Here is a 276031-nt window from a genome sequence, read left to right as displayed (position 1 = left end):
ACAGTTAGTACACTAACTGGCCCAGATGCACGCGGGAGAGAGACAAGGAATTCTGACATCGGCTGAACCACAGATGACAAATACTGTGATCCCACTTATGCAAGGGACCTAGAGTGGCCAAATTCACGGACAGGAAGTAGATGGTGGTCCCCAGGAGTTGGGGAAGGAGGAGGGGACACGGTGTCAGTGTTTGAGGGATACAGATTGAGTTTGGGAAGAAGAAAATCCTGGAGATAGATAATGGTGATGGCTGCCGAACAATGTGGAGGTGGTTACTGCCACCAAATCACACCTGAAACGTGGCCACAATGATGCTTTTGTTATGCAGGTTAGCTCAGTTTTTAAAATAAAAGTAAATGGAAGAGCATCTGAGTTGACACTCACACCATGGACGTTCTTCCAAAGAATAAGCAGGTCTCCCAGGCAGAGGACATAGTGCGGGGCCAGCCTGGGAGGAGGAACCCCTGGGAACTCCCAGGAAGGGGTGGGGCTGAAGCCTGAGAAGTCAGCAGTGACCCTATCCCTGGGACCTCCTGAGACCAAGCCTCCTCACCCACAATACAGAGATGACACCATTCAACTGACAGACAGGGTGCTCACATCAGCTCACCAGATGACAGTTCTTCAAAATGTGAAAAAAAAAAAAAAAAATCTATCCAGAGTCTTGGCTTCTCAAAGGAACAGATATTGGTGGCAGGTTTGCATTTGGGGGCCATAACACTTCCCAGAAACTACAGCAGCCTCAGCTCCACCCAGCCCTCCAAAACCAAAGAAAACTGCACCCCAAAGCCCCCCTGCCAGCCCAACAGAGAAAACTTGGCCACTGGGTCCGGGACAGAGCAGTGTTCCTGAGAAGCCACCAGAGGGCACACCGCACTTATAAACCCAGTGTCTCCAGCTCTAGACAAAGGGAGGGCAGAGAGGGAGGGCAACCATCCTGGGGCACCCTCCTTGGCCAGGGGCTCCAAGGCCATGATGAAAGTTTCCCCTGGGTGGCGGACACCCTGAGACACGGATTCATAGCCACGGAGATGTCCTATTTGGAAGGGGCTTAGAACTGGGGACTTTTACCCACTTGAATCAAAGTGTGGAATATGATATGTCAAGAAATTTGTAATGTTTTGAACAACCCACAATAAAAAATTAAAAATAAAAAAATTAAAAATTAAAAAAAAAAAAAGAACTGGGGACTTTTAGAGGCAAGGCCCTAAAAGTAGCAGGTACCTGCTCAAGTCACACAGAAGGTAAGAGCAAAGCAGGACTGGAACTGTGGGGGCACACATGTCCCCAGCACATTCAGGCCTGCTCCTCCTCTCCAGGCCCTAGAGAGCTCAGCCCAGGTGGACAAGGGGTCTCCACATCCCTCCTCCCATGATGTTGAGTCACAGAGAAACGGGCCACAGCAAAACAGAGAGGCAGAGGGTGTCTGCAACCCCCCTGGGCAAGGAGCCCCTCTGCTGCTCCAGAAGGCATGTTTAGGGACAGGAACTGACTGGCCAGGGGGTCCAGGCCACTGCGGTCATGGCTCAAAGCCCAGCATGGAGCCACTGATGGGGGACTGCGGCCAGGAGGGCGCTGGGGTCAGACCATCATGGGCCTGGGAGGGCAAACTCATGAGTCCCTGGGGCCTTTCTGGAGCAGCTGTGACCTGGGGAGGGGAGTCAGGGAGCGGCCCCCTCGCTAGCACAGAGGCCACCTGCCTCTTCAGATCACTGTGGGGAACCACACACACCACACACCACACACCACACACACAACACACACACACAAACACACAACACACACCACAACACACAGCACACACAACACACCACACAAAATATACCACACACACACCACACACAACACAGCACACACAACACAGCACACACAACACACCACATCACCACAACACACAGCACACACACCCACACAACACAACACACACAACACACCCACAACACACAAAATACACCACACACAACACCACACCACACAGCAAACACAACACACACCACACAACACACAAAATACACCACACACACACACACCACACCACACACACAACACAACACACACAACACACTACACAAAATATACCACACACACACAACACACACAACACACACCACACAACACACACAACACACATACCACACCACACACAACACACTACACAAAATATACCGCACACACAACACACAACACCACACAACGCACTACACACACCATACAACACACCACACACAACACAACACACAACCAACACACACACAACACACCACAGCACACCACAGCCAAAAAACACCACACACCACATCACAGCACACACACACAACACACACAACCACACCACACCACACATACCACACCACACCACATCACACACACCACATATATACACACCACACCACACACATCACATACACAAAACACACACCACACCACACACATCAAACAAAACATAACACACACATACAACACACCACATACACATCACACAAGCCACAAACTACACACACCATGCGCACACACACACCACCCCCACACATACATACCACACATCACATACAGGCACCACACATACACCACACACACCATGGAGCAGCAGTCTCGCAGAGGGCCACACCCTGTAGGAATCTACCCCCAAGAAAGGACCTGAGCAGTGATGGCCCTGGGAGCACTCTGGTGTGTAGACCCATGTGATCCTCAGAACCCGCCCCCCACCAGGCACGGAGCACAGTTGGCTCCTCCTCTGAGTCGGGGGACATGCCGCATCCCACGTTCTGGGCGATTTGTGCACCCTGACTGGGTACTTTTCTTGGCCACTCTCCAGGCAGGTAGGTTTCACAGATGGGAAATGAGGCCAGAGAGCACCCTGCCCCTGCCCCAGCTCTCCTAGCTTCCAGTCCCTGTCCAGGGAGGTCAGAGGCACGTAACAGAAGTCCCTCCACAAGCTGGGCCCGAGCACAGCCTCTCACTGGAGGGGGCCACTGAACAAGTACAGGCAGAGGGACCTCATGGAGAGACCGCCACAGCCAGGAAGGGACAGGACCACCAGCCAACACCTCTCCCAGCCCCACCCTTCCCTCTGGAGGCTGCAGGGCTGCCTCTCCACCAAGGGCAGCCAGGGTTCTGGCCAGGACCTTGGTGGACCTGGGAAAGGCTTCACCCCAGACAAGATGACGAAGCCTCCAAGGACACCCTGACCGGGGAGGCACATGAGAGAGCTAGGGGCACAGCGGGGACTCTGCAACTATGAGGACAAAACCCACCAGTTGGACACATCAGAGTGGCGAGATTCATTCCCCAACCAGCGGGGACAGCTCCCCAGCCCAGATTTCTCCTTAGGCAAGAGTGATGAGCCCCTAGATTTCTCAACCATGTTAACCAGTTTTCCTGCTGGTAGCCACCTACCTAGTATGCGGCCCCACCTGATGCAGAGTGGCACAGAGTCGAGGGCAGGACCGTGGCCTTAACATCTTGGCCTGCAGGTGCCAAGTGGCCACTCCACCTTGGGCAGGGGCACGTTTCATGGTCCAGTCGCCTCCATGTCCTCCTCTGTGAAGCAGGCACCAGTGCCCACCGGGCAGGGCAGCTGGGAGGGGGAGGAAGAGACACTGGGTGCCCTCTGCCCAGGGCCAGCTGTCTTGGGGGCAGGAGGAGAGGGTGTGAGAACAACAGCGAGGCCCCGCCTTGGCGCCTTCCTCCTGGGGCGGTCTGGCTTGATGAGGAAACCCAAGAGCAGCCGCTGCGGGGCCTGAGCTCCTGGGCCCCAGACTCTGCCTCCCTTTAATCAAGTGGCCTCCAACACCTGGTCACCCAGCAGTGCTGCCTCCATCCCTGCTGGAGGCGTGGCCGGGGACAGCACACCCTCCAACCCTCCAAGTCCCCCAGGCTGGCGTCCCACTCTTAGGGACTCACCCCTCTGGATCTGAGGATGCCTCGGAACATGCTCCCCCAGCTGTGGCCAGGAGGGGAGAGGAGTGCGCCCTCGAGGACGCGACATGCCCCCACACTGCCACACAGCAGCGCTTGCTGGTCTAGCAGCCCAGAGGAAAGGGGCCTGCCCAGGGACTGGAGCCCAGGCCTCGTCCCCTGCCAGGGCCTTCTACAAATGCGGCGCTTAGAAGACCCCAGCAAGCCTGACCCCAGGAGCTTGGGAAGAGGGCTCTGGAGGGGACAAGCCCCAGCCTCACCCCTTACACCTGAGCTCAGGACAGTCAGTCACCCCTGCTGTGAAATGGAGATAGGGCCATCTCCCCACTTGGTGTCACTGTGAGAATGAGCCAGGTCACTGAGGAAGGGGCTTGGCGAGCTGCAACAAGCACACAGTGAGTGGGCACTATCATGACTGTCCCTGGCAGGGGCAGGAAGGGGGCGAGGGTGACTCACAGGGAGCTGAGCCAGGGGATGGAGGAAGAAGGCACTTTCCAAAGGTCACATGACAAAATGACACAGGTCTGCAGAGCCCAAGGCTCTGTACTCTTTGGCCCTATGATGGTCCCACAGCCCCTGAGGAGAAAATCCCAGCTGGTCACTTCCTGGCCCCTCAACAGGCCCTTGTCTGGTGGGTGTCAAAGGGCACTTCTGGCCCCACTAGCGCCTGATCAGGCTGCAGTGGGGACCCAACAAAGGGCTTCACATGACCAGTATGTGCCACTGTCCTGTTTCTACCACCACCAGGGTGGGCGAGGGGCCCACACAGCCTGGCTGACATCAGAGGCAGCAGGAACAGAGGCCATGACCCTCTGAGACCAGAGGGGCCTAGATAAGGGATAGCAGGAAGGGACATAGCAGGGGTACTCAGATCAAAGGCTCCCAAGGCCCCCTTTTAGGAACCAGAGAGCAGTTTTTAAAATAAGTCTCTCAAAGTCCTCTAGCAGCTTCCAGCCTGCCCCAGATCACGAAGCCCCCTAGTGGCCACCCCCTCACCTCTGCCCTTCTTCTAGAACTTTCCTCCAAGATGCACGTCCACTCTTTTACACAAGCTTTGCTCTAGAGATGCTCCCTGACCCCTGACCCTGGCCACCCTCCAGTCCTCCCTCCCTCTCCCCTGGAGCCTCTCCAACTGGCTTCCATCCTTGCTACTCCTGTCAAGGTCACCCAAGGCCTGCCTGCGCTGAGTCCACAGCCAAGTCCCTGTCCTTGGTTCAGGTGGTTATCAACAGCAGGTGACACAGGCGGGGAAGGGGGCCAGCATCTGTCTCTCTCCTCTTGACAGAGATGTCTCCTGAGAGGGCGTCTCTCTCCTCTCTCCTCTGTTTAGGCCAGTGAAGGGCCTACACAGCAGCACAGCCACCTCTCTTGTCCTCTGCTTTCACCAGAGACCTCCTCCTCTGACCCTCACCCTCACTCCAGCCACTCAGGTCTCCGTGCTATTTCTCAAACATTCCAGAACATTCTAAGCCAGTTCCCACCTCGGGGCCTTTGCATTTGCTGTCCGCTTGCCTGGACCCCCATCCTCTCAGAGCTGTGTGGCTCACTCCCTCACCTCCTTTGGATCTTCACTAAAATGTCACTGTATCAGAAAGCCTCCCAGGCCACCCACAAAAAAGAAAAAGAGCCCCTGCCAACAGTCCCCACCTCCTCCCTCGCTCAATTTTCTCCACAACATTTATCACCATCTGACGTCCCTCTCTGGGCTGCCTCCCCACAGAAGGCTCCAAGAGCACAGGGGCCTCTCCTGCCCGGCTCAGAGCCGGGACCTAGCCTAGCACACGCACCGAGCAGGAGCTCCACGAGCTGCCACGCAGTGGCTGGCGGAGCTGGGCCGCCCCTCCCCAGGGGTGGTGGGAAGAGGCCCTCCAGCCAGAGGGGGCAGCCAAGTGTGGTGGAGACGGTGGGGTGCAGAGGGAGGGCCGGAGTTTAGGACTGGCGCTCTGGGCCGGGGGCAGGTGAAGGGCACTGGTGCAGTCATTCATTCAACTTGCCTGAGCCCTGTGAGAAGCCTGGCCCTCTACCCATCTAAAGGTTGGGACTCAGAAACTCACAGTGGGGAATGTAACCGTGGTGCACTTTATGCTCTGAATATAGCCCTGGCTTCTCTGACAAAATAAATAAATAAAAATGATTCTTTAAAAAAGGTACAGAACTTGGGCTGGGATTGTGGCTCAGCAGTAGAGCACTCGCCTCGCATATGTGAGACCCTGGGTTTGATCTTCAGCACCACAGAAAAAAACAAACAAAATAAAGATATTGTGCCCATGTATAACTAAAATATATATATATGTTTTAAAAAAAAAGTACAGAACTTAATTCTGAAGGTACTTGGTAGCCTCTGAGTGACACAGCAGGGGCAGTATATCTCATTACTGGTCACAGAAAACCCCAATATGCTGGTCATCCCCTGCCACCCAAGGATCTGCTCGGCCACTGCCTTCACTCCAGGGCGGTCCTCGGAAGTCTAAGGAGAGCTAGATGTCCCTAGCAAGGCTGCAGTGACTGAGTCTCCACAGGGGCTAGCTGCCTGCGACCCTCCCATATGCAAGTCTCACAGCCAAGGTAGGGGATATAAACCTCCCAAGATGGAAGAGCCTGAGAAAATCCAATCTTTTCATATTCAGATGGGCAACTGAGGTCCATCAAAGAAAAAAGACTAGCCACTAAGGGGCTTTGGGTCTGTGGGGCAGACTGCAGTGCAAAACATCACACTATATGGCACTCACTACTCTTGTATTTACAACTGACAGGCACCCAATTCAGACTGACTTAGAAAAAAGGAGGAGGGATTTAGCTCACATAACCAGGATGTTCAAGAGTGAACCTCAGGTACAGCTGGATCCAGGCTTCAAACAATGGCTGGCTCAACCTGGAACATTGAGCCAGAGATCTGCTTGGCCAGAGATCTGCAGAAGTCTCAAAGGCCAACACTAGGTTTCATATGCCTACCCTCAGAGTGGCAATGAGTAGAGCAATGTTATCCCCACATGTCCTTCTAGGACTGAGAAAGGGGTAAATGTAGCCCCAATGGAGTGCTGATCCAAGAAAAGGGGATCAACAGATGCCCACCACACTCAGGAACTTGGTGACAAAACCCAGACCAGAACCTGGTCACTTGACTCCAAGTCCAGCACCCAACCCACTTCGACAAACTGTTCCAGGAGGAGCAACTAAACTTCCCCAGGGAGGACAGATTGGGCCGGGGTGGGGGGTGGGAGCTGGAGGCAGAGGAGCAGTCAGGAGGTCATCTAGGCAGGAGGTAATGAGCCCCTTGACAGAAGCTGATCAATCTCCAGGCTCCCTAACTCACTTTCCCACTTCAGCATTTTGCTGAGGGAAACATCTGTCACTTCTCTGAGATGAATAACACACCAACACCATTATTAATGTATTTTTAAGTGGTGTTTAGAATCCACTTCATTTTAAATAAAAGGACATAGATCTTTCCTGACTTGTTTAGCCCCCAGAGGCCTGGCACAACATAGCTGCTGCCTAAACAGTGTGACATCTGGGCATTTTCCCCAGCATGTCGCTGAGAGCGAGTTCACAGTAGCCTAATAAATGGCAGGCGACGGCGGCCCTGAGTGGGGAGGGCGGGTGACGCGAACCCTTTCATCCAGCGCTGGTGGAAGCATCAGGGCCATTTCTCTGGACAATCATTAAGCGAGATGCATTTATTGCCTAAAGAGATCTATATCCCTTAGCCCACTCACCCCACCTCTGAGAAGACCTCTTGAAGTATAAACAGAGATGGGAAAAAAAGGTTCGAGTGCCAGAGATGTTCACCATGGCATTGTTTATAACAGAAACTGGAAGGCACCTAAATATCCAGCCAGAAGACAGGCGGCCCACCTGGGGGGATGCTCTGCATCTGGTCAAACACAGAGCCCCACAGGTCACTGTCTCCAGGTCACCTGATGGGGGGTGGGGAGCAGAAACTTAAGGAGGCTCAGCTCAAAAGAAAGACCACTTTAAACAGCTGAGGAGTGTCCCAGATTCAACAGCAAGAAGCACGGAGCTTGGCGAGGCCGGGGCAGAAGATACCTCCCTGCGCCCCACCAACCTCTGGCCCGGCTCCTCCCTGACAGTTTCCTCTGCTCTCACCAACTCATCCAGCTCAGGCTCCCAGTGGCTTGATTCAACCCTCTCCTCCTGCTGAAAGAAAACGAGAGAGCGAGGGAGCGCGGAAAGAAGAGAGAAAGGAAAAAAAGAGAAATCCTAGAAGGGACGATTTAACTGGCTCAGCTCTGGTCAGGTGTCTCTGCTGGTCCAATCAGCTGCGCTGGGTAGGCAGGAATACCCAGTGTGCACTCCGCTACCCAGAGTGCACCCGGCTACCCAGCGTGCACTGGGCTTCCGGTTTGGTGGTGTCCGATGAATTTTGGCGGGAGGACGCGTTTCCTGCCTTCAATCTTAGCGCATGCTCCTGGAGTGCAAGTTGCCTGCGGCTACCGAATGGCTGACCCAAGCGCTTGGTGCCCCTTTCAAATGGCACTTCTGCACCCCCCTCCCCCCCCCCCCCCCCGCGGTTCAGAGGATGAAGAATTGAGAAGCATCTGGGGAGGGGGGCTGCGATCACAGCCCTGCACGTGGCACCAGGCAGGATGTCACCCAGGGCTGGCGGTCACAGCCTCCCAGGAGCGGAGGAGGCCGTGGGCAGGAGGTCTCGCCGTGAGGTGCTCGTGACAGAACAGGTGACAGCCCCAGTGGAGGCCAGGTGCCTTTCATAACCAGCCTCAAGAAGGGGTCCCATCTATGCTGCTTTTTGTTTTTTGGTGGTGGTGGTGGTGGTGGTGGTGTTTTTGGGGGACGGGGTGGTTTTGTTTTTTGTGGTAGCTGGGGAGAGCTCTCCAACTGAGATCTATTCCCAGTCCTTTTTATTTATAATCTTGCTGAGTTCCCCAGGCTGGCCTTGAACCTGCAGTCCTCCTGCCTCAGCCTCCCAAATTATTGGGATTGTGGGCCTGCTTCACTGTGCCTGGCAGTTCTTCCCTGTTTTACTGATCAAACAAACCAACCCTGGTTACAATATAGGAGGAAGACCCCAGGGTGTAATACCAGACAGAAGGCTCATCGGGATCGGCATGGGAGGCCAGATTGCACACGTGGGAAGCACGCATTCTATAAAAATGGTTTCCAAAGTGTATTGCTATACATATTTTTTAGTAAAAGAATCAAGTGGGGGTAAACATGGTCTGAAAGAAATCCTCCTCTGATGAATTTATACTAGGCAACCAAGGACCTGACTGACAGCCAGATTCAGACTTGTGTAGTTTGTGGGGTGGAGCCATATTCAACACCCAAGTGTCCAGCTGTGATCACTAGTCACAAAATAGTGGTGGGGAACTCAGCGAGATTATAAATAAAAATAAAAAGGACTGGGAATGGATCTCAGCTGGAGAGCTCTCCCCAACTACCATAAAAAACAAAACCACCCCATCCCCTCAAAACCACCACCACCACCACACACACACAAACAAAAGCAGCATAGATGGGACCCCTTCTTAAGGCTAGTTATGAAAGGCACCTGGCCTCCACCAGGGGCTGTCACCTGTTCTGTCATGAGCACCTCATGGCGAGGAACCTTGCTACAGCTGGGTTTTACCTTTTACAGATAGGTAAGAGGTGTCTGGCAATCTAGTGGCAGGCACCTAATGGAACCCAGAAAGGACTGTCAAAGACAGAGCCAAGAAGAAACTCCTCAAAGGGAAAGCTCTCAACCAGGCAAGGTGGCGCATGCCTGTAATCCTAGCTACTCCGGCGGCTGAGGCAGGAGGATCTCAAGTTCAAAGTCAGCTTCAGCAACTTAGCAAGGTCCTGAGCAACTTAGGAAGATCCTGTCTCAAAATAAAAAGGACTGGGAATGTGGCTCAGAGGTTGAGCGCTTCTGATTTCAATCTCTGGTACCAACAGAGAGAGAGAAAGCTCAAGAGTGGTGACCAGTGAGACTCAGCTGCAGGGCCCCAGGTGGAGGGGCATCCTGGCTCTGGATACCTGCTTCCTAGACAGGCTTCGGCCCAGGTGCCTCAGCAGCAGCAATCACCTGGAAGTAGAATGGAGTATGAGCAGCACTGTCTGACAAGGAGGGCCAAGCAGCCCTGCTGGGGGCCAGCACCCTGGAGAAACATCCTTCCCCTCAACTGCCAGCAAATGATGAGCTCCTGCAGAGTGCTGAGAACTCAGGGCCAGAGGAGGCAGGCCCAGCTGGGTCTGAGGGAGGAGCCAAGGCAGCAGAGGCCATGGGTGCTTGAAGGCAGCCTGCTGCAGCTCATGAGGACGGAGGGCTCACCCCACATGCCCAAGAGAGACCAGGAACTCACCCAGTACCTGGAGTTCCTGCAGGGCAAGGTGGAGGTGGAGCCAGTACAGAAGATAGCTGGTAATGAGACTTCCATCATCTGAGGGTCCTCAGAATCACACACGCCAAATAGCGCTGGGAGGAGCCTCATCAGAAATCTAGTCAAACCGCACATGGCAACCACCCCAGCCATGCTGAGCTCCCTGCTCTTCAAGGAAATGCATCCCATAATTAGACAGCACTGATGCATAGGAAGTTCTTTCTGAAATGTGGGCACCTGAGTGGCCCTTGTTCTGCCCTCTGGTACCTCCTGGTCATTGTTCACATCAGCTCTTCCTGACACACCTCAGGCCACCAGAAATCATGTGCTCTTCCAACCTGCAGCATGTCCCTGCCGAGTACCACCACACACCGTGGTACTGGGTATGAATGGGCAAAATCAAAAAGTAACCCTATCAAGTTTGGTGAGGACACAAAGCAACAAGAACTCTCAAACTTGGGTCATAAAATGGTCCAGTCACCTTGGAAAACAGTCTGTGCACCCTAGTCCTTCCACTGCGGGGCTGTACCCAAGAGAAATGAAAACGTACATCCATGCAAAGGCACACACACATGAATGTTCCTAAAAGCTTTATTTATAGCAGACAAAACCTGAAAACAACCCAGTGTCCTTCCACAAGCAGATGGGAAAAGAAATCTGGCAGATCCATAGTTAGAAAACTACTCAGCGACAGAAAGAAATGCAACAGGAGAGAGAAATCTCCAAACAGAGGACGCGGAATGAAGGAAGCTAGGACACAAGTCTGCACGCTGTATGATTTCATTTATTTAAACACAGGGGGAAAAGATCTATAATGACAGAAAACAGACCAGTGTTTGCCTGGGAACAAGAGTGGAAGGAGAGATGAGTTGCTAAGGCCAGTGAGAGGACTCCTGAAGTGACGGAGATGCTGGGCACGCTGACGGGTGCGCGCGCTGGGGTGTGCGTCACGTCAAACTCACAGGGGTGTTCACTTAAATACGTACAATGTACTTTAAGTTGTAACCTAGAAACTCTAACATGCAATCCCTTAATTGAATGATGTGACAAACTGTGGCCAAGCTAAAGGCCTCCTGGGACTGCTTTGATGAGCCAGTTGTAATCAGCCCATGGAGGGGCCTGACTGGGGCTAACTGAGCACCATCTTCACAGCAGGCTTGACCTTGTTCATTTATGACTCTGGAAACTTTCTTCCAGTCCTCCCCAGAGATCATTCAGCAAGTCAATGGCAGCACCAGGATTTAAGCCCAGGTGTCCCCACCCACAGGCCAGTTCCCCTTCCCCACAGCGTGAGAAGAAATAGAAACCAGTGCTGCGGAGTGCTTCGTGGTTCTCCAAGCGGCTTGACATCTGTAATCTCATTTCCTGGATTAATCCCATTTAACACAGTCGAGTGTGTAATGGAGAAGATGGTGCCGAGAACACACAGCTTGTTTATTTATGGCAGGCACCTATTCTGATGGCCCTGGGCCCAGGCCAGGCCGATTGTTAAATACTCTGACTACCCCTCCTGGGTTGAGCACTCTGGAGTCAAACAGATCTGGGCTGGAATCCAGGCACCACCACTTACTAGGGGAAGACCTTGAGCAAACCATTTAAGCCCTCTGTGCCTCAGTTTTCTCCTCTGCAAAGTGGGGATAACAGCAGTAATCTCCTTAGTGCAGTGGGAAAGAGTAAAGGGGATCACGGCTTCCAGCACATAGAGAGCCCCAGAGTCTGACAGCTGTCATTAGTACCATCATTACTATCAACTCTCACCATACTGGCTTTCAAAGTCCTGTTATTGGCCTCATCTCACACAAAGAAACTGAGGCTCAGAGGGCCAAAATGACTTGCCTGAGATCACACAGTTAATAGGTGGCAGCACCAGGATTTGACCCCAAGTCCCCTGTATGGCTGCATACCGCAGGCTTGCTCTGTGCTACCACACTGCCTCCTGCTTGGGCCACCGTGACAGGCACAAGAGGGCTCTGAGACAGGAGGACCTGGCCAAAGTCCCCTCCAAGTCTACCCTGTTACAGTAAGAGCTGGACCTCTCCTCTCTAGCCCCTGGCTCTGCCACTTTGAAAGCCAGGTTATCACAGCTGGCATTCAAAACCACAGTGGGATCAGTGTGTGACCAGGACAGGTCCCCACTAGTTGGGAGCCCCCACAGTGAGCCATAGCCAAGGGGGTTGGACAGGATGACCTGCAAATGCCCGCCCGTCTCAGGCCATCTCAGTTTCCATGGTGCTGGGAATGCCTGGGCTGCAGGTGACATCCACCTCCAGGTGGGGTGGAATCTCTGAAGGGGCAGAGGGGTGTTCCAAGGAAAGCCCACAGGGGTGAGGTCCCAGCCCAGCAAGAGGTCACTACAGGCACAGACAGCCAGCCTGGGGAGGAGACAGCAGATCTGCATTCAAATCCTGCCCTGCTACTCAGTAACTCAGTGAGCCTGAGCATCTCACTGGCCGTCTCTGAGCCGTAGTCTCTTTATCTACAAAAGGAGGCCAATCACACCACCTGCATAAGGTTGGGTGGCACTTAAATAGAGTAATTTCTCTGAAGCACCTGTAATAAGTCGTGGCTATTTTAATGACTATTCCCTGTCTTCCCCGGCAGAAATGGCATTCATACAGCTTCATCAAGAGTCTTAATCTCCAGATTCCAGAAATGTCCACCTGGAAGTTCTTCCAAATATCAGACCACAATCCTTTCTGCTCTTGTTGCTGCTTGAATTTATAGACACTGTATACCTGGCACAGTATCAAGGTCAAAACTCAAGGAGAGCTCCAATCCTGATACTGTAACAGACGCTGGGATAGTGATCTTATTGAGGGATATCAGCTGGGAGGGGGCAGAAGGGAGCCCCTGCCTGATGATGTCACTAGTTATATACTTATATAAAACGCCATCAAGTTGCACATCTTAGGATGGGTGCACCTCAATTTTTGAAACTCTGGAGTTTCACCAAATGTCCGGGCACACGCTCAGATACACGTGTGAACACCTATGCACACAGTCTCCAGCAGCAGCTGGGCAGACCACAGTACCCACAGCAGGGCCCTGCAGTGGACCACGAAGCCCTCCAAGAAGACACACGTGACACCTTCCCAGGCTGACCCGGATGCTGGGGCGCACTCACCCTCACTGAGCAGAGCCTTTGCCCACTGAGCAGGGGCACACATGCTCCTGCGGGCATGGCGCGGGGCTCCTGCAGGAGGTGCTAAGGAACATGGAGGACGGAGTGCGGCTCTGCTGAGGGGGATCCAGCCGTCTGGACATCCCGGGGGAGGGGCCTTGGTGCTGCTCCAGCAGATTTCCGTCAGACCTGCAGGTCCCCACAGCCTGTGGCACCAGGGGACCTGTGGCCTACCCTCCTTCCAGGCCTATGCGGTGTCAGGTCAACCATGGGGTCACCTGTGAACACACACGTCCCCAGGAGGCCAGGTGGGGAGTCCTGGTGGGCAGGGGACTGTCATTGTGGCAGGACAGCCATTTGTTAGCTGTGTGACCCTGGACAAGTTGCTTAACCTCTCTGGTCTCGGTCCACATATCAAGTGGAGGTGATACTACCTACTAGGAGCCCTAGGAGAGGAGGCGGGAGGGGTTCCGTGGCTGCACACGTGGCCCTGGGCAGAGTGAGTACTCAAGTGCGTGAGTCGTTTTCACCAAGGACCCAAGGACAGGAAGGCGTCTACAGATACTGGGTATCCCACGGACTGCACAAGTGACGGCCCGCAAGCCCAACTGCAGCCCACAGATGGGCTTTGGCCCACACAGTGTCCTTCTTTCTTTCCTTCTTTTTTATTGTTGCCAACATTTAAAAATCAGATTTCACATACAAAATCCAAATTTTATGCTGCTCTTGAAAAGTTCAAAGATTTGGCAATCCTGGGCCTGGGTTCCCGCCTCGCAACTGCCGGTCAGAGCCGAGTGGCCGCTGCCCAGCTCCTCCCAGCCCCTCCCTGCTCCACTGCCCCCTCCTCCTGCACATCCTGGAGCACTGGAGCCACCTGTGCCTTCGTGATGCGCACAGAGAAACAGGGCCCTAGAGGAGGCAGGGACCCCTTCCGGAGATTGTGGCAGGCTCAGGGCAGAGCTGAAACTAAGACTCAGGTCATTGGATTCCCAGGTCTTACTGTGCAGTGGGGAGATGCCAAGGAAAGAAGTGGGTACTTCCCATAAAACTTCATGCCTCTGTAGCCCTTGCTAGAGGACAAGGTCATTACTGGGCACAGGTCTTCTCTGAACCTCAGCATCTTCATCTATAAAAAGGAATGATAGTTCCTCCCTCCTCTGCCAGGTGAGGATAAAATGAGTTAAAATAACAGGGACCCTGGAATATCACCTGGCACACAATAATTTCTTAGTAACACCAGCTGTCACTCTGGTCAGTACCTCCCAGCATACCCAATGTGTCTCATAATCTCATTGTCTCCTCAAAAACCAGCTGTGATGTCACTCTACTTAACCCCAGATGACAGATGGGCACACTGAGACCCAGAGATAAGGAGTGAGACTCAGAGCCAATGGGTGACGGAGCCAGGACTTGGGATTCCAACCCAAGTTCATGCCAGGGTTGTCTGACTCCGAAATACCATGCTGCAGATGCTTTGGCACTGTCCACACAAAATCCCTGAGGGCCCACCATGTGCTGGGCACTGCAGCAGACACCAGAGAAATGGCACACACGAGACAGTGTCCCCAGCCTGAAGGAGCTCACAGCCTGAGGGACGGGTGGCACATGGACAAGCCGCTCCAGCGCTGGCAGTGGCCTGGGATGGAAGGGAAACCTAGGGGGAGTTAGGAAGGGCTGGGGGGCACAGTGGGCGGAAGTTTGCCTCGGGAGGTGACATTAAACAGGAACCTGAGGACTGAAGAAGGACCAGCCACGCGATAACGTAGCAGAGAGTTCAAAGCAGAAGAGTCTTTGCTAAGGCTGGGGGGGGGGGGGGGGGAACGAACGCACTGTGCTCAGGCACGGAGGAGGAGGCTGGTGGAGAAGGAGGAGCTGGACATGGAGTGGTCGGCCAGAGAGACAGGCGGGATGGTCACCGAGCCGCAGGGCACCAGTTTAAAAAGAATCAAAGCCTCCCCTCTTCATCCAGGGCCATGGCCTGCGGGCATGGTGGGCAATGCACCAGCAATACCTCCTGCACCCTCCCCAGGCACCTGTGAGCTACAGATTGTCCCTATTTGTCAGGTGAGGACACTGAGGCTCAGAGAGAGGCGGAGACTTGCCTGAGGATCCCCACTAGCAGAGACAGGTGCAGGCCCCGAGTCTCATCTGAACCCTAAAGCAGGAGGAGCCAGCCCCCCCCACCACAGACCCAACCGCAGCCACACTGGCCTTGGTGTGATCAGAACAAGGACCAGAGTCTCCTCTCCAAGGCCCATAGGCCTCATCCGAGACACCGAGGCTCTCGCAGCCCCCCTCCGTGGTCAACCCAGACTTGGACATGCACAGCACAGAGATCCTCGCCCATGTCTGTGCCGGGGCACAAGCGCTCACACGCAGCCCAGCCAGCAAGGCGGTCTGGGGAGAGCCCAGGAGGAAACACTGCTCTCCAGGGTGAAGGGCTTCCAGGCGCGGGGTAGCCGCGGTCTTCCAGGCTCCCCACATCACTGAGGGGAGCAGCCCGCCACCAGGCTGGGGGCTTGGGCAGCAACCTCCACTCACATGCCCGGTCCTCCCCCTTCTGCTCTCCTGTGCAGCCTGCCGCAGGCTCCATCCCTGTCCTCTATCCTGGCAGGAATCTTCCTGCTTTCAAGTCCCCTCACCCCACACCACCTGATGCTGGACAGTGGGCAAGTCCATGGTGGCAGTTTCCTGGGGACTTGGGGGGAGGGAAACTGGTTTTAAGAAAGATCAGAGCATTAGTGGGGTGATGTCACCAGCCCTGGGCACCTGATGATGGACGCCGACATCACCCTTCAAGACACACACACACACACACACACACACACACAGCATGCACTCATATGCGCGCGCGCACACACACACACACATCTTGAGCTCCTGTTTCATGGCTATCAGGTTGCAGCGCCGCTGCTCCAAGACAAAACAGGAAATCCCACAACAGAGCCAGCCAGATGGGGCGAGGGCCGAGAATCTGAAACCCCCTCTGCTCTCTGCACCACCCCCCCTCTCCCCGCCTCCTACCAGCTGGAGCGGCGGGACCCTCCCTGGGGAGGAGCCACCCCAGGCACCGACAGGGCCCAGCCCTGGATTCATGGCCCCGAATTTCTGCTTCCAGCAACCCCCTCCCCACACACGGCCTCATATCTCCATGGGTAAGTGGGCGTTTTGTATTCTGGGGGTCCTCCCAGTTTAGAGAGCACCTTTTATGGACATGTGGTTCCCAAAGATCCAGTGCTGGGTGCAGTCCTCAGGAAGGCCAGCAGGGGGCGCGCTCGCCTCGTGGCGCGAGGTCCGCTTCCAGAAAACCCGGAGCGGGGTTTAGGGTGCAGCAAACGCTAAATCCGCTTCAGCCCCTTCCCTTCTAGGTAGAGCTCCGCACGGTGCCGAGGCCAGCCCTCTATGCCTTTGCACATGCAGTGTATCCACCGGCTTGAAGACCGCGAGAGGCGGCTCACTTCTGGGGAAGCCTCCTCTGCCCTGCCCTGAGCAGCCAACCCTCCCAAGGGACTTTATCTGGACCCACAGTGCCCTTTTGTTGCAGGTCTGGTCCCATACAGGGACCGACATATCGGTGGATGGATGGATGGATGAAAGAAAGCCAGCCCAAGATCCCATGATGATGATGATGATGATGATGATGATGATGATGATGGATGCAAAAATTAACCCCAGGAGGAAAATCCTTTTAAAAGAAATAAAACCCTCATCAAAGGCTAAGAGCTGGCCTCATGATCTGACTTGATCCTTAGCAACTCCTTTGGACATCATCTAGAGGGAAACTGACTGACAGAGGGCAAGGAAATGGCCTGAGGTCACAGCAAATACGTAGCAGAAGCAGGACTCTAGCTGTGGGCTTCACTCTTCATTCTGCTGTTAACCAGGTCTCAACTCCGGGACCACAGGCTCCTGGCCCCCGGCAGAGCCCTCTGGGCAAAGCAAATGCAGACAGGTCCCGTGAGACTGGCTGCCTGGTCCTTGGGTTTCACTAATTCTATCCTAACTCTAGCCTATTCTGACACTCTTGGTTACAGCTAATATTTACAAAGTGCTCACCGCATACTTCTAGGATGTGATGCTTGACAAACCTGATAGGAAACCTATTCTCCCTGCCTCACAGATGAGGACAGTAAGGCTCCCAGAGGTCAACCATGGCCACAGCGACACGGGATGTGTCGGCAGGATGTGTGGGCAGGATTCAAACCCAGGACTGTTTCTGAAGGCCAACCTCTTAACCGTACCTGTGTCCCCTTCTCCATCCGCTGCTCCAAAGGTTCTCTCCCGGCCAATCCTCAGCTGGTCTCATCCTGAAAATGTGACCACCATGACCTTGTGCAGGTCCCCTGACACAAAGTGAAGGCCACACCGCAAATCTAGAGGAGCATCTTTGGTGATTCAAAGGAACGCTCTCCAGAAGCACAGGGATCCCCAGACCTCTGTCCTAACCTGGGCAATTCCTGCCTCTGCCCCAGCTCTCTCTGGGTTGGGGGAGTCCAACGATGGTCTCAGTTTCCTCTTCCAGGAAAAAAAAAATGAGATAATAGAGTCTGAGGGCTGCTGAGGGGACTCCTGGCACAGGCGGGGCTCAGGCTATGCCAGTTCCCGTCTCTTCAACCTGATCTGGAGATCTTGCTGCGGGAGGCCTCCCATCCCCCACCCACTCATTGATTCACTCAGCAAACCTCTGGGCACAGCTGGTCTGTGCTAGGTCTGAGCTTGGGAGGAGAAGGCAGCAGAGAGGGCTGGTGGCAGCGTGCTTCTGCAGAGACTGGCTGGGCCACCGAAATGCCATATGACCTTGGGCAAGTCACTGCGCCTCTCTGCACATCTATTTGTTATTTTAAAACGGGATCCATGTGGCTCCTGCCTCCAGGTTGTTGGGAGAACCAAAGTCCCAGCCCAGCACCCAGCACATAGCAAGAGCCCAGTGGTGGAGGCTATTTGAATATTATTAGTTTTCAAAGTCTGGTGGAGAGAGAGGACAAGGCAAGTCATTGTCATACCGTAGGATCCGTGCTGATACCAGGCAGAACAAACCCAGGCCCAGGCTGGGCCCAGGCAGCAGCAGCCAGGGAGGATGCTCAGAGGAACTGCCATTTGAAGGCTCGGAGGAGTCCACCATGAGAACGAGAGGTAAAGGTCACTTTGGTAGAGGGGACAGCAGGTACAAGAGCTCTGAGGCTCACAGGGGCACAAGGAGATGTCACTGGGGTGTCAGGAAAAGCTTAGGGACACAGAGCTGGGAAGGTGGGTGACAGGTAATGGTGAGCTGCTTGTTGGTCTGTTGGGGACTGGAGCCCTCTCCTGGGCAGCAGCGAGCCGGAGAGAAAGACCCAACTGGCCTTTGAGAAGATGGCACAGGGAAGGGTCTAGAAAGAAGGCGCAGGTGGCAGGATGGAGGGCAGAGACTGAAGAGGCTACACACACGTGACACTCCAGGGAGGAGGGGCGGGGAGAGATGGCGGTAGAAGGCTGGACCCAGACTGAGGCCCCCACATCCCTGCCAGGAAGGAGGGGCTGAGGCCGGGCAGGGGTGGGCGTGACCATGACCTCAACCAGTTGTGACCAGAGCTGGAGCCGTGGGTGGGGCGGGGGCTGCCCACACACTGAGTCACTCGGGTTATTGGATTTCTGAGAAATTGCTCCCCTCCCCCTCCCCCCTCCTGCTGGCCGCCACGGCTACTCCATTAAAGCTGCGGCGTCAGTCAGCCTGGGAGCAAGTGCCCAGGTACTGAGCAGGAATCCACCTGGCAGAGTGGACTGACAGATGACCCCGGGACTTCTCAGAGTCAGCGCTGCAGGGCTGGTGCTCAGGGCTGACCACTCAGGGAGGCCAGGTTAGGGATTCAGATGCTGGAGGTGGCCAGCCTGCTTCTGATCCCAGCTCCTGCTGCGAGGGCTGTGTGATCTGGAGCCACCTACTTAGCCTCTCTGTGTCTCACATAGGAATCTAACACCTGTTGAGGGTTGTTTGGAAGATTATTAAATAAGGCCTGTCCAGCACCAGGCGTGTGCCAGGCTCTCAGTGAGAGCTGGGCGTGGAGCTGCCTCGGGCCCCAGCCCTAACCAGCCCTCAGCCCTCAAGGCTCCCAAGATCGAGTCACACCTCTTGCGTGGCATCAAGACGCCATGGCCTGTGGCCCTCTCCAGCCTCCGCTCCTCCTGTGAGGTTTCACCCTCCACACCTTCACCCCCACGGTCCCTCGCCAGGAGAGCCTGCAGCCACGCCCTTTGTCCCTCTGATAAACTTCTGTACATTAGGCCTCAGCTGAGACAACCCGCCCTCTGGCCTGGAACGCCCTTGCTGACCCCTCCGTCCTCACTGGCTCCCTCCTGCCTCCTCCCCCTTAGAGCATGCGCTACCATTTGCCACTTCTGGTTTCCGTGTTTTGCTTCCTAACAAGACTGAGGACCTCCTGAGGGTGGGGATTATGTCAAATTCCAGATCCCAACATGTCTGTAGGTGACTAGAGAAGCTTGGAAGCATGTGCAGGCCCCAGTGTACGCCACCATTTAGTGAGCACCTACTATGGCACGGGCTCCATGCCAGGTGCTCTGCACAAGGCACCACGTTCCATCCTCACAGCCACCAAAGGAAGCAAGGAGCACTAAGTGCTCACCTTGAGGACAGGGAAATCCAAGCTCAAAGATGAGTAGCAGTCCAAGGCCACTCAGGCCAAAGGCAGAGGTGACCACTGAGGTCTGACCTGCTGTCCCAGGCTCACAGCCAATGCCCTGCGCTGCCACACTCCCAGAGGGAGCGTCAGACTCTCCTCCGCCTCCCGAAGCCCTGCGCAGCCTGCAGCTGACAAAGCTCATGGGCACAGGTCCTCTCCTCTGCTGGGGGAAGCCAGCAGACCCTGGGAGACTTCACTTCCAGCTGAACTCAGGCAGGTTATGAACAAACCCCTAAGGCCCAGGCACCATCATGGGAAGGGACAGGACGGCCCAGGCCATTGTGTCCCGCACTGTTGTGAGGCTGCATACAGCAGGTGGCTCCTATGGGAGCTGTTTAGATGGACACCCCTCCCCGTTCTACAGACGGGACACTGAGGCTCCCAAAGCAGGAATGACCTGCCCGATGCCACACACACAGCGACAGAGCAGGCTTTCAACCAGGCCTGGAACCTTCCCCGGATCCTTCCCAAACTAGTTCTAGAGAGTCAGTCAGGTAACAATAGCCAACACTTATAGAGCACTTACTGTGTGCCTGTCTCAGGCCCTTTACAGGAACCAAGTTAATCAGCAACAACCCTAATGTGGGTGCCATGATCCCAGTTCAGGGGGAAACTGAGGCACGGGGAACTTAAGCACCCTCTCCAGAGTCCAGGCTGACTCCAGACCCAGTGCCTTGGTGACAGGTGGGAGTGAAGTGGGGTTATGGCCAGTCAAGGAGCCAGCAGCGCCAGGAGGAAGGGGCAGAGCCCGGGAATCGGAGCCTGGGGGTAGATCCGGGCCACCGAACGCGCCGCCCTTCCCCCACCCTGCTCCCGCCGCTGGGCGCTGAGCAGGTCCCCGGGGTCCCCAGGGAGCGCCAGGGAAGTCGCGCATTTCCTAATCGCCTTGGCCGGGGTCCCGAAGCGCCGCCTGCGCCCTGCTGGCTCCAGGGCTGGGGTCTTTCCCGGCCCTTCCGTCTTGTCTTCTCCCCGCTCCAAGGTCCCCTCCCGAGGGACGCGTCTTCAGTTCTTCCTCGGGTCGCAGAGCTCCGCCAGCCGGGCTCCACGCCAGGCCCTGCCCGCCCGAGGCGCAACCCCGAGGCTGCTGGAGAGCGACGAGGACCACGTGCCGCTCAGTAATGAGATTAATGAAAATAACGGCGCGCAGTTGTGCCGAGGTCCCTGTCACCGCGGAGAAAGCGCTCCACACGGTAACTCCACGGTCCTCCCCGCGACCCGAGGAAGCGGCTGTTCGCTCCATTGCACAGGAGAGGAGACTGAGGCCCAAGGTCACGCACCATTCAATGGCGCGTGCCCGGGCGGGGGACACTTCCAGAGCCTTCCACGGTGAGGGAGAGCAACGGCCCTTTGTGGCTCACCCACTTCCTTTTAAACCTCGCCAACGGCGGTATCAAAGCAAGATCAATCCGATTGTGGCCTGTTGGATCTTGGAGACAGATGCAACCGGGAGACTGCAGCCATCTCCGGGATGTAACCGGGAGACGAGGAGCTGGGCTTTGAATCTGGAGCTGGGATTGTTAGCAAAGCCCCCTGTCCTAGCCTCCACACTCATGTCTCCCTGGGCTGGAAGTCAGCAGAGGCCACAGGAACACAAGGAGGTAACAGAGAGCCCCAGGCTCCCCTTATCCTCAGGCAATGGATGCAGAACACAGTTGGTCATATTTAAACGGGGTCTTATAGGATGAGTAGGAGTTTTCAGAGGGGACAGGAGAGAGGTAATAGCATGTGCAAAGGTCAGAAACCCTAAGAACAAGTCCTCAATTGCTGGGTGACTTTTGCTAAGTCTGTCTACCTCTCTGGACTTCAGTTTCTTTGTACCTCAATTTCTGCAAAATGGGAATAATATCCCTGAGTTTGTCAGGATTGAGCAAGATCATGGAAGTCAACTGTCACTGGTGGAAGGATTGAGGAGAGTTGGAGCGCAAACCCCCTGTGGGACAAGAGAAGCCCTAGGCTGCTGGGGGCTCATTAGCTCCCCATAGAAAGAAGAAAAATGATGCTGCTGTGTTATCAATGAGAAAACTAAGGCGTTGTGGCCCAGTGAGGTTAAGGAACTTGCCCAAGACCACACAGCAGTAACGGGAAGAGTCAGGAGTTGAGCCAAGGTCTTAACTCTTTCGCTGTATCCCCAGGAATGACCGCCCCAGGGTGGACGGCTGGATGGGCCCATCAGAATTCACCCTTTTCTCTCCGTTGCACGCTGAAGCGGCTTTCCGTTTTGCAATCGTACCCCCAACATTGAACTGAACATTTTTGTGCACAAACCTTTTCCATCATTGTATGTTATTTTCCTGGGTCAGATCCTCAAGGAAGATCACTGGTTCCAGAGGTAAGAACACATTTATGGCTTTTGACAAATATTCTCAGGTGTTTCCAAGAAGGTTACCAATTTGCAGTTCCACCTGCAACATCTAAGAAACGTTTTCACTGGTTTTCACCTTTTTATTTTTTCAATCTCCAAAATGTCCAAGATGAAAAATGCATCCCATAGTTGTGTTGGCATGTTTTTATTATTATTGCCAATGAAATTGAGTGTTTTTAAAGACTGGAAACCTAGCGGGGTCTGCATCAGAAGTCACAGGGTTCAGATGAGAGCCCGGCACAGACAGAAGCACCCAGAAGAGAGAACATTCATTTCTGTAGAATGGTCCCAAGGCCAGGAGGATAGTTGGGGGCTTGGCGAGCTCGGGGACAAAGCTTTGCACTTGCTCTTTGCTCTTTCTAGAACATTCTCTGCTGGCTCCCCACAAGCCCTTCGTTATCCTTCTTTAGCTCTCAGTTCAAGCATCAGCTTCTCAGAGAGGCCCTCCCTGACCCTCCCCATCCTCAGGTGCCACCTCCCCGTCTCCTCTGGTCCTCTCGTCAGGTGCTTGGCATCCCTGAAGTCCTCATCCGAGTCCATTTCTGGGCCTTTCTGCCTCTGCCTCGAGAATGTGAGCCCCATGAGAGCAGAGGTCTGGCTTCCTGCTCTAATGTATTTGCAGTGCTGAGAACCAGGCTTTTGATGAATTAATTGCTTCCATTTGTGGGTCATCTGGCCACCCTGCAGTGCCAGCCCTGTCTGCCCAGAGGCAGGACTGGCCCCTTTGCTTGCATCCCCCACATCTGCCTCCAATTTGCTCACCCAAGGCGGTTCGTGTAAGTAGCTGACTTCCATGACATTTAGGGCGACAAAAGGCCTTTGTCACCCTGTTCTGCTCCTCCCCGCCTCAGGACTCTGCTTCTTCAGGGCCTGGGCTCCCCTTCTTTAGGGCTGTGGGTCTGAATTCCATTTCTTTCACTTTGCCCTCGCAGTCTCGCTCCTCTCTGAAGGGCCTCTGGAGATCCACCACCATTCCTGTTTCACGAAGGACCCCCCCATTCCAGGCCCCCTGTGGAGCAGCAGCTCAGGAAAAGTGGCAGGGGCTTTGGAACGCCCTTTGTCCTCTGCACAGTGAAGGAAATGGCCAAGAATTTGATCTCTACATGACATGAATTACATGCCCCGCTTAGAAGAGGAGCAGGAAGTGGAACTGTTTGGGGTTTTGGTAACTTTTCCCTCTATTTGCAAACCACTGCCCACCACGCGGTACCGGTTCTCCTTTTACGCATCCAGTGAACCCCACAGGTGCAGAGGAGCCATCGCTCTGGCTCCAAATGGTAGGTGCCATCTTCCTCCTTGCCAGTTCCCCCATGGTCAAGGCCACCATGGACGCTTCCCTGCCAACTCCACAGAGAGCATCAGCCAGCATGTCCCTGGCTGACCAAGAGCTGGGATGACAGCCTCAAGGCCCCAGGGAGAGCGGTTCTGTTGGGTTCAAGTGAGTTCCGTGTTTTCAGGGAGAAATGGCTGTTACCTTTAAGATGGGGTTAACTTGAATGAGCGGCTACAACTGCAAGACGAACCCAAGAAGTGACTCGGAGCTAATGAGTATTGATGACGGAGAGGAAGCGGGTTAATTGAGTGAGTTGGTAAGTTGGTTGCCAAGGCAACATCTCACTTGGAATAAAACCTTCACCACAGTGAGCACACACTGCATCTGCATGGGGACCAGGGGTATGGCCCCATGGTTCCAGTATGAGAACCAAGAATGTGCAACATCAAAGCAATGGAAGGTTCTAGAAAGGGGAGTTAAAGTTCTCCCTGGCTTTCTACCAGGAAGCCCTCGTGCATGAGCCTGAGGTCAGTGCCTCTGCCTCGTTGGATGCACTGTACACCTGATGCGGAATGATCCTGGGGCTCCTCTCCATGGCCCATGGGCAGGTCATCAACTTTCCACTGGCCAGAAGTAGGGGAAGTGAGAGAAATTACCACTTTCCCGAGCTTGAACAGAAACCCCAAGGTTGGTTTGCACAGCCGTTAATGACGGCTGACCTTAAGAGAAGGGTGACCGTCTCTGCCTTGGGTTTATATGTCTTTACTTCTGTTCTCTATTGGATTAAATACTGAAAATGGACGACTGGGGAAATGAAAGCAAAACTGTCACCCGCCCTGGCAAATACTCAGCTCCCTGAGGACTCTACTTTTTGGCTTATTTTTAAATCCTCACTCCCCACCCTTCGTTCTGATGCCCTCCATCATTTTTATGACATTATATCGTTAGGGTTTGGATGTGAGGTGTCCCCCGAAAGCTCACATGTGAGACAATGCGAGAGGGTTCAGAGGAAACTGATGGAGTCATGAGCCTTAACCCAATCAGAGAAGTAATCACCTGATGGGATCAATTGAGGGGTAATTGGAGGCAGGTGGGGTGTGGCAGGAGGAAGTGGTTCACCAGGGACATGGCTGCGGGGTATATATTTGCATCTCTGCTTCCTGATCACATGTGAGCTGCTTCCCTCGGCCACACTCTTCCTCCCCTATGTCCTGCCAAGCCCCGAGTCCCGAGCAATGGAGCCGGCTATCTATGGGTGAAGACCTCTGAAATCGTGAGCCTTCCAATCAACTTTTCCTCCTCTACAATGGTGCTGGTAGAGTCTTTGCATCACAGCGGCCAAAAAGCTGACTAAAACAACATCCATGAAATCTATCATTTCTCGAAGGTGTTGAAATAATAGCATGTGCATTTTTTCCAGAAAAATCAAAGGGCCCAAGTCTCCTGTTCTAGTTCCCACCAGCAGGCGGCCTTCCTGGGATACTCGTTAGTGTTCACCTGGTTGCCACAAATAGAACCCCGGAGTGCATATCTTCGAAGATATCAGACCTCTTATTTGCCACCACCAAGGAAGCAAGACTGTCACAAAGCTTGTTAAAATGCAAGAGATTGTTTCTCTCACTGGGTGACATCTGGCGGTAGCCTCTATGGAAAAGTTAACAACAACAACCAAAGTTGGGATATATCTGTGTGGATTGAGGTGGATGAGGTGTGACTTAATGCTGACCATCAGAATCATGCCGAGTGATCACATATTGGACATATTGGACTGTGAACAGCTGTCTCCATTTCCTCTGAGGACAGAGAAGACAGGAGGGCGACCCACAGCAGCTTTGTGTAGAGGCAACAGTTCCGTGACCTTTGTTTTTATTGTTGCATACATAATAAAGTTATCACCTTGATGATAAAAATTCCAGATATTTCCCTACACTTGCATACACTTTCTACCAGAATTGAGATATCTTACCTTCTTGAAACTTGTTCATTTAGTTGCATAACTTGACACAAATAGCCAACACCCAGAAACTAACTCCCTTCTACAACATCATCTCAAAGGCTACTTCAAAATCCATGCTACGAGGCTAAAAAGATATAATTTGGTGGTACAGTGCTTGCCTAGCATGCATGAGACCCTGGATTTCAGCCCAGCACCTCAAAACAAAATTTTAAAAAATACATTCTATGAATGGATCATGTTTTATTTATTTATGACTCATTTTTTGTACATTTGAGGTATGGACTTTTTTTTGGTTTGGGGGTGTGCTTTTTTTTTTTTTTTTTTTTGCTATTATAAACCAAGCTCCAAAAAACATCCTTGCAATTAAGTCATTGACACATCCATGATTATTTCTTTTGAATAAATTCTGAGAAGTGAAATGTCTAGGTAAATTTGTATGCAAATTGTGCAGCTTCTCAGATATTTTCAAATTGCAGAAAGTTTTTAAAATTCAATTTACATCTATAAACCATTCCTATTTCTTTTTAAAAAGGTAAATTATTTAAGTTTACACAGAGAAAAAATCAGAAAGGCACAGAAGTTAAAGCATGAGAGTCAAATCCCTCCCAGTCCACCACCCAGATACAATCTCTCTGCTCCCCATCTCGCCGATCCCTCTCCCCCTCCCCTCTCCTTCTCTTTCTCCCTCTCTGTCCCTGGCAAAACTGAGGGGCTTTGCAGCCTGGGGGTACCGCTGAGCCTTCCCACCAGGGCAGAGCGTGGCACCTAGAAGCTCGCGGCCCTCTCTTATCCTCACGCTGTTCCAGGCGAGACCTTAGGGAGCAGCTGGCTGTTCCTTGTCCAAGGCCCACAGCTCATAAGTGTCACCATGTCCAGGACTTTCCAGACTCTGAGCAGTCCTAGCCACTTTCTGAGACCAGACATGCGCCCTCTGACCCGCACACACGCACACGCCTCCCCGAGTGGCCGCAAGGTCAGCAGCTAAACCCAAACCAGCACTTGGCCTGGCCTGGGCTGTCTCCAGGAAGCCTCCTTCCTGTCCTCAGTCCCCGTCCTGGCGGAGCTCCAGCCTCTGACCCTCAGGTTCTAATGGCCAAACTCCTGCTGTAACCCCAACTGCAAGGTTGAGCCCCTGACTCAGGGCACCTCCTGGACCCAACGCACCGCGGGACCCACCGTCTGCTCTCTGGAGCCCAATGCATGCTGGTAAAGTCGGCTGTCCAGTGTGTCCTCCCGCCCCTCCCGCCCCTCCCGCCCCTCCTCCCTGCCTTCTTCTCCTCTCCTCCATCCTGTCCACACTCCCTCCTGTGATCTCAAGCCCATGGCTTTGATTGCCACATCTACACTCCCAGCTCCCAATGCTGAACCTGCGCCCTGACCTCTTCCCCAACCCCAGCCCTGCCTCCCGCTGGCATCTCACCCAGCCATCTGCAGAATCGGCTGCCCGGCACCCAGCCCAGCACCACCCTGCTCTTCCCCACCTCAGAACACAAGGTCATCTCGCCCCAGTGGCCAGGGCGGAACAGGAGTGACCTGTTCTTCTGTCGGGCCTGCGTGCTGTCCATCAGCGAGTCCTGCCTATTCTCTACCCACGCTGCTTCCAGCTCAGTGGCTCCCACGCCCTCCCGCCAGGACCATAAGCATCTCCAACCCGGGCCGCTTCGAGGAGCCCTGGCCTCCTGTCCTGCCCCTCTCCTGTGCGTCCTCCACATGGCAGCCAGAGGGAGCTGCGTCCAGCAGAAATCAGGCCAGCACCCTCTCCTGCTCAGAAACTTCAGGGGTCCCACTGCCCCTGGGATAAACCTGGCCAGGGGCTGGACCTAGAGACCTAGAGGACCCGCCTGCCTCCCCAGCTCACCCCAGGCCTCTCCCCTCACTCACCATCCCACACGCCTCTGTCCCTGCGAGCCCTGAGGACACACCAAACCCCACCTGGCTCAAGCCCTGCACCTCTGCTGCATCTGCGCCTGGGTCTCTTCCCTCACATGGCTGGCTCTCAGATCTCATTCTTACTTACTCAGAGATATTGTTATTGTCCCTAGCCATTCATCTTCTTTAAGAATCCCCAGCCCCACTCCCTGGTCAATAACAAATGGCTGTATATTTCAAAATTACTAGAAGAGCTGGGAGGGGTGGCGCACACCTGTAATTCCAGCATCTCAGGAGGCCAAGGCAGGAGGATTACCAGTTGGAGGCCAGCACTTATTGAGCCCTGTCTCAAAACAAAAACAAAAAGGGCTGGGAGATGCAGCTCTATGGTAGAGCATCCCTGAGTTCAATTCCTAGAGAAAAGATAAAAAAGGAATTTCTAGAAGGTAGGATGTGAATGTTTCACCCCCCCACGCCCGCACACACACACACACACACAAAAAAAAACATGATACATATTTGAAGCGATCTGTATGCTAATTACCCTTATCCCTTATCCTTTCTCAATGTGCACACGTATCAAACACCACAATGTACCCCACACACTTGTACAATTATGATGTCAGTTAAAGACAGCCCATCGTCCTCTAACCCAACACACTGCTCGTAACAACTTGTATTATTTTAATTTCTCTTTTCCCCCATCTCCAGGTGCTCCATAAGGGCAGAAACCAGGTCATGGTGCAGTTTGTGCTCAATAAAAATTAACTGACCCCAAAATGAAGCGGTAAAGAGCAGCACTTTGATGTCACACAAACCTGCATTCTCCAGCTCAGCCAGTGGTGGCTTTGTGACCCTGGGCATGGCCCTCCACCCTCTTCATTTCAGTGTCTTCAATAATTAATTGGGATAAGAACTCTGCCTCACGTGGTCACTGTAAAGAGAAGATGTGGTGACATGTGTGCGGCTCTTGGCACAATAAAGGCGCTAGGAGTAAATAAATAAATAAATGCTCAATAAATGGAGATGTTATTCAAGACACGTTCAGAGGATCAGCAGCCCTAGTAAAGGACACCCACTGCTCAGGAAGAGGGTGGCATCAAATGAGACAGAGCGGGCTGCAGGCTAGCCCTCTGGCCCCCCAGCACACCAGGCCTCTGGAGCACACAGATGGGGAGGTAAACAGAACAGAACTCGGAAAAATGGACCCGGACACAAGGACAGAACCAGCAGGACATAGGAGTAGCCACATAAAGACTTCCCCCCCTAGTTGCCAAAATCTAAGAGAATTGGGGGCTCCGTGTCCTGGGTTTGATGAGGAATCCTGGGCCCACACAAGGGACCCCGCCTACTGGATTAGCACCCTGCCACCTCGGGGATTCCCCTGCCCCTGACAAGGTGGAGGGCTGGGGATGCCAGCCACTGAGTGACCACCCAGGCACCTGGCAGGATGCTGAGGCCAGGGACGCACAGCCTCAGCAGGTGGGCCGGGGTCCAGGCCTATCCTGGAAAAGGCCGGCTGTGGTTTCCATGGAGCCCGTCACCATGGAAACCAAACCTCAGCGGCAGGACTCCGGCAGAGCCAGGAAGACAAGCTCCTTTCTTGTCCATGTCCCAGGAGCCTACAGGAGGGGGACGTGGGGACAATCAAGCTTTCTGAACCAGGCGGGGTGGGGGCGGGGAGAAGTGGAGGTCGTCTTCCTGCTCAATGGGCCGGCCATAAACCACCAGGACGTGGCAGCCTATTTCACGCCTCTGTGCCTTCGCTCAGCTGTCCCCTTGCCTGGAATGCCCTCCCCGCCCCCTGGAGCACTCCCAACCGTCATCCAGGCCTGGCTCTTTACCTCCTGACCCTTCCCGGCAAAATCAGCCCTTCCCCCGCTGTGGCCACCCAAGTCTGTCCCCTCTCACACTCCCAGAGTGTCGGGTTCATCCCCAGCTTGGGGAGGGTGGTGGCACTAAGCTCTGGAGCAGAGACACCTGAGTTCTAGTCCCAGCTCTGCCAGGCACCTGTGGGGTGACTCAAGCAAGCCACTCATCCTCTGCTTCCTCACGGGCCGTTTTTCAGCTGTGTGATCTCGGGCCAGTTTCCAGACCTCTCTGACCCTCCGCCCCTTCATCTGCAAAATGAGGTGAGGGCTGCGAGTGTCTGGGCGCAGTCAGCTGTAATCAGAGAAGGTTCTCATGGGCGAGGCGCTGCCTCCTGGTGCCCCCACCCCGCTGGCTTTCCCAGGCTCACCCCTGCCCCAGCCCCGCACTGAGCCCTCGGTTTGGCCAGCCCCACCCTGGCGCACTCTTCGGAGCAGGGCCTGTGACAGGCGCGGAGGACTCCCAGCCCAGAGCCCTGATGGCACACAGCATGGCCCGACACCCGTCAGAAAGCAAGCATCGAGCAGGAGAACGGATCCCTGGAGCTTTGGCTGCGTGTGCGCCTGCACACAGGCTCCTGACAGCAGACACACGAATGCCCACATTCTCACGAATGCTCTCACACACTTCATCCACAAACCTGACGGAGGAAAGCACGAGGACATCCCCGGTCACGGCGGTCAGTGTCTCAGGGACTAACCCCTGGACGCCATCTCATCCCAGATTGCTCCCTCTGGAGCCCAACCCCCAGGCCAGCTCCTCTTCATGGAACAGGGTGGAAGTGACCTTCTTAGTCTCATTAGCCTATGACTCGACTGTAGGAAAGGGAAAGGCCAAGCCACCATCCAGACAACTGGTCTACCTGCACACAGGTCTCTGCCTTTAGAAGCACCTAGATACCTGGGGTCATACCTGCCCCTGCCAACAGTGCTGCCGTCCCATCTGACAGCCGCCTGCCTTTGCATTGCCCGGCCTGGCTTGGCCCTTGGATGCCAGCCCCTCTGCTCCACCCTGGGCATCAGAGTGTACAAGGTCAGGCCACATGCCTTCCTCTTGTCTCCCTCCAGAGCCATCCTGAGAAGCAGGAAGGGAGGTGGTCACTTTCTCCAAGCCACAAAGTGGAGAAACATCGGCTTATGTTTACAGAGCCCTTACTCTATGCCAATCACTGTGCTAAGCACCTCACCTGTATCATCTCCCTTGATGTGCACAGTGACTCTGTTGGGGAAGGATCTCATCACCTTACTTTATGTATGGGGAGTCTGGGGTTCAGAAGCTAAGAGATTTTAAATTCAGGCAGCTGGGTGTGGAGCCCAAACTCCCGAGGACTCACCATGTGTATATACTCAGCCACACTGAGTTGGAATGTGAGGGGACTCAAAAGGTGACTCCCAAGATCCCCTACTGGGTTCAGAGGCAACTGTGAGATGCATGTAGGTGACAGATGGCAAGCAGAAGGCCACCTTCATTCAAAGGTATTCCCTGAGCACATACTATATGCCAAGTCCTATGCTCAGCACTGGGGACACTGCAGTGAAAACAGTGACCAAAAGGTTTGGTGGCCTGGAGTGATCATTCTAGTGTATATGGGGGGACATAATAAATAAGACAGATAAGTGATATAGTCGGGTGTTAGTAGGAAGTGCTCAGGAGAACACCAAAGCAGGGAAGGGGATACCAAGTGTGGAGGAGTGCCTTTTTTTTTTAACTTTGAGACAGGGTCTAAGTTGCTTGAACGTGTGATCCTCCTGCTCATCCTCCTGAGTCACTGGGATTAAGGAGTGTGCCACTGTGCCCAGCTGCCATTGTGATTTGAAGAAACCGAGAGGATGATACCTGAATCAAGACCTGAGAAATTTGCAAACTCTGGCTGATGCCCAGGGGAGGTGGGAAGCCAGGGAAGTGGCATTAGGAAGCTGCCTGGAGGAGACCCCTGAGCCCCATGGGCCTGCAAGTACCCCTCCCTTGAGCTCACTCATCCTCCCGTCTCCAGCAACACCAGGCCCCACACACCTTCCCACAGAGCCCGCCCACGAAGACTACCTGCAATCCCAGAGCCAACCAGAATGTGACCCTCTGCAGGCAGATGGGGCTAGCAACAGAGACTGTCCAGAGGGAGCTGGGCGGAGCATGCTCAGCCCTTCCCCAAGCCAGCCCATCAGCTCCCTGGACAGGAAAAGAGAGGGCAGAGAGAGACAGGGAGGGACTGGCTGGCACGTGCCCCCTGCATCCCTCCTCTCTGTTTAGCAAGTTTGGTTATTAAAAGCAGGGAAATGAGTCTGGTGCAAGCATCTGATGGGAGTCTGTCTGTCTGTCTCAGGCTGCCCATGTGCAGCCTTCAATTTTTTTTAAATTTTATTTATTTATTTATAGTACTGGGAGTTGAATTCAGCATGCTTTCCCATTGGACCACATATCAACCCTTTTATTTTTTATTATTATTTTTTTAATTTTGTAGCCATCTCACCAAGTTGCTGAAGCTGACCTCAAACTTGTAATCCTCCTGCCTCAGCCTCCCAAATTATTGAGATTACAGGTGTTTGCCACTCTGCCTGGCCCTTATTTCTTCACCGTGTCAGCACGGTCACCAACTCCCTCAATAGACACATTAACCCCCCCCCCCCCCGTGTGTGTAGAGCAGTGCTTTCTGTGACATGCTTCTGTCTGGAACAGGTAGAAGTAGAGGCCTCAGTGATGGAGCTGGACTGAAGCCAGGTCTGTCTCCCTCCAGAGCCAGTGGCTATCCCGTGTCCCCTCACTGGTAACCAGAGGCCGTGAGCAACTCAACTGAGCCTGAAGCACCGTCTGTACTTGGAAGTTGGCAGGGGAAACTCACAACAGGGAAGTTCAGTATTACAAGTAATGAGGCCCATACACCTCACCACAATGAAAAAGAAACAAGACAATAATCACGAATAGGAAATGGACCGCAGTACCCTAGGCCCAACGTCGTCAGTAATCGGGTGTGATCTGTCATGATGGTGGCTCACCTTGGGGGTGCTGACTGCATGCCAGGCACTGAGCCAGGTGCCGCCCATCTGGGGACTGACTTGCAGGACCGAGACGCCTGGCCTCCCATTCTGACCTTGGAACCTGCAACTCTGATATTTCTAGGGATATTTTGAGGACCCGTGGTCTGGAAGAGCTTCCCCTTCCCCAGCCTTTTCTATTCCTCACAATATCTGGATGGAGGAACAAGGGGCCCCAAGGAGAAGGCGAGACCCGCAGTTCCTCTGCTGCAGGAGCTGGGCTCAGGCCTGAGACCAACAAAACTGTCCTTGCTTGGCCAAAGCTCAGAGCGGCCCAGACCTGGGTAACTAGCCAGGAGGCCCTGGGCAGGTCACACGCGTTCCTGGAGCCTCCAGCTCCTCGCCTGGCGAATGAGTGAAGGGCTTGGTCTCAGGTTGCTCTGTGGTCGGAACACAAAGATATAAAGCAGCGGGTGTCATGAAGGGCAAGGGTATTAGTGGACAAGAACTGGTCCCCGTTGCTGTCAGAGACCAGGCCTAACAGCATGCAGTTGACAGAAGTGACCCTACAAAAATTTTTATTGCACTTTTCAGCCTTTCCAGGGCTTGCTGAAACACAGAGCGTGTGACCCCACCGGCTAGAGTTGGTGGCCCTGCAGCAGCTCAGGGGTGGGGCCTGAGAATTTGCACTCCAACAAGTTCCCAGGTGATGCCAGGTTGCTGCTCTTGGGCCCAGACTTTGAGGACACTGTCCTGGATCAACAGCTCTCATCCTTGGTTGCACATGGACCTGGGAGGTTCTGAAGCTTCAGAGATTCTGACGTCATTGCTTGAGGGTCCAGCTCAGGCACTGGGGGTTTGAACATCTCCCTGGGTGCCCTCACATGAAAACAAAACTGAGAACCACGGCCCTAGGCAGAGGAAGGAGAGCTGAACAGGCACTGAATGAGACTACCTGTGACACCTGCCACCGGCCCAACCTCTTGGTGCAGGCAGTCAGCTCCTGGGAAGGAGTCCAGAAAGCTCCATCATCACTAATAAAAGCCAAGACTTCCGGGCACTTACGCTGTCTTAAATACTTTACATCTAATAATTCATTAAACCCTCATTCCCCCCCGGAGGTGAGTGGTGGGAGTATTTGCAATTTACACGGAATCTAAATGATACACAGAAGTCTGGTCGCTGGTGGGGACTCACACAGCCAGAGTGATTCGAAAACAGGCTGCCCACCTTGGGGTCCTTGCTCTCGCCCACAGTGCTAAGCAGTATGTATTGGTGATTATTTCTTATAAAATAAAGATGTTTTAAGGGGTGAGTGTCTCATTTTCTCAGGAGCACTGGGCCAAATATCATAGGATGTTTTCTTATAAATATTCAATTTACCTTTTTTTTTTTCCTTGGAAGCCCTGGTGCTTGAACTCAGGACCTCACACGTGTTCAGCAAGTGCTCTACCACGGAGCTGCACCCCTAGCCGTTTTTATTTTATTTAGAGATACAGTCTCGCTAAGTTGCCCAGGCTGGCCTTGAACTTGAGATCCTCCAGAGTAGCTGGGACTGCAGGTGTGCACCACCACCCCTGGCTCGATTTACGTTTTCCAAAGCCCACTTGCAGAGCTGATCTTATATAATGGCCCTGATGGCAAGATTTCTGACCACCCTTCCCCCAACCCACGGTCCAGTCAAATAATCTACTTTGCAATTCAATTCAATTAAGCCAACATGACCAAGTACAGACTTTGTGCCAGTCGCCAAGCTACAGACTGAGGACACAGAGATGCTGAGACCCCGAGACCACAGAGGAAGTGACCTGCCCAAGGGCAAATTAAAGGCAGGGCCAGCCGGGCTCATCTACTGTTCTTGTCTTTGAGGGCCTGACAGGTGGGCGGGAGAGGAAGGTGGTGGCCAGGAACTGCGATCCTGGTGGTCTCTCCTTTGGAAACTCATAGGCCAGGGACCCGCCTGGGTTCTGATGGCTCGTGGAGAAGACTGAGTTGGGGGCTAGCAGGAACCAGGCGAGGGGAGCAAATGTCTAGGCTTGGGGCAAGAAGCAGGTCCTGGTCACCCACCTGCCAGGCTCAGGAGTTACCTGGGCACCTCGCTGGCCGCTGCCCTCACAGCGAGACTGAGCCAGCGGGGACCACGATGTCTTCCTGTCTGCCATCTCTTGAGCCCACCCACTTCCCCGATCCCTCCACCACGATACAGAGGCTGGCCTCCCCATTCCACGCCCAATCTATCACCCCTCCCTTCAACAAATGCCTGGGCCTGGCACTGTGCCACATGCTGGGGTGCAGGATTGATTGAGACAGATGGGGTGACTGCTTGAAGCCCACACTGTACAGTGCCTTTTCCCTGCTCCCAGGGGCTCTTGGGACCAAGCACAAACTCCCGGTCCAGGTATTTACATTCCAGAGTCCCCAGCCCCCACTGACTCTTCCAGAATGGTCTCCTGTCATTCTGTCCCATCCCAGCCAATCCAAATAAAGCAAATAGTCATTCTCCCAAACAACCCAGCTCTTACCACCTCTTACCACTCAACTTTCCTGCCTCAGCACAGCACACACCTGGCTCTCTGCAGAATCCCACCAACACCTGAGATTGCTATGTCTGCTTTCCAGACCAGGCTGTGGCTCCTGCAGCTCAGGGTACTGAGCTGCCAAGAACAGACTCTAGCATTGAGAAGCACCAATGTGTTTCAATGATGGATGAACCACCAATGTGTTCATGGAAAGGTAGAGCAAAATTCCAACTACCTTCTTCATTCACTCCTTCCAGTGCCTATACCCTTGTAGTTTTCTGGAAGTTCCTCCAGTTGTCTAACCTCCCCTACTGTAATTGCTGAATTACTTTCCCTTGATTATGCAACAGAACAACAAGAACAAGTGCCTTGTGAGTTGGACCAGGACTCAGCCCAGGCCTCAGGGAAGTACCCAGACCTGAGCCTGTGCTCCAGGGCTTTCCAACACACTCAGAAAGAAAGTGCCCCTGAGATTGACCAGGCCAGCCTTGCGGTTTGAGGCAAGTGAGTCACTTCTGGCTGCAAGTCAAGGAAGGAGCTCTCACTGCGCCCTTGTTTGGAGAAGACAGAGAAGTGCACTCAGAGACAGGGAAAATTGGGAGTCACCGAGACTTTAAGAGAGACAGGGAGATGGAGAGAGGGACCGAGATGACCGGAGACAGGCATGGCCCGCAGAAAGAGGAGACTGGACAGACGCACCCAGACCCAGAGCCCAGAGGGAGCAAGCCCGGGAGCGGAGGACACCACGTGCGAGCCCGCGACTAGAGCCTCCCAGCGCCCTCCGCACGCTCCACCCTCCCAGCGTGGCTCCGCCCCCGCCTAGATGGGGACATGGGCAAAAAAAAAAAAAAAAAAAGGAGCCTATGAGCTGCCAGGTCAGGGCATTACCTCACCAGAATCGGCTGCCATTGGTTGGCCCAGTCGCCGGAGAGCTGTTGCTATGACAGCCCAGGCTGGCGTTGCAGAGAGGTGCCGAGGGAGGCACTGCAAGAGACTCGGATCCCCACCTCTTTGGAGCCTAGGGCAGAGTGTGGGGATCCCCATGCAGACTCGGGAACCCCTACTCAGGCCCCCAGGGAAAGTCGAGCTCCTGCAGCCTCAAAGGGACCGCAACTCCTCCACTGGTGCCCATCAGCCCCTACCACAACCTGGCCGCCGTCCACCCCGCCAAGCCCACCCCGCCCCCCAGCGCCCCCTGCCCAGTCACTGCACCCCCGTCCGCGCATCCCGCAGACAGCAAGGAGCACCAACCACCGTTCAATCGCCAGGCTCGGCTCTGCAGCTGCAGATGCGAACACCCTCCGCCCCTGCCCTCCTCCAGGCTGAGCAAGCCACGTACCGCAGAAAATGGCAAAGCAGTGTGTTAAGGACTGAAAAAGAGCAGGCACAGGGATGTGGGCACCCAGGAGAGAGGGGTGCACGCACCCTGCTGGTGAGCAGGGGTGGGAAGGGACTCTAGGTAGAGGGATCGGCCTGAGCGAAGAGCGCAGGCAAGAGAAAGCCAGGAGCAGGGGCGGCGGCGGGAGGGGGCGGGAGGGGTGTCGGCAGGAAAGTAAATGTTGGGGTGATTTTGAAGTAAAGCTGAAAAATAAGAAGGAATAAGATCCCAAAGGGTTTGAAAGTGATGCCAAGGAATCTTGGACCGTACCCAGGACGACTGGAGGGACGTAGGGGGAGGTACGTTTGCATTTGAGGAGGATCTTCAGTCGGGCTGCGGTGTGAGCATGCGCAGGAGTGGGGCTAAGAGAGCAGTTACCGCAGCAAGTGGTGACCGAAGGGCCAGGGGGCTAAGACTCATAGCTAGAGGGGAGACGGGGAGAACCAAACTCAGGAGGAAGTGTGAGCCCCATCAGCCACAGGTCAGGTGACCGAAACGATGTCACCCTACCTGGCAACCGGAAAGGGTCATCTCTTCCCTTCCATCAATATCCATGTCCTCGTGTGCGTCTCGTGTATGTAATGTTTGTTTTGAGATACACACACACACACAGATTCATCTTTACTCTCAGTACTGAGTAGAGAACTTCATCCCAAACACCATTCCACAACCTTAAGCTGACATGAGCTTCCATGAGCCCCTGTGCCAGGACCTGCCCCTTGCCCCAGCGTCCACCCCCACCCCGCAGCAAATCACAGTCCTGTCATAACCCCCATCTATGATCTGGACTGGTGCCTCCCATCCCCTGGTCTCTCCCTCTTCTCCCCGCCCCCGACCCCCAGCAGGTAGGAAAATTCGTTTGTCCATTGGCCCAGAATTCTGAAGACTGGCAGGTCTTTTTCACTTAACAGGGTCAGTGTGGTACCATCCCAGGGTTGTTACACTGCCTGGTGCATAGGGACCCTCCAGTGAGTCAGCTTTAGGGACCAACTGATTCTTGCTGGGCATTAAAGGAGGTAGAGAGCCCTGGCTAGGACTTCAACATGGCACAGCCCTGCAGTGGGACATGGGACATCTGCTGAGCTCATCACCAAGCGGCATTTTGACTTCTTATTCATCACACATACTCACTGTATGCTCTCTTGGGTAAAAACACGAGATGAACCACAACGGTAGACAAGGACCCTGGGTTTTTGTACAATGCCACCCTAATACCATCAAAATCTCACCTGCATCCTTGATATGATGGATACAGATACCCTTTCCCAAGGAACAAAGGTGAGGCAGGCTAGCAGCTTTGTAGAGGTTGAGAGAATCAATCCACATCTTACAATCAATCACCGTCAAGAGAATTGACCCAGATCTTTGGGACAACAGAGCAGGCAGTGCCCTTAGAATCCTCTTATTCAACCTTGGGTTTCACAGATGAGGAACTTGAGGGCCAGAGAAGGGAAGTGACTGCCCAGAGTTGGACACTTGAGTTGACAAGCAGGGGTCCGGAGGGTCAAGAAACTTCAGGTCTGGAGGTGTCTGCGCCCTTGGATCCAGATGAATTCTGGAATACTCTTCACTTCTGGCCTCGACAACAGGAGGAAGCTCAGGTGGGTTGGGGGATGGGAAGGCAGGAGGCGGGGCCTGGTTGCTGTGGAATCTGATCTGAAAGCCAACCGTGAGCAGGCTTTGAGCTCCCATGGCCAGAGGGTAGAGGCCCAGGACTGTCCAGTTACATTTACACAGGCACTTTGGTGGCACTGTGGTGAGGTTCCAGGTACCGCAGGCCAAGAGAGCTACTGCAAGGCATGGGAGGCTCAGAGTGGGGGCAGGGGAGGTGTCTCCCTGTTGCTGTCAATCCCAGAAAGGCTCAGGGGGTCTGAAGGTGGCAGCTGGGAACACCCACAAACAGCATCTGTGAAGAACACACTAGAGATTCCAAGCTGTGCAGAACGAAGGCTCCCCGGCCTCTTCATGGACAGGGGGAGCCAGGGCAGAAGTCCCGTGAGGTTCGCAGTCATGGCCACTTAGAGGCCTCTCTTACTGGGCCAAACACCCATGCCCCGTCCCTGTCCTTCTATATTCCTAAAATCAACAAGGCTAGAATTTTAGAATCACTCTCTGTTTGAGGCACCTAGAGTGGTTTTGGTTTTCCTGACGGGATAACTCCGGAGGACACCCGTCAAGGATTTCCTATGTGCCAGAATGATTTTTCTCCTTCTTCTTCTTCAGTACTGAAAATGGAACCCAGGGCCTCCTGCATGCCAGGCAAGTGCTCTACCACTGAACTACACCCTCAGCCCTAGAGGCCAGACAGTCTAAGAACTAAGAATATGAGACTGAACAGTAGTGGAGTCGTGGATGGTTCTGGAAGTCAGTGCCAGAAAGCCATATACAAGAAGGAATTTGGGTTTCAGCCTGACTTCTGTGATAACAGCATCTTGCCCGGTGTGGTGGTGCATGCCTATAATCCCAGCGGCTCAGGAGGCTGAGGCAGGAGGATCTCAAGTTCAAAGTGGCCTCAGTAACTTAGTGAGCTTAGCACGATGCTGTCTCTAAATTTTAAAGAAAGGGCTGGGGATGTGGCTCAGTGGTTAAGTTCCAAAAATAAAGCCATTCTTACCCCGGGGAAGGGAAAGGATGTGGCTTGTTTTGCAGGGTGGAAGGTGGAGTGAGGAGCGAATCAGAGGGCTCTTTGATGACTTCGGGATAGAGATGACTGAGGCTGAAACTGGCTGGGAGAGGTTTACTGTTTTAATACTGGGTTCTCATGAGGGCAGGCCAGAATGCAATGAGTCACCGCTAGATTCAAAGCAAAACTTTAGAGCTGGGGTTGTGGCTCAGCGGTAGAGCACTCACCAAGCACATGCAAGGCCCCGGGTTCACTCCTCAGCACCACATAAAAATAAATAAAATAAAGGTATTGTGTCCAACTACAACTAAAAAATAAATATTAAAAAAAGGCAGAACTTTATTGTTTGCCACTTTGAATTGGAGAAGGCTGCCGTGCACCCAGGGAAAGGGCAGCAGCGAGCTGGGACAGAGGAGGTGGCTTATGTGTGTCAAGCAGGGTGGGTTACAGGATTGGGAATTGGGAATGATTCCATAGGCCCAGGAAAGGGCCCCTGGGAGGTGGGCACTTTATGACCCAGGGGGGTCGGAGTCTGGTGGTTGGGGTGTGGGCTGAGCCAAGTGCTCACAGAGGGGAATTGAGAGTCTTTCAGGAGGATCTCAAAACTGGGCCCAGGCAGCACTTGACAAGAGTGTATTCCAGGAGGGCAGCAGGAGGGCAGGGCCGTGGCTGGGCTGTGTTAGAGATGAGCTGATGGAGCTTATCGGTGGTGCCCTGCCCGCAGGATGTAAGAGAAAGAGAGCTACTGTGAGCGACTATGACTTCAGACACAAGGCTTGGTTTTTCCCATTACCAGAGAAAACAAATAGAGATGCTTGGTGAAAGACTAAAAAAAAAATTTTATTTATTTATTTATTTATTTGATACTGGGGATTGAACCCAGGGACACTTTACTACGGAGCCACATCCCCAGCACTTTTTTTTTTTTTTTTTTTGGAGTCAGGGTGTTGCTAAGTTGCCTAGGGCCTCACCAAGTTGCTGAGGCTTTAAACTTGCAATCCTCCTGCCTCAGCCTCCTGAGTTGCTGGGATTACAGGTGTGCCCCATCGTATCAGGCTTAAAATCTTTGAAGAAATGAAGGGCTAAGGAGACCGTAAGAAATAGCGAGGGAAAGTTGGAAGGAAAATATACAAACCAAGGGAGGAAAGGGATCCCGGAAGCCATTTTTGCCCTGAGGACACTGGTGCCGAAGGATAAAGAGCAGAAACAAACAGTTTCAAAAGTAACACCACCAATGCTACAGTTGCCACAAAGAAGAGGAGTTGAGCTGGAGGTGAGGCTTCCTGGCAGAACACCTGCCCAGCATGAGCAAGGCCTGGCTCAGTCCCCAGCATCCAAGGAAGGGAGAAGAACATGGAGAACACCCTTATGCCAATCAGGCTGAAATTTTAGATGAAATGGGGAAATTCCTAGAAAAATACAGCTTGTCAACACAGACTTGAGGGGAGGGCAGGGATGTTACAACCACTTTGGAAAAGAGTTTAGCTTTTTCTAGGAAAGGTGAAAACATTCCATGACCAGTAATTATAATCCTGGGCATAAACCTCAAACGAATCCATGCATATGTGTCATGAAAATGTATAAGAATATTTTTAGAGTACAGAAACACTGTTAATAATAGCTGAAAATGGAACAACCTAAATATTCACCAAGAGTAGACTGTGCACAATAGCTGCAAGAGACAATTTTGAATGTTTTACCACAAAGAAACAGTACACGTTGGAGGTGATGGATAGGCTAATTACCCTGAATTGACCATTACACGGTATACATGTATCAAAACTTCACCCTGAATCCCATAAGTCTGTACAATAATAATGAGTCAATTTAAAAAAGAAGAATTCCTATAATCATAGTGACTTGGGAGGTTGAGGCAGGAGGATCACAAGTTCAAGTCCAGCCTCAGCATTTAGCAAGGCACTAAGAAACTTGGAAAGACTGTCTCAAAATAAAAAAATAGAAAGGGCTGGGGTTGTGGCTCCATGGTAAAGCAGCCCTGGGCTCAATCCCCAGTACTACAAAAAGAAAAGGGCTGAAGATATGGGTCAGTGGTTAGAGGGCTTGCCCGGCTTGCGTAAGACCTACATTCAATCTTTGATACAAGAATAGAATGTGGCATAGACATTACAGTGGAATAATATGCAACAATGAAAACACACAAGCTACAATTATAACAGGGCGAGTATTACAAACATAATATTGAAAGGAAGACATAACATAAAAAGATGATAAAAAAATGAATCCATAATATTGATACTTTTGTATAAGTTGTATTTACAGTTGTAGTAAGAGATTTTATCATCATTGCCTCATTTTTATGTGTTTGGGATTGCTTTTTATGATGTTTACAATAAAACTAAGCAACTAATTTTATGTCTGATTAGATTTGCAAAAGTTGCTTAAGTACTTAGAAATAATTTCGTTTATCATATTCAAAAGTCTCCCTTGTCAGGTGTTTGAAGTGTTCGAATTGGATAAATTAAATTTGCAATTGTAGTTTGAGATATGTAACGGAATTTGCTTAATGAAATGTTTAAATGGTGTTAAAAAGTTTATGGGAATTTCATCTGTCAAATTTATGACATAATTGAATATGAATCAATGAAGAAGTAAAAGTGATCTTGCTTTTTCTACAAAAATTACTAAGTTCATAAATAAAATATCAAGATCCATAAGTTGAGAGTAAAAGCAGAACCAAGAGAGCTAGGATGCGCGATCTATAACTTTAAGAAATTAAGTATTGATTGAAATGTAAGTAATTGTATTTATCTTTACTAGCTGAACCCTTGCATCTGAATGGCTTAGCCAAAAAAAGAAAAGAAAAGAAAAAAGTTGCCCAAAGCAAACTAAAACAAATAAAAGATGTTCCGTAATTAATAGACACATGTTCCCAGGCCAGGGACCAGGAGGGACGGTGGACATGCTCTCCAGGTGCATTTTGGCTGTTCTCCCAAAGGAATCAGACTTTTTCTTGATTATTTTTCATACGCTTTTTCCTTGCCTCTGCAGACACCTGGGGACACTCCCAGCCCAGTCCAGTCCAGTCCAGTTCAGATGACCCTGGGCATCTCTCACCGGTTGATCTATGTGGCTATTTGCACAGTACGGTTCACCGGGGTACAGAAGGGATAAAGGATATGGAAAGTAGACCCCAGGACACTGCCCCATCTATAGCTGTTTCCCCACCCGTTTTGTCCGTGGTAAATTGGAGCTTTTACTATTTACTATTTAAGGTCCCGGGCCTCAGCCAGAGGGAAGGCAGGGAGGGATAACGGGATAAAAGAACTGAAAAGAACTCACACCCAGGGCTGGGATTGTGGCTCAGCGGTAGAGCGCTCGCCTAGCAAGGTAGGTGGGGACCGTGTTCAATCCTCAGCACCAGCACCACATAAAAAATAAAGGCATTGTGTTGTGTCCATCTACACCTAAAAAATAAAAAAAAAGAACTCACACCCATGGGCACTTAACTCCCTACTCTAAGGGATCCGCTGATCCCAACGCAGTGCACCCTAGGAACTTTCCCACCCACCCTTCTGTCCCACCCTGGTGGATCAGCTGACCCTAGGAACTACCTTTCTGCCCCACCCTAAATGAGGCCTATAAAACTAAGACCCCGGTCTTGGCCCGGTTCAGTTCTTCTGCCCAGAAGATGAGCCTCCCGGGTGTTTGAGTCCCCTGCTGACTAAAGAAGAGCTTGCTGACCCCAGGTCGGCTGGAACCGCCCCCCCCCCCAAGCTCCTTTGTAAGCTCCTTTGGGGGAAACTTCCTTGGGTCCTGTCCTGTGATACACCCACACTGCAAACCTGCCCCTGGGCTGTTCGTTCAGGTGGTTCAAACACAACCAGCAGTTACAAATCAGTTCTATTCATCTCTAATTAGAATGCTCTACTTTAGGCAGAAATCCTTTGAAGTTATCACATGGGCGGTTCAACGTTTTTAAGCAACTTAAGGTTTCATGGGTAGAGTTTCATGGGATAGAGTTCGGATGGGCTGGGAAGCACAGGTCTCCCCCAGCTTCCCCCAGCGCATCTTTAGGGAAAGAAATGTCCCTTCTGGGCACAGGGCCCTTCTCAGAGTGAAGGAATCCTGCCCTTCTCTTTCTCACCGTCACACTTTAACCAGAGTTTTCTGCAGCGCTCGACTGCTGAGCCACAACCCAGCCCCTGCACTGTATTTTAAATATCTTTACAACTAGAGTTTAGGTCCAGGAATCTGAATATGGGAGGAAAATGACTCAACAAGTGCTGGCTGTGACCGTGAAAGGTTGGAACCCGGGCATCCGTTTTGGTTGACTTATGGGATGACACTAGTGAGACCTGCCATCCTCCTGGGAACCGCAGCAGGGGAGAGTGGGGTTTGCGGGGTGGACGGAGGTGCTGAGAGCCCCGGTGCCGACACGCTGGTCTCCGATGGAGATGCCAGTCTCTGCTCCCGACAGGTGGCCTCCATCTTGAAAATGCTCCTGGCCTCTCTTTGGAAAAGTCCAAGACTGTGACTCAGGGTGGGGGGGAATCGGTGTCTGTCCCCACAAAGCTCCCAGTTCCAGCTCTGGAAAACTCTGCTCCTGGGTCTGGGAAAACCAGGCACGGCTCTGGAAACAGCCAGAAAACCCCTCCCCAGGAGATCGGAAAACCCACTGCCCTCCGTGCCCCTGACTCTGGAGGCCTCGTCCTGGCAAATGTTGAAGGACGGGCTCCGGCTCTGGGTGGCAGGGGTCTGCCCACCGGTGGCGCTTGCTCACTCCCACGGTGTGCACACTGATGGGTGGTGGCCGGTTTCCAGGTACCTGCGAGGACCCGCCAGGCTGGCTCCAGGACGGTGGAGTGCTCTGAGCCCTGGCTCTGGAGGCCTCTGAGGTCTTGGGTCTGCAGGACTCCAGGGCCCTGATGTCCACGACTCTAAGCCGCGCACACTGCTAGCCCCTTGTCACTTGACTTCTGGCATCCCTCCCCGAACCAGCAACTTCAACTCAATGACTCAGGGACAGGAAAGGCAAGAATGTTCGGGAAAAAAAACAAAAACATAGAACACACCATCTGAGCAAAGTGGCAGTCCCACCTGGGCTGACTCAGAAGGCACCTGGGTGTGCACAGGACGCCCCATCCCGCTCTGAGCAACACCCACGTGAGCTCCCTGAGGTGCGGCCCGTCATTCAGAGAGGCCTGTCCCTGCCCCGCCCGGAAACCCTTCCCCCTCCTCACCAGGAGGCCACCGTCCTCCCCACGGGGTCGGGCTGGGCTCTGAGGAAGCCCGAGGAGGCTCCTCTCCTACCTCTGAAAGCGTTCGCTCTCTGACTTTGAGGGCCCTTTCTGACAAATGTTGGAAAAAGCACTTTGTAAAACTAAAAGGCTGCGCCTGGCAGGCCGCAGCTGCTGGGGACGTGTGCAGAATGAAGGAGTGGCCCTGGGGGGGCTCCCAAACGCAGGCCCAGCACGAGCCCCGGATATCCTTCTTACTGTGACTAAATAAAGCAGTGGTGGGGGATGATGGGAAATTCCATATTTCTCCCTAATGAGGTCTCTTCTCTTCTGAGTTCTCACCAGACGGGGAGCGAAGGGCCTGGCTCTCGGTGGGCATCAATGAACGTTTGATAAATGGGCGGACACGTGGATAAATGAGGGACCCACAGGTGGATGAGGCTCTGTGTGGACGGGAGGGAATGCAGGGCTGGATGGAGCAGCGGACGCCCCTGCCTGCCCAACAGGCGCTTCCCTCCGAACCCCAGTTTCATTATATCCCTAGCAGCACAGGAGGGGACTGGGACCCTCCTCAGCCAGCACATCCTGTGTCCGTGTGGGCCAGCACGGTGATACCTTCCCTTGCTGGAGAGTTGTCCAGGAATGGCCGTGGGATTCAATGGTGGCCCAGGGGACATGAGGGGAAGGTTCTGAGGACCCTCCAGGAACACCTTCCTCATTAGAAGAACATAAACAGGGCACATTCTCTCTTCTGGCCTTGGACACTGGGGCGTGAGGATGACGTGCACAGACACTGCAGCCATCTTGCAACTATGAGGAAATAAGATAGAGGACAAAACCTGATGTCCCAGGTACCATTCAGCAAACACACACACACGTACACACACGCACACACATGCACACACACGCACACGCACATGCACACATGCACATGCACACACACATGCCTACACACAGAGAGAAAGAAGATGAGTCCTTAGAACTTGTCATTGAACCACTGAATTAGCCAGTGTGTGCAGGTTGATATATAGACAGATGGATGGATGGGTGGACGGACGAATCAGTAGGTGGATGAAAATATTTTCACAGGAATGAGGCTAGAAAGGGGGATGGGTAGACACGTGTAAGGACAGTATTTGCCTTCCGTCACCTGGCTGCAAGGGCGTGTGCCCACCTTATCATTTGGGGCAAGGTCTCCCCTGCCAGAGAGATGTTTGGAGGGTGGGGAAGCCCAGCGGAGGCAGCTGCACAGGAGACTCGCACGGTCCTGAGCCCAGACCCTGGACCTGCCCCTATGGACTATTTGTCCCCGGGCAGCCTGCTGTCCACCTGAGCAATGACAGCCTCTTCATCTGTGGGCGGGGACCACAGTGCCACCTTACAGGCTGCTATAAGGATGCGAGGAGATGACCCAGGAAAGTACTCGGTGCCGTGTGCCACCCCTGGTGAGTCCACAGTGACCGCTGAGACCTCCAGAGCTCTCTCAGCCAGCTCGGCCAGCGCTGGGCATGCCTGGGATGTGCCAGCCCGAGGAGGCAGAGGTGCCCCGGCCAGAGCAGCTGGGCCCCACGCACACCTCCTGCTCTGAAAAGCGGTCTCAAGCCTGGCTGGACGGCCACAGGGGCTACAGAAGGACCCGAGGACAACTGCTTCCTCCCTTCTCACACCTCAGGGCGGCTGGGCCAGCAGCCGGGCCTCAGGAGCCTGCAGGTTCAGAGCGGACAGAGCCCCAGCCAGCCAGGGCCGCCACCTCACGTCCAGCAGCTGAGCGCCTCCTGCTGGGGATCCAGCCCTCGAATCCAACTCCACCTTCTCCTGGGCCCCTGCTTTGCGTCCGCCTTTGCTTTTCATTTTCACTCTCTGCACCCTGGTGGTCTGTCCTTTCCCCACTCTGACCCGTGGCCCCCGCTGGGCCAAGCCTTCCCTCACCCCTGGCCCCGGGGACAGGCTATTCCCCTGGTTCTCCTGTCCCTCCCGGCCCCTTTGAGTCTCCCTCAATTATCAAGGACTCAGGAAAACCTTCCGGGTTCCCACCTGGGTCAGAGCCCGCACAGGACCCGGAAGTTCCACAGGCACCACACACCCAGGTCACGCTCTCCAGATCCGCCTCCCGGGGACAGGGCCATCCGCGAAATTAGAGCTGGCGCCGCTCAGACCTCGGCGTCTCGGCGTGGAAAAGTGCCTGAGGATAATCAGCTCTTTCTGGCCTTCGCTGACGGTTCCTGGGGCCTGTCCCAGTGTCCTCCCAGTACGGTGCCTGTCCGTGGTGGCCACGATGCCCTCAGCTCATCCTGGTCCTGCAGACCGTCCTCTTCCCTGTCTGAAGCGCTCCGTGAGTCGGGTTGATTCCTGGGCCTGAGAACGTTGGCTTGTCCTTGGGCACTGCTGGCCCCTTCACCTCCGCCGCCTTCTCTCTTGTTCATGGATCCAACAAACATTTATGGGGAAGCTGCTGGAGGTTTTGCCCCAGGAGCTGCGGAGACCAACCTGAGTCCAGAGCACCTGGGCCTTTCCAAGAGTCACAGTCCAGGCGGAGATGGACGCTCAGCCTCCAGGACGACAAGACGCACCCAAGGTGGCATAGAGTGGGGGGTGGGGGGGCCACTGACCCACCCCAGGGCCCTAGGAAGGCTTCCTGGGGGAGGTGGCTCCTGGCCAAGCCCTGCCTGGAGGACTCCTGCAGGGGATCCCACAGCACAGGCCCAAAGGCCCCACAGAGTTGAGCATAGAGTAGGGGTGTCCTGGGTCCCCACTGCCTGTCCCTTCCCTGTGAGATGAGCCCTTTCCATAGGAGAAGCTGGACCCCAGGAGGGGGACCTGCAAGCCCCCTGCAGAGCAGAAGCCAGCGGCGTCCTGTCACCCGCCAGGCCTGGAGGCCCCTGGACGCCCGCACAGATCGGCCTCCTGCCTGCGGGGCTGGGGGCCAGTCAGAGCCTGGAGCCCTCCCAGCTCCCGCGGCTCTGCTGAGACACTCCATAATCAGCTTCACTCTGGGTTTGATAAATACAGGTGATTGCGGGACGATGGCTCTTCTCCCACAGCATCTTAATTGGAGCGAGATGCCTGGCTCTTCTCCTGCCCGACTGTGCCAGGTGCGTTTGGCGCTTGTCATCTGGGCCTCCTTACGCACTGTAGCAAGAGTGATGGCTCCAAAGTCACTGCCATGACATGCCTGGAAGCCAGCACGCAGTTCCACACGGCCCCTCACCAATCACTATAGATGCCACCTGTCACAGGCTGGGAGGGCCCCCAAGTAGATCATGGCCTTCTAACCACCATTATCAATCACCTAGTCACGGCGCTCCCCCCGAGGCCCTGTGCAAGTGAAAAGCACAAGACTTTTGGAAACTCGGGATCCAGATTCAAATCCTAGCTCCCTTACCAACATGCTTTGTGACCTGGGAAAAATTGCTTACCCTCTCTGAATCTCAGTTGCCCAAACAGGGATAATTACCCTTGAAATAAGATATGAAATAAGAAAACGCTAATGTCAGTACTTCCTAAAGGGTGGGGCGGCCATCGCTGGGTGCTGCCCACCCCCCCCAGCCGGCCTCCAGGCACGAAATTGGCAAAGCGAGGCTCCTCTTCCCGCTTCTCTCGGCTCTGGCCGCAGCCCACGCTGGCTCCGCTGGTGGAAGAACTGGCCCCACAGACCTGGGCCTGAGCAGGCCTCCACTGCTGTGGCCCCCATTCCTTGTCCCTGGTCACGAAGTCTCTCTGCGGGTCTCTTGGCTTGGTGACAGCCTGGAATTCCGGAGCTCCCCTGCACCTGGGGGGCGGTCAGCAGTGCCAGGTCAACCCTTCCTCCTCCCATGTCGCCCCCAGCCCCCGCATCCCACCTCCTTCCTCACATCCCGTAAGTGGCAAGGTGGCCCTTCCGAAGGCCTCAGCCCCGCCAGGCTGAGTCTCAGGAGGGTGGGCCTCTCCTCCCGCACGTCCTCCCGGTGCCTCCTCCCAGAGCCCGGCTTCCCTCCTGGGCTGGGGACCCTCCCTGGCTACCGCCTCTTGTCTGGTGGCCATGTCCCCCTGTCACCCTTCATCCTCTCCACGCCCCTCTGTGATCTCAGAGTCCCCAGCCTGGGCTCTTGATATGCAAAGAGGACTGTGGGGACTTAGAAAGCCTCCCCGCCCCTCCCCACAAAGCCCGCTTTCAAGGCCACTATCCACCTGCAGACGCAGGGCCCTGTTCACCCTCCCCCGTCCTCCTGCTCCCCGTCCTATTCCTCTGTGAGACCTGGACGCCTCTGGCTGAAAAGGAAGAGCCACATGAAAGCAGACCAAAACCCAGCCACGGCAAACAGCATCCCGTGGCGCCAGCCTGCCCGGGGAGCAGAGCAGAGAGCCTGGGAGATGATGGCACCGCCCTCTTCCCGCGCCCACCTCGGAGGCCCAGAGAGGGCAAAGACTAGCTTCGGGCCACACAGCCAGGCTGAGCAGACACCGGAGGCCACGCTCCCCGGTGCTCATGGACGCTCTTCCCAGATGCACCTGCGGGAGCCTTTCACCTCCGAGCACCCAGCTCTGAGCACTGCAGACCCTCTGGGGAGCAGGGTCCTGCCTGCCCTGCTCATTCACACCTCCCATCACGGAGCCAGGGTCCAGAGCAGAGTGGCCGGCACCCTCCTCCCGTGCCCTCTGTTCCCAAGTGGTTGCCCTTAGGTTCCCGCAAAGTCCTCTATCGGGGGCTCCAGAGCGCCCCCTGCCTGCGCCTGCACTCCCGGCTGCTCGCTGCCTGAGCCGGATTCCTCCCTCCAGGCCCCTCCTCTGTCCTCTGCCAAGCCAAGCCCTGTCCCTCTGTGCCTCACTTTCCTCTCTTTAAAACGTAACAGTTGGACGAGGTGGTGGCTTGCAGAAAAGCACAGCTGGAGAGAGAGTCCTCCCCGCCCCCCATCTGCAGATCTTAAACATATATTTATCTCCTCTAAAGCGACGCTCCCGCAGGTCCCCCGAAGCATGGCTGCAGCACAGAATTTGAAGATCGCTGACTGAACCGGGTATGTCCTCAGGGTCCTTGCAACACCATCTGATTAGAACTTAAGACCCGGAGAGGCTAGACACAAAAAAGTGTCTAGAGATGCAAGTAACAAATTAAAAAGGAGGGAAATGAGCCAGGGCTTCTTATCAAGGATTCCTTGCTCTCATCTAACAAGAAGTCCGAAGAAGGCAGACGGAGGCAGGAAGAGGCACGCCCCACGCCACCAGCTCCTTCCCCCTCTCCCCCGCCATCCTCCACATGTGGCTTCATCCTCAAATTCACAGCCTCAGGATCACAGAGTAGCCGCTCCTGCTCCAGCAGTTTGTCTGTGTTCTGGGCAAGAAGAAGGGGACCAGCAAAAAGTTATGAGCCCACCCGTATCAGACTCCCTGTAAAGACCTCCGGGAAGCACAACCCAGCGGATCTGTTTATGCTTCATGGGTGGACTGTGACCCGGCACCCCGCTGCACAGGATGAGTGGGAAACATAGCTGTTTTTTAAATATGGCACTTTGCCACTATCAAGCAAGCCCAGTTCTCCAAGCGCAGATGTGGAGGAGACTGGTAAACAACCAACTGCGTCAGCCAGGTCATGTGGTTTGGGGCATGTCCTCCCCCTCTCTGGGTCTCAATGACCCCATTTCAAAAAGGGAAGGATGGGATCAGAAGCCCTGGGACTTTATCCAGCTCTGATCCCTGGGGCACCTCCTGACTTGGCCACCAGCTGTGTGACCCAGGCAGGGTATGTGACAGCCTTGCCTCAGTCTCCCCATCTGTAAAACAGGGCTACCCATAGAGCCTGCCTCACCAGGTTTTGAGGATCACTGCTGTGTGCGAGGTGCTCAGAGAGACTAACAGAAGGTCAGAGAGCAACAGCCCTCAGTCATGTTGCTGCTCGGCTAAGTAGGCAAGTCCCCAGTCCTGAGTTCCACTTCGGCCTACCCCTGGGTGCTGTGTGACCCGAGGCAGGTGCCTTCCCCTCTCTGGGCCTCAGCAACCTGTTCTGTACCATAAGGCGACTGGCATTGTCTTGGGCCCAGTGGATCCAAGTGGCTTTCGGAAGCTGAACTGGGCTGTTGACAGTGAATTCCTTCCTGGGCTGGGAGGGGCCCGGGAGAGGAGGGGTCAGCTGCTTTTCTGCAGCCAGGGCAGTGACCTGGGCAGCACGGACTTCCTGTTTCTCAGAGGGAATCCAGGGTCACTGGGTGGCCCTCCCCCTCCCTGCCACTCCCTCTTCCATGGTGGAAATGGTCGCAGGTCGCCGGTCGCTGGGGCAACCTTCCCAGTGTCACCTCCCTGGGCGGCCCTGTGTGGGTGAGAGAAGGACCAGAACAATTGTCCTTTGTTCCCATTCGGCTGCTCCCAGATGCTTGCCTCGTCCCCCGGCTCAGCGCTGGGTCTCACGTCCATTTTCCAGATGAGGAACCTGTGTCCAGGAGAGGAAGTCACCTGCCCAGGTGTGGAGGCCGGTGAGAGGTGAGGCTGGATCTTCTGGAAACACGGGCCAGCCTCCTGCAGTCCCCAGGCACCAGAGACGCTCCTCCAGGGCCTCAAGACACAGAAAGAACCGGAGCTGGACCTGGCTGGGGCCTCCTCCACTCTGTCCTCCTTTAACATGCTTGAGACCAGCCAGACCCACGCTGCAGAGCCTGGGCACAACACCCACAAGACCGAGTGGCTGGACCCCAGGGCCACGGGCTGGGAGCAGGGCTGGGGAGCAAGGCGGGCTCGGGTTCCAGTGCTGCTTTGGGTAGGAGCCTGCTGTGTGCCTTGGGCTGGAGGCTTAACCTCTCTGAGCTTGTTTGGAGACTGGATTAGTTTCCCAGGGCTGCCATGTGCAAGTGACTGCAAACTTTGTGACTTAAAACAACAGAGGTGAATTCTCTCTCAGTTCTGGGGGTCGAGAGCCTGGAATGAAGGTTTCGACAGGGTTGGCTCCTTCCCCGGGGACTCTGAGAGGAATAGGGTCCCTGCCTCTCTCTGACTCTCTCTTGGTCAGGACTTGACCGTATCTTCGGGGGGACGCAGTCCGTCCACACCAGGGGTGGCGAGGTCCCCCAGGCTTCGGGATGGGGTGCTGCTGGTGACGTCAGTAACTCACATGAAGTCATTCTTGTAGAAAATCTGCAAACACAGAGACTGCTGCTCCCTGTTGTCCCCACGGAGCAAACAGCGCTGTCGTGAGCAGCCGCCCAGGGCCCATCTCCCGGGGTCTGGAACCTTCCCACAGGCCCTTCAGGCCCCCGAAGGCTGTGCAGACAAGAGACGCCAACGTGACTGCCCTCAGCCGCTGCCGCCCATCCCAGAGGTTCAGGGAGGTTGATTAACTTGCCTGAGGCCACCAGCTTGAAGGAAGTGGCACCAGACCTCAGTGGCCTCCTGCGCCAGCCTGCCCGTCTCTGGCCGCCTGCTGTGACACTTCCCAAGTGGCTTCCAGGGGAAGCTGCCTCTGCCAGGCCTCGTCCCTGTTCCTCTGCCTGCTGAGCCTGCTGGGTCCTGGCTGCACCTGTTGCCCCAGGGACGGGTCCTGAGGGTCCTGGTTGCACCTGTCACCTGGGGCCCGGCCCAGCTGGATCTCCAGGGAGGGGCTGCAGACGAGGTGCAGGTGACTGGAGCAGAGGACAGTCTGGGTGGAGAAAGGGCACCAGAGAAAGTGGCATCTGGAAGGAGTGACACACAGAGCCATTGAGGGTGGCACTGGGCAAAGAATGGTGGGGACAAGGTGGGAGGTCGGGTGGAGGGCTGGTTGCAGGCAGCCTTGGAAGCCAAATTAAGATGTCTGGACGGGACCCGCGGGTGACGGGACACCTGGGGAAGGGCAAAGCAGGGCTGGCCAGGGCCACAGAGCACCTGCTCAGCGGCGCTGTGAGTGGAGCGTCCAGAAGGAGAGCTGCCCGTGCCGGGGGCAGGGGGAACTGCAGCCAGCGGGTCTGGGTGGGGTCCCCTCACTCCTGCCGAGACCCCCGCCTGCTGCCTCGGCACTAGGACCATTCCCAGCTGGGGTGGCACGTCTGCCCTCCTTGGTTAGAAGGACACAGAGGAGTCCTGAGAGCAGAGCCCTGTCCCCTCCCCTGCCCTGAGCCATCCGTCTCCAGAGGACAGTCACAGTAACAAGCAAAATGATGCTTTGCAGAAACGACAACGACCCAGTCGATTTGGGGCCTTGGGTTGGATCAGTGTGTCCACACGGAGGCCGAGAGCCGCCCGGCTGCACCCGGGAGTCGCAGCCCACTGGGAGGCTGAGGCAGGAGGATCCCTGGAGCCAGGAGTTCAAGGCCAGCCTGGGGAACAGAGCAAGACAGACAGACAGACAGGAAGAGAGGGAGGGGGCTGGAGGGAGGGGAAAGGGAACTGAGGTCAGGAGAAGAGCCAAGCCCTCACCTGCTCAGGGGACACGCCCAGGTCGAGGAGGGTCCTGCGTCCCCAGGAGGGGCCAGAGAGGGCTAGCGCTGAGCAAGATCAGCCGCCACTCTAAGGGCTGAGCTCCCTGAGGCCAGGCTGCCCCAGGGCAGGTCCCCAACCCTAGCACCTGCCACCACAAAAGTCTCTGCCCCCCGACTTAGACACATGGTCCTCAAGTGGAGGGTCCCCAAATGACAGGGTTTATATTTGTTTCTGAGTAGAGGCTCAGAGTCCAGACCCAGGCCAGGGAGGAAAGGAAAAGGAAACTGTCTCAGGCACTAGTTTTGTGGCTTCATGCCTGAAACCCCGGCATCACACCCGTCCTCCAGATGAGGATGAAGACGCAGGATAAAGAGTGGACGTGTGCGCAGACCCCGGCCCCCAGGCCCCGAGCTCAGACTCCTCAGCTCAAGGCGAGGAAACGGCCGAACACCGGGACCCGCTGGGGCTTGAGACGTGGACAGTCCCTGGGTTCAAATGCTACCTCTGCCACTTGGTTGCCCTGTGACCTTGAACCAATCGCCCCTCTGGAGCCTCAGTTTCCATGTCTGTAAAATGGACTAACAGCAGCTGCCCCGTTCACTCATGTCTGTCCCGACCACAGCGATGGAGACCCTGAGGCTGGGCACCTGAGCGGGCACCACCTCCAGTGTGGCTGGACTTGTGTCACTTGCCCAGAGCAGACCTGACTGGCACGGTCCCTGTCTGCATTCTCTCTCTCCCCTCTGCCCTTGCCCCCTCCCCATCTCCCCTCCCACTTCTCCCCTCACTCACCCCCACGCCCCCTCCTTCCGATCCTCATCCCTGCTCTGAGAACCTCCCCAGAAGTAGCTTCCTGGGCTCTAGGGACAGCTATCACAAGGGACGTCCTGGGACAGGCAACTCTGGAGGCAGAGGGACGAAGGGGCAGGGGCTGTGGGCAGCCAGGGTGGGCGAGGGCCCGAGCTCCCTGCGCTCACAGCAACCTGAGCACCCCCCCATCTCCCGGCCAACAGTGCCCACCCCTCAGCCCGTCCTGCAGGTGCAGACCTGCCCCGTCCCTCCCTCCGGGAACCCGTGGCTCTCTGCGCCCTGGAGATAATAGCCTTTGGCCTGGCTATTAGCTAGGATAGAGGTTTAGCTTCTAAGGCGACACCCAGAATAGCTGTGGCTTACACAAGACGCCAGTTTATTTGTGCCCCACATAATAGCGCCCCATGAACCCCCAGGACTGGCCCTCGGGGGAGGTGCCCCAGGTCCCTTCTGCCTTCTTGTCATGCACGGACTGCTCTGTGGGGCTGGAAGCTCCCTGAGGTCGGGGACAGGTCCATCTCTCTCATCATGTGTCCTTGGAACCTGGTGGTGCTGGACACTATGGATGAGTGGGAAACCCACATCCCGAGCGTGGCCAGAGGCTTGACACCATGGAGTCCCCGCCGTGGAGGAGGGAGAAGTGCCTTCCTCCTGGGGCTGCCGCAGGGACTGAGGGGCCGTGGAGCATCAGGGCTCGGTCCTGGGTGAACGTTCCCAGGAACACGTGGGTAGGAAGGGGCGCAGGCCCTGGCGTCACCGAGACCCTGCTGGGCCTCAGTGTTCTCGTCTGTGAAGTGGAGCTGCCAATACCTGGGCCAGGGATTCAGAGTCAACAGTCCCCACAGCCTTGGCCTGGCGCCTAGCACCAGGACCCTTCCCAAGACGGAGCAGGAGGGGCGAGGCTGGTGCCCGTCTGGCCTGTGAGCCTGTGTGCTGGCTGGCGAAGGAGGGGCGGCCACTGGTGGCTGATCTCGTTAGTGGTAATCGTCACCCTGACGCTCGTTAATATAATGGGGCTGCGCTCCCTCCCGGGCCTGGCTCCAGGCAGCAGCAGCGGCGGGGGCTCTGCAAACGCTCACCACACCCCCCCCTCCCTGGGGAGGCCGCCAGGAGCCTCAGCTATTCCAGGCACACCGCTCGACTCTGGGCCACGGGCTCTGCCTTGAATAGGCACCACTGCATACACTCCCGCACGCGCTCACGGACTCACCCCCGTGCAGCCAGCAGGCTGTGCCCCAACCACTGAGAACATGTGCTCGCAGAGAGGAGCCCTCGGTCCAGCCACCATCTGGACGTGCCACCTGCCGAGCACTCGGTGCCCAGCTTGGGTTAACCCCAGCAGCCCAAGTGGTTCTTCCTGTCATGTCCACTCTGCAGCAGAGGAGACCAAGGCGCAGGATCACCTGCCCGTGGAGCAGCCACCTGGGGTTTGAACACGGGAAGCCTCCGCTCAGCTTTAGCCCGACTCTTTCCTCCTGGTGAGTCCCCATCCTCGTTCTCCCCATTGCACCAATGAGGAAATGCGCTCAGAGAGGTGATGTCACTGACCCGGGATCGCACAGCCAGGACTGCCTGACCTTGCCCTGTCCCTGCAGGGGTGGACGCAGGGAGGAGAACTGTGCTCCTCTTTTAAAGACGGAAAAACTGAGGCCCAGAGAGATTCAGCAACTTGCCCATGGGCCCACAGGGATGGATGGAGAAAGACAGGGCCGGCCCCAGCCTCTCACTCTCACCACCAACCATGAGCCTTGGCCTGAGGGAGTCCGCAGCAGAAGGGTCAGCCCACCTGGGTCCCCTCCAGACACGGGGCAAGTCAATCATCCCTCTGGGCTGTGTCCTTAGAGTGGAGGCTGTGGCTGATGCTCCAGGGCCACCCCATCCTCCCCACAGGGTCCATCCCACCCTGGCCACAGCCTTAGGAGGGGAATGGTAAGTGACTTGGGAGGCTGTCACCCCACAGGAGGCTGTGATTCCCACAGGTCTGCTATCAAAGACCCCATGATTTTGAGAAGGTCCTTGGGGGCTGGGAGGTGCCCTCAGCCCACAGGTCACAGGGCTAAAAGACCCACTGGGCTGATGACCCACAGAGCCCCGAGGGCAAGAGGCCGCTGGCCAGCCCTCAGCCAGCCTCAAGGCCACGGCTGTCCATCCCCAACCCCCGCCCTTGGCCAGGACATCGGACAGCCGAGGTGGAACCACCTGTCTCGGTGACATGGCCTGAGTCCAAGGCCATCGAGGACAGGAGGCAGCCACCAGAGCACCTGGAGGGGGACTCCGCAGACAAAGCGCCCCGAGGAGCCGCCTCCACTGCCCTGGCCAGGCCCCACACACAATGGAAGGACCTTTTGAGGCCACATCCAGGCCACCCCCCAGCTCAGCCAGAGACACCCAGAAATGCCGCTGAGTTTGGTCCCAGACCAGCAGTCACCCCTGCCCAGAAGGGCCACAGGAAGGAGGTGAAGGGGGGAGAGGAGGCGGGAGTCCCTTCACTCTCCTTAGCGGCTGGCCATGGACCTGTCCACCTGTGCCTACGCCCTGCCCCCTGCTGGCCAGTCCCCTCTCCCTTGAGTAGGGCCAGCTCAAGCCCCGCCTTCTCCATCAAGGCTGCTCGGTTCCCACCCTCCCTGACGTCTCTGTCTCCCAGGTCCTGCTGTGCAGCCTTGGTGACAGGGAAGAGCTCCAGCGTCTCCTTTCCTCTCCAGTCTGTCCCCCGGGGCCGAGAGTGAGCTTTCTGGAACACAGATGTGGTCTGTCACTCCTCCTGCAGCTGCAATCTCTCAAGCAGAGCATTCGACTGCTCCTGACTCTGGACCCTTCCTTCTGTCCGGCTTCGTCTCCAGCCTCAAATCCGCAACCCGAGGCCTGGCCAGGTGAGGCAGGATCCACCTTCCGGAAGACCCCGGGCCTGGTCAGCCCTGAGGCTGGCACAGCTGCGACCCCACCAGACCCTAGGACAGAGCTGAGGGCCCCTCTACACACGCACGTGCGCGCACACACACACACAGGGCTAAAAGACCCACTGGGCAGTGGAAGTTGCCACCAGGGAGCCACGGGCTGCAGCTCTCCAGTGTGTGTTGGTACCACGGACAGCGCCCGGGCGGGCCCTGGGGGCTACTAAAAGCCACCTGTGTGCGCGTCCTGGGACACGTTCGTGATCTCACACAACAGGCTTCGCTGAGCACCAGCTGCATGCCCACCCCTGCTGGGCATCGTGGGAAGCCCCAAAGGGAAAGGCCTGGTCACCGCTGCTCCCAAGCCCTGGGGTCTGCGTGGGGAACTGACTGCCGTGTCACCAACCCTTCACCTACCTCCCACAGACTGCCACAGCCACTTCTACAAGCCACATCTGACCGTGGCACTTGGCAGACACACACACACACACACAGGCACATGGGCGCACACACGCCCCGACTCCGTCCCTCTCCAGCGCCCAGCTGCTTTCCACACCTTCGCCTCCCCATCCAGGAGCTTCGCCCGCGCCTCCCCATGGAGAACCCCCACGCGGCCTTCAGAACCCCGTCAGGAGCCCCCCTTCCAGGAGGTCCCCGCCCTGTCCTCCCGGAGGCTCTGTCCCTGCCCATTTCCCTTGGCCTTGTCACATCCTGAAGTCCCACACACCCCATGCCAACCCAAAGTCAGCCGAATGTGCAACAGGAGCAGGTGACACAGGGGCTGTGTCCCCATGGTAGGTGATCAACCACTGCCCCAGTGACCCTTGCCTTCGACGGCTTCGGACTCATTCAGAAGCCTACAGTGGTGTCAAAGCTGTGCTTATGTCACCTTCGCCCTGGAAGCCCATCTGTCCGTCATATCTTTGAGAACGGAGATGGCACGGGCCGTGTGCCCAGAATTGTCAGGATGTGGTTAAGGGCAGCACAACCTCCGGAAGGTCAGGGTCAGTGACGGAGGGAGCTGCACCCTTGACTCCACGTCCATCCATCCGCTGCGAGTTCCCTGAGGGCCTGGGCTGTGTGCGCCTTGTGCATGGCGCACAGTAGGCCTCTGTCACCATGGTGACCGACAGACCCGATGAAGCCTCTAGGCTCGCAGCGCAGGGCCGAGGTTCAATCCTGTTCTGCCGTGTGCGGCTGGGTGACTCAGACACGTTCTGGAAACTTCATCTCAGTTTCCTTGACTGTTAAATGGGCTCGTCAATCACGTCTACCTCGTGCCACATCTGGAAAGAGCGCCACAGGGAAAGGAGCAGGCGCGGGCCCGGGCAACAGTGAAGGCCCCATCAAAGCTCATGCAGTTTCCATGACCGCTGGGCTGAACTGTGAGGGTCACAACAGGAATTCAGAGGACGGAGAGAGCGTCCAGAGGGCCCTTCCCGGGGCTGGGAGAATCCAAGAGGGTGTCCGCTGAGCACTTCCTGTGTGCGGTGCACTGCCCTGACGGAACCTCCAGCCGCTCTATAGGACGGGGACCGCGGCCATCTCATCATGGTCCCAGGGGAGACAGGCACAGAGGCCAGAGAATGTGCCAGAGCGTTTGCTGGTAAGTGAATGGACCTGGAGACCGCCAAGCCCCGCGAGGACACCAGTCCCCCCGATCAAGGCCGAATGCCCTCTCTGATGTGTAGACCTGACCCACGGTGAGGGGTGGGGAGGAGAGTGGAAGTTGGCTGATTAGACAAAGGGGAATGAAGGGGAGGGAGGGGGCGGGAGGGAAAGACAGTGGGATGAATCGGACTGGACTGTCCATGTTCTCTCTGACCACACGACCAGGTAGCTCCGCATCATGTGCGACCCCAAGAATGGGAGGTCACCTATCCTCCACGTGTGTGCAACCTGTCAAGGCGCGTCCTGCCGTCACGTCTAACTAAGAAGAGAAACATGTAAAAATAAAAATAAGCTTAAAAAAAAGAACTTGCCAGAGATCGCTCAGCTGGAAGTAGAAAAGGGGGCAGATTGGCCCCCACATCCTGCTCCTCACTCCTCTCGGCGCAGCTGACCTCGAGAAGGCCCGAGGCTGAGCCAGACCTTGGAGGACAAGCCACAGACAGAGGTGCCTGGGGAGGAAGCAGGGCCACAGACTGCCCCTCACTCCCTCCCCAACAGCCGGCCCAGGGCCTCTCCACCCCCGCCCCTCAGACACCACCTGTCCTCACGCACCGGCCAGCCTCCATCGGACCCTCGCTTCCCCCAATTCTCCTCTTCCCCATGCCAGAGACCGTCCTGGGCAACAGCTGGCTTGGCTTGGGAGTGACCAGAGAGGGTGGTGCTGGAGCAGGGTTTTGAAGGGCCCATAGGAGTTCACCAGGAGGAGAGAGCGTGGGAGTCAAGGGTGACCATACAGTTGTCACCTACACTCTCAGCATTCTGGGAATCTCTGTGCCTCCGTTTCCTCATCTGTAGCATGGGATTAAGGAGTACCTACTAGTCTCTCAGGGTTTTTGTTGTTGTTTGTTTGTTTTTTGTTTGGTACTAGAGATTGAACCAAAGATGCTTAACCACTGAGCCACCTCTCCAGCCCTTTTTTATATTTTGAGACAAGGTCTCGCTGAGTTGCTTAGGGCCTCACTAAGTTGCTGAGGCTGGCTCTGAACCTGCGATCCTCCTGCCTCCACCTCCCGAGCCCCACCTCCCCTCCAGGCGTGCACCACAGCACGGGGCTTCTCCAGTTTTTGTAAGGACTAAACAAGCAGCTGCGGTCACCTGACCCAGTGTTCCTGCAGAGCTTGCCCCGCGCCAGCCACTGCTCTAAGCGCCTCACACCTATTAAAAGTGGTCACACCCGCTCGGCACAGGCTGCATGCAATACACCTGGCTTTGCCACTGTGAAACCCTCACTGTCACGGCTGCACACCTGCTCTGAGTCCGTCACAGTGCAGACACATCACTCTGCCCACCCTGTGGGTCCCTATCCTCACAGATCTCTGCAGTGACCATCACGATGACCATTTTACAGAAGAGAAAGCCACAGCTCAAGGGGCTTCCCCAAGAGGACCCAGGAAGACCTGGCTGCACCAGTGGGGACCCAGGTCCAGCCATGCCCTTCTTGCCATGGCCAGTGACAATCAAATCAGTGTTTCCAGCAAGACACGATAGAGCTCTGGACCTGCCGGAGCCTTGACGACGTGGCAGCAGAGGGGTGAGTGAATCCAGTGTCCTTCGAAGTTGGAGGCATCGTGGCCAACCACCCCTCCCACCCAGGACGGATGTGAACAGGAAGCAAGGTCCAGGGTTCCCGCAAGGCGCTTCACCACAGGACACATGTGCACTTCCGAAAGGCCACCTCGTGAGTGTCCCTGGAGGAGGGAACAGCTGGGGTCATAGCAGCGTCATGTGGGCGATTTCATCAGAGCCGATCCTGAGAGTCAGCTTTCCTAGGAGGGGAGGGAACAGGGCCCAGGAAGGTGCTGACCACGTGGAAGTGGATGACGTGAAGCAGGAACTCGGGGTAGGGCTGGGGGTAGGCAGAGGGACAGGGGGCCTGGGCTTGGGGCTGTAAGGCTCAGCTCTGCATTTCCTGGAGGGGCAGCCTCAGGGGCTCCCCATGGCCCCCAGAGTCAATTTATGAGAATTTAAAATATGAACTCCAAGTAGTGAAGCCAGGCACGGTGGCACACGCCTGTCATCCCAGCGACTCGGGAGGCGGAGGCAGGAGGATCGTGAGTTCAAAGCCAGCCTCAGCCAAAGCGAGGTGCTAAGCAGCTCAGGGAGACCCTGTCTCTAAATAAAACCCAAAACAGGGCTGGGGATGTGGCTCAGGGGTCCAGTGCTCCTGAGTTTAATCCCCAGTACAAAAAAAAAAAATCCGCATCATATTTGCATATTGATTGGTTAACACATCTTATAATCTTACTCATCACTCCTGTGGCCAGGCACAATGGCGCACGGCTATGATCCCTGCCACTTGGGAGGCTTGGGCAGGGAGATCCTAAGTTTGAGGCCAGCCTGGGCAACTGAGTGAGATCCCATCTCAAAAGAAAATGTCTGTTTTGTGACTAGAGATTGAACTCGGGGGTCCTGAACCACGAGCTAGATTCCCAGCACATTTTCATTTTGACACAGGGTCTTGCTAAGTTGCCGAGGGTCTTTGCTGTCCTCAAATTTGCGATTCTCCTGCTTGAGCCTCCCAAGTCAATGGGATTACAGGCCTGCACTACCGCTCCCAGCAAGAAAATGTTCTCTCTCTCTCTCTCTCTCCCCCTCCCTCCCCCCTCCCCATCTTCCTTCTTCCTTATAATTTACTTAATGAAGAAACTTCTCCTTCCTCCCCCTCCATTTTGTTGGGTCATTTGTCTGATAGAGCATCTCATGGTGTAGATTTTGTGGATAAGGTCAACATTTCCACCTGTGAAATGGGGGTGATCCTTCTCCCCAACATTAAGTGAGGTAATGATGTGAATGAGGACAGACAATCAAAGGCACCCCACAAGTGTCATGTGTTAATATGTGTCTGAGTCTTCAGTAATGTTCTCTGGCTTCTGTTGTTCTGATGCTCTAACTGGGGTTCAGAGATGCTTAGTAACCTGCCCACACTCACACAGCTGGCTAATGGGAGAGAGAGGAGACAGGGCAAAGGCCCAAGAGGGGCTCCTACTGCATCCTCTAAGAGCGTTAGGGTCTGTGTGAGTCTCGGTTCCTCCGTCTGCAGATGCAGGCCAGGAGGCCCAAGCTGCCTGGGGCCCTAGTGAGCTCCTGTGAGGAGACGTACCAGGGCCTGGCCTGGCATCTCGTCCCATCCTGCGGCAGGCCCAGCGTCCCTCCCCCCCACACACACTGGGGACGAGGCTCGGCTCTGGCATGCTCAGTCTGAATCCTCCGCGGCCCCCGGCCCACCCCCAGGCCGGCAGTGACAGGGTGGGCGGCCCCCGAAGCTGAGCACACTCTGTTCCCAGGGTAGCCTGGGCTGGCAGCTGTGACCTCTTGGGCTGCCAGAGACAAGCGGCTATTCTCCTTCCTCCCACTCCATTTTGTTGTGTATCCTGTGGGCCACGGGGCCAGAGGGAAGTGCCGCACCTCCCAGCAGCGCCCGCCCCTCCGGCCAGCCCAAACGCAGCCTCCTGCCTCCATCCAGCCTCTAGAAGCCCAAGCCTCCGGTGCAGTTCACGCCAGGGGGACGGTAGCGGTACGATTTCTGCCCAGGTTCTGGGTCATCTGTTCATTCCACAGGCTGCATGCTGGGCCTGGAGAATAATGACAATGACAGCCACGAGGACAATGATCATGGCCTGGATGAGCAGCCACCGGCACTTGGCTTTGGATCAGAGAGGTTGAAGGACGAGGCAGAGCACACCCAGCTGCAAGCGGGATCCCAGACCACACCTTCTGCCCCTCCATGCTGAGACCAGGGCCAGCGCACAGCCCTGGATGGGGACCCCCAGGGGGAGATAAGCATCACCTTCCAGAAACTTCCTGGGTGAACAGCCACGTGTGCTTGGCTTTGAATGTTGACAAACCAGCCTCTCCCATCACAGCAGGCTTCCGACTGCAGCCCTGCCCTGGGTCAGACCCTCCCGGTGACAGGCCTGGCTCCTTTGCCCCATCTACAGCTCTGGAGGTTAAGGCTCCAGGTGACAAACTGTCTGAGCCCAACAGCAAGGCCCGGGGCCCCAGGTCTCTGCCCCTGAGCTGCCAAGCAATGAGGAGGTGTTCCTGGGGGGTTGGGGGGGCAGCCGGGGAAGGACCCGTCCACCCCAAGGCTAGTGCTGCTTTTCCTGGCCACCTGTCCTCTCCCAGTTCCAAGCACAGGCCAGGTACAGAGGGGACACTCAAGAGCTGGGACGGGGAGGAGGGAGAAGCAGATGGAGCCCGTCCACGGGTTGCAGGCTCCAGCCCACCCTAAGGGTCAGAAATCTCTGCGGAGCGTGGGGCGGTTTCCTCAGAGGAGGAAGGTAACACCATGACTCCCATGCCCAAGCGTCCCTTGGCGGGGACAGAAGAGCCCCCATGTGCACCAGAGAAGCGTGAGCCGTGGCGAGGGAGGGGGACAGGGTGCCAGCTGAAAGGGGGAGGACTTCAAAACAAGTGGAGCCAGCACAGCCTGCAGGACGCTCCGAGCTCCTGGCATCAGGAGCTGCGCGACATGGGGACAGGGGTGCCCCTGCGGCTCCAGGGGCCTTTCTACACCAGGGCGGGTGGGGCCAGCCCGGAGACCCCGGCTCTGCACCCTGGGAGCCCCCAAGTCAGTGCATGGTCCGGGCCAGGAGCCTCCATCTCCATCTGAGCAAGGCGACCGTGCGTCATCTAAGGTCCTGAGCACCCTCACCCGATCCCCACCGCGCCCCACTGCAGGGGTCTTATCCCATCTCACAGGTCAGGACACTGAGGCTCAGAGAGGCCAAGCCGCAGCCTGGAGCCACAGCAGGACACACCCCGGGTGGGGGCGGGTGCAGAGGAGCCGTCACACCCCAGCCACCCACTCGTGCGCTTCCCAGGGCTTTAGCGCCCCCCACGGGTGGTTCCCGGGGCCCCCCTGTGGCCTGAAACCAAGCTCTTCCCCTGGGCTGACCACAGGCCCTGCCACCCCAGCTGCCCCTCCAACCGCAGCCAGCCCTGGCCTCCCCACACCGCCTCCGCGGTCTCCCGAGGCTCTCCACCCCGGGCGGCTTTACCATAATGGTCCCCACAGGGGCTGTGGGTCGGCCCTGCTCCGCTCTCCATTCCCCTTAAAGGGGAAGGTGGCCGAGGCCCCGCCACCTCCAGATTCAATTCACCTCACTCTGGCCACAGGACATCGTTTCAGCTTAATTTTATTTCCTCTTATAAATGGGCACAGCACGGGAAATGTTAAAAAATAAACCAAGAAAAATCAAACGAGAAAACAAAAACAAACCAGTTCCTTCCCAAGGCTGGACAGGCGAGCGCCCGCCGCGGGCAGTGCCTCGGTCTCCTCGTCCACGGTCTTTCTTCTGATTCTCCTTATCGAAAGTTTTGGCCATGACTCAGGACGGGTAGGGTTAATCACAGGTTACGGGGGAGGGAAAGGGCAGGGAAGGCCTGGGGAGGGAAGGACAGTCCCCCGCCCACCGCAGGCCGGGATCCGGGAGGGCTCTGTACAGGAGAAAGGGCTCACCAGAGGGGAGGGGACACTGTCTTCAGGTGGCTCTCTGGAGCCACACTGCCTACGAAAAATATTTACATGCATTGCCACGCTGGGCCCAGGTGCCCAGAGGTGCCAGGTGGGCACCCGGGAGATGCTGGGACCATCAGCCCAGAGTGGTGATTCCCAGAGCCCCGTCTCAGCGTCTCTGAAATCTGTACAGTTTGGGGGCTTCTATTTACAGGCAGGAGTCCCGGGGAGCAAGTCCAGGGTTGTGTAGTCAAAAGAGCCAGGAGAGCCACGGAGGCCACTCCTGCCCTGGAGGACAAGTTGGGTCCACTCCCTGGGGCCCAGGGCTCCAGCCTGGAGGCCTGATGGACAGGCTTTGCCAAGCCCAGGGGGTCTGGCCAAGCACCCAAGGCCCTTGCCACAGGGCTGCCCTGCCCTGGTGTCTCCAGCAATCTAGGACCCCTGGACAGACACAGCCTGGACTCTTGAAGTCACAGCAGAGGGGGGCCCACCCCCCATTCTCTGGCCGGCCCCAGCCTGCTTCACAAGAGCTCATGACCACACAAGCTCCCTCTCATTTGGAATGTGCTGTGCTTCCGGGAAATGCCAGATACCCTCCCAGGAGCACTGGGGTTCTGTGGACCCACTTGGCAGGCCCCACGTGTACCGCACCATACCTGGGCCGGGCCAGGACCCTGTGCCCACATTGCACTGAGAGCTCCAGCTCTGCCTGGCACCGAGTCCTCCTGGAGCTGCCCGCTCCCGCCCTCCTCTCAAGTGCTGAGGACACAGAGAACAGGGGCCAGGACATGAGGCCCAGCCCGCCGCCCTGAGCCAGCCCTCAGGAAGGGCTGGCAGGGCCGCCCCACCAGGGCGCCAGCCTGATGCAGAAGCTGTGGCCACTGCTGAGTCTCCACTCAGTGCCAGCGTCCCCTGGGCTGCCCAGGCCCTGTCTCCTCACACTCAGTCTTCAGTCTCAGCCCACCCAGGCCTCTCCCCAGAACTGCTGTCCCCAAGACAGCAGCCCACCAGGGAGCAGGTGGAACGAGGCTGGGACTCATGGTCCTCTTTGCCCCTGCGCCCTGCCCTGCCCTTCAGGACAACAAGGCTTGCCAGGCCTCGTGGGCCAGGATTCCTTCCCCACCTGTCCCTTCCTCAAAGTCTGGGCACTGTCTAGGCTGCCTTTGGGTCTACAAGATGGAGCTCAGCCTGAAAGCAGGACCCTGGGAAAGACAGGCTGCAGTGGCCCCTGGGACCCTCACCCTCACTGCCTCAGGCATGCCTGCCCTCACCCTGCGAAAGTCTGCTGCCAGGGAGTCTTGAAAAGGGAACAGAAATAAAACTGAGGTGGGTGTCTGACTTGAGTCTGGGTTGTGGGCGAGGGGTGGGGGTGGGAGCACCAGCCAATTACAACTCACACCACATCCCTGGGCTCCCAGAGCCCCCGCCAGGCGCTCCCTCCCCAAAGACTGGTGACCGTACACTTCAAACTCCTATCAAAGGGCCCATCTTTCAAGGGTAACCAAAAAGGTGGCTTGGGACCTGTGACGGCACCACCACCCCAGTCACCTGCTCTACTCCCCCAAATCTCTGCCCTCGGAGTCGGGGGCACCTGCCTGGGCTGCTTCCGGCTGTAGCCACAACTAGTAGGACTCCAAGCAGGTCCCCAGGGAGGGCCCTGGGTGGGTGGGTGAGGTTGGCCTGGTAGGTCAAGGGCAGAGGAAGCAGAGGGCCTGGGCGGAGGGCCCACCCTCACAGGCACTTTGGAGACTTGTGTCCTGGGAGGCAGAGTTGCCCCCTAGCTCAGAGCAAGTAAAGGATTTGGGGAGAGCAGAAGCCATGCCACATGTCCCCTCCCCACCCAGGACTTTCCAGGACCCAAGAACCCTCCACGGTCTGGGGCCAAACTCCAGGAACCAAGCCCTTCTTTCTTCAGCCTTGGAGAAGCCCCAGAGCTCCGGGTGGTAGGGGCTGGCCCCAGCCGCCCTTTTGGGTTGGAGGTGGAGGGGTGGGGGGTGAGGCCAGGCCCGGCTCATGTACAAAGCCCTGGGAGGGCTTTTTCCAGTGCCCCCCACCACTGAATCCAGGAAAGACCAATGCCCTGATCCCTCCAGCATGAGCACAGGGATGTGGGTGAGGCTGTGTCCATGTGGGACTGGGTCTGGCACAGGGCGGGACGGAGGTGACGTGGCTGGTGCAGTGCCAAGGGGTGAGACTGAGTGTGACGGGGCGAGGCGGGGACCCAATATGGGCTGATTGTTCCAGCTTGACTCCACCTTCCCCAGTGCGCCCAGAAGCTGGAGACGACATGTGTGGTGTCAGGGTTTGTGTGGGGGAGGCATAAAAGAGAGAGGAGGCCACATGTCACCGCTCGGGTGATCAGGACTAGCCACTCGCCTTACGGTAGTGTCGGGGGGTGTTTCAGCAATGGGTGAAGATAAACATCTTTGGAAGAATGTCTGTTTTTGCAACATGTCTTGATTGGTGGGGGGGTCAGGACCGTATATGACCTTGTCATTGCGTGCTTTTGTTTCATGAGTGGCCACATGACAATGTGTGGAAGAGTGTGGGCAACGATGTCTGTGGTGTTCCCCCAGGAGCGGCGTGCAGCAGCGTCCCCTCGCTAGTGGCTGCTCTCGTGCTCTCTGGAAGCTGTTTTCTCGGGGGAGACACAGAAAGAGGTGAAGCCTTGGGCACAGGGGAGCTGGGCAGGGGGAGGGGAGAGTGGTCCCACAACCCCAGAGAGGTGAGGACAAAACAGGCTGGTGACAAAGGGCATCCTCTCACCCAGGCAGAGAGAGGCCCTGGGACAGGAGCAAGAGGTTGCTGTGTCTAGATTATTTCAAGGGCGGAGTCTGCCACATGTTGGTCCTGAAAGCCAGCCTGGAGTGCCTCTCTGCCCACAAAAGGAGACCTCAGCCAGCCCTGCAGGGCCAGGTGCCCATCTCAAGCCCCACCTCTTCTCCTTATTCCACCAGCCAATCAGGAGCTTCCTTCCTCCTGTCCATCTGACATAAGGTCCTGAAGCCTCAGGCTGGTGGGGGGGGGAGACAAGAGATGAGCTCGTAAGGGCACAGTCTGGGGCAGACAGCAACCACCCCTGCTCCTCAGGGATGATCTGTGTGAGGCTGGCAACCTGGGCGGGCCTCAAGAAGGAGGGCAAAGGAGAACTGGGGCCAGGCTCCCTGCTGGGCCCAGTTCCAGGCCTGGTCTGGTGGGGCTGGCCGGGGACTGGGTGGAGGGGTGGTGTCGAGGCAGCAAGGAGGCACTGAGGCTCCGCTAGGCATAGAATTCCTCCTGCTTGTCAGGCTTCTGGTAGGTGACGCTCGCCTGCTTGGGCTCCTCCAGCGTGTAGCTGCCTTCGTCCTTCTTCTTCATGCGGTAGATGAGCAGCGTGACCAAGAAGGCAGCGAAGAGGGCACCCACGACCCCACCCACAATCACGGCTGTGGAAGAAGAGGGCAAAGTCGAGGCTCAGAGGCAGCAGGTGAGGTAGAGGGCCCCAAGCAGGGGACGGGGGGCGGGGGGGCTGGGAGTCCTGAATCTGCTCTCAGAGTCGGAGTGAAGTTGGAGTCGGTCCCAGCGTCGGTCCCAGCGTGGCTCCCCTGTCACCCGTTCCATCTGACTCTCTGATCCTTTCCTCCAGCCCTCTGGGGGAGGACCAGGTGCCACCCATCCAAAGATGCTCCAGGACTTTCAAGCTCCAGGGAAGAAAAAACTCAAGTGCCAACTAAACTATGGCCCTTCCCCGTCACAGCACTGACCTAACACCCCACGGCCCAGGCTCCAGAGGAGGAGAGGGAGGCCTGGGGGCCACACCAGTGGGAGCCAGGATCTGGGTCACTAGTCTAGGACTCTGCAGCAGATGTGGCCAGCACAGGAGTGGGGGAAGGACAAGGTGGGACAGGGATTGGTGCTCAGGAAGTGAGGGCCCACAGGGCTGACCAGTGTGACCTGGGAAAGTGGGGTTCAAAGTCAGAGTCCAAAGAGGGGTCACAGGGTGGTGAGGAAGGTGCTGGAAGTGGAATAAAGCCAGGGTCAGACTCTGGGAAGGAGGAAGGTTGGGGAGAAGTCGGGGCAGGCCCTGGGGTGGAGTCCCAGCCCTCACTTCCTAGCGGCTCCTAGGAAACCAAGCCCTGGCGTCCCCTCTTGGCTCCCAGAGGCACACTGAGGCCATTCAGCTGCCCCCACCCCACCCTGGGCAGAGCCGGGCCTCACCTACGAGCACCTCCTTCCGCTCCAGGATGCTCTTCTGTGGCAGCTGAGCAGCAGAACTGCCCGAGTCGATGGCATTGTCCAGGAGGCCAGGGCCTGGGCGGGCACCCTTGGGCAGTGTCCCTGGTGGCGGTGATGGCTTGGCCGCCGCCCCTCCCACAGCCACCACCTCATTGGCTGTGTCTGGCTGTGTGGTCTCTTCTTCCGGCAGCTCAAAGTCCCCGCTGGGGCCACCGCTCACTGGCACCTCTGGCTCATCCCGGATTGTAGTCAGGAAGGATTCTGGAGTTGGGGTCTGCAGAGAGGGTGGCATGAGCCCAGGAGCCACAGAAGGCCACCACTCCACTGCCCCAGTGGGCCAAGCCAAAGTATTCACTATGCTTAGTATGCAAAGCCTCGTCCTCATGAAAGAAGGATTATTACCACCAATTTATAGTGCAGGAGACATGCTCAGAGAAGTTAAGTAACTTGCTCAAGAACACACAGCTGATAAGTCGTAGGAGCAGAACTAAAATCTAGATCTATCCAGCCCCTAAGTCTGTGTTTCTAATCACTCTACAATGCTGCCTCTATTCTCGGTCTGGCCACATCCTGTCCCTATCCTGTCTCCATCACTTCCCCTCCAGCAGCTTTGGTAACAATCCTTGGGGGATTCCTGTTGAGAAGCTGCGTGGGGACTGCCAGTGCAGGCGTATGAACTGGGCCTGGGGCAGGGTCAGTGCATTAGTCTGGTGGCCAGTCCAGAGCACAACATGCAGCATGTGATGCCCCTGGGGGACTGGTGTCCAGGGATCCAGCCCAGTGACTACAATCCTGATGGTCCCTCCACGTGGAGCAAGACCAGAGCCACGAGCCATGAGACCAGAGTGGGGGGGTGTGGAGCCCTCAGGGCGGGGCTGTGGCTGCAGGGCTGGTGGGCGAGGGCGGGCCCAGGGTCTGCAGGGAGAGGCCATGCGCAGAGCAACGCCTGCTGCGGCCTGGGCTCTGCCCTGCGTGGCCCCCCTTCCCGCCCGGCTGCCCCAGCTGCTTGGAGGAGCCAAGAGAGAAGCCCGTGTCCTGATGGGGCTGAGGACTGAGCAACTGCCCTGACTTAAGGCCTGTCTACGAGGCCAGCTGCACAGGGCTCTGTGCCTCTCCAGTGCCGCCGCATGCCCCTTGCCTGGGGCACCCACCATGGACCAGACCACAGCTCCCCGTTCCTGGCTACCTGTCCATCCCACATCCTTCTCCCTCCAGCCCTGACCCCCTTCCTAACACCCCAGACGCATGCCCATACAGGGCCTGGCCTGGACACTGCCTGGCCTCAGGAGCCCACTCCCTGCAGGCTAAATCCTGCCTTGGAAAGCAGCTTCGCCTTCCTGAGCATCGGGGGACCCCAGTGCCCCCCGGGCTGGGCCGAGGCTGCAGGAGGCGACATGAGACCCCGAGGCCCCTCCACAGGAAGCCCGTGTTCTGCTGCTCCTGCGGGCCTAAGCCCCCTCAGGCCAACCACAGCCATGACACGATGCCATCCAGAGACGTGGCAAGAGCTGAGCATCGACGGCTCCCCCTCGCCAGACGATGTTAACGCTCCAGCTCCGTCAGGAAGTTCAACCTCACAGCACTAAGAGATCTTCTGGTTTTGTTTTTTTTTTTTTTTCCTTTTCACAAATAAGCAAATAGACAGGATCAGTGACCAGCCTGAGGTCTCACCCTAAAAAGCTGCAGCAGAGGATTCAAAGCCAGGCTGCCGGGCTCCTGAGTCGCCGCTCTCAACCAGGACACCAGGCCCAGCCCCCCTCACCCACACACCCATGCCCAGTCCCTCCCCCGGGGAGTCCTGTCCCAGCATCAGGGCCCAACCCCCACCCCGGCTTCCTGTCCCTCTCTAGGCCATCGAGCTCCACCTCCGTCCCATCCTGTCCCTTGTGCCCAGCCTTGATCCTCTGGCCCTGTTGTACCGCCAGGCACCCTAGAACCTCCTGGCCCTGACCCTGCCCAGCCCCATCATGCCCTGTCCTCTCCCAGGCCCTCACCTGAGCCAACTCTGTGGGTCCAGGTGCAGTGGTCCCCAGGGGCAGGGTGCTCCTCTCAGTGACGTCAGGCTCCTGGGTGGTAGCCGGCCTCGGAAGGGCTCCTGGCCGGGAGGTAGCTACGGTGACCAGCCTGGGTGTCGGGGCCTCGGTGTCTAAGTCGGCCACCGTGGTCGGGGGGGAGGGTGCTGCTGGAGAGGTGGCCTGGGCTGTGGCGGCTGTGGTCAGTGGGAGAGGAGGAAGCCTCCGGATGCCGGTGGTCCTCACAAGAGCAGTGGTGGCCGTGGCTGGGGATGCTGCAGGGATGCTGGGGGCCGCGGTGGCCTCAGTGGCAGGCACCGTGGCCACCGTGGGGGCCCCTGTGGTGGCAGCAGCCGTGGTTGCCGTGGTGGTGGAGATGGTGGTAGCTCTCTGGCTGGGCTCCTCTGGGGCCTCTGTCACCACTGGAGGGCTGGTGACAGGCTCTGGGGTGGGGCTCTCGGAGGGGAGCTCTTCAAACGGGGTGCCCACTGGCTGGACATCCGTGGTGGGCAGCACAGCGGGCGTGGTGGACACAGCCAGGGCCACGTCGGGGCTGAACCGCATGGCCGTCTCAAGGCCCGACTCCTGCTCGAAGTCTGAGGGGGAGGGAGAGGGAGAGAGCTAGGGAGCTGGGCCACTGTGCGGGGCCGAGGACCCAGGTCAGCCACGCCACCAGGACGGGAACTCCCAACCCCCGCTTTGCCCGATTTCCCCAGGAAAACTTGAGGAAAAGGTGAAGGCCGGCCTGGCCACTGGTGGCTGAGCCTGCCCAAGTTCTCTCCGCCTGGCCGGAACTTTCCTACTGTCCAGCCTACCCGGCCCCGGGCTTCATCAGGTTGAGGCCGGGCAGGGGCAGGGGAGACCCTACTGGCTGCAAATCTCCCTGAGGACTCAAGAGAGAAGAGGCGTCTGGGAAAAGCTATACTCCAGGGCACACGCCCAGCCTAAGCTCACCAGCGGGCACCTCAGGGGGCCCCAGGGGGCCCAGGCACGGGGTGAAGGAGGCCTCCTGTAGGAGTCTGTCTGCACCACGGGGCTGAACCAGGGTGGATAAGTGAAGGAACCTGAAGGAAGTGAGGCGAAGGAGCAAGCGGGGTGGGGAGCGGGAAGAGCAGGACCACAGGGGGCTCCCAGGGGGGCGGACGCAGCAGGCAGAGAAGGCAGGAGCCAGGGAGAGCCCTGAATGGGCTGAGCCACCAGGCAAGGGGCTGGGTTTGGTTTGAGGTTAACATGGAAGAGTCTTAAAGGAATGGCTCCAGGGAGCCCAGAGGCCCGGCCGTGGCAGCCAGTCCACAGCACGGACCTCATCCCGTCTCATCCACACCGCGTCCCTCTCTGGCTGATCCCAGCCCCCTCTTCAGGTCATTTCCAGAGCTCCTCCTCTGCCAGACCCGCCTCCTGGAGCCGGGGGAAGACGGTGTATTTCTTGCCATTTACAGGTGACCCTAGGGACGCCCCAGGAGGCGCTGAGTGAGGGCGTGCGGCTGGCTGATCAGGGGTGACTGGGAAGGACCTGCCCAATCTCACAGCTCGCCTGCCCGAGGGCAGGGCCTGCAACCCACTGTCCGACCAGCCCTTCTTCACCTGCCCCAGCCCGACCCTTGGACACAGCTGTTTGGATCCAAGAGGACCATGTGGCCCAGTGTGGGCCGATCAAACCATCCACACGGAGGACGTGCCAGGGCCACTGAGGAGGGGCTGAATCCCTTCAAGTGGTTGAACAGGGTCATGAACAGGGTCACTGAGGAGTGCTTCCTGACATGGGCTGGAGGGCAGGGTCTGCAGGGCTGTACAGAGACCCCAGCAGCACATGCAGAGGCCCCTGAGACCAGGGAGGGCCGGGGCCGGGCGCCCTCTGGGGAGGATCCTCTGTCCTTCTCCTTCGGGTCCACCAGACAGCCCCGCATGACCTCCACACGACAGGAGGACCCACTGAGCAGGCTCCTGGGGATGGGACAGGCAGGGATTCAGGGGAGGTACTTACAGCCTGAGCCTGACCCTGAGTAGAGGTCGTCCAGTTCATCGTCTGGGAAGGAGTCATCGTCCCCAGAACCCTCCAGGTCCACGGGCCTCTCAAAGTTCTCGTTGCGCCAGCGCTGAGCCTGGAGGACGGAGACAAGCACTGGTCAGCACCCAAGGCCAGCAGCCTGGACACACCCAGAGGGACCACGGGCATTGTGGAGAGCTGAGGGACATCCCCTGGGCAACAGAGAGCTGAGGCCTACTGATGACCACTTCCCAATTGCTCAGGGGCTGGGCATAGCCCCATCTCCTGCCTGATGGCCACCAACAGGGACCCCTGGCTGCTCTCTTCCCCCTGAATGGAACCCCCGAATGTCAGAACTGGGTTTAGAGCCGGCAGTGCTGGATCTCAGTCCTGGCTCCATCATCTACGAAGTGTGGGACCTTGGGCAAGTTCTCTAACTCCTTGTGCCTCAGTTTACCCACTTGTAAAAGACACAAAGAGCACCACCTCACCCAGCTGAGGGCACACTGCGCTGGGGTCAAGCAGCACCACATGCACCAAGCCGGGCTTGGCAGAGGCCCAGCTGGCCCCTGGGCAGCAGCAGAAGCCCCTCACAGATGCCGGCCAGAAAAGGCCCCAGGTACAAAGGGCATCAGCCTAAGACACAGGTGGGGACTGAGGGCTAGCTGCCCCAGGCCACCGAGAGCAGGGAATGAGATCTAGAGATCCATCTTCTGCTTGGGACGCTAAGTGGCATCTCTAATTCCCAAAGGCAGGGTAAAGAGCATCATCAGAGACATGGGTGTCAGGGTGTTGGGGAGCGATGGCCTTGATGGGGAGGAGGCAGGGAGAGGGGGGACCAGCTCCAGCCCTGGCCCTGAGTCTTCCAAAGACAGAAAGTTAGCTCCCTGCCCTGACCCACCGCCTGCGGTCTCGGGGCCCACCTCTGGGGCTCAGGCGGTGGGAGGGGCTTCTCCGAGGGTCCAGCACCTGGGGCCTGACTCCTCCGAGATCATCTCTTCCCCAGCCCCTGTGGCCCTGGGCTTGGAGCCAGGGCCTCAAAGGCAGCGAGCAGACCCTCAAAGATGGGCGGGCAGGGGGTGCTCTGGCTCGGAGGCCCTGCCCCAGCCCTGGGAGCTTTCACAAGAGACTGCGATGAACTCCTGGTGCCCGGACATGAAGGGCACAGCATGTGAGTCTTCTGCACTTCAGATCAAGAGAGAGAGAGGCCTGTCCACAGAGGAACAGAAGAAGCAAAGCTCCAAGGTGGGCAGCGCAGCTGGTGCCCGGGAGCCCTCAGTCTCACCAGCGTCCCCCCCTGCTCCTGGACCAGGCCAGGTCTGCCTCCTTCGCTGCTGCTGTTCCCTCCCCTCACGACACTCTGCCTTCCACCCCCTTGTCCTCCGACGGGGGCTTTCTTTTTTCTTTTTTTTTGCAGTACTGAGGATTGAACCCAGGGATGCTCTGAGCCATACCCATATTTTGAGGCAGGGTCTTGCTAAGTTCCTGAAGATCTTGATAAATGGTTGAGGCTGGCCTTGAACTTGCCATCCTGCCTCAGCCTCCCAAGCCACTTCGATCATAGGCACGCACCACCATCCCCGGCTCCCAGGTGGCCCTGAGGAGCCCTCCTACTTGAGCTTCCAGAGCATCCTGGGCTCCCGGTTCACAGCTCAGATCCACCGTGAGCTGTGTTTGCCTGGGGCGTCTCAGGGGCTGTGCTAACCTTGGTGAAGACAGCGGTGCTGTCTGCTTTGGCAAGCGGCCTGGCCTGAGAAGGTTTCAGGACACATTTGTTAAGGATGGAATTGGAGTTAGAAGAGGTGACGGGTTCACTGGGCAGGGGAAGGGCAGGTTGGGCCGGGCTGGAGCTGAGGCTGGCAAGACAGTGGGTGCCCAGCCTCCAAGGTCTCCAGTGCCTGAAGGGCAACTTTCTCTTAGAAATTAGTGGTTTTTTCATCCCGATGGCACATCACAATATGGTGCAGGCTGAACCCAGGGCCGCTGGCTCTCAGGCAGGGCCTGTGCATCTGCAATGTTTGGCTGGCAGTGGGAGCCACGGAAGGTGTGTGGGCAGGAGGGGGCCGGGCCTGGCACCACACAGCCCTGCCGCGCACGCGGAGCCCCGGGGAGGCTCTCCATCCTGGCTTCCCACCCCTGACTCACCACCTGCACCAAGGCCCCACCGAGCCCAGCCAGGCAGGGAGCCAGGAGATGCCCCTCACCACGCACACCCCAGACACATCTCGAGGTAATGAATTAATCAGTATTTACTTTCTACCAGTGAGTCATGGAGTGGGACAATTAGTGTAATTGCTCCCATGACTAATTGCTGGTCTTCTCCCTTTGTAGAGATTCCAGGAGCCCAGAGCAGCCAGCTCCCACTTCTGCCCAGAGGAACAAATCCCCAGACCCAGGCTGACGAGCCAGCAGGCCCCCACCTCCAGCTCCACACGCCGGAGTCCTGTGGAGGCTGCTCCTGTCCCTGCAGTTCAGCCTGAAGTCACATGCAGAACGGGGAATGAGCAGGGACAGGACTCAGGGTCCTGTTCCCGGACAGGGCAGTCCCCACTGTCTGTCCATCCTTCCAGGCAGGCCAGGGAGTGACCGGGAGGCCCTGGGCTGGAGGAGGAATCCTAAGACGGGAGTAAAGGGGGGAGCCCAGACAGGGAGTCCCCGAGATTCCTCAGTGACCAGTGCCACACACCAGGTCTCCAGAAACCTGCAGGACAAAGACACCCCCCAGACACCTTCCAGAGCCACACAGACCCTGGAAATGACACACCAGAGCCACAGGGAGACGGCCTGACACAGCCTGACACACACTCACCTAAAGGCAGCCACAGAAACTCACCTTTGGGTGCACACGGGCTCGGGCACAGGGAGATGGGGCAGGGCGGGGGTGCCACGCAGTTCTGAGGCTCAGACAAGCCTCGAGCCTCCTGCGATTCCATCGCCTCCACTCAGGTAGCTCTCACCTAGATACTATTCATCCCTCGCTCAGTAGCCCTCGACATGACAACTGTTACCATGACGACCATCTCCTCCACGCTAAGGACCCGGAGCTCCTGCTCCCCACAGAGACGGGGGAGAGCACAGGAACAGAGGACGGCGGGGAGGGGGAGGGGCGGCAGGGACAGAAAGGCAGAGGACAGAGGGGGGCAGGAGCAGAGAAAGGGACAGAGGGCAGGCTAGGGCGAGAGGGAGAGAGGCGCGAGTGGAGGGGACGGAGAGAATTCTCTCACATCTTAATTTAGCCTCACACTGATCAGAGGGACTGGGAAGGGGCGACCTGGTGACTTTCCAAACCGCAGGCAAGAGAGCAGTTCTCCCCGAATACCAAACAGCCCAGCCCCCGGGCTGGGGAAGTGGCCAGCACCACTCACCCTGGGGTGGGGGGCGGGGGGTTTGGACTTAATGCCAGGTCACCTGGGACCTAGGGGGCGGGGCCTCACAGGAACCCAAGGGCAGCTGCCTCCTGTTCCAGGGGGTGGGGGACAGAGAGGAGGGGGCAGGGAACAGCCAGGGAAATCCTTAGAAGTCAACGTGCCTGTGGAGAAGGGTGACAAACAGCCCTTGACCCCTAAATGACCTCTGCATTTGCATAATTTCATGCATAATGAGCATAATTACCCATGCCATTCCCTTAAAGAAGAACCGAATCCAAATGTTCCAGGACCCCCAGGGACTCTCCCTGCCTCCCCAGGTAAACTCACCCTGCTGTGCCCGACAGGAGGCGCCCACACCCCCACACCCCTCCACACACACCCACACCCCCCCCACACAGCAGCGGGTAGACGAGGGGCCCCACATCCTCATGCCCACACCATAAGCCGCACGCACCCGCACCAATCGAGAGCACCACTGCCACCCACCTGTGCACCCCTAGGCCTGTGGGTGACCCAGCCCCACCCTGCAGGTGCCTGTCCGTCTCCCACAGCCCTGGCTGCACCCGCACACCTAGGGCTCTCACAGATGCACCCTGTCCTTGCACACCCACAAGGCCCCCCCTCAGCCTCAGCAAGGACTCGTGACCCCACACCCACTCCCAGGGCCCACGCTGACCCACCCCAGGCGCATGTGTGCCCCTGACCACACACCGCCCCCCGACTTGGACCAAACCCTACAACTCAAACATAAGCTCCTCTCCCCCCACACCCACCACAGGCACACCCCGCGCCCAGGGAAGCCCCACTTCCTCCTCCCGCCACCGCCAACCAACCCGAGGGAGCGAGCGGGACAGTCGGCGGAAGCTCCTCTGTGCAGCTGCTGGGGTCTGAGCAAGGGCCAGGGAGCCGAGGCCCCGGGCCCAGGAGACCCCTGCCCACCACAGCTAAGGGCGCCCAGCCCAGCGCACTGCTGGACTCGGGTGCCAACTAGGACGTAAGCACAGGTCCTGGTCTCTGGCACCCAGACCCACTGCTGGTCAGCCACGTCCCCCACAGCCATGCCAGCAGCCACCTGCGTCCCACCACCCGCTGCCCACAGGCGCCTAAGTGTCTCCAAAGGGGCACTTGCCCAGGGAAGCCCACGGCTCCCGTGCCCCAGGGCCTCCCCCACCCTGTGCCCGGCCTGCACCTGGCACACTCTCCTGGGCGCACACAGGCGCACACTCCCCGCAGCAGCCCAGACGTGGCGTCCTTCCTGAGACTGACACCCCCACGTGTCTCCTCAAGCCTCAGGCAGCACCCACCTAGAACCACCCCACAGCTCGCCCAGAGGCCCTCGGGCTCCCCTCCCGGAAGGGACCAGGCCCAGCAGTGACCAGCAGAGCCCCTGTCCACACCCACTGCCCCCAGACCTGTCCACAGAGATTCAGAGCAGCTGGGGAGGCCGGCTGGGTCCCCAGGGCCCAGCAAGGAGGTGTCCTCTCCCAGGACCACCCACCAGGGCCGGCTGGGGGCCCTGGCCAGCACCCCGCTTCCTGGCACTCACGGCCCTCCGTCCCCAGGCCCCCCCAGCCGGCTCCAGATGCCTGGGGTCCCTGAGGCCCGACAGCCTCGAGCCTTCCGGGGACAGCAGCCGGAGCAGAGTGCAGCACGGCCTCCCGGCTTGGCCGGCAGGGGCTGTCAGGGCCGCCCAATCCCTGGCACCTCGTGCTGCCGCCTGTGAAATGGGGTGATAAGGAGGCGGCGGCTCACGGAGAGGCCGAGAGGACTGCAGGAGGTCACTCAGGAGGCTGGGGCTCGCCCGCCCGCAGGACCCTGCCCTCCAGCCCTCCAGCCCAGCAGGCCAAGGAGCAGTAGGAAAGGCCGAGGGGAATCCAGGAGGAGGCAGCTGGGCCGTCAGGTGTCGGAATCTCCACTACCATCTCTGCAGACTCGGCCTCCAGAAGCCTCAGCTTCCCCAGACAGAAACAGATGCAGATGAGATTCTTCAGGCCCAGAGAGGTTGAGTGGCATTGCCAAGGCCACACAGAGGGGAGAGTGCGGAGAGAAAAAGAGAGAGGCTGAACGAGGGGGGAGAGAGGGTGCGTTATAGAAAGAGACACACAAATTAGGTCAGCTTGCAGGGGGCCCGGAGCCCAGCACCCCTGTGCCACGCTAATCATGCCGCAAAAGCTAAGAACAAAATCAAGTGTGATTAGTTCTGCCCGAGCTGCCTTCCCCTAATGAGCCAGACGTGGCCTCCCCTCTCCTGATGACCAGAGGCGACGTGCGCGAGCAAGGGCTGGCAGGTCAGCTTTAGGTTCAGGCAGCCCTGGGTCCAAGTTCAGCTCTGCTTTCTTGCTGGGTGATCTGAGGCAAGTTGCTTAACCTCTCTGAGCTTTTGTTTGGCTAAACAGGGACAATAATCATTTGCATCTCGTAGAACTGTTTGTGAGAATCAAGTGAGATACTGTACCAAAAGCACACACTGCCTAGTACACACTTGGTGCTCGGTAACATTTGGCTGGTAATCCATGGCACATTGTCCCCCGGTTGGATGGCATCTTAAGGCTGAAGTAGGCCTGAGAGGTGGCTGAGTCAACTCCCTCCCCCAGCAGACTGAGGGGGAGAGCCGGGAAAGCTGCCCCACTCCAGCCCGGGCCAGGGGCGAGTGGCAGGCACTCAGCCTGCCAAGCAGCTCTCAGAGAGGCAAAGAGGCTCCCCCAGGGACACACAGAGCGACGGCCAGCTCCCGGGAGCAGGGCCCCTGCACCCCTGCAGGCGCCGTCCCCAGAAGGCCCTCGGTCCTGTGAGAACTCAGTGCCCCTCACGCTCACCAGCTCCACCCCGGAGACTCGGAGCGCCACCACAGGAATGTGGGCCGGGGCCAGGCTCTGGGCAGCAGGACAGCCAAAGGGGCCACACAATGGGCAGCCTGGACCTGGACAGGACGCCTCGGCCCCCACCCCCGGCCGTCCACAGCTGCCCTGGCCGGGAGCCCGCACCCCCACATGCGCTCGCGGCTGGGATGTGGGCACCGAGACTGCACCTGCTGGGGAGGGCACAGCGGGGTGCAGAGGGCCCTGCTGAGTCCCCACAGCTCCTTCATCCTCCGGGGCAGGGGACACCTCTGGGTCCATCACTTCTGGGCACAGGAAACTGGCAGGGCCTTCCCTGCCCCTGACAGGCCCACCCCTGCCCAGATCACCCTCCCCAGCACCCACCCTGCAGGCCCACTGCCCCTGCATGGCCACCACCCGGCCTGTCCACACCTGCCCTGGACCCAGCAGGAGGCAGACATCTCTGGCTCAGCCTCCTGAGGCACAGACAGTGCCAAATGAGAAAAGCCAAGCCTGGTCATCTAAGTAAGGGCCTCTCTGGATTCTGATGCTCTGGGCTCGCTAGAATTCAGGCCCCGGGCCACAGAGGTCCAAGGCAAGGTTATTTCTCAAACAGTAAAAGTGGTAACAACCTACATATCCAACAATGGGGGACTAGTTAAGTAAGCCAGGCACAACCTCAACATGGAATAGTATACAGCCATCAATAGTTTGTGTTTTCACAAATCCACACTAATTAGGTCACTGGAAGGCCTGAATGCACCACAGACGCCTGTTTGTTCTTTTTCCCCAAAGACTATTTAAGTTTGTGGCTTTGGAAAGGCGCAGGCTGGCTCTCAGGAGTGCTGTGGCACAGGCTGCTGGCAGATCCCCCGACTGTCTTTCTCCCGGTGGCCCTGCTGCTCAGCTAAATCCCTCGGCCTGCTCTTCCCGTAGAGCAGAGGTGAAGCGCCCACCTGGCCCACCTGAGAGCTAGAGCACCCCTGGAGGAGGCCGGCCGCCGGCACACCCGGCCGCTCAGTGAGCGCTGGCTGTTAATACTGTCGTCATCATTAAGATTAAAAAGTAGGTCACAGAACCCAGGTGGAGCTGACCCTGCTGTGACGAACTCCCCACCAGAGCCATCCCTAAAAGAAGAGTGACAGGAAGGGCCCGCGGCTCTTGCTGGCTGAGGCTGGGGCCACGGGCGCCTTTCATCTGTTCTCAGGACCTTTCTGTAGGTTCCAGGCACTGTCGATCCTGGAGGTGGCCCTCCCTGGGCACATTCTCTGCTCTGACCACCCTCGGCCCCTCCCTCCGCGGAAACCCCACCAGGTAGCTCCAGAGGAGACCGAGAGGGACGCGGGCGGCAGAGGACACGCAGCCCGAGGGCAGGCAGCCGGCTTGGCAGGACGGGGCTCCCTCCGACGCCCACCCCCCCCCCCCGCCTTCTCCCAGCAGCCCAGTGCAGGGTGCCGCTGTCCTCCTGCCCCGGCCTCCTGTGCCTGGATGGAGGATGGCGGCCAGCCCCGGGAATGCCACGCCCCTCTCCACCTCCCCCCGACCCCCACCCCCGGGAGCTCCCCTGCCACTGTCCCATCAATCCTGGCACCTGCCCTCTCTCCTCACCCTCTGGGCCACCCGGACACACTGCTCCTTCACCCTGTCCCCAAGCTGGTGCCTGTGAGCAGGACCACCCACGGAGGTCCCTCCCAGCCCCTGCCACCCACAGCCCCTCAGCTCCCAGCTGCCACCTCCCGTCCTCCTCCCCTGTGAAGCCATTTGTGGGATCAGGGCTGCCCCCCCACCCTTTCCCATCAGCACCGACACAACCAGTTAATCAGCACAGCCAGTGTTTATTGGGCGCCTACTGTATGCCGAGAACTCTCCTAGGCTCTCTGGGCCCCACACCTGTGGGACAGGCCGATGTGCTCAGTCAGCTGACCCAGCCTCCTGGGGGGGGGCCACCTGGGGTCACACACAGCAGCCACTGTCCCAGCCCAAACACGGACTCTGTAGCTCCACCAGGTTGTCACCAAGGGATGGGGCTGCTGGCCACATTCATCACCCCCTGAGCCCCTAGATCACACTGAGCCCACTCAGCTTCCCTGGAAGCCAATGCTGCTGGCCCCATTACGACGAGGAAATGGAGGCTGTGAGCCTCCACCAGGGGCACAGAGGATCTGAACCGCAGCCAAACTGTGACCAAGGAGCTCCCGAAGCCCAAAGAACGCATGAGGGGGTGAGTCCCAGCTCCTGATGTGACTGCCCACGGGCATTTCCTGGAGGGTGCCTGGGTCATCAGAGGGGCACTCGCCATGGACCAGGCTCTTTATATGCACACCGTCTCATTTTCCTTCACAAACGCCTTCCTGGTGGGGGACGACTGTCTGAATGTCTCAGATGGTTAAAGCAAAGTCCAGAGAGATAAAGCAACTGACCTGAAGTTGCAGAGCGATGGGGCCAGGATTTCAATCTGGGATGAGCTGACCCCAAGGGCCATGCTCTCTGTACTGCACAGCGTGCCCACCTCCAGCCCCCAGTGGCCCCTCCCTCCCACCAGAAAGCTCCCGGAGAGCAGGGCGATTGGCAGAGACCACCCACCCATGCACCCAGTGCCCTGCACAGGAACAGACAAAGTGGACATCTAGAAGTGGAGGACAAGGCCACCTGTGAGACAGGTGGCCCAGTTCAGGTGAGCAGCCCCAGCCACTGCCCTGTGACTCACTGCAGGTGCCTTGGGCACGGGGTCTCCAGGCTGCACAACCAACTTGCCAACAGAAGGGGCAGGGGCCACCACCCAAGGCCCAGGGGCCCGCAGGCCCAGCCCTCAGGAGCCTGCGGACGTCCAGGGCGGCTTCCCCCTTCCACAGGGGGCTGATTCCTCCCCCCACCCGCCTCCGTTTGCCCTCCCACAAAACGGGGGTTATGGTGCCTGGCACTGAAGGTGTCAGCTGCGATAGGCAGTCAGGTGCTGGACATGCCAGTGCCCTACTCCAAGCTCACCTTCCTGGCCACCAGACACCCCGCGACAGTCAACACCAGGTCAGCTGCCGGGGAAGCCTGTGTTTATTTGTCTCCTGGTTTATAACGGCCACCACCAGCTCCTGTGAGGTCACCTCTCTGTACCCAGGACCCAGGATATTCCTGAAGCACAGTTGGTCTCCCTGACTTTTTTTTTTTTGCTCAGTGAATGCGGCGGACGAGGTCACCCGCAGACCCACATGGCCTGCCTCCTGCCCCGGCCACCCTGCGAGCCCTTCTCTGAGCCTTGGTCTTCCAGTGCAGAAACTAGGGGGTCAGACAAGGGTGGTCTCTGATCCCCCAAATCCAGCCAGGGGGACTCTAGGTGGGCCAGGAGGGGGGAGTGGAACTGAGACTGACTCTAGTATATCGTGTCATAAAACGCCTCTGTGAATTACGTAAAAAAACATGCAGATCCGAGGACTGGGGGGGGGGGCTGCCAACTCTGGCCCCCTTCAGCCATCCTGGGCTGCGAGGGGAGCAATGCGGCCAACACCTGCGAAGGGCCAGCCTCACACTGTCCCTCGTCCGTCCTCCCAGAGAGGGTGAGATGGCCTCCGTGCTCCACAGACTCAGGCCAGGGACCTGCTGGAGCTCAGTGAACCTGGACGGAGACCAGGATGGCACCAGGAAGTGGGCACAAGGCAGGAGGGGAGGGGCTGGGACAGTGGACAGGGACCCCAGTGCCACCTGTGGTCGCCATACCCCCAGGACAGGCCTAAGGGCCAAAGGGTCATCGTCAGACCTCAAGGACCACCTGAAACCAGGTGAGGGACTCCAGGGACCTTACCAACCTGGGGACCTGCTGAGCTGACCCTGGCCTCCTCTGAGAAATGGCCCAGACCCTGCTGGAGCCGGCCAGAGGCAGGCCCGACCCCCTGGCTGTCCTGGAAGCCTCTGGGCACAAGCCAAGAGAACACCCTGAGGACACACACCAGACACACACATGACCAAGGTGTCCCGCCCGTGCGTGGGTGTGTCTGGGTCCGACTGGCTGACCCCCCCTCCTGTGTGCAGTTATTTATAACCTGGTGAACTCACCAGTGGAGTCCTCCGCCCCCCCCCGCCCAGAGCTGTCCCGCAGGCTTCTGGGCTGTTCGGCTTCAAGGCACAGAGCAGGCCAGACTGACAGGGTGAGTTCAGAGGCCTCGGTGTCACCACCACCATCACCCAATGGAAAGCCAGGCACGCAGGAAGGAGCCAGACCAGGGAGGGGCTGGCAGAGCCCCTGAGGCCTGCCCAGGGCCACTTGCAGCCCAAGAGGAGGGTCTGACTGGGCCATGGGTGGGCTCAGGAAGGGAGGGCACAGACTGGTGGCCCAGCCTTCACCGCCTCTCCTAAGTCCTGGGAGGCAGGTGAGCCTCAAAATGAGCGGGGACACTAAAGCTAGACTACTTGGGTCCAAATCCCAGAGCTGGCCTTCAGCAGCCATGAGCTCTGGGCAAGGAGGTCTACCTCGGGGTCTCCGTTTCTTTACCTGCTAAGTGAGCATAACAGCGCTGACCTCAAAGGCTAGGAGGGCTAAGTGAGGTGCTACGGACAAGGCCCTACTTGGCTGGTGACCACAGGCAAGCTGCCCGGCCTGCGCTCAGTGCCGCGGTGCATACACAGGACCCTGGAGGACAGAGCTCCAGTTGTCACACAGCAGGTGGTCGGCACGCTCTCCTTCCTCCTGGGGGCGGGGCGGGGCTCCTGCCAGCGCAGCTTCGCCCCTTGACAATCTTTTCCGCCTGTTGCTGAGCACCTCCTATGCGCCAGGCCCGACGGGGTGCCGCATCGAGGCTGTTCTCCCAAGGACTCCTCGAGGGAGAGAGGCCCTTCCCAGTGTTGCAGTGAGCAATCCGCCTGGTTGAAAGTCAAGGTCCCATAAATACCCACGGAGGAGCGGGTCCAAGGATGAGTGCGATCCAAACTCCAGATACCACCGAGCTGGCGGGGCTCTGGAGAAACCACAACCCTCGCTCCCACCGGTGGGAACGCGAAGTGGGACAGCCGCGTTACAGAACGGGCTGGCGCTCCTTCAAAACGTTCAACAGAGAGTTCCCATATGACTCAGAAATCCTACTCCTATGGTATACACTCCAGGGAAATGGAAACACATGTCCACGTTCCAAAAAGAAAAAAAAAAAAAGCGACATTATCCACAATAGCCACAAAGTCTAAAGTAACCGAACGCCTATCCACTGACGAATGGATGAATCAAACACAGTACGTCCCCGCAGTGGGTATCGGTCAGCAAAACAGTGACATTAATAATAATGAAGTGCGGATCCGAGCTGGGTTTGAGTCAACCTGGAAAGCACTCTGCTAAGGGAGAGAATTCAGTCACAAAAGGCCACATGTTGTATGGTGCTACTCAGGTGAAATTTCCAGGATAGGCTGATCACAGAGACAGAGGGGGATGAGTGACTCTCTGGGACACTTAAGGAACAGGAGGCCACTGCTATGGACACAGGTTTCCTTACAGGGTGATAAGAACATCCTGAAGTCAGGGATGGCTGCACGACTCTGTCAACACACTAAAAAGCTTTCAATCACAGCACCACAGCCTCCAGCCGCGGGGAATAAATCCCAAACCCCCGTGGATGTGGAAGCATCAGATAGAGGCACCCTGCACACCCTCCGCGTTCTTCCTGGGGTCCTGCTGTGCTGCCATGTGGTACCAGAGTTCCTCTGTCCCTCCGTGTTAATGCCCGTGCCTCCTCTGTGTCACTACTCCTGCACTTTGGAGCCACTATTCAGTACGACAAGGGTCACCTGAACACAAACGCTGGGCTACCAAAAGCAGTCAACGCTACCCAACGACGGGGCAGGCAGTGGAGGCAGCCGGGTCGGTCCCACCCCAGGAGGACAGAACAGGACGGCTCGAGGTTTGCTCACACTACGCAGAACGGTGAGCCTTTATTTAAAATTCATGAATTGTTTATTTCTGGGATTTCCCCTTGACTCTTTGAAACCGCAATTGACTGTAACGACAACTAGGGGAAGTGAAAGCGTGGCCAGGGGACCACCGTCCACACATTACGGCACGTGAGTCGAACCCCAGTTAAGCTGTGGTTTAAAAAGGAAGACATGTGAGACTGGGGCTCAGAGAGAGGGAGAAACTTGCCCAGGGTCACACAGCAGAGCCTGGACTCAGATGCAGATCGTGCAGAGAAGCCCAGCGTTCCTCATCCGGATGACACCCTTGACCTGTCCTTGTTCTCTACTGGAGTATCCCCAGACCAAGTCCTAGGAGAAGGCTCCATGACACCCACATTTGGACGAGCAAATGCCACTCCATGGCTCGCAGGTGGGAGAGGCCCAGGTCAGCGATGGTCTCCTTCGAGCTTTTTAAAGGCCATGTTGTCAGGGGTGGCCGCTGGGAGAGGACAGGCTTGGCCCAGAGTTTTGAGAGGGACTTAGAGGAGGGAGGCCAGTCCAGACGCTGGCTGGCCGTCGCCTCCACCCCAGACCTCAGGTCCCTGGCTGCGCCCTCGATGGTCTGGGATGCCCGTGGCCGGCCCGGCCGCCCTCAGCAGCACGTGAGGATGCGACCCTAACAAGAGAGCGGTGAAGCTGAACCCAAGTTCCTCTGCCCTGTCCCTGGCTGTCTGGGGTAGCCCCAAGGACAGTCTCCTGCCATGGCTCCAGCCCCCCCCTTGGCTCCCGGGCACCACCTCCACCCAGCCAGCTGGCAGCCGCCAAGCCCCGGGGCTGGTTTCCGCTCTCTCTTCTCTGCACGAAGGCGTCTGTCCTGAGGCTGGGGCTGGGCTGGGGCGGCCAGGCCTGGGTCTGGCAGGTGTCTGAGGCGCTCCCCCCCACCCCCCGCCGTTCCTGTGGGCTGGACTCAGGTAGAAAGCCTGAAGCCCCTGGGTCCTCGGGTCCAGCCCCCCGCCACAGGGATCCCCTCTCTCCCTGGCCCTGTCTCATCTTCTCATGTCTCACTGTTCCGATGGGGGAGGCCACCGCACTGAACCTCACAGGTGCAGGGTAGAGGCCTCGAAGGATCCGGGAGACGGGAGGCCAACAACTCCACAGGACCCCCTGCCCCTCCGTCCCAGGGATGGGGTGGAGGAGACCAGACAGAACCCCGGCGCCCCTCCTGCCCTCCCCTGATGCCTCCTGAGGCCCAGAGCTCCCCCCTGAGGTGTCCTACGGCTCCTCCTCAGCCCACAGCACAAGCCAACCCCTGAGCTGAGTCACACGCCCACCAGGGCTTCGGAGACCCTGAGTGTCCTGGCCCTCACCAGTCCCACAGTCCGGGGACAAGGCCATGGGAAAGCCCTCCCAGGTCCTCCCCCCGCGAGGCCAGAAGACCCGGCTCCTGCGCCTGACCCTCTATAACACCAACTTGACCCCCTTCCCGACAGAGAGCTGCCCCAGGACAAGGTCAACCAGAGGCCCAGCTGCCCCCGCAGGCCCAGGCCCCCAGGAGATGAATGAATGAGTCCCAAAGGGTCTCAGGGAGCCAGAGCCTTGTAGAAGACAAAACTCATGAGAGAAGGACCCCAGCTAGAAAAGACGGGCCAAAAGTTGGACATCAGCCAGGGGGGTTGCTGGGACAGTGCTTCTCCAAGTTCCAGGACAAGAACAGGACGAGTGACTTCCACCTCTTGGGCCACAGAGGCCTCTCATGACCTCTGCCGGCTCCTTAGCCACGGAACCCTGAGTCCCTGCCATTCCCTACAGCACAATGGGAAATGGCCCGTTTACAGAGGACAACGCAGGCTCAGAGGACAGGTACAGTTACCTGCCCAAGGCCACCCAGCAGGCAAGCGGCCTTCCCTCAGACACATGTCCCTCCCAACGTGGGAAGGAGGGGACGCAGCTCGCACAGCCTGGTGCAGCCCACAGTGCCCTGGGTGTGGGATGTGCCCTGCCCCAGCATCCAAGGGACAGTGGCCTCGGAGCCCCTCCCACCAGGAGCATCCTCACCACGCCTCATAACCTCGGGTGTTTGCCAACAGCACGGCCATCGGCAGCCCTGGTCCCCACCTAGAAGATGTCAGCTACACCCCCAGGATGGGTCAGCCAGCTCATGCATTTCAAGGGTCCCAGGAGCTGACCCCTTCAGTGCTCAGCTCAGGCCTCACCTCCCCACAGAAGTGTCCCCATTCCAGCCTTGTCCCTGGTGAACACCTCTCTGCTCAGGGACCTGAATCTCCCACTTCATCAGGAATGTTCCAGCAAGAAACAGGCCTCCCTGAGATCAGAGTACCCTGGAGGCCCCCTGCTGAGAATTCGACTGGGTCCTCATGGGTGGGCAGTCAAGGGAAGGGACCTGGCCTCTCCCACCCCAGCTGTCCCTGTCCCCAGGGACACACAGCACTGCCCTCTCTCCTCCTCTCTCCTGGCACATCTGCACCCAGGGTTTAGTAAATTACTTGTAACTGGATCTTTACAGGAACCCAAGGCTGAGTTTGGGGAATTGGGGGAAAGGAGTATCCCTGGAGGTTAGGCAGGAGACAAAGCTCTGAGCCCCTGTCCCCACCCCCGCCTTGCCTTAATCACCTAAGGAGGCCAGATGACCAGCTGCCCCTCTGGCCTGGGCTCTGCCCCTCTGGCCTGGGATTAAGAACTGGGATTAAGGATGAGCACTTCCAATAGCTCAGAGCCCTAGCAACGTGTGTGCTTGCACGCTCACGCACGACGCGTGTAAGCACATTCAGGGCTTCCTGTCTTGATGCACCATGTGCGTCTGCCTGGGGTGGTCCAGGGTGGGCGGGCACAGCTGTGTGGGTCTGGCCTGCTCGTGCGGCACACGGGGCTGCGTCTCTGCAGTGGTCCCTGAGCACCTGCAGGAGTGTTTGTCCCTGTCCGTGTGTCTGTGCCTGCACACATTTCCAAGGACATCTGACTCTCTCAAGGCAGGAGGGGTGTCTCCCAGCTTCCTCTGCCACCCTCCCAGGAGCCACAACCATCTGCAGTCACAGAGTTGGGGTGAGCCCTTCATGGGAAGCAGGAGGACAGCAGTCAGGGGGGCCACAGACACGAGGACCCCCACCCATCGGCACAGACCCAGCAACACATCTGCATGCACAAAGCAGCCCCTGGCCCACACCTAAGTCCTGACCACCACCACCATGGGAAAGGACCACTCCGCTGCGGCCACAGCCTCACGGGCCGCCCTGGGCCAGGTCTGCACCTGAGATGGCCCCCACAAGCCTCCCCGCTCCCACCTCATAGAAGAACAGGATCAGGCCCAGCCAGGCTCAGCTCCCAGAGCACAAGCAGGGGACGCAGGGGCTGCTCTGTCCTGATGCTGTGAGCTCAGTTACCTGCCTCAGGGTGAGGCCAGGGACTGACTCTTGGGGCTTTTTGTCCTCAAAACTCCAGAGGAAGGGCGTTGGGAGTTCTGGGCCAGAAGGGTGAGAAGTAGGGAAGGGTCCTCCCAGCCTGGCCCCAGCTACCCACTGGGCCCCTTAGACCCCTGCACCCAGGACAATCCTCAGTCCAGGGGGCCCCCCCTGAGTCACAGCCGGAGAGAGAGAGGCTCTAACCAGCCAGGGAAGGAGGGGCGGAGAGGCCTACGGGAATCAGAGCAGGAGGAGGAGGAGGAGGAGGAGGAGGAGGGGGAGGGCGAGAGCAGGAGGAGCTGCAGGAAAGACAGAGGAGGGAAGAGGTGGGCAGGAGGCAGGAGGCAGGAGGCAGGAGGGAGAGCTGCGCCCAAGCCCCCGGCAAGCCCAGAGCACCCCCCCTCCTGGGAGGTGGAAGTCCAGAAGGTCATCCACACCCTTGGCCCCTCAGCCTCAGCTGTGTCCCCTCAGGCCACACTCCACTTCCCTCCCCTCCCAGGCTTAGGGATCACATGGGCAGGGGGTTGGGGAGAAGGGACAAGGTGTGACAATAGGGAGAACTAGAAATAAAACAGATTGAGGATGTGTGAATGCAAAGAAAAGAAACACTGTAGCCATGTCAGGATTGGGGAATGAAACAGAGGGCTGCTGGGAGGGGAGGGGGATGATGTAATGGGGAGCAGGCAGCAACAGTGTATCCAAGGGAGGGCTCCAGAGAGGTAACAGTGCAGCCCTGCGGGAGCCCGGAACCAGGAACAGAGCTGGGGCGGGGCCAAGAATCCTCACCTGTGGAAGAGGAGCAGCGCTTGGGAACTAGAAGAGGGACGTAGGACAGAAGGAGGGGCCCCCAGGGCTCGGGAGCTGGGAAGAGAGGGCGTGTGTACTGGGCGCTGGAGGAAAAACAAGAGTTCACCGGAGAAAAGAGTCCACAGGGTAGACACGCGGGGTGCTTGGTGCAACGTGGGTGAACAGGGCAAAGGGAAGAGGCTGGAGAAGTGCACTGAAGGGAGGTGACTTAGCACAGAGCACTGGGCATGCGTGCAGCTGGGTGGTCAAGGAAGGCTTCCTGGAAGAGGGGGTGGACATGGGTCTGCATTCTGGGCAGAACAGAGATAGGTAAAAAGAAGAAGCATGGTACAGGGGACGGAGCCCTACTCAGCACTCAGGATGCAGTCCTTAGTCCTAGCTCCGTCACCAATCTGCTGTGTTGCCTTGGGCAACAAGTACCTCCCTGTACCTCTCAAGTACCTCTCTGAGCTTCAACTTCTCCAAGTGTAAAATAGGAGGCTGAACAACAGGATCTCAGAAGACATTCACTATGCCCCCGCTGCAGTTCCACTTTAGGACAATGAACTTGGACAAAAGCATTTCCAGGCTTCCTTCCTAAAATCATTTCTGGTCCTCTGGTCTTTCCTCAGCCTGGGTTAGCCTCAGCCCATGCCCAACACAGACAGAAAATATGACAGAGAACTGACCCACACGGACGTGAAGAGCCTCTGGTCTTTGGGTAATCCCCTGCCCCCAGCAGCCACACAAATCCTGGGACCTAGCAAGGCCTGCTTGGCCTTCAACTCCTCCTCTCTGGGCCCCATGCTCTATGGTTTGTGGAACATGAGGCAGCTGGGGCAGTGCTCATGCGTGAAACAGGACTCACAGGACTCGGGGGCCAAACTACTAGGGTTCAAATTCCAACTCTGCCACTTACTAGCTCTGTGACCTTGGACAAGTTACTTCACCTCTCTGTGTCTCAATCTCCTCTTCTGTAAAATCAAGATATTGCTCGCATCTCCCTCATAAGGCCACTGTGAGAATGAGGTGAGTTTTTATACATGAGCCATTTGGCAAAGTAACTCGACCCCTGGATAGACCAACACCCTGCCTGCCAGAGATGCGTTGGTTTGGACTCGGAGCCCAGCTTCTGAGCACTGGGGCCAGGTTGAGGACCTGTGGGGATCCAGCGTTCAGCCACAGAACAGCCTGGGGCACAGGCCAGGTCCCCAGGGAGGGAGTGCCCTGTGAGTGTCTGTTAGATGCATGGAGCAGTCCCTCCCCACACGTGGCTCCCCCCTCCGCCTGGAGATCACCGCTTTCAACCACAGTTACGTCCCGGATGTCCGCGTCTGTGCACACCCAGTGCCTCTGCCTAATGACAGACAACCGTCCTTGAAGACCCGATCCACGGACGCCTGGGCCATGGAGCTTCTCAATCCATGGAGTCACCGAGTCAGAGCCAGGCCCTCACACCCCATCCCCTCCCCCACCTAAGTGGGAGCTTCCTGAGGCCAGGAGCCAGGCGGAGCCTCCAAGCACTGAGCACTTAGCACTGGCCAGAACAGAGGGGGCATCCGGTCACCAGCAGGGTGGGGACAAGGACCCAGGTACTGAACTCTGACCCCCAGGAAACCAGACTCAAGGCCCAGGCCCCTGGTGGCCCGGGTTTGATGGATCAGGCCCCCCAGGGTTAGGGAGAGAGTCCCCCCTCCCCCACCTGTGGCCCCAGAGGAACCCAGGCAGGCCACGTGAAGAGGGTGGCCTCCCTCTCCCAGCCCTGCAGGCCTGCACTTCCTCCTGGTCACTCTCTGTCAGGCCCCATCCTGTCTGGCCCCGGGTCTTTCTGATAGTCCCTCCCCTGGGAAGACTGGAGGGGCCCCTGGGCCACTCCATCAATCTCCCCATTTCACAGATGGGAAGTGGAGACCCAGAGAGGGAAACAGCTGTCTGCTACCCTGACCAGTTAGGGGGACCCCCACTGACACGATGATGGTGAGGAAAGCGCCATCATGAAAATGAAGGTGGCCACCGGCAGCAGCTTCCTCCCAACTAGCTTCCGGCTAGTCCACCAGCTCCCCTCCCCAGCGCTGCCCGGCCACAGCCTGACAGTCAGGAACCAGCGCCCCGTTGGACACAAGGGGAGACAGAAGCTGGTCAAGAGCCGGCCACCCGGTCCTGCACACCCTGCGAGCACCGGGGTCCCACTAACTGCCCCACCTCTCAGGCCTCGAGGTCCCCATCAGTAAAATGGGGTCCCCACCTGCCCCGCAGGAGTGTGGTGAGGAGCATGCTGAGCACTGCAGGTACGTACGGGGAGCACGGTCTGTCTGTGGGGCCAGGACATCACGGCCACCACCATCACACGTGTTTGTCTCCCTGACCCTGCAGCACCTGGAGGGCAGCACCCAAGCAGGACTCAACGTGGACACCCCAGGCCCAGCAGCAGCCCGGCCCCGGGTTGGGACATGGAGAGAACAGAAGAGACCCACAGAGGCACCCACACCCCGAGGCCCCGGGGAAGGCCGCTGCGACAGGTCCCCAGGTCTCCTGAGAGCACAAGTGCCAAGAGCCCTGTCCCCAGCTCCCCAAGAGCAATGCCTACTCGGTCCCCACACGCCTCCCAGCATCTGCCCCCAAGCCAGGGGGGAGGACAGGTCTAATGAGCCCCCGCAGCCCCGGTGCCGGCGACTGAACTGGCAATCAGTGTGCGCTCAGTGTGCGCCAATGACGTTCCGTCCCGTGGCGGGTTAGAGATGGCTCTCCTTAGAGACTGGGCTGTGGGCGGGTGGGGCTGGAGGATCGGGGTCTGCCTGGTGGTGTGGGGGTGCGGGGAGCTCTGGGGAGCCTGGAAGAGTCCCACCAGCAGCCCTGAAGCTCACAGACATCCCAGAATCAGATGCAGGGCCTCGTCAGTACCGTCCCCTGTCCTGTCCCACCCCAGAAAGCCCTGGCCCTAACCTACGTAGGACACGAAATCTGCCACCAGGGGGGCACAGCTCCAGAGCAGGGGACGGGCACCCAGCACCAGGCCCCGTCGCTCTGGCTGTGTGAGTCCTCTCTGTGAGGGGTGCCACCAACCTGTGAGGGCAGCAGGAGACTCTGAGACCTCCTGGACCTTGGGTAAGGCCCAGGCCATCCCCTGAGGGACGGCAGGCTGTGCAGGGGGCCATCACGTATCAGGCCGGGGCCTGGGGAATAAGCGGAGCACGGCCAAGATGCCCCCTGGCTGGAGAGCAAGTGGGAAGGCCCAGCGCCTCCGTGTCCTGGAGGCCCAGGACTGAAGGGCCCAAGGTCCACTCCTGAGAACCAAATTCTCCAGAGACTCAGCACCAGAAGGCGCTGGAAAGTGCTTCCTCCCATCTGCCCTGAATCCTGCCAGCTCCAGTTGAGAGTCTTGGTCCGAGATCTCCCTTCCAGGGTGGTCCCCAGCCCAGGGTTCTGCTTTAAAGATCCCCCACGATCGTTCAAACTTGGTCCCCACACTCTCCAAGGGGACCTGTCTCCAAGCTCCTGTCCCTGGAGAACAAGTCCTCAGTAAGACCAAGAGAGGGGCAGGAGAAACGCAAACCCACGCAGGTGAGTGAAGGAAAGCAGCATGAAAACCACCCGCACTTACTTTTGTGTATTACTTCACATTATTAATTCCCAAACAACCACAACTCTCCATGTTAAAGAAAAGACTGAAGCTCAGAGGGGTTAAGTGGACTTGCCAAGGTCACACAGCAAGAAGCTGAAAGAACCAGGAATTCTACCCTGGACTAATTGCGTCCAGAGCCCCTGCTCCTCCTACTTCAAGTTGAACCCTTAGGCTTGGTGGCCCCCAAACAGACATAGCACCAAGGCCTGAGAGGAGCTGAGGGGTGGGCACAGGCAAGCCTCAGGCAGGTGGACAACAGGGCGGTTGAACCCACTCCATCTCGTGTAAAAGGCCAGCACAGGCGTCCCTGCCCGGGGCCCCCCACAGCCAGGTAGGAAAGGAGCCAGATCATTCACTGCACCCCCTCCCACTGCCGGCCCTCAGCCATGGCCGCTCAGACTCCCCTGTAATCACCACTTCCTGTTTGGCGCTAAGACTGGGCCTGGTCAGTGGGGGAGGGGAGCGGCCACCCCTCTAACCAGGGTCTGCTCAGGAGGGCCGGGCGGAAGTGAAGTCTCCCGGCCTCCTGGAGTCCCGGGAGGCTGGGAGTCAGGGCAACTGGGGACAGGGCGGTGGGGAGGGGTTTCCCAGCGTGTGGTGGAATGTTCCAGGGGACAGAGGTCCGAAGGGGCCAGCGAGACAAGCCAGGTGGTCCAGGACCAGCCCAGCCCTGCTCCCGCTAGCACAGTGTTGGGAGGGATGGCAGGAGTCAGGGGCTGGGCCGTGGGCAGCTCCCAGCTCTGGCCACTCTGCCCCCGGAGACACAAAATCACAGGCTCCAAGAAGCTGGCTGGAGCCCAGAGCCACAGTCCCTCTGTCCTGGCCAGACACGGCTGGCCCCGCCTGGGTGCTCAGACCGCAGGCCTGCCCCAGGCAGCCCCCTGGCGCCTTCCAACCCATGGACACACGCCCTGGACGCAGCAGGACTGTCAGCCGCACTCTTCCCCCACCCCACCCACACTGAGACGGAGTCTCAATCCAGGCTCCTTCTTTCCTTCATTCACCCGTTAATTCCCTTGCGCATTCATGTACCCTCTTGAACCATTCGGTCATGGGCCAAGCTGGTGCCGTGGACCACACCTGCAATACAGCAACTGGGGAGGCTGAGGCAGGAGGATCCCAAGTTCAAGGCCAGCCTCGGCAACTTGGGAGTAAAGACTAATAATAAAAAGGGCTGGGGATGTGGCCCCGTGGTAGTGTCCCTGGGCTCAATCCCCAGTACAATAAATAAATTGATTGATTAATTCTGGGCCAGCCACTCAGTGGCCCCTGGGAGGTCAGTGAGAGGGTACCCCAGGAAGCTCGTGGTCTGTCAGGAAAGCACCGTGACACACTCTTGTCTGCAGGAGACCCTGCCAAGCCACTGCCCTCTGAGTCTCACTCACTGTGAGGCTGGAGAGCGAGGGCAGAGGGCCAGCACTCAGAGGCAGGGACACAACTCTCAAGGTCTGGTCACCACATGGGGGGCAGGCAGCACACATCCAGGGCGGTGGTGGGTGTTCAGAGCCCTCTCATCCTGAGGCTCCACACACTGCCCCTCTTGGCTGTGCCTGACCACTCGGCCCGGCACGAGCCCCTCACCGCACACAGTCGTATGACTTCCCTCACCCATCCCGAGGGCTCTCAGAGGGGCCACTTTGACAGATGGCAGACCCCTATGAGGAGGAAGCGCCCGGGGCCAGGCCTGGGGCGGGAAGCTTGCCCTTCACACTCCTATTCTCCCACTTCGCAGAAGTGGAAGACACTGAGAAGTTAAGTAACTTTCACAAGGTCACACAGCCACAAACCTTCCCCCATTCACAACTCAAGACGGCACCACAGACTTCCAAAGCGGCGGGCGGGAGAACTGGGTCAGAAGGGACATGGCACGCACCTGTTAGGAACAGGTACTTGGTGAACAGTGACAGATACAGTCAGGGTCCAGCCCCTCCCACCCCAGGGGCTGGGGGTAGGGAGGCCCCAGAGAGGTGAAGCAAAATGCCCAAATGGCATGGCAAGAGGGCACGGGATTAGGACAGCAGGCCACACCTAGGAGCCTGCCAGGCCCTGGCCCAATACAGCTGTGCTGCTTTGTGGCTGTGTGACTCTGAGTGAATCCCTTCACTTCTCTGGGCCCCATTTCCTCACCTGTAAAACAGAGGTTCTGATAACTCCGACTCAGAAGATGCTCAAAAGGACTAACTAGCCAAAACAGGCGTGGTGCCCACTCGGTGGGCCAGGTGCCCGGGTGGCCAGCTGCTGTTTCTCTTGTCAAGCCTCAGGTGAGGCCCTGCCTCGGCGGGCCCTCGGCACACAGGCTTGCAGGGCAGAGATGCTGTGGCCTCCCGCGGCCAGCGGGCTCCAGCCTTCAGAATGTCACTGACGCCCCTTGAATGTGCCCCGTCCCGCCTTTCCCCCAAGAGGCAGACGCCCTCCCATTCCATCGCTGCCCCAGCTTCTTCCAGAGCCCAAGCCCAGAGCCGCCCCACGGGCACCACTGGGGGCAGCCCAGGGACCCAGGCCCCAGGCCATGAGTGGGGGAGCCATTGCGGCTCTCCTGGACGGCAGGGCCCCCACCACCCCCAAGGCAGGGGCCAGAGGAGACCCTCCAATCAGCTAGAGGCCAACTCTCCCCAGAGGGCAGAGCTCCAGGTTCAGAGCCGTCACCCCTCGCCCACGACGGTCCTGGGAGTCAGTATCTGTCCCCAAATGATAAGAAAATGGAGAGTCAGGGAAGGGGACCGCTTGCTCCGTGGCACGTGACAACCACTTTTAGAGAGAGTTCCAAAGTCACCTCCTCCAGAAAACCCTCCTGGCTCTCGAGGCTCCCGAGAGGCACCACACTCGGTCTCCTCAACAGGCTCCTTTTCTCATCGCAGCCTCCCTGAGGCTGACACCTCCTGTCCCCACTCCCCAAGTCACACAGCTGGTGTCCACCCCCCCGAGCCCTGCTGCCTGGGGAGTCAGGCTGCAGGTCCCTTCACTGTCCCTGGGCTCATCCCCCAACATCTGGGAGGGAAGGATGTCCCCCCAGGACCTGGCCTGGAACAGCTCAGAGCCCCCAACCTTCACCCTTTATAGTAAGGACAATCTGGCCCCAGCCTCCTGAGGCTCACAACCACAGCAGCATGGAGCAGCGGCCGGGGGGGCCACCAAGGCTTCCAAGCGCAGGAGTGGGTGGGAGCAGGGACCCTACCCTGACGAGTGGGTCACACAGTCACCCACCTTCCCCTCCCCACCCCTGCCACCACCCAACCACAGAATGACAACTCTATAAAGAGCATGGAACCTGAGCCAGGCATGGGGCAGGAAGATTGCTCTTCACACTCCTATTCTCCCACTTTGCAGAAGTGGAATGCGAGGCACTGAGAAGTTAAGTAACTTTCACAAAGTCACACAGCCACAAATCACTGAGCTCCCATCCCTGAGAGCATTCAAAAGCCTAAGTGACACCTGGGATCCCTTCCAGGCCTGGACCTTTAGAAGACCATGTTCTTAAAGCTGCATTTCCAAGATCCCCACTCTCCAAGCCATGGCAGGGAGTGACTGGGTGGAGCAGCAGAGGTGGCTCTGGAAGGAGATGTTCCTCAGAAGGTCACCTGGCAGTCCAGGAGTGAGGACTCCCCAAGGGGAGATCACCCCCTCATACACACAGGTAGACCCAGGGGTCACCCTTTCCTCCCCTGCTTGACCCAGCTGCTGCCCACCCGCTGATGTCCTGAGAAGACCCCACCCCAAGGCCACACCTAGAGCCACCTGACTGGGGCTCTTCTGGTCTAACAGCCTCGCCTGATACAGGCATCACCCTCTTCTGAGGGGTGGCATCCCTGCCCACCAGGCGCCACCCACTGACCCTTTGCTTCCCAGGCCAGATGAGGCACAAGAAGGGTGACAGCCTTTTTCAACAGCCAGACCCCTGGGGAGATGCAAGGCCCGGAGTGACACCATGTTCCCCTCCCACCTCTGCTGCACCCCTGCTCTGCCCGATGCCAAGCCAAGCATGGAGCCTGAGACCAGAGCCTGGGGGTGGGCAGAGGGCTGCTCGATCTGCCACCCAGCATGGGCTCAGAGCCAGCACAGCCCTACCTCAGGGGCACCCTGCCTTGTCAAGGTCCTACTATGCACCAGATCCTGAACCGCTCTCATTTAATTCCTCTCTCCACCCCACAAGGTGCCAAGCATGAGCCTCCTTTCATGGCTGAGGAGCAGGTGCCAGCCAGGGAGCGACTTGCCCAGCCCCGCGTCCCACCAGGCCTCCTGTCTCCAGAACTTTGTCCTGTGCTCCTCCTGGGTCTGTGCACCTGCCAGCTATTCTCACCCCTGAGGAGGGTGTCTTCAACCCCATTTCACAGAGAGGAAGCCCAAGGCTGACCAGGGGGATAACCTGCCCAAGATCACCCCGTGAACAGGTGGTAGTATTGGGATTTTGACCCTGAACAGTGATTCCCAAATTTTTAAGGATCTAGAAATGCAGCTGAGAAAGTGTCCCCAGTGGCTAGGACAGACCAGGTGGCTATCCATCCTAGGGACCTCTTCCCCTCAGCCCCCAGGGGAACTGGAGATGAGGCAGGAGGCCAGTCGCCTCATGGGGAAGGCTGGGGAAGGCTAATGAAGAACCAATCCTGAAGCCCCTGCAGGGACCCGCTCTAGACAGACTGCCAGCTGGGGCTGGAAGAGGAGGGCGGCTCCAGGCCAGGCAGCCTGTGGGACGGACCCCTCCTTCTTAGCCCAGGGGATGGGGCCAGGGCATCACTGTTCCCAGAACTGCTCAAGAGGTGGGACCTACTGATCTCCAATTCACTGTACCCCACCCTGGATCTGGGCAAGTGCCACAGAAGAACTCACTTGGGACCTGGGTCCCTCAAAGGGGAGACGTGGCTCTTCTTCCAACCCCTTCCTCCTGCTTCCTGATGGAGCTGGGACCAAGTTCAACCCCCAGCTGCTGCAGTCACTCCAAGGGACATTCAGGGGTCACCTCCCACACATCTCTACCTGCACACATGCCTCCCTCAAGGGTCCTTGCTCATGCTGAGGTCACCCATGCACTCACGCACACACACTCTGATGGGCCAAGCACACGCCCACCAGAGGTCTCTCCACACTGGACCCCTGTGATCCTGCGGGCACACATGGCCCGGGTCCTAGTGGCCCAGCCGGTTACAGTGCACAATGGGTCACCCTCACTCAACCACCCACAGGGGGCATGGTGGCATCGGCACAGAGAGTGGGCACATCCTTCCCAGGGCACACCCCACAGGTCCCAGGGCTCCTCACTGGGGTGGCCACGCTGCACACACACTGGGTCACCTTCACCAAGTCACCCTCCCCCCGCCCCCTCGGGAGTCCCCACTGCCCTACTGGTGGCTGGGGGGAGGCGACCTGAGAGAGACCCAACGCACACCCTCCCCCAGCAGAGGAATCCGCCCGGCTCCCAAAAGTGGCCGCGGTCTGGGCACACCCACGAGGCAAGCGCCGCGCTCACTCTGGCCCCAAGACACACCCAGCCCCGGGACCCCCGCCGGCCACCAGGCCCTCGCGGTGCCCCTCGGGCCGCGGCGGGGGACCCCGCTCCGCCCGCGGGAGGCGGTCCACCCGGCTGCCCGGGTGGCGGGGACCTGTGGGGACCTGCTGCGACCCGCGCTCCCGCCGGGGCCTCCCTCGGGGGAGGGGTCCTCCGGGAAGGGGACGAAGCCCCGAGCGGCGGCGGTGGCTCCCGGGCGGTGGGGGAGGGGCTGCGGGCTGCGGCCCGGCCGGGGGTCCCGGCGGGTCGCGGGGGGGGGGGGGTCCCCGCGGGGCGGGCGCGTCACTCACCCCCGCGGCGCGCCCGGCCAGCAGCAGCAGCAGCAGCGGCGGCAGGAGCAGCCCGCGGGCCCCGGGCGCGGCCGCGGCCCCGTTCCCGGCTGCGGCCCCGCGGGCGGCCCCGGCGCGGTGCGGCGGCCCCGGCTTCATGGCGGCGGCGCCTTTGTTCCGGCGCTGGCGGCGGCGGCGCGGCTCGTCGGGCTCCGGCTCGGGGCCGGCTCCGGCTCCGCTCCGGCTCCGCCTCGCTCGCGGCTCCGCGCCCACAGCGGCCGCGCCCGCAGGAAGCGTGCGCCGCCGCCGCCACCGGGCCGCCCCCAGCGCGGCGGGCGGGGCGGGCTGTGCGCGGGTGCGCGCGGGGGTGCGCGCGAGTGCGCGGGAGTGCGCGGGGGAGCGCGCGGGGGTGCGCGGGGGTGCGCGCCGAGCTGCGACCCCCGCCCGCCCCGCCCGGCGCGGCAGGCTCGGGCCCGGGGCTGCAGGACCCAGTTCCGCTCCGCGCGTCCTCCGCCCGCGGCCGGGAGGGCTGAACCCGAGGACCCCGCGGGCCATGCCGTTCCTTCTAGGGTCCGAGGTGTGTGTCCCCACCCAGCAGCCTCCTGTGGGCTCCATTCATTCCAGGACTCCCATCTTCACCCCACGCCCCAGCCAGCCTAGGAAGGGGCCGGAGATCACCCAAGACCCCGACCTTCGTGTCCTCAGAATGCGGACTGGCTGTTGCCCTCAGACTAGGCCTGACCCTCTCTGGGCCTCAATTCCACCCAGCGAGACCACCATGGAATGGGGGTGTGGAGTGTTGACTTGGGCCCTGTCACTAGGGTTGGAGAGGAGATGGTGGGCAGCCCCATAGTAGCTCGGCTTCCCCAGGTGAGACTCGGATTCCTCCCAGTAGAATGGAGACCTCTCCTTCCAGGCACAGTGGGAGTACAGAGCACCTCTGGGTGACGCGAGCCTTGGCGGCCTTGTTGTATTTGGGGTGGTTTCTCCTTTGCTTCCGTCTCCATCTGATGTCCCACATTCTCCCTATTTGTTTGAGTCCCGCTGCAGTCAGTCACTGCTGACCCCCACACCAGCCTGGCCTGGCATGCAGTGGGTGCTCAATACAAATTCACAGAATCACGGGATGTGGTGGCACAGGCCTGTCTTCACATGGACTTGGGAGGCTGAGACAGAGGGATAGTAAATTTGAGGTCAGCTTCAGCAACTTGGTGAGGACCTGGGCAACTTAGCAAGGCTCTGTCTTAAAATAAAAAATAAAAATGGGCTGGGAATGTGGCTCAGTGGTTAGGCACCCTGGATTCAATCCCCGGCACAGAGAAACAACCCACCAACCTGCAGAATCAATGAGTACGGTTCTCATTCACCTGTTTTGGGGAGAGAGGGGGAGGGTTAAACACTTATTAATCCCTGAGCACATGTCCTTGACCAAGCACTTTCCTTGGATTATCTTGTCAACATCTCAGGAGCTCCATGAGGTCGGAACTGTTGATAGCTCCACTTCTTTGGTGAGGAAACTGAGGTTGTTTGCTGATGACGGCGAATTCACTTTTGCTCTCAGTTGCTCTCTGGCGCCTGGGTCCCTGCACCCCCAGTTCAGGGCTGCTGTCAGCCCAGGGGTGTGGGTGGAGCTCGGAGGCAGAGTACTTGCCTAGTATGCTCCGGCCCTGAGTTCTATTTTACCCAGCAGCAATGAAAACACACACACACACACACACACACACGCACACACACGCACACACACACACACACACGCACACACACGCACACACCTCAAAACTGGAGCCATTTGCCTGAGGAAAGAATAGTGGAGCAGACAGGAGTAACCATGGCCTCTGGGTGTCAGGGCCAGCAGCCTCTTGGGAGGTAGTCAAGAAAACAAAGGTCAGCTCAACCTAAGGTAGAGATGTGTTAAAAGGGGTCCCTGAGAGGAGGGGGAGTAAGTGGGTCCCTAAAGGGTGTGTGAGCCCAGGCTAGCTGTCCTTAGGCAGACATCCTGCAGAGAGAGAGGGAGAGTGTTCAACTTTGTGATTCAAAAATCCCTAGGACACCAGGCATGGTGGCTGACATCCCAGCCACTCAGGAGGCTGAGGCAGGAAGATCACAAGTTCAAGGACAACCTCAGCATCTTCATGAGGCCCTATCTCAAAATAAGGGTTGAAAGGACTGGGGGATCTGGCTCAGTGGTAAAGCACCCCTGGGGCTCAATCACCAGCACCCCCACACCTCCAAAAATATTCCTAAGAATTCTGAGATCCCAACCTCTGGAATCCCATTCCCAAATCTTTTGGAATTGAGCCATCTCCTTGGGGAGCTGGGTGGGGAAAGGCTGGGGGCCGTGCAGATGGGGAGTTGGTCTTGTGGAATGGCACAGCCTGGAGCTGGAGAGGTCTGGCTCTGGGTGGGTCAGTACCTGGGTTCCAATCCCAGCTCTGCTGTTACTTTGGATATGTTTTCTGGACTACCTCCAAGGGGCTGGGGAGGCTGAGGCAGGAGGATCCTGAGTTCAAAGCCAGCCTCAGCAACGGCGAGGCCCTAAGCAACTCAGTGAGACCCTGTCTCTAAATGTACTACAAAATAGGGCTGGGGATGTGGCTCAGGGGTCAAGTACCCCTGAGTTTAATCCCTGGTACCAAAAATAAAATAAAGGAAGGGACCCGGATGTGGACATAAAATTCCCTTCCAGAGAGGCTGAGAAGACCAGCGGGAAGACTGGCTCTGAGGGACCGAGAGGTCCAGAGTGGGGGTTAGGAGGAGCCAGATGCCAGCACGGGAGGACTTCTGAACACAGATGCCAGTGGCTATTGTGACAGGGGGCGAGTACTCTGTTTTGGGAGGTGAGCAAGACGCAGGGGGCCCTGCGGTCGCCATGTAGAAACTAGGCAGGGAGCAGGACCCTCCAGCTTCTGGAAACAGCAGCCTCTTCCCCACGCCTGGAGAAGTGGGGAGGGGTGTGTGTGGAGAATCTTTGGCCAGGCCGGGAGCGCCACCTGCTGCTCCTCAAAGACCCTGGTCGCAGCCAGAACAGAGGTCGGGACCTCGGGGACCAAGCTCCCCATGCCAGGGCTCCGGGACTCCTGGAGCTCGCAGATGCACACATCCAACTCCCTCAAGCACGGCACCTCCACACAGTCACCCTCCCCTGCAATGGGCCATGTCCCAGCTCCATCCACAGTGCCACTACACCCCGCAGGCATGTGATGCTGTCCTCTCCCGGCACAAACTCTCACAGCCCACCTGGCCCCTCAGAGTCACATCATTTCCTCTGGGAAAGCTTCCCAATGACCTTGGGGTGAGCAGCGCTGGTCCCGCTCTGCCCAATAGCCTGATCACACCCGTCCTGCATCCAGACCCTGTTCCCAGTTTCTACTGTCTGTCTTGGCTGGAACTGAGGGCATCCCCAACAGACAAGAGCTCAAGTACAGCTACTGCTTTAGGACGTGCACACGACATCATCCCCACCTTCCAGATGAGAAAACAGGGCACAGGGAAGTGGGGGACAAGCCCAAGACCCCATAACTGGCAAGTGAGGCCAAGATCTTGACCCAGACTGTTAGCAATGACACAATGACACTGGCAATGACAGGTCTAGAGGCTGGGAAGTGTCTGCTGATGACTTAGTCACTGAGGAGCCACACACCAACCTGGGGACACAGATGAAGCCCAGCACCCCAAACCCCTGCCCATGTCCCAAGCAGCTGTCCCACTCCCACCTGGCCTCACCCGGGGACCTTCCCCTACCCTCCTGGTTCTAACAAGGCAACCAAGGGTCTGCCCAGGCTCGGCACACGGTGGGTGCTCACAGCCCCCAGAAGGCTGGCTAACCAGACAGTACAGTAATAACTAGAGCGCCCCTTGCCAGGAGAGCAAGTTCCCGTTACTCTTCTCACTGTCCTTCCAGGGTTGCTGCCACAAGGACCAAATGAGCTGACTCTTCTGAGACAGCCTGGCGTCCAGGAAGCACTGTATAAGTTTTTGCTCTTTACTTTGTCCCCTTTTAACAGTCAGGGAATCTAGGGCTCAGAGAAGTTAAGTAACTTGCCTCAGGTCACACAGCCTAAAAGTGGATGAGCCAAGATTTGAAGAAGGCAGTGTGATGACAGAGCCTTAGCTTTTGGCACTGTGCCTTGCTATCCTCATGGCCTCAGGAGGATTTAATGAGCTGGGCTTTCCAAACACAAGTGCCCTCCCGGCTCAAGACCACCACAGGGCCTGGAACACAACTCCCTGTCCCCCTCCCCCACCTCGAGTCCACCCCCTCCCCACTACAACTTCCTGATTTGCCCTGGAGTCAGGAAGGAGGCCAAAGCACAGCCTGGCTTCTGGGAAAAGCCCAAAGGGTCAATGACCCCCAAAACTCAGAAACTAAAACAACGTTCCCGCAGGAAAGCTTCTGATGGGGAAGAACCGAGTCCTCTCTGGAAGGCTTGGGGAGCTCAGAGGCCTTTTGCTGTAGAAGTCCAGTGTGGTCGGTAGGGTTAGGAGGATCCACAGGCCAGGCAAGAGGTGGGGAGTGTTGGTCCCCACCCTTGGGGACCACCCAAGGGACCTGGCCGTGAGGTCCCACGGGGCCACGCCCCAACCTTGGCTCTGGGCAGGCTGGGCGAGCTGTCGGAGGCCCCTGTGGCTGGTGGCACCCCAGCGCAGCCAGGCCTGGGACCAGGATTTGCACGTGGGTGTCTCCTAGGCCTGTTACCTGGGAATTGACCCTCAGGACAGCGGGGTGGAGGGGAGGGAGCAAGTTGGATTCTTACCTGAGGGACAAGGCTGGGCTGGCCTTGCAGGAGGGGCCAGTGGAGCTGCAGAGACCCCCGCAGGCAGCCCCCGTGTGGGGCAGGTCTGGCCAGGCCTGGAGCAGGAGTTCTGCGTGAGGGCAGAGCAGGGCTCGGGGACCTCGGGGACCTCAGTGGGGTGGGGCCTGGCTCCTGGAACCTGAGCACACAGGCTGGGAGGGGACCACAGGTGGGAAACCGGGAACAGCCTGGGAGGGAGGAGCAGATGAGGAGACCAAGCCGCAGCCGCTCATTCAGCCACTTCGCCTCTGAGCAGAAGCGGAGGAGTCCAGGGGGCCTGGAGGGAGGCCCACCATGTGGGGAGTCCAAGAGGGTCATGTGTGAGTGACTGTGGTAGTGTTCTGGGGCTGCATTCACCACCCCCTGGGGTGGACAGAGCTGTCCCCTGCCACCCCTATCATCTGCCCATTTCACAAGTTAGGAGAGTGAGGCCGGAGGAGGGGGGAGGGTCTGGCCCCAGGTCAGAGCCTGTGGCGGAGCTGGGAGCCCATCCCTGCCCCCTGTCCTCTAGGCCCTCTGCCCACTCCCAGGAGGAGCACCTGCACCAAGACCCCGGCCACTCTCAGGTCAGGTTCAGGGCCAGGCCAGGCTGGGCGGGGCTTGGGTCTCCTGTCCCCTGGCAGGGGAAGAGCACAGGAGGGGGCGGGCGAGGCGGCCTCCACCCGAAGCAGCTCCACGAACGCTCCCCCACCTTCCTGGGAATAAACTGCACATTTAGAGTCATTTTCCTGGAAGAAGAAAAATAAACTTCCTAAAAATATGTGTTCCTTCTCACCTCCTCTCGGGCGGGAGCAGCCCAGCTGCAGAGCCGGGGAGGGGCAGGAGAGCCTGCCCAGCCCCCGCGGCAGGTCACTCTCAGCACTGTCCTCCGGGAGGCCCCCCGCCTTGTTGCTTTTCTGATACTGGGGATTGAACCCAGTGGCATTTTACCACTGAGCTGTAGCCCCAGTCCTTTTGATTTTTTTTATGATTTTGAGACACAACCTCACCGAGTTGCTGAGACTGGCCTCCAACTTGGTGTCCTCCTGCCTCAACCTCCCAAGTAGCTGGGATTCCAGGAGAGGGCCCTGGCCGTCCTGGAGATGACACACGGTGGGGTTAGGGTCTGCTGGTTTGTTTTTAGCATTCTGGGAGAGCAGCACTGCAGCTAGCTTGGAGCAGTGGGTGAGCTGTGGGTGGGCACAGGCCTGGCACTGAGGGAGCTCCCATGCAGGCAGGGGGGCGGGGCGAGAAACACATAGGTGACTGCAATCCAGTGGGATGTCCCTGCTCTGTCCCTTGTCCTGGTCATGTGCATCTGGTAGGCACTTTCCCTGCCTGGATGCGGGGGAGCGGGGTGGGGGAGCCTGGCGTCCCATTCTAGCTCTTGACCAGTGTCTCCCCAAAATGCAGGCGAGGATCACTAACAGCTCAGGACTTAGCTCTAAGTCACTCTTTGCATGAAACCGGGAGACAGGAGACAGAAGCTGTGGCACCTCTGGGGGGCTGAGCTTCCCTGGGATTTGCTGGTGAAGCTTTGTCCAAAGACCTGTGTCCCCAGGGGCTCTGAGGAGCCTGGGGGTCTCCAGGAATCCAGGCCAGCATTGGCGTCCAGGTAGGCAGGCCTCCTCTCCGCTGGAGGGCAGGTGTGGGCTGCAGGCTGTTCTGGGCGCAGCCATGCTCCTGCTGTTGAGTTCTCTCCTGGGGAACAAGTTAACCCAGACCCAGGGTTTAGACAGCCATAGACTAACGCGGGTCGGGAAGCTGGGTGCACCCCAGGTGGTGGCGGTGATCTGGGAAGTGTCTCCTGAGACAGCAGCGAGGGCTTAATCCTGACCAGCAGGACCCATCAGGGCTGCGTGAATGTCCCCCGAGGAAGCAGAGGTTATAAGGTCTTGGGGGACCTAGCCTCAGATGTCACACTCTGCCCCTTCGCAAGGTCCTGCTGTTTCGGTGGTGACACCCAGTCCTGTGGGCAGCGACTTCACAAAGGTGAGAATACCAGGAAGCTTCTTGGGTGACTGACTTCGGCCTTGGAGACTGCACTAGGTATTGCATCTACCTTCTGGTGTCCCAGTTTGAAGGATAAATTTGTCACCCTAGTGAAAATTCAAAGAGCCCCAACAGAGAAAAATCAGAGACAATGATAATAATAACTGCTACCCCCGGCCGTGCGCCTAGCCCTGTGCCAGGGGCCTCCAGTTTACCTTGTAAAGCAGAACTGTTGTTACCCCATTTTACAGATAAGGAAAGAGGAATAAGAAGTCAGGTGACTTACAAAGGTCACACAGGGCCAGCTGGAGATAAAATTTGAAGCCATCAGACTTGAGAAGACTTGGAGGTGTTGGTGGTTTGTGAGTTTTACAAGCCAGTGATGTGGCCGCAGGAGACCTCAGGACCTTGGGCTGCTCTCCCCAGCCCCGCCCATCAACCCCATACCAGCCCTGGGAGAGAGGTAGTCTTGGGCTAAATTAATACCCCTGGTGGCTGCTGGGGAAACTGAGGCCCAGAGAATTCAGAGATGTGCCAGGAGTCACCCAGCAAATCAAAGGCAAAGCTTGGGCCTCTGCCACGTCAGTCACACCTTCCCATTCCCAGCCAGAGGGCTCAGCCCTCTGGGGCAGGAAGGGATGAAGGAGGGGAAAGGCAGATGCCAGAACTCTGGTGACCTCTTCTCCCTGGCGAGATTCCTGACAATGCCTCTGAGCCATCCCAGCCCTGACCCTCGAGCCCAAGGCGTCCTTCATGCTTGCTCTGGGCGGTAGCCCCCTCGTGTGGCTGCATCTGGTAAGTACAGAAAATCTCAGGTTCTCTCCCCCTGGGGGGTGCCTCACCACCCAAGAGAAGGCAGCCACTGTGGCGGCTGGCAGGAGGTTGCCAACAGACATCCATCAACAGAGTCCTGGACTGGGCGTCAGGAGACCACAGGTGAAACCCTCTCCTTGCCACTGACTCACATGGAGCTTGAGTCTCAAGTCCTCACCTGTACAAAGGGCTGAAAGGTCAACTCCGTCTACTCCCCAAGGCTTTCTCAAGGACCAAAGACACCACAATAGTGAAGGTGCTCAGGGTCAAGGACTGTGACCACACAACCGAGGGAAGAATGGCCACTGGAAGGACTCTGAAAGAGACACAGGGACGCAGGTGGTGGCAGTCCCAGACATGGCCTCCTTGGGGCAGACTCCGGGAAGCTCAGGCTGCAGCGACAGGGGCTCTACCCTGGCGAGCGGAGGGGAAACCACAGGCCCGCAGCTGTCTGAGCCCAGGACTTGCTGGAGAAGTCAAAACGTCGTCTCCCATCCATGCCTCTGAACTGGGGGTAATAACCACATTCTCTGCAGGATTGCTGCAAGAACAGTCAGGAGAACACGTGGAAACCCCCCTGGGCACTCAGCAGCTAGTTCCCAATAAATAAATATGGTCTTTCCATAATGACCAAAACCTGTGCACAACCATTGGGCGAGTGAGGTTAGACAGAAAAACGGAGGCACCCATTTCCTACTGAAGTCTGTCTCCCTGGCTTGCAGCTGCTTGTTGAAATTCTAACAAAATGGGTCTGGGTAGCAGATAACATTTATTATTCCAATGTGTTGGGCACTGTTAGAAGTGACCTAATTTAATGCTCACAACCAGCCCTGCACGTAAGTACTACTATTCTCCCACCTTCCAGAGAAACTGGGTCTCAGGCACAGCCAGGGGAAAAGGGCAGTTGGGACCAAACTTCAAATTTAATCCTGGCACTGAAGCTTCCCCAGGCCTCAAAAGGAGGTGGCAGTGAGAACACTTCAACTCTAGATCCCTGCTTGCTACCACTAAAAACAAAACGTTTCACTAAAAGCTGAAAGACCCAAACCAAATCAAAACCTGCTGCAGAACATGCATCAGCAGACGGGGGGAGGGGAGCAGACACCGCGCCAGCGCCTAGGCCACGCCTGTGATGTCAGGTGCTAATGGGTCATTAGTATGAGGACTTGTTTCACCAAAGCTCTGAGGTTTAGCCTGTCTTTTGAGACTCTTGCTTTCCAAAGGTCACAGATAGCAGGCAAATGAACCCATCTGTGGCATGCATGCTATCTGCAGGCCATGAAGGCCCACAGTGGGATGACTTTGGGACCAACCCAGCCACAGGTGCCAAAGCAGGATCAGGTCCTACACAGGAACCCTGCAATGGCCCCAGCTGCCTCCCTGCCACCACCTTTTATCCCTGGATCCCCTGGACCACTTAAGTTCCCTTGACAACAGCCACTCCCTGCAAAGGCCCCACCAAGCTGGTATGACCTCGCAGCTGGCCTTCCTAGCTGAGTCCATCCAAATCTCCAATGCAGACCAAAGCTGTCTCTGGAGCAAGGGTGGGCTCCCTGGGCATGATTGACAGACAGCTTGGTGAGCCTCCTACACTACCAGCAGGAGGAAATTCCTAGGCTGAGGGTAAGAGGAAGAGGCTGGGATGCCAGGTCAGCCTCAGCAGCCCCTACCAACGAGTGGCACAGGGAGCAGAGTCCCAGGCAGATGGCCCATTGGTACTACTAAACCCCAGGGCTCACAAATACCAGAGGCCAGAGAGGAAGAGTGAAGAAAGAAAGAACATCTGGAAAGAATGGATCAGACCACAGGGCACAGATTTTTAAGAGGACAGACTTGGGCCCAAGAAGCAAATGTTATAAGTTACCAAGAGGAGGAAATTGGGCTTCTATGTAGATGATCTTGATTGTGGAAGCGATGGGCAGATTAAACGCAAACAACTTTGAATCAAATTGGGCTCAAGGGCCATCAGCTTGACACTCAGGCCCTACTCCAATTTTCCCCCACAAATAAGCAGAAAGGAGGAAAAGGCTGTCCTGGGGCATTCTATGGGGGTGGTTCAGGCAGGCAGGGAGGGGGTTAAAATTAAGCACAAACCCAGATTCCAAAGTTCTGTATTTTTCAAAATAAAGATCACACATTGTTTAGAGACAATCTACACAAGAGTTACAAAAAATAGTTGCCCAGGCATAAGCATACACAGGTTTGTTAATTATACACATATGGTTACAAGTGTGCTTGCAAAAAAGTTCATTGGAAATATACACAAGGCTCTGGAAATGTACACCGTGTAGTGTTACAATTCTATATTCAAACAAGGAAAATTGACAGTATGTTACATTCACTTACAAGTAGACAAAATGCAAAATACAGTTCATCTTCTGTACAAAAAGGAAGGGTAATTCACACTTTACAAGGTGAAGGGGCTGAGTGTGGGGAAAGCTGGGACAGGGCTGAACTTCTGCACGTCCTTTTGACTTTCACAAAGTAAGCAAAACATTACTTTTTAGGGTAAAAAAAAAATACTAGTGTGAACTGAATCATTTTGAATAACATTTAGAAAGGATCTCGCTACTGTCTGACTAGCTGACAAATAAAACCAAGCTATTTTTTTTCTTTTTAAACATTAACTAGGCTGCATAAAGAACATTTATTCCTTCAAAAGAAAAAAAATTTACTTCTGGTTGAAATTACAATTTACAATATACAACACTATATGCTACGACCATAAAAGGTGAGAATATACACTGAATGCACAGGGCTGGCTAATTCTCTTTTCTTACCAAAAAACGTGTTTATGTTGATTCAAACTTCTCCACATTTACATTACAGGTATACAAATGTACAATTGTACAATCAAAAGTATGTTCGACTACTAGGGTACATTATAGATACAGATTAGACATCAAAACAAGAAAATACTACAAATTTGTATATATGCAAAGTCTACACCAAGTATACACTATATATTTATAGAAGCAAGACCAAAAGCAGAGTTGGATTTTTTTTCTCATGCTAAATAATCAGATTTTGCCTTTCAATGTTAACAGAAAAAAATCCAGTAGGCAGTAAACAGTCGCCCCGCCGGCCGAAGGCCGCTCTGGTGTTCACACCTCCTCCCTGCAGCTCAGACTACACCTTCTTCTCAGCAAAAGTCTCCAAAAAAGAGCAATTTTTAGAAGTCTCATAAACTTAATGTCAAAAACTGAGCTTCAGCAACTCTGAAAGATTTGTTCATTTTATATATATATACATATGTATATGTATATTTTTATAAACAGTGTTAAATGCCAGTTTGGGTTCATTTAACTAAAATTCAAACTTCCCAGGTTTTTTTTTGTTTTGTTTTGTTTTTATTTTTTACTAAAATGAGGAGGTGGGGAAGAGCTATTTGCAAAACTTGCCAGCGAGGCAAATGAGTTAAAAACCTTTTTTTTTCTTTTTTTTTTGAACTTTTTTTTGTTAAACCAACCACCCTGAAAGTTTCCACACGTGAAATATAGATACAACATTGAACAAAATATGTGGCCTCCCATGTACATTGGTTACTTATGTACAAGTATCCTATACACCAGTAAAACAGCAGGGCAATTAGTCAATTAAAAAAAATAATTAGTACATGTTATGTGTAATAAAATTAAATTTACAAAGGCTTTTCCACTTGTGGATTTGATTCCTTTTTGGAGGAGGGAGCAATCCCAGAGCAACCGATTGCCTATTTCAGATTCCACACTAGGACATTTCTGGTTGCTGGTTGGATCTGCCAGGGGGCCAGTGAGGTCAGCGGGAATGGGGAGAGGGGTGCACTGCTCAGATGATACCATTAGGGGGGCCACAGATGGGCCCCAAGTCCACACCATTCTTCATATAGTATTTCTCCAGCTTGGCCAGGATGTGCTTGCCATAGGTGTACTTGCGAAGAGTTGCAATATGGGGCCGGATCTGGGGAGGAAGGACAGCATGTGTTATAATAGGCAGGCCTGAGAAGAGACTGGCTGGCTCCAGAGAGCTCCCATCCATCACCACAGTCCGCACACATGTGCATTTCTGACAGCAACACCCACTGGCCCAGCCAAATCCCCTGAGATCTTGAGAGTAACCCATCCAACCAGTAGGGCACTGGTACAAGGTAGGAGTGCTAGGGAAGTTGGCAGCCATGGGCCACTCAGCACTTCCCCACAAACACACAGGTAAGACCCCTTGGCCCCAGGCTCAGCACCCAGGTCACTTGAACAGTGGGGGTTTTCAGATGTGGGCACCATTAATCCTGAACTCACCACATGACCGTGTCTCTCTAAGATCACAGGAAGTTAATACTGATAAAAATTTAAATGGTAAAGATTATAAGCGAGGATGGCTACCCCATTTTAGTGGTGGGTAGAAAAAAATGGAAGGTACAGGGTGCATCCATGTGTTGGATGGATCAACATCAAGATCAAATGACTGGGGGGCTGGGGATGTGGCTCAAGTGGTAGCGCGCTCGCCTGGCATGCGTGCGGCCCGGGTTCGATCCTCAGCACCACATACAAACAAAGATGTTGTGTCCGCCGAAAAACTAAAAAATAAATATTAAAATTCTCTCTCTCTCTTAAAAAAAAAAAAAAGAAAAAGAAAAAGAAAAAAAAAAGATCAAATGACTGGCACAGGTATTTGAGCCCAAACTGCCAGGATCCCCCCAAAAGTCCATTTGTTCCCCATTGTGCTCTCCCAGCACCCTGAGGCACTGGGCTCACCCTCGCCCTCTATGACCCAGGTGCCTGTTCAACTCAGAAGCTTTCTCCTGCTCTTTTCCCTGAGCTCATCCAGCTCCCCAAGTCCTGAGCATCTCTGATAAGCAGAGGGCTACTTCTCCATTAGGGGGGCCACAGATGGGCCCCGTTATTCTACACACTTCAGCAGTGTTCACTACCCTTTGCTCAACCCTCAATCTTTCCACACAAACATAAAGAACCATGGTTTATCAACCCATTTCCGTATCCAAACTCGCCCTAATGTACATAAACACAGGCCCAAAGTGCCAGAGATGATGGGTGTTTTAGAATGAGAGCTCTGAGGGTGATGACCCGGCCTGTTCATTTGTGTTCTCAAATGAACCAAGGGTCAAGTAGATCTAGAAACCACCGATGAAACTCACATAGGACCCCTGACACAGATCACATAGTTCACTCCCACCTAAGTGCTAGGTGGAAAGCAACTGGTTCCAACCGTGAGGTATGTGGAAGCAAAAACATGCCTACCTCCCTAAACTTGTCTTAAAAAACAATGCAAGGGCTGGGGTTCAGTGGTAGACCATTTGGCTAGCATGAATGAGGCAGTGGGTCTGATCCTCAGCACCACATAAAAATAAAGGTGTTGTGTCCATATTTACAGGGAGGGGGAGATGAGGAGGAAGAGGAGGGAGAGGAGGAAGAGAAAAGGCAGAAGAATGGAATAATGCTACATTTTGTCACTAGAACTTAAGGTTGAGGATCCCATGATTAGGGTAGCTCTACTCCTGAAAACTAGGTGAGATTCAACTCATTTACCTTTATGCCTGGCTGGTGAGTCATGTCTCTTATTAAAAATCTTTAACTCTGCCTTCCAGTAAATAACAACAAGAAGGCACATACATGTGTGCAATCCTGAAGTGCACCGGTCTCTTATTTGGCTTAATAAGAGGTCAAAGATAACCAACCCACTCTCCTCCCAGTGTTCCCCTTTGCTGACAGGGCACCACCTAGTGATAAAAGAGGGAAAGAAGACCCAAGGACCTTCCTTCCTTGACTCCCCCAACCAATCATCTGCAAGACCCTGCTGATTCCAACTCCCCAATTCCGTCTGCTTCTCTTCCATCCCAAAATTGTCACCAGTTACTGGCTTAACTATTTTAACAATCTCCTGTCTAATCTTACCACTCCTCCAAGTTACAGCGCCTGCTCAGCAGCCAGGACACTTATCTGAAACGTACACACATTGCTATCACCACAGTCCTGCTGGACTTTCTAGAATTCTTAAAGTACAGTCATCTCTCTTGCCCCAAGACTTTACCCACCATGTTCCCTTTTCCTGGAAAGGTTTTTCAAATGTTACACATATAGGAGGCCTTGTCTGTACCCATAAATTACAAGAGGCATACTGACATATTTTTATATGCTCCACCCACAATCCTTATTTCCCTGACACTACAACACTAATCTGCACATAATTTGGTGTAGCCATACAATGCTTGTGCAGAGGATGGCCTGCCATAGAGCACACACTTAGTATTTGCTAGAGGAATGAATGGATGGGCTTAAAATCCTTGACATTTCCAACACTCCTATGCCTCCACACATCTCTCTGTGAAACTCGCCTGTCTGAAGAACCCTGGACGCCCCCAGACTTCAACTGTCATTGCCAGCACCAGTGCGGTGGGTGGGTTTGCACAGGAGGTGGAGGGTGTCTGTCTGGCTCAGAACTGAGTCCGTAACAAAGATTCTCATTACCGAACTCTGTTCTCAGTGAGGGCAAGTGGGTCATCATTGCCAGACAGCAGCAACCCCTGCATTGAGAAGGGCTAAGGGTTCAGATCAGAGCACCCTGAGGCTCTGGGCACTGCTTGGCACAAACACAGTTGAGCATGCCCTTCCTGCCAGTGGGCTCAGTTTGCCTCCTGGGCGCTGTGATCTGGGTGGTGCTGGGTGGATCTGCTCTATTCCTGAAGCTGTGGACCTCCTCTTCAGGGGACTTCTCTGTTGGTTCCCCACTTTTCAAAGTTTTGTCTCCACTCCCCTAACTCCTCTCAGTCTTGTCTTCCAGCCTTCCCTGGGGGACACAGTGAAGGGAGAAGGGACCCTCTCACACGTGTTCCTCTGCTTTCCATTGCTCTTCCCCACCAGACCCCACAGCCTGAGGGCAGAGAGGTCTTAGCTGTCTCTGAGCCACCCAGATCAATGTGCCAGGCGTGCAGTGTACTGGGCAGGCAGCTGTTCAGTGAGTGCTGGTGGAATGGGTGAACGGGGAGGGAGGAGACCAGAAAATAAGGCAGGCAGGTTGACTTGTCTAAATTAATAATAAACTGATCTCTTAGGGGTTATGAAGAAAAATATCTCATTAAAAAAAATGAGCTTATGGGGCTGGGATTGAGGCTCAGCGGTAGAGCGCTTGCCTAGCATGTGCAAGGCCCTAGGTTCGGATCCTCAGCACCACATAAAAATAAAATAAAGATTAAAAAAAAGGGGGAGGGGGAGCAATGTACTCCTGTAATCACAGAAACTCAGGAGGCTGAGGCAAAAGGATTGCAAGTTTGAGGCCAGCCTGGGCAGTTCAGCAAGACCCTGTCTCAAAACTAAAACACAAAAAGGGCAGGGATGTAGCTTGGTGGTAGAGAGCCCCGGGCATCAGCCCATAGTACCAGGGGCAGATTGATAGAGACAAAAAAGAAATGCAGCACAGGGCACCATCTAGTGGCAGACTCCCCAGGAACACACAAATGTCTTGCACACTTTCTCTCTTGAGTTTCTGGCCAGCCTACCTTATGCATGACAATCTTCCGCTGGCCCGGCTCCGCCACATCAATCATTTTCTGGACCACATAGTTGGCATACTGGTCCTTCATCATGGTATATAAGGCACTGTGGGGACCATCGTTCATGGTGCAGACCTCATCGATGAGCACAGCACGCTCTGTACGTGAGGCGTGGGTGACGCACTTCTCCACAACATTGCTGTAATGAGACGAATCCATTGTCAGCTGTCAGAAGAGGATCCCCTCTTAGGTTGTGCTTCTAGCCTCTCCCCTCCCTCAGGATTAGCAGCAAGAGAGATCTCGCATTCGTGGAGAATTAATGTATCCACTGTCTGGCTCTGTAAGAGTCTATGTCTGCCACCTGATGTGTCCAACAGTGAATCATGTCTGAGACTAGGTCTTTCAGGGGTGGGGACCTAAACTTCCATGAGGTGAGGGTAACAAGCCTGGATGAATAAAAAAACAAGTTTATGGGACTGGTTTTGTTAACATCCCAATTGGCTGATTATTATTTCAACATTTATCAATATCACTTGATGTCTATCATCTGCTATTGGCACAGAGCATGATACTTGGCAGAAACTGTAGTCTTGCTGAAGGAACCCACAAGGCAGGGCCATGGCTCTTTTGGTCAACTACCACATGCTGTCTCTCAAGACCCAAAGTTTGTCAATACATCTAAACATTTCACAAATATGTCATATTGAGAAAGGAAAGGAGGGGTGCAGTTCTATTAGCAGTATTCCCGTAACCCACAGGGCTACAGATGCTGACTGAATTACATGCTGCCGCACTGATGGCCGTTTACCATCCCACAGTGACTGTGCACTGCGGCTTGGTGCTGTGACGACACCGTGCAGTGTCATGAGCAATGTCCATGCCGTGTGCTTGCACTGCTGGAGTCGAACCCAATGCCTGGCAGGGAGAATTGGAGGTTTATGTGTGCACATGGTGGTGGTGGTGGGATGCGCTGAAGGCTTCACAAAGTGTTCACAAAGCAGGAAAGAGCTGCTCTAGGTCACAAAACCCTCAAGCAGAAACCAGCATAAAGCTAGTATTCTGTGAGATGGCCACTTCACTGTAGGTTGGAAATTGCCAATGACTCACAGGTGGCTACTTTCTAGGGCAGCCTAACTAACAGGTGAGGTCTCACTGAATCTCTCTGCCTTATGTACCAGAGCACACACACTTAGGTGCTGCATTTCTTTTCTCTAGTTTCCACGCTGCAATGTTGTAAGATTTGACAAATTAAAAGGGAACATTAATAAACATCAAGGTTTTTGTATGAGTCCTATTACCTGCCTTGCAATTCACCCTAAAAAAAGGAAAACAAAATATTCTAAAAATAGAAAGAACTATGTTATGTGGGAAACAGGAAATACAGAATCAACTCAGAAGACTGACCACAAGGAAGAGCCATCAATTTTTCTCCAATCTCTGCTACTTACAAGTTAACAAAAACACCTTTGCCAACCTGGGAAAAACAATCTCACTGCATTCTTAAGCCCGCACACTTTGAAGCTGGAGAAGAGATTCTGAGAACACTAAGGCCTGCGCAGACATGGCCAACTGCCTCTCAGCCAGAAAGAAGCCTGCCTCACGAACATTTCACAATTCCAAAACATTAAGTTACTAAAATGCCCAGTGAAGTAAAGTGTAATACTTTAGAAACACAGTCCCCAGATTTCACTGTGGCTAGTTTCTCGGGGAGTTATATAAGGGACCTCTTATGGTCCATGCTTTGTAGAACTATTTGAGTTTTTAACCTGTATATACAAATAAATAAATAAATAAACATCAACAAGGAGAGAATGACCACTTATTCTTTATCTTAGCTGAAATACTACTTAACCCTCTCTTCTAGAAAACAAGCTTTATAACTGAAAGCACATACCTTGCAAATTTGTGCTGACTCAACACAAGTACATTGCCTCGAATTTCTGCTACAATTTTGCTTTTATCCTCAGGACGACCATGTTCTAATACATGCTGGATTACATAATTTCCATACTGATCCTATTTGAGAAGCAACAATAGAAAGAAAATTTAAGTTAAAAACCAGTTCTGTGGGTTCCCTAATTTCTTGGGATTGAATAAGGGGTGCTATACCACTGAGCCACATCCCCAGCCGTTTTAAATATTTTATTTAGAGACTTGTTATTGTGAGGCTGGCTTTGAACTCATGATCCTTCTGCCTCAGCCTCCGAGCAGCTGGGATTACAGGCATGAGCCACCACTCCGGGCAGGTTCCCTAAGTCTTTAGCACCTATCTTTCTTGTAGCGCCAGGAAGGCTCTAATGAACATAAGAATTTTTTAAATGGACAGGTAATTTTTCCCTGTCATTACAAAATAGGAACACATTATTAGACAATGGAATATTTCTCTCCACATGTTTATGCCCAGAAAGCTCTGGTTAGGTTCTTCATAAATTACTAGATATAGAAAAGTAGGCCTATATCATTTTAGAAGAGGAAGGGAGGGAGTAAAGAGTCATTATTCTTAAACAGAAATGTACAAATTCCTTTACTTTCTAGGCTGGAGGAAAAACTGGAAAGATTCATGTCCAACAAAATAGGCAGGTCTAATTACTTAATAACTGGAAGAAGCAGAAATAGAAAGTAGAAAGCCAAAAAAGAAGAAATCACCTAATCCACTTAGTTCATTGGATAATAATGAGATTGAGACTCTGAGGGATTAAATAGTCTGTCTGAGATAAACAGTCCACCCTAGCTCTCAAAGCTATACCTTCTAGCTATAGGCTTGGCCAGTGCTCATTGCCCAGGTTCAAGACACTAACCACGCTGCTATGAAAACATGCCCAAAAGATTCAAAGAGCATGAATTAAAATACATTAAGCCGGGCACAGTGGCGCACACCCTGAAATCCCAATGGCTATAGAGGCCGAAGGAGAAGGATCACAAGTTCAAAGGCAACCTTAGCAATTTAGCAAGGCCTGACTCAAAATAAAATATAAAGAAAGCTGGGGATGTGACTCAGTGGCTAAGCACCCTGGGTTCAATCACCAGTCCAAAAACAAAAGGACACATCAACCTTTTCTGGAACAGATACTTATGCTAACAACACACACAAGAATGGGGCCTACAGAAGCCCACCAGCGCTTGCTCATTTTATCTACTGGCAACTCCAGTACCTGTACAAGTTGCTCTGTGTGCTGGTGAAGTTCCTCTAGGATAGGGAGGGTCTGGTCAGGGAGACAATGCTCCAGGATTCTCTGAATCACTCGGCAGCCATAAGGGTGCGTGGACAAAGCAAACACCTAGATAAAAAGATACAAAGAAGAAATTCAAAATGGTGCTTGTCACTTTCAATGCTTCAGTAACATTTATATCATTGATATTTAGATTTAACTAAATGGCCTTTAAATTCTCTCTACAAATATAACATTAGCAGCATGTGTCTGTTATATGTAAATAAACCCATTTTTTAATTATTTTATGATTTCATATATATGCATATTCAGAGCTGAAAAGAACTTTTCCAAGGAACCTGGAAGGAACACAGAATTAGTTATCAACAACCAATCCAAAAGACAGGATTAAAAACAGAAAAAGGAAGGCTGAGGGCTGCAGCTCAATGAGAGAATAATTGTCTAGTGTGCGCACAGTACTGGGTTCAATTCACAGCATCACCAAAATAATAATAATAATAATAATAATAATTATTATTATTATTATTATTATTATTATTAAAAGAAAGGAAGAAAAAGGAAAGGGGGGAACCAACCAACCACCCCCCCAAAAAAAAAAAAAAAAACAGAAAAAGGGGTAGGATCCAGTCCTGAATGCTTTCACATAAACACACCAACTACATACAATCATCTGAGTTTAACTGGTGTGTTTTGCTGGGTTTGAAGAATTAGGAAAGCACAGGTGCTATAGATCCAGAACACCCAATCTTGTTTTGTTTTTGGTAGTGCCGTGGATTGAACCCAGGGCCTTGTGCCTGTTAGGCAAGCACTCTACCAACTGAGCTATATCCCCAGGCCTCCTAGAACACCCAATCTTGATTCGCCCCTTCTTAGCTAAATGACATGCAGCCCACATCAGTAATCAGGAAGAATAATGAGAGTAGTAAAAGCAGTAACAACTATCGCTTACTGAATACTTACTTACAAAGAGTCAGTTGCTGCACTAAATACTTTATGTATATTATATATGCAGCTTTATTATGCTAACAACTATTACTTAAACAATATACTGTTTAGTTCTGCTTGAGATTCGTTTTTGTTGTTTTGGTTTGGGGTTTTTGGCACTTGAGATTGAATCCAGGGGTATTTTACCACTGAGCTACATTATTTTTAAAAATTATTTTAATTTCGAGAGGTCTTGCTAAGTAGCTGAGGCTGACCTTGAACTTGGCATCCTCAAGCTTCACCCTCCTGAGCTGCTGGGATTAGACAGGTGTACCACTGTACCTGAATTGAGTTCATCTTTCTAAAATGCCACATACTTATAGTCTGGATCAACATTTCAAAATAATGTTTCCAATATTCACTTCCAAGACTGGATATTTCTGCAGTGTATTTTGTGTAGGTGACTATGAGATTTTAAAGTCAAAATGCCTAGCTTATAGACATCTGCATTGTTTAGCCTTTTCCTACTAGGGGAATACTACTGTTTTAAAAAGGTAGTGGGGGAATACCATGTACAGAGAGGAACCTAGGCCAAGAGTACCAGATTATAAGAAATACAAACGTTAGAATTTGAATACTATATTGTGTCCTAAAATGGTGCAAATATAAATTTTTACCAGAACTATGTTGGACCCCACATTCCTACCAGCACAAAGGAAATGACAGGTGGGAAAAATCATTTAGGTATTTTCCTCATTACTGATGGAATTGACCACTACTTTTCTTTTTCCGTGTTTTGTTTTGTTTGGTACCAAGGATTGAACTCAGGGGCATTCAACCACTGAGCCACTTATGTATACTGGCAATTTGTGTTTCTTATGTGAAATATGTTCAGGGACCAATTTTTCGTTACGCTGTATTATTTTCTAGTTACCAATTCTTTGACAGATTGTTATCCTGAAAACATCCTCTTCCTGAGCTGGGATGCTGCTTAATGGTAGAGTGCTTGCCTGGCATGGGCCAGGCCTTCCCTGAGTTCCCCTGAGGAGGGAAACAAAAAGGAAAAAGACTCTCACTTGGTAGCTTAATTCCTTTACATTTTATTCTGTAGTTTGATAAATATAATACCTTAATTTTAAAGTTAAAAAAATCTACACCCCTCTTTTTTCATTAACTTAATAACTCCCAATAACCCCCTGGGTACTGTTTGCAGACTCACTAACCAACCATGGCAGTTCTCGACAGAACTCAACTCATACTTCAATACAGGCTGAACAGTACACCTCATAATCTATACCTAGATTACCACTGGTTATGATAATCAACTTGGTTTTTCCTGTTTTACCCCCTTTCTTAAAGAGACATTTTGAGGGGTGTGTGAAATGTTCTTTTTCTCCCTGTCTCTTTAAGAAAGGGGTAAAACAAGAAAAACCAAGTTGATTATCATAAAATGAGACCTTTTAAATTATCCTTTTCCACCAAATTAGAAAAATGTGAGGAAGTTTTTTGTTTGTTTTGTTGGTAAAAGAAATTAACAATGACAGCCAATTCAGAGAAAAACCAAGAATTTAACATTGCTTACAAGTAATGCCAAGAACAGACTTCTGACATACAGGTAAAAAGGAAAAATTAGAAATTATCTCTGGTTATGTGGCCAGTTCAAACCAATATGAACTGCATTCCATCCCCTCCAAAAAATCTAGGCAAGTAACAGTTATTTTTCAATTAAAGATATGTTCATGGGCTGGGGACATAGCTCAGTTGGTAGAGTACTTGGCTTGTATGCACAAGGCCCTGGGTTCAATCCCCAGCACACACACAAAAAAAGACATTCATATTGGGCCTGCAAGATTACTTCTGCTAATGACCTACATTTTTAAAAACTGATGAATTTGTTTAAATATCAGAATAATACTTAACAATGTGGGGAAATTCTTCAAACATGAGATTTCATCTTAGCTCCTTCAGCAATGTTTCATTCCAAGGTGAGCAGATATCTACATTAATGATGGAGAGATGGCCCATGACAGTTATTGGAAGGGACCTGGTACCTGACCCGCACTGCACAGCACTGCTTTTCCTGCAGGCTAAGACACACATAGCAAGCTGAGAACATGCCTCAAATCATACCTTGTTCTTTGATGACAATGGAGACACCCATTAATTTATTTCCCTTATTTCTTTCCTAAGTCACTTACCTGCCCCTTAAACGCGTCGATAATAAACTGCAAAGACTGGGGCTGCACACATTCAATGCATTTCTGGACCACGTGATTGCCATTCTGGTCTTTTACACATTTCAGGACGTGGCCATCCAGTTCCCGAACCATCTCGTTCTATTGAAGACAATGGAAGAAAGCACCACCAGAATCACAGCAAGCAAAAACCCAGATGTCCACACTCTTCTTACCAACACCCAAGCACTAAACAGACTCTTAAGACAATGAAGGTGGAACAACTCAACTCTGACAATGTGACAATGTGGCAACAAATGAGGACTCAAGTTCTTCCATGTGTTCACATATTTACCATGCAGTAAAATTCACTACAGCAGTAACCAGTACCACAAAAGGACTTTAACTTAGAAAACCCCTCTTGAAGCTTTAAAAAATGTAGATATCTTCAAATAGAAAGGACTCTATATGAAGTACACTGCATTACTGAATTTCAAACATAATTTATCTACCATAAAATAAAATTTGTTATAGCAGTAACCAGTACCTGGAAAGATCTCAAACTCATTTTTTTTTCCTGACAATCCTAAGTGGTATATTAGTAATAATGACGGTCATTAATCTACAGTTGCCCCTTGGTTAGACAGGCATACTTCTAAGTACTTAACATGCTGCACTAAGTCCAAACAACCCAATGCAATGGGCACTGTGATAGACGAGGAAAAGAAACCATAGACAAAAGACTTGAACAAAATGCAGAACTAAATGGCCAAGATTTAAACTTAGCTCCATTGTGTGTTGGCAAACCAACTATCAATGATATATATCCTGCACAGCTCTTCCACCCATCTAAAGCTATAGACAGAGACAGCAGGATGGTGCACACCTGTAGCCCCAGCCTCTTGGAGGCTGAGGCAAGAAGACTGCTTGAGCCCAGAGGTTCAAGGCCAGCTGGGCAACACAATGAAACCTTCCAATGAGAAATAAGAATGGAAAAGGGTGCGGGGCGGGGGTGGGAAGGAGGAGATATCCTATAAATAGAAAGCAACAGAATCAGAATTTTAGTCTAGACTGTGACTCCAGCATCCAAGATCTATCCATCAGGGCACAGTAACTGTGAAGAGAGCAGGAATGGTAAATTAATGAAGAGTACCCGAATTCAGAAAGTATACACAAAAGCCAGACACTGAGGGTGTATTTGTATTTGTGTGGTGTTGGATGAAGGCTGATAAAAGTGCGGGGGTGACTGGATGGGGTAGGTGTGAGATTGATCGAGACTGACTGATTCTGAGGCCTTCCCAGAAACTTACTGCCTCTGGTCTCAGGAATGGAGGTCAGATGTGTGCACACAGCTGTGCCCTGGACCTGCTGCCTCATTTCATCACTACCTCCAATCTCTGTAACAATTAGCTCTTCTGTGCTGACGCTATTTCTATTAGAAGACTACAGCCACTTTAAAATAGTGCTGTTTTGCAATGTCTTCAATTCTTGAAATGTGAAGTATGTCAAAGCTACTAAGATATAACCTAATTAAAGACCTTTAAGACTACAATGGTAGAGTACAAAGGAAAGAAAGTTTACCAATCAAACGCCACAAGGAGAGTAAATTAGCCAAATGCCAGAATGATGATTATTATAGGAATGATAAATAATGCTTAGGTAAAGGAAAGTTATAAACAAAGGGAAAGGGAAATGGCTCCCGTCAGTATTTATTTGTTACAAGAGGTAAAAATTCAGTTGGCAGTTAATTTCACCTAAAATAATCGACTTGCATCCAGAAATCAGTACATTTTCCACAGCACGCATATGTCAGACTCAGGAAAAGGTACCACAAACAAACACAACCAGAAAGAAATATAAGATAAAGACCACTTCCATAATACAACCATCCAATTAAAAAAGAGAAAAAAAGGTAAAATCTGAAAATGTGGAGATAAAAATCAACAATTTGCCACATTCGTGGTAAAACTTAAACAGGAGAAATGAATAATAAAGAGTCATGCTTTTGCGTTCTTTCAGCAAGTAAGCACTATGATCAAGAAAGAAGAAACCTCATATTTAAATAAACAAGAAAATTAAAGAGGATCCAACTACCTATGAAAATTCTGGGAAAACTAAAATTGACCTATACATAAGAAAACTAAAAATAGCCTCACATCTGTTTATAATTACTTATCAACAGCACTCTATCAATAATGCATCTCTACTGCTGAGCACTGACTGAATGTGCTCGAATTTTGCTGCACATTTCCAACACTCCTGTGCCTCCACACATCTCTCTGTGAAACTCTCCTGTCTGAAGGACCCTGGACGCCCCCAGACTTCAACTGTCATTGCCAGCACCAGTGCAGTGGTGTGGCGTGTGGTGGCCTCGCATGGTGTGGTGTGGTGTGGTTTGGGTGGGTTTGCACAGGAGGTGGAGGGTGTCTGTCTGGCTCAGAATTGAGTCCGTAACAAAAATTCTCATTACCGAACTCTGTTCTCAGTGAGGGCAAGTGGGTCATCATTGCCAGACAGCAGCAACCCCTGCATTGAGAAGGGCTAAGGGTTCAGATCAGAGCACCCTGAGGCTCTGGGCACTGCTTGGCACAAACACAGTTGAGCATGCCCTTCCTGCCCGCGGGCTCAGTTTGCCTCCTGGGCGCTGTGATCTGGGTGGTGCTGGGTGGATCTGCTCTGACTATTCCTGAAGCTGTGGACCTCCTCTTCAGGGGACTTCTCTGTTGGTTCCCCACTTTTCAAAGTTTCGTCTCCACTCCCCTAACTCCTCTCAGTCTTGTCTTCCAGCCTTCCCTGGGGGACACAGTGAAGGGAGAAGGGACCCTCTCACACGTGTTCCTCTGCTTTCCATTGCTCTTCCCCACCAGACCCCACAGCCTGAGGGCAGAGAGGTCTTAGCTGTCTCTGAGCCACCCAGATCAATGTGCCAGGTGTGCAGTGTACTGGGCAGGCAGCTGTTCAGTGAGTGCTGGTGGAATGGGTGAACAGGGAGGAGGGAGAAGAGGAAGGGGTAGGTGAATTGGGTTAAAGTTTGGTCTGCCAGAATGCTCAGTTTATTTTAAGAAAATGAAAACTTACTATTATTTTACCTGCTTCAATTATTATCAAACAAAAACCCAACTGTAAAATTGTATCTACTAAAGGCTAAGTTCTGATCAGAGAAAAGTGTTGGGAATTACTGATTTTTACAAGAAGACACTTGATCCACTATAAATTTCAAAAGGAATTTGCACAATTCATGCTTGCCATGCACTGAAAGGCAGCCATAAGCACTGAAGTAACTAAAGACTGATGTTTTCATAGGGTTCACTGAACATACCACAGAGAAACATCAAACACCAAGAGAAAAGTTAAAGGGGAAACTTACAATTACCTGCTGGTCTGAGGGAATAAATTCAAGAGCTTTCTGGATAACTCGGCAGCCGTACATCTGTAGCGCTAACGACAAGACGTGGCCCCGAATCCGTTCTGCCAAAGCCAGCTTCTGTTCATGGCTGCCAAACTAGACATAATATGTGGGTGAACACCATTACTTAGGTAGAAGAGAAGTAGAGAAAGCAAAGCACTCATTATTTTGTATCAACCACTGACATGATCTCTTTTCACCCTGTTATGTATAATTAACTGAACCTTTTATTTAAAATAAGAGCCTTTATTTCTTTTTTTTTTTAAAGAGAGAGATGGGGAGAGAGAGAGATGGGGGGAGAGAGGGAGAGAGGGAGAGAGGGGGAGAGAGGGGGAGGGAGAGAGAGAGAGAGAGAGAGAGAGAGAATTTTTTAATATTTATTTTTTAGTTTTCGGCGGACACAACATTTTTGTTTGTATGTGGTGCTGAGGATCGAACCTGGGCCGCACGCGTGCCAGGCGAGCACGCTACTGCTTGAGCCACATCCCCAGCCCCGCCTTTATTTCTTAAAGCCTGTAATTCTCAGTCTCTGATCATACGAACCTTTTTTAAAAATATTTTTTTAGTTGTTGATGACCTTTATTTTATTTATTTATATGTGGTGCTAAGAATTGAACCCAGTGCCTCACACATGCCAGGCAAGTACACTTGCCCCAGCCCCAGGAACCCTTCTTAATGCTGGGAGGTGGGGGGGCGGGGGGAGACCTCAAATATCTAATAGTGGTTTCTGCTAAGTAAACATTTAACTCCTTGGGCTACCATTAATTTATTAATACTATTAAATTAATCTGTACTCCACTAATTACCAGAACACATACATTTATTCTCAAATGAATAACGTGTGGGAGACACTGTTTTGTAGGGCTTTAGACAATGTCTGGGAAAAATGCAAGGACTTCTTGCAGTGACTCCACAGGACTCTGAGGCCAGGAATCTGAGGCCCACTGATTGAAAAGTTTCTTCATCTAAGTGAAGTGCCAAAGCACACACACACACAGTTTAGAATTATTGTCTTTCCAAGAACTGATACTATTTACAGGAGACAACAGACTTAGGAGGGGAGAAGATAGGCCAATCAAGAAGCAAGGCTAGAGTTAGGTTCATGGCTCAGTGGTAGAGTACTTGCCTAGCACGTGCGAGGCACTGGGTTTGGTTCTCAGCACCGCATATAAATAAGCGAATAAAATAAAGGTCCACAAAAAAACTAATAAAAATATTTTTTTAAAAAAAGAAGCAATGCTATATGATCCTAAAATGGTACTAAGAAGGATTTCCTGCCCTTAGCTTTTTAATCTCTACTTGAATAGCATTAGCATCAGACAAGAGAAGAATTTACGAATTATCATAAACCCTCCTTTTCTGTACAAATATACTAAGCTCCAGCTTGTCCTAAACCATAGGCCTACTCTCCACTCTATGGTCTGCTGTCCCAAGCTGCACCAGCCACCAGAGCTACAGTTCTCTGTGACAAAATGGTAGTACAGAGACATTCTAAAATCAGAAATACAGTGGTTACATTTAGACTGGTTTCTTAGTTCACAGCTGGAGCATTTAGTCTAGAATATAAGTCCATGTGAGAAAAATGAGGAAAAAAAATAAAACCTGTGAGTTCGCCATTTTTTAGTCCTCAAACAAATGAAATAAAATAAAATATAGGACAAATCTGTTTGGTGGCAAGTTTTATTCAGTACCAACCCCACCAGATTCTCCATTTTGCCATTTTGACTTCAAGTTGATGGCAACTGTCAAGCAACAAATCGCTGCCTCCTTGAAATTTTTAATTTACTAGAGGAATCACACATTAATCCTTTCCAAAGACAATGATACAAAAGTACACATTATTCAAATTGCAAAGTAAAATAAGAAGTCAAGGCCAAAGGATCTCCCAGAAAGCAATTAGCAATCATCATGACCTGGCCTATGGTGGAAAAAAACTGAAAATGGTATTCAAAGACAATTCTCTCTAGGAATCTTTTGAAAAATTTTTCCCATTTTTCACAGTGCCTTAATTTGTGATCCTGCTAAAATACCTTACAAATACCGTCCTAAAGAAACATGTTTGGTGAAACCATTTTGACAATCAGAAATAATGTGCTAGGTCCTAAATGAGAACAATTGTCAAACTACACTGCCAGAATACACTGGCATCATCTGCTTGGGTATTTAAACCATACAAAATAAAGTGTTGCTAACAAATTGGAAAAATACTGAAAGAGAACTTCAAAAAGACCACACACACTTCATTTTAAGACCGGAATAGAACTGCTATTCTTGAAAATGCCAATGAAAATCAAAATACTCTAGATATTATATAAAGTCAAAGAACAGAAAGAACAAAGACTCACTTCAAAGAACTTCTGAATGACATAATTTCCAAACACATCCACCATTAGTTGGTAAGCAGCCTGGAGGATTTCATTGAAGACAAGCTGGCGCTCAGCTGCTGTGGCACGCTCTAGTTTCAGCTGAATGAATCTGAAGTCAAAGTAAAAGGGGCAAACACAGCATGTTAAGAAGACTTGGAAATTAACAAGTATATGACACTTTAAATATCAGTACTGGGATATGCATTTGCATCTGCACACAAGAAATTGAACACTGTTTAAATGCATCTCTTGAAGGAAAAATTTCTGAAAGGGGGAATTATCTCTTAGCTGAAATTTTAAAAGTATATTTAAAATTTTAGTATATTTTATTACAGAAGGGTGTGTATACAAAACTGTGAACTGGATTTTGCCTTTAGAAATAAGTCTTACTTCAATGACTTCCAATCTTATGGTCCTTACTATATTCTTTGGCCCATATCTGTAAGAAGTAGCATTTATTATCTTCTGAAGTAATAGCCATTCAGTTTGCCTTGTTTGATTCAGGTGACTATATCAGGAAAAGCATGGTATTTCTTAATCTGGCCTATAGAATGCAAATATAAAGTTGGGTGTATGGGCACATGCCTTAATCCCAAAGACTTGGGAGGCTGAGGCAGAAGGATCACAGGTTTAAGGCCGGCCTCAGGAAATTAGCAAGACCATGTCTCAAAATAGAGAATTAAAAAAATGGGCTGGGATGTGGCTCAGTGGCTAAGCACCCTTGTGTTCAATCCCCAGTTTAAAAAACATTATCATAATCCAAATATAAGAAATCCTTGCACAACAGTAAGTCAGCAAAACTTGGAAGAGGAGGGAGGTTATTAAAAGCTTTTTCACTGAACACCAACATAGAGAAAGAAAGAAGCAGAAACAGAGAAATGGGAAAGAAGGATAGGGATGTCGCCTAGTCTCTAGGACCATATTCCCCTTCTGCAAAGTCCTGGAACAGCCCAACAGGAAGGGTTAAGCCAAGCCAAATCTAAATCTAGTTTCTATGCTGGCTTGTTCTCTCACCTCCACAGCTGGTAGACTTGTCTTACTCTGAAGCACCCAAGATCCAAAATTAGGTTTAAATGATGTCTTTTTGAGAGCAAAAGATTCTTTGTAATGCTTCAAGTAGCAAAAGTGTGTGCGCGTATTTGTATAGTGCCTCTATTTCTTAAACTACAAAATTTTTGGAGATTCTCCTAAACTAGAAACACAAACTACCACTCTGTCAGACAGGCAGAAGGAAGGGTTCCTTGAAGCATGTGATCCAGACAACTAAAGGCTCTTTCCAAATATTTGTTTCTCTGGCAACCCTCATAATCCACATCCCTCTGAAGTGAACGGAGTACCAGGAGGCACACTAGCTATTTACTTTGTTTGACTAATACTATGGCTATTTGTTTTCATACATGCCTACCTGAGGTATGGAATCTCAGGCATTAAGGTTTCAATTACTTCCAGCGCCAAAGCCAACTCCTCACCTGGACCCATGCTGGTCTTGGGAAAATTCCATTATATGTCCAGCAATCTCCCGAAGTTGCAAATTAGGGTACCGGTTATTTCGAAAATCTTCCAAAAGTCTGCTCCTGCCAGAGGGCATGACATCAGACATTCCGTATCGTAAACGAGAGGAAGAAAAAAGGGTGCTGCTGGGGCTGAAGAGGCTGGAGGCGCTGCTTGCGCTGCGGTACTTGGCTTCAGCGCCGGGAGCAGCAGAGATGTATCTTCCACTGCCATTTGTTAGTCCTCCTGTTGGTTACAGAACAGAAGGACTTAAGACCATTCTTGTAGAATGTCATTCAAAAGACGAAAAATCATCGCAATACATGAAGCCTGCATTGCATCATCTCTGATTTCTTCAATTTTGTTGCTTTTGTGTTAACTTGATTTTATTAGTGCTGCAACTTCATAACTTACCAAACTGGAAGGAAACTTTCGTGCAAAGATTGAGAAGGAAATGCTTTTTACTACTGACAGTAGACTGCTGGCAAGAATGGAGCAATAGTAAGTGCAGCCTTTAGTAAATAAAATATGGAAACGTGCCGACCGTGTGAACCCAGCACCGAAGCACCAGCAGCAAGGACTCAGAAACCACAAAAAGCACCGAGCTTCAGTGGTTGTCCACTCTAAGCTCTGTGGAGACTCCCTTTATTCCTAAACTCCACTCTCATATGAGACTCATCCCTAAAGATCCAGATTAATCTGTTTATATAAACCTACCTATATATGAAACCTCCAAAATCTTTATTTGAAGGAATAATTCTGTTGCCAAACACACATCTGAAAACCACTAAGACATGCAAGATAGAGGATAAGAGGGTAGAAAAAAGAAGACACACTTTGAGAACTGCCGCTCATGATTTCTATGGGATAGCGCATGAAATGACTGCAGTAGCAACAACTTTCATGCCACTGACACCACTGTTAGGTCTGGTGACAAGGGAATAATTGTGACTTCCTGAACAGGTAAACCAGACATATGAGCAAAAGGCTAATCAGAAAGTAAAGCAGGGATAGAGGTGTAGCTCGGTGATTAAAGCACAGGCCCTGGGATTAATCCCTAATACCATTTAAAAAAAAAAAAGTAAACCAACATACTAAATTATAATGAGAATGTTTTCCAACACAGTTTTATAATATAAGCCTTTTTGTTTGTTTTAGGCAGTGCTGGGGACTAAACCCAGGGACTTGTACTAGGTAAGCGCTCACCACTGAGTTATATCCCCAACCTTAGACTGATTTTTCTCCATTCCTCTTAAACAAACAAAACAACAACAACAACAAAAAGTAAAGTTAAGTAAGAAATACCACATAAACCATGAAGAGCTTAGATGAATAAAAAATTAGAATCTATGAGGAAAAGGCAATTTCTTCAGATGTTTAAAGAATGTCTAGATTGCAGGTTAATGGTAACTGCAGAAAGATTCCTGACTTGGATTTCTCCACGAATTCCAGGGCCCACCTTCAAAAGTCTGGGTCTGAATGAAAGTGATGGAACCAAAAGAAAATGGCTCAGTGTTAAATTCTGCTCAATGCTTACTGAGCGTGAGTCCTATGCCTTGTTCTACATTACCAGGTTCTCTGTTGCACACATTCTATCAAATTCTCACTGGAATTTTTAGAAAGAAAATTTTAATTCCCATTTATGTAATAAGAAATTACGCCTCTGAGAGATGAAATGCTCATCCAAACACACAAAATCCATAATTTTCACGGCCAAAATTCAAAACCAGTCTCTCAATTCCAGGATCATGACCCTTGCAATTACAAGAGTCATTTTCAGACTCAGTTACATTGTTTTCTTGTTCTCCAGAACATTGCTATTTTTGTCAAATTCGATGGTATTTCTTAATCCAAAAGGAAAAACGAAATTTTAAGGAAAGGAAAAAAGAAGATGTGAAAAGAAAATAATAGCCATATGACTGTTACTTTACTCCATTTCAGAAACCCCTCTTTTTCCCTGAGCAATGGACGAAGAAAGTGATGGTAGGGTGGGACAGTGGATGCTGGGGAGGCAGGGCATCAACAACTCGCTTCCAGGAGAAACAGCACAAACGCATACAGTTCTGAAAACACCTGAACAGTAGTATCTTAAGGTGCTGGTCACTGATCAAGGCAGAACATATACTGGAAGAAAGCCAGGTCCTTGGTGACATCATTGAATGATGGCACAAACCAACCAACCCTGTCACTACCCTACTAATATGCTTTCAGTTGTATGAGCCAATAAATGCACTTCTGGTTTAAGCTATTATGGTTGGATTTTTCTGTTATCGTGGCCAAAAGTGCGCTAATCGGTAACATAAAAAGGCAAGAGGGAATAATGGTTAATATGACTATAATACATGTTGGTACATTTGCCCTCGAGTTTGGATTTTTTAACTCTAGTCTTCATGGTTGCCAGACATGTATAAACACAGGTCTGCATGTGAGCACACACATCGTTTTTAGTATTGGGAAAAAAAGAAATATACAAATCTCCAAGAGGGAAAAGAAACGTTCCCAGGCACTAAATAACAAATGTCAAACTGATAATTCAGACACACTCTGTGCAGGACAAGCAATATTTCTTTAAATGGTAAACCAATGCCTAATCTTTTAGTTGAGATACAGGTTCTTTTGATGTTTTATGAAATGCTGCTTAGCAGACAGTAGACCATCAGTCAAGTATTTGTTGATTTAATTTCAATTGGATGAGGAATATGAAGGAGCATATTTTTCAGCTCCTCTCAGTTGGTGCACCTACACATACCCAAACCATGAGAGCCCTGAAAGTGCTCGAACTTGCGATGTGTTTTGAAAGAAAGATTTACTTATTTATTTATTGTAGTTGGACGCAATAACTCTATTTCATTTATTTATATGTGGTGTTAAGGATTGAACCCAGGGCCTTGCACATGCGAGGTGAGCACTCTACCACTGAGCCATAACCCCAGCCCAGAAAGATTTCTCATAATGCTTTACAAGCAGCCTCCTGTGGCTTCCCTATTTTCTACAAGGTTTTGACAGTGGTAGATTGCATTGGGCTGTGTCCTATAACAACTTGCCACAAAAATTAAGAGCTTAAATGTTTTCATTTAAATTACTGTGAACCCTAGATGTTTACTATAATGTTACTGAGGGTTTTCTGCCAATGACCACCTCTGTTCCATCCTATTGGTGCTCACAGATTGAACAGATGCTTAATGAGCAAAGACCCAGCTTGCCACCTTTAAAATAAAATTTGGTTCTACATATTTTTATTGTATTTCCACCACCCTAAAGGAATGAACAAGCAGAACACTCTTCTTCCAGAGAGAATGTGAAAAGCCTGGGAGTTGTCAACCATACACTTAATGATATATTTTATCTCCCATATCTTGATTCTTGGAATTTGAAATGGTATAACCTAGAATTGTGCAGAAAACCATTAATCATCAGAAACGGAGGGGATGGGTATAGGACAAAGAGATATATGGGTAGGCAGGGTTTCAGGACATAAAACCATTATGAATCAGACTTTTGGGCTGGGTGTGGTAGACACGTAGGTAATCCCAGCAATTCGGGAGGCTGAGGCAGAAAGAAGGACCACAAGTTTGAGGCCAGTCTGAACAATTTAGCAATACCATATCTCAAAAATTTAAGACTGGAGATACAGCTCAGTGGTACAGCACCCTGGATTCAATCTCTAGTTATCAGGAAAAAAGAAAATCAGACTTTTCATATGCTCAAATCCACATCATCTCTAATGTCTTTTCTTTATGAGAAAGGAAGCAGAATTTACTAGAGGTGGATACTTTAGGCATAGGTGGGAGCTTATAGACTTCATCTAACCTGCACAGAAGCTACAAATGAGATTTATACATCCAGTTGCTAATAATTGCATTATTATTTACCTATTGATACATGTAAAAATAATATTGTTAAATTGAGAAATACAAAACATACTTAAGCCAAACAAAGTAAATACTTAAGAACATCTGCCTTAGCAAGGATTACAAAAAAATTTATATGTATTACCAAGCATGCTTTCATGCGAACACATGGGAGTAGGAGATTGAGAGAAAAAAAAGTGATTTCACTTTTTAAAAATTATAATTTACACCAACAACCCTGAAAGCCTAGATGAAATGGGACAAATTCCTTAATGTCATGAATTACCAAAACTGACACAAGAAATACAAAACCCAAACCTGTAAGACAAGAAGGATGTAAAGAAATTGAATTAATCACTAAAAATTTTATTTTTAATTATTTAAAAGTACAACAAACAAAAGATTGCTTCACTGGTGAATTTTATGATCATTTAAAGAAGTAATGCCAATACTCCACAAACTTATAGAAACTAGAGGGGAGTGATAAATTTCCAAACTCATGCTCAAATATATCCCCCTGACACCACATAAAGACATCACAAGAAGGAAAATAACAGATATTCTTCCCAAATACAAATGCAAAATCTACAAAGAAAAACATTAAGAAACTGAATCTAACATGAACATGTGAATTTTATCCCTGGAATGCAAGGTAGGGTTCACACTCCAAAATCAATTAATGCAATGTATCATATTCACAGAAGGTTAAAAAACACTTAACATGCAAAACCCAATCATGAAAAAACTCAGTAATTTGGAAAAGTAGGAAATTACCTCAACCCAATAAATAAGACTCTATTTAAAACAAACTATAATCATACTTACAGGTAAAGATGAAAACTTCACTCCCAAGATCAGATCAAGGCAAGAATGTACGCTTGCATCTATTCTATTTAACACCGAATTAAAGTTCTGCCCAGTTCTACCCAATCAGGCAAGGAAAAAAATAAATGCATCTAGATTGTAAAAACTGACCTTTTTTTTTCCCTCAAGAGATAGGATCGTACATATAGAAAATAGTAAAATTTCACCGCAAACCAGTAGAACTAATAAGTAACACTGAAGTCACAGGATAGCATATGAATGCACAAAATTGTATTTCTATAAAGCAAACAAATAATCCAAAAACTAAAACTAGAATACAATTCCGTTCATAATAGCATACAAAATATATACTTTGTAATAAATTTAACAAAAGCAATGCAAAACCCATACACTAAAAAATTACAAAATTATGCTGAAGTTTAGTGCCAGAACTAGATATTCATGTGAGGAAAGATGAGCCTTCACCTAACAAAATACACAAGAATCAACTCAAAATGCATCATGCTTAAGCCCAGCAGCTTGAGAGGCTGAGACTTAAATTATCACGAGTTCAAAGCCAGCCTCAGCAACCGCGAGGTGCTAAGCAACTCAGTGAGACCCTGTCTCTAAATGAAATACTATTTAGGGCTGGGGGTGTGGCTCAGTGGTCGAGTGACCCTGAATTCAATCTCAGGTACCCGCCCCCCAAAAAAGATCAGCTTAAAGTGAAAGCTAAAACAATAAAATTTTCAGAATAAATACAGGATAAAATTTTCAAGACCTTGAGTTAGCCAAAGATTTCTTAGATCCTATACCAAAAGCACAATAAAAGGAACTTACCAAAGTTTAAAAAACTGTAGCACTTTAAAACACATTTGGGGGCTGAGGATATTGTGCTCAGTGGTAAAGCCCCTGCCTCGAATGTGTGAGGCACTGGGTTTGATACTTAGCACCACATATTTAAAGAATAAAAAAATAAAAAATAAAAAAATAAAGGCATGCTGTCCATCTACAACTATTAAAAAAAAAAGATCATGAGTTATTAGGAAAATGGAAAATAAAATCAAATGAGGTAGACACTGGGGGCCGGGATTGTGGCTCAGCAGTAGAGCGCTCGCCTAGCACGGGCGGGACCCGGGTTCGATCCTCAGCACCACATAAAAATAAAGGCATTGTGTTGTGTCCATCTACACCTAAAAAGACAGAGAGAGAGAGAAACCGTTTCATGACCCCTAGAATAGCTGTGTAAGACAGATAACAATAAATGCTGATGAGGAAATAAAGAAAATGGAATCCTCACACTACTGTTGAGAAGGTAAAATGCTGCATCAAATTTGTAAAAAAGTTTCTAAAAAGCTAAACACAAAACTAATAAACAACCCAGCAATTCTACTCCTAGAGAAACCAATGTGTCCACAGACAGACTTGCATGCTAATGTTCACAGCAACATTATTTCTAACAATCAAAAGCTGTAACCAATGAATCATCACCAGCTATGAATAGGGCAAAATGTGATATATCCATAAAAAGGAAGGCAATTCAACAATAAAAAAGGAAAATCTACTGACACATAATAGAGATCATGGCTGAATCTCAAAAACATGAAAAGAGAAGCTGGGCAAAGGAACACAAGCAGCTTCAGAGACTTGAGGCAGGAGGATCACAAGTTCCAGGCTAGCCTCCACAACTCAGCAAGACCCTGCCTCAAAATAAAATCAGTGGTAGAGCACTTGCCTACCATGCATGAGATCCTGGTGTCGATACACAGAACAGCACTCATGCCCCTGCCTCCGCCAACACCCACAAAATAAACCTTGCAAAGAGAAAGAAGCTGGAGAAAATGAAAATTTAGAAAGAAAGTAGATCACGGTCGACTGAGGACGGGAATAGAGATTAACTTCAAATGAGCATGGGAGAATCTTCTCGGGGGGTGGAAATATTCTAAAATGGATTATGGTTGCACAACTGACAGTTTATAAAAATTCACTGTATAAATAGTTGAATTTTAAAATACGTAAAAATATAACTTGGTAAAAAAGATTCTTTTCTCTAGATCTGGACTTTCAATTGGTAGTGAAAAGCTACTGAGGATTCTTACATAGGCACTCAGTAAGTCATTGATTAGTAAGCAATGAAAAAACTACAACAACTAACTTTTTACGAAGTCTAACATGTCTAACTGCTGAAAGGATGTGTGAAAATAATGTGACAGAGAAGAGATCCATATTGGAAAAACAGAGAGCTTGGGCTGAATGTGCATCCAAACATAATATACATGTGGTATTAGAAAGTTCATTAAACAAGTTGAGTTTAATTCATGTGTGCATGAGTTAGAAAATTCTGAGTATTCAACACATTGAGTATCAAGTTCACAATATGGCTGCTCATGATCTAAGAACTGATGGCTGGTGGTAGCAGTGAAATAGTATTAGGAATTAGAAACTATATTTTAGGTGTGCCTAACATATATTTGATAAGTTTATTGCACCAAAATTTCTTTAGGACCTTTGGATGGACACTGTTAGTAACCAACCACCACACCTCTATTTTCTCAAATTCTCAAATTTTCTCTTTTAAGATTAAAGCATACAAAAACCCTTTTCTAAGCAGGAAACTGAGCTAAGACAAACCTACTGATCCAGACATGAAGCTCCTCAGGAATGGCATGTATGATACATGTATTATACGCAGCAATGGTAGTCCAATGCAAACGCATCAGAATAAATTACTTAAACAAGGTAAATTTTTTAGAAGGAAAAATGTTAAACACAAATCTATGCATGCAGTAAGTCATTAAAACAAGAAACAATGCACTGATAATTTGTGTTCTCTTGTTAAATAGGAAATAATTAAGAAGTACCATCCTATTGCTGCTACACTAGGAAGAGGAATGGCTGCAAGTTCCATTTTCACAGTCCAACAGCCACAGCATCAGTTCAACAGCCAAAAACATTACAGTCCACAGAATAAATCTGGCCTGCTAACTATTTTTGTAAATAAAGATTTATTAGAAGACAGCTACACACTTGTTCATTTACCTTTTGCCTGTGGCTGCTTGCACACTTCCACAGCACAGTTGAATATTCACTAGAGAGCCCACCTGGGCCTAAAAGCTTAAAATATTTACTAGGTATCTCTTAAAAGCAATTAACAAATGGGGAAATTTATTTAGTACTTAGTGTGGAATGGCCTAGTTCAAATATTTAAACCAAGATATTAAAAGGTTACTTCTGCATCTGAAAATGCACTGGTTCAAAAGATATCCTAGGCACATCATGTGACAAGATGCACATGGAAATTGTCTGCTTTGGAGTCAAAACTTTGTTCAAATCTGAGAGAACCTAAACAAGACATTTGAGTTATGAGGCTCACATCTGTAACATAGGGATAATGCCTACACCTTTCAAAGCTGCATGTATATATAGGACCCCAAACTATTAATACTAGCTATCATTAAATGTTCATTCATTCCTCTCTTCTAATCACACATCAAACTGGAACTTTCACCCCACCTCCAGATTTTGCAATAGACCTCAGTCTTTAAAAGCCAGGCATTCTGTCTCTTGGAAACACTATTGTACAAAATACCACACATTCACTGTGGATGTACCAATCAGGGAATGTTGCTGCAAATTTTCTAAACCTCAAAGTACTCACATCAGCAAACAAATGAATATACTCAAATGCTTTCAAAGATTCCACTCTCATTTCTAGAACAATAACTTGACTGCCCCACACACTTCAGACTCTTTTTGTTCTTATATATCATTTTCTAGTCTTTGTTTTCTATAGGAAGGCATCACATTTGCTTTTAGTTAGTCCTCACTTGAATCCATGAAACCACGCTTAAACTTGTTGGTTAAAAACAGAATCTTTTAAGTAAAATGGCCAGGCATGTTGACCTGCCCAGGAAAAAACTGATTTAGGCTTATTAACACAGAAACATTAATAGCACACCCATTCACTTACAAAAATATGTGATCACTCCATTTCTACACTTCAACTTTCCCCCATCTGAGAAATCAATCTGACCCTCAAAACTCAAACATGATGTGCAACTGGGAGAGCGGAGGGTAACCCATGTGATAAGAAATTATCTCCTACCTCTTGATAAGAGATTTGCCACCCAAAATGCTAATATAATTTTCTCTTCATTCTTACAGCCAGCTGCTCAGACTCTTCATTTCCTAGATCTACATAGTAACATTTAAAAAATCCCAAACATAAGGTAATCTAAATAAACTATAGGGAAATAGGTATCTACTGATTAGCATACTGTGTAGTTTAAGAGTATACTTACAAATACTAAAAATTTGGCAAAAAAAATTTATATAAAATGTTTTATGTGAAAAGCAAGTTATTAACTGTATATATGGGGGAAGATCTGAAAAGAAATAGTAAAATATTCATAGTGGTAGTATTTCAAGTGATGATGCTAACTGAATAAATCCTGTCTCTGTGTTCTCCACTTTCACTGAAATGAATCTGTACTGTGTTTATGACGAAAGACTCCCACAAGTAGCCAAAGAACACAGAAGTTTGTACTAAATCTGAAGTGAATATACAGGGAATGTACCCAAATGTTAATCAATCACAAACTGCTATACTAGCTATAGGCACAGCCTGAACAACATGAGGTATTTACAGAAGGCACAGAACACCCAGGACACTTCTAGGATAAAGGGTTTGGCCTTTGCTTATGCAAAGTACTTGTAATGTCATCAGTGGCAAGAGATTTCTAGAGTTCAAGGTGGTGTTAGAGTAATGGTTCTTACCCAGGTTTAAGCTTGAAGAGGATCCATGTGAAGAGAGGGAAGGAGGTGGTGTCTGTGAATGTCCTGGTCCCTGACTAGGGAGAGGCATGCCCACGGGTCCAGGAGAGGAGGAAAAGCTAAGGCCGTTATAAAAACTGTGTCCAATGGGGGTCAAGCTGCTCGATGTCCTCTTATAAAGGTCACTGCTGCCAGTCAGGGAGTCACGGCGGGAGCCACTGCCAGTGTTGGAGTTTGCAACTAAAATGGAATTAAAACAATGCAGATAAGAACAGGCCTGTTCTTCGAAGAACAAGCCCAGTGACCTGTTCCTAACACTTTGATCCAGACTCCTTACCACCGCAAATTTGTCAGCAGAGACAGCCTAATTATTAATGTAGCAGTTCTAGGGACAGATAAAGTAATAAAGAGGACATGGCTCAGGTAAACATGAAACTTTTGTTCAACAACATCACACGTATATGGCAAATTTACCTTCCTCTGGTGTCATATATATTATGGGATGGGAACGGGTTAAAAAACTCTGACGGCCACATGAGCTATGGGAAAAGGTGAAAGAAAATGGACTAGAAAGAATGCCTTTCATCCACCCAAAGTAGAAAAATGGAATACAGAAAAAAAAAAAAAGTCTCTAAATGGGGCACTGCCCCACTACATAAGACTTACACATGAAAGCCTGTTTTCTCAGTGGGCTCAATCAAGAGTTACTACTAGCCTCCAATTAGGATACTTTCTCTTAATCGTGCCTTTCCGTTTTGAGGTCACATTGTTTTATAACTACTGCAATTATCCCATTGTTCACCAGACTACATTCCTACTTCTTTTCTTCCATCAAAACATTAAAAATGTTTTGTCTCATATCCTTCCTCCCAATTTTCCACAATGTCTTCTTTAATGTTGTTTGAAAGACTGGAGAAAACTCTTAACTCTTTATGGTCTGCAAGCCAAGCACTGGGCACAGTCTGGAATGTGGAGTATCCAGCCCTGTGATCCTCCAAAGTACTCTCCATCAGTTTTTAACATCCACAATTCTACAGTGCCTTCCATATTCTTACCACTGCCTACAAAAATCTCCTGTTTAAGAACCTGAAACAAATTAACTATGTGAGTGTAAATAAGTTACAACATGAGCATGGACCTAAAATTGATCCCAACTGTACAATTTGATTTCAAAAGTCCATCATCTCAAAGATTGTGTGGGCTGGCTGGATTCCCACGGGGCTCGATCCAGATCTGCCTGTGATATCTGTCCAGGGTTCCATGCATTGTCAGGGTTCCAGAAAGATTATAATAATAATTAAAACTCAGTTTTAACAGCATTATCAGTTTGATTTCTACCTGCTGTTCCAAATCCTCCAAGGGCTGATCCCAGGGTGGCACCAAGAGAACTGCTACTTCCAAATCCCAAGGATGTGTTGGCAGGTTGGGCAGAGCCCTGGGAGAAGAGGGAGCTGCTTTGTGAGTTGCTGCTCAGAGAGTTGTTGCCATAGAAAGAGCTGGATGCCAGGTTGTTACTGGGCTGCTGCTGGGGCTGGGGCTGAGGCTGCTGGGTTCCTAAAGGGCGAAATGGTCCGTTTGTAGTTCCAGCAAGACCACCAGCAGCTCCATTTGCTGAAGCTGCAGCTGCTGCAACAGCTGTGAAGAAAGCAAACCATTTAGCTATGAAAGGGCTTAGGCGCATTTCCAAACTCCATTTTTTTTTTTACCCATTTTTAAACCTCTTAATTCTACCTATCTTTTCAAGGCAGACACAAACCTTGAAAAGAACTATACAAATCTATCTTTGATCCCTTCATTTGAAGCTTCTACTTTCTATTTCTACTTTTGATTTGAAATCAAAATACCAAGGGAGCAAGCTCACTATGTTGGCAGCTTATTTAAAGCATGTGTAGTTTAAAAGGGGTACAAACATCAAATGTATCCATTAAATACAACTACTTCCTAAAATCTCAAATTCCATACATATCTGTGATGAGATTTTTTTTCAAACCGTGACATACATATACTAAAGCTCCCCCAAAACCTATATTTTTATACCACTCTCTTCCAGATATTATTTATTTTTTAAATTTTTAATTTGTTATATACGACAACAATATGCATTACAATTCATATTACACACATGGAGCACTATTTTTCTTATCTCTGGTTGTACACAAAGTAGAGTCACATTCTTTGTGTCTTCATACATGTACTTAGGGTAATGATGACCATCACATTTCACAATTTTTCCTACACCTATGCCCACTTCCTTCCACTCCCTCCCCTTTTCCCCTTTGCCCTATCTAGAGTTCATTTAATCCTCCCATTTCTACTGCTGCTAATTTTTAAAAATGCATATAAAACTTAATATAAAAAACTCTCACTGCACCCCAAGCAAATATTTCTTGCCCAGTTCTCACTACTTTTTCCTATTTCCTCTATCCTTACCCTATGCCAAACCCCCCCTTATACACGCCCACCAAATTATCTAAAAAACAATGACTTCAGTATTTGTAACATTAGCCTTGGAATGCTGCCAACAGTACATTTTCTATGAGTAATCCATCTTCCAATGATCTCAATGGAGCCGGTCCTGTGTCTAACCAGATGGTACATGACATGCCTCCCCCAACCCAATCAGAATCAACAGAGGTCACTTATTGCTTCTGATTCTCTCTTTGAAATATTATAGGGTGGAACTGTTATGCTGAGAATTACCAACTAAGGTACACTTCACGAGCAGTTCCCTCCTTGCACCCCATACCTTTAGCTGAAGCACCCAGATGAAGCTCACCTGCTTGTGCAGCTGAGGAACTAATGATGACTGGGGCAGGAGCTACAAGCCGAACAGGAGCTCCAATACCATTTCTTGCTCCTGCATTCACCACAAGGGCACCAGTTTGGTCATAGTAAGCAGCAGGAGCCAAAACTGGATAACCTAGGAATATCAAAGTCAGCATATGAAGAGATATACTGCAGTTCCCCCTTATCTACAGTTTTGTTTGTCACTATTTCAGTTACCATGGAAAAATATTAAATGGAAAATCCCAATCATAAACAATTCAAATAACTTTTAAAGTGCGCACCATACTGAATAGCATAACAAAAATCTCATGCTATTCTGCTCCATCTGCCAGAGATATAAACAATCCCTTTGTCCCCCATATCTGTTCTATAAATGCTACCCACCCATTAGTTAACTTAGTTCTATCAGACTGCCTTAGTTGTCAGATCAATTTTGGTACTGCAGTACTTATGTTCAAGTGAACATCATTTTACTTTATAATTGTTCCAAGTGCAAGAGTAGTGATGCTAGTGATTCAGATATGCCAAGAAGGCATTAAGTGCTAAGTAAAAAGATGAAAAAGATGGTTTAAAGAAAGAATGACCTCATATGCTGAGCTTGCCTGAATCTACAGTAAAGCTATGGTTGTTGATATTAATGTGCTTAACTTATAAATTAAGCTTTATATAAGTATGTATGTATATACTATCCATGGTTCCAGGCATCCAATGAAGAGTCTTGCAAGATTTCTAGCATATTAATTAAGTGCACAGTAAAGAAAAGTGTTGGTTATTCCTCTGCTGATAGTGAGAAGGTGACTGAGTAGGATAGGAACGTGTGCTCTTTGAAGTGCTAGCCAAGGCTATCACAAACAATCATATACCAATAATCTGGATTTTTTTTAATATTTATTTTTTAGTTGTAGTTGGACACAATACCATTATTTTATTTATTTATTGTTACATGGTGCTGAGGATAGAACCCAGGGCCTCGCACATGCTAGGCGAGTGCTCTACCGCTGAGCCACAACCCCAGCCCTAATCTGATTTCTTAAATACGCAAATACAAGAAGCTATGAGGATTACAATCGTCATAGTATTTCCATACCACTTAATAATCTAAGCATAAATATCCTAAAAGTCAGCAGGAAAGGCTTCAAAAGATGAAATCTCTAATAAATCTTAATTTGAGCCACATGGGATAATAAAATGTAAAGGATTAGTGACTAACAAATGAAGCAAGTTAACTTTATTCATTGAATTCATGAATGGATCAGTTAATTTGGCTATGTTCCACAGTCAATAAAGATATTAAACACAATATTTAAGTTGAGGTCTCTTTTAAGTGAAGAATATGAAACTACATCTGATCCCACACAAAGCCCAGGTCAGCAAACCAAGAATAATACACCATACATTCATTTTACATGTATCAGAAGTAGGCAGTTTAAAATCACCTCTATTATTGACAAAAAAAAAAAAATCCTAAAAATATAAAAAGACTGACCCTATCAATAACAGGACTTTCTTCCCACTGTGCTATTCAAACACAAAGGTATGAAGACTAAAGCCTTGGAGTGGTGATAAGATAGGCCAACCACATCCTTAATTCTAATCGAGAAAAAGTTGACCACCAAAGAAAAATCACATTAATTCAAGCTGTGTGGACATTCATATCTCCAACATGTAAAACTTAAAACTGGCTCAGAATAATGCTCTCATCAACGAACTATGGTCTAAGTGAGGGCAAGTGTATATCATCCTTGCCAGTATCCAAATCTTGACAAGCCCAAACAAGCTAAAAGCTTGAATTATGCACATTCTTCTCAGTATCACCCCCAAAAGCAGACTTTCCTCCACCCCACTCACAGTGTTAGGAACAAGGTGCAGTATTACCTGGCATGCCTGCAGCCAGACCTTGTCCAAAGGCAAGAGCAGAATTTACAGCTGCAGCTGCCACTAGTGGGTCTGTTTGCTGTCCCTGCTGGTTCTGATTTGGGGTCAAAGGACGCTGGCTGGCTCCTCCACGGAGAACCTGGAAATGGGAGACAGAAAAAAGTCAACTACTTTCTTCTCACTGGGAGTATTTAAGACCCCCCATATGCTCAAGTTCAAGTCGAGTCAACTTTTAAAAATTAATAGTTGTAAAACATTTAAAATGTTTTACATGTGGTACGGCTGTTAGGATAAAAATCCAATTAATGACATCATTCTACCATACTTAGTTTTTAAACATAGCACCTCTATAAGTAGGAAAAGTGGACAAAAGGGATGACTCTTTCATTAATCAGATATTTGATTCCTATCATGTGGCAGATGCTAGGGACAAGGCAATGAACACAGCAAGCAAAGCCTGCCTTCATGGAACTTTTACTTTAGTGAGTAAGAAAGATAATCAACAATAAATACGTAACGTCAGTATTCAGACCAAAAGTGAGTGTAGAAGAAATGGTAAGCAGAAGAGGGAGGGTGCACTCCAGACAGGACAAACAGCGAACTTAACCCACACATTTCAGTTAAAATACCTGTGTGTATGTACACACACACACACACACACAGAGTTTTATTTTTTTTCTACCCTTTAACACTATTCCCATTTAATCAATGCCCAAATGAACAGATTTGATTTTGGAGGCTTCTAAGTTGCTTCACTTTAACAGATTCTACAAAAATGTTCATCTAAATGAGCGTTAGTCAAGTTCAGTGCAGAACACCAGTTCTGCCACTGTGTTACATTTCCTGCTATTAAAAAAACAGAGATATCAAGAAGTCAACAATTATTTTTATTTTGAAGGATTTGAAGTATACATTTCACAAGATCTATTATATTGAGCAAGTAAAAATGCCAAGCCCCACAGATGGATGCTGAAATTGCCATTTTCTGAAATTGCCATTATGTTTGCAAGCACAAAGTTCTCATAAGATCACTTTAAATTTCACCTTGCTATTTATTAAAAGCTTAAATATGTAGTCAAGAACAGATTAACTTTTATACCATTCGGGAAAGAATACAAAAAGAAAAACATTAACAATCAACTAATCTTTTACTGATTAACCTAATTACCCTATGTGAATAACACTGTTAAGAAGAGATGAGTGGAAACTAATTAAAACAAATTAAAAAAAATTAAAAAATAATAATAATGAGAGCAATGATGTGTGGACACTTAATTTACCCAAAGTCTTTTATTTCTTTATCTGCAAACAGTGAGAGTTTTAACAGCTGATCTTACAGACATGCTGGGACCATTAAACAAGGTATAGTGCCTAATACCAGTGGATAATCAATAAACAGTAGCTCATCACTATTATCAAAATATTATGCAATTTATTTTTGTGACCTGAAGACTCCAACCAACTTTACAGGAGAAAGAGTGTGTCAGACTACATGGAGAGAAGAGGGGAGGGGACTGCACAGAAAAATTTCACTGTATGAACTTATTCCAAGGAAATAATCATAAACTTATGAAAATATTATAATCATGATTTATAACACCAAAATATTAAGTTAAATCTCAAACTGATCAGTCAAAATAAAGCATAGAATATTCTTTAATGGATGATATTTAAAAGAACACTAACATCGAAGAATAAGAAAGAATAACAAAACCATATGGACAAAATAATTCTAAATTAAATAAGGGCTGGGGATGTCGCTCAGAGGTAGAGTGCTTGCCTAGCACACACGAGACCCTGGGTTCAATCCTGGGAGTGTGGAAGGGAGGGAAGGAAGGAGGGAACAAAATAGTAAGATTATTTTTTTACATAAAAATTTAGGGTAATTTTTTTTTCCTTTTAAGCAGTATTTTAGTAATCGGGGAAAATGGTGTATTCAATTAAGAAGAAAGCTGGGTGTGGTGGCTCAACTAATCCCAGGGACTCAGGAGGCCAAGGAGGACTGCAAGTTTGAGGAAGACTCAGCAATTTAGCAGGCCTTGAGCAACTTAGTGAAACCCTGTCTCAAAATAAAACATTAAAAGAACTGTGGCTCAGTGGTAAAGTACCCCTGGGTTCAATCTTGGTATCAAAGAAAAGAAAAAAGACATATAGTACTTTGTTTACTTTTAACTATTCTTTCTTTAAAAATGTAGTTTAAAAGTTCCTATAAGTTAACCGTTATGACAGGTTTTTAAGAGCTATATCCAATACAATAGGTGTTGGTGATATGCAGTCTAAAAGCCTAGCACCTCCCCCTTGCTTGGTAAGTAAGTCATTTGCAAATTCTGAAGTGATGTGAAAATGGTGCAGAGCAGGCATCTATAATATGGTAAAAGGAAAATTTTACTACCAGTCTAAAGATCCACTTTGCTACTTCCTAGCTATATGATCTTAATTGAACAATCCTCTAACCAAGTTTCTCTTATGAAAATTGAATGAATATCATTACCTCACCTACTTGCACTGACCAAGTGCCTGATATTTAAAAGGCATTTCACAAGAACAGTTAAATCTGAGATTGAATATACATACACACACAAGAGGGAACTCATTGCTTTCAGTGTTTTTCTGTTAGAGAAGAAACATCCTGAAATAAGTAAATGTGTTTACATTTACCTGCTGCTGTCCTTGCTGAGCCTGTGGGGTGGTCTGCTGATTAGCAGAATTAGTTGCTGCTGCTGCAGCAGCAGCTTGCTGCTGAAAAAGACTGGCGGGGTAGACTCCCCAGGGTGTGACTCCATAATACTGGTGAGGGACCACAGCTGGGCCTAAAAACAACAAGGGAAAGGTAAGGAAGATTAGACTAGTAAGAATCATCTCAGGACTTCCATATGACTTACATATGACCCAGTAGATCCTACCATAAAAATATTAACTTAAAGAATACATTGGGTTGTCCTAGCTAATCATTAACTGTCCTTTAAAACAGAAAATATTATATATAAGAAACTTAAGCCAAAGTCTTCTGAAGTCAATTATCATATTCCAAACCTAAAAAAGAGACACTGAGGGACAAAATTTTGAGATACTGAAAGGAGAAAAACTGACAGAACAAGTTCAGAGGAGCTGGGTTTAAGAACTGTTGGAGGGACTGGCCTTGGAAGAAATAATGGTTTTCCTATGAGAAAGAAAGGATATGGCGTAGATATGGAAATGTTTATTGTAAGGAGAGAAAGAAATTAAGGGTTTGGGCACTTAAAGCGATGAAGGACAAAATATGGATGTATCCTACTTTCATAGTAAGAATGGCACCTGAGAGGATTGACAGGACCCTGGTGCATCCTTTACTCCAGAAGCATGAAAATCTATCAGTCTTCTGACAAAAATCCCCAACACTTGACTGACTTCCACTGTTCAATTTCAAATAGGCTTGGTTTTCTTATTTCTATTTTTTAAACTACAGAAGTTTTTCACACAACTACATTCAGACACTCATATATGAAATTTCAAGTCACATGTAGAACCACCACCAAAAAAAGAAAACAAAAACAACAACAACAAAAAAAAAACAGCACCTTGGGTATAGACTAGCCAATATCCTAAACAAAACTAAATATTCTGTTTTAATCTAAATGATCTGTTCACATTTTCTGGCAACAAGCTACAGCTATAGGCTCTGCCACACAGGATAGGTAGCAGAGATGTAACAGAGTCATGAAAACAGCAACATGGATGTGGCAAAACTCTTAACCACAGAAGCTGGTGACAAGAGACACCAAGGATGAACATTTGTCAATCAAGAAAAGAGCTCAAAAAATAATTTAAAGCAAATAATAAAAAGTTAAAATGATTTGCTGGGGATAGAACCCAGGGCCTCATGCACACTATGCAAGCACTCTGCCACTCAGCTGCAATCCAGTCCAATGCTTTGGCATTTCCATCTTGGTATTTTCTATATTCTTGGGCAGAACAAAAAGTTCTGTTTATAAGCAAAAGGGTTTATAAACACTATGTGAAACAGTATACCTGTGAAACACTATACCTGGGTACATACCAAAGGTGCTATTCAGAAAAGTCATGTTACAATAGGAAATATTATATTATAAGCAAAATATTTTTAACTTGTCATTACTACCACATTGAAGAAAAATAATGGTGGGTCCCCAAACTCCTCTGACTAGTATTCACATACTAGTAAGTTAAAGAAACCAATGAGAGGAGAAAATGAAGACTCTACCTGTGCCTTAGTTTCCTCGCTTGTAAAATAAATACTAATAGGTGCTAGTGGTATGGCCATATTGACCTTGAAAGGATAGGTTGCAATCTGCAATGAAAATCCCTGGCTCCCCCAAGAGCCAACAAAGTGATCCTGGACAGAGTGTGCATTAATCTTTAAATTTTCTCAACTAGCATTTCTACTACATTACCCTGGACATGTGGCCTAAGATCGAATTCAGGAAGACATCTTGGGATGATTAATTCAGTGTTTCTCATCAGAGTGCCTACTTCAATTCCTGTGTGAGTGACACCATACTCCATAGGTTGTGAGTTAACATCATGTGTGAAAAGCACTAAGGTCACTTTCAGTCTGGCTCAGCATGAATACCAAAAAAAGGAAAAAAAAAAAAAAACAAGATTCTCACCACCAAACTAGCATCTCAATGAGCGTAAGTATGTCACACCTAAGATTAGCTCTGCTTCAAATAATATGTTAAAGCAGTGGTGGAAAGGACTTTAAGAAAGTAAAGACTAGATAACTCAAGGTAGCGTGGTCAATCTAGATGACAGTAAAATGTAAAGCCTGGAGTTAAACCTGGTTACAAACCCAAACGTACATTTAGATTATGTGACCTCATACAAGATATCACTCTGAACTCAATCTCCTAATCTGTCAAAATATTCTCTGACAACACATATGAACAAAAAGCACTCAGGACAATGCTTATAAATAGTTAAGTGTGGCGTACAGGCTAATAGTGGTGAGCAAAGACTATTCTACTACAAAGAGCTTTTCATTTTCCTCAAAAACTAGAACAGGGGGCCATCTTAAATATGCTCCCATGATAAAGAGGAAAACAATTCTAAAGAAAACCTAAGAAATGATGTTCTGTACTGAGTTCATAATATCAAATTATGTCGTACAATAAATGAAATTTCAGACTAGGAATGTAACTCAGTGACAGAGCGCTTGCCTAGCAAGTGCAAGGCCCTGGGATTGATCCCCCAGCACCTCAAAAATAAACAAACAAGTAAAATTTACATGGCTATTTAGTCATGATAAACATAATTTGAAGGAATGCGTCCCCAAAGAATGCTCAAGAAGATGTTTTATATGTCCAAATGTTAAGCTCAATCCACCCATATACAATAGCCCCACTGTGGTGGTAACATCTGTATCAAACAGAGTCAAACAGGAAAGGTGCTTTCTTTTGAAAGATTCAGTTTCAAGAGAAATAATATTCATGAGCTTCTCCACAAGCAAACAAAAACAATGCCATAATCAGTGATGAAAAAGAAAAATTATCATGGGAGGATTTCTGAAGCTAAGAATGCCAGCCAAAGAGCTTGAGAGAGAGAGAGAGAGAGAGAGAGAGAGAGAGAGAGAGAGAGAAAGAACTGTTCACTACAGAAGTTTAAGGTGTCTACAGACTAAGGCCTAATCCAGTGCAGTACCTGCATCAAACTGAAAGGAAATCAATATCACTATGGTGTGAGCCTATGGCTACCTATCAAGAGGGGAGAATGGTGCACAAGTACAGGCCTACACAAAGAATGCCCTATACATAGGGGATGATGCCAACCTGAGCTCATCCTAAAAATTATCAGGTAATGTCTTAAAAATACTAATACCAAGGACAAACTCCAGCACCCTCCAAGAAAAAGTGAACCCCGAAAATAAGAGTGAAAGGACTAGATTTATGTTTAAAATCATATTCCTGAAAATTTCAGAAAGGAGGAGGAAGAAAAAGAGACACAGAAATTAGGGATATGTAAGAGAGACCAGTTTAAGAATCAGAATAATTATAGATGAGAAGGACTAAGTAGACCTGGCTAAGGAGAGAAATTCCTAAAATATAAATGAGCTTTGTGTGGGTCCACAGAACCACAAAATACCTATGAAGGGGGCAGGTGATAAATTTGCTTTTGGATATGTTAGAGTCAGAGGGACCTATAATTATAGCTAAGTAGAGATATCCAACTAGCAGGTGGGGCATTAAAAATCAAGACATGTTTCTGTTGGGAGACATGGAGTTGGGAGTTGCATGCCCATCTCAAATTGCTTTAGCAAGTGAGAAAATCCCTCATGCAGCAGTATGTCTCACCTAGCGTCGCTGCTGCAGCCAATCCAGCTGTGTAGGGGTCCGTCCCTGGGGGAGCAGCACTGATGATGTATGGATTGGGGACAAACGCAGCGGGAGCTAAACCTGCTGAAAACATACCTGTCAGTAAAAACAAACTTCACCAAAACTGCAACCCTACCAAACACCTATATATTTTGGCTACAAGTTCAGGATATAGATGATTGGGGGTGGGGGGTAAGATGAGAGTGAAGAGGAATTTTACAAAGATAAAATAACCACTACCCTAAAAAATTATGGTGATATTTATCTAGTCCCTTTTTGTTTTTATCCTTTGCTAGAGAAATGCTTAAGTTAAAACCATACAGTTTTGAATTTGGCACAACTTAATTGTTAAAATTTATTTTACTGTTTTTCACTGTTTCCTTCTGTTCTTTTTCCCAGGGCCTTATGCATGCTAGGCAAGTGCTCTACCACCGAGCTATATTCCCAGCCCTTAAACTAATTTTAACTCAATTATTAGACTAAAAATATTGATAAACTGGTACAGAGGGAAGGACTTGTTCCAATTTAAAATAATTTTCCAAACAGTTTTCCTCACAGAAAACGTGTAGGTATGTGCAAAGTCTACTATACGCAAGTCTACAATACTGGACCCACACAAAACTTCATGCTTAGTTTTAACTAGTTTACAAGCAAATGGGTGTTTTCTTCCACAGCCATACCACATTCAAGTCTGGTGATAACCCTTCCATTCAATCATGCCATTTTGGCACATTAAAAAAGTAAATAGATAAAAATCTCTACCTATACTTGTTTGGAGTTAATGGGATTATGTTTTGAAGAGACCTTTAAAAGGTCTGGGAAGGAGAAAGGTCAAGGAGCTAGTACCAAATGTATATCAAAACTCCAATAACTGCTACAGAAAAAGGACACATCTATTTAAAAACCAACCATTACCTAAGAATTTTTTTGGTGTTTTTTTTTTTTTTTAATTTTCAGTGCTTAGAAGACAGGTTTATAGTTACAATTTGCTACTTAGTAAATAATACTGATATAATCATAGTCTATTCAATGTCCAAACCTTTTCAAAAGAGCTAATGCCGATCACTACTCATTTCTATAGTAAATACTTAAATCCTGCAACAGCTGAGGCAGGATACTAAGGAAATCTTATGAACTCAGGTCTTAATATGCCAAAAATAAAGAATGTGGCTAGAGACAACTAGACAAAATGAAGGGGCCATTTACCCTATCTGCGGGTAAACGTTTAGACTTTTGTCATCAATCTAAACCACTGGGTTTCACAGCATCCACTTATTCTAAAACGGGGGCCACACCTTTAATGAAGAGAGCTATCAGCAAAAGGACTTACCGATGTGAGGTTGATGTGCAGCTGCTAGTGCATACTGCTGTTGCTGAGCAGCTGTCAACTGCTGGACAGCAAGCGCATTAGGTCTTTGGAACAGCTGAGGTGAGAAAAAGACATGGTACAGTTAGAGAAACTGTCTAACGAAGTAAATTTAAAATCTCCTGACAAAAAAGGTCAATAAATCCCTAATGAGGCATGATGCTTTTAACAAAAATGGATGTTCTCATACTCCATTCCATTCCCATGATATTACATGCTTCATAGTTCTTCTTATCTCTTTATTTACCTCAGTTTGTCCTCCCAGCTCCATGGGCTGAGCTCTTCACAGGTTATATGTTCCCTGAACCACAAATATACATATGCAATCTCCCTAATGGTGTCAGCAAGTCTACAGGTACTGCCTAATTCAGAAAAGGGAAAGTGGGAAAAATAAACTAAAAAAATGAACTGCCCCATTGCTCCTAGTGCTACTATCTCTCTTCAGGTCTTTCAAGACCCCCCAAAATGCTCTGAATTCTTACATATTCCCATTTAGGAAGAGGATATGAAAAGCATTTACTTGGTCCTCTGGGCTGCCTCTTCCTGGGAAAATGGTACTGGACAGTTCACCTGAAGTAGCAATTTATCTTAATGAGTAAAAATTAAAACTACCCAACCTTGGGGGGGCTCAAGAGTCTCCAAAGACCAATTTTTTATATACAAGGAAGAAGACAACAGAAGTACAGCCACTATCATCCAGTTCATATGAAAAATATTCAAAGACCTTAGTAATAAAAATATCCTGAGATTCTACCTAAATAGTCACTCATTCAACACACATACAGGTAATAGCACTGTGCAAGGAACTAGGGATACAACAATGAATACAACAACATGGAACCACTGTTTTCATGAAGATTACATTTTAGTATGAATAGTGTTGTTACAAAGAAGGAGGTGTTGGTAATTTTGTTCTGAATCACCTGCCTCCAAAGGATCATGCTCAAGAGTGCTGTAATCAGACTGAGAGCACTTACTGAAGGGACCTGCCTCAATACGATCCTCAACCTACCTGCTCTTTCTATAGGATTCTTCGACAACTCAGCTGATATCAATAGATAATATATAATAGATACCAAAGATTTTGAATTACAGGTATATTCATTAAGAGACCTGATTGGTTCACACATTAAGTAATAATAGCATACAACCGCCTCAACCTAATCATCTTCATGAGTGTTCTTGCTGTTATCCTAGCAGTGGGAAGCTTTCATCTCATGACGTGGCTATAACTATGCCTCAAACACACACGTAAACATTTAAAATACAAAGAAATCAAAAGCTAACTATTTTAAATGTACAGGCTGACTTTATCTATTAGCTCTTTATATACATTTTCATTTGGTGGTGGTGGAGGGCGGGGGGAGACAGGGATTGAACTCAGGGACACTCGGCCCCTTAGCTATATCCCCAGCCCTACTTTGTATTTTATTTAAAGACAGGATCTCACTGAGTTGCTTAGTGCCTGGCCATTGCTGAGGGTGGCTTTGAACTCACAATCACCCTGTCTCAGCCTTCGGAGCTGCTGGGATTACAGGCATGCATTATCACACTCAGTTCATTCACCTTTCTAAAACCAGAATAAAATCACTCTGATTTTATACCAATGTCAAAGTAACCATTAACGGATTTCAAAGTACATTTTTTTTATTTTTTATTTTCAAAGGTTAATGTTACAACAAATCTTCACTGTGATGCAGGTGAAGAGGATAAAGTACTAATTTATAATCATCCGCTAAATATCAAGTTGTGGAACACCCTAGAGAAATTGAATCTATTAACAAACATATCAAAACACTTGTCCAGCCAGATGTGGTGGCACACACTTATAATCCCAGCCACTCCGGAGGCTAAGGCGGGAGGACGGTGCGTTCAAAGCCAGCCTCAGCAACTTAGCGAGGACCTAAGCAATTCAGTGAGACCCAGTCCCTTGATAAAATATTTAAAACACACACACACACACGTCCACTCCAGGAAGAGAGTCAGTCACAACAATTTGTAACTAATTTTGATTTTTTTCAATTTGATTTCACATTTCTACTTTACCTAATGAACAGTATCTCCTATGAGATACTGTCAGTCTACCCAGGAAGGGCAGTAGGAGGTAGAAAACAAGTAAAGTAGGAGAAAGTTATATTTAAATTATTGCCAAAGTTGTAAAAACATCTTGTAGCTTGTAGTTCAGCTAAAGCATCTGCTACCTCTTCAAAGGGTCCCTGAAATTTCCTGGCCTAAAAATTTTTGAAACATTCAACATCTCAGTCACTGCTCCTTCTATACCCTTCTTTATCCCCACTGAAAATAAAATAATTCATCATTGAACTTTGAAATTATTAGATAGGCACTATGACACAGATCATTGGTTCAAAACATAGATATATCCTGACTTATCAACCAAAAAACAGTAATCTACTGCCATTCTACTTTGTTTATCCTCATTTCGTGGATTTTTTTCAGTAGTAATGTAACTTATGAAAAAAAAAAATATATATATATATATATCTGTAAATATACTTACAAATACATAATATGTGTGAAAACCATACAAGCCACCATATCTACATACGAGTGTGGCTCTCACCATCATGCTACCCCATTTCCTAGTAAGACTACTACTTTCAGTTAAAAGCACACTAGCCTTACAGAGCCCCCATATATTCTGTGTTTGAGATCTGAATTAGGGATTATAGTTAATAGGGAATTATTATTTTCTTGAGAGCACTTCGCAGTAAACAATTTAACAAAAGTAAATTATGTATTCACAGCCAGCTGATTTGATTATAAAATAGACTACAGCAATTTTGGCACATTCTCTTTATGTAAATGGTACATTAACTGGAAATACAGAGTATTCAAAATGAAATTGAGTAATTGGCAAGTGGGAGATTCCAAAGGATCCTAGAAAATTCACACAAATGCCATCTGCTGGGCAAGACACCGAGCTCTGCTTTTCATGATTTTCACAAAGCAACCCAATAGTCTGAAACTAAGAAAATACTGAGAGTTGGGGGAAATGTTTATTAAAGGTCGGTATAATAACAATGTGCTGGTGCTGATTATAATTCACTCAAACAAAATCAATGAGTTGTTTTAAGAGTTTGAATGCATGGGAAAATTTCAAACATTAGGGCTTCTAGTAGACTCTGAGGCATAATAGGATTGAATACTCCTACCGGCGCCACCGCAGGTACTGGGAATTAAAACCAGGAATACTTTACTACTGAGCCCCAGTCCTTATTTTTTGAGACAAGGTCATACTGAATTGGCCAGGCTGGTCTCAAACTCTCACTCCTCTGGCCTCTGCCTCCACCTCCTCAGTAGCTGTAATTACAGATATGTGCCACCATGACCAGTGATAACTTGGGATCTTGACAAACAAGCTAATCTAACTCCCTTCCTTATCACTTACCACATGACCTTACAAAAGATACCCGTCAGCATTCCAGAAGGAAATTTGGGCAGCTCAAACCACTAAACATAGTACTAACCTACAGCTGGCATCTTATATTAAACAATAAATAAGCTACTACTAATACTATTTAAGAGCTGCTTACTATTATTACTGTTACTATCAAGAATTGTTAGCATAAGAACACTGTTATTGAGTTTTCTGAACTGGAGAAGTAATACCTAAATGAGAGTTAGAAAATATGAAAGACGATACCTACCCACACCCCAAATTAAAATGCCATGCCATCCCTGACTTTTTACCAGCTTAAGGCAACATACATAGTGGATAGGGAGTAAGAGCAAACACCTTCGAGACCAGGAAGCCTGGGCTCACATCTAATTTTCACTAGTGACTTGCTCTATTACTTAGGGCCAGTGACTTCTGACTCTCTTGGTGCCTCACTCTCTAACATGGTAACAAAGTATCTAACCCACAAGATGTTAATAGGAGTTAAATTAACACAAAGAAAGTGCTTCACAAGACATTTATGTGGGATGTTCTTTCTGATGAATGAGGAGAGTGCCCCTAAACACAACCCCTTCTGTGAGAATCACCCCTCACAGCTCCTCCCCAAGGGAGGACAGGAATTGTTTCTACTTTTTATAGTACACCTTTCAGGGAAAGCTATGAACAAAGTTAAATTTGAAGGTAAAATAACTCCATATCAAAAAGCTCTGTGTTTACAGTACAAGGTCCAAAGGAAATAGCTTGAAGCTAGAAACCAAAATAATATGAGATTTGCATAGCTTACACCAATTGACCTTCAGCACTGAGCATGGTCCACGGTCCATGTCTTTAATCCCAGAGGCTCAGGAGGCTGAGGTAGGAGAATCACAAGTTCAAAGCCATTCTCAGTGACTTAGCAAGGCTGTGAGCAACCTAGTGAGACACTATCTCAAACTTTCTAATTAAAAGGGGGAGGGGTCAATTCCTGGGGCCAATAAAATTAAGTAAAATAAAATATAACCTTCATTAAAGGCGTGTGTTTTAATTTTCTCATCTGTAAAAAGACAACTAAAGCCTTATCTCAGGAGTTGTTGCCAGGATTCACAGAAAACCCTATTAATAATGGGATTATAAAATAAAGGGGGGGGGGGTGGCACTACTGTAATCCGAGTTCAAGGCCAGCCTCCTAAGTCACTTAGTGACATTCTAAGCAATTTAACAAGACCCTGTCTTAAAAAAATAAAAAGGGCTGAAACGTATTTCAATGGTGAAGCATCCCTAGATTCAATCCTCAGTATCAAAAAGTTAAAAAGTAAACTAAAAGGGGTTGTTTTAGAGCTTCTGTTTAAAGGTTCAAGATCAAAGACCAATTTTGATCATATTATTTGAATAACTGCAATCATAAACTAATGGATACAATAATTCAGGGGCAGTTTAATAAGGACATAACAAACCATAGGTCTAAATAAAAAACAAACAAAAAAAAAAACTTCACAGTTCATTAGCAGGTAAACAATCTGAATCCAAAATAAATTATTTCTACAGTCTTAGAATAAACACATTCCTCCATTAAGTAAATGAATAACTTGGGGAAATTCATAATAAAATTTTAGCAAAGTCAAGGGACAAGCCGGGCGCAGTGGCACACATCTGTAATCCCAGCAACTAGGGAGGCTGAGGCAAGAGGATCATGAATTCAAAGCCAGTCTCAGCAATGGCGAGGTGCTATGCAGCTCAGTGCTAGTGGTTCAGTGGTTGAGTGCCCCTCCGTTCAATCCCCGGGTCAAAAAAACTAAAGGGACGGGGATGTAGCTCAGTTGATAGAGTGCTTACCCCACATGCATAAGGCCCTGGGTTCAATCCCCAACAACACACTACACACACACACACAGTCAAGTGACAATAAAGATAAACTTCAATGACCCAACAACTAGTCAAATTCAGTCTTTTATGAGTCTGTGATCATATACATGACATTGACAGAGTGAATAACTGTAAACTTAAATGAAAGCTGAGAAAATTAAATACCTATATTAAAAGTATATGTGTACTTGGCCTCCTAAGAATGACATCTTTCAAAAACAATTTGTTTCAATTTCCTCTCCTATCTAACTATGGCTACACAGAAATGACTACTGCTTTTCTGTTAAAATTAATACATATTGGGCTGGGATTGTGGCTTAGCAGTAGAGCTCTCGTCTAGCATGTGTGAGGCCCTGGGTTCGTTCGATCCTCGGCACCACATAAAAATAAATAAATAAATAAATAAAGGTATTTTAAAAATACATATGGTGGGAGTTTTTTTGTTTGTGGTACTGGGGATTGAACTCAGGGCCTTGTGCATGCGAGGCAAGCACTCTACCAACTGAGCCATATCCCCAGCCCTGGTGGGAGTTTTAGTAAAATATGCAATATATTTTTTTTTAACTCACTGGATTATAAATAAAGCCTATGAATAATCTGATTAATCTACATTGACCTAATTTCCGTTTTTTGTTTCTGCTACACTGTTGCAACAATGATAACTAAATGAAATTTTTCTATAATGTATATGAGACTGGGGATGTATCTCAGTGGTAGACCACTTACCTAACAATGCATAGGCCTGGGGTTCAATCCCCAATATTGTTGTTTAAGAAGTAAAATTTATAAATAATAGGCAATTGCAATTATATAATAATATATAAAATATAATACTGCTCACATGACATAAAAACAAAATGGTGTGAACACACAATGCAAGAATTATTCAGGACTGTTTTCCAGGATTAAGGTGGCAATTAGGGAAAGTGGAAAAAAAAAAAAGAAGACTCCAGAGACATCAATGAACATTTCAAGTTGACAAAATGCCCTCAATTAAGGGTTCTTAACCCAAAATGTTTGTCTTAAGTGGGTAACATTGCATTTTTGTTTTTCATGGAAATCTATCTGAAAGTCATAGCTTTCTTCAATTATGATTAGGCAAAAATACAAAATAACATTAGCCATACACATGTGACTTTCACCAATGGGGGCAGGGGAGCTGGGCATGGTGAAACACACCTATATAATTCCAGAAGCTCAGGAGGCTGAGGCAGGAAGATCATAAATTCAAGACCAGCCTTGGCAACCTAAAGAGACCAAGAAAAGGAAGGCAGGCAGGAAGACAGGAAGAAGTGAAGGAGTGCTTAGGGATGTTGTTCAGTGGTAGAGTGCCCTGGGTGCAAACCCCAATACTGGGTAAGGAGTGGGAAAGGAGAGATAATAGGTATTTTATGTTATTTTTTGATTACTACAGGCATTTCAAAATCTTCATTCTCGCTATGATAGCTAACATACCTACTTTTATTTCATGTATCATATGATAAAAAAGCAAATATACCATTAAGTTTGGTTTGAATATCTTTTGATTTTTATTTTTTCGCAGTACTCCAGATTGAACCCAGGGATACTCTAGCACTGAGCTGCATCCCCAGCCTGTTTTATTTTTTATTGTGAGACAGGGTCTTATGAAATTGCTGAGGTTGGCCTGGAACTTGTATTCCTCCTGCCCCAGCCTCCCAGGTTGCTAGGGATTTAGGGCATGCACCATTACACCCACCTATTTTTATATAATCAGTTTTCTTTGTAATCTTTCTTACACAATGTGCACACAAACACTCTGTGTTTTAAAACATTATTCTGAGAAGCAGTCCACAGATTCACCTAACTGCTAAAAGAGTTCATAGCGCTTTTAAAAAGTTAAGAACTATGGCTCTTACAATTAAATCTTAGAAGGATTAGTTGAGAACAATTAAGATGGGTTAATTCAGAATGATTAACAGTGACCAGACAAGCAACTTAATTATACAAACCCCAAAGTACACAATGAACTAAATGAAAATTACCATTTCCATATTTGCAGGCTGTTCCATGGCATGTATCTCACTATAGATTGATATTAAGTTTTATGAAACGAACTTATTACACCATATGAAAGCCCTGACTGAAAAGCAACAGGACAAGAGAATTTTTATTTTGTCAATTTCCAAACCATATCCACGCATAAAATCACAAATAAAGCTACACTACTATTTGTAGCAAATAACTCAAAAATGACCATCCCTTTCCTTTCCTCATTGAAGGAAGCCAAAATCAAAGAGCAGATCTGCAGCAAAATATGTGCCACTCTAGATCAATGTTTTGAACCCCCACAATCATTATTAGTATCATCTGAGACTTGTTCCTGGTTCTCAAGGGCTCAGTGACGTGGACCAATTACCAAAAGTCTCCTTGTCTTCTTCTATACTTCTTCTAGTCTACAGTCTACCTGGGACCACGCCGCTACCATTCCCATCTCCATACTCTCTTCTATTACTGGCAAGGGTATACATTCCAACTGTCTTTTCAAGTTTCTCTTGATCTTAATTGAGCTCTCCCCTGTCTGGTAACATTTATGATCAATTAGATTAGCGCATAATTCCTCAAATATTTCACAACTGTTTCATACAGATAAGGACACAACAGTGAATGGTTAATTGATTAATATGGGCCAGAGAATGTCTAAAACTACTTCTATGTAACAGCGCCCATGCGCCTATACACACACACACACAAACGGCTGGGTGCAGTGGCACATGCCTGTAATCCCGTGCACTCAGGAGGCCACGGCAGGAGGATCGGCAGGAGGATCGAAAGTTCCAAACCAACCTCCACAATTCATTGAGACCCGGTCTCAAAATAAGATGCAAAATGGGCTGAGGTTGTGGCTCAATGTTTGAATGCCCCTGGGTTCAATCTTTGCACAAAACAAAAAACATCATGATAATTATTACATTCCTCCTTAAACATGTTTTGTCATTGCCTATAAGGCAGCACAACAGAACTGGTAAGACACAACACTATTTACTAAACACATTTCATCATTTCTCTTCAATTTAGACTCCTAGTCAGGCTGACCACATCTCCACTATCTGCTAAACACCTTTCTGTTAATTTCCTATTTCTAGCTTTAGTTTTACTGTTTCCTCCGTGAAAATTTCATTCTCCTATCTAATCAAGTCTTTCAAGGCACAGTTCAACAAACACTTCCATCCACCAATCCTTCCTTCCTCAGAGACCAGCGCACACTCTGCTGTACTCTAAAGTTCCCAGGACATATACATGTAGGGTCTCATTACTCATCATCAAGTGCTTCCTTGCACTATTTAAATGACAAGATGAGTCACAATCACTGAAATAAGAGCAAATAGCAAATCCTTCCACCACGTAAGGAATCTTGCTATATTCATGAAAGATACACCTGGCTACAGATGAAAAGAAATGCTAGCTAGAGATTATAATCTACAGCCCACAACCTGTGATCCCTCTACACTTTCCACAAAACCGTGTCAAAAAAAAAAAAATGTACTTTTTATGACAAAAGGGACCTTGGCTTTTTATCAGATGGCAACAGAGCAACCCTAAAAAGGACAAGTTCTGATCTAGGAAATAACTTTCTTGGATATCATATAGTAATATTATATTATTGGATATTACACAATAACTTTCCAGTAATTTCCCTAAGTATACTATGGTCATTTTTCAGGTTCAAATTTTAATTTTGGGAAGTATATTAAATTCAGGAGAAACACAGAGATATAATAATTCCCTGAAAATTTAGCAAGGCAGAGAATAGTTCTTGCTTTCAAGGAACTCACAATCCAGCACGGGCTATCAGACAAAGAATCACAACACAAGGCAGAACACAGGTAACTCCTTTTCTGGAGGAGATACAAAGTAAAATGAAGTTTAAGGCAGGCCAGCATGAAAAATGTTTGGTTTGGAGATAAAGAAAGGAGGTTAACAGTGCGAGACCTTGAAAAATTAGGATTTAAATTGGAAATGGAGAATGGAATAAAACATGATGAAAAGCAATAGGAAGAAAGATCGGAAGGGTAAAATGTAAGAAAATGCACCAATTTCCAGTAGAAACGGAATTCTTCCTTCTAAATAATGGCTCTCTATGGGAAGCTTTGGGAAGCTGAAGTTCCTTAAGATACTTTGAAGTCTTGGGACAGTGGTTTCCAGGTATGTTATTAGAGTGTCCAGTAGAAGAATGGGTAAAACAATCTACGCACCAAAAAAAAAAAAAAAAACAATACTGATGGCCCATGGGACAAAACGACAATGATCACATCATACGACAGTGGTGTAACTATAAATATACCCCTTGCCACATCGGCTAACATAGTTATGGGAAGCCAGAACCCCAACAACGGATTGATTTTGAAAATAATGATGCTTAGTGCTAAAATAGGGCACACAGTAAAGCCACTCCTATTTTTGTATTTCTGAATAAGACAATTTTGATATAATCAAGTTTCTGTTCAAATCCCAATAATTATCCAGCCTCCCAAAACCTAAAAAAATTATTTTGAAACCAGAGATCAATAAATCAAAAAGAATTCTAACTCCCCACAGTTAAGTGAAAAAGAGAACCAGATTTTTGTTCATAAGAGATGAAAGACAAATTCTTCTTAAATAACAAGGGTGAGGTTGGGTTAGACTGGAAATGGAAGCATTGAATCAATAATGGTCATAAAGAAAAGGCACAGAAAGTTGATTTTTTATCAAGGTAGGCCACCTGCTAGGGATCTACAGGGAGTGCTTGCAGTTAACCTCTATGGGAAAAAGTCTGCTAAATAAAAACTTAGGGTTGGGGGTGTAGCTCAGTGGTAGAGCACTGGCTCAGCATACACAAAGCCTTGGGTTCAATACCCAGTACTGTCTTACCTCTTAGCCAAAGAAAACTTACATAGACATACACATTCACATTATTACACAAATAAATTTCTTTTGGTAAATTTCATATAGTTAGCTTTGTTATCTAGTTGTCTTATCAATCAAAAATCTATTTATGACAGAAACTAAAGATAAAATGTGGTACAACTAATCTCAAAAAACCATAAGCTCATTTCCCAACAGAAACAGCATTTGTAAACTCCAGTCTCTCAAAACTAAAAGTCTATATTTATGTTCCAGTCAAAAACTAAGGAGTAACAGAAATTCATGGTCCACCAAACTGCTTTTGTGGTACTCAACAAGATGATGAAACTACATGCTCTCCTTTTATAGTTCAGACAGCTGATTTTTCTTAAAAAGAACCAAACAGAAGAATCACTAAGCCCTCAAATTGGCCCTACTGTGCCTTCAAAAGCAGAAAATACACATACAAAAATTTCCCAGAAACATTTGAATAAAAGAAAAGGACTAAGTAATTTCACTACAGATCTAACAGAATTATTTACATGTGTTTTCCTTTAATCACATTCTAACTTTTGAAGGTAGCAGACTGTTACCAGTGTTATCTACAGTAACTAACTTAAAGTCAAGACTGATGAGAAGATTTGGCAACGCACTCCTGATGGTGGTAGGTAATAGCTCACTATTTTAAAAACAAAACAATCCAGAAGCATCACAACTATATATATCTTCCAGGAAAGTAATTCAGCATCTCAGAAGGTTGTGATTCAAGGGGTAAGGTCACCTCACCCAATCTCCAAGTGATGAAGAGAGAGAAGAGCCAAAGGAAGTATACAAAGAGCAGAGTGCTCTCCTGCCAATTAACAGTACCATGAGAACTAGCTTTTGAGGGGAAAGACAGAATTTGTAAACCCCCACTTCACTGTAAGGATTAACAGGGCTGGCTAATGACAATCTAAAATCATGTCACCCTCCCCCATCCCCTCATTTTAAGAAGCTGAATAATGTGCTGGCTGGAGGGAGAATAGAAAGGGTGACAGAGACACACACAGTACCTGTTGTTGAGAATTGTAGTCAAAAAGTCCCACAGTTGCTGCTGCTGAGTCCACAGGCACCTGCGTGCCTGAATAATCAAACTGAAGAGGCTCCATGCCCACATGTTCCATGGGGTCCAAGGGGACACTCTGGGACTCCATATTGGAGAAATCCTCCACAGGCTTGGCACCATTGGTGCTGGTCAGCTGCGCTAAGCCCTCAGAACCATTCTGGTTTGGACCCAGAAGATCCACTTCATTAGCAGAGTTCTGGCAATTACCAGGGGTACGGCTAAACAGAGAAAGTAAAGGGCATTAAACCTTATTTTGAGCAGGGAAGGACACTATAGCAACCCCATGTTTAAGGACAATGTCCTTGACATAGCTCATTATTAACAATGTTTAAAGCTATTTCAAAAAAATACCCAGAGATCCTTTATGGTGCTTACAGGTAATATCCTCTGAAATGATGCTTCTATTGCCTGCCTTCCCACCTTCCCGCCCCTTAAATTACATTAAATGCTATTAGTTTACAATCCCTTTATCAATTAAGTCCATATTTCAGGAATATATAAATTGAAAGAATTGCTGCCTGTGGCATCCATGAAAACAGAGGTACCTACCAAGACACACATAGTAAAATATGGCCCCCAAAAGCAACATCTACTCTCATAAATATAAAACCAACGCGAGAAGTTGGTTTATAGGAGAAATTCCCCATCTCAGAGTGATTCTTCAAAAAGTATGATTGGTATTACTGACCAATGGTAAACTCTCTTTTCCTTCCAAGAAACCAGAAGCAGACCATCTCAAAATAGTAAAAACTAATCCATTATTTATGATATGTCCCTGATAACAAGATAATTCTTAAAATCAAAACTGATAAAGGTATAATTTATCATCCAAACCAGGACACATCAAAGAACCAAAAAAAAAAAAAAAAAAAAAGCACTACTGCATAATTACCTGGGACACAGTTATAAATGAGTCCTATTCTAGGTATCCTGAGATATACCACCATGCTATGTACGGAACTGCAAGATGACAATATCTACAATCAAACTAACATACAATGTCGAGGGAATACAGCAATGCCCTTCATACCTAAAAGGAATCATGTAGGTGGTGTGTGTGTGTGTGTGTATATATATATATATATATATCTCATCACCACTTCTACTTCTCCCCCTCCTCCACCTCCTCTTCCTTCTCCTCCTCCCCCCCATTAAATATCCCAAAATATTGCTATTGGATGCTTGAAATTCAGGGTAGAGAGACCACCTGAACTCTGAAAGACCTTAAGAAAATGTTTATCACCCTGTGCATCAGATTACATTCAAATACTATAATTCTATACACATTCAAGATAATGAATTAGAAATATTAATCAACTGGCACTTGTTCTACAAATGATAAAACATACATTTTAATTTTGACTTTGGTAGATGTTAGGATGGGGTGTGTGTGTGTGTGTGTGTGTGTGTGTGTGTGTGAGAGAGAGAGAGAGAGAGACAGAGGGGGGGAGGGAGGGAGGGGGGGATGAAAATACACACCCATTAGCTTCAGTCTGGCATTAAATGATTGACCATATATCACTAAATAGTGACTTTTACAGATTTTAAAAATTATGTACCATAACTAAAGTTATCATACATAAAGAAGAAATATCTGCCAACCATGGAAGATAAATAATACTGTGTATATTAAATCACAAGGTAAAATCTGCTAATAAATCATAACCACAGGAGGGATGAGAGGTATCCATGGAAGGGATATGTTTAACAAGTCATTTAAGCCACATTTCTGGATATTCAAAGTGAGGAAAGTGATACCTCACCCACCTACCTCAAAATGATCTTATGAAACTCAAATGAGGTAATGCATGGGTTCTCAACTATTCTTCTAATGTGTCAGAGGGATATGACACACTTTCATTAATAACCACAACTCTTTAACACAGTAATATAGGAGAAACTTGGGCAAAATTCCAAGGTACCTATCCCTGGTGATTTTGCCATTTGAGAATTACTGAGATGATCTTTACAGGATAAGAGACAATCTTAATGAATCTTCAAATTTTATCAATCATTTGTATAGAGTAAATTCTAGAGCTCTATACAAATGCAGAATCTACCATTTTGGCAAAGCATCAGGCAATAACAACTCTTAAAAAATTCCACCTTACCAGCTAATTTACATCTTTGGGCATGGCCTATACTAGATCCAATTCTTAAAAAGGAAACATGATGGGGGAAGGGGGGAGGAGTAAAATATAAGTAAATCAAAACAAACAAAAACCCACAGCCCCCATTTTTAAAAAATCAGAAGTGTAAAACATACAAACCTAAAATCTTTGACGTCTGCATCAATCCCATTCTGCACTGGTAAACCATTGGTCTTGTCCATCACATCACCCTCCTCCTTCAAATCTCCTAGCTTATCTCCATCAAACGTACCCTTGTTCTTCTTTTCACCTTTGTCGTTTTCATCACTGTCTGCATCCCTTGGGCCCTGTTTAAAAAATAGCTTCAGCTTCACTAATCATCATCAACTAACAGTAGTGGGCAACCACTGCAGACACCAGACTACACTAGAGGCTAAGCAGAACAGGAGAGTGTCTTTCAGACATTACAATCTAATTAACAAACAACACAGAGGCAGGAACACCGCAGAAAGTCTTGCCAAATGGGAGAGACATACATATATTTACATTACAAAGTTTAGGACAGTCTTACCATACCCAAAGTCCCCACCACCCCCACTGGTTTTGTGTTTGTGTGCTTTTACCCTTTCTGTCCAAAAGCCAACCACAATTTTCTATCTTTTGATCCCACTTCTCTATTCTCAAATCTACATCTACATAATAGCTAGATTCACAAAATAACACCCAGGTATGATAACTAACAAAATAGAGGGAAAGTGTTAATAAGCCCATAAAATGTCATACTTCCTCTTTATCTTAGGAAAATCCCTGCTTACTTCCAAATAGTGAGCTAGCTGTGGTCTAACACTGTTTCAATTCAGTTTTTCTCTTCTGGATAACAGGACACATCCCCTGTCAATTTGTACCACCACATCCCAGTTTCACCCTATAAAACATAGGGCTCTCTGATCAAATCACTGATGGCCCTTAACTTTAAAATGTTTTAAAGCTTCAAAATAAACAGACCTAAAAAAATAAATACACCTGTTAAATTCTTTTCATGAAAGTACTCTGCCATCTTCCACTACCTGCCTATTTCAACGCAAATTATTCTTGAGATAAGTGGGGATATTCTGAAGCAATTGCTACAAGATAATTTATATCTGAAATATATAAATATTTCAAATTACAAAGCTTAAAACACTGAACCTAAAAGAACTGATCTGGTTCAGAAACAGTTATATCTTTCCTGCCTTCTAAGGAAATTATGTCTCCTATTCCTAACATCCGAAGTTAACCCCTGAACACATAAAGTAAATTCACCTTGATTTCCAAAAGGAAAAAAAAACTCAGACAGTAACTTGACATGACATAGAGAACTTTAAAGAATCTTACACGAAAGAGTACCAAGCAGCCTTAGCTTTTAAAAATTAGAGGGATGCAATCTTGCTGTTTCCCACCACTGATTCCTGGTTTAATGAAGAAAAATGTGCAGTCCAAATTAAAGCTGATGGTATAAGGCAAAACCAATCAACAAAGAATGAGAGCTACTGCGCAGAATTTCCAGTCATCAAAAACAACTTTGAACATGCGTCTGTGGGCAGGGACAGGTCCAGAGGGTTAAAATCACTAGATGTCCTCAGGGTAGTTCTTGGAAATCACTGGCCTGGAAAGATTAACTCAAGGATCCTGATATTAGACATTCTGACTAATTTAGAGCCCATTTTACTTTTAAATCATGCTATATTCAAATGTGATACAGAAAAAGAAAGTTTTCAAGGATAATATGAAAAAAAAAAACACATAAGATAAGGCACTTAGAAAGGATATAAAACTTAGCTTCATGTGACATCAAGATGGTAAACAACAGCATTGGCAGCCATGGAAATGAGTCTTTCAGAGTAGAATCTTTCAAGTTTGGACTGCTGTTGAATCAAAGACTGAATAAGCACTACACTGAGATCCCAAAGCAAAGTAGTAATGACAGAGCTCTAAAGACAAAAACAATCTTTTAAGATAACCAGAAACAATACCTTTCTTCACACTTCAAAGATAAAACTGACAGAAGCTATTTATTTGTTCGTTTTCATATCCCTAGCACTAAATAGAGAATCTGGCAGAAGCATAACGAATATGAGTTTAAAAAATTTATAAGAGGACCAAACAATACTACAAAACTATACTACTAAATATGAAGTATCCTCCTGGTATCTTTATTATAATCAAATAGTATCCTAAAAGGTAGTAATGTGGTATAGATAATAAATAACACTCCCTGAATCAAATCCATTAATGTCTAAAGCAAAAGAACATTACAAGGATCGTCCCACTGCCACTCAAAAGGAATCTTCACAAATCAAAATCAACTCCAATATTCCACAAGAAGTTTAAAATATCTACATGTAAAAACTCAAAGGAAAGAGGACAAAGCAGCAGTAGCAAGTTTCCATAGGCAAGAAAACTGGTGGCAGAGGATATTCACTGGCTAAATCAGTGCTCTACATTATCTTTCCTCAGTTACCCTATGCAAGGCTTGCTTAGGATCTGCTCACCCCTCTACAGCCTTACCACTAATAGTTACCTTCTCTATTATACTGCCAAACACTTGTTTTTCAAACCATTTCCCTGGATGCAGCTGCTTTTCAACAATACTGTACAATACATTCCTGCAAAACATTGCACCCTATTTCCCACTCAGAATAAACTACCAATGTGTCAGCTGAATGATAGGTTCCTTCTTTTATAGGGGATGAATGAGAGATGTTTCCATTTCTTAATCTGGATAGCTATTTTCATTTTGTAGAAATCCATGATAATGAACATTTATGACTAGTATACCTTTCTGTACATGGGAAATAGTTCAATTAAAATGTTACATAAGGGCTAGGCTTATAACTTAATGGTAGAGCCTAGGCTTAGCATGAACAATGCCCTGGGTTCAATTCCAAGAACTGAGGAATAGGGCAGGGGAAGTGAACAGAATATATACATTTCTCACATAAAAAGAAAAAAACCTCAATAAATCAACAATAGTCCTCAATGAAACTCACTGGCTGTCAAGCCTGACTTCTGAATGATAAGCAAGAGCACAAGTAAGAAACAAATTTGTCAAAGTCTATTATTAAAAGATAGTTATCAGGTTCAGGATTATAGAAATGGCCTCTTAGGAATGTTAAGATCCTAGAGAGAACAAAAGAAGGATACACATGGGCTGGTAAATTTTATATTTTACTTCTTCTTAAATATTTTAAGGTAAGGAATTCACAGCTATATGGTCTTTCAGAAAGTACTGACGCAGTGCACCAAACCTATATTCTATCTCAACAGCTAACACTTACTGGTCACAGGACTTGGACAGGTCATTTAATCTCTGAGTCTTAGTTTTCTCATCTATAAAACAGGGATAATTTTGTTTAATAAAGAGTAGTTATGAACATAATGAAATAATGCATGTGTATACGTTTTATGAAATTAAGTCATTTTATACAAATGTAACATAATATTAGTAAAAGGGATGCACTGGTCTGGTATTTCTTATGTAACACTATGTAAGATAGCAAGATTAAAAATCTCAAATATCCCAATTAAGAGGTTTAGCTCTCAAATCCACATGTAGAGTTAATATGGCCTTCCCATGGCTACATTTTAACAGTGCAGTGGTTCTACAGTGAGAGCTGATCATCAGTCTTTTTCAAAACTTACAGGTTCTGTGCACAGAGATTCTGATTAAATTGGGCTGTTAGAGGCTCCAGCAAATGTTATAAAAAGTTTTTCCTCCAATAACTCTGATAAGCATCCACAATTGAGAAACGACATAATTAAGTCCAACATAAAAATCAGAAAGCAAGGCTTATGGTTTGTTTTGTTCTGTGTTTTTTTGTTGTTATTGTTGTTTCTTTGTTTTTGTTTTTTGAGAAGGAGTTACATATTTTCCAGTACATAAGTGTGTTTAAACTCCTATTAGGTAAATGAATGAAAAAATAAGTAAGGACTAATAGCATGTTACTATGGGGCTTCTTTTAGAGATAAATGTTAACCCAAGTTATAATGCTCAAACACAAACTCCAGTGATACTCAAAACGCAAGTGTCCATGATGAAATTCTTTAGTGTGGGACCAAGAAAGTCATGATGAGGTCCCAGGCTCCAACAGAGATGGAAGACTATGTTTCACTGCCACATATCAAAGAGCTCGGAGAAAAGCACACATAGAGAGAAGAACCACATATTTTAGATCAGAAGTCTATGTGCTATGGCTCACATAAAAGGAATAATACTTCTGAGTATATTCCTTAACTGTGAACCCACTCAGAAGAAGCAGAATTTAATTCCTCCTCTTACTGCAGTGATCATAAGACAAAGTTCCACATGGCAAAAATCACATTCAATGCAATTAGGAATTTTCTATTTTTTTTTAATGAATACTTTTGAGTTATCTGCTTGACTCACTGAACATAAAAACCATAACAAGGTTAACTAATACTGGTTTCTCCTGTATGCTCTTAAGTTTTTCACAAAATGCAAAAAAACCTGAAATGCCAAATTCTTTTAAAGTACAAGAGTTTACAGTTCCACTACTAATAAAATATTTCAAGAACTAAAAAATATGAGTAAAAGTTCTAAACTGGCCATTTAAAAAGAATTCTAAATTTAACATGTTAAATGTAATCATAGCTAGGCATGGGTGTGTGCACCTGTAATCTTAATAACCTGGAGGTGAGGAAGGAAGATAGCAACTTTAAGGCCAGCCTCAGCAACTTAGCAAGGACCTTATCTTGAAATAAAAATAAAAAAGGATAGAGGGGGTGTAGCTCAATGGTAGAGCATTTGACTAGCATGTGTGAGGTCCTGGGTTCAATTCCTAGTATTACAAAAACTAAACATGGTCCTTTTATAAGGAACACAACTCATAAGCCAGAATAGCACAGTAGAAAGCAATACTGTTCTGAATTGAAATTAAAACCAAAGTTTGAACCCAGGCCCCCCATGTTTCTTAATATTGAACTTGTTGAGTTTTTTTTTAAATATTTTTTAGTTGTCAATGGACCTTTAATTTATTTATTTATATGTGGTGTTGAGAATTGAACACAGTGCCTCACATATGCTAGGCAAGCGCTCTACCACTGAGCCACAATCCCAGCCCCTCGAACTTGTTTTTCTCATGTATAAATTAATGGAGACAATACCTTACAGGATTGTTCAAGGGATTAAATAAAGCAATTCATAAAATTACAACTTTTTCTTTTTCTTTCTTTCTTTTTTTTTTTGTATGGGGGATTGAACTCAAAGGCACTGATCACTGAGCCACATTCCCAGCCCTATTTTGTATTTTATATAGAGACACAGTCTCACTAAGTTGCTTAGCATCTCGCTTTTTGCTGAGACTGTCTTTGAACTCGAAATTCTCCTGTGTCAGCCTCCAGACCCATTGGGATTACAGACATGTGCCACCCTGCCCAGCACTACAACTCATTTTTTAAGGAAAAAAGAAAAATCCTTAAAAGTGTCTTCCCCAATTTTTACCCACTTCCTTTTTCATGGAGGGATAGTGGAGACCTCAATCCCACTTCCAAAGGCTTAAAAAACGGATCAACATCCTGTCCCCTAGACTCCAAAAGAAACTGTTCCGGCTCTAATAATTAAATGCTTTGTGCAATAGGATTTTCTGAAACTTGTATATGGATCAACCTGCCACCAACTATACACTTCATCAAATCTGAGGCACAATCATTCTGTGTGCTCCAAAAAAAAAAAAAAGGGAAACACTAAAAATTAAAGGATGACATACTATCACTTGAAATAAGCATCCCAACTTCAGAATGAGCAAAAGTAGAGGAATACAGACTGTAGAACACTGCCTATTCCAGGCAGTGTATACAGAATCACCCAATTCCTGATGTGCAGAAAGATAAGAGCGGTCACCTCTGCTGTGATATCCATGAATAAAAAGAAAACATCTTACATATGGAAAGTGGTGTTTGTTTTTATAAAAAATAAAGACCTCCCCGAAAAAAGTTGTTTATTTGTTTTTTAAGTTATCTAGTCAGTATATAAAAACCTGAAACTAAAATAGAGCATGTAATTTAAGGCATGGCCAAATCAGAAGAGACTCTACCTTGTATGTTTCTCATAACCTCGTAATGACTTAATCCTCCAAGACTCTTATTGCAGTGCTCATCAAACTTAATATGCATATATATCACTGAAGCATAGTATCTTAACAAAAATGTAGGTTTTGATTCAGTAGGTGTCGGGCACGGTCTGCATTTCCATTATGCTCCCAAAGGACACTAATGCTATTGGTATATTGGCTCTGAAGAGCAAAACTTTAGAAGGTAAAGCATTTCCATATGTATTACACAGTCACACAAATTAAGACTTTCTTGGGTTTTATTTACCCCTATTTTGTAGATGAGGAAATTAAGGTACAACTGAGACTCAAATCCCTCATTTCCATCTGTAGTACACTGTCGCAAGTTTTTATACAAAAATCAAAATAAAGCAGCAATGGTTACCTAAAATAAATGCAGTGAAACCTAGAAAAGCAAATTATCAAGTTTTGTAACCCAAATGAACTGCTATAATTGTGGATGCATCCTCCAGGTCAGAAAGCAGTCACTCTACAGAACAAGTAAAGGAAAGATGTGTTTTTTAAAGCACTTTCTTCTACAAGGTTGGAATGGTCTTTGCCCTAACAAAACTTTAATATGGTTTTCTCATTTCCCTACACACCATTAACAAACAAGGTGGAAATTATGATCCACTGTTCAGACTGGCTAGGCATCAACCTATTTGAAGATCAGCTGGCATTCAAGAAGACCAACAGCAAGCTCCTTAGATGAGCAATTTTACCACAGGCCTCAAAAAAAAAAATCTGATTTTTGTAACTCTCTATACTAGGTTTGGAATTGGAGAAGCCATCTGTCTTATACCAGGAATAAATAAAGGATACAAAAAGGAAAGGAATGTTAAAGACTTGATTGGTATTATGAGATTTCCTACTATTCCAATAAGTATTGCTCTGAAGGTTGGGATTCATTATGCACAATGATAAGAATTTACATTAAGTGCTAAGATGATGATTCTTATTCTGATTTATCACAGGAACCAAAACTACTAAACTGAAGCCATTTGTTCAATCAAAACAAACTCAGGAAGGCTCAAGGAAGGTAGACAAAGAGCCAAATATATTCATTTCAACTATAAAAGAGGAAACCTCACTGAAAATGGAAAACCTTTGCAGAATAGATTTCTTTAGTTATGAACCATCTTCACCTAACAAGTTCAAGTCTTGGTGATCTGTGTCACAGCTAAGAATGCCCTCTTAGGACTCGCTTTGAATCTACAATTACTATGCCATCAGAGATAGTGTTTTCAGCTCTTGGGGAAGTAAATCGGAGTTTCTCCATGGCTCACTGGAAGTCATGTTTGTAGAATCACTCAAAAGGAAAAATAAATGGATGCTGTGACCCATAAACTACCAAGGCTCCACTCTTTAGAAAATTTTCTACAATAAGCAAATATCCCATTGTCCCTCTTCTCTGAACTCAACACTTTGAATGAATGGGATGGAATGGGATGGGATGGAATGGAAGGAAGCAAAGAAGGAAGGGAGGGAGAGAGGGAGGGAGAAGGGAGAAAATGCTCGCCTTTTTTAAGAAGATGCATGTGTACCATGACAACCATAAAGTGATTCAGGTTTCCATGCACATAACTTTGATTAGGTGTCATCCTGATCAACAGGCAGAGAAAAGTCAATTAGGTATAAAATCAGTAGGATACAACCCCAAATGTGGTTAGTACATCACTGATCTTCAGGACTCCATCCACCGGAAAACTGTACATGCCAGCATGGTGGCTTGATGCCACTGTTCAGTCCTCCTTTAGCACTCTCTAGATGCAACTCAAAATATGGACTAATATTTCAGTACACAAAACCTTCCTTCCGAGAAGAAACTAGATCACAGATTTGGAGAATTGTCACTTATCTGTATGCCTACCTCAGAAGCTTACTTCAGATAATTTACTTTATCTGATTGTTAGAGTTCAATCTTCTGACCTCATCTATCCTGAAGTCTAATCTCCTCTGGTCACATTTTGAAAGAGCTGAAATTTACGAAGTCTCCCCTAACAACTAAGAATGGAACTCACCTTTACAAAAACAAATATAAGATATTGAATCCATATTATTTAGTTTTTGTCATAAAAACCATTTCTAGTAAAATGATCCTTTAACCAAGGAAAACTAGTGGAGAAACTGGCGTTAACTCAGTCCCACCATTTTCTCTTCCTTCCGATCCCAATGAGTTGTCTGCCTCCTCTAAAATTCACTTTATCCAGGTGCATGCCTTATGGCTAATGCCCTTGAACTAGAAACTGGCCACACAGAGGATTCACAGCCAGAGTCACAAAGATTCCAGTTCACTCCACTAACAACTCACTAATTTTTGTCCTTCAGCAAATACCTAAAAGTTACAGACTGTGTTTAGAATGCAGCACTTCTTCTGCAGAACCTGTATTCATAAAATGAGGAAAGTGTGAGACCAGAAAGAGAGGTAAACTGGAGAAGACAGTGAAAAATAGAACTAACTCATTGTTCCTGTGAGCAATGGGATCAAGCCAAATAATCAAAGGCTAGAACTTCTTCCTAAGCAGCCCCTTGGGAGGTTCCAAATCAAGAAGCATTGTCTATCTGATACACAAGCTACTAAACCTAACTTGATCTTTGCAGGGTCAAAAGACCCAGAAGCAATCAGGTCAGTTTTAGAATGGCTAATACTCAAGAACTGTACTTGACACTTGAGGAAGCTAAACCCTTGAACTGCTTTTATTCTAAGAAGTTTGAAGCTACATGGAGGAAAATAAGACCATACCTCTAGTATCTAAGAACAGACACAGGAAACTAAAAATACTGAGTAACAAATGCTTTCAAACAAAGGAAGTAAGATGGTTATGAACGCAAAATTACTAATATGATTTGGAGAAAATGCTTGCCATCTGGTGGTATTTGCCCCAAGTGGCTTTAAGAAGAAGGGGTTTTGGAAAGGTACCAAACAAACTGGGTCAGGAGAAGCAGCAATACAGATTCATCATGTTTCTTGAGGCCTTCCTAGCTGGAACTTAGAACATAAAACCAGTCACAGAACAGAAAACAAGAAAGACTCAAATGGAAATGCATCTTAAGACTTCTAGCACTACAAAGTCAATGATATAAAGAAAGAAACAGTCCAGGAAAGGCTATCAAAGACGCTAGAGAAAACTGCCAAGATTTAACAGAAAGAGGCTATAGGCAAAGAGGCTGCTTTGGCTACCATTTAGCAAAGAGGTCAGTGGCAGTGAATTTTTAAAAACTACTGTAAATAAAGAATTACTAGACATCTAATTTCCTGACAGGCCAGCTGTGAGAAGCAAAGCTATTCAAGGAGGGCCAAAGGTGAGTCTATAATTAAAGCCCAGCTTGCAAAACAAGAATGATCCTACTTATCTGGTTCATTTTAAAGTTCCTTGGGTATCAGTAAATCACTGCTCTCAGATCTATAATTCCCCACCAATACCTAGCTTCAACTCATTTTTACATTCCCTCTCTTTTCTGCTTTTTGTTTTTGTTTTAAACTAAGAATGATGTTTTCTGGTAAGCCAATGAACTAAGATACAGACTTCAGTTCTTATCTCACCTTACTATCAATGGGTCGACCCCCTACCCCGGAAAAAAAATACTTCTCTATTTTTCAAAGTTTAGTTTACATCTTACATCTCCTACTATACACTGAGCTCTATTTACAATGAAAATCTTTTTAAATACCCTGTAATTAGTGATGTGAATATCTAAAAAAACTAAATGGGCATGTTTTGCTTTAGGGGGAAAAAGAGAGAGAGAGAGAAAGGAACAAGTTCCTCAAGCCAACTTACAAATCCTCCTTTTCTTAGACAGGAATCGCCCGGGGATGAGCTCAACACATACTCCACCATGCTAACGCCTAGTCCCCCACTCTCCGATCGAGGGGACAGTACAGAATTGACCTCACTGTTCACATGGAAACTCTGACCAGGTCTTCTCTGCACCATGATTGGCTGGGAAACTGAATGATCTACAAAAAAGATACACAAGCATGATACAGTGCAGCCAGAGGCCCAAACAAATTATGAGCGATGTCTCATGGATAAACCAATGTCTGGGAATCAGGAAACCTGTTATGGTGAGCTGAGCCAAAATATTCTGTTGCGTCTTTCACTAAGTATTGATACTCTACATAAACTAAAGAAACAAAACACACCCCCTCATTTACCCAGGACAACAGAGGAATACAGCAGTTCACATAACTGGTTCTTCTAGCTGAGTGGATAAATTAATGTTTACCCCTTTCAAGTAGCAGCATTTCTTTAATATATTTTATTGGTAATATCACTAAAACAATGTGATTTTACTTCCCTTTTTAAAACCAATATAACTTTATCTTTTCTGATAAATCACTGGCATCATGAGGTTCCTTTCTAACAGTGTGCTATAAGCACATCAGATTTGGGGTTGTCTCCTTCCTTCCTAACATGTTTCATTTATTTCTGCTGTCAGTGTCTCTACAAGTTCTCCCCACCCCTCTTCAGGGGTAGACTATCACAAGAATATCTATGCTCAGCGAATTTATTTGGCCCCAATCACATATAAAGATTGATCATCCCATATATGGTATACAGGGGCAAGATAGGAAGGGGGGATATAAACTTCAAATGGCAGGCAAGGGCCTTTCTAATTCCAAGTATGCTGACAGCAGTACAAAATAAAAAGTGATAGCTAAAATTATGGTCATTTTAAATAAGACCATTTCTATGTGGCTATCACTTCAGAAAATTTTGAAGATTTGATTTTGTTAATCATTTTAATATATTACATCATATAAGCTCCTTAATGGCAGTTATACTACAGAACAGGACATTTGCTTGACATGCTTATGTCGCTGATGTAAAATTCATGACTTGCCAATTGCTGAGGAAAGGAGCTCTAAGACAGGCATAAATCACAGTACAGATGCTAGATCTAGATTACCTGATGTTCCCCAGGCACTGTCTCGCCATTGATCACCCAGGAATATTCCTTTTGGTCCATCTTTGCTGGATTCATCTGTTTCCCAAAACTTTTTACCTGGCAAGAGCTGCTGCAAATTAAAAATAATAGATGCTTTTAAAGAATTCATAAAGGATGAAAGTACAGCAGTCAACACTTTCTTTCAGACAAGGGTACTGAAGATATTCATGTGCCCTGAAGGTCTTTAATCAAAGTGTTCTGACTATACAGCTATGGTCAAAGCACTACTGTATATTTGGTAAAAGACATAAAAAGGTCTAAGGCAAAAGGGGACACTGATCAGACTATCCAATAGAGGCTCAGCATAAATATCTAGAATTATTCACTTAGCCTATGCCAAGATTTTTAAGGGGAAGGGAAGGGAAGCAAACTAATATTGGCCCTATTAGCTACTGCCTGCTAAGAGGATTCTTGTTGAATAAGAAAGTACCTACAACTATTAAAACACTGCTAACTACATGTGTACTACCTACTGACACTGGAGCATGAACCCAGCTATGAACCCCGGCTATGGAATGCTAGAGGCAAAATTCACTTCTTAATACACAAAGATTCTATTCTTGAAACATTTCCCAACCACAACACTAACCTATTTCAAGATTTTGGAAAGACAGAAATGTTTTCTGTCCATTACGAGAAAGGAAATAAAATCTCCTAACCTCTGTTAATTTTAACAATATTTCATAGTATGCCATTTAAATGTCTTCAAAAATCATAGTTCTCAGAAATGTAGGCATCATTGCTCCTAAACCAATGAGAACTTTAAACTAGTTTCAACCAAAGAAATGCTAAGCAACCTTTCAAGCAAAATACAGTACAGTTTTGCACAAGATCAAAGCATCAGTGATAGGGAATTAAGAACTCCATCATTCTTGGTTCTGGTCATCGGCTTTTACACACAAAAATGCCCCCTCTTATTTCCTCTAATTATGTTTTCTTTTCAACTGCCATTACTTAGACAGGAAACTAATAAGTTTGAGATAATATTTAATCATTGATTTTGAACATAAAAAGTCATACACCTAAAATTAAATTTCTCAGAGGAACAGAAAACACACACACACACACCAAAAAGCACAAACATTTGCTTTCTTCCTTCACAATAAAAGATTAACTTTCCAATTTATAAGCTATACCCCAATGGTAATGAAAGAAAAACTAAACTCTGCCTACTAAAATGAATCCTGGTTTCCCAAACATAATTTCTATGTTTCTCAGCATAATTTTAACCTACCGTTAAATAGCTCTGTAATTCTGTCTCACAGACATGGGTTATTTCCCACACGCTTTTCAGGCCTTCATTTATTTTCTAATAAAACAATATCATAACAATATTTGCACAGATGCCTAAGTTTTTCCAAAGAGAAACAGTTACAAGCAGCAGCACTGCATCCTGGTGTGCCTCTGGGGTCTGCTAACATACAAGGACTAAAGGAAAAGAGTGAAATGAGACAGCCCAGATCAAAGCTAAGCAGTAGGCCAGGTAAGAAGGCATGACAAGAGGATTCCACTGTTCCTTGGGATATATTATTGAATTGTCCTGGGCCTTACTTTTTTTTTTTTTTGACTTTTTTAATTGATGAAGGAAATATTTTTCAGGCTGCTGAGACAATGACAGAGATTGTCAATGAGTGCCTTACACAATGTCCGCCATATACAAAGTTCTCAAAAAGTAAATTTGATGGCATCACACCTAGTGAAAATAGCTGTCAAATCACAGAAGAAATACTGAAAATTAACGTAAACTATGCAAGAGACAATACTGAAGAACTTTTTTCTTGTTTTCATCTCGGTAATGTCCTAGCCAAAGATGAGAAATAGTTTCCATCCTGATGGGTTGTATCCTTTCCAACAACAACAATAATAATTATTATTATTATTACTATTATTATTATTCTCTATTTTGAAGGGAGTTAGAGCAAATAGGAGTCCACATCCATTACCCCTTTGTCTACCCCCCCCAAAAAAAAAAACAAAGGTCAGCAAAGGGGTCACCTCATGAAATTTATATTCCAAGAAAGACAGAAAGAAAGAAAGACGAAAGAAAGAAAGAAAGAAAGAAAGAAAGAAAGAAAGAAAGAAAGAAAGAAAGAAAGAAAGAAAGAAAGAGGAAGAAAGAAGGACAGGAAAGAGAGATGAACAGAGGTGAGTAATTTAAACCACGAAGATTAAAAATTTTAATTTTTAAATGTTCATCCTTTTCCACACAAGCTTGGAAATTATTATTCAAAACTTGGGTGATATCCTAGCACAGAACAGGGATATCCTAGCAACAGCTTCTGAAAGTACCAAGTTCCATTTGCAAATAGTCTCTTCCACAATTTGTCAAATTGCCAATTCAAAGCAACAGCCTTTGAGCTCAAGGTTTCAAAGATGATTTCTAAGATCCTTTCTTTCACTACAGGTTGTCATAATATGCAAAGTCAGAACAAGCAGATGAGCAAATAAACAAAGCTGTTTCTAGGCTAAATTCTTCAAAAGGAAACAATGATACAGCAAACATGAAGAAAAGTGCTAAAAAGTGGAGATTCTAAGATGGGCACAGCAGTGCAAGCCTGTAACTCCAGCTAGTTTGCAGACTGAGAAAGATCACAATTCAAGCCTGCTGGACAAATTAGCGAAACCCATTTCAAAATAAAATTCAAAACTGGACTGGGGATGTAATTCAGGAGCAGAATGAGTGCCTAGCATGTACAAGGCTCTGGGTTCAATTCCCAGTACTACCGACGGGACGGGAATTGATTCTACTTCAAAGTAGCAATCAAAACAAGTCTCAAAAGAATACACACCAGGGCCTGGGTTGTAGCTCAGTGGTAGAGCACTTGTCTAGCATGTGTGTGGCACTGGGGTCAATTCTCAGCACCACATATAAATAAATTAATTAAATAAACATACATCGACAACTAAATAAAGTATTTAAAAAAAAATACACACCAATGAGCTCAAGTCCCTACGTTACCAAGAATCATCCATTTTTCCCGCCATTAACAATTGATATAAATATAATTCTTCCGTAATCAAAATAAATCCTAAACAGATGCTAGAGGAAGCCCCCAAAGTACTAGAACTCCATATGTATTCCCAAAGTAGTGGTACGAAGATCAATTAATTTTTATCAGTGAAAACAACAGGGACTGAAAAGGCAAGTTAGGAAGAGATAAACAAAGGGGAGGCAGGAGAGCAGGATGGCAGCAATCTGAGCAGGAGACAGGGAAAGAGCAGAAGTATGAACTGCAAGGGGTTCTGCGAATTGGGAAGGATGCAAAATAATGAAATGAGGCACATGGGAAAAAACAGAAGCAAACTTAGCAAATAAGCCTTTAAATGTCTACATGTCTTACAGAGAACTGAGCACTTCTCTTTGCTCTAAAACACACAAATCTACACAACTGCAGTAAGCAGCATCACAGATGACTCCTATCTAAAATACCCTTCACTATAGTGAGCAGGACCTAAGTGACATATTTCTAAAAAATAACATTAAGGCAAGTTATGGGTGTTGCTTTCACATATGCTCCATAAGTCTGTGGTATCCACATTGCTAATCCTCTTCTGTCTTCTGTTGTCCTCCTGCATGCTCACTTTGATGAAGGCAGCTGCCATGATGTGAACCACCCCAGAGAGAAGTTCATATAGCAAAGAACCAAGAAAGATCTCTGTACAACATTAGGATTTGGACAATCAAGATCTGGACCCTAACATCAAGAACATTAGTTTGGAGGCTAGACCATTCCCCAATCAAGATGAAATGAATGCAGCCCCAGTTGAAATCTTGACTGCAGCTTGTGAGAGGCCCTAGTAAGGCCATGCCTGGTTCCTGACCTACAGAAACTGTGAGGCTTAAAGAACTGCATTATTAAATGTTACATAATTTGTTTTATAGCATTAGGTAACTAAACAACTGTGACTACGTGGAAGTGGTTTTGGGTATTCAAAACATGACTTTACAGTTTTGTTTTCAGGAACAATTCTTGTTCCACTTCTCATACATCTAAATCCAAGTGCTAAAAGTAAAATGTTTTTTAATTTAGAAGAAGGTAATTACCTCCACCCTTTTCATGTTTTCCCCTACTTTGTCTTACAACCCTTATATATTAAAATTGACTTGATTTTTTAAAAATGCAAAATTAAATCAATCTAGACATGCTACATTTACTAAGAATTAGTAGCAATCACTCATATTCAAAAGTTGACTAAAATAAAAACACCTAACTTCAAATGATTCTATTATAAGAAATTACTAAATTATAAAACAAAGTGAGGATGCATTTTCCAAACTATTTCAAATTCAATAGTAAGCCCTCTGGAAGTAGCAATATATAAACAGAATTGGGCTGGTTCACCAACCCTCTAAGTATTAATAGGCCACACCTATATTAATAACCAAAAATTTAAATACTGCCAGCATATAGAAGGATAGTTGCTTAAACTTACCTCATCAAGAATTTGAGAATAAAGATTGTTTTAATTTTTGTTTTTATTTTGTTGTTGTCATTTTTGCAATGGAGTGATAAAAACACAAATGGAACCCCGGGCATGCTGGGAAAAGCACTCTACCAATGAGCTGCAGCCCCAGACCAAGAATGTTTTTGACAAGACAAAAAGCAACAGATCACAAAAGAGGTTTACAAAATTCACTTTAATATTAGGCAATAAGACGACTTAAACTTTTATAGAAAGAAAAAAGACGACTTAAAGATCTGACAATTCTAAGGAAGATAAAGGAATTAGGAATTGATCCAATAAAAGAGAAGGAGATAGGAGCTGGGACTGTAGCTCAGTGGTAGAGTACCTGCCTCGCATGTGTGAGACACTGGCTTCAATCCTCAGCACCACAAAAAAAATAAATAAATAAAAATAAGATATTGTGTCCATCTACAACTAAAAAAAATATTTGAGAGAGAGAGAGAGACAGACAGACAGAGGGAGTCAAGACTGTGCATGTTATTATCCAATTGGCACGCTGAAGAGGAAGGCTCAGGATGCAGGGATTAAGTTCATCCCTTTAAAAGCAATTAATACATCAAATGAGTCTGATTACAATAGACAATAATAAAAAGATTCAAATAAATTCCTTAACACTGACACTGCTTATACCAAGCAACTTCTTAAGAGAACTGATTTCATCCTCTAGCCAAGCACACGATCACTGAACACAATGATCCTGTTCAATTGAGTTATTATTTCTTCTCATAAATAAGTAGAATTTGTTATGATTTTTATACATTAGTCTCTTGTGGTTCTGGCTGAGAAGGAAGTTGATCCCATAATCATCACTGAAGTAGTAGCTAAAGTCCCTTTCAAAACCTACAAACCAAGAGAAAAAGCTTGAGTGATACTATCATCCTCACCAATAAAACAGATTTTATCCTCTTGCTTGTAGTGCTCTATTAAGTGTGATTCACAATTGCCCCACAAACACTGTTCTTAAACCTTGGGGAAAAAAAAAAACTCACACACACAAACTATTTATTCCAACCTGAACCACAGGTTTGTAAAGCAACAGAATTAAGTAAGCATATTTCATGAGAACATAATAGAAACTAATTACAAGCAATGCTGGCCATTTGGGAAATTATTACATTTTGCCTGGGAACACTGTTGTCCCATCTAACAAAAAAGACAATATACAATGCCACACTTATACAATTATCTCATAAACTCTTACTAAAATCCCTTTAAACACCTATGGAAATAAAGGTCTAAGAACATCAAGAACCTCTAAAGCTTCTTATTTTAAAAATACAGTGAAAAGGGCTGAGTTTGTAGCTCAGTGGTAGAGCGCTTGCCTAACACATGCACACTGGGTTCCATCCTCAGCACAACATATAAATAAATAAGTAAAATAAGGGTACTATGACATCTATAACTAAAAAAATTTTAACGGAGTGATAAAAACACAAATGCATGCTCTGAAATCATAAAACAGCTACGTCAATTAAACCTCTGCCTTGGTGATCTCACCTAGAAAATGTTGTTAACATTAAATGTGATACAATTTGTAAAGGAAGAATACAACACTGAACTCATAGGAACAACCCAAAGATTCAACTACTACTTTTATTTAAGAGGAAAGCAGTGGGGCCAGAGTTGTGGCTCAGTGGTAACACACTTGAGTAGCATGTGTGAGGCACTGGGTTCGATTCTCAGCACCACATATAAATAAATGAATAAAATAAAGGTCCATTGATATCTAAAAAATATATTAAAAAAAAAAAGAGGAAAGCAGTAACCAAAAGACTTCACAGTACTCTAGTTTGCCAATGAAATGTTCCTATGGACTCAACCAGGAGACAACATGAACATCATCCAGGTCACTCTACTTCAAATAATATAAGACAAACAGCCAACAAACACTACAAGAACCACAAGTGGAGCTGTGCAGAAACTACGGGAGGTGATTTACTGAGCTGACTCTACCAATACAAATATTCTACAGGGAAGAATCAATGAGGTTTTATGCCAAATGGGCGTTCCAACAACTACTCTGCCCTTGAAAGGAATAAAAAATTAGTTTACTGCTTACACACTCCACACAGACTGCACAGTGCTCTGAGGTGCTACAACCCTGTGAGCACCATCACAAGCTGAGTTTCACTCCAATGTACCCAATGCACAAGTCAAATGACTGAAATTTAACTAGCTGGTAAAACAGCAGAAGAAAAAATTCTTTTTGTATGAGAACATATTGTCATCGTGCTGTCAGTACATTAAGAGAAGTTGGCATCAACTCAGAGAAGGACCTGAAATGAAGAAGTATGATAATAACCACTGACAATCACATGTTCTATCCTAACCCATGACATAATTTCCAGAAGACACTTCTCAAAATCTTAACACCTAAGAGATTTATCTAGTCCTGCTACAGACTGGGGTGAAATCAAGTGAGTAGTATGTAAAGAGCTTTTGTAAATACCATAATCTACACTTATATAAATCACTACCAAAGTTTCATATGAAAAGCATAAATCGACTTTTAACAAGGTCCCTTCATCTACTGTTACCACAATTCTTTGGAAGAGCCTTGAGGCGTGAGTGCATATTTGTGTTCATCATGCCCATGCGTATGTGGACACATACATTTACATGTTAATATATCAAAAGTCATGTTGACCTTTAAATCAGAAAAACTTTTATATTTAATAAAGTTCAACTTCTTCTCTACCCCCCAAAAAAAAAAAGACTCAGTACATTCCTGAGAATTTATCTCAACATTGATAACAACAAAATTCAAAAAAGAAAGCTAGGCCAGGCTATGTGATACATACATGTACCATGAGGCTCAGACAAGGAGGACTGAGTTCAATGTCACCATGGACAACACAGAGAGATCTCAAAATAAAATTTTAAAAGTAGTGGGGAGTTTTGTGGGTTTAGTTCAGTGGAGAAGCACCTCTGGCTTATGTCCCCTAAGAAACCCACCCCCAAAAGAAGAAAACTTGGCATTCAAAATATAAAAACAAAAAGTTGAATGCAAATTAAAATATTTAACAATTAAGTAGCTGTGGCACAATAACAAAATATTACATTTTAAAAGTAAAACACAAAATTACAAATGTAAACACTGCTTTTCTTCATGTAACCTTCCCTTGTAGATTAAGACGAAAAAATAACAAAAATAGGTAATTGTTGGTACAATGGGATTATTATGAAACATACTTTTGTTTTGGTTTACAAGTGATTCTGTAATAAATAAAAATTGAGATTATGGTGGTCTGGAATTCACTACAAATAAGGAACTTCTCTTCAATAAGCACATTTCACTTTAACCAACCTTTAAAATGACAGCTTAGTGGTAATTTTAAAGGAGCTCATATTATACTATTTATAATAATTTTAATAATTAAGCTTCTAACTTGGAAGACTGCAGCATAAATAAGAAGTATTCAAAATACTCCTTACTGATTTCATCACAAGACAATTATTTTTAAATTAAAAATAAGTATACAGCCGGGGCATGGTGGCACACGCCTGTAATCCCAGGGACTCAGGAGGCTGAGGCAGGAGGATCCCAAGTTTGAGGCCAGCTTCAGCAACTTAGCAAGGCCCTAAGCAACTTAGCAAGACGCTGTCTCAAAATAAAAAGGTTAGGGAGGGGATATGGGAATAGGAAAGTTAGTAGAATGAAACAGACATTATTAGTATATATGTGCTGCATGACCAATATGATTCTAAAACATGTATACTCAAGAAAATGAGAAATCATATACCATCTATGTGTGATATATCTATCAAAGTGCATAAATGCATTCCACTGCCATCTATAACTAATTAAAACAAATAAATAATAAAAATTAGAAAGTTTGGGGATGTAGCTCAGTGTTGTAAAGGGCCAGGGTGAGGGGATGGGGGAGGGAGGAAGGGGAAAAGAAAAGAAAGAAACAATATAGAGCACAGGTTTTTTTTTAGTTATCACCTCTTTTAGTTTAGGAACATCATAGGAACTACCAACATTTTTACCTTCCATTTATATATAGTTAAGAAACTATCTCTTTCATCAGTTACTCAGTACTTATGTGTAAAGATTATTTTTAAATGTTAAAATATTTTTGTTCTGTTTCATTTCACTGAAATCATAAAAAAGTGCCTAAGAATCAACATCTGCTATAATTTTTTTTATATTTCTCTAGTAGGCACAATTACAACCTGGCTTCCAGTACTTACTGCTCAAAATTTTTACCCTATTGAAACAAATGGCTACTACTGATTTCCATGATGATGCCTCCCCTCCACTTTTCCTCCTTTCCTTCTTCCTTTTGGTGGTAAAGTGCAACAAACCCAGGGCCCTGTTTGTCCTAGGCAAGCTTTCTACCCCATCTTTTTTTTTTTTTTTTAAAGACAACATCTCAATAAGTAAATGAAAACAGCCTCAACTTGCAAACCTCCTGCCTAAGCCTCCCAAGTAGCTGGGTTTACATGCATGCACTATCACTCCTGGTAACAGTCTCTTAAAATCTCTTTTGATGGAAAATTTAATATACACTCCTTCAAAAGGGAAAGAAGAGAGGGAGGGAGGAAGTCTAATCTTTTTGCCTAATTACGCAGTATATAAAACCAACAGCTTTGTTTATTTTTTTAATGTTTCCCTGGGTTATTAAGCACTTTGATAAGCACTATTAATAGTGATATCTGATGCCTTTAAGTAACACTTCCACCACTGCAGATGAAATCACACAAACTGTTCAGTACTGGCTAAAATGAGGTAATTTGGTCTCCCTACATCTGAAAACCAACTTTGCTTTTCTGGCTGGGGCTGAGGGGGAAGCTTCAGCATCTAAACTCCAAAGGTGCTACTTGAACAGACCCAGGAGAGCCTCCATTAGCCACTTCTTGAAGTTAACAAAAACTAGCAAAAGACTCTCTTTTTAAAAAATTATAAAAGAAAAACCAGTTTATCAATTGATATGCAGCACTTTAAGATAATAAGAATGGTCAAGGACTGGGGTTGTGGCTCAGTGGTAGAGTGCTTGCCTGGCATGTGTGGGGCACTGGGTTCAATTCTCAGCACTGCATATAAATAGAATAAAAAGGTCCATCGACAAATAAATTTTAAAAAAGACAATGACGAAAAAAGAGTGGTCAAGGAAGGTCTTAAAGAAGGAGGGAACTTAGGGAAGACCAGACAATGCAAGGGACTTTCTGCAAATAACAAAGGTGAAAGGAAAGGCCAGTGGAGCGTGTGCCCTTTAGGAGACTGGCCATCTACACAGGGGAGAAGTAAGGAGAAGGTGAAAGCACAACTAGCGCCCACGGCCAGCCAGACTATGTGCATCACCCAGGGCTCTTGGTTCTAACCCAAGAGGCAGCAATGGGGAGTGTCACCATAAAAATACTTAAAAAGATTAATCTGACCGTCCTCCACAAAGTGTAGTGAGGGGAAACAAATGGATGCTGAAGCATCTAAGCAGAGAGGCCACTGCAACAACCCAAGCATGAAATGGTAAGAGAAGGAACCTGTGCGAACCAAGGAAGGAAGAGCTGCCGGGATCCCTCTCAGCTTTCACAGCATATCAAAAAACACTATAGAATTTCAAAAGTTAAAAGTCACAGCCCATTATGATGATCAGAAATGAAGTCACTGTGTATACACAGAAGTTCTCTTAATTAGGAATCTGTTTGGTAGAGTCAGTTGAGGGCAAAGTGTAGACAAAAGAGTACTCAAGTATGTTAATATTGTCAAGTTGACATTTTATAAGTCCTAAGGGAATTAAGGCAGCCCTTAAGAGTCACTGAAGGTTCCTGGGGAACCAAAATGAGCAATAAAAGGAGGAAAACAGCAATCAGGTAAAGATAAGATTTGGTAACTCTCAAATGTTAGGATAAATGCAAATAAGTTAGAATTGCAGGGTCAGCTCTTCCACTGATGATTACTGTTAAAACTCCAAAATTCACAAGGGTTCCCCAACTTCTTTACACATCAAAACACAACGAGGGGCTGGTTGTGTCTCAGCGGTACAGCGCTTACATAGCATGTGAGAAGCACTGTGTTTGACTCTCAGAGCTATAAATAATTAAATAGGAAGGTAGATAGATAGGTAGGTAGGTAGGTAGATATAGATAGACAGATCCATCAACAACTAAAAACACATTTTTTAAAAACCACAATTAGTCAACAACTTCGTCCCCAAACCCACACATTTAAAAAAATAAAAATAAAATAAACCATTGTTTGTAATTTTATAAAGAAAACCTTTCAAAAAAAATACTCACACAGATAGCACCTGTTATTTGGGGATGAATTAACCTATCCTTTCTCCACTGCACACACCCTCCTAAATCTACTAAAAGGCAAATTTAGTAACTTCCTGTTTCAGTTTATTGGAAAAATGGCTACAAGAAATTTTTTTTTCTCTATTATCTTCATAAAACCTGACAGATGACAGCAAAGTATGTGCAAAACATGATGCAATACCTGAGGTAAATCTGGTTTTCCTGCATAATACAAGAGTAAACATGTAAGGAAACAGAATATTGGTTATCAAATTACCTATAAATGAGGCTGTGTCTGTGTGTGTGGGTGTATGACTAGTTTGATCTATAGCACAACCACATTCATGTTATAATAGGCCTATATTTCATAACAACTAAATAATAGTACTTGAGAACCCAGTATGCAAAAGATGCATCCCAGGTCACTTAGGAAACCTGCAAAGTTTACAAATAAAACAGCAAAAACTTCTAGAATGCTTTAGGACCAACACTCCTCAGATCCCCAAAGCAGGAAAGAGTTCATCTGAGAGGGAAAAGAATACTTCACCTCAAGATGGAACTAAATATTTTAACCTATGCACACATCCAGTCTCGGGGAATTTTTAATTATTGAATGACATGAATCTTAGTGTGCTAGTTATGGAGCCATACCCTTTTTTCATTCATTGCAGGAAAGGAATAGTTCACAGACATGGCTGCTAGGTATACAGAAAATACCAATACTTTTCTGTACATTCTACTTTCTTTACATGCCTCACTATGAGAACCACTGCATACATTGATTAACTAAACTACAATGAATAATGGAGATCAGTAGAATAGAGAAAAGAGACTTGGGGGAGTGGATACTAAAGAATGATATTGGCCTGTTTATATTGCTAAATTGTGTACATGTGTGAATAGGTAACAACAAATCCCACCATCATGTACAACTACAAAGCACCAATTTAAAAATGTAGAAAAACATATATGCAAAAGAGAATAAAATTTAATGAATTGGCTTTGATGTTCTGGTTCCTTATCAGCAAAATTACAGTAAATCAGAAGGAATTACACACAACATAGTTTTACACAAGCTTGCGCAAGCAATTAACAAAAAGTAATTCCAGTTTTCCAAACACCATCTTGTCTACTTGTGTGTATACATAAAATAAGGACTATTGGGGTTTGTTTGGTTGTTTTTGTTTTTGTTTTAAGGACATGTTTCTATGACCTAAGAAGTGGCTCAAGTGTCCTACTGATCCAGTTACAACTATATTTAATGAAAAATCTTTTATGACAAATGCTTTATATCAGATTCAACTTGGACGGTATTATTCACCCTATACACTCTATAAAAGTAACTATAGAATAATTTTAAAATACACATATTGTATAGAAGGTAAAAACTGAGTGCTTTCAGTTTTTTTCTGTTTCTTATCCTCTGCTCTACTCCTCTACATCCCTGAGGATGGAAAAGTTATCTCAATAGAAAATACAACCAAGGGGGGCTGAGATTGTAGCTCAGCAGTAGAGCGCTCACCTAGCAAGGGCGGGACCCGGGTTCGATTCTCAGCACCACATAAAATAAAGGCATTGTGTTATGTCATTTACAAAAAAAAAAAAATTCATTTTCTTTCTTTCTCTCTCTCTCTCTTAAAAACAAAAACAAGGTGCTGGGGCTTGTAGCTCACTGGCAGAGTAGTTGGCTAGCATACGTGAGGCACTGGGATCGATCCTCGGCACCACATAAAAATAAAAATAAAAATAAAATAAAGGCATTCTGTCCATCTACAATTAAAAAAAAATTTTTAAGAAAAAAAAGGGAAAGAAAACACAACCAATATTAACTAAGGTCCTCTTGTGGGGATAGGGGAGGGCCACGAGAATACTACAAATCACTTGCTATTTGAATTCCTTGCACCTCTTTTAGCTAGTGAGAGAAAAAGGAACAGATACTTGAAGCTGGATTTTGAATAGTTAGTAGACTCAATTAATATGCAGAACAAATAGTAGGAAAACTTGGGATTTGAAGTTACAGAAATTTAAGTTCAAACAGCTGGTTCATGACTTCACTGACCTCTCTAATTCTGTCTGCCTTATTTATAAAAGGCACCATAAGTTGCAAGATCACTACGAAAATTGTAATACATATGAAGTGATTAGCAGTGTACTGGAAAAAATTGTATATGTTCAATTTATTTCAGTTTCTATTATTTTTGACCCTAACAAAACAGAATTTTAACTCCATCCAAATCTTGACACTTATGACCTTAGCTGGAGTCATCTTACCTTAGGACTCCTTTTCCTCATCTTACTATTGTTCTTTGTTGGCAGTGGTACATGGGATTGAACCCAGAGGTACCCTAACACTCAGTAACACCTCCAGCGCTTTTTATTTTCTATTATGAGACAATGTCTTGCTAACTTGCTAACATGCTACAGCTGGTCTTGACTTATGATCCTGCCTCTACCTCTTGAGTTGCTGGATTCATAGGAGTATGCCACCACTCCTGGCTCCTTTTCCTCATCTTAAAAGGGAAAATAATATACCTCAAAACCTTTTATAAGATTCAAATAGGTTGTTGGCTCAGTGGTAGAATGCTCGCCTAATACATGTGAGGCCCTGGGTTTGATCCTCAGCAGCACAAAAAAATAAAATAAAATAAAGGTATTGTGTCCAACTACAAATAAAAAAAATTTTTTTAAGATTTACACAGATAAGTGCTATCAATAACACAACTAATGCTAAAAAAGTCTGAACAGTATTAGTATAATTTCAGTGGTTTGCCCTTCAATCAAGCACAATGATAAGTATCAAAGAATGATAACAGTATTTAGCCAAAGAAGGATCATAACAGGGCAGAAATTAATGAACACAGATATGCTCTCTTGGAATGTTTGAATGTAGCAGAACATAATAGCAGTGGGTCTAGTGCAGCCTAGAAAGCAGATACTGGAATGAGTTGTACATAGTTTTCAAAGTGACAGGACAAAATTAGAAACCAGGTTCTAACTGTCAGATATACCCACATTTCCTAGTTACAGAATACCTTCTCCTATCGGACATCTCAAAATGCCCAATCTCAACCCCAAAACTATTATGGGGTACCAGGAACTTCCCCAAACAATACTCATGGAAAGATCATTTCACATCTAATACACAGTCGTTAACTAATATGTAAGCCAATTACTATGATCTTGCTCCTTTGGGCCACCTGGCCTGGCTAGTCATTTTTTTCTAAAGTAAACATTTCATTTTAAAAGAAGTCAAAAATGCCCCCAATCCAAACAGTATTAGTACAAAACTAATGGAACTAGGACCTTTCACATTCCCACCTGTATTCAAAAGGTTTCTTTTAGAGAAGGGGAATTAGTTCTACTCCTTGGCCAGGCACTTTTATATTAATATACTTCAAGGCATTATTAACTGTTCCTCTAGACTGAAAGAAAGAATACATCATCTCACTGGTGGACAATATATCTCTTTTCCAACACTGAATCACCTCTGTAATCAAGTGATCTTCTTTTATGGGACTTACTTACAAGAAATTGCCAGTACACAGTAGCCCTTTTCAGGGCTGCAATTCTACAAGCTCTTTTAGTTACCCAAATGCCTGCAGTTCTGAGATGCTCTTTGCCCTAATAGAAAGATGTGGAAAAGAATTTCATGGTCAGCCTGCACATCAGGCTTTCTAGAATTATCCATCTACGGACTCTATTGAACACTCCAGTGTCACGCAGCTGCACAACAGTGAAATGGTCACTTTAAAAAACCAATGAGAGGGCTGGGGATGTGGCTCAAGCGGTAGCACGCTCGCCTGGCATACGTGCAGCCCGGGTTCGATCCTCAGCACCACATACAAACAAAGATGTTGTGTCCGCCGAGAACTAAAAAATAAATATTAAAAAAAAAAACAAAAAAAAACACCAATGAGACGTCCCAGAATCTCTCAAAACACAAGGGAGAAGTCACTCTAAAAGGGCATCTTTTAGACGTCCTCTGGAATACCTTAAAAGTCATAACTATTCTTCTTTTCTACCTGTAAAGACAGAAATAATAGCAAACTACAAGAATCACAGACCTGAAAGAGCACCGAGAAAACTATTCAGTGCATTATCTTTGACTTACAAAGGGAAAAAAGCCAAGTCCAGAGATGATGAATGTCTACACCTTCTCCAAATCACTACCAAATTCTTCCCTCTGCAATGCTTCTGCTAGTTCATATTTATGAACAGAATTCTTTTACAATGTCTGATAAGAATCTACAGCTATATTTTAAATAAATCTCACCTTATTTTACTTCCAAGGAATAGCACAGATCCTTTATCACTCCATATGCAGATTTCCCTCATCAGATTTACAAACTTGGTTATTACCAAGGGTAGGTTTATTTGGGTGGTTGATTTTTTTGTTGATGTTTTGCTTCGTTATTCTTGTTGTTTTCTTGGCAGTACTAAAATTAAATCTAAGAGTACGCTACCACTGAGCTACATTCCAGCCCTTTATATTTTTTTTATTTTGAAACAGGGCCTAACTAAACTTCCAAGCCTTGCCTCAAACTTAAAATTCTCCTGACTCAGTCTCCAAAGTAGCTGGGATTACAGGCCTACACCACTTGCCTGGCTCCAAGGGTAGATTTTTTTTTTCAAAGACAAATAGCCAAACACCTAAATACAATTCACTCATCACAGAAAAATATAGTATTCTCTACTATCTTAACTACCCTGGAAGTTGTCAAGTTGACTACACATCAAGGAAAGTCAAGAAAAAAGAAGGCCCCTGGTTTTTAAAACTTGGAAAAACAATTATGCAGAATAAGGTATCTTTCTGTCAAAGGCTCACAACAGTATATTCCAATTAGAACTCCTCTCCTTTTCTCTTTATAAATCCATGCTAAAATGGCATGAACAGGAATAACAGTACCCTTCTACAAGAGAAGAAACAAGTCCTGCAAGATCATACCAAACCAATGTAGGAACAGAGCCCAGAAACTCCAATTCAGCACATCTGCCTCTAAAATACTAAAATACTCTCTTAACTCTCAACTCACAGACTAATCTTTCATAGTAAATAAAAACCGCTCAAGTATATGACTTTCAGCTTTTCAGGACTTGAAAGAGAAGGCCAACAAGAATGTGCATGGACTATTTTAATATTATTTGTGGCCCCAATCCTACAATTTTCCTTTCTTTCTTTTAATATTGACTTTCTAGATTAAGAGGCAAGTAAAGCCCTGATAGTGAGTACTATAGCTAACAAAGGCTGCACTTAAGGTTTGAAACTGATAATTTTAAGTAGCCACTTCTTTGCAAGACTTCTACTACGAAATGTTCTAAATTTTTCCAAGCGACAAAGAGTCCTAGTAGTGCTTTGAAGGAAAAAAATAGAAGCTAAGCAACACTAACTTTAACCACTAGAAATCAATTACGTTGAATGGAACCAATTCTCCGTGAATTTTAAAGATTCATCTATTTCTGTACATAAATACTTCAATGAAGGCACATATACACAAATACAAACACACAAGAAATATGTAATGGGCCTAGCTAAAAAGTTCGTGCAATTTTCTTTATTTATGATGGTAAATATTTACATACTGTTTTCTGAAGATGTACTATTGCTAAACAGGAAAAAAAATGAATGAAGTAATTAGAAGTTGTGCTTTTTTATTTCATTGAAAAAGCTCACTCTTATTTTTCTTTTATGCTAATCTCCCCTGTATTGCTACAAAAACAACATCATCTCCCAATTTGCCCCTATCCAAATCCTAACTAGACTAGAAGATGCTTCTTATCTGGTATGCCACATCCATTAAAATGATCTCCAACGAGTCCTGCCATAATGATCCTCCTCTGAACTTCAACCACAGAAGAAACAGTTCTGTTTTCACATGGATTCACTGTTTCCTCTAGCTAAAGAAACTCCTTGAGTACAGAAACCTCATTGCATATTTAGGTGGTCTCCTTTGTCTAGAAACTGGGCTGTACTTTAAGAAAAAAAAACCCAGAAAGTTATCTGTGTTTTGGAAGTAAAGTATTATAATGCATTTAAACTCTCCCCACCCCCAAAAAAAAGTAACATACAAAATTCTCTCCAAAACATCAATTTTTATGAAGCTTACTAAAATGAAATGTTTTACCTCTCAATTATTTTACAAATGGTAGTTTTATTTACTTTAATTATGGGCACATGTTTTGGAGTAGAAGGAATGCAGGTCAGAATCCAAGGTCTACCACTCACTACAAGTGTTACTTTGGGCAGATTAATTCATGCATCTTGGCTTCCTTATCTGAATAAGAGAACTGTTCTCTCAGTGGTACTGATGAGACAATACATGGAAACTTCTTAGCATCTGTCTAATAAGTGGTTGACAAATGGTAGTTGCTACTGTTACTTTGTGAATATTGGGATGACCCAGCATTACTTTTGGAATATACTTTATTTATTTACTTACACAACCACATCTGAGAAATTACATACAAGTCCAATAAATTGCACTTATGTAAGAAAAAAAGAATTATCATTTAAGTAAAATTCACCCTGTTATTAAATCTTGTCCACTATTCAATTAAAATTCAGCCTGTAGGGGTAAGGGTAGGGTATTTTATTAATTTTCTATCTTGTTCTTCTTAGGATTGGATTTTTGATCTATACTTCTATTGATGGACTAGAGCATCTTAGAATCACAGGAATAGGGGAAGCAGACAAAGTAGTTTCTCCTGCCCAGGAGAGGTGGCACACACCTGTAATCTCATCGATTTGGAGGGCTAAAGCAAGAGGATCACAAGTTCAAAGCCAGCCTCAGCAATTTAGGAAGGACCTAAGGAACTCAGGGAGACCCTGTCTCTAAATAAAATACAAAAAGGGCTGGGGATGTGGCCCAGTAGTTGCGTGCCCCTGGGTTCAATCCATGCCAAAAAAAAAAAAAGTAGTTTCTAATTCTGTACTTAATATCTAACCAACCTGTTAAATTTTCTTCTCAAACTTTGCTCTGAAAATTAAACGGCAAAGTCTCTAAGCCAATAACCACATGGATATTTTAATACATACTGTTTCAATGATTTTAAGGAGGGATGGGAAACACAAGACACCCATCAATCATCTCTTAAAAGCAATGAATCCAAGATGATAAGACACAGGAGTCTTGTGACCACAGATGATTCAGAAAAGCTGAAAGCAAAATCTTATAACAAAAAGCAAGAATCTCAAGTCCAAAACACCAAAAAATTTTAACTATTCAATGCCTACTCACAAAGACAATCCATGAGTGCTTTTTTATAATTCAGAAGAGGAATTAATTCAATTCTGAATCCTCAGAACCTAGCACAGTGCCTAAATCAAAAAATATTTGCTAAATTAAATAAGTGTATCTGGGGCTAGGGATGTGGCTCAAGCGGTAGCGCGCTCACCTGGCATGCGTGCGGCCCGGGTTCGATCCTCAGCACCACATACAAACAAAAATGTTGTGTGCGCCAAACACTAAATAATAAATATTAAAAATTCTCTCTCTCCCCCTCCTCTCTCTCTTTAAAAAAAAAAAAAGTGTATCTAATGGATGACATACATGAAACACCTAAAATATAAGGATTCTCCCTACTTTAAAACATTAAAAATATAGTTCTTAAATATCAGATATAAAACAATTAAAACAGAAAACCTAAGACTTTTCTCCAGAATGAGAACCCCAAGCAAATTTTGTATTTCTGAACCTGTGACATCTTAAGCAATTATTACAAACTATATTTTCTTCGTCATCAATAGATGCTTACTGTCAATAACTACAATCACCAGAATTTGGTTTTGCTTTAGTTACCTATACACTACACCCAACTGTACCCCCCACCTTCCCTTTTCTTCTTCTTTTTTTTGGGGGGGTAATAGTCCTGGTGATATTAACCCAGGGATACTCTGCCTTTGAACTACATCTCCAGTCTCTTTTTTATTTCATTTTGAAACAGGATCTTGCTAAGTTGCTGAAGCTGGCCTTGAACTTACAATCCTCCAGCATCAGTCTCCCAAGTACCTGGGATTACAGGTGTGCACCACAGAGCAAGTGCCAGGCATATAATTCCCTTTTTAAAATTATGGCAGTGTTAGCTATCAATATGATGAATGGCAGGAAACTTCAATTTTGCAAATTTTAATTACAAAGTAAAATTCTTCTTTCTGAATTCTTTCTAAAGGATGACTGGCTCAGACCTCAATCTTCTGTAATTAGGTGACTACAAACCAAATAATCTGCCCCCAAAAGGCAAAGGCACTACTCCGAAAATAGGTTATTGTCATATTGTGATTAGCTGCCAATTTAGGACTCCCTTTTCCAACTGCCAAAGAACCTAACCACTGAAAAATGAGGCAAAGGTAAGGACATTTGATACATACAAAATTAAAATATATATCTGAATTTTGACAGCTTTATTTTTAGCTAACTATTTAATATGTAATTTTAAATCATTTGTCCTCATTTTTTATCGCTTTGTTTTGTTCTTAAACTATTAGATTATGGTTAACCTTCTTCCTATAATGATACAGTTCTAACAAAATTCTCCAGCATCCCATTCCTAGCATGAGGATGGAAACAAGAAAAAGCAAGCACATACTTCTGGAGACTAGATCAGACACTTTTGATGAAAGACAACTCCAACTTTCCCTTAAGAAAAGACCCACTTTTCTGACACACCAGCTCACTTACCTCTCCCATCGCTCTTCCCTCAAGAGCAAGTGCTTGAAAATCATGATTCAGTTCATCCATAGAACGTACCTGGTGTTCAGAATAGAGAAGGAAAAAGCTTCAAGTCAGTATATTCGATTTCACATACAAATTACACAACTGAAACTTTTCTATATTTACTTTCAGATACTGACAAAAGACAGTAACAAAAATGAAGTAAGATTAAATATTCACTTACCTTTAACCGTCAAGGTTCCCCTAAGATCACTGTTTATCCCCTCCCATTCCCTTTTATTTTCAAAACATTAAAACACAATATCATAATTTTGTTAGCTGTTTTTCATACTTTGGGGGTGGGGGGATTGGGGATTGAACTCAGGGGCACTCGACCATTGAGCCACATCCCCAGTCCTTTTCTGTATTTTATTTAGAGACAGAGTCTCAATGAGTTGTTAGCACCTTGCTTTGAACTTGAAATCCTCTTACCTCAGCCTCCCAAGCCTCTAGGATTACAGGCATTCACCACCACACCCAATTCTCATATACTTTAATAAGATAAAGACCACTATGCTGAAGAGCAATGATGTTTGAAAATGATTTTGTGACCAATTCAGATAATGAGTCAAAATATCACAGTGCTCCATTCCACAGTGAATAGTTAAGTATAAGCTAAGGAACTCATATGATGCAATTCGCTATTCCAAAGGGTAAATCTCTGCCCATCCTTAAAAAAGGGACCTATTAAAGAGAAAGACTTCCTAGCACTTCAGGAGGCAGAGGTACGAGGACTGCCAAGTATGAGACTGGCCTGGATAACTAAGGGAAAACTGTCTCAAAATAAAATAAAACTCTAGGGATGAAGGCTGGGGTTGTGGCTCAGCGGTAGAGCGCTCGCTTAGCATATTCGAGACTGCGGGTTCCATCCTCAGCAGACAATAAAAATAAATAAGTGAAATAAAGGTATTGTGTCCAACTACAACTAAAAAAAAAAATCAAAAAAAAAAAAAGAAAGGACTGGGGATGTAGCTTCGTGGTTTAGTGTAGCTTAGTGGGTTTAATCCCCAGTACTGGTGGAGAGAAAAAGAAGGAAAAGACCCCCAACTGCCTGAAGCAGAAGCAGAAACCTCCCAAACCCTCTCCCCTGATCACCACTACCTTCCCATGGTTGGTATACAAATTTCTTTGCCCAGAGTAAGTGCAAAGAAGGTGAAGCTAGAGCCAAGCAAGAGGAAAGTGTATAGAGCGCATGAAACAGAATGCAGTTGAAAACCAATTTAAAAGTTTTACTAAAAATGCTGACTATATAACCAACCAAAAGAATCTTTTTTTTTTTTGGGGGGGGGGGGTTGCCAGGGAACTGAACCCAAGAGTTCACTAAGCCACAACTAAGCCACATTCCCAGCCCTTTTTATTTAGACACAGGGTCTCACCAAGTTGCTTAGGGCCTCACTAAATTGCTGAGACTGGCTTTGCACTCACACTCCTCCTGCCTCAGCTCCTGAGCCACTAAGATAACAGGCATGTACCATTGAGGCCAGCAAAAATCTTAATTTGTCTAAACTGACACTACATAAAAATATAATCATTTTGTTGCTTTGAATAGCATATTTTTAAACCCAGAGGAGACACACGCTACAAATTACACTATGTCATAACAGCTTTGGAATGTTTGCTAAAAATGTAAATTTATGAAATTAAAATTTAGTTATGAATACAAACAGAGACAAGGCTTGTTACTATGGTATAACAATCTCAAAAGGCCTTGAAATAACTTAAGATCACTTAACAGGGTGAGTTCACATTATTTAGGTAAGCTGGATATGTTCTAAACTGTACCTAATAAAAACAAAGGGAAGTGGGGCTGGGGTTGTGGCTCAATGGTAGAGCACTCGCCTCGCAATATCCTGGGTTCGAATCTCAGCACCACATAAAAATAAATGAGTGAAATAAAGGTATTGTGTACAACTACAACTAAAAAATAAACATTAAAAAAAGGGGAAGCAAGAATGAGGACAGGATGTTAACTGGAAGCTGCAAATGTTATGATCTTGAATCTTCAGGCCAGCATTAACATTTACAAAGCAAGCAAATCAAACACACAAAGGTCTGTATCTACCTCCTGTAAAATCCAATTATACATTTAAGCTAGGCAATTCCTGAAAATCCAAAAACCTACAAATATAGTTTTAATCAGGAATATTAGAAATTCTATTTGTATATCCCAAGGAAATTAGGAGTAATAAGGCAGTGAATATGCATTATGCAAATTTATGTAATCACCAAAACAATCTCATGGTTATTATTTCCATTTAGTTAGAAGATAAGTCAGTGAGCCAGCAACTCTGGAGGCAAGAAGATGGCAAGTTCAAGGCCAGCCTCAGCAATTTAGCAAGACCCTGTCTCTAAATAAAATTTAAAAGGTAGAATGCCCCTGGGTTCAATGGCTAGTACCAAAACAAAGGGGGAAAAAAATGTGAAGACTGACACCAGGTGCCATGCAATGAATGGCCTGCCACCTGTAATCACAGCAACTCAGGAATCTGAGGCAGGATGGAAAGTTGAAGGCCAACCCAAGCAAGACCCTATCTCAAAAAATGAAAAGGACCAGGTGAAGTGGTGCCTGTAATCCCAGTGGCTCAGGAGGCTGAGACAAGAGGATCACGGGTTCAAAGTCAGCCTCAGCAACAGTGAGGCACTAAGCAACGCAGTGAGATCGTGTCTGGAAATAAAATACAAAATAGGGCTGGGGATGTGGCTCAGTGGTTGAGTGCCCCTGAGTTCAATCCCCAGTACCAAAAAAATAAAAAAAAGAAAAGAAAAGAAAAAGTTTGGGGATGTACCTCAGTGATAGAGGGCCTCTGGGTTCAATCCCCCAGTACTGCTAAAGAAAAGAATGGAATGAACGAATTAAAGCTGAGCCTTAGAGAAATGTATTCTCCAACCACTGTTAAACAGAGAAGAGTATAAGAGAAAACCAAAACTCAGAGCACTAAAATGATATGTCCAAAGGCCTTCCTATATCACCAAACTGCCTCCGATGCATTCACAGGAAATCCCACTCACAGTGTTGTACTAGGAACATAAATAAAACAGCCTTGTGCTCTGCAGTGGGCTTTGGTGTTCTCCGTCTTGCTTTCCACTGTCTACCCTCCTGTATTCAAAGCATGCCTATACTGCCCCTGTAGATATTTTCTACTCTTTTTCTCTAGCTTCTTTCCACCTTTTTTTTCCCCTTTCACAACTTATTTGCTGTTTGTCTCTCACAGGTCTCCTCTCTCCTTCACACTCTTTATTCCCTCCAGCCCTCTGTCTCTACAAGTGTGACTCTTCCCCTATCTCTGTGTACCACCCTCTCCCTGCCTCCCAGAGTCAACTATTAAGAAGCCTGAGCTGCATGTGGTGGTGCACGCCTGTAATCCCAGAGCTCAGCAGGCTAAGGGAGGAGATTCACAAGTTTGAGACTGGCTAGCCAACTTGACAAGGCCCTAAGCAACTTAGTGAGACCCAGTCTCAAAATAAAATATAAAAGGCAGGGTTGGGGTTGTGGCTCAGTGGTAGAGCACTCGTCTAATATATGCAAAGCCCTGGGTTTGATCCTCAGCACCACATAAAAATAAATAAATAAAGGTTCTGTAAGAGAAAGAAAGGGAGAAATTTCACTATCTGCAGTTTTCTTTACTAACCCAGAAACTCCATTTTAAAGTTTTACTCTCAATTAACTAAATCAGATCACACAAAAGGATTTTTTAACTATTCGGGAAGTTATTTTTTAGAATATAAGCAATAAATGACACCAAGCAGACTTTCCAGCCAAGATTCTTCCTAGTAAACAAAACTAATGAACCAAAAATGATGTTCAGAAATCAAGAGAAATCAAATAACAACACAGACAGCTGCAAGAAATAAAATAAATAAATAAGAAGCCTTTTCCACCACGAAGGAGAAGAGCTGACTGTCACTTTTAATCAGAGTAAATTCCACCATCAAGACAAACAATCTTTTCAAGTTCTTAAAATCTACACCTCCCCTTTCTCTAGAAATCTCTTGAGTAGCAAGTTAATGTCAATTTCTAGTACTACTAATTCCTTTTTCACTTTTGCTAAATGTCACCAAGACTCCCTTCGCTGTTTTCTCGTTGGACCACTTGGCAACATTGCCTAACTTTCTTATTACCCCAGTTCAGTGCTTTCTCAGCTGCTGCCTCTCCCCACAAAGGTACTTCGCAGTCCCTCTGTCAAAAGGGCAAAGAGAGATTGGGCACAGTGAGGCACACATGTAATCCCAGTGACTCCGGAAGCTGAGGCAGGAGGATCAAAGTTCAAGAGAAGCCTCAGCAACTTAGCAAGATCCTGTCTCAAAACAAAAAATAAAAGGGACTAGGGGTATAGCTCAGTGATACCGCATCTCTAGGTTCAATGTCCAGGAAACCACCACTCCCTCTCCCCCCAAAAAAAGAGGCAAAAAAAGTTTGACAATTTCATCCCAAAGACATCATCAAGACATATTACCTGTGCTTCTGAGTTTCCTGTCCATTTCCAGATTCCAGAACAACACCTGCCTTCTTCTAAAAGGGATCCTGTTCTAACTAGAACCATTCTTTAGCACATTAAATTGGTATTTTAGGGCTGGGGATGTGGCTCAAGCAGTAGCGCGCTCGCCTGGCATGCGCAGGGCCCTGAGATCGACCCTCAGCACCACATAAAAATAAAAATAAAGGTGTTGTGTCCACCAAAAACTAAAAAATAAATATTAAAAAAATTTTCTCAAAAAAAATTCTTAAAAAAAAATTTTAAAAACATAACTTCACAAATCTTTAAAACTCATATTCTAAAGTGCTTGCCCTATCCACCATCCTTTGAAAAGCCCTACTTATCAAACCCAATATCCCTTAAACCAATCAGAATAGAAGCCATATGCTTCACTGTTTGTTCATCTATAAAGTTTAACGACCACCAGCTATTCCACAAATTTGTTGTAATTAATGATGAGACAAAATGTTCAAAACTTAGTAGGTTCTTCTTCAACCTTATCCACTTCATACATTGTTATTATTTCACACATTCAGCCCTCTTTTTCTCTCTACCATCAGTGTAGGGCAATTTTTGGTTATTCTTTGTGGAGGGGAAGAAGGAACCAGGAGGTTCTATTTACTTCAACATTTAACTTCCATAATCAATATATCAGAAGTACTTAAATCACTGAAGTACTTAGATCATTCTGAAATGTAGCATTTCAATGCAAATTCATTTTTTCAATGTTCTCAATTCCCAGACAAATCAAACAATTTCAGAGAAACTAAAAGAAAGAGGTTTTTAGTTATTTTTCTTAACAACAACAAAAAAAAAAAACAGTTAAGTCGTTTTCTAAAATTCTTTCATTCATTAACCATGCAATGTGGTCTCTTGATTCTCCTCCCAGCTCCTTAGGTTTTTTCTTTCTATTTGCCAGCCTACACTGTAGTCAAAAACCTAAAACTATGGGCTGGGATTGTGGCTCACAGGGAGAACATTTGCCTTGCATTTGTGAGGCACTGGGTTCCATCCTCAGCAACACATTAAAAAAAAAAAAGAAAAGAAAAAAGATATTGTGTCCACCTATAACTAAAAAATAAATATTAAAAACAATACTAAAACTGAGTCTTAGGGACAAAGGAACCCCAAATTGTGTGAAGTTAATAATCCAAACTCATATTTTATGAGTTACAATGTATCAGTTTTTCAAGGCCACATTATTAAATATTAAACCTGAAAGGGCAGAAAAAAAGCAGGCTATGGTAGACTAGTCAACATAAAATCGCTGAGCTGAAGGTGTATCTCAGTGGAGGAGCTCTTGCCTAGTATGCAAGAAGCCTTGAGTCCCATTCCACTAGGGAGGGAGGGAGGGAGGGAGGGAGGGAGACATCTAAGAAACACCAGGCTTTGACATTTGATAGCATTCTGGTTCAGTTGTGGCCTTGCTTTGCTGGTATTCCTGTCCTCCTATTACAGTTCCTGAACTGCTCAGAATGTCTTTATAATGAAATGTCCTTTTATTGGCCAGACTGACCAGTTCTCTGTTGCTTGTAGAGAAACCAAATTCAAATACAAAAGTTTACTCAAAAACATATTAGGTGTTTCTACTTAGAATCAAATTAACTCAGCTGTACGCTGCACTTGGAAAATTAAAATCCAATGAATCAATGTTTTATGAACATATTCTGCAACAGGTAAGACACCTATCAATAAAGGGCAACTTCAAAATTCCTACCACCTTTGGTTGGGTATAAAGGTAGTCTGGTTCCAAGAATATTCCCCATAATAATGGCCAACCCTCTAGAATCTGGTGAGAAATGATAACATGAAATTTTCTGAAGATTTGGTGATTGTTCTTGTCATTTGGGTAAAATAGAAAGTGATAAATAAGCAGAATGAGACAATTAACACAGAAAAGAAAAGCTCAGTGTGTCAAGGCACACACACCTAAAGCCTGTGACTTGGGAAGCTGAAGCAGGAGGATAACAAGTTCAAGGCCAGCATCAGCAACTTAGCAAGTTCCTGCCTCAAAACTGAAAAATAAAATGGGCTGGAATGTAACTCAATGCTACACACCCTGGTATGCCCAGTATCATCAAAATAAGTCAGGGAAGGGAGAGCAGGGAGAAGAAGAAAGAACAGGCTGAAAGCAGCAGAGACAAGAGACTTAGGTGCCACTGAAATTCTCCTATATTTAGGAGGCCCCCATATATATATTCCTTGCTCGAGGGTTCATAAATTTCCTGCTATTTTCATTAAATGCCCTGAATTTTTGCTAACTAGAACAGATCTCTATACCCTGAGGTTAAATTAGAATATTTATTTCCTCATAAAGATGGGGTTTTCATCTCCACACCTACTTTTGTTCTCCTGGAGGACTTTTTAAACATGCAAACCTAGATCTCAATGGCTCTATTTCACAGAGTCAGAGAACAATAAGGAGAAGAGCTGGTGCCAAGAACCATTATGGAAAGAGATACCAGTGAGAAAAAGCCAGGCAAAAGTAGAAGAAATCTGAGCAATGAGAAGAAATAGAATATGAGAATTAACCTAATTTGATTTAAATCATTAAAGTGCAAAAACCTATTATGTCTGTTCTATAGTTTCTTCTGCTCTACATATACCTGTACTATTAACAATAACAATACTACTAAGACTTATGTATGCCAGACCCTGTCTTACACTTTCTATGCCTTATAATCTCTTTTTTAATAGTCATAACTCGGGCTGGGATTGTAGCTCAGAGGTAGAGCGCTCGCCTACCATGCATGAGGCACTGGGTTCAATCCTCAGCACCACATAAAAATAAAGATATTATATTCGCCTATAACTAAAAAATAAATATTTAAATAATAATAATAACTCCCCAGGCACAGTGGCACACACCTGCTCAAAACAAAATAATAAGGGCTGGAGATATGGCTCAGTGGTAAAGCATCAGCAGGTTCAAACCCCAGCACCAAGGGGGGAAAAAGTTGTAACTCAAACACGTAGTACTATTATTCACATTTTGTAAGAAAAGCAGCTATTCCAATCCTTAAATAAAATAGAAATAAGTCAACATTCTTTCTCAATTACTGGAGGGGAAAAAAAAAAAAAAACTAGGGCTGTGAATATAGGAAAGTGGTAGAGCACACGCTTAACATGCACAAGGCCCTGGGTTAAATCCCCAACACACACACTTTTGGCTTTGCTGCAAACCCTAGGTATGATCTGATTCATGAATCATTTCATTATTTACTTAATGTCTTTAACAACACTGAACACCAGGCACTGTAAAATAGACATTATTCCATTTCATATGTGAGGAAACCAAGGTTTAGAAGTAACATGTACAAAGTCAGTATCAGAAAAGAAATTCTTAGACTCAAGTCTCTATACCTATTACTACTTCTTCCTATTCTCCTCAAAGGCAAACACAAAAATTCTAGCACACCTGGTGTTAAATGGCTATTATTCCAGCAAGGGTTTAGGACACCATTTTTATTCTCACTTCTATGCCAGACAAGAGGGGAAAAAAATGTAGTCAGATCCTTCAAAGCCATAATTAAGCTAAATTTCCATTTTTTATTAGTAATAATCATTTAAAATTGCTAGCACCTTTAGCAATTAAAGCAAATGTTGTACTGTTAAAAGTTGCATATTATCTAACTATTATCTAACACTTTCTTTTGTTGACATCCTGCTGATTGTGATGTCCAAATGATAAACTGTGATTAAGTTATTTTAATTATTTGTGCTACCAGAGCAGATTATATACACCTTATGTAAACAGCACTTCCTAGACATGAAAGAAAACTACTCAGAGAGTAAAAAAAGAATAAATTTAAAAATTTTCTAAGGTAACCTATAATAATAATGACCTTTAATTACAAAGACCTCAGTGAGGCAAGGTGAAACAAGCCTATAATTCCAGGAACTTGGCTGGCTGAGACAGGAGGATCACAGATTCGAGATTTGCCTCAGTGAGGTAGAGAGAAGCTACCTCAAAATTAAAATAAAAAAGGGCTGGGGGTACAGCTCAGTGGTAGAAGGCCCTGGGATACAATCTCCAATACCATACGGGAGGGAAGGAAGGAAGGAAGGAAGGAAGGAAGGAAGGAAGGAACGAACGAACAAACGAACCTCACAACTACAAGTTCTGCCAGTTTTTCTCTTCTTAAATTTCACCAAACATGGGCCAGGGATGTGGCTCAAGCGGTAATGCGCTCGCCTGGCATGCATGGGGTGCTGAGTTCGATCCTCAGCACCACATAAAAATAAAATAAAGATGTTGTGGCCACTGAAAACTGAAAAATAAATATTAAAAAAATTCTCTCTCTTAAAAAAAAAAAAAATTTCACCAAACATGATTAAGCTAAATCAATAATGAGGGCAAGGCCATTTTATTTTATTTATTTTTTTAAATACATTTTTTTAGTTGTCAATGGACCACTTAGTTATATGTGGTGCTATGAATCAAACCCAGTGCTTCACACATGATAGGCAAGCACTCTACCACTGAGATACACCCCCAGCCCATGAACAATCTAGTAAGTATAAAAATTAAGATAATGACGAGTCATATTTTTGAGGTGGGAAACTACCATCTATACAATTTATTTGAATGGCTAACTCCCATCTTTCAAAAAAAAAAAATACCTCAAATACATAAAAAAGACTCCTCCACAACCATATGCAATCCCTATACAACATATTTACTATATGTAAATAACCATATTTACATCAAAAAATGTTTATTAGCAAACAGAAAACATCAAAAAGTTTTTCACTAGCAGTTAAAAATTATGAAATGTCAATCTCGAAAAAAGTTCACCCAAGAGTACTTAAACCCAGTTGTGGCAAATCTGTAAGTTATTTTGTCCAAAAAAAAAAAAAAGTGAAATTAGCAGTGGATGCAGCTTAGTGGTAGAGCACTCTAACAGCACTGGCGGCCCTGAATTCCATCCCTAATACATTTCAAAAAGGAAGTCTTAATCTGGGGTGAGGGGGGAATGCCTCTAATTCCAACTACTCTGGGAGCTGAGGCAGGACTATAGCAGGCAACTTAGTAAGACCTTGTCTCAAAATGAAAAATAAGGGCTGGGAATGCTAATCAATAATAGATTGCTTGGGGCTGGGGATATGGCTCAAGTGGTAGCGCGCTCGCCTGACATGCGTGCGGCCCGGGTTCGATCCTCAGCACCACATACAAACAAAGATGTTGTGTCCACCGAAAAATAAATAAATAAATATTAAAAAAAATAATAGATTGCTCCTGGGTTCAATCTCTAGTATCTACCCCCTACACACACACACACACACACACACACACACACACACACACACAGGATATGTCTAAATCTCCACATAGACATATATTTTATATGCATATAAAATGAAACTAGAAGGATATACTCCAATGCTGACTTACTTAAAACTTCCAACAGTTTCTACATTTTCTATAATGCCTATGGAAAGATAAGAAAGCATCTTCTGAACATAAATCTGGCAACATTTATGAAGTCTTCTAAAACATTAAAACTTTTCAAACCAATAATCTTTCTAGAAATAGAATGTAAATAACCAAAATAAAGAATAAGCTTTATGGCCAGGTGGGGTGGCACAAGCCTGTAATCCTAGCAACTCAGGAGGCTAAGGTAAGAGGATTATAGCAAATTCAAAGCCAGCCTCACAACTAAGTAAGACTTTGTCTCAAAATAAAAAATAAAAATAGGCTTGGGATGTGGCTCAGTGGCTAAGTGACCCTAGGTTCAACCACAAGTACCAAAAGAAAAATAATAATAATAAGCTTTATAGGGCTCAGTATACATAGCTTAATGGTAGAGTGCTTGCCTAGCACACACAAAGACCTGGGTTCATGATTCCTAACACCTCAAAATAAGAATACATATATTCACATATTTATAAGATTTTCATTGCATAGTTATTTTTAACAATAAGAAATAGGATAAGATGGACTGGAATTGTGGCTCAGCGATAGAGCACTTGCCTGGCACTGGGTTCAATCCTCAGCACCACATAAAAATAAGTAAATAAATAAAGGTATTGTTTTTTAAAGAGAGAGAGAGAGAGAGAGAGAGAGAGAGAGAGAGAGAGAGAGAGAGAGAAATGGGATAAGAGGTAGATATCTAAAAGAAGATTTTTAAAAGATTAGGTTAAACTAGGCATGGTGGCGCATGCCTGTAATCCTAGCGGTTTGGGAGGCTGAGATAGGAAAATCACAAGTTCAAAGCCAGCCTCAGCAATGTCAAGGCACTAAGCAACTCAGTGAAATCCTGCCTCTAAATAAAATACAAGATAGGGCTGGAGATGTGATTTAGTGGTCGAGTGCTCCTGAGTTCAATCCCCAGTACCAAAGAAAGAAAAAAGGTTAGTTATGGTATATTCAGGGGAAATTTCCACAGGGATAGCACTGTTAAAAGGAAGAGACAGATGAACCTTCTATGCCATACATAATTGTTACAAAAGCCAGGCGTGGGGGCTGGGATGTGGCTCAAGCGGTAGCGCGCTCGCCTGGCATGCGTGCGGCCCGGGTTCGATCCTCAGCACCACATACAAACAAAGATGTTGTGTCCGCCAAGTACTAAAAAATAAATATTAAAAAAAAAAATTCTCTCTCTCTCTACCTCTCTCTCTCACTCTCTCTTTAAAAAAAAAAAAAAAAAAAAAAAGCCAGGCGTGGTGGTACATGTCTGTAATCCCAGCAACTCTAAAGGCTTAGACAGAAAAATCATACATTCAGGACCAGCCTTGGCAACTTAGCAAGGCCCTAAGCAACTTAGTGAGGCACTGTCTCAATTTTTAAAAAAAAAATTTTAAAGTACAAGGAGTGTGGTGCAATGGTAAAGTACCTCTAGGTTCAATCCCTAGTCCCCACCCACCCCCAGCCAAAAAAAAAAAAAAAAGAAAAGAAATAAAGCTAGTATTCACTGACTGCTTTCTTCCTAGCACTCTAAATTATAAGATAATTCTAAATTATCCTCCTTTCCACACTCCTTCTCCTTTTAATAAAATAGAAAACATAGGAGGAAAAAAGCTAAATAATTCGTCCAAAGTATGGTAGCTCCAGAGTCTGACTCTTACCCAAAGTCCTGTATCAGGAATCAACCCAAGTCTGGGGTATTCCAACCTTTTCAGCAATAAAAGCAAAAATATAAAATAACCCAAATCCAACAAAGCTGCACTAGATAAAAGTCTACAAGAAAACCAGAACTTGTGAAGGAGCCGAGCCACCCACTGTAGATGCGAAGACATAACAACAACACACATAGCCCATCTGTGAGCAAACACTAAGATTCTTCTTTTACTTTACGGAGGATTAAAAGGAAATAAATCATAATGAAACCATGGAGAGAAAACTGCTTAACTAGGAGAAGAAAGTCTCATTCTGAAGACTTAAAAAGAGAAATATTCCAAAAATGATTTTTTATTGTAGGATAAAATAAACACACTTATATAAACCAAGACATATTTAGGAAAGTATTTGAAATCCTTAACAGATGGCAACAGAGCTTCCAATACAGAAATAGAAAAATATTAGCAAAAAACAGTTGGAATAAGGAATACTGTTTTTAAGTACTGTAGACTGAACCCAGGGATACTCTACCACTGAGCCATGTCCCCAGCCCATTTTAATTTTTGAAACAAGATCTCACAAAATTGTCAAAGCTAGTCTTGAACTTGGGATCCTCTTGCCTCAGTTTCCTGAATCACAAAATTACAGGCATGTGCTACCATGTCTGGCTAAGCAAAAGTTATTTTAAAAATAAAAAGAGGCAAGCTGGGATTGTACCTCAGTGGTAGAGCACTTGCCTAGCATGTGTGGGGCATTGGGTTCCATTCTCAGCCCCACATATAAATAAAAATAGAAATAAAGGTCCACTGACAACTAAAATAAATAAATAAATAAAATTTAAGAACTACTATAAAGTGTGTTTAGGGGCTATGGTTGTGGTTCAGTGGTAGGGCGCTTGCCTAGCATGTGTGAGGCCCTGGGTTCAATCCTCAGCACCACATAAAAATAAAGAAATAAAGAAAGGTAGGTATTGTGTCCAAATATAAATAAAAAAAATATTTTTTTAAATGTGTTTATGTTTAAAAATAAATAAATAAGTAGAGGTTAGGGTGGACCAGGTGTGGTAGTGTAGCCTGTAATCCTAGCAACTCAGGAGATTGAGACAGGAGGTTTGGGAGTTTGAGGGTAGCCTCAGCAACTTGATGAGACCCTAAGCAACCTACCAAGATCCTTTCTCATAAAGAAAAAGGGGGGTGAGGGTTATTGGAGACGTAGCTTAGTGGCAAATTGTCCCTGGTTTCAATTTCTAGTACAAAAAAAAAAGCAGCAGCAGTGGCTGGTATGGTTCAGTAGAAAAGTACATACTTAGCATGCTCAAAACACACACAAAAAAGATAGAGAGATAAGGTTGAGAAAGACATAGGAAATGTAAAAATTCATATAAAAAATAAAATTTAGGGGAATAAGGAAAAAACAAGTAAATAATGCAAATGAATCTGAAAACTTCTCTATCTGATAACTCCTCAACAAAGATTAAAATTTAAAAAAAAATGTGGAAGCCAAATGTACACCAATTGATGGAAAAACAAATATGGTATGTTGAACAGAATACCTATCAGGCATAAAAAGAAATGAAGTTGGGGCTGGGGATGTGGCTCAAGCGGTAGCGCACTCGCCTGGCATGCGTGCGGCCCCGGTTCAATCCTCAGCACCACATACAAAAAAAATAAAGATGTTGTGTCCGCCGAAAACTGGAAAATAAACATTAAAAAAAGTTCTCTCTCTCTCCCTCTTTAAAAAAAAAAAAGAAAGAAATGAAGTGCTGATAAAAACTATCAATATTCATGAACCTTTAAATATTATTCTAAGTGAGCCAGACTTAGTGGCACATGCCTATAATCTCCAGCAACTCAAGAGGATGAGGCAGCAGGATCTCAAGTTCAAGGCCAGCCTAGGCAATTTAGCAAAACCCTGTCTCAAAATAAAAACAGCTAGGAGCTAGGGATATAATTCGGTAGCAGAGTGCCCCTGGGTTAAGCCCTAGAATGTAAAAAAAAAAAAAAAAGAGTAACCATCACTCCTGGTTGAGCATCCCTAATCCAAAACCTAAAACCCAAAATGCTCCAAAAGCCAACTATGAGTGTTGACATAACACCACAGTGGAAAATCCCACACCATAAAACTTGCTTTCACAAGCAACTATCTCAAAATCTGAAAAAAATTCAAAACTCTGGTCCCAAGCATTTTGGATGAAAGATACTTAACCTTTACCTGGCAATTGCACTCTGGTCATTTGAAATAAAATGAAAACTTACTTTCACACAAAAACCTGTAAGACATTGTACTGTCATGTGTAACTAATTAAAACAAAACAAAAAAAAATAACAAATGTTACTACCATAAACTCTTAAGGTTAAATAAATGACTCATTATTTTAAAAAAAAAACTGCAAGTGAAGATTTACAGCACCTTTATAATAACTAAAAATGGGAATCATCACAGATATCACAGGCTAACCCCTGTGATACTATCTATGTCATGGAACATTAAGCAGCAACAAAAGGGAACAAATTATCTGTACATGCAACAACTTGGACAATTCTCCAGGAAACCATGTTGAGGGAAAACCACCCCCCAAAACACACACACACACACAAATAACTAGCCAGGCACTGTGGCACCATCTTTAATCCCAGCTATTTGAAAGACTGAAGCAGGAGAATCAAGGTCACCCTGGGCAACTAAGAGACCCTGTCTTAAAATAAATTAAAATAAAATAAAAAGGGCTAGAGGTGTAGCTTCGTGATAGAGCAGTTGTCTAGCATGTGCAAGGCTCAGGTTCAATCCCCAGGACCACAAAAAAGTAAAAGCCAATTTCCATCAGAGATGTACTATATGATTCCATTACATAACGTTTTTGAAATTACAAAACCAGAAACACAGCATAGATCACTGGTTGCCAGGGGTTAGAGATAGGAGGAGAGAAGGAAGTTGAATAAATAGGGAAGGTGAATGCGTTATAAAAAGAGCAACACTTTTGCCAACTATTCAGTATCTTGACTGTTTGATGAAATTATATCTAACTTGAGAGAGAGACATGGGATGGGGTTATGGTTCAGCAGTGGAGTGCTCACCTAGCACATGTGAGGCCCTGGGTTTGAACGTCAGCACCACATAAAAACAAAGTAAGGGTGTTGTGTTCAACTACAACTAAAAAACAAACATTAAAAAAAGAGAAAAACATACACTGAATATAAGCAACCAGAAATCTGAAAAAATCAGGTGGATTGTATCAATGCCAATAATCCTAGATATGATCTTAAAAAAGTTTTGCAAAATGTCAACAATGGAAAAAACTGGGCAAAGTGTACAAGGGAATTCTGTTCTACAACAGACATCTTTATCCACAAGTTTTATGTTCCAAGATTCCCAGTGAATGCCTAAAACAACAGAATGAAACTCTACCTTATCCCTGTTTTTTACTATATATATATACCTATGAAAAATCGTCACTTTTCACTCAAATTGAAGACCTCATGGTTTCTCTTTGGAACAACCAAATTGCCGGCATCACTATTCTTGCACTTAGAACCACTAGTAAGTGAAATAAGCCATTAACTGAACACAAGCACTTACCATACCACAACACTTAGCTGATATCTGATAATCAAGGTGGCCAGGTCAGGTAGTAGCTATACAGATAAATACAATAGGGGCTGGGCTATATATCAGTGCTTAGCACATGCAAAACCCAGAGTTCAATCCCCAGCACCAAAAAAAAGAATACAATGGACAAAGGGATGATTAATGGCCACAAGGATTTCTTCACGCTATTCTGAATCAAATGAGTGTGCAAATTAAAACTTACAACTGTTTATTTTTAGAATTTTTCATTTATTATTTTGAGACCATGACTGAGCTCTAAACTGCAGATAAGGGGTAACTACTGTATTTCATATAACTGCATATGAATCCACGATTAACTAAATTAAAATATTAAAAAGGCAACTGCTAGAAGGAAATAATAAATATCCAAGTTAAATTCATAGTTTCTGAATAGAAAAATCAAAATATTCAAATGGACAGCCAAAGGAACCTTTTTCAGGTTATAAAACTACGCACATCTAAATGTTCACCAGGGCTGGGAATATGGCCCACTGGTACAATGCTTACCTAGCATTCTAAGGACTTATGTTCAATCTCCAGAATCACCAAATAAATAAATAAATAAAGTAGTGAGTAAAGGTCTCATCAGAATAGAAAACCAAAATCACATTATTTTTCATACTGTTCTAAAGTTGGAGAATTACATAAATATGCCGCAGAAGAAAAAAATGCACATAACGTACCCTCCATTCTCAAAAACACTACATGCTGAGAAGATAATGATTAAAATCTACAGTCTTGCCAGGTGCAGTGGCAAAGTCTAGCAATCCCAGTGGCTTGGGAGGCTCAGGTAGGAAGATAAAGAATTCAAAGACAGACTCAGCAATTTAGCAAGGCCCTAAGCAACTCAATGAGACCATGTCTTTAAATAAAATATACACGAGAGGCTTGAGGATATGACTCAGTGGCCTAGGTTCAATCCCGTTACCACCCAAAAAAAATCTAGTCTTGGGGCTGGAGGTATATCTCAGTGACAGAGCACTTCCTTAGCATGCCCAAGGCCCTGGGTTCAATTCCCCAGCATTATTTTAAAAAGTAAAAATAAAAAGGTCTACCACATGTGGCCCAAAGATTTTACAGATTTTGTATTGACACAGTGTCTCTTGTGCATGAAGTCTCCAGAAACACAAGATATAAAATAATGAAATAGGCCACCTACATGACCTCTTTCAAATACTGACTGTACCAAGCACTCTTTCTAACCAATTAAGTGTGCAGACATACACACACACACATACACAGAAAAGGATAAACAAACTTGTACAAACATTTAGTGGACTACTATTCAGCAATAAACTCTCAAATGCATTTGGCTAAGTAAAAGAAATAAAGTTCAAAACTATTTACTATATAATTCTATTTACAGTATATATGACATTATAGAAAAGGTAAAAACTAGCGACACAAAAAAACAGACTAGAGATCAATAGTAACTGGGAACAGAGTTAGGAGCTGACTTCAAAGGGAAAACAGGAAATTTGGAGAGTGATACAACTGTTCTATATCCTGGGTTACAAGACTACATTTGTCAAAACTTATAAAACCATATACTAGCCAAACACAGTGGCGCAGGCCCTGTAATCCCAGCGGCAGGGGAGGCTGAGGCAGGAGAATCACAAATGCAAAGCCAGCCTCAGCAACCGCGAGGCACTAAGCAACTCAGTGAGACCCTGTCTCTAAATAAAATACAAAATAGGGCTAGGGATGTGGCTCAGGGGCAGAGTACCCGGGAGTTCAATCCTGGGTACCCAAAAATATAAATAAATAAATAAATAAATAAATAGACAAAACCCTGATGTTCAATCTCCTTTCCTACTTCTTCTAACTCTTTAAAAAAAAAAAAAAAAAATACAAGAACAGCCTTAAAGTATGGATGGCATTTTCAGGTAAATGGACGGAACTACAGAATCATGCTAAGTAAAATAAGCCACTCCCCAAAACCAAAAGCAGAATGTTTTATCTGATAAGTGGATACTGATCCACAGTAGGGGGATGGGGATAAATGAAGGAACTTTAGTTTGTGTAGAGGGGTGTAAGAAGAGGCTAGGGGTTGTAGGGGTAGGAAGGATGGCAGAATGAGACAGACATTATTATCCTATGTACATGAATGATTACACTACTGGAGGGACTCTGTGTCATGTACAGCCAGAGGAAAAGTTGTGCTCCATTTGTGTATAATATGTCAAAATGCATTCTACTATCGGGTATTACTAAAACAATAAAAAAAAAAAAAAGAAGAGCAACATGAGTTCAGGAGAAGAATGACCCAAGAATGTTAAAGAAGTCAAAAGCAAAAGACCTATATTTTAACTACATACATTTTAAAACTCTGAATTGCAAAAGACACAATAAAGAAAGTTAAATGGCATATAAAAGCATTCTAGAAAATGACATACACACCCACCAAGAAAAAAAAATGGACAAAGAACATTCATATAAAGTTAGTAGAACTTTAAATTGGTACAGATATCTGAAGAACAATCTGGAAATATCAAAATTTTTAATACATTTTGTTAGCAAATTTCACTTCTATGAATTTACTCTAAAAAATGACTCTAGAATACAAATATTCTACAAAATTGTTAGCCAGCTGCAATGAGGCACACATGTAGTTCTAGATACTCCAAAGGCTGAGGCAGGAGGATCAGAAACATCCTAGCAAGACCCTAAGAGTTCACCTCACAAAAAATAAAAGAAAAAAAACCTGAGACAGCATTTAAAATGTCAAAAACCAGGCCAGAGCCCTGCAAGGTGGGACATCCCCAGCTACTCAGTCGGAGGCAGAAGGATCACAAGGCTAGTCCCAGTAATTTAGCAAGGTCCTAAGCAACTCAGTGAGACGCTCTCTCAAAATAAAAAATAAAAAGACCTGGGAATGTGACTCAGTGGTCAACAACTCCTAGGTTCAATCCCTGGTACAAAAAATAATAGTAATAATTTTTTAAAAACCAGAACCAGTCTGTAGGGTTGGAAGTGTGGCTAAGTGTTTAGACCACTTGCCCAGCTTGCATCAGGCCATGGGTTTGATCCCCTGCACTGCACACACACCAAAAAAAAAAGGAAGGGGGGACCAAAAACTAAAAACAACCTAAAGTTCATGAACAAAAATAATTGGCCAAAGCCACGTATCTGTTCATTTCAAAGGATGGTCACAATATATTAAAGAGAAAGAGATTACTGCACAATGTGTACACACACACACATACACACACACACACATTTTTATAATGTGGAGAAAATTATTCCATTTGATTTATTAAAAAGAAAGAGTTTACTGCACAACGTGTACACACAGACATACACACACGTATATTTTTATAGTGTGGAGAAAATGATCCCATTTGATTTAAAACTACATGTAGATTCATAAATTTGTGTTTATATGAGTACAAAAAAGCGTGGAAGGAAATGAACCAAACAGAAAAGTAGTTAGCTCTGAAAAATAGATTATTAAAACTGTTGTAGAACAATAATGTACTATTAAAAAAATTCCACTTTAGGCAGAAAGTAGATTAGTGGTTATCCCAGGCTAGGGGGAAGTGAAGAAAGGCTAACAATGGATACAGGGTCTCTTTTTGCTGGGATGAAAATGTTCTAAAATTGATCAATGACTATAATAAAAAGCACTGAATAAACACAGCAGTATACTTTAAATGGGTGAATTGTATGGTATGAGAATTAAATGTCAATAAATCAGTCTTAAAATTCCACTTTAGAACAAAAACTTGTAATATGTAAGGAAAAAAACTGTATTATAACATTCACAGACTGTACTTTATACAAGGACCCACTGGAAATTTTAAACCCAAAGAATATCTCTTTTATTTTTTTTTTAATTTTTTTTTTTTTAAAGAGAGAGGGAGAGAGAGAGAGAGAGAGAATTTTAATATTTATTTTCTAGTTATCGGTGGACACAACATCTTTGTTTGTATGTGGTGCTGAGGATCGAACCCGGGGCGCACACATGCCAGGAGAGCGCGCTACCACTTGACCCACATCCCCAGCCCAAGAATATCTCTTTTAAATGCTTCAAATAAACCTCCCAGCACCTCAAGAGCCTGAGGCAAGAGGATCACAAGTTTGAAGCCAGCCTGGGCCCCTGTCTCAAAACAAAAAATACAAAAGGCTTGCATGTAGCTCAGTCATAGAGCACACCTGGGTTCAATCCCTGGTATCACAAATAAATAAATAGCTTCAAATGGGAGAAATGAATTTTCTCCTGAGGCAGCATTTAAAATGTCAAAAACCATTGACAATATAGAGGAAATAACAATTTTCATTCAAACATAACAGGAACACTATTTTCTTTAGCTATCTTTTAAAAAATCCCTTTTTAAGAACTGAAATTAACCTCAAAAATGTGTTATACTGAAACAGTGTGGTACTTGTTCCCAGACAAGTGACATAACTAGGAACAGACAAGGTTTCAGTGTTTTACCAACTAAGGAAGTAAACTTTTGTCCCTATAGCCTTTCTGTTAGAAACTCAAGGATCCAGTCAAAGTGGCCCACACCTATAAGCCCAGCAGCTGAGGGGGCTGAGACAGGAGGATCACAAGTTCAAAGCCAGCCTCAGCAATTTAAGGAGGGCCTAAGCAACTTTTCTTTTGAGACTCTGTCTCAAAAAAAAAAAAAAAAAAGGGCTGAGGCTGAGCGGTAGACTGCCTAGCTGATTTAAAACTACATGTAGATTCATAAATCTACATGGGTTCAATCCGCAGCACCACATAAAAATAAATACATAAAGGTATTGTGTCAAACTACAACTGAAAAATAAATATTAAAAAAAAAAAAAACTGAAAAGACCTGAGGATGTGGATACGTGCTTAAGCGACCTTGGGTTCAATCCCCAGTATCAAAAGAAAAGACAAGAAACAAAAAATCAGAGCTGACGAAAGTCCTTAAAACAGTATTTACTACAACCCTTCAATGAATGCTCATTGGCTCCTTTTCTTCAATCCAAACCCTCTCAGTATTCAAACCCTACATTCTGTTACATCTATCAATTCAAAATGACAACTTAATATTCTTCAAAAGAAGCATTCCACTCAATGTCTCTTCAATACGCCCTAATGGCAAAATGTATTCATTCATCATTATGAAGTACATATTATTTGCCAGGTGCCATAAATAAAAAGTGGGGGGAAAAAGGTTTTTGTTTTTGTTTTTAGGAACTATCACAGAGGTTCTTAACTAAGGTGCACATGAGGATCACCAGGGAATGCTTTTTTTTAATATAATACTGTGACTCATCACTGAAGATTTTGATTCAATAGGCCTGGACTTAAGCCCAAGAATCTATTTACTGAAACAGCTTACTAACACCCAGCAGTGAAAAGGTAAATATTCAACTACAATACAGTGGCTAAATGCTTCAAGAAGATGTGTACTAAGTACCACACAGGCACCAAAGGAGGGCACCCAACCTTGGGAGGAAAAAAAGGGGGGAGTAGAGAGCAATGTTTACCAGAAATGAAGATACTTTAATTCAAGCTTGAAAAATAAGATGATGACTAGGTGAGTGAGGAGAGAAAGCAGTTCCAAGAAGAAAAAAACACCATAAATAAAAATAGAACCAACTGCGATGAGAAACTACAGGGAACTATAAAAATAGCATGTGCATTCAGAAAGCTACAAATACTTCAGTAGAGCTGAAACAGAATGCCAGTAAAGAACACTGGAGAGGTAAGCTGGGCCAAAACACAAAAGGTCTGCTATGCTATGATGGGGAGCTTGGGAATAATAATAAAAGCAATAAAAACACAAATAAGTAAATAAATAAAAAGAAATTAAGCAAGGGGAAGACATAAGCACAAAGAAAAGAGGAGATGCAGAAAAACAGACTACTGTTAAGTGTCCAGGTAAGAAATATAGGCCATTCAAATAAGGCAACAGGGACAGGATATAACTTTGGAACTGCTGCAGGTGGGTGCAGGAAGTGGGAATAGCTCTTTTTAAGCCTCTAATAGGCCAGCAGCTCAGGAGTCTGAGGCAGGAGGATCACAAGTTCAAAACTAGCCTCAGCAACATAGTGAGGCCCTGCCTCTATAAAATATAAAAAGGGGCTGGCAATGTTGTTCAGTAAGCCCCTCTGAGTTCAATCCCAGGTACCAGAAAACAGCCTCTAATAGAGGTGCCAGCTAAATGTGAGGGCACATTCCTATAATCCCAGCTTCTTTGGAGGTTGAGGAAGGAGGATCACAAGTTTGAGATCAGCATGGGCAAATTAGAGAGAACCTATCTCAAAATAAAAAGGGCTGGGGATATAACTCAATGGTAGAGCACCCCCTGGTTCAATCCCCAATAACATGGATAATTATAAAGATGCCATCCTCAGAAATAGAATACAGAAATGAAGAAAACTAATGAATTCAGTTATGAACAGCATTATGCCATTCACGAGTACCTATTATGTACCAAATATTAGGCCTCTAATTAGACATATAAACTAAACTTTTTTAAAAACATTTTTTATTTACTCTTATTAGTTATACATGACTAAGCTTTTATTATTGTCCCTAGATGAAAAATTCATGAGAACCAAGTAAGACTTTAAAATGTGATGTTTGTAAGGTGTATTTGTGTTTTATAAAAAAGTTAACTACACCTAAATGAAGAATAGTAGGTCTCCAAAGAATTATCTGGAGTATGAGCTAATCACCTTCAACATCTCATCTGAGCTCTTACAACATGCCTCATTTTTCTCATCCATTTTCTCATTCATAAAAAAACGAATGGTTAAAACCTACATGGAGGAACTGAGAGTATAGCTCAAGGATATAAAGCACTTGCATAGCACATATGAGGTCCTAGGTTTCAATTCCCAAAACTATCTTCTTCGGAAAAAAAAAATTATTTGTAGTTCAAATCATATAAAAAGATTAAAACAATTCCAGCAAAGCTTGTAAATATATGTGGTTATTATATCTAGATATAAAAAGGAAGCACACAGTAATAACAACAAAATTACCTGTAGATCTCATTGGATACACTCCAGCAACCTATGCTAAACACATTACTAACATTTTTACATTACTAAGATTTTTTAAAATTAAAATACAAATAATTAAGAGATCACTGCATTGGAACAATAGTTAAATGATTTCCAAGGTCTATTTTAACACTAAAATACCTCCCACTGGAAATTTATGAACCATCCTCTTTCATTTAAACGAATAAACCAAGCTCTTCATATGAAGACAGTATGATTTGACTTTTTTCTTTTTTAGTCAACTGAAGTTTGGAAAATACAAAACAAACAACAAAAAAAACAAAATTGCATGTAATTTCCCCACAAAATATTGTTACACGGATATAACAATATTTTGTGGTAATTCCACCCAGTTGTTAACCCATATACATCACTCCAAATAAAAAACCTAAAGCCTATTTTCTAGAAAATAAATCCACAAATTAAAGAATTTCATCTGGTATACAATAACCTTCATATGATTTTTTTGGATCCCCACATCCATATCCATTCTCACTACAGATTCACTGCAATTCTCATTTTGAAACAATTTTCCTTATAAATCCCTCTTCCCTCCACGAAGCTAAGTTTCTTCAGACCAAAAATAAATTTATATTTATTTCATTGTTGTGCATTTTACAAGGCTTCTGACCCACAACAATCTCTCCCGAATTTGAGATTACAGGGAGAGAGAGGGATTTGAATTTGAATCGATAAACTCTTAACAATTTAAAGAATATTTAATTAACAGCAGGTATGATATATGATACATATAGAAACTAGAATAATTTAACAAATTGTCCCCTTGTTAAAACCCGCAGGGAACTTTCCTTAATAGAGAAAAACTGTCTTAGCAATCATTTGACTATAGTATATCTATGGCATCTAAAGAGTTTGCACACCTTGAAAATCCTGTTGAAGCAGGCCACTTCCCAAAGTTGTAAACAAGTTTATTTATATTATTTATATTGTCAGGCTGTAAATATTTTCTTCAAAGAAAAAAAAAGTTGCAGATAAACTAATCCTTCCAACTTCTTTTTTTAAATATATCTTTTTAGTTGTAGGTGGACACATACCTTTTTATTTTTATTTTTGTGGTGCTGAGGATCAAACCCAGGGCCCCATACATGCAAGACAAGTGCTCTACCTTTGAGCCACAGCCACAGCTCCTACTTCTTCCAAATTCTAAAGGGCACTGACAGCAGTGATATTTGTTATTTTTGTATTTTTATTTTTGTATATTAGAGATTTATGCACTCTAACAACCTTGAGCCGGGGGTTGCAGTTCAATGGTAGCATGCAAGCAAAGCCTGGCTTCAATTCCCAGAATCACAAAATAAATTTAAAAAATAAAATAAAATCTTTAGGTAACCATGAAAAATGAAAACACGTGTCCTCACAAACATCTGTACATTAAAGTTCACAGTAGCATCATCCAAAATAACCAAAAAGTAGAAATTACCCTAAAGTCTACCAACTTATAAAAAAAATACAGCAGATATATACAATGGAACATTATATAGAAACAATGATATAACACATGGAGGAACTGAGTGCTTGTGGTGTGCTGTGTTGGGAATTGAACCTAGGGTTTTTCACATCCTAGGCAAGCACTCTGTAGTTAAGCTGTATCCCCAACCACTTAACATTAATCTCTAAGTGGAGAAAAGCAGTCACAAAAGGTCATATATTGCATGATTATTTACATGAAATGTCCAAAACAAGCAAATCCATAGAGATAGAAGTAGACTAGTGGTTGCCTAGGGTAGGGGAGTAACTGCTACTGGGTAAAAGATCTGGGAGAAAAGGAAAATGTTCTAAACTTGTGATGATGGTTACAACTGTGTGAATATAATGAAGACCACTGAATTGTACACTTCAAATGAGTAAATTATGTATCAATAAGGCTGTTATTTAAAAAAATCTTTAGAGCCACCTATTTCCACAAACCTAAAACAACCTTCCTAATGAAACTTGTAAAAACACAAGAAAAATACCTCAGAGTTGGCAGTGGATAGCTCAGTGGTACAGTACTTGCCTAGTACTGGTAAGGCCATGAGTTCGATCCTCAGCACCACAAAAAATAAAATAAAAAAATAAGTACTTAAACTATTGTAAAAGCACTTACTAAAGTCAATTCATAGACAAATCCACGTCAGATAAATCTTGTGAAACCATTAATAGAGCATTAAAAAAAAAAAAACCTTAATCCGAGTGCAGTGCAGTAGTGCAAGCCTGTAATTCATGCCAGGCCTGAACATAGAAAGACCCCCATCTCAATCAATTTCTTAAAATGTGAATTTTAAATATGAATACAAAAATATGAATAACATTCCTCTGAAGAAAGTTCAATAACCCTCCAACTTCAAGTTTTACCACTAATGCCATATACACCCTTCAAGCCAAGTTCCTCAACCAAATTTCCAAGTATTCAACTTACCTGGGCAGGGACTATAGCCCATTGGTTGAGCAAGATTGGCCTAGCATGTATTCAGCCTTTAGTTCCATCCCCAAGGTTGTAAAAATAAATAGATAAGTCCATTGACCTAAACTCACCCAACTTACTGATAATCTCTGCACCACTTCTCACAACATTTCCACCAGGGAATCAAGTGTCAGGGCAACCCACAGCTAAACCTGAACTGAAGCTACTGTCCCATTATGGCTCCTTACTATATCCAGAAGATAAAGTGACTAAAGGAAAATATGGGACAAGAATACAGAAACTGGGGGGTGGGGGGAGGCACTGAAGAGGGTAAGGCAGGATGATTACAAATTTGAGTTCAGTCTGAGCAATTTAATAAGACCCTGTCCCGAAATAAAATAAAAAATAAAAAGCCTAGCACACAAGACTCCGGGTTCAATTCCCAGTATGAAAAAATATATTTATATATACACTACTCTACTCTTAGCACTCAATACTTTGTTGGCATTGTGTTATAATTACTCCCTCTGAGTGTGAAAGATATTTTATAAAAGTGAATATATAGGTTTGGGGGTTTTGTTTTGTTTTTTTGTTTGTTTTGTTTTTGTTTTTTTTGGTACCAGAAATTGAACCCAGGGGTCCTTTACCACTGAGCTACACCCCCAGCCTTTTTATTTTTAATTTTTAGACAGGGTCTCACTAAGTTGCTTAGGGCTTCCCCCAAGTTGCTGAGGTTGGCTTTGAACTAGCAATCCTCCTGCCTCAGCCTCCAAAGTTGCTAGAATTACAGACATGTGTCACAACAACCAGCTAGATAGAATCTTTCCACAACACCCAGAAGCATAATTCTGTCCTCAGGCTTAGCCTGTAGAAAGTATTCCCCAAGTACCCTTGCCTGAGAAAAAGGGAGACCCATGCACAAAAGACATGTTCCTCTCCTCAAATTACTGAATAAAGTAATGAAAAGTAAAAACATCCAATCACTCGGTAATTTACAAGGCACTTCAAGCACATTCCTAACTGAAATTGAAAACCTAAGGCTGGAAGTGTATATGTCTAGAATGCACAAGGCCTTGGTTTCAAACCCAGCACTACCAAAAATTTAAAAAGGAGAAATGAAAAAAAAAAAGGCTTTTCCTAACTGCTATATTTTTTTCTTTTACTAAGAATCTCACTCTTTCCATTCCCCTTTTCTTTAGCCACAACAAATTCAGCAAATTCTATAACCTCCTGTTCTTAACTTACCCCACTAGATTTTCCTAACATATATCCTCTTTTCCCACTGTGACATCTCACTACCACCTATCACATAATTTTTTTTCTCTAATTCCACATCAAAAACCTTCTAAAACAACACACAAACTGCCATCACAGAGTTCAAGTTCAATACAGCATTAGAAAACTGAACTCTTTTTTGGTTCAGCCTATGTGCTTTGTTACTTGAGCTATATCCATAGCTGAAACATTGGACCAAGATAATTCCCAGTTATAGTCAAAGAAGAGCTGCTGATGGTTCTTTTGCCCAAGTACATACTAAGCCTTGTGAACTCAGAATATAATGGAAAAGGCCTTTAAGAGAAGAGGTACAAGAGACAACAAAATATGAAAGATGGATTATTTACTTAAATTAACTAAATGCTTCTACACCAAATATAGAGGCCCCTGAGAAAACTACCCCCCAAAACAGGAGATTCATAGCTAGACAGTAGTACATCAGCAGAAACAAAAAAACGGAGTCCAAGAAATGACAGGACTCCCCAAAGTTTCAAGAATACTTGGGTTCCCTCCCAGTTTAACACAGTACTTCCTAGTAATTACAAGGTAAAAGGATTAACTCCCAGTACTGGAGAGTAAGAATGACAGACACACCAAAGATCTGTGTCGGCACACCACGTGTATCTCCTATAGGCTTTCAATCTTTGGTGTATACTGATAAATCCTAGTGCCAACGACTACAAGCAAAAGTGAGTAAGCTCTGTGGAACTGTCCTTTCCCCCAGAGCAGATCATCCATCTACCTCTGCCCCTTATAATCCAATACAGAGGCCAAAGTTCAACCAATGGACCTTCAAATTTTTTCCCTATTTCATCAGTCTACTTTATCTCTCAGCAGTTTACAGAGAAAACAGATTTCACAACATGAGAATAAAACATTCACAACAAGTCAAAGACTTGACCTTCAGTTTTACATGATGAAACTTTCAATGCTATTCAAAAAATAAATCAACTTGTAAAAATTACTGTTAAATAAACAATTTTTAAGATACACAACCCATTTAAACGGGAAGGTGTTTTCAAGTATTTTGATCCATATCTATTGTCTGGTTTACTATAATTTTACAGCCCACCTCCCAGAAATAAATTCACCTTCCCTTACTTCCCCCTCCAACAATCTCATTTTAGCACAAAAATTAGGTCTTTGAAGTTCCTTACAGTATCAAATATGATCATCTTATTTATTAAACCACATTACATGTAACTTATTTATATTCTTAAAATAGAAAAAAATCCAAGAGAGATGGCTCACACCTGTAATCCCAGCTAACTGGGAGGCTAAGGCAGGAGGATCAAAAGTTCAAGACCCGTTTGGGCAACTTAGACTCTATCTTAAAATACAGGGGGTCGAGGAAAGGATAAGTAATGCAGTTCAGCAGTAAAAAACTTGCCTAGCATACACAAAGCCCTGGGTTAGAAACCCAGACTTTTAACATACATTATATCATCTCAACACATACTCTTAAGCTCTTAAATTCTCAAACTTTTATTTAAAAGGTCTCATGCTAGCTGGGTGTGGTAGTACATACTTCTAATTCCAATGACTCAAGAGGCTGAGGCAGAAGGATCACAATTTTGAGACCAACTTCAACAGCTTAGTAAGACTCTCAGCAACTTAGCAAGACCCTGTCTCAAAATTTAAATTTTTTTTTAATTTATAAAAGGACTGACAGTGTAGCTCAGTGATAAAGCACCCCTGGGTTGAATCCCCAGTATCAATAAATGAATAAGTAATCTTTAAAAATAAAGTATCAAAGAGGGACAACCAGCTAATAAGAGAATTTGCTACCACAGGCAGAAAAATCCTAATTTCAAAAAGTAATCACTATAATCCCAGTGATTTGGGAGGCTAAAGCAGGAGGACTGTGAGTTCAAGGCCAGCTTCAGCAACTTGGTAAGCCCCTCAACTTAAGACCTGGTCAAACTAAAAAACTAAAAAGGGTTGAGAATGTTGCTCAGTGGTACAGCACCTCTGGGTTCAATGCCTAGTACCAAAAAAAAAAAAAAAAGTTAAGACATAGTTCAGTAAACTTGGTGGTATGGCCCTTGCCTAGATTATGCACAGTCCTGGGTTTGATCCCCAGTATTGCAAAAAAAGTGAAAATAAATAAAATTGTGAAAGTGACTGCTCATAAATGGCAGTAATTATGAGAGAAATAAAGTACATGGCACAACAAATCATTCACTTCCCTCTAACACTGCTGGCTGGCATCACAGCCAGTGATATTCTTCCCTTCCCCAGTTCACTGGTGGAAGCACTCTGCCAATATGATCTTAAACCTCATTCCATTGTGTCAAAAGGCCATTTTTTAAAATATTTTAGTTGTAGATGGACTCAATATCTTTATTTTGTTTATTTATTTTTTTATGTGGTGCTGAGAATCGAACCCAGTGCCTCACACATGCCAGGCAAGTGCTCTACCATTGAGCCACAACCCCAGCTCCCCAAAACGCCATTTTTAAAAATAAAAAAAGGCTCAGAAAACAGGTACCACCAGAGAGGAATAATAGCCCAGTAGAATATGGTGGCAATAGATCACTTTATATTGAGTCATGTTCTCTCTACAGAGATAAACTTCCCACATTGCCACTTTGAACACTTACAAAAACAGAGCAGGAAAAAAGTAGACCCTAGCACATCAATGCTCTTGTGATAGGAAAAAAGTCTCCAGTAATTTAAAAAAAAAAAAAAAAAAAAAAAAAAAAAAATCAACATTACTTGTATTTATCTCCTTACTATCATGTTTATATATCAAATTTGGCCAGCAAAACTGTCTCAAAATAATTCTTTTACTTCACAAAGCGCTATTCTTTTGCAATAGTTCTGTCCTATCTTAAGGCAGAAGTCTATCTAGAGCATTTGCATAAAAAACCAAAAAGACTTATTTCAAAATTAGGTTCTAGGGCTGGGTTGTAGTTCAGTGGTAGAGCATTGCCTAGCATGTGTGAGGCACTAGGTTCAATTCTCAGCACCACATATAAATAAAATATAGGTACACTGACAATTAAAAAAATATTAAAAAAAAAAAAAACAGGTTTAAGGGCATGCCTATAATCCAGCTAAGGCAGACTAAGGCAGAAGAATCACAAGTTCAAGGCCAGCCTCGGAAACTTAGTAAGACCCTGTCTCACAATAAATGGACCATTTATATAAATTCAGTGGTACAGTGACCCTGGGTTTAATCTCCAGAAAGCGCGCGGGTGGCGGGCAGCACCGCGGGGACTGACAGCTTCTCTCTCATAACTAGGCTTCAGTTCCTCATCTCTCTAAAAAAGGATATTACTGCCCTCATGGGATTGTTGTAAAGATTAAATATAGGAAGTATATAGTCCAGTGTCTACAACATAAGTTCTCACTAAATGCTATTATCAGTAGTTTTCAAACACCGCTTCTCCATTAAGACCTAGCAGACAGATCCAAAGGCCTCTTAACCTTCTTATCAGTAACAGTGGCTAATAAGAGTATAAATTCTCCACCTAGAGATATGCACCTTTGTTCTTCAATTGTACTGCACTCACCACCTTGGTACCCTGACCAAGTGACCTCTACCTCTTGCCATGTTTCCCAGCAGAACAGCTATAAGATCTATAAGATCCTCTATTTCACCTGAGGACAAAACTGAAAACTTTCTGGACTTCCTTCATTTTGTCAACATAAAATTTCAGAATACCTCCAGGAAAAGGTACATGAAAACACAACAGCCTCTGCCCTAGAATAGGTCAGTCCAGGAGGTGAGTTAAACACCAAAACCATAAATTACAAGGTAGTACAATGACTGTAAATGTAATCTATGGGTAGCCCAAAACAAACATACCACAGCAACTACCCAGAGTTCTCTACTGTTGTTCATTATCTCATGTGTCCAGTCTAACAGAATTGTGTGGTAGTGGTAAATACCAATTCCAAGTGGGGGTCTCCAGTTTAGGACCCCTGGGAAGGGAACAGGTTTTGCCATTTAATATTATTAACTCAAGTTTGCTAACTGACCTGGATAAAACTGCTCCATAAGTCAAGATGTGATTCCTTATGATTGGGCTCAGCCTAAGACAGGCCAGAGTAAGCCTTCAATGAATACTTGACTGGGGGTGTAGCTCAGTGGTAGAGCACGGCCTGCCTTAGCATGTGCAAGGCCCTGGGTTCAATCCTGGGTTCAATGCTGCAAAAATTTAAAAAAACAAAACAAAACAAAAACAAAAACAAAAACCACTTGTTGACTTGCACAACACAACCAAATTTTAGATCGTAGAGCTCTGCCAAGGATTGACCAAGAGTTTGATTTGCCCACTTAGTAAAGAATAAGCTGAGCACTTTGATTTGCCTTTCAGCTTCATTCGACAGTCTACCATTAGGAAACCCAACGTAAGATTTTATAGATATATAATACAGATTTTAAACACTAATGTTTGTAATTTTTAAACACTGTTTAGCCAACTAAGGTAGAAATAACAGGTTTTCTGCCTTTGCCCATTACACAGGTGTCACCCAAATCAAACACCTACCTTGAGTTTTCTCTATATTTCTCTACAGCTGCCTACAATATAATACCCACCCCAACCCTGGAATATTCTGCCTCTACCTCAAATTCAACATGTATACAAAATTTAATCCCCTTGTTCCCAAATCAGATCCCCTTTGTACTTTGCCCCTATTATTTCATTTTCTTAGGGAACCTAAGATTTCTACTTGAGTCAACAAAGTCTGCATGTCTCTGTTCCATACTATTCATATGGTGCCAGGGATCAAACCCAGGACCTCAAACATTAGGCAAATGTTCTACTACTGAGCTACACCCCAATCCCTCATACCTTCTTTTACACTGCTTACATCAGGTCTGTTAAACAGGTTATCCAATTAGTCTCAGCCATTACCCACTCCAATCTCATTACCAATTAAACCTTCCCAAACTTCAAATGAATAAAAGCCATTCCAAACCCAAAAAACTCTGTTGCATCCCAAAATAAATCTAAGCCTGGCATTCATGGCCTTTATCTCTGCAACCATATCCTTTTCCCCCAACCTTACTTGAAAGCTAAAGAGTTAGCGACTCATGCATTCAATACATTTCTTTGAAAGCTCTATCATAGGGCTGGGGATGTAGCTCAGTGATAGAGCACAACTGGATTTAATTCCCAGTACCAAAAAAAAAAAAAAAAAGAAAGAAAAAGTGTCCTAGATGCACAGGAAGCTCCCTATACATTATACTTCTTAGTATCCTCACCTACACATGCTTATGAAGCAGCACTGACACTGAGGATTTTGTCAGTAAAATAGAGACCTATGATCAATGTGTTGAGTAAGAGGATAAATTCTGACTGTTTCCACCATAGTACACTACTTTTTTTGAGGGATCAAGGGAAGCATAACTGAGAATTCAGATTTGCAAATGTGTTTTTGAGGCAAAACAGAAAGCATGAGAGGTCTAGTGAAAGATGTCAATTCTTGGGGCCGGGTTTGTGGCTCAGTGGTAGAGTGCTTGCCTAGCAGGCACGAGGCACTGGGTTCGATCCTCAGCACCACATAAATCTATAAAATAAAGATATTGTGTCCACCTAAAACTAAAAAATAAATGTATTTTTTTTAAAGCAGGCTTAAGCCTAAAAAAATTATTATAAAAAAAGAAAAAGTCAATTCTTTCTGCTAATCGGAACTCAGACTGGTTATATAAAATGAACCTTTGCAAGTTTAATCTACACCCAATTCCCAAAAATAGTCTGATTCAAAGTCTCATCTGCTGGTCAGGCAAAACTCTCCTGTTTGTAAAATACAGTCTGATTCCAGCTTTGGTTTTAAGTTAGTAAGATTAAAACTTTTCAAATTAAGCAAAATCAGGGAAATACAGAGGAATAAAACTGAACAAAGTATGTTGTGTGCACATATGAGTAAGTAACAGAGAGTCCCACTGTTACAGAGAATTACAATGCACTAATAAATTTTTAATTAACCAAAATCCAACAATTTCTTAGAGCAACAGAATAAACATGGTTATAACCTAAAAGCAACCAGGTGTGGTGGCACACACCTGAAATCCCACCAACTCCAGAGGTTGAGGCAAGAGGATCGCTTAACGAGGCCCTTAGCAACTTAGCAATTAGAAAATAAAAAAGGGCTGGGGATATAGCTCAGTGGTAAGGGCCATTGATTCAATCCCCAATACCAAAAAATTAAAATTAAAATAAATAAAAACCTAGGGGGAAGGGGATTAGCAAGGATGGTGGAATGTGATGGTCATCATTATACAAAGTACATGTATGAAGACTTGAATTGGGTGTCAACACACCTTATATAGAGATATGAAAAATTGTGGTATATATATGTTTTAAGAATTGTAATGCAGGGAGCCTGGGGTTGTGGCTTGGTGGTAGAATGCTCGCCTAGCATGCATGGGGCACTGGGTTCCAATCTCAGCACCACATAAATGTAATATAAAGATGTTGTAGCCACCTAAAACTTAAGAATAAATATTTTAAAAATAGTAATAATTGTAATGCAAAAGAAAAGTACATGTATAATGGCATAAATTGACGTGAACATACTTTATATAGATACGAAAAATTGTGCTTTATATGTGTAATAAGAATTGTAATGCATTCTACTGTTGTATATTTAAAAAAAATAAAATCAATTAAAAAAATAAAATAAATAAATAAAAACCTAAACACCACAACCAATCCCTCCTGATACAAAACATTAATCAGTTCCATTTCTTTTTTTTTTTTTTTTTTTTCAGAGTAGAAATTAGAAGTTTATTAAAGGACAGCAGAAAAGACTTCTCCCGGAGGAAGAAGGGGACCCAAGAGGTGGAATCCCAATCAGTTCCATTTCAACAATTTCACTTGAGCGGCTGATGCTGTTATCAACTTCCAACTACTTTCAATTATAACACCTTGAAAATAAGTCACCCAAACCCAACAAAAAAAAAATTTATAAAATATATTTGTCCTAAAAACAGCCTAAACAGTTCTTGAAATTATCTGATCGGTGGGGAAGGTATTCTTTACTAACAAGGTATTCCTAAAAATATTTTATGTACATTAAAACAGTCATTCATTCCATTTAATTAAATTAATTAATTTAAATTCATTCCATTTTAAATGATTTAGTTATTTACAATTTAGTACCCAAATGGAAAATTACCCAGTGACAATATGACAATGATCATTCTTTAAAACAAGTGACTCTTTTGTTTAGAACAAACTAAATTAGAAATTTAAGCTTTTAAAGACATTCATTGAAAGCAGTTATTGTAAGTGGATAGTGATTATAAAAGAGTTGGAAAGCTTAAATAGTGAACTTTTTTTTTACCTGATGTTCTGCATGAATGTTATCCCCAGTAGGCCATCGATGTTTGCTATTATTATAGCCGCCTCCACCACTTCCTCCTCCCCCAAGCTGCTCACCATGCTGCCTCTGAAAGAAGTAGTCCACCATAGCGTCGTCCTGTGAACGGCCTGCAACTCCTATGGATCCTGGGACAGGGCTGGAGTGTGTCCCAGCTGCAAGAGCCTGATTTGCAGCTGGTTGTGGCTGCGCTTGGGACCCTGTTCCAGATGTCAAAACAACAGGCATGTTGGGATTAGCTGGTTCTTGAGGGTGATGTTTCAGGTGGGGGCTGAAAGAGTCCTGCCAAAGCACTGCTTTTCTCTTCAAGACACATGCAACGCTCATTCCACCAACACCTAAGGACAGATAGGTTATATACGTTTAATATTTGCATTTTGAAACAACTTGATAGACACTAATAAAAATATGAACTCCACATCTTCTGCTATACAATCAACATTAACCAGTTTCTACCAAGCTGCCAATTTTATATTATACACACAAATTCCTAAACTAAAATCTTCATTTTTAAGTTGTTGAATCTCTGCTAATGTAAATAAAGGTAATTGATGGTCATGGTTCTGACAAGATATTGAAATCAGGACTCAATACCACAACTTCTGGGAAGCCTTTTCAAAAGGTAGCAATATAGGGGCTGGGATGTAGCTCAGTATTAGAACACTTTTTTAACATGTGAGACCCTGGTTTCCATTCCTATCCCTAAATTTAAAAATAAAAATAAAAAAAGAGCTGGGCACGGTGGGCATGCCTGTACTCCCAGCAACTTTAGCAGATTAGCGAGGTACTCAGCAACTCAGTGAAACCCTATCTCTAAATAAAATATAAAAAAGGACTGGGAATGTGGCTCAGTGGTTAAGCACTTCTTGGTTTAATCCCTAGTAACAAAAAAAGAAAAAAAAAAAAGTAAACAGACTTAGACTTCAATTGGTGGCTTCTGTACTGAGCTTACTTGCTCCTTAAGCCAACTGTGGTACATAGTTTTTAAATCAACAAGAGCTTTTTTTTTTTTTTTTTTTTGGTCAATGGACCTTTATCCTTTATTTCATTTATGTATAGGCAGTACTGACAATTAAACCCAGCACCTCACACACCAAAGAGCCACAACCCCAGCCCCTAAATCAACAAGAGCTTTTTAGAACAACTTTACTGCTGGATATACCAATAAACAAACTACGAAATAATCAATAGCTCAAGATTGTCTAATTTGAAAAGACCCTTTAAAATGCCCAACATATTCCACAGGATACTCCTTGAAGAAACAATTAGACATTCTGACCAAGAACAACAACAGAATATTCTTAGCCTAAACCCTCTCCTCAGCTGCTACTGATGAGGGGGGAAATTCAAGACTTTAACCAATAAAGTACAATTTAAATGTAATCTTATAATTATTCCATTAGTGCTTTGACACCTAGAAACAGAATGAGAAAAACCAAATTCACTTTACTAGAGTAGAAAGCCTCACTGTAAAACCAGAAATCTCACCAAATATAATGGCAAATATAATGCAGACATTATCTCATCACAGAAACTTTGAAAGGTAAGGATTTTCATTCCTATTTCCCAGATGAAAACATTAAGGCACAAAATTATGATATGCCCAAGGTCATTTAGCAAGTGAGTAGCAGAGAAGGCTCTCAATCTATTCTGTACCCAAACTTAGTTGTTTCTATCTGCACCCCTTGCAACAGTATCTCTCACCAGTCTCCTCCTCTGAAAGAAGCCTGAAAATGTTACTATTAAATATTACAATTTAAGTTCTAAAAATCAAAAAAGTTACATTTGTATATACAAAGTAAATAAATCAGTTACCAATTAACAAACATCTGTTCACAACCTCAGAGAGCCTAATTTCAATAGTCCAGTGCTCCATGTCTTATCACTCTTATTTCAAAACCAGATTTATGAAAAACCTATCTCTCCTGAATAATTAAGCCTCCTGACAAAGTAGCATTCACTTCTCACAACTAACTTGTGTTTGGAAGTCAGAAGTAAGAAGACACAATAGAATTTGTGATCTCTTCGAAGCCTAATTTGGAAATGCCTAGCCTAGGTTAACAACTCCAATCCATCAGAGGCTTCCTGGAGTACTGGTGTAGTTTAGTCTTCTAAACTTCTCAGTTTCTCTCTTCATGAATAAAATCTTGTCCTCGCTCAAGTAGCAAAATAAGTAAACCATGCCTGTTTCACCATCAGCTTTTGCAAAGTACAAAACAGCCTAATGCCTTCCCAACTCAATTTTCAAAAGGACTCATTACCTTGTTTCCAATAGTGGATAGTCCCATTTTCTTCCACCAGGGAATCTCAATCTATCTTTGTTTTAAAATATACCAGAAGCCCCAAAACCAAGTTTTGCCACTGAACAATATCTCTGAGCCTGTTTCTTCATCTAGAAAACAGAAAATATGCTTTCTCTATGCAATAGTATCTCTCACAAGTCCAAAATCTATGCAATAGTTTTGGGGTTTTTTTAATTATTATTATTAAAATATACAAAAGTTACAGATAAGTTTAAAGTCACCATGCTGAAGAGCCCACACATTAGTTACCACCAGTTAAGGCAATGCAGCTCCAAGCTCTAGAGAATTCCTAAAATAGTAAATGTAATCTTTTCTGATATAAAAGACCTGTCAAAATAGTTATCTAAAATGAATTTCCATATGAAAAAAGAATTTATCATGGAAGCACACTGAAAACAACCTCATTCCAAAAAGGGATGGGAGAGGCTGGTTTCTATAAAAATGTTCAAACAAAACAATTGGCTTTTGTAAAGCTATCTGTAGGGCCTGCAACTTCCTGCTTTACCTAATGAGGCAAGGTAGTTTCTCAAAGGAGAGAAAACCTGGCAGAAGGGACAATTTGAAAGTGAGAAAATACTTAAGTAATTAATGTATGTCTTGGGTAATTTTGTAATACCCTGTCACTACAGCACAAAAATTAAGAAACAGTCACCTAAATGTTAGTAAACAAAATTGTTAATACCTTTTAGGGAACTCTCAAAGTTCACTAAAAAGTTATGTTTAAACAGATTTCAAATGTAATTTTTTACAAATGACCCATGAAAATAAGTATTTTAAGCAACTAGAATTAGGTGTCAATTCTAGCTACTCTTCCATGTTTCCTGTTTACATCAAGGTGTGGATTTTTTTTCTTGTTTTGTTTTGATTATCATTAATAGAGTTTACTTCAAATAAAGGAACATGGTTTAATCTTTCTCCTCCTACTAAAATGGCTAGTGGTTTAAAAGGTGTTTATTTTTACCATGCTGAACAAACATTCTGTGGTCATAAATTTATTTTAAAGCAATTCATCTCAAATCCAAACTAAACAAATTCCAACTTCAAGAAGTCGGTGGCCTTCGACAAAATGAATTCAAGTGTGGTGAAGGCAAAAATACTAACTCGAAAGTTCATAATCTATTATTTCCCAAAGACCCAGATAAAGAATCAACAGCCACCAGAGTGTTTCAAAGTTAAAATTGGCAAGGGATCAGAATGTTTGTTTTGTTTACTAAAAACTACATCGGAAGCCACATACCTTGAGGGAGGCTTGTCTTGGTGATTTTGAGCGTATTCAAAATACGAACAAAAAGCTAAAGCTACAAACCTATTATCTGAGAACTGACTTTTAAAACAGAATACCCCCTTCAAAACAAAATTTTTTTTTAAAAAAGCCTCATAAAGCCGTAGTCTTAATAACAGGACTTGAGCAAAATGATCAATAACTAGAACAGTGTTTTCTAAATTGAACAATGAAGGGGTGAGGATTAAAGTTATGATGAGGACAAAGCCTTCTCTGGTAATTTGTGTGTGGGTTCTTTGGTTTGGGGTTGGGGTTGGCGGGGGAGGGGGACGACACTGGAGAAAACAAAGTTAGAGGAGCGTATTCCTCACTTGACGTGGGAGTGGTACTGGCAAGTAAAATAAATGACCTGTGTTTACCAAGCACGTTCGTGAGAACGCCAAGTGTCCAGTTATTGTGTGTGTGGATGGTTTTCCTGCTCCCGAGAGCAGAGCCCCTCGGAGTTAAGAGACACACCAGTACAGACAGGCTCCTCCGAGAGGAGGAACCTACCCCAAACACCAGCTCTCACGGAAACAAAAGGCCACAAAGCACCCAGGAGCCTCAAAAGCGATCTGAAACTTCCTGATCGCCACTTCTCCACATTTAAAGCTTGCAAAGTTCCCCCACGGCGGGTCTCGCCCGTGGACCCGGGCCACGGCTGCTTCTCCTGTGCTTTATTGTTCCCCCTCCATCGGCGCTGCCACGGAAGCTCAGGAAGTCGAAGAATCCCGGGGTGGCACAGAATTACACTCCATGGCCACACAGAGGAATCCGGGCTTCGCAAACCCGTCAAAAAAGCAACCCGAACGGCAACATCCATCTCCGGAGACTCCCAACAAGGCCGAGCACAAACACAGAGACGCCTCTGGGCTCCGGGCCCGGGCCTAAACCCCCGGCCTTCTCCTCGCTTCGACCCCGCTCCCCACCCCCTCCCTCCTGTGATAACAATAGGGGCCTTGCTGCTGACTCCAAAACATGTACGAAGAACAGCGAGTGAGGAGCCTCAGCCAGGGCCCCGGCGGCTTTTCCAAAGCCCTTCTCACCCCACCAAACGCTCTCAAACACCAATACGAAGGGATAATCTGCTCGCTAGGGGTGCGGAGTAGCGTTTGGGACCCGCGGGGTGCGGATACTCACGGGCGGAGCGGTAGGATGAAGATGGATTTCAGCCCCCCGATCTTCTCTCTCCGGCGCTCTCGCTCCCCCTTACCTTTCACTCCGACAACATGGCGGCCCACTGGGGACTGGGCTGGCGCGGTGCATCATGGGATAGGCTCTGGCCCCGGCTCCGGCGGTGGCAGCGGCGTGTGCCGAGAAGGCAGAGCGGCTCTGGAACAGGTTGCCTGGTTGCCATGCCAACCCGGGGCCTGTGTGAACTTGGGAAACTTGCAAGCAACACAACCGCTGCGCGCGCGAGTGCCCGCCCGCTGGGCGAGCGCGCGCCGCCGAGGGCAGAAGGCGGGATGCCCCTGGCCGGCACCTGAGCGCGCACGGTGCGCGCGGGCGCGGGGCTGAGCTCGGCCGGAGCTGGGCAGGCTGGCGGCGCGGGAGGCCCGCGAAGTCCTGCGCGCGGTTCTCTGCCCAGGGAGCCCGCCCGCAGGTTATTCCAGCTTGGCGGCGCCCGCAGGGCTCTGGCCTTAGACGTGGGCAGGACAAATACCTAACTTAACATCGCCAGCCGGAGGCGTTATTTAACCTTCCTGCCTCCATTTCCCCATTTGTGAAATAAAGAGGTAAATAGTAACACCTCCCTAACTGAGGGATTAGGGGAATAGCATATGCAAAATACTTAGCACAGTACGGGGACTAAGCAAGGCCACACAGCACAATTTGCAAGATCCCAGGGCAAAATGAAAACGCGAGCCTCCTGGTTCAAAAATGATCATGAATTTTAAGATGGCGACAAGAGAACATTAAACCAAGAACATGGGGGTGCTGGGGTTGTGGCTCAGTGGTGGAGCACTTGCCTAGCATGTGTGACGCCCTGGGTTCGATTCTCAGCACCACATACAAATAAATTTTTTAAAAAATCATCAACTAATAAAAATATTTTAAAAATAAAAAATAAATAAATAAACCAAGAACATGAACCCAACCCGACTAAAAAGCACTCAGTCTCAATGTCAGCTGCTGTCATTCTGTCCTGGTTCGAGAAAGAAGGGAAATGTGGCCATCTGATCAAAATGACTGTTTTAAGTCAGTAGTATTTGATAAGATAGTTATGTTATTTCAAACTAAACTCAGAGTGGATTGAATACTTAGGCAAACCACAATCTTATTTAAAAAAAAAAAAAAAAAAAAAAAAAAACCTGAAGATACTGGGGGAAAAAAAGTGAGCTGTATAATTGGAGGAGTTGTATATATATTTATGAATCAAAACCAATAGATCATAAAAAGGTGGAAAGAAACGTAACCATCTACACAGGAAAAGAGGCCATCAACAAAGTAAAACTAACAAGAAAATGGTTAAGAACATTTGCAATATATATGGAAGGCAAATAAAGATGATAAATATAAAACTTCTCTAATCAATTTAAAAAAAAAAAAATCCAAGCTTACAGCCATTGCACTCACACTGTAATTCAAGCTCAGGAAGCTGAAGCAAGAGGATAGCAAGTTTGAGGCCAGCCTGGGTAATTTAGTGAGCTCACCTCAAAATAACACATAAAAAAGGGGATGTAGCTCAGTGGTAGAGCACTTGTGTAGCATATGCCAGGCCCTGGATTCCATCTCCTCTACTGGCCAAAAAAAAACTGTCACTGTGGTTGCAAAACTGGAAATATACACTCAACTATACACTTCAAATGAGTTGTTTTTTGTTTTCTTTTTTGTGGTGCTGGGGATTGAACCCAAGGCCTTGTGCTGGGGGTGTAGCTCCATGATAGAAAGCTTGCCTGGCATACAAAAGACCCAAAGTTCAATTTCCACTACTGCAAAAAATAAATAATTTTTTTTTTATTTGTTAACATGGTGTTTCTGGAAGTATGTGAGAAAATCAGCACTCAGGTTGTTTAAATTGAGCATATATTAGTTTTATTTACCAAAAAGAAAGAGGAAGGGCTGGGGATGTGGCTCAAGTGGTAGCGCGCTTGCCTGGCATGCATGCGGCCCGGGTTCGATCCTCAGCACTACAAACAAAGATGTTGTGTCCGCTGAAAACTAAAAAATAAATATTTAAAAAAAAAAAAAGAAAGAGGAAATTTTTGCTTTGTTTGTTTTTGTTGTATACTAGAGATTGAAGCCAGAGGTGCTTAACTAGTGAGCCATATCCCTGGCCCTTTTTATTTTTATTTTTATTTTGATACAGGGTCTCACTAAATTGCTTAAGGCCTCAAGAAGTTGCTAAGGCTGGTTTTGAACTCTCCTGCCCCAGCCTCCCCAGCCACTGGGTTGTAGTTTTGGTTTTATATTCACTGGGACTGCAAGCAAGCACCACTCCGCTTGGCTCCTTCTCCTTCTTTTTAAGATTTTGATTTCTCAATAAGATTTAGAGGTTAGCAGGAGAATCCCAGCAGCTCAGGATGCTGAGGCAGGAGGATCATGAGTTCAAAGCCAGCCTCAGCTATTTAGTGAAAGACACTAAACAACTCAGTGAGACTCTGTCTCTAAATAAAGTACAAAATAGGGCGGGGATGTGGCTCAGTGGTTAAGTGCCCCTGAGTTTCAATCCCTAGTTAAAAAAAAAAAAAAAAAAACTAATTGAAAAAAAGACCCTGAGCTCTGCTACTTCCTGGCTTTATGACTTTGGGTAATTCTGAGTAGCATCTATAAAATGAGGGTGTCACTACTCTTTCAACAGGGTAGTTATGATGGTTAAAAAAACTAACATATATATTATATAAAGGGTCTGGTACCAAATTACTATCCAAGTGTAGCAGTTAGGTTGCAGTTTTGGTTTTATATTCACTTCTGAATCCCTGGTAGCCAACTTAGTGCAAGGCATACAATTATTGCTCATTAAATGTTTCTTAAACTAGGCGCAGTTGTGCAGGCTGCTAATCCCAGCAGCTTGGGAGGCTGAGGCAGGAGGATCTGGAGTTCAAAGTCAGTTTCAGCAAAAGCAAGGTGCTAAACAACTCAATGAGACCCTGTCTCTAAATTAAAGGGTTGGGGGTGTGGCTCAGTGGTCAAGTGCCCCTGAGTTCAATCCCTGTACCCCCCAAAAAAGAAATTTCTTAAATGTATGAATTCCGACAGGCCTGGTGGTACCTGCCTCTAACCCCAGCAACTCAGGCGGCTGAAGCAGGAGGATTGTAAATTAGGAACCAAAAATGCTGGGGATGTTGCTCAATGGTAGAGGGCCCCTGGATTCAATCCCTGTTACGGCAAATACATGAACTCAACAGCTATTTACAGTGTCAATACTCAAATTCAAAAATCCTATATGTATATTTTATATTCTGAGATCCATGTCTGGAGCCAGACCAAAAATTACTTTGCTTCCCTGAGCCTTCTTTCCGCCCCCACCCCTACCCCCACTCCGTGCAATTTGGAGTTAATATAACAGTACTAAATGAGATAAAGTAGATAACATATTGAGGCCATGAGGCCAGGACACCACAAAGTGCCGGATAGCCATAACAGCAAAACATACAAAAGGAATAAACAGCATTTATAAGAAAGTTTCAGTTTTCAGAATTTTACCACTCTCTGTGCTCCTTGATTCCATCCTGAGATCCATGACTAATTCCTTAGTTTTAACTTTAGCTTCCACAATCAGACAGATTCTAACGTCAGTCAGCCATACTCATGTGATACCAGCCTTTAGGCCTCTAGTCAATCAAATGATGCAATCCCAGCAGAATGGGTGTCACCCATCCCTGATCTCCCTTAAGAACTTCCTTTTAAAGGGCCTGAAGCCCCCACCCAGCCCCAAATAACCTATCAGAACAAGGTAACCAGCAAATTCATGAAACTATCCTATTATCCAATAAAAAAGAGGATGTTCGTTATTTCATTTAAAATTCCCAAAATACCTATGACATGAATGAAATTTTTTATTCCTATTTAAAAATGAGAAAACCAAGATTAGAGAAGTTAAGAACTGGATTAACATTTATCCAAACATGTCTAAGGCTATTCACTGAGAGTTACATGGGCAAGACAATGTGGAAATCATGCCTAAAACTTGGGGATACTTTCAATTCATTTGGCTAAACCCATATGTCACAGATAATATCATCAATCTTTGGGAATTTCTAAAACCTAAAAATCTAATCAAGATGACCTTGGGAAAGGATTAGAGTGGATTTGAGAATGGTAATTTAAATCTATTCAAAAGGAACCTACTCCAGGCCATTGTAACCTCATCAAAGAAAGCCCTATAAAAGTCTCAAATTGGAAATTTTTAGTGAAGGTCATTTGACACAGCCTGGGTTCAAGAATTTCAAATATCACCTCTTCCTCCTCCTTCATATGGTAGTGGTCAGAAGTTTACTGCTAAGTCAGCCAACCTCATCCTGGCCATTCTGACAACTAAGGACAAATTCCAGGGGTTTATTTATTTGTTCACTTACTTACTTATTGCCTTCCCCAGTGCTGAGGATTGAACCCAGGGTCCTGTACATGCAAGGCAAACATTCTATCAGGGAAGGATATCCCCAGCCTGACTCTCATTGTGACTTACAACCAAATGTTACTGACTAGAAAAAGTTGCTATAGTGCAGCATTCATAAACTTAGTATAAAGCATTGTCAGCAAAGATTGGATCCCCTAATTTTCTGGAAGGATATTTAGTTAACACTATTGGTTTTCAACTGTATTACACTAATATTCTTGCTTCTTTGTAGAATCTCCCTCGGGTGGCACTTCCCATCCTGTTTTGGGGCTTGGGTAAGTGTTACACTGTTGACATTTCCATTGTCAGTTCTCTTTCTTAGCAGATCATGGTTATTAGAGTGCTTTTCCCATCTGAAAGTAGGCAGAAGGAGGGGTTGGGGTTTCTGGTATTGGTGATTAGGTAATTCTGAGCAAGCCTCCCACTGAGGGAAAACTAGTAAAACTGGAAAAACATAAAAATCCCTGCTTGATATGGTTGGAAAGCTAACAAGCTAGTGAAGAATGACAGAGCCAAGGCCTGGGTAAGAGAATAACTGAGAGATAGATGCCAGCCCACATTGAGAACTACTTTTCCAGCTAAGGCATTTCTTGAGAGAGAGTTAAGAGGACAAGGGGAAATATTAACAATACAGACTGGTGTTCAGAACCTGCTAGGCAAGAGTGTTCCTCATGAGAACTCTTGTCTTGGATTGGAATCCCAAAGGACTGCACCCTAAAAGTAAAGGAGAAGAGCATAGGCAAGCCCTTACAGGATTTCCCTGCATGTAGGGATTGCAACTTGGCTTCAACCCATCTCAAACGGAGAATTGCATTAAGGTGATCCCTGAGTACCAACGCCTCCAGGAAGCTGGCAGAAAACCATTCTCACTGGATAAAACATCATCATCCTAGGCCTCTAAGTATTTCGATGAACAAATATGCAAATATGGTATTTGGTCCACAAGCAGAAATAATTATATGTACTAGAAGATAATATAAACTAGATCTAACAACAGAAACAATAAGTCATTGAAAAGGAACAAAATATTGAAGTCGTTGGATTGTTCATCATGTAAATAAATAAGTAGATGATTCATAATTTTGGCCAGAAAAAGTGGGAAATACACAAAAACAACCAAATAATAACTTTATAACTGAAAAACATTATAATCCAATAGATTGAGGTCAACAGCCAGGTTAAACACTGATAGAAAATTAGTAAACTTAGAGATCAATCACAAAATACATCCAAAATGAAAGATACAAGGGTCTAAAAGAGGATAAAATGAATCAGTTTAACATACAGGGAAACCAGGAGAGGAAAGAATGAATGAGGAAATGAGGGAAATTATATCCTGTGATATATTTCACAGGAAAGGGCTGATTTTCCGAAACTAATGAAGAATTTAAAAAATAAATAAATAAAGCCACTGCCAGGTGCAGTGGAACACACATGTACATCTAGGTACACAGAAGGCTGAATCAGGACAATCATTTGAGTCCACGAATTTAAGACTAATTCAGTCATGGGATTGTGGCTCAGTGGCACTTACCTAGTGTGTGTGAGGCACTGGGTTCGATCCTCAGAACCACATTTAAATAAAATAAAGGTATTGTGTCCATCTACAACTAAAATATATCTTTTGGGGGCTGGGATTGTGGCTCAGCGGTAGAGCGCTCACCTAGCATGGGTGGGACCGGTGTTCCATCCTCAGCACCACATAAAAAATAAAGGCATTGTGTTGTGTCCATCTACACCTAAAAAATAAATATAAAAAAAAATAAAATATATCTTTTTTTAAAAAAAAGACTCATTTGGGCAGCATAGCAAGACCTGGCAAAAAGAAACAGACAAAATTAAAAATAAGAGCTAGGGTTGTGGCTCAGTGGTAGAGAGCACTTACCTAGCATGTGTGAGGCGCTAGGTTTGATCCTCAGCGAAAAAGAGAGAGGAAGGAAGGAAGGAAGGAAGGAAGGAAGGGATTGTCTCCATCTACATCAAAAATAAAATGAAATAAGGTAAAGCCACAGATTTGAGCAATGCTGTGAATTCTAAACAAGAAACCTCAGGAAAATTAAGGCCAGTATGTGGGTGAGGAGTAAAGAGATGGTGGCTGTCCTTTCACCATTCTCAAGGGACATGGGGTCATGTCAGGACAGCATAATGGCCCTGGTAGAAGCAAAAAACAGGAAAGAAAGAAGGAAGGAAGGAGGAGGGAGAAGAGAAGAAGAAAAGGTGATTGCAAAGGAAAAGAGAAACTAGAAAGTATCAATAAAATTCCAGAACTGAAATTCTGGTCAATGTGATCATAAAGAGTCTCAGAGAGAGAGAGAGACAGTGGTACATGAGAAAAGTGCAAAAGTACTTGCTTATTAGAAGAAATATGGATAAGGCTCAAAAATGGATAGAAATTAAATAAATATGAGAATCGGTTTTTGCTAAGACACATCATAAAATAAAACTAGCATTCATATAACTTTTTTTTTTTTTTTTTTTTTTTTGGCAACTGGGATTGAACCCAGGGGTGCTTAACCACTGAGCAACATCCCCAGCCCTTTTTTATATTTTATTTAGAGACAGGGTCTCCCTGAGTTGCTTAGGGCCTCAGTTAGTTGCTGAGAATGGCTTTGAACTCATGATCCTCCTGCCCCTGCCTCCTGAGCCACTGGGGCACACTTATAACTTTCAAGCCAGGAAACTTCAACAGGAAAAGTGTAAAGAAAAACAGAATCAAAGTACAGTAAATGGTAAATATTTAATACAACAATAAAAACTCTTAAGAAGAGGAATGATTCTGTGTAGAGCACTTCCTAGCACATACAAGGTCCTGGATTCAAGGCCCCAGGTTTGACTCTTAGCATTGGGAGAAAAACAAAGATAGATGTTTTAAAGATTTATTTGCTAATGTTTACATTTTCATAGTCTGTTCTAGATGATCAGGGGAAAAAAATGGGAGTGGAATGGATGGGTAGCTAAGTGGTAGAGGCGCTGGGTTTGATCCCAGTACTCAAAGAAATAAAATCATAGACTAAAATTTTCCATAATGATGATAAGCATTTAGCAGAAATCAAAGTCAAAATTTAGAAGGTGATGTCTGAGATAAAGATTCCACAGTTGATGCCTGTAATCCCAACAGCTTGGGAAGCTAAGGCAGGAGGAGAGTAAGTTCAAAGCTAGCCTCTGGGGGCTGGGTTTGTAGCTCAGTGGTAGAGCGCTTGACTCACATGTGTGAGGCCCTGGGTTCAATCCACAGTGTCACATAAAAATAAAGATATTGTGTCCATCTACAACTAAAAAAAAAAAAAAAAAAAACCCAGCCTCAGCAATGGCAAGTTGCTGAGGTAAAAAAAAAAAAAAGGAGTTAAACTATTTACCTGGCAGAGGACACACAATGATCACAAAAGTGATTTTCCCCGAGTGTGGCTTATCCACAGCACTGCAGATGTGCTGACCCCTGTGATTTCTCCAAATGTAGGAAACTTGCATAATTTGTGGTAGTGGGGGACTACAGTAGCACTCTCCCCTCTCTAAGAAGGAGGAAGAGAAGGAAGAAAAGAAAAAGAATGAGTAACAAACTCCATTTGTTTTTCGTTTATTTTTAAATTTTACTTGCTTGTTTAAACTTGTTTAAAATTAAACAGATTGAAAATAACATTTAAAGCCAGGCGTGGTGGCACACGCCTGTAATCCCAGTGGCTTGGGAAGCTGAGGCAGGAGGATCATGAGTTCAAAGCCAGCCTCAGCAATTTAGTGAGGCCCTGTCTCTAAATAAAATATATGAAAGGACTGCAGATGTGGTTAACTGCCTCTGCATTCAATCCTTGGTACAAAAAATAAAAATAATAATAACATTTAAGATATACAATCTAATTTCCATTTTATTTTATTGGAATGTGTGACTAACTTAACTGGAGAGCAAAAAGATTCCTCTTGCAGCTTATTGTCAAAACATTGAAAGCAAGTTCCCTCTTTAGGATAAAATGATGTAATGTCTGGGATCTGCTCTGAAATAATCTAAAAAGGGGAAGTAGAAGAGGGTCCAAATGAAATGAGATTGTCCACAAATTGATAATTGTTGAACCTGAATTATGAACATATGGGATATTGAGTATACCAAGAGTAAAAGGCCAACACACAACGTTTTTTTGGTGTGGGGGAGAGGGGATACTGGGGATTGAACTCAGGGGCACTCTTATCACTGAGCCACATCCCCAGCCCTATTCTGTATTTTATTTAGAGACAAGGTCTCACTGAGTTTTTTATCGCCTCACCATTGCTGAGGCTGGCTTTGGACTTGGGATCCCCATCTCTCAGCCTCCGGAGCTGCTGCCATTATAGGCAAGCACCACCACGCCCAGCTGTTTGTTTTTTATTTTGAGACAGGGTCTTGTTAAATAGCCCAGGTTAGCCTCGAACTTGTGATTCTCCTGCTTCAGTCTCCCGGTATCATTGAATGTCATTGCACCTGGCTCTGTTACACTCTTTTAATTACTAACAACTTGTCTGTAGATTCTTTAATGAGCTGTTTTTTTGTTTTTGTTTTTTTGTGGTACCAGGGATTGAACCAGGGGGTGCTTAATCACTGAGCCACATCCCCAATGCTTTTCATATTTTATTTTGAGACAGGGTCTTGCTAAATTGCTTAGGGCCTCGATAAATTTCTGAGGCTGGCTTTGAACTTGTGATCCTCGTGCCTCAGCCTCCCAAGCTGCTGGGATTCCAGGTACCACCAAGTCCCACTAAAGTTTCCATATTGAGTTTAACATTTGTTGGAGGTCCTCCCTCCCCTTTGGGTTACCTTGTATTTGTAATTTATGGTAAATATCATAAAATGATTTACTGCATTTGTTGAAGTGACTTTATAATTTTTTACTCCCTTATCAGTTATAAGAGTGAATGACATTCACAGAAAGCCTAACATGTAGGTGTGTTATTTCTGGGATAACCCCAACCTGGATATGGACATGCCATATTGTCTCTTTTATTCATTATTGGATATTGGTCACTCGTATTTCATTTAGAATATTTGTACTTACATCACAAATGAAATGGGTCTGTTATTCCTGTCCCTCTTGTTTCTCTAATTGGAGTTGATATAAAGGCTATATTGGTATACAGAATTAGACGGGGAAAGATATTCCCTCTTTGTCTTTGTTTTGAAAGATTGTATGAAATTAGAATGTTTCTTGAAAGATGGTAGTATTCGTCTGTCATACCATCAGAATCTGGTGTCTTCATCGTTGAAAATTTAATTACTGTTTCAATTGTATGAAAGAGAGAGAGAGAGAGAGAGCATGCAGGGGGTTGATAAGCTAAGCACGTGCTGTACCACGAAGCTAACACCCCCAGTCCTACTGCTTCAATTTTTTTTTTTAAGTTTTTAACTATGAAATAGTTACACAATTACAGATTTATACGAAGTTGCAGAAAAATGTACCAGAAAATCCCATGTACCCTTCACCCATTTTTCTCCAACGATAACATCTTGCATAACTATAGTACAATTCCAAAAGGAGCTTACTCAATTTTGCCGCATTCATTCGTGGGTGTATGTGTGTATACATTTATGCAGTTCCATCTCACGTATGGATATATGTAACCATCACCGCAATCAAGATAAAGAACTCGGGCCTGGGATTGTGGCTCCATGGTAGAGCACCCGCCTAGCCCATGTGAGACATGGGTTCAATCCTCAACACCACATACAAAAATAATAATAATAAATAAAATAAAGGCATTGTGTTCATCTACAACTAAAAATTAAAAAAAAAAAAAAAAAAAGATAAAGACTGTTCCAGCAGGGCTCTGTGGCACACGCCTATAAGCAGCTCAGGAGGCTCATAAGTTTAAAGCCAGCCTCAGCAATTTAGTGAGGCCCTAAGCAACTCAGCAAGATCCTGTCTGGGGGGTGTGGCTCAGTGGTTAAGTACCCCTGGGTTAATCCTTAGAGCCCCAAAATAAAATAAAAGTTACAGAACTGTTCCATCACCATAGGATCCCATAGGGTCCCTCCAGCTACTTCCACAGCCATTTCTCCTTCCCCTCCCTCTGCGGTTTTTGTTGGAAATTGAACAAGGATGTCAAACATGCCTTCTGCCACTGAGCTACATCCTGAGCCCCCTCCCATTTCTAACCTCTGGCAATTACTTACCTGTTTTTCCTGCTTTAATTTTGTTATTTCAAGGATATTATATAAGCAGAATCATGCAGTATGTAATCTTTTGAGACTGATTTTGTTTACTCAGTATAAATCCCTTGAGTTCTCTCCAAGTTGTTCCATGTGCTAAGAGCTTCTTCCTTTTCACTGCTGAGCAAATAAGATTCTGGGGTACGGATGCGCTCTCAGATTCAACCACAGCAGGACATCGTGGGGGGGGGGGTCTTGCATGTGCCATTCTATGACATACCCCCATCTGTTTATCCATTCATCCCCTGATGAATATTGGAGCTGATTTCACTTTGTGTTCTGAATGCTGCTTCTTTTTAATGGTTCATGCACAGGTTTCTGTGTGAACGTGTGTTTCCATTGCTTGGTTGTAGGGTAACTTTGTTTAATCATTTGAGGAACTGCCCGCCTGTTCTTTGGAGCTGAACCATTCATATTCCCATCAGCTGTGTGTGAGGGTTCAGATTTCTTTCTTTCTTTAATATTTACTTATTTAATTGCAGGTGAACACAATACCTTTATTTTTATGTGGTGCTGAGGCTCGAACCCAGTGCCTTATGCATGTGAGGCAAATGTTCCACCTCTGAGCCACAACCCAGCCCCCAGCTCCACCCCACCCCCGCCATTTTTTTTTTTTAACCAGGGATTGAATCCAAGGGCATTTTACCATTGAGCCACACACCCAACCCTTTTTTATTTTTATTTTTATTTTTTTAATTTTGAGACAGGGTCTCCCTAAATTGCTTAAATTGCTGAGGCTGGACTTGAATTTGCAATCCTCCTGCCTCTGCCTCCTGCTTTGCTGGGATGACAGGTGTGCGCGGCCACACCCAGCTGTTCATGTCATTTTTATTTTTTTCTATTTTGTTCCTGCCATTTTATTAGGAGCATCCATGTTTAGAATTTTTATATCTTCTTGGCTTATCATTATATAAGTGTGCATCTTCCAGTGATGCCTACCTTGTATGTGTGTGTGTGTGTGTGTGTGTGTGTTGGAGGAGGTGGGTAATGGGGCTTAAACCCAGGAAAACTCTGTGGCTGAACAGAGCTATAGCCCCAGCCCTCTTCTTTTTCTTTCTTCCTTTTTTCTTTTCTTGAGGTGAGGTTACAGGTGTCAACCAAGATGATGCCAGGGCCAGTTATGCTCATCTAAAAGTCTATTTTTTCTGGCACAAGATTAGTTAGTGCTGGTTAAAATTTGCCTGAAAGGTCTTTTCTTTCTCTCATCTTTATGCATGTTTCTTCTTAATCCAATCTGATCATCTTTGACATATTTTTTTGTTTGAGGTGCGAGGGACTCAGCCCAGGACCCCAACCATGCTAGGCCAGCACTCTACCACCAAGCCACACCTCCGGCCCAAGTCTTGACTTTTAGCTGGTGACTTTTGTCACTTTCCACTTATTACAATTTCTAAAATATTCGGCCCTTACTTCTACCACCTCTTTTACTTCATTTGGCTTGCCTTTTCTTTCTTCTCCCTTCTTCCTTTTTAAATTTGATATCAATATGTTTCTTCCAATAAAATGAAAATGAGGGCTGGGGATGTGGCTCAAGCGGTAGCACGCTCACCTGGCATGCGTGCAACCCCGGGTTCGAGCCTCAGCACCACATACAAACAAAGATGTTGTGTCCGCCGAAAACTGAAAAATAAATATTGAAATTCTCTCTCTCTCTCTCTCTCTCTCTCTCTCTCTCTTTAAAAAAAAAAAATGAAAATGAAAGCCTGGCGCCATGGTGCATGCCCGTGATCCCAGCAGCTCGGGAGGCTGAGGCTGGAGGATTGTGAGTTCAAAGCTAGCCTCAGCAACTTAGCCAGGCCTTAAGCAACTCAGTGAGGCCTTGAGCAACTCAGTGAGACCCTGTCTCTAAATAAAATACAAAAAAGGGCTGGGGATGTGGCTCAGTGGTTAAGTGACCCTGGGTTCAATCCCCAGTACCAAATGGGGGAAAAAGGATAAAAATGGCAGCCTGCTTTTATGTGCATTGGCTTCTCTTTAGTATTATAATGATATTGTCTGAAAAAAAAACATCATGTGTGGGATGGGGTACCAGGGATTGGACTCAGGGGCATTTGACTCCTGAGCCACATCCCAGCCCTATTTTGTATTTTACTTAGAGACAGGGTCTCACTGAGTTGCTTAGTGCCTCCCTTTTGCTGGGGCTGGCTTTGAACTCGCGATCCTCCTGCCTCAGCCTCCTGAGCTGCTGGGATTACAGAAGAGAGCCAGTGCGCCTGGCAGAATACAGTTTTTCTAGGGGGAAAAAAATCACCATATCTTGTCTACTTTGGATCCTATGTTTTGTCTACATTGAAAAGTCTTTGAGGATGGAAAGAACTTAGCACTAGAATGAGAATGAACGTAAGGATTGGCAACGTCTATGACACCTTCCTGATAAACATGAAGAAAGTGAAATTTACACCAAACTGAAATCTTGTTTCAATGCATAGATTAGATCTATATCTCTCTACATGAAAATGAGAAAAAGAAATTGGGAGCTGTTATTGGAACATGATGCTTAGGATTCAGATTTTGCTGAGGGAATATAGACTCATCCAAGAAAGTTGATGAGTGTGATAATGGGAAATTTTCTTTATTTGGCAAGAATCGTAGCAAAATTATGGTAAAACATTTACACAAGATATAAATGTTGACACAACACAGTATCATACATTGCTCAGAAAGACAAAACTAAGTTAAAATTATGAGTGCAATGAATGAGATCATGTTGAATAAAATAAGAATTTTTAGACACTACTCAATTATTTTATGTTATTTTGTTTTATATTATTTTTTGGTGCTGGGGATGGAACCCAGGACCTCTAGAGTCTAGGTAAGCTCTGTACCACTGAGCTACACCTTCAGTTCTCTACTCGATTATTTTATTTCCTTTAATTTTTCATTTATTTATTTGTGGTTCCAGGGATTAAACTCAAGGGCATTCTACCACTGAGCCCCATCTTCAGCCCTTTTATATTTTATTTTGAGACAGGGTCTTAAGAAATTGCTGAGCCGGGTGCAGAGGTGCATGGTTATAGTCCCAGTGGCTTGGAAGGTTGAAGCAAGAGGATCGTGAGTTCAAAGCTAGCCTCAGCAACAGTGAGGTGCTAAGCAACTCAGTGAGATCCTGTCTCTAAATAAAATACAAAATAGGGCTGGGGATGTGGTTTAGTGGTCGAGTGCCACTGAGTTCAATCCATGGAACAACAACAACAAAAATTCTGTAATTTTACATCAATAACATATTTTCCTTAAATCTTGCTTCATTTCAAAAACAAAAAATACCTGAATTTCCCCCAATGCTTTCAAGGGCATTGTGTTTATTAAATATTGGCTCCTATCGAGGTGTTATAATGCACACCTATAATTCCAGTTATTCATTGCTGAGGCAGGAGGATACCAAGTTCAAAGCCAGCCTAGTGAGGCTGTAAGCAACTTATTGAGACTTTGTCTCTGTGATTAAAAGCCCCTGAGTTCAATCCCCGGTATGAAAAGGTGTATGTGGGGGGGTCTGGGGATGTAGCTCAGTGGTGGTTCACTCCTCAGTACAGTAACCCCCAAAATGTTGGAATATATCTCTGTGTGTGTATACACATATGTCTTGTCTTTTTTTTTTTTTTTTTTTTTTTGGTGCCAGGGATTGAACCCAGGGCTTTGTGCATGCTAAACACTAGTGCCTACTACTCAGCTAGTTCCATCCTCAAAAGATTTTTTTCCCCCTTTTTGGGTACCAGAGATTGAACTCAGGGGCACTGGACCACTGAGCCACATCCCCCAGCCCCATTTTGTTTTTTGGTTGTTTTTTTTAGAGCCAGGGACTCACTGAGTTGCTTAGCACCTCACCATTGCTGAAGCTGGCTTTGAACTCCTGACTTTCCTGTCTCAGCCTCCTGAGCTGCTGGCATTACAGGTATGTGCCACTGCATGCAGCTCAAAAGATGTTTTTACCATGTCATACACTACCAAATTTAAAGAACATACAAAGCAAGTAAGATAGGTATCCCTAAAATTATTGTTGGAGGATTTTCTATTTTAATCTATTATGGTTTTCCCCCACATTTTTGTTCCATTTTCATGTCCCTGGGCTCTTGGATTATTTTGTCTACATTCAGCTTTTCTAAATAATCTACTGAGAAAGTGAAATTCTTTTCTACTGCAGTCATCTGCTAAATAAAAACCCCCAAAATATTCACATTTAAATACTTTTGAAAATTAACAAATCTAAAACAATCGTTATTTGTTCCAAATAGCTTGCTCCTGAAGTCATATCTAAAATGATTAAGTACAAAGCCAGGTGTCATGCACCCCTATAATCTCAGCTACTCCAGAGGCTGAAGAAGGAGGATTGCACTCTTGAGGCCAGCCTCAACAATTTCTGTTTTTGTTGTTGTTGTTGTTGTTCTTGGGGGGATACCAGGGATTGAACTGAGGGGCACTCAACCACTGAGCTAAATCCCATCTCTATTTTGTATTTTATTTAGAGATAGGGTCTCACTGAGTTGCTTAATGCCTCGATGTTGCTGAGGCTGGTTTTGAATTCAAGATCCTCCTGTCTCAGCCTCCCAAGCCCCTGGGATTATAGGCATGCACCTCTGCCGCCCAGAAAATTACAGAATTTTTGACTTTGATGTCATGACTCATGTAGAAAATTTCTAGAGAAAGGAGGACTTACTTTATTGTGATTTTCAAGATCCAAAAGTAAATTTCAAAATTATTTTATTTTTCCATACTGAAATTATTAATGACATTTTTTAAAGCTTTTTATAACTTTATTTTATTTTATTTTTAATTTTTTATTGTTGGTTGTTCAAAACATTACATAGTTCTTGATATATCATATTTCACACTTTGATTCAAGTGGGTTATGAACTCCCATTTTTACCCCATATACAGATTGCAGAATCACATCAGTTACACATCCATTGATTTACATATTGCCATACTAGTGTCTGTTGTGTTCTGCTGCCTTTCCTATCCTCTACTATCCCCCCTCCCCTCCCCTCCCCTCCCCTCTTCTCTCTCTACCCCCTCTACTGTCATTCATTTGTCCCCCTTGTATTATTTTCCCTTTCCCCTCACTACCTCTTGTATGTACTTTTGTATAACCCTGAGGGTCTCCTTCCATTTCCATGCAATTTCCCTTCTCTCTCCCTTTCCCTCCCACCTCTCATCCCTATTTAATGTTAATCTTCTTCTCATGCTCTTCGACCCTACTCTGTTCTTAGTTACTCTCCTTATATCAAAGAAGACATTTGGCATTTGTTTTTTAGGGATTGGCTAGCTTCACTTAGCATAATCTGCTCTAATGCCATCCATTTCCCTGCAAATTCTATGATTTTGTCATTTTTTAATGCAGAGTAATACTCCATTGTGTATAAATGCCACATTTTTTTTTATCCATTCGTCTATTGAAGGGCATCTAGGTTGGTTCCACAGTCTTGCTATTGTGAATTGTGCTGCTATGAACATCGATGTAGCAGTGTCCCTGTAGCATGCTCTTTTTAGGTCTTTAGGGAATAGACCGAGAAGGGGAATAGCTGGGTCAAATGGTGGCTCCATTCCCAGCTTTCCAAGAAATCTCCATACTGCTTTCCAAATTGGCTGCACCAATTTTATTAATGACATTTTTAAAAGATATACGATAATGAAAAAATATCAGCGTCTTTTTAATGGTGTTTTACCATTGCTGTTTTAGTTTGGAGTACTAGGGATTGAACCCCAGGATGCTTTGTTATGTTTTACTAAATCTACAGCCCTTTTTACTTTTTATTTAGGTATAGGGTCTTGATTAGTTGTCCAGGCTGACCTTGAACATGCAGTCCTCCTGCGTCAGCCTCCAGGGTCACTGGAATTACAGTCTCATGCCACTATGGCCCAGCCTTTTCAGTTTTTTTCATGCAAACAACATACATAATATGAAAAATCATGGGAAATATGAGCTACTGCAACTCTGTAAAAAAATTATAATTGAAACCAAATGTAGGTACCTAGAAGAGAGCAATTTTGATGAGATAACAAGAACCAAAAAATTTAATTAGTACCATTATTTCTTTTTATTGCTGGGGATTGAACTCAGGGCCTCATGCATGCCAGATACACCAAAAAGTTTGAATTATTTTCTGACATCTAGTATAATTACCATTGAATAATTGAAATATATTTGCAGCAATGATTATTTTCTATTATTTTTTGGTCAATATTTTGTTTATATAATTTATACAGAATGGCAGTGTTGTTGGAAATGTAACTCAGTGGTAAAGCACTTGCCTAGCATGCTTAAGGCTTGGGTTCCATCTTGAGCACTGGATAAAACAAACACGAACAAAAATGTGTAATATGCTGGGTGCTGAGGCATGGGTCTGTAGCTAATGGGGAGGTTATTTAGGAGGCCCGTACAAGAAGATTCCCTTGCTAGGTGCCATGGTGCATGCCTGTAATCACAGCTGCTCAAGAGGCCGAGGCAGGAGGATGGCAAGTTCAAAGCCAGCCTTAGCAATTTAGCAATGTCCTAAGCAATTCAGCAAGACCTTGTCTCTAAATAAAATATAAAAAAGGGCTGGGAGCTAGGCATGGTGTCACATCTCTGAAATCCCAGCAGCTCAGGAGGCTAAGGCAGGAGGATTGCGAATTCAGAGCCAGCCTCAGCAAAAGCGTGGCACTAAGCAACTCAGTGAGACCTTCTTTCTAAATAAAATACAAAATAGGGGTGGGAATGTGGCTCAGTGGTTAAGTGTCCCTGGGTTCAATCCTGGTACAGAAAAAAAAAAAAAGAAGGAGAAGGAGATTCCCTTGAACTCAAGAGTTTGAGGCCTGCCTGGGCAATATAGGGAGACCCTGTCTCAAAAAAAAAAAAAAAAAAAAAATCACAAAGAGATGGGATGACTTGAATTATTTAAAAGAAGGATCAGGGGGATCTGTGGTATGTATCACCACAACTAATTGGGAGGCTGAGGCAGGAGGATCCCATGTTGGAGGCCAACTGACAACCTAGTAAGACCCAGTCTCAAGATGAAAATGTTCTAGGGATATCGCTCAGTGGTAGAGTGTTTACTTTGCCTATGTGAGACCCTGAGTTCAACCCTCAGGACTGAAAAAAGGAAAGTCTGAAATAGAGATCAGCAAATACAGCCTGCAGGCCAAATTCTTCTCTTGGCTCCCTATTTTTGTTTGGTTTTGCCTTTTTCTTTTTTTTTTTTTTTAATTTTTTAGTTGTCAATGGATTTTTACTTTATTTATTTACTTATATGTGGTGCTGAGAATGGAACCCAGGGCCTCGCATATGCCAGGCAGGTGCTCTACCCCTGAGCCTCAGCCCCAGCCTTGGGTTTTGCCTTTTTATCTTCTGTTGTTGTGGTATTGGGGTCAAAGGCAGGAAGTCCTGCAGGCTAGACAAGCACTCCACCACTGGGCTACACTCCCCAAAACAACTTTTATTGCTTTTCATTGTTAAAGGTAAAAATGATGGGAGGGAGGGCCTGGGCATTGTTTGGGACTGAGTTCCTGAACTGGGTCCCAAAAGGCCAGGCCAAACCAAAATGGAGTGACTCATGCTACATACCATGTAATCAAACTGGGACTTTCAGGAGGCAGTTAGATCCCCAAACAGACAAGTTTTCCTGGAAACGGGAGATTCCAGCCTACCTGAGTCAGGGTAGTAAGGAAGTCCCCGGGGCTTCAAACCTTATCAAATGTAGCAGCCTGGAGCAACCTGATCCTAACTACTAGGCTCTTGTTTTCTATTGTTCTCTTTCCCTGTTCCCACCTTACAAAGTCCACGGCTGTCCCAGGGGATTTGCATTCTAGTCTGTAGAATAGAAGCCAATGGAATCTATCATTAAATTTGCTGTAATTTTGCCTTTAACATAACCAAAGAACCCCAACCAGCAGCTCCCTCTCTGGTTTCCCATGGCCCTGGGGACACAGTCAGAAACCTTAGCCAGGACTCAGGGTCCTCTGCACCCTGGCTGACCTCTCAGCTTTGTCCTTTGCTCCTGGCCCTCCCTATTTCCCCTCCAGCTCCTTGAGTCTCAGATTTTGCCAACTCTCCCTTTGGCCGCCAGGCTTTGATGCTTAGGCTCCTAATCAAGAACTTCCTCTTGCCTCTCAGAATACCTGCTTTCCCCCATCCTCAGGTAGCTGGATTTACTAACACTGCCCCTAAAAAAGAGGTCACCTCCACCTGCTCCTGATAGGCCCTGACTTCTCACTGACCCTACCCCTCTCTCACACCAGGTCCAGATTTCCTCACACCTTACTCTCCACTGACAAAAAAAAAAGTGGGGTGGGGTAGGGGGAGGACTGAGAATGTAGCTCAGTGGTCAGCACTTGCCTAGCATGTGCGAGGGCCCTGGGGTGGATCCCTAGGATGACAAATAAAATAAAATAAGAAAAGTTTTGTTTTTGCAATTTTTTTTTCCAAATACAAAAGCTATTCAGCTATGTCTTCCCTTCTCCTGTCCTTTCCCACCCTTCTCTTCCTACATCCCTGCTGTTCATTGTGACTTACTGACTCTGTAGGGAGCAGGCCAGGCCTGAAGCTTGCTGTGCTGCGCAGGGTGAGGGCTGTTAATACAGAACCTGTGAAGGAATGGATTCTTTGCTGGGGCTGGAACACAGGGCCTTGGGCATAGGCAGAACACACTCCCAGCCCCTGCATGGATACATATTAAAAGCCAATGAAGAAGCTGGATGCTGTGGTGGTTCTGGAGGCTGAGGCAGGAGGATTGTGACTCCAAAACCAGCTTCAGCAAAAGTGAGGCCACAAGCAACTCAGTGAGACCCTGACTCTAAATAAAATACAAAAAAAAAAAGGGAGGGGGGCTGGGGATGTGGCTCAGTGGTTGAGTGCCCCCAAGTTCAATCCCCAGTACCAAAAAAATAAAAATAAAAAAGTAGGAGTCTATGCTCTGTCCAGTGACAGGAGGCCTCCCTGTGCAGGGGGATGGAGCTCCAGTGGGCTCTCTGGTCCAGGCACTGTTCACGAAGTCCCTTCCCACAGTAGCACTGGGAGGGACAAAGTAATGGTCTCTACCCTGTCCTTTGTTCCAGCTGCCCTGAAGGGTTAACCTCACCCCAACCCCACCCTCTCCACCCTAACTAGAAAGGAAAGAATGACAGGAATCAAGGAAGGTGCTCCTTGTCACTGGGGGTCTCTGCCCCACCCTGAGGAGTGTGTGAAGGTCAAGCATCATGAGAAGACAGGGGTCTACCTTATGCTTTGGAGGGTAGCCCTTGCTGCTCTGCCACTGCAACTTATTTTTTTAAATATACTTTTAATTGGTTCTCATTAGTGACACACGACCCTAGAATGCATTTTGCAACATCCTACATAAATGGAGTACGACTTCTCATTCTTCTGGATGTACATGACGTAGGTGACGCAGGTCATGAAATCACATAGGCACGCAGGGTAATTAAAAGGTCCTCGCTTAACATCTGGATGGCCATCTTAAGGGACTGCCACCATTTTAAGGGGAAAGTTTCACTTTCTGGCCCAAGGGCCTTTCTGAGAAAGGCTCCCCACCCCCTCACACCAACCCAACCCTGAATCTCTGATTCCTGAGCCTCTCCCATAAAAGTCGCGGAACCCCAGCCTGTTTGCCTCTCTCTCCTACGGAGAGATGGCCTTTATTTGTCAGCTCTGACAAATAAACTCTCGTGTGGATCTACGCCTGGTCTCCATCTTTCATTTCTCGCTCACCCGGCTCTCGTTCCTTGCTTTCCCTTCATTTTGGTGCCAAAACCCAGGATCAGGTTCTCCGGTGTGCCCGCTCCCCTCTTCGAGGATCACTGAGTGTCCAAGGGCCCAGATCCGGATTCCATCATGGGACCAGGCCCTCCATTCTGCCAAATGCCCTCTCTAAACCCAGTAAGATCTCTGTCTCCAGTTGACCTAAATGACCTACGGTTCCAGGGAAGTGACCGTTGATTGTCCAGCACTCCCAGGGTTACTGTGTGGCCAGGGGCACCCCCAGCCACAGCTTTCACAGCTCTGACTGATCCCTATTATCAACTGAGTCTATAGGTGGTCTTTTATTTGGGTCCTGGGTTTGAGAAATAACCACCGAGGATAAGTGGGAATTGCTCCTGGTGAGACCTGGGCCTTGGGTTAATCTCTATGGCTTCTGCCCCTACTACATAGCCCTGGCTGGGCACCAAAGTGCCTCTACAGGCTCCTGCCCCTACGCTTACCCAGAGGTGGTGATGACCCCCTGAGCACAACCATCCTCTCAACTAGGTGATACTAGAGACTGGGGGACACCCCACCTCTAAACTCACCTCCTACGTCTCACCATAGGTGGCTCCTCATCCATTCCTTCCCATGGTCCCCTAGACTGCCTCCTGGCTAACCTAGGGTCTCTCTCTCTCACCCCAGACCTAAACCCCCCAGAAACTTATCTGCTTATACAATCAGATCTGGCCTCAATATCCTTTGGCTAACAACTCTAAATACCCGCTTAACGGCACTCTAGATCCCAATATTATCAGGGATCTTTTCAACTATTGTGAGCGTTTAGGAAAATGGAAAAAGACGTCATACATTCAGGCTTCTCCTCTCTACCTTCTGAGTCCTCTCTCTGCAACTCCTGCTCTCCCACATAAGTCCTCTTAGCTCTCACCTCCCATACGCCTGCTTCCAAAGGGACAGAAGACCCTACCCAGGACTCCTCCTCCTTCAACCCAGCAGATGAGGCCCCGCCATACCACAATTCTCAGCAACTGTCCCCTGGGTCCCTCCGCCCTTCTCTTTCTCTCCTCCTGCCACACTCTCACAGGCTGTCGCAGCCCAACCCTCATCTCTGTGTCCTCTACTCAAGGTGGCTGGGGGGGATGGTGTAATCTGGGTTCCTGTGCCTTTCTTTTTGTCAGAACTTTCACAGATAGAAAAGCGGCTTGGGTCCTATACTTCAAGCCCCACCACATAGATCAGAGAGTTTCAATATCTGACTCAATCATATGATTTGACCTTCCCTGATGTCCATATGATTTTGTCTAACACCCTCCTGCCTGAGGAATGCAGGCAAGTTTGGGAGCAAGCTTGAAATTATGCTGATGAGGCACATCAGACCTCCCCTGCCCATCTGATGGGCACTGAAGGGGTTCCTGACTCCAATTGGGATTAAATTCACCTAGAGGAGTAACTAGTAGAAACCAATTCACTACTTGCCTCATGGCAGGACTTAGAAAGGCAGCCCATAAGGCTATCAATTATGAAAGGCTCCAGGAAATCTTCCAAGATAAGAATGAAAACCCTTCAGCATTTTTAGATCACCTGACTGAGGCTTTATTACAATATACTAACCTATTCCCTGAGACTCCAGATAGGAGACAACTACTAATGATCTACTTTTTCTCCAGAATTTCCCCAATATTAAGGCCAAACTAAGGTGCCTGAAGAGGGGGGTCCCTAACTTCCCAAGCTGAGGTTCTGGAAGTGGCCTTTAAGGTGTATAACAGAAAAGAGGAGAAGACCCAGAAGCAGAAATATCAGATGCTTGGTCAAGCCGTCTGTCCAGCCTCAGCATCTGTCCCTGGTTGCACTGGCCCATGGACGGGTCCCTTGAGACCGCCTGGAACCTGTTTTAAATGTGGTCAGATGGGTCCCTGGGCTCGTACATGTCCTAAGCCTCACAAGTCTCTGGGCCGTTGTCCTAAATACCATCAGAAGGGACACTGAGCCTATAGTGGCCCCCAGACCTTCTGGTTCCCCTTTCCAACTCTTAAGACTGGCTGCAGAGAACTGATGAGGCCCAGGTCCCCGTCACCGGGCCACTACCATCACTCCATGGGAACCCAGGGCAACTCTGCATATTCAGGTAGGCCTGTCTCCTTCCTCCTAGACACCGGGGCTATATATTCAGTCCTCGAGGACTTCTGGGGGCCTACACGATTCGTTCTATGACCTCTATTGTCAGGGGAGAGGGCAAACCTACCAACCCTTACAGACACCTAGCCTTGTTTGTGCTTTTGGCTCTCTGATTTTTATTCACACCTTTTTGGCCATCCCACAGTGCCCTGTTCTCCTCATGGGAGGGGACATCCTCGCAAAGTTGGGGGCTACACTTTCCTTCTCCCCTCATATACCCTTCTATCCAGACTCGCCTGCCGCTCCCCCGATCCTCACCCTCGCCTTAGGACCATCCCCTATTCCGTCTGCCAGTGCCTTCCATTACCTGCTTCTGAGGTGGACCCTACTGTCTGGGCTGTTTCTAGTCCTTCTGTCGCCTCACACCATGAACCCATTCACTTCCATCTCAGAGACCCCCTCCATTTTCTGGTCCAATCACAATACCTGCTGTCCTGATGAAAACTCCCAGGCTTACAGCCGGTCACTCAAGACCTCTTGTGAAAGGGATTCCCTAGACCTACTCATTCCCCTTAAAACACCCCCATCTTGGCAGTAAAAAAGGCTAATGGTTCCTACCGCTTGGAAGACCTCCGTTCCATCAACTCTGCGGTCGTCCCAATCCATCCCGTGGTAACCAATCCTTACCCCCTTCTCTCCACCATTCCTTCTGGGACCTCTTACTTCTCAGTGCCAAACATGAAAGATGCCTTCTTCTCTATCCCCCTCCATTCTGACTCTCAAGACATTTTCACCTTTACATGGACAGACCCTAAGTCATATAACTCCACTCAGCTGACGTGGACAGTTCTCCCCCAAGGATTCCAAGACAGCCCTCATATCTTCGGACAGGCCTTGGCTAAGGACCTAGCATCCACACATCTCACGCAGTCTGTGGTGCTACAGTGTGTTGATGACCTCCTTCTTGGCAGTCCCTCCTTTGAGGTCAATCGTCAGGACACCTGGAAACTTCTTGACTTCCTTTCTGCCTGTGGCTATAGGGTTTCTCCATCCAAGGTACAACTCTCCTTGGCAATGATAACATACCTAGGCCTCCTCCTGACCCCGACACACAAAGCCATTACAGTTGATAGAAAGGGCCTTATGGCTAATATACCAACGCCCTCTACTAAGGAAGAAATTCTCTCCTTTCTCAGTAGGGCAGGATTCCTCAGAGCTTGGATTCCTAACTACTCTATATTGCCTAAGCCCGGGGCCCACTCTCTGAACCCCTATTGCACTCTGTTACAAAGCCCTCCTCCAGGCCCCTGCTCTCCATCTCCCTGATCTCACACGCCCATTTCTCCTTCCCATGACTAGAGCAGGGATTTGCTCTAAGGGTTCTTGGACACATGCTAGGACCAATCATTGCCCCTGTGGCTTATCTATTGAAGGGTCTCAACTCCACTGTTTGGGAGTGGGGCCCTTGCCTACGAACATTGGCTGCAGCCTCTCTACTCCTTAATGAGTCAAAGAAACTCACCTTTGGGGCCCCAGTCACCATCCTGGCTCCCCATCACCTAAAGGAACTCCTCACCTACACGGGCTTACATTCCTTACTCCCCTGTCGCCTTTTCTCTCTACAGGTTTCCCTGCTGGAAGATCCCAGCCTTACTTTCCACAGTGCTCACCTTTAAACCCTGCTACTCCTCCTCGCTCCTCAGGACTCTTCTGCCTCTTCTCCTCTTACCCAATCATGCACTGAAACTCTGGAGGAGCTCCTTCCCCACCCCTCCCACACACAGGAAGGCCCCTTGCTCCAGGCAACATGCACACGGTTCACAGATGGCTCCTCCTTCCTTCAGGAGGCGTTCATCCTGCAGTGTGTGCTCCAGTCTCTCTAACCTCGGTTGTGGAAGGGGCTCCCCTCCCCGGTAATACATCCAATCGGCAGGCTGAACTGGTCGCCCTCATCAGAGCCTTCACTGTGGCAAAGGGAGCCTCCCTCCATGTCTACACTGACTCTAAATACGCTTTCCACATACTTCTCTCCCACTGTGGAAGGAGCATGGATTCCTTACCACCAAGGGAACCTCAGTTACTAATGCCCCCCTTATCTCCAATCTCCTTCAGGTCTCAAGGCTTCCCACTGCCATTGGAATCTCACATTGTAAATCCCATCAGATGGACACCTCCTTCATGACACTGGGCAACAACAAGGCAGACTCTGAGGCAAGGGCCACCGCCCTCCCACAGCCTCCTCCACCTGCGGTCCTCTTCCTTGCTAGCCCCCGCCCCACTCTTCCTCCCCTGACACTCAACAGATGCTGCTCACCTTCCTTCACAACCTCCTTCACCCTAACACCACATCTTCAAAACAATTTCTCACTTCCCACCTTAAACTCTCTCCAGAGGACCTACAATTTCTCCTACCCTCTCTGCCTCATGAAGTCTGCCAAAAAATCAATCCTACCTCCAATATCCGCCCACCTGCCTTCCCTTTACCCCAGGCAAGAGGACATCTCCTTTGCTCTGATTGGCAGCTGGATGTCACCTGTAGGCCCAAGCAGTACAAATTTCTCTTGGTACTTGTGGACACCTTCTTGGGATGGGTTGAGGCTTTTCCTACCACCAATAAATGTGCCCCTACGGTGGCCAACATCCTCCTTGAACACATTCTTCCCCATTCGGCCTCCCCTCCTAGCTCCAGTCTGATAATGGTCCTGAATTTACTCCCTACGTTTCATGGTCTTTATCTAAGGCACTCAACGTCTCCTGGCATTTTCATATCCCCTACCATCCCCAGTCCTCTGGCAAGGTGGGAGACTACCAACTGTACCGTGAAGAACATTCTCACTCCACTATCCCTTGAATTACATTTAGATTGGACTAAACTCCTTCCCTTGGCTCTTCATAGGTCTGGAGCCCTCCCAAAGAAGCCACTCAACATCTCCCCTTTTGAGCTTCTATATGGACGGCCTGTCTCCCTGCTCAGGGCACCACCCTCTGATTCTCCACTACCCCTTGCACATTTATTGGTGGTAGGAAAAACCTCAACCCATCCCAAGAAGGTGTTGACAAGTACCAAGAGAAATTTGTATGGCTTGGGCCTACAGGTGACATCCAGCTGCCAATCAGAGCAAGGGAGATGTCCTCTTGCCTGGGGGTAAAGGGAAGGCCGGTGGGCGGAGATTGGAGGTGGGATTATTTTTTGGCATCTTTTCTGGCCCCTTCTTGCATACATTAAGAACTTCCTTTGGCAATACAGTGATGCTGTTCTGGCAAAGCCTAGTTCTGCCTCTTCCCCTTCTCCCTCTCTATCTCCTGGCGACCTGGTACTTTTTAGCCCCCCAACAGATTCCCCCCTTCTCCTCTCAACTCTCCGCAAAATGGACTGGACCTTATGGGGTCATTCTTACCACTCCCTTGGCGGCCAGCCTTGAGGGCCTCCCATATTGGGTTCATAACTCCCATTTAAAACAGTTTTCTCCACCCTTTTATACAGTGACACCCACAGGTCCTCTCAAGCTGTGTTTCTCCAAGGCCGGAACCCCCGATCTTCCTTCGGGGCCTACAGGTGACATCCAGCTGCCAATCAGAGCAAGGGAGATGTCCTCTTGCCTGGGGGTAAAGGGAAGGCCGGTGGGCGGAGATTGGAGGTGGGATTATTTTTTGGCATCTTTTCTGGCCCCTTCTTGCATACATTAAGAACCTCCTTTGGCAATACAGTGATGCTGTTCTGGCAAAGCCTAGTTCTGCCTCTTCCCCTTCTCCCTCTCTATCTCCTGGCGACCTGGTACTTTTTAGCCCCCCAACAGATTCCCCCCTTCTCTTTCTTCGGACACAGCAGAACCATGGGTACCATCCTTCCCTTCTTCATTTTTGCCCTCTTCCCTCATCCTGCACTCACCTCCCGGGGGGTCCATTACCAGGAGTTACCATTCCAATTTCTAGGAGACCTACAGCAACGTGCTCAAACCATACTAACCATACCACCCCGGCTTGAGTCTTTAGCTGCTGTGGTTCTGCAGAATCTAAGGGGCCTTGATCTTTTTACTCTGAAAAAGGTGGACTTTGTACTTACAGGAGGAATGCTATTTTTATGTCAATCAATCTGGTATAGTAAAGGACAAGATAAAACAACTCCAACAGGACCTTGAACACTGGAAACTACAGCTCTCCTCTCCTGAAGGATAGCAGCTAAGCAACCCCCTTCTCCAGTGGGCACTTCCTTCCTGACCCCTCTCCTTGTCATAGGCCTTGTTAATGCCTGCCCCCTGAGTTATTAGATTGGTTCAAGACCAGATCCAAAAATCTCTAATCAAACTATAAACCAGCTTTTGTTACAGGAATAACAATCCCTCACCAAAAATTGGGGCTCTAGGGACAGCATTCCACCACCACTCAACCTCCCTCCTCATTCCAATGACATCCCACACCCCTAATGAGGGATTCAACCTGTGATTCAATCTGCCCCTTCCCAGGAGAAAGCAGTTATGGAAGATTGACCTAGTCCCTGTTCCCTAAGTGGCCCAATAAAAACAAAAAAGGTCTTTGCTTAGCATCTAGATGGCTATCTTAAGTGACAGCTGCCATTTTAAGGAAAAGTTTTCACTTTCCCGCCCAAGGGCCTTTCTGAGAAAGGCTCACCACTCCCTCACACCAACCCTGAACCCCCTGCATTAGGACCCACCCAGCTTTTGAAATACCCAGGGCCTTGTGCATGGGAGGCAAGCACTCTACCAACTGAGTTACATCTCCAGCCCCTCTTGGGGTTTCTTATTCTTTTTTTTTTTTTACCAGGAACCTCTCCCCAGGCCTTGGATTCAATCTTTAGTTACACACACAGACACACTCACACACACACACACACACCCCTTAGGAACACCAGGAGTAGACTGCCTGTTCAGATTTCAGCTTTACCTTAATAGTTCTGTGAAATTGGGCGAGTTATTTAACCTCTCCAGGGCTTTTTCAGTTTCCTCATTTCCAAAACAAGAATCACCGCAGCACAGACTTCATAGTGCTGATATGGAGATTCATTGTAATATGTTTAGAATAGGGTTCAGGTAACTGGAGCCCATGGGCCGAATCTGGCCTGCTGCCTTTTTTTAATACAGTTCATGAGATAATAAGATTGTTCTTTCATTTGTTTGTTTGCCGTGCTGGGGATTGAACCCAAGGCCTCATGCATGCTAGCAAGTGCTTTACCACCAAGCTACACCCCAGAATTTTTAAGTTTTATTTTTCTTAATTATGAGTCAGGATTTCCTTAAGTTGTCCCTGCCAGGCATGAACTTGCAGTCTCTTACCTCAGCCTCTCCAGTGGCTGGAATTGCAAATGTGCATCACCATACCTTGTTCAACAATATATATACATATATATGTTGTTGTTGTTGTTGTTTGGTACTGGGGAGTGAACTCATTGAACTCAGAGGCACTTGACCACTGACCCACATCCTTAGCCCTATTTTGTATTTTATTTATAGACAGCATCTCACTGAGTTTTTAGCGCCTTACTTTTGCTAAGGCTGGCTTTGAACTCATGATCCTCCTATCTCAGCCTCGCCAGCCACTGGGGGTTATATACCTGTGCCACCACACCCAAAATCTGGTTCATATTTTTACATTTTAAATTTCACCAGATAAATTTGTAGAAAATTGTGTTTTTTGTTTATTTAATTTATTTATTTATTTGTTCTGTAAGTACCTGCATGATATCCTCAGTTTTGTCTCTTTGATTACAAATCTTAAAATGCTTACCACCTGGCCCTCTATAAAAAGGGTCATCAACCTAATAAATGTTAACTATTTATTACAATGATATTTTGGGTTTTTTGTTTTTGTTTTTTTTTTGGTGTGTGTATGGTACCAGGGATTCAGGGATTGAACTCAGGGGCACTTGGCCACTGAGCCACATCCCCAGCCCTATTTTGTATTTTATTTAAAGACAGGGTCTCACTGAGTTGCTTAGAGCCTCACCATTGCTGAAGCTGACTTTGAACATTTGATCCTCCTATCTCAGCCTCCGGAACCTCTGGGATTACAAGCGTACACCATCGTGCCCGTGCCTGGTATAAATGGTATTTTTATAGTTCAGAGATGGTGAAATTGAAGACTACAGATGAAAAGTGATTGATTGTTTGCAGCACCTTTCTGAGATGTTTGGGACTCTGTGAAGGCGCCCTGAGGTTACCAGCCCTTGGTTCAGTGTAATGGGGCTGGGGATGTGGCTCAGTAGTTGAGTGCCCTTAGTTCGATCCTCAGTAACCCCACCTAAAAAAAGATTTTTTTTAAAGGGCTGGGGATATGGCTCAGTAGTTAAGGCCCCTGGCTTAAATCCCTGGTAGCAAAACAAAGAAAAACAAAACACCTTTTGGACTTAGCATGGGAGATGGGGTACAAATTCTTTTTACTCATGAATTTCCTCTCAACCAGTGGGATTCTAGTAACCCATCATCATCCACTTACCATAGAGTCATAAAAGAAATATCTATGGGAAATCTATGGTGCGGTTTGGGTTTGTCCTCTGGAATTCAGTTGTGGGAAATATGGTGCCCTTAAGTGCCCCATACATCTGTGTTGAGGGGTAGGACCCTTAGCAGGTGGTTGGAGTATGATATCTCGCCCTCGTGAATGGATTAAGTTAACCATGCATCAAAAGAATATTGGGTTGTTGCAGGAATGGCTTGGTATAAAAGCAGCTCTCTGTGGCATCTTGCCATCTCACCGTGTTGATGCCCTCTGCGTGTTGTGATCCAGCAAGATCACCCTCAGAACATGTCCAGCCTGGTGCCAGGCTCTCAGACCTCCCAGCCTCCAGAACCATGAGCCAAATACACTTCTATTCTTTATAAATAGCCCAGTCTCAGAATTTTGTTATAGCAACAGAAAATACCTAAGACAGTCTATTCTGTCTCCGGTGTTAGTCTAGATATTTGAAAACACGTCGTAGGGCTGGAATGTAGCTCAGTGATATGGTACCTGCCTAGCATGTGCAAGGCCCTGAGTTCTATCTCTAGCACCATTAAAAAAGAAAGGAAGAAAATCCAGTAACAGACAGGAATGGGTTCCTATCATTGAGAGACACATTTCAGTGCACTCCACAAGGGGCCCTGGGTTCAACAATCAATATCTAAACCCTAGGCCAGGCCTGAATTCCTAGAACTCCTTTGATTTTCATTTTGAGACAGGTGTCGCTAAGTTGCCAAGGCTGGACTCAGACTTGCAATTCTCCTACTTCAGCCTCCAAATCACTGGGATGACAGGCATGCGTGACGGTGCCCAGCCTGGATTAGTCTTTACAGAGGCAATCAAGTTAAAATGAGGTCAGACATGTGGGCTATAATCCAACATGACCATTGTTGTCATAAAAGGGTAAACTTGGAGATAGATGTGCAGGAAGAACACCATGTACAGACAGAGGATGAGAGGCTGGGGGGCAGCTCAGTGGTACAGCACGCCTACCGAGGCCCTGAGTTCCATCTCCAGCTCAGAAAAAGAAAAATTTTAAAAAGAAAAAAAAAAAAAAAAAAACGAAGGTAGAGATTGTGGTAATAATTCTACAAGTCAAGGAAATCAAAGATCACTAGCAAAACCAGAACCTACACTAGAGGCATGGAGCAGATTTTCTCTTGCAGTTCTCAGAAGGAAGCGCCCTGGGCATGTTGATATCAGACTTCTGCTTTGGGAACTACAAGTCAATATGTGGGGGGCTGGGATTGTGGCTCAGTGGTAGAGCGCTTGCCTAGCATGGGCGGGACCCGGGTTCAATCCTCAGCACCACATAAAAATAAAGGCATTGTGTTGTGTCCATCTACACCTAAAAAAATAAATATTAAAAAAAAAGTCAATATGTGGCTTTTGTTTAGGGTTGTTTGTTTTAGTGCTGGGGATTGAACCCAGGGGCACCTTAACACTAAGCCACATCCTCAACCCTTTTTATTATTTATTTATTTATTTTTTGATTTATTTTTTAGTTCTCAGCAGACACACATCTTTGTATGTGGTACTGAGGTTCGAACCCGGGCCGCATGCATGCCAGGCGAGCGTGCTACCGCTTGAGCCACATCCCCAGCCCCCCTCAACCCTTTTTAGATTATTATTTATTTATTTAGGTACTAGGGATTGAACTCAGGGGCACTCAACCACAGAGCCACATCCCCAGCCCTATTTTATATTTTATTTAGAGACAGGGTCTCACTGAATTGCTTAGTGCCTCACTAATTTGCTGAGGCTGCCTTTGAACTCATGATCCTCCTGTATCAACCTCCCAAGCTGCTGGGATTGCAGGCGTGCGCCAAGATGCCTGGCTAGATTTTATTTTGAGACAGGCTTCCAGTGAATTACTTTGGGCCTTACTAAGTTACTCAGGGGGGCCTTGAACTTGCAATCCTCCTGACTTAGCCCCAGAGTCACTGTGATTACTCATGTGCTGCCACGCCTCATAATTCAATGCATTTCTGTTATTTGAGCCACCTGGTTTTTGGTCCTTTGTCCTGGCAACTCTGGCCAACTAATAGAGAAATTATTAAACAGGCCAGGAGCTCCAACTAGAAGTCCTCTGTGAAACCATACTTAATTCTGACTTAAGCTCAATATTTTCTTGCATACTATAGAATCATGATTCTATTAATTCAACAAATATTTCAGTCACCTATTGTCTTCCAGGCCCTGAGAACTCAGATGAATAAAACTCAGCTCCTTCCCCTTGAGAGATCACACTGGAGTCAGGACAGTGTGACTTTGTTGCCATTTATAGTGCTGTGGAAGAGTATCAGTGGGTTGAGAGAAATCTATACAGAAAAGGAAAAAAAAAGGTAACTATATAAAATGAAAAGTCAGTGTACTTGACTGTAGTTATCACTTCACTGTGTGTGTGTATAGCAAAATAGCAGGTTGTGAACTGAGGTATAGCTCAGTGTAGCAAACCCCCGCATGTGTGAGGCCCTGGATTTGATCCCCAGCACCATTAAAAAAAAAGAAAAAGAAAAAAAAAAACATCATGAGTTATATACCCTAATGGAGACAATTAAAAACAAAAGAAATCTATACAGAGTGGAAGCAAAGAGAAAGAGAAAGTAGAGTCTTCCTGGGAGGTAAGAGGTGAAATATTCTGAAGCACTTGGAAAGGTGGTTGGATGTTCCTGAGGCTCATGGGGTGAGCGGGGGAGGGGTGGGGAGGCACTCTACACAGAAGGAAAGGCTTGGGCCAAACAAAGTCCAAGGATGTCAAACAGAAAGATGTGTTTGGGGAAGTGCAAGCTAATGAATAGTGTTAGTTTTGCAAGGAAGTGGAGAGAGGAGAACTGAGGTCACCCCCAAAATTTAGCCTGGTCAGTGGAGCGGTAGGATAGGAGCATGAACTCTCAAGGTAGGTGGACCCAGAACCAAATTGCCTCCTAGAGAAGCCCTAAGTAACTCAGGAGACCCTGTCTCTAAATAACATATAAAAAAAATGGTTGGGGATGTGGCTCAATGGTTACATGCCTCTGGGTTCAATCCTGCCTGGTACCAAAAAAAAAAAAAAAATTGCCTCCTATGAGGTATCCTGCTTGACTTTGGGCAGCTCCATAATCTGTTCTATTCCTCAGTATCCACATTTTTTTTCATCCCCCCAACTAGTAAGCACCAACTGTATGCTGGGCACTATGTTGGGTGTTCATCGTACACTGGTGAACAGGCAGTCACAGCTAACAGGTTCTTGTTCTCATACAGCTTAAAGTTTAGAGGCACAGACAGACTAGAAAACAAGTTGTGAGGCCAGAAGGCAGCTCCATGATAGAGTGCTGGCCTCTCATGCCTGGGTTTGATTCCCAGCACTAGGAGGAAAATATGCTCATCAGCACCACAGTTAGTTTGGGCTCCTACACTAAAGCTGCACGACCTGCGTGGCTCAAAAGCAACAGAAATAACTCTCAGTTCTGGAGTCCGGATCAGGGCGCCAGTGTGGTTGGGTTGTGGTAAGGGCCTTCTTCTGGGTCACAGATGACTGTCTTTTTTTGTATTTTCACGTAGTAGGGAGCAGAAGGAGAGCTAGGTATGGAGATGCATACCTGTAATCCCAGAGACTCAGGAGGCTAAGGCAAGAGGATTACAAATTTGAGACCAACCTGGGCAATTTAGTGAGACCCTGTCTCAAAAAAACAAAAATAAAAAGGGCTGGAGATATAGGATGTCACTCAGTGGTACGGTGCCCCTGGGATCAATCTCTAGGACTGAAAAAAGAAAGAAAACCAGAGAGAGGGAGAGAGAGAGAGAACTCTCTGGGGTACCTTTTATGAAGATGCTAATCCCATTCATGAGATCTCCATTTTCATGATCTAATTACTTCTCCTACCTCCTAATGCCACCACATTGGGGATTGGATTTCAACATATGAATTTGTTGCAGAAGCACCAACATTCAGGGTGAGGTCTAGCCACAATACAATGAAGTCTAAATCAACTTTCCCAAGCTCCACAATGCTTGGTTCTTTTTTTCTTTTTTTTTCTGCTTTTGGTAGTGGGGGATCAAACCCAGCAGCACTCTACCACTGAGTGACACCACTAACCCTTTGGATTTTTTTAAGACAGGGTCTTGCCAAGTTGTCCAGGTTGGCCTCAAACTTGCAATTCTCCTGCCTTAGCCTCCCAAATACACTGGGATTTCAGGCATGTACCAGGAGTGGCCACCATCATGTGTGATTTTAACTTCAAGATCAAGGTGTTGGGGTTGGGGTTGTGGCTCAATGGTAGAGTGCTTACCTAGCACAAATGAGGCATTGGGTTCGATCCCCAGCACCACATAAAAAACTAAATAAGGGGCTGGGGATGTGGCTCAAGCGGTAGCGCGCTCGCCTGGCATGCGTGCGGCCCGGGTTCGATCCTCAGCACCACATACAAAACAAAGATGTTGTGTCCGCCGAAAACTAAAAAATAAATATTAAAAATTCTCTCTCTCTCTCTCTCTCTCTCTCTCTCTCTCTCCCCCCTCCCTCTCTCACTCTATTTAAAAAAAAAAAAAAAAAAAACTAAATAAATCAAATAAAGGTATTGTGTCCATCTACAACTAAAAAAGAAAAAAGATCCAAGATGTCATATCTACATCCAAGGAAGAAATCAAGAAAAATCATTGAAAGGGTATGTGTGACCACACAGTCTCCTAAGAAGAGTTCTTAAAACATTTAAGACTTGCCAGACACAGTAGCCCTTGCCTGTCATCTCAGTGGCTCAGGAGGCTGAGGCAGGAGGATGTCAAATTTGAGACCAGCCTCAGCAATTTAGCAAGGCCCTGTTTCAAAATAAAACCTGAAAAGATCTGGGGATGTAGCTCAGTGGTTAAGCACTGCTGGGTTCCATACCCAGAACCAAACAACAACAGAAAAAGTCACTTAAAAATAGCACACTTCCCGTTTCCCTCTCCACCCCTTGGGCAGAACATCGTCCCACAGCCACATGTGCTGCAAGAAGCCTGAGAAACAGCCTTTGTGGCCAGCTGACTGTGGGGCATCTGGTCTTCAGAGAGTGATTGGAATGGGTATTGGAGACAAGCACCAGGCTCTGCCAACGATGCGTAAGAGGACGCTGAGTGGACATTTTTCTGTGATATTAGGATTTGAGACATAGTCAGCCCCAAAGTAGGACCAAAAAGTGCCAACTGCCTCCAATCTGAAAAGACCCACGATGATCATGGCCATCTTGAGACCGTTTTTCAAAGCAGCTCCTTCATTTCACATTGCTACTTGCACTTGCACTGTATGAGTTTTGTTTTCTCCACACCCTAGCCGACACTTGTAACAAACTTGACGAGCATGTATGAGGCCCTGGTTTTAATTTACAACGCGCGCACACACACACACACACACACATGATAATAAACAAATGCTTTATAAAGGTCCAGGCAGCTCCTAACATCTGATAATGTGGTGTGAACACAGTCATTCAATACAGAATGAAGACATGTGATTGTTTCTAATAAAACTTTATTTACAAAGTCAGGGCTGGGAAGATTTGGCCCATAGGCCATAGACTGCGGATGTTTGAAACCTCCTGAGCCGCTGAGATTAGGTTTCCACTGTGTTCTGTTTACTGTCACACGTCAAGCTGGACACATAATTAATATCTGAAAGTGGGAAGATGTGGAATCCAACCTGGATATCATGAGGGGTTCTTTCTCTCCCCAGCTGAGACAGAAGAAGTAGTGGAGGGCTGTATCTGACCCCAGCAATGACAATAAATAGAGCAAGAGCTGTGGAAACTTGCTCTAGGAGCAACCCACCAAGATCCCTTCAGGGTGGGATGGGAATACAGGGCAAAGGGGAGCGAGGCGGAGGGAGGGGGAAGGGGAGGCAGGAGGTGCAGGAAGAGGAGTGGCCAGGTGAAGGAAACTCCACACCAGGACAGAATCACTCCCTGTGGAGGGAACAGGGACCGCCCAGTGGTGCTCTAGCCCAGAGCATACAAGGCGGGGTCAGGGAGGTGTAGGGACATGGCAGGAGTTTCTTATAAATAAGTGAAGGAATCTTTGAGTTTGATTTTTATTCAGAGGGTAACAGCTGCCAAAAGAATTGAGGATTTGCCTGTAATCCCAGTGGCTCAGGAGGCTGAGGGAGGAGGATCGGGAGTTCAAAGCCAGCCTCAGCAATGGCAAGGTGCTAAGCAACTCAGTGAGACCCTATCTCAAAATAATATATAAAATAGGACTGGGGATGTAGCTCAGTGGCCAAGTGCCCCTGAGTCCAATCTCTAGCAATGTCCCCCCCCCAACCAAAAAAAAAAAAAAGAATTGAGGATTTAAGAGCTATGTTTCAAAAAGATCACTCTGGGAGCTGGAGGTATAACTTGGTGGACTAATTTGCACAAGACAAGCCCTGTTTTCATACCCTGCACCACCAAAAACAAAACAAAACCACAAATCTCTGCCAACAAGCACCCACCTATAAAATGGAACATAATATTCACGTCTCAATGTTGCTGCAGAGATGAAATAAAATTATCATAAGCCTCTTAAAACAGAAATTATCCTCAGTAATAGGAGTCATAGATAAATCAGATGTGATTTGACTCCTAAGGGAATAAATCAGAAGTAACAAATGTGGCTTTAAGGAATTTTTTTTTTTGCCAGAAAAATATTTTGATTTTTTAAAGATAGTTGCCAATATTTAATAATCTGGAGTTTTTACATAATTTCAGGGTACCTGGCTTCTCTTAAGAATCTAAAGACCCACGAGGTAAAGTGGCACAAGACTGTTATTCCAGATACTGAGGCAGGAGGATCACAAGTTCACGGTCAACCTTGAACTTAAGGTTAACTAAGTTACTAAGTTCAAGTAACTTAGGGAGACCCCATCTCAAAATAAAAGTCAAGAAGGGCTGGGGATGTGGTTCAAGGGTAGCGCTCCCTGGGTTCTCAACCCCCATTACAGAAAGAAAAAAAAAATCCTTTGAACTATGTCCCAGGGCAGGGATCTTAAGGGTGGTCTGGTGGCAGCTTCCTGTTTTGGAGGGGGAATGACATCAATTTGGCCCAGTCCCCATCTGGCCTACTTCATTAACTGATGTCATCTGACTCCTCTGGACATTGGCGTAAGTAAATGTGAGCAAGGATTTGGGGAGCTAGGAAAGCTCTGACCTAAGGGGAGCTGGAAGTGATCTCATACAAAATAGCAGGGCCCTCATCGATGACATCGCAGTCTATTTTGCAGAAAGGCTGGGGGGGGGGGAAGGAAGAGGCATCCTAAACCCAAGTAGACAGATAGATTAACAAGGCCCCTCAATCTTAGAAACATTTTGGTTTCAAGTTTGGTTACAAGTAACAGATGCAAATTTCAGCAAGTCTTAGCAGTTAAGAGAACCTGGCTGAAAAGTAACTACCGTTATGTCAACACACCAGATTTTTTAATGTTGGCAACACAACATCATGTGATGGGGCCAGGCGTGGTTCAGTGGTAGAACGCTTGCCTAGCATGTGTGATACACTGAGTTAGATCCTCAGCACCACATAAAAAAAATAAACAAATAAAATAAAGGTATAGTGTTCATCTACAACTTAAAAAAATCATGTGATGATAAATATATACAATTGTATTTATCAATTCAAAAAGAAAAAAATAAACTGGGTGCAGTGGTGCACGCCTGTAATCCTAAGGACTTGGGAGACTTGAGACCGGAGAACTGCGGGTTCAAAGCCAGCCTCAGCAATAGCGAGGTGCTAAGCAACTCAGTGAGACCCTATCTCTAAAGAAAATACAAAATAGGGCTGGGGATGTGGCTCAGTGGTCAAGTGCCCTGAGTTCAATCTCCGGTATGCCCCTGCCAGTTGTCTATCTGGTATATCTTAAAGGGGGAGGGGCAGAGTCATTCTGCAGTGCACTAGTGCTTTCTACACATTGCATTATGATGGGAAATGGGTGGCAGAAAGCTGACCCATTGAACCAGCTGCAGCTGCAGGAGCCTGTAGTCCCAAATGCTTGGGAGATTGAGGCAGCAGGGTCAGTTAAGCCCAGGAATTGGAGTCCATCCTGGGCAACATAGAGGCTATGTCTCAAAAAAAGAAAAACCCAAGGACGGTGGTTCATACCTGTAATCCCGGCTACTCAGGAGACCGAGGTAGAGGATGGCAAGTTAGAGGACAGCCCGGGCAAATAAGTGAGACCCTGTCTCAAAATTAAAAAGAAAAAGGTGGAGGGCCTGGAGATGTAGCTTAGCCGTAGAGCACCCCTGGGTTCAATCCCCAGGGCTGAAAGAAGAAAAGAAAGAAAGAGAGCAAGAGAGAAAGAAAGAAAAAGGTATAACTGGTGAAGTATTTTGAAGAAAGAAGAAACAAATTAGAAAATGTGGGTTGGATGATGTAGGAAAACAGCCTCCATTGGGTGTGGTGGCACATGCCTCTAATCCCAGAGACCTGGGAAGGTAAGGCAGGAGGATCGCAAGTTCAAAGCCAGCCTCAGCAACTCAGCAAGGCCTTCAGCAATTTAGCAAGATCCTGTCTCAAAATAAAAGGACTGGGGATGTATCTCAGTGGTATAGCACCCCTGGTTTTAATCATGAGTACAAAAGAGACACCTTTTTTGGCAGAATTCTAGAGAAGTTTCTAAGTGGGAAATGAGAATTGGGATAGAAAGTTGGAGTTAGAAAAGACCCCTAAACGTAGGTATTAATTGAATGTCCCCCACCCCACCCCATCCTCAAACATTCTTCCTCCACACAAAACAGCTAGTTGCAATGTGAGGGGTCTTCACTAAGGAAATTGAACTCACTCTTTGGTAACAGTAAAGACAGTTGGAGTGGGAGCTAGTGTCTCAAATAAATTCCTCCTATGGAGTCCCCTAGCACCATAAATGTAATTTCTCCAAAAATCCAGCAAGTTCACATGAACCCCAGAGAGCCTTTACATGACCTCCATCTCAAAACTGCATCCTGACAAGGCTTGCCAAACAGTCAAGGGAGCCTGCTGGGAGGAGGAGGACCAGACAAGCAGGGAAAGGTCCTCTGAGGTAAAGAGCAGTAAGGAGAAGCAGTCAGTGTCCTTAGGGGAAGTGGAAGTGGTTCTATCCATTAAACAAGAACAGCGTGTCTTCAAAAATGAAACTTGGAACCAGTAATTTTTTTTTTTTTTTTTTTTTTTTGGTACCAGGGATTGAACCCAGAGGTGCTGGGTACATGTATGCAAAGAATGAAAAAGAATCATAATATATAGGAGAAATCTAAATAAATTTGTTAAATTTGAAATCTCTTATAACTTCCTGTACATCTAAGATTACATTTAAGGGCTGGGGTTGTGTGGCTCAGTGGCAGAGTGCTTGCCTAGCATGTGTGAGGCACTGGGTTCAATCCTCAGCACCACATAAAAATAAACAAAATAAAGGTATTGTGTCCATCTGCAACTAAAAAAAAATTTTTAAAGATTACATTTAAATAAATTAAAAATATTTTTTAAAAAGACACCAGATCAGAAGGTTTCAAAGCTGATTTTTTTCTAATTATTAAAAATCAAGTCTTACAGGGCATGGTAGTACACACCTGTAATCCCAGCTGTTTGGAGGTTGAGGCAGGAGGATTGCAAGATCCAGACCAGCCTCAGCAATTTAGTGAGACAGTTGAGGGATGGGGTAGGGATGTGACTCAGTGGTAAAGCATCCCTGTGTTCAAACCCCAGTACAAAAAAAAAAAAAAAACTTTTTTGAGGCGGGTACCAGGGATTGAACTCAGCGGCACTCAACCACTGAGGCACATCCCTAGCCCCATTTTGTACTTTATTTAGAGACAGGGTCTCACTGAGTTGCTTAGGGCCTCACTGTTGCTGAAGATGGCTTTGAACACCCAATCTTCCTGCTTCAGCCTCCTGAGCAACTGGGATACAGGCATGTGACACCGCGCCCTGCAAAAAAAAAAAAAAAGAATTTTTATATCTACATAAAACACATGCTGCATAAATACATTTTAAAGAAAATTTGAAATAGGCGAAACTGTTCCAGTGAGACAGAAGGTGACTGCTTTTGGAGAGGTGTATCTGGGAGGGACAAGAGGGAACAGAGGAAAGCTTCAGGGACGCTTGCAGTGATCTGTTTTGTTTTGTTTTGTTTTAGTACTGGGGATTGAACTGAGGGCACTTAACCACTGAGCCACATCCCCAGCCTATTTTTATATTTTCATTAGTGACAGGGTCTCACTGGGTTGCTTAAAACCTTGCTAAATTCCTGAGGTTGGCTTTGAACTCATAATTCTCCTGCCTCAACCTCCCGAGCCACTGGGATTACAAGTATGCACCACCATGGGAGAAATGCACTGTAATCTTGATGGAAGACCTGTTCCACAGCTATGTTTATTTCTAAAACTTGGATACATTTAAAGTTTTATATTTTATGTATCCATATTATGCTACTGGATTTTTTTTTTTTTTTTTTTTTTTAAGTATCAGGGATTGGACCCAGGTGCTTAACCACTGAGCCACATCCTCAACACTTTTTATTTTGGGACAGTGTCTTGCTGAATTGCTGGGGCTGGCCTTGAACTTGCAATCCTCCTGCCTCAAATGCTAACATTACAGGTGTGCACCACCACATCTTGTGTAAGTATGATTTTTTTAAAAAGTCTAATAACCTATTTACTGCAGATCTACGCCAGTATCAATTCTAAAAACACTTCCATCAAAATGCTATCACAAAAGATAGGGACATCTGCTGTACGTGTTATTATTCAACATTGTCATAGTGGTTGTATCAATTTCAACTCGATAAGAAAATGAAGTCATCAGTGTAAATACTAGGAATGCCAAGACAAAAGTATCATTTCCAGATCCCCTGGAGCTTTTGCTCCGGTTCTTTCTCTTCTATCACAAATTGTCATAAAATAATTGCCTCATCTTATCGTCTCCATTTTTTTTCCTCCTCCATTTTTTCTTGATTCCGTGCTCTGTGGGCCTCTTTCCCACTTCTCCACTGAAATGAGGTTGCCAATGAGCTTCCTGCCACCAGCTCCAGTGGTCACCTCTCTGTGTCCTCCTTGCCCTATCAGCAGCATCTGCCCAGGGGATCCCTTCCTCCTCCCAGGGAGGCTTCTCCCTCTGGAGATCAGCTCTCAGTCCTCCTAGTCTCTGACTGCTCTTCCTCTCTGTACTGAGTCCCCTCACCGAATCCTCCACCTCTGAGGGCACAGGCCTGGGATCTCTTCTTATCTACATTCTGCTCCCAGTGCAGGCGACATCATCCAGTGTGTGGCTTTATCCTCCCGTTACTATTCCAAGAGCTCCAGATTCCTATCACCCCAGCTCTGCCCCCTGCCCTGACCTCCAGACAAGGAACCCACCAGCTGAACTTTTCCACTGGGTAGTCCAGTGGTCCTCTCCAGCTTAACACGGCCAAACTGTCAGAAAGGTGACTGTCACGTGTTCTCTCTCATAGGCAGAATCTAAAAATAAATAAATAAATTGAAATGCAGAAGGGAAACTTTTAGGGAAAGGGATTGGGGGAGGGGAGTGTGGTGGGAGGGGCCGTGGGGAGGGTGGATCCAAAGTGCCTGTATGGAAATGTCGCAATGGAACCCATTAACCTGTACAATCCATAGGTGCTAACAGTTAAACTTAAATTTTTTTTTTTTTTAAAGTGGCAGATTTGAATTCTGACTTTGGATGCAAAGCGGGCTCCTCTCCCCATCATTCCTCATCTCTTAGTGACAGTCCCCTTCCTCCCACTGTTCAGTCCCAAAATATCCTCTCCTCTCTGCAGTCCATCAGTCGTGGTGTCAACTCTGTCTCCGGAGTCGAGCCTCCGTTTGGACACATCTTACACCTCCACAGTTGCCATCCTTGTGCAAACTGCCATCACCTGTCATCACCCTCGTGTAAGCCACCATCACCTGTCACCTGGATTATTCAATTTGGCTCCTGCTTGCCTTTGTCCTTGGATAGCACATTCTCCACTCAACAGCCAGTAATGAATCTTTTTTTTTTTTTTCTTTTTTCCAATGCTAGGGATTGAAGTCAGAGCTTCGTAATGCTAGGCAAGCACTCTTCCACTCGTCCCCAGCCCCCAGTGGTCCTTCTAAAACTTGTCATCTCTCTGCTTACCCCCAAAAGTGCACCAACTCACATACTAACCCCAGGACCTTTACCTCTACCAGGAATATTCTTGTTCTAGTGCTTCTCGTGACACATGTCACTGCTCCAATGTCATCCGATCAGAGTGGTCTTCCTCAAAAAATGCATCTAACATGGCCCCTCTGACCAGGTATGGTAGTGCATGTCTGTAGTGCCAGCTCTGAGGAGGCTGAAGCAGGAGGATCACTTGAGTCCAGGAGTTCAAAACCAGCCTTGGGCAACACAAGACCCCATCTAAAAATAATTAGAAAAGTACAAAGATTAGCTCTCTGGTTACTTTTTTTTTTTTTTAAGAGAGAGAGAATCTTAATATTTATTTTTAGTTTTCGGTGGACACAACATCTTTGTTTGTATGTGGTGCTGAGGATCGAACCCGGGCCGCACGCATGCCAGGCGAGCGCGCTACCACTTGAGCCACATCCCCAGCCCCAACTTTTCGTTTTTTTATTTTTTACTTAAGGCCTCACTTAGTTGCTGAGCCTGACTTTGAATTTGTGATTCTTCTGCCTCAGTCTCCCGAGTCACTGGGAATACAGGCATGTGCCACCGTGCCCAGCTCCCCTGATGTATTTTATATTAATTTATTCATGATTATCCATTTCTATCCATGTATATTTACAATCTGAATGTGTCTAAGACATGCATTTCAAGTGGAAATAACAGGCTTCATATAGCACATAATACAGTAAGCTGTCTTTCACTTACTTATATGTTTGTATGTAATTGAAAGGCAGTCTGGTATAAATCCCACTATCATGTGTAATTATAATGCATCAATTTTTTAAAAAGGCAAGCTGAATGACATAGGCAAGAAAGTTCTGGTGGCTTCTGTGTTTGTGGATTAAGAGTGGTCATCCCCCACCTAGCCTCCAAGCCTGCCTTAATTTTGTTGGCCTATTTTTTCTTTCTTTTTATTTTATTTTTTTAGTTGTAGATGGACACAACACCTTTATTTTATTTATTTATTTTTATGTGGTGCTGAGGATTGACCCAGGGCCTTACACATGTAAGGCAAGCGCTCTACCACTGAGCCACAACCCCAGCCCTGCTTGCTTATATTTTCTAAGTTTTCCAAATTCACTTCATACCTGAGAGGAAAAATAAGAGATAGATAAATCCAGAAGTGGAGACATTATCTAATAAGAATTCTAGAATGAGAGACTAGAAAGATAAAAATAATTTTTTCCTTCAGGAATGGTGGAATAGGTGGGCATGGTGTTAACCACCTGTAATCTCAGCTACTCAGAAGGCTGAGGCAGGAAGATCCCATGAGCCAAAGAGTTGAAGGTCTTCCTGCACAACACAGCAAGATCTCATCTCCAAATAAAGATGTTTAATAACCTAACAACACTGACTTTCAAAGGGAAGGGGTTAAGAGCCTCAATCTGGTCATTCCTAGAATGTAAATTCCCTTCCTTCTTCCTGTCTCCATCCTATACCATTTGGAGAAGCACCCTCAATCAGACCAAGAAAGATGCCTACCTATACACACACACACACACACACGCAGGCGCACACAGACTGGGAGCAAACCAAACACTGCAGTACATTTATGTAACTAAGAGAGGTCACTCCAGGGAACCTTCCCTGGACAGCTTCAGTCCCTACTTGACTTTTTGTGTCCTGAGCTGAGTAACAACTAGCAACTTTTAAACAGCAGTTTTGTTTATTTTATTTTAACAAAAAAGTAAAAAAAAAGAAAGACCTGTCTCTTTAGGCAGCCTTCTACATTATATTTTTTAACATTTTTAGTTGTAAATGGAAACAATACCATTATTATTTTATTCATTTTTTTATGTGGTGCTGAGGATCGAACCCAGTGCCTCCCATGTGCTCGGCAAATGCTCCACCACTGAGCCCCAGCCCCAGCCCCAGCCGACCTTCTATATTATTAACAGCTAAGAGACCATTAAATCCTGCTCAGTCCTGCCCTTTCCTGATCCCACCCCACAGCCTGGAGTGCGCAGATGTGCTACCTGCACCCTACCATGCTATGCCCTGGCTGCCCTCTCCAAGACTATGGAGGACCAAGTGGCATCTAGTGGGTAACAAAACAGACCTCCCCAAAATCTCCTCTTCCTTTTTCACTCAGATATTTAGGAAGATGTACCAGTTTGTGTGTGATTCTGCAGAGAAAAAAGTGGTCAGTGGTAAGTAGTTCATAACCAGCTCTGGGTGCAAAGATGGCTGTTGGTTTGTAACCCTTGCTGGTTTCATTGGTGGAAATATACCTCACTGTGGTTGATTCAAGCCACCCAACTTGATGTCAACCTGAATATACATTACACAGCTCTCAGGAGCTGAGGTCAGCAGGCTCTGGAACACCACAGTAAACCCAGGGCTCTTCCCGAGGACGAGGACGTACAGACGCAGCGTCCTGGTGAGTCTTGACAGAGGTGTACTCCCTGTAGCCCACACCCTACAGAGCATTCTATAAAAATTAGAATTAATTCAAAACTGGGCATGGTGGCCCACACCTGTAATCCCAGCTACTCGGGTGGCTGAGGAAGGAGGATAATAAATTTGAGGTGAGTCTTGGTAATGTAGCAAGGACCTGTCTCAAAACAACAGAACAAACAGGCTGGGGCTCTAGCTCAGTGGTAGAGGGTTTGACTAGCACGTGTGCAGCACTAGGTTTTGATCCTCAGCACCACATAAAAATAAACAAGTAAAATAAAGGCAGTGTGTCCATCTACAATTAAAAATATTAACAAACCAACCAACAAGTCTGAGGTTGTAACTAAGTGGTAGAGCACTTGCTGCACATGCAAATAGCCCTAGAGTCAATCCTCGTACTAAAAGGAAGGAAAAAAAGAAAGAAGAAGAAGAAAGGAGGAGGAGGGGAAATGAATTCTAATTAAGTTTAGATGAAGTCTTGCTTCTGTCCCACCTCTGCAGAGCCTTGGTATTTCGCAACATGTCCTTTATAAGGATTTATGTTCAGGCAACATGGACAGCAAGGGACAAACATTCGAGAGTCCAATAGGTTTGGTTCGTAACAATATAATTGTCCCAACCCCTAGGACCTGTGCTACTTAGCTAACTAAGCAGCTTCCTATTTCTGGGTCTCAGTTGACCCTTTGTGAAATTGGGATAATGACACCTGAGAAACTTGTTGTGAGAAATAAGAGAGACAATATTCATTAAACACTTGACATTCAGTTAGGAGGGCTTCCTTCTATATGTTGCCATGAATAATTGCTTATATATAACACTATGTTTAAAAATCAGAATACCATACCAGGCATGGTGGTCCACGCCTGTAATCCTAGCCACTTGGGAGGCTGAGGCAGGAGGACCACAAGTTCAAAGCCAGCCTCAGCAATGGTGAGACCCTGTCTCTAAATAAAACACAAAATAGGGCTGGGGATGTGGCTCAGTGGTTGAGTGACCCTGGGTTCAATGCCTGGGACCAAAACAAAAATGAACAAATAAAATAAAATAAATAAAAATCAGAACACCAATCTCCTCCTGTGTTTTATCGGCAGAGATGCACTGGTTGGCTGGGGTGAGGGTGTGGGAAATGAACAGCAGAGAAGCATAATGGCCTTATCAGGGTGATGATTTATCTATTTATTTATATGCTTATTTATTTATTTGGTTCTGGGGATTGAATCCAGGGCCTTGCCAATACTAAGTACATATTCCTCCCCTGAGCTATACACTTAAGCCCGAAACTGCATTATCTTGAGAAGGGTGTGGGCTACAGGGGCATGCACCTTCGTCAGAACTCATCTAACTGTACACTTACAACCTGAGGACTCTGTTCTGTGCAAATTATACCTCTATTTAAAAAAATGTTGCCACACCTGTAGCCTCAGCTACGTGGAAGACTGAGGCAGAAGGATCACTTGAGACCAGGAATTTGGGACCATCCCAGACAAGAGTCCATGTCAACCAAGTTCAGCGTACATTCCTGTAATCCCAGCAGCTGGGGAGGCTGAAACAGGAGGATCATAGACAGATTCAGAAATTTAGAGAGGTATTAAGCAACTCAGTGAGACCCTGTCTCTAAATAAAATACAAAAAAGGGACAGGGACATGGATCAGTGGTTAATTGCCCCTGAGTTCAATCCCTGGTACCAAAATTAATAAACAAATAAATATAAATAAACAATGGATTAAAAACTAGCTGGGCATGGTGGTACATACCTCTTCTCCCAGCGACTCAGAAGGTTGAGGCAAGAGGATCACAAGTTCCAGGCCAGCCTCAGCAACTTAGCAAGACCCTGTAAATAAAGTTTACAAAGGGCTGAGGATATAACTCAGTGGTAGAGGGCACCTGAATTCAATCGCCAGTACTACAAAAAACAAAAACAAACAATAAAATCCCAAACTGAAATAAGTAGTAAAGAGACATGATTATAGATTATAAGTGACTTCAAAGACTTATCAGAAAAAAAAAAGAGCCAGTATTATAGCACATATCTGTAATCCCAACAATTCAGGAGGCTAAGACAGGAGGATCACAAATTTGAGGCCAACCTCTGTGATTTGGCAAGACCCTGTCTCAAAACGAAAAAAAAGTAATACTAATAAAAGGTCTGAAAATATAGCTCAGTGGCAGAGTAGCCCTGGGTTCAATCCTCAGTACCAAAAAGGAAGAAGAAGGGAAATAACCATATAAACTAACAAGTGGAGATGGGAAAGATCTGAGTGAGCAGGCCACACCAAGCCAAAACCCTTCTGGGAGTCTGCTGGGAGGTGACCTGAATCTGTCTCCGGCATAGAAGCGTCCATGGATGCCCAGCCCAGACAATGAGACTCAGCTGAAAAAGTTCACCTAGGCTGGTCTTGGTAGCACTGACTCGGGAAGGCCGAGGCAGGAGGGTCACAGGTATGAGGCTAGCGTGGGCAACTTAGCAAGACCCTGCCTCAAACAAGATTTCTTTTTTTTTTTTTTTTGAAAAAAACAAGATTTCTTAAAAGTCTGGTATAGCTCAGCGGTAGGGCACTTAGCCAGCATGGGTGAAGCCTGGGACATCTCACCTCATAGAGCCAGCTGCTGAATGAAATTCACCCCACAGACACAGCAATGGACCCAAGCCTGCCTTTGAAGACTGTTAAGCTACACCTTCCTGCTTTGTGCTTTTTTTTTTTTTTTTTGGTACAGGGATTAAACCAAGTGCTATCACTGAGCTACATCCCCAATTCAGTCCTTCTTTATTTTTAAATTTATTTATTTTGGGGGGGGGTACCGGGGATTAAACTCAGGGGCATTTGAACACTAAGCCACATCCCCAGCCCTATTTTCAATTTTCTTTAAAGACAGGATCTCACTGAGTTGCTTAGTGCCTCCCTTTTGTTGAGGCTGGCTTTCGTGGTGATCCTCCTGCCTCAGCCTCCAGAGCCACTGGGATTACAGGCATGCGCCACTGTGCCTGGCCCTTTTTTATGTTTGTTTGTTTTTTCTAGGAAAAAACAGATTTATTTGTATTGGTTTTTATTTTTTATTTTATTTTTCAAAAATCAGTCTTTTGAATACAATTTTATTTGTTTTAGTTGTAGGTGGACACAATAACCTTTATTTTATTTTTATGTGGTGCTAAGGATCGAACCCAGTGCCTCATGCGAGCTAGGCAAGTGCTCTACCGCTGAGCCACAACCCCAGTCCCTATTTTTTATTTTTTGAAATAGGTTCTCATTAAATTGCTCAAATTGCTGAGGCTGGCATTGAACCTCCTGCCTCGGCCTCCTGAGTCACTGGGATTACATGTGCACACCACCACACCTGCCTGTGTTCCTGTCTGCAACCAGTGCTGCCTCACGGACTGCTCCAAAATTCCACCCTCCCCAACCCACCGGGATCTGGGATCTGCCTGAAGACTGTTGCCAAGAGACCAAAGGCTGAGGAAGCCAGACCAAAACCTGTCCTGCAAAATTAACACAAAAGATAAAAAAAGATGTCAGGAAAAAAAAATAATTCTTTCAAACCAACAATTGACCCTGTTTATACCTTGTCCTAGCGCCCCCCCCCAAAAAAA

General features: G+C 46.4%; 2 protein-coding genes, 2 long non-coding RNA genes and 4 other non-coding genes across 22 annotated transcripts; 2 read left to right on the top strand and 6 right to left on the bottom strand.

The window, feature by feature from the left end:
• The first annotated feature begins 55901 nt into the window (after positions 1-55901).
• Positions 55902-60661, top strand: LOC131423209 (uncharacterized). Its single transcript, XR_009224333.1, has 2 exons — positions 55902-57739; positions 57970-60661. It is a non-coding gene; the product is annotated as an uncharacterized LOC131423209 (long non-coding RNA).
• Positions 60662-62926: 2265 nt separating this feature from the next.
• Sdc3 (syndecan 3) lies at positions 62927-97676 on the bottom strand. Its single transcript, XM_046468365.1, has 5 exons — positions 97143-97676; positions 71474-71591; positions 69472-70085; positions 67460-67751; positions 62927-66687 (listed from the first exon to the last, which is right to left on the bottom strand). Exons 1-5 carry the CDS (start codon positions 97674-97676, stop codon positions 66521-66523), a joined length of 1725 nt encoding a protein of 574 aa, XP_046324321.1. The 3' UTR covers positions 62927-66520.
• A 9117-nt stretch (positions 97677-106793) lies between these two features.
• On the bottom strand, positions 106794-229333 carry Pum1 (pumilio RNA binding family member 1). Of its 15 annotated transcripts, none has more exons than XM_058570952.1 (22): positions 229192-229333; positions 224379-224752; positions 191234-191302; positions 171810-171918; positions 170678-170856; positions 160972-161138; positions 158649-158919; positions 147459-147552; positions 146108-146212; positions 142461-142612; positions 139803-139941; positions 137917-138060; positions 136479-136775; positions 135144-135380; positions 125691-125958; positions 124201-124330; positions 121817-121951; positions 118474-118611; positions 115334-115459; positions 114076-114197; positions 112188-112380; positions 106794-108637 (listed from the first exon to the last, which is right to left on the bottom strand). In XM_058570952.1, exons 2-22 carry the CDS (start codon positions 224739-224741, stop codon positions 108506-108508), a joined length of 3570 nt encoding a protein of 1189 aa, XP_058426935.1. In that variant the 5' UTR covers positions 224742-224752; positions 229192-229333; the 3' UTR covers positions 106794-108505. The 15 variants fall into 15 exon arrangements, with proteins under 15 accessions (XP_058426935.1, XP_046325414.1, XP_058426937.1 ...); XM_046469458.2 differs by having other exon boundaries at positions 229119-229268; XM_058570954.1 differs by having other exon boundaries at positions 121823-121951; positions 229119-229268.
• LOC124075452 (small nucleolar RNA SNORD103/SNORD85) lies at positions 111120-111203 on the bottom strand. The gene has a single exon (XR_006846065.1). It is a non-coding gene; the product is annotated as a small nucleolar RNA SNORD103/SNORD85 (small nucleolar RNA).
• Positions 120880-120963, bottom strand: LOC124075453 (small nucleolar RNA SNORD103/SNORD85). The gene has a single exon (XR_006846066.1). It is a non-coding gene; the product is annotated as a small nucleolar RNA SNORD103/SNORD85 (small nucleolar RNA).
• Positions 139605-139677, bottom strand: LOC124075454 (small nucleolar RNA SNORD103/SNORD85). The gene has a single exon (XR_006846067.1). It is a non-coding gene; the product is annotated as a small nucleolar RNA SNORD103/SNORD85 (small nucleolar RNA).
• Positions 229334-230988: 1655 nt separating the features above from the next.
• On the bottom strand, positions 230989-232765 carry LOC131423185 (uncharacterized). Its single transcript, XR_009224270.1, has 2 exons — positions 232626-232765; positions 230989-231140 (listed from the first exon to the last, which is right to left on the bottom strand). It is a non-coding gene; the product is annotated as an uncharacterized LOC131423185 (long non-coding RNA).
• Positions 232766-236886: 4121 nt separating this feature from the next.
• LOC124075411 (U1 spliceosomal RNA) lies at positions 236887-237046 on the top strand. Its single transcript, XR_006846031.1, has one exon. It is a non-coding gene; the product is annotated as a U1 spliceosomal RNA (small nuclear RNA).
• The last annotated feature ends 38985 nt before the right edge of the window (positions 237047-276031 follow it).

Source organism: Marmota monax, unplaced genomic scaffold (assembly GCF_021218885.2).
Source record: "Marmota monax isolate L192 unplaced genomic scaffold, Marmota_monax_Labrador192_F-V1.1 WCK01_AAM20220418_F8-fsc00008, whole genome shotgun sequence".
Classification (NCBI taxonomy): Eukaryota; Metazoa; Chordata; class Mammalia; order Rodentia; family Sciuridae; genus Marmota; species Marmota monax.
This window is presented reverse-complemented; position numbering and strand designations above follow the sequence as displayed.

What these genes read in the sequence shown, in the direction of transcription:
- Sdc3 (XM_046468365.1), bottom strand. Translation starts at nt 97,676, where the DNA reads ATGGCCCGCGGGGTCCTCGGGTTCAGCCCTCCCGGCCGCGGGCGGAGG. An exon ending in TGGCCGGGCGCGCCGCGGGG is followed by an intron (nt 71,592 to 97,142) that starts GTGAGTGACGCG and finishes TCCGTCCTCCAG; the next exon opens with GCTCAGCGCTGGCGCAACGA. An exon ending in GCGGAAGGAGGTGCTCGTAG is followed by an intron (nt 66,688 to 67,459) that starts GTGAGGCCCGGC and finishes CTTCTTCCACAG; the next exon opens with CCGTGATTGTGGGTGGGGTC.
- Pum1 (XM_058570952.1), bottom strand. Translation starts at nt 224,741, where the DNA reads ATGAGCGTTGCATGTGTCTTGAAGAGAAAAGCAGTGCTTTGGCAGGAC. An exon ending in TCATTCAGAAGTTCTTTGAA is followed by an intron (nt 121,952 to 124,200) that starts GTGAGTCTTTGT and finishes TATTATGTCTAG; the next exon opens with TTTGGCAGCCATGAACAGAA. An exon ending in AGTCAGCACAAATTTGCAAG is followed by an intron (nt 112,381 to 114,075) that starts GTATGTGCTTTC and finishes GTCTCATTACAG; the next exon opens with CAATGTTGTGGAGAAGTGCG.